Genomic DNA, 288,358 nt, shown 5'->3' with positions numbered 1-288,358 from the left:
AGGCCATCGGATCCACACCGTCCAGAAAACTCGGTTCTCCCGTGCCTCTTCCTGGCTAGAGGCAGGGCCCCTCTAGCCCTGGTTATCGTTCTTTCCCTGGGCGTACATGCTCGAGGTACCTTCAAGGGGATCCGATATATCATCCTCCCTTCTGTAATACCTGGCAGCTTGGTCACGGGAGGCTGAGGCTACCTTCACCTTAGCGGAACCCCCTCGGTTAGTGCCTCCCTCCTTGAGTTCACGCACCCGCGCTGCCAGGGCAGAGGTGGGTTTCCCATCCCACCTTCTCATGTCTTCCCCATGCTCACACAGGAAAAACCACAGCTCAGCTCGTGGGGTGTACCCTCTCTCTCTAGCAGGGGGACGACGGGCTCTGACTTGGGGGCCTGTGACTCGCACTGGTGCCACACTGACCCTCCTCATCTCCTCCCTCATCTCCTCCCTCATCTCCTCCCTCATTTCCTTCCTCATCTCCTTCATGTCCTCTTTGAGGTCCTGGACCACAGCAGAGACATGAGCTTTCAGCGGGCCATTGATCATGCTGTCATAATGCCTGAGCCTGTTGGCAACGGAGCCCACTGTTTCTCGGGTATTGTCAGCATCAATCGTTGCAATGAAGGTGGTGTATTGCGATGGCCCTAGCCTTGCCAGGTTCCACATCATCTGTCCTGTGCACCTGACCTTATCGGGGTCATTATCATGCTGTCCATCCTTCCCAAAGAGTACCTCTAATATTGCCACCTCTCTTAGCTGTTGGATCCCTTGCTCGAGTGTCTTCCACTGCATTCTATGATGATACTCCTGCATTCTTTCTTTGTGAATGAACCTTTCTCTCACACTCATTAAGAGCCGCTCCCAGAGAGAGAGAGGCCCTGGCTCCCTCACAAATATCTGGTCCACACCTGGGTCCTGGGTCAACGATCCCAGATACCTTGCCTCACCACTATCCAGTTGCACACTTGTGCCCATAAGGTCCCAAACCCGAAGCAGCCAGGTGGTATAAGGCTCACGCCCCCTTCGCACAATGTCGTTTCGCATAGCACGGAGACTGTCGTGCGACAGGGACTCAGTGATGACTTCTGGCTCTGGCTCTCCTGCTGGTTGTGAGGGCCCTGGTTGCCCATCATCATTAACTGGTCGTACTGATTTGGTCTTATACTTCCTCCTTTGCACAGGGGCGACTGCTGCTGGCTGTGGTTGTCTTTGTGGTTCAGCTGAAGCCTGGACGGTTGTAACATCCGTGGGTTCCACTGCTGCACCATCGGACTCACCCTCTTTGGGGCAGGGAGAGGGTTTTTCACTAGCTGAGGAGGTGTATTCCCTTAGCAATTGGCATATCTCCTGGCGCACCTGGCCCATCTCCTGGCACATCTCCTTGCGCACCTGGCCCATCTCCTGGCATATCTCCTGGCGCACCTGACCCATCTCCTGGCATATCCCCTGGCGCACCTGACCCATCTCCTGGCATATCCCCTGGCGCACCTGACCCATCTCTTGGCACATCTCCTGCATCCCTTTTGCCAGTACCCCCACCCAGTTTGGGTAGTCCATTTCTGAGGTGGACTGTTGGGCAGTATCAGTCTGTGGGGCGGGATCTCTAGTGTCTGGGGCCGTGTCAGGCTCTGGGGCAGGATCAGGCTCTGGGGTAGGAACTCTACTCTCTGGGGCCATGTCAGGTTCTGGGGCAGGATCTCTAGTCTCTGGGGCTGGTGTCCGGGTAGATATCCAAGCCAATCTCAACTTATCCTTGAATGCTAAATAGAGTAGGCCTATCAGCAGCAGATGGTTAGTATTCAGAGGGAATTTAAACCCTTCGAAAATTGATGGGGTGGGCCCAAAGAACTGGTTGAGGGGTTGGGAGAAAACTTCCCCTGGTGTCATTTCCTCACAGAAGGTACCATTGTTAACATAACCCCAAAAACATGTGCTCAGTGTGTGATAGCTGTTTATCCATGTGCCCACATTCCGGAGGAAGTTAAAAACCCATGAATTCCTCACCTTCTCGACCCATAACGCAAGCTGGATAACAGCAATGGTAGCCTTAGTCAGAGGACCCATATTCAAGTAAGGAGCTGCAAAGGGGAAGAATATAGCCACGGCTACATGCCACCCAAACCAGGGTAAACTAGACCACATAGTGCTGCCTAACAAGGTTCCAATATCCAGCACACAAAATAAAGTTATCGAGGAACTGTTATTCCTTTTTCACCTCTATCTCTTAATGCCCTCAGGCCCCACATTGGGCGCCAAGATCTGTCTCGGTTTTGAAAGACAGGTGTCTGCTAAGGAAGGCAGAGGCCCCCCTTGAAGTGGCAGATATAACCCCTTTTCCCTCCAAGTTATTATATTTTGAAATCAAGGGCCTTTAGGCAAAGATGTGGGAAATAGGAATAACAGTTCTTTACTATATATATATATATGTATATAACCAGTCAAACAAAACAACAACAACTATGGCAGTAACAGCAATCACAAACCCAGTCCCAGCCTTCTCGGCTGTCAGGCCCTTTCCCCTCGGGTGCAGTTCCGCTCGCAGCCGGCAGGGGCGCTGGCGGCTCCCGGTGAGCAGGGCAGGTGCGATGGTTCCCCCGCGGCTGCAGGGGGCGCTCCGGAGCGAGCTCGGGGAGCACGCGGCACCGGTGCCCTGGGATCCCGGGAAGGGATGGAACAAAGGCTTCACAAACCCCTGGGCAGCTGATCCCGGGCTCTCAGGAACAGCAGGCTGGAATGGCAGGGACGAACGCAAATCCCGGGTGGCAGGCGAGATGTATCCAGATGGGAAAAACCACGGAGGCCCAGGCAGGCAGGGCGAGCAGGGCTACAGCGTAGCGAAAGCTCGAAGCAGCAGCGGAGCAGGGCAGCCACAGCTCGGTCTCCAGCAGGGCAGGGAAAGCGGCTTTTGGGGTCCCGGCGTTGCTTCCAGCAGGAAGAAAGAACGGCCAAAAAGAAAGCAGCAGCAGCTCCTTTCTCTGCAGCTTCTTTCTCCGGACGCTCAGAGCGAACTGTCCCCACACCCAGGTGTAGACAAAAGAGTAGCCAGGCCCGCCCCACTCCCCTTTTTGTCTTTCTTAAGTACAGCTATTTGTCCCCTAGCAACATGCATATGGGAGAAAATTCCTTTAACAGGAAAACCTAAGACTAAACTAAAACCCCAACAATGCCACATATCAACAGGCCACCATTATGTGCCAAAGGACAACATCCCCCATCCATCCCCACATTGATACAGACTCGGCTTCCACCACCACCAAAGCAGCATCTCCAGCAGCCCTGGGGCCCCTTGTGCTCAGTGTGGGGCGGTGATTCAGCTCTGACTCAGTGGGAAGTGGCCACTGCTCCCTGCACGGTCCATAGTGGAAATGACAGAGCTCCAGCAAAGGCAGCAGGGAGGGAGGGAGGCTCCCCTTGGTGAGAAGGAGCCCACAAGAGGCTCCCACTGACATTTCCCTATCTCTGTACCCGTGTGGCTGAGGGAACACAAATGGCATTGCCCTCATGTTTGAGCAGAGCAGTGCTTGGCTGCTGGTGCCATACCACGGGCTCCACCTCAAAAGCAAACAGAAGCTCAGTAGATTTTTCTTACAGCAAATAGAGAGAAAGGAAAGCATGAATGAGCTTATTTTACAACCTCAGAGGAATACCCAGCCATTGTTAGCTTGGCACGGGCTGCAAAAAGTGATAGCTAAGAAAATAAAACTATTCTTTCCTGTATGTGTTGGCTGAAAAATAAAACCCTTCCACGGGCCAGCAGCAGTGTTTCCATCAGCTACGTGGCTGATCCACAACTCAGTGACTTCCAGAGCAGGACCTGACCTGCTGCACATAACAAAAGGAAATGGAAGGACTAGGTTTACATCACTTTTGAGGAATCTTGAGGCATGCTGTGCACCCAGCCTGCCCTCCCCCACGCAGGTGCCCTCAGCACCATGTCCCATCCTGGGCTTGCAGCAGTTGGAGGGAGTGCAATGCCATTCCTCTGTGAACACTAGCATAGAAACTCCCCAAAATATTTCCTTCTCCCTGTTCTCTGCAGATAGAAAACCTTGCCACAAGCTCAAACAGTGCCCAGTCCCAGCTGAGGCTCAGGCACCTGCAATGAGTATCTCAGAGCCAACGGGACACCGAGGGTGACAACCTCTGCCTCAGAGAACCAGCACTGCCAATAAATTGGTTCAATGACACTTTCTCCCCTCAGAAATGAGGACTAAGAGCCAGGGCATGCAGAGAAAATAGCCATGCCACAGATGCTCAATTAATTAACTCAATTAATTTTTACCAGGGCCTCTTGGGTCATTCATTGTAGTCGTCTGTGCCGGGAGAGCCGGGCGCCGTCGCCTGCTGCAGCCTTGTCTGAGGCAGTAACGTGGCTCTGGAGATGTGTTCCTCTCCACTCACCATATAACTTGCTTCTGCCACCAATCCACATAATTTCCCCTTATTATTGCAGCGGTAAAATCAACCTCAGGAGCTCAGAGTCCAGGAACAGGCATTCACAGTTTGGAGTCTGCGGCTCTCTTGTGCAGTTCAGTGACATATGAAGGGAAAGAAAAAAAAATCCCTTTAAAATCCATTAATAATTTCAATTCCCTCCTCAATAATTTCCAAACAATCCAAACAAACTTCCCACCCAAACCAGTGCTTTTTAAAAGACTGGTTTAGAAAGCAGGAAGTGCTAGTAAATACACTCCTTCCCTGTCACAGAAGCAATTCCACTTTCAAACACATCTGACATCAGAGACTGGCTTGGATTTTTATGGCTCATGCTATTTTTCCTCCTTCATTCAGCATTCAAAATGGCTGCAAAAAAGGAGTTAAACCAGAGCCCAGTGATGCCAAGGCATTGTTTCCCTCCATCCTTCTGCCCTATGTTCCAGGAGTCCCGGGAGCAGCCATGGGCAGGGCAGAGGTGGCTGGAATTGTGTCTGGGACTGTTTCCTGCATATCCTCATGTGCATCAGTGGGTGTGCAGGGTTAGGGAGCAAATGGTGTTTTTGTAGACCTGTAAAATCAGGAGACCAGCTCCCTCACTGACACCAGCAGAGAGCAAAAGGGCTCCCAGGCAATTTTATCAGCTGTGGCTCCAACCCATAGCCTGTTGGAGAAGGGATGCCCCATGGAGAAGGTGGGATCTCATCCTTTGCAGCTGCACACCCGCTTGTGGCTGGGCAGTGCCCTTCCCAGCAAAACCACCACCCAGGGTCTTCAGAGGGTCAATGACCCAACAAATTACAGGGAAGGACAAAAACAGGATTTCACTTTAACTTGGGAACTTTATGGTTTTTTCTTTTTTTTTTTCTTGTGGACCTATGAAATGGCCTAAGTTTTTCAGGTGTGCTCCACAGCCTGGCAAGAGCCTCTTCCTGTGCTGGGCCATCCTTCACCACCTGGCTACGTGGGGAGGAGAGGGCCGGTGCCGGGGGATGTATCCCGATCCGGGATTTCCTGGATTCCCCTGCACTGAGCGGGGAGCAGCGGCTGCCACGGGAGCCTCATTATGTGGAGGCACAGGCAGGGGACTGGCTTGGTGACAGCAAGTCTGCTCAGTCACAGCTCAAATGGCTTAATAGAAACTGGATCCAACTGGTCCAGCCTTGTGGGTTTTGATTTAAACTGCAGTTATAGGGTGTGATTAGAGGCGGGGGACGCTGTGCCAAGAACTAAGATGTGAAGCAAATAACATATATTAAGAAAAAAGTCCTTTATCCTTCCCCTAAACCTGTGTGTGTCTTCCCATCATTAACCCTTTGCCTGCCACTGCCAGATACCCAAGGAAATCCTGGTCTGTCTGAGTACACCTTTGGCTCTGCTGCTTAAATCTATAGAGGTCTGTTAGCCTTGCAGAGGAATTTGACCAGTGAAGTACTGACATTTATAGGTTTGCTATTAATAATAACCACAGCAGAGCTTCATAGGGACCAACTGAGTCTTTCCTGCCACTGTGCCTGAGAACCAAGGAAGTTTGTACCCTCCCTGCATCCCTCACACTGCCCAGCCAGGGCTGGAGCAGGGGCTGTGTTTGGCTGCCTTCTTTTTGGGTTACTCCTGTACAGTGTAGAAGGGGGCAGTGCTTTTCTGTCTGAAAACAGTTAAATCAGGTCTTTTTTTTCCTGTCTCCAACTAGTTGCCCAAAACCTCAATAGTTAATTTGGCAAATGGAGGCCTTTGGAGATGTTAACAACAGTTCAAACCTTCAGCCCATATGGATAAAATCATAATTCAATAAAATTGCTGGTTCCTTATCTTCGTGTGGCATCATCACGCAGTTAATTTCAAGCTTTCCAGTAAGTTGTAATGTATCTTTTAACCTAAGAGCTCTTTTGCATGACACTGAAATAGGTCCCAGTCTATATACATCTGCTGCCAATACAAATGTATGGTTCAGCAACAGTAAAGAGGATATAAAAGACTCCCACGTTACAAATGTAGGAGGCAGAGGATATTTTAGTATGGCAGTGGTTACACTTTTGGCAGCTTTGCTATAAGAAACTTTGTTTTCAGAGCCTTAAAATATTCCCTGTGCAGTGCAGACTGACATATTTGCTTTCAGCAGAGCTGTCTCAGGGGCCAGGGCTGGTGAACGGAGCTCAAGGATGTGGGGGAACGCGAAGAAGATGGAATTAATATCAACCTATGTTTAAACAGGGTATTTCCTCACAAAATGCAAATATTTACAAATGCCATCAGATCCTGATAGGATTATTTCCATGAATACAGATGGGCACTCAGGAGGTACCTGCAGGCAGTGTGCCCAGCCCTGGGGCTGCTTCAGCAGCTGGGGGCAAGGCAAAGAAGCTTAGTGGGCAGGCCAGGAGCCAAAAATATGAGGGCAAAGAGATGTAAGACAACAACCTTATGTAGGAAAAGTCTCTGGAGACCTCTACTGTCTTCCATCTGGTGGAGATCTCAAGTTCCCTGCCAAGATGCCCCTGCTGGGTGCCTGTCTGGACCTGAGACATAACTACCTGGAAACAGAGGGAGCCCAGCCACAGCTGGCAGGTGGATGTTGGCTTCCATGTGTCTCCCAAGTCATCCTGGAATCTCATGATCCACTGAGGCACCACATTACCCATGGAGAAAATCAGTCCTACCTTAGTGCACTCTGGAATGGTCAGAGAAGCTGTGAAACCTTGATCCAGGCAATTTTTTAAGCAGAAAAGGGGAGCTTGTCTCCCATGGCTGATGGGAAAAGGAGGCAGCAGGGACAGCAGCAGAGCCTCAGTCCTGCCTGCTCTCTGCCCCCTCATGAGGCAAGGCAGAGCTGTCCTCCAGGTCCCCAGATGCTGAGGGCCACATACCATGTCCCGTGGCTCTGGGAACTCAGACCGATAAGGGAGAACACAAGGAGGATTGTTTTGAAACTTCAGGACAGACTTTCAGACCCTTAGAGACTCTACTGAGCCAGAGGCAGAGGAACAGCAGGGAGGTGGCTTTCTACTGTGTCCTGACTCCCAAATGACATTTCCTAAGGTCCAGCCTGTGGTAGGAAAGGAGTGAAATCTTTGTGCCCATTCTGATCAGTTTGAACCATCAATTTCTTTCAGGAGGGATATCTGAGAATTCAGATGAGCCAGGATTGAATAGCAAAGCAAGTGTGAAGCCATGCTCTGCTCAAGAAAATACTGGGAAACGAGCAAATGTTGGCCTGGCCCAGGGTATGAGCTGAGCATCAAAACCTCTGGTAAGCTCTGGAGAGCTCTGGTAAGAGGGTCCAGCAGGACTGCTCTGTGTCAGGTGCAGTCCAGACACCAAGAGATTTCTGAAGTCCAAGCTTAAAAGTGGGGTAAATAACTGAACAATGCCATTTTGAAATGTTCTCTGCACACATACAACTCTAGAAATTCAACCCTGCTCGTTAGTGTTTCTAAGCCAGCAAGAAAAGCACTTCTTACCATCAAACCTCCTTAGAAAAGCTCAGTGCTGCTTGTGCTGAACCTGGATGGGGTCTTGGCACAGAGGATTTGGAGACCATGTGATGGCATTATAGTTTTGTGCTAATCTGTCCTCATGGTGTGCTATTAAAAATAAATAAAAACCATGGCTTCCTAATCCACAGGTTACTAACTGTGGGAAAAACACGTTTGTCACTGCCTTAGCAAGGGCTTAAAAGTGTCACACTTTTGTGTTTATTTATTGCACAGTGAATGTATAAACACATTGTTACCAACCTGAGTATCTGCATTGCAAAACCCACGCAGCTGCTCCTGCAGGACCAAACCCTCACATCTTCAGCAGAAACCCTGTGCCAAGCCCTGCTGCAGCTGGGGGGCTGCACGAGGGATGACCCGACCCCTTTGTGTATGGACAGCTCGGGGGGTTTGGCACTGCCTCACCAATGAATGTTCTTGCCCGTGGCAAGTTTGCTGGGATTCCTAGGAAGTAAAAGAGAAAGAAATAAGTTGTTTCGATAGCAGATCAAGTATCAAAGGAATGAAAATAACCAGGTACTTTTGCAACCTGCAGGCTGAGCCCTCTGCCATGAATCCAGGTGTTCCTGCCTGGGGTGAAACTCCCCCCAGTTCAAAGAGGCAGCATGACAGCACTGGGGCTCTGAACTCCACAGAGATCAGGACAGGGTCTTGATTGCAGACTTCAGAGAAGCATTTTCATTTTATTTCTCCTCTCCAACCAGCCAGGTGAGGCAGTTCCTAAGGGGAAATCCTGCCCAGACCAAGGAACTTTCCTCCTCTTGTCTTTGCAGTACAGGACGAGGAAATGAATGACCTCCTAGATGAGCACTGAGCCAGACAGTGAGTGTCTTCCACCAGACTGCAAGTCCTCCTGCAGGGACACTCCTGTGCTCCCCACACACCGAGCAATGGGCTCCCACACCCTTGGAGGGAGGATGCATTGGCCAACATTTTGTCAACCAGTAAATAAAGATGAATTAGTCCGAGGAAAACACCTAACCTGGTGTCTGCTCCACTGAACAAACTTTCCTTTGAATACTGAGAAGATGCCTGGGCTCAGCCTCTGCCACTCCTTCTGTCCCCGCACACAGTGAGGCACCAGCCACCCACTCCTAATTAACTTGATGGGTAACTCAGCAGCACAAATCACCTCAAGTTACCTTGGCCACGGAACACAGCGGATCCTTCCACAATGAAACAGCATGGCAGGAATTATCCCAATCCATAATTGCTCTGAGCAGACAATAAACCAGCTTGTGCTGGTGGAAGTAGCCACTCGGAGGTAATAACCCAGTGAGTAACAATAATGGCAGCAGATACTTGATAAAAAGCAGGGAACAAAAGAGAAAGCTTTCTCTATTATACAGAGAATGGATGTTTTCTGTTTGCTTCCTGCATTTCAGAAATGCACTTGGCTGTTTGGAGAGCGATGGAGCACAGCTCACCCTCACTCCCAGCAAGAGGGGATTGGGGCTGGGGGAGGAAGGGGTTGCTCTTCACTGCTGAGATCATGAATAGGAAAATTGGTTTTCTTCTTTTAATCTTTCTTGGATTTCTACCCAGCCGGTATCCAGGCATTTTCTTTTCTTCAAGAGAAATGTTTGCATATCAGTGGGGGAAAAATACAAACTTTTTCTGGGGTAGTTATAAAAGGGCATTGAGGTACAGATGTGCTTGTTCCCCCCATCTACACCCGATGAGTGCCCAAGACTGGCACTTAGATCTCAACCCAATGGGAAGGTTGAGCTATGCTTATCTGAGGAAAATTCCTAAAACCAGGAGCTTGCCTGTGCCTGGTACAGGTGCCCCCTGTTCCTGCTTCTGCACGTGGCTGTGACCTCTTGTTGCCCAAGTGACTCACACCGGGGGTCTGGCTGCCTGCCCTGTGTCTGCTGGCCCACAGCTCTGCTGCCCTGGCCCAAGCCTGGAGCTCATGCAGGGGCTATCACCCACCTGCCTCTGAAGAATTGGTCTCTGAGAGCAGGACATGGGGCAGAGAAAAAACAAAGTCACCCCATGTTCCTCAAGTGCCACAAAGGCAGCAACGTGGCAGGAGCAGGTGGGCAGTGACTCAGCCCCGAGGATGTTTGTGCTTGTGGCTCTGGCCCAGCACCAAGTGCTTGGCACCAGTGCTCCAGCAATGCCCGTTCCCTGCTCAGCTCCCTTCTGCTTCCTCAGCCATGCCACCTGCCCCCAAGCCACCCCCTGTCCCCAGGAGGGCTGCCACGGGCATGGATATTGGTGTCACAATGGCTCCCATGGAGAGGACAGGAGCTGGGTGAGATGGAAATCACGACAAAGAGAAATCACCAAGATGTGAAAGATGGAGCAGCACAACCCAGGGGGTATTGTGGGGGGTTTAGAGATCCAAGTGCCAGCTGGGCATGACACACCCCCCGCTCCAGCCACCCCGAGCTGTGCCCTGCAGCATCACTAAGCCTGCAGCCAGCCATCTGCAGCACAGAGCACCGGGGGAAGGCTCTTCAGGCTGCAGGGGCTAAGCACTGCTCATTAAAGTGCCGGGGAAATGTGAATGAAGCAGATGAATGGAAGAAGAAATGAATGAAGGAGGGAAGAGGAAGTGAATGAATATTGCATTGACTTGGTGCCTTTCATCGCAGGATGGCAGAGCTGTGCAGCGCAGCTGATGGGCAGGCACCGTGTCGCTGCTCCCTGGAGAAACCCTCGGTCAAAACAAATCAGATTATTTCCTGTTGACAGAGCCCTTCAGGGAAAGGCAAACAGGGAGATGTGGCATATGGATTGATATTACTTGGAGCACGAGGTTTTCCCCAAACAAAATCCCTCCAACTTCCCCTTAATCGATGTGACAGATCATTACTTTTTGAGTTGCTCTTGTTCTTGCTATTCCAGACACCGGGTGATTTCCATGGCAACAGCATCCCAGCCATCCCAGGCCTTGTCCTAACCTCTGTCATCTGCTGTCGAGTCACACCAGTGCATAATCTGCAGAGAGGAGCAGCAGGGCCACAAAGGTGCCTTTTGCATTGGGGGGGGGGAGTTAAAGACCCTGCTTTCCGCCCTCTGCAGCCCAACCCTGTGAGCCTCAGGGAACCTCTTGCAGCCAAGCACAGCACAGGCCTTACAGGCAGCTGTGGGGGAGCATGTGGAAATGAAAAAATTATTTTCTGGAGGTTTGTTTTTTTTTTTTTTTGGGACAAAATCAAATGAACCCACTGATGAGCCTGTTGGAAACTGGGATCCAGGATGGTTTAAATGGGGATGATAGGAAGGAGCTGCAAGATGCTGTTGCTCTCTGCATTAGCAAAGCAGGGTAGGGACCAAACCTGGGTGTTTTGGGGGGGAAAGAGAATCCAGCTTTACTTCTGCTTTGGAAGAGAAAGTGTGCTCTCTTCTTCTCCACCTTCTGAAGGAAAACCAGTCTGGGATATGATCCTGCAGCAACCTGGTGCGACCACCACGAGCAGCACACCCTGCCCAGAGGAGCATCCAGCCCCACTTGAACGTGGTGCCACTGATCCCCCCTCAATGCCAGTGTGATCCCACTTGGCTGCATGGAACTGGGGTGTTTTCATCCCCCAACATCAGGTAGCTGCTCCCCTGGCAGTAGACAGGTGCTCACACCTGTGACGCTCCCAAGTGTGGCTATGCGAGCGGTTTTGCAAGTGTTTAGCAGAGTATTTGAGGCCAGATGCAAAGCTCAGGGATCATCTGTGGGCTTTGAGAATATTTTTGAGTGGACCTCAAGAGCACAAAGCCTGCTGTGCATGGGGGTCTGGCTGCACAGACACTGCTGTGCTGAGTGAACTGGTGCTGCGAGCCCTGCTCACGCAGGAACCGCCTCTGCTGCTGAAGGAGCTGGAGTGGGTTGTTTGTTTGTGCCTCTTTCACTTGCCCTGCTCCCTTCAGCAAGCAGCTTCCCCTCTGAAAGGCCAGGGAGGATTGAGGGTGGCTGAGTGCTACTGCAGGGACTGGGAATGGGCTGTGGCAGAGCACGCAGAGGCAGTTGGGCATCACACCTCACCTGAGCCAGCAGGTAAAGCACCTTTATCTATCCTTTTACAATCACATCACCTTTGTGATTCAAGGTTTGTCCCAGCACAACAGGGTGTTTTCCTGCCAAAGGTTTGCTGCTCTGCCACTGCATCAGCCTGAATTTCACATAAGCTGTGTCAAATTTCATGGTAACCCTGCAGAGTTATTGCCCTATAACAAACGCAATTGCTGCACTAGACTCAGCTCACCACTTATCCAAATATTAACCAAGCACCAAATGCAGAGCCATGGGCCTGCTTCCCCATCTTCCCACAAGGAGTCTGGCCGCTGGGCTTGGCAGTTGCAGGACTGGACCCAAACAGGAGGATCCATTTGCAGACTGGGCCAGCAGCTTCTTTGAGCAAGGCTGACTGCTCAAAAACTCACTGTCAGAGTTTTTACAGTTACATTCAATCAACTCTTTGTTTACTTCCCTTCACAGATGGACAAAAGAGATATTCTGTCCTGACATAGCCTGAGCTAAGTTGCTTTACCCGACTGTTAATAGCCTGGACTTGGAGGCCAAAGGCTCTTGGTTGAATTCTGGACCAGTTCCTTGGCCCTGCATGGGGAAGCATCTGGTTGGCTTTGGAGCATCCGTGCTCACAGCACAGTAATTTCCCCAAGTACTTCAACACAAACTGCTCCCTGGAGGACCCCAGTCAGAGCTGGGACATCTTCGGTGATTGTGAGTCTGGGAAGGGACACAGCTTCAGGAAGGGAAGGGAGCATATTTCTGTAATGCCATCGTCTACCCTTCAAGAACCTCTCATGCTGATGCAGGGCTTAGCACTGAACCTAAATATATTCAGATAACTTAATAAAAGCCAAGGGTCTAAAATACATATCATGGCAAAACCTGAATCTATCAATATCCTCTTTATTGTTAAAATAGGGGCAAGATCTGTAACCCCTGGACTTTGTCGGGAGTATGGTGGTACAGCCCTCACTGGGAGCAATGGCTGTAACATAACACAGGTCAGGGGTTAACTGCTTTGCCAGCCCTGCAAAAGGATGGGTGACGCTGGTGCCGTCCAGCTGGGAGAGCTTTCCAGAACAGCGCCAGCTGCAGGAAGCACTGGGTGATGTTCTGGGACTGCATGGGCAGGAGCAGAGCAGAGCTGCTCCTTTCCAGCTTAACCTCTCCGGAGCACTCAGGCAGAGCCAGGCCAGGCTGTGTGGAGCTGGAGCACTGCTCCCTCCACCCACACAGACACTGTTTGAGAGAGAGGAAGAGGGAAAAAAAAAATCAGAAGACAAATTGAGACTTACCTCCGTGTTTTCTTCGCCTGCCACCCCCATCACTCCCCTTCAGCCTAATCATTCTCTTCCTCTTCAATCAAGGCCAATTTGCAAGAGGAGCAGCTCCCAGTGCCTGAGTGCAAAAGCCTTTAATTACTGTCATCTGGGAGGCTGTGCCAGGCTCCCCTCCAGCGCCTTTTCATACTTTTCGGAAGACACTGCTCCAGGACTTGACGCCCCCAAGATGCCGTTTGTCAGGCTGTATTTAAAACGAGCACTCCCTGCCTGCTGGGAGGCTGGGGAGAAAGCTCCTGACAATCCATGTGCACTGCTGCTGCATGGACATGGCAATCACAGCTGGGCAGGGGCTGGTTCTGGCTGCCCCATGGGGTACCAGGCTGGCAGCAGCCCCTGCATGTGGCAGTCACCATGCTCAAACCCTGAGAACTGCACTGCTCTGTCCCTTTGCTGCCTCTCCTCCTGTTTCTTGACTGGCAATGTAGACAAGACTGTAAATGGGGTCAGACAGGGACAAGGAAAATTCAGGGAGACCTAGCAATTGTTAAATGAAGTGGCCCCAAAGCATCCTCTCCCACAAGTTCCCAAGCCTGTATCTCTGGGCGCACACTCCCAGCTGGAATTCATGCTCCCTCCTGCACAGCATGGGTTTTGCTATCAGCCAGGGGTTTGTGTTTTATCCTGCACAGGGCAACAAGAATGCAGAACCTCCATAAACCAATCTGGCAGACCCAGCAAGCAGAGAGGGGAACCCCCTTGCTCCTGCCTGCCCCACCACTCTGCAGGCAGGACTCGGGGCTGGATGGCCCTTTGGGGTGAGACAGGATGAGTTGCCTAAAACATAAACAGCCCGAGCTGAGACCCGGGACTCTGCCCACAGAGTGACCTTGCAGCTTGGGCTCAGCATACACTGAGATACACAGGAAAGGATGCCAGAAGGTTTCCAGATCTCCAGGACCAGCAGTCATAGGACAATACTCTGTGAATTACACCCACCAGAGCTATACTTCTAATATTTCATCTTAGGAGCATCACCTGTGGCAGAGGAAAGCTGCAGATGAGGATTTCTGGAGAGCCTCTGCCAGTGGGTGGCACTGCAAAACCAGCAGTATGGAAGGAGCAGCAATGCAAGGGCCTGGGGGTGGCACAGCAGCGCAGACACTGCACTCACAGAGTGCTGCACATCGGTGGATTGGATATGGGCATCGTGGGGACGCTGCAGCCTGGTGGGAGCAGGGAAACTGCTGGGGGAGAGAGGGACAAGCACAGGGGCAGGCAAGGAGGCATCACTGAGGGGCTCGGGGAGCTGCGGTGGTGTGGGGTCAGCCCAGCGAGTGGGAGTGTGAATCCATCCACATGGGACAGAGCCAATTCATGTCCACATGGATAACCTCCTCAAAGGCAGGAGCAGCTCATCAGCTTCCCCTGCTGTCCTGCTGTAATGTTCTGTCTGCAGCTAAAAGCCATGTAACAGGTCGCCCTAAAATGTAAGGTGTCACCCAAAAATGTCAGGTCTCACCCCTGCGAAGCTGACAGGCTCCTGCCCCTGCCCTGTAGCCCCAGTGAAGAACAGGGCGTGGTAGGTGTGAGCTTTTGGACCATCTTGCCTTGTAGGCACAGGACCCCTGAGAGTGCCACGGATGCGGATGCGCATGACCCAGGGGACTGGGAGCCCCGAGGGAAAGTGTGCTGCATCACCTGATCACCTCCTGGCCAAGGGGGAAAACTAAGGAACCTGAGGCAGCTGGGTAAACCCTGAGAGTGCTAAAACAGGCTCTACACCAGAGACCGGCCTGGTCTGAGGGTCCATATTCGAGATCTAGAGTTCTGCTCCAGTTCCAAAGTGGTCATGCTCCTCACACCCCTCCTGACACAGATTTTACCTCCCATTGCACCCCATCTACACTTGACCTCCTATCTCCAGTGTTTAATTGTTGCCTTGACCAGTTAATTACCAGAAGGTCTCCAGTTAGATTTCATATCCCCATCCAGCTAAAAATGCTCTGACCCGTCCAAGGCAGTAAATGCTCTGTTCTTCTTCCTTTCACTAACAGACAAAAAACAAAGGAGCATCTTCTTCCTCTCCCCCATGATGTCCCGGTAGCAGCTGGGAACCACAAAGCTTTAGAGGAGTGGGCTTAAGTAGCCCCAGTGTGACTCCAGGACCATGAGGCCTCATGCTGGGAGTGGGACACCTTTGAAGAGGAAGTCAGAAGGATGGGCAGGGAGCCACGACAGAAAAGCCAGCTGCCCTGGGCTGTGCAGAGGGGATTTGGCTCTGTACTGTCTGCCTGGCGGGGGCAGCCATCTCTGCTAATGGGTATTTTCTCTGGCAGGAGCAAAGGCTTCATCCAGCAGATTGTGGACTAGCAGGAGACACGAGTGCCACCTCAAGAGGAGGATGCTCCCATTATCAGAGTGTTTAAAATGTGTGGCACCAGGGCTTCCTCCCAGCCTCTTCCTCCTGCAGGGAGCACGCTGACTGGCATGGCGGGGGTGGCTGCAGAATCCCATCTCCTGCCTGCCCACATCCATGCTTACAGAAATGCCTGGGTACAGCCCACTGCAGACTGGGGAAGAGCTTCAATCTGGCCCTTCTGCTGCAAACGGATCTGATTTGCTCCTAGTGCTGAGCACTCTGTAATTACAGTACATCCCACTTAATCGGGATGTGCTTAATTGGGAAATCCACTTACCGGGATGTCACCTAGGGAACCGATTTAGGCTTGATAACACTTAAGAGCAATGCCTGCTGCTTTATAGGGAAGGTAATTCTCCTACAGGGAGATGCCTTCAGGTGGCTGAATCATACTCCTCCTTCCAGCAGCATCCAATGCTCCTGGCTGCTTGTTCCTGCAACAGATTTCAGCTTTCCCCTTAAGTAGGTTACAGGCAGGAAATACACCAACTGCTACTGCCAGCTCACTGCTGTCCTCTGCTCCAGCTGAACAGGCTGCCACTGCCACGTGGGCCAGCCCTCAGCTGTCCCCCTGCCTGGACCCACACACCCAGCACGCCCAACCCCCTTCCCCATTTGAAGACTGCTTTCCTTCCACAGATGGAACAATTTCTAAAGTTGGTAACATGATAAGGCCTGGCCAAGCTCTCTTTGCAGCAGAAGAGGGACCAAGATGACCTGGTCATCACCTGGATCAGGGCAGAGCAAGACATTTGGAGACAAGCAGCATCCCTTACTATTAACCCCAACATTTGTCCTCCCCACACTGCCCTCCAGCAATCAAGCACAGCAAATGTCCAAGTGACGATAAAAAGGGGACCTGGGAACAGTCCTGAGAGTGACAGTTGAGTCAAGCACTTGGAAAGGCAGTTTTCTGTCTGGTTTTCCATGGGATGAGGGTTTATGTGATCACCTTGAGTATCTGTGCATGCATATTCAGATCTTAGAGATACCACCAGTAACTGCTAAACCTCTTGATCGAGAGAAGCAGTCTTTCCAAAAATAACAAATTCCCACAGATTTTGTAGTAGCAAGAACCAGAGGAGACAAAACTTACGAATATCCAACCCTTCACCATCTCCCAGAGCTGGGACAGCATTTTGCAACCCCAAAACTCCATGAGCCATGTTTCCATGTGAGAGGGATGTCAGCTCCTCCAGGATCATTAGTCCTCCAACCTTTTGGTGTCACTTGGCTTATTTCTGCCCTTCTCAGCCAGACTACCTTTCCTTTCCCAGCTGCTCAAAAACACACTGCCCCTCTTCGAAAGGTGAGCCCTTGGATGGAGCTGCCTTTGTTACCAAAACATCTGTCCCATATGGCAACAACTCCACACAACTTTTGAAGAAGCTCTGCTGATCTTGTTCTCACCAGCCAGGAGGAGCTGGGGTGAGTCAAGGCAAACTCTTTGGATGCATAATTGTGATTGCCTTTCAGACACTTGAAAATGCAATAGCTTGACATCAAATGAAGGATTTTTATGGCTGCACATGTTTTGCGTTTCTCTGAACAAGCCAACTTCCAGATTAGCTACACTGGCTTTTTAAAGTGCTATAAAATATGCAAAGGCACTTGTAATGTATAGTGATTTCTGTAAAAACAAGAGGTAAGTGCTGAAATGTCTCCTGATTTATCATTTTGCTTCTCCTAACCCACGCTGGGAGAAGGGGTAAATGCAATCCTCTACTCCCTTTTTGGCTTCTTCCAGCCCAGAGACAGATGGAAGATAAAACACCACATACTACAGAACTTGTGCCTTTCAGCCCCTCTGGTAATTGCAGAAGAGAAAACCCTCTAAAATCCCCAGTATCACAACCAACAGCACACACAGCAAACGCCTTTCCAAGGTGCAACACCACGTGAATGACAAAGCTCCACTGTCACAGCAGCACCTGGCCGGGCACGATGGGCTGGGCAGCACCTCCCAGCAGATGCTGGACCTAGTGCTGGATGGAGGGTCCAAACGAGCACATCACCCTGATGAACCACAGCAGCAGGGTTGGGCCTCTGCTCTCCTGACAGCAGGGTCACCTCCTTGTCTCCTCTTCTTGTTCCTGCCCCTCTTTTCCTTCACACTGCTATAACCCAGGCAGAAACCCATGAGGCTGTGCAATGGGATTGCACCCCTGTCGCTTGTGTTGGCTTACATATACATGCTGAACCATTACCAAGGACCACATCCTCGACACAGATGTCTCAGGGGCTGGGCTTACTTTTTGCTAAAACTGAGCCATGCAGAGGCTTGGCAAAGGAAAACATCCCAGCAACCACAGCTTCCATTTTCTGAGCCTTGGGTGGGAGAAATGAAGTACCAGCTCAAGCTCCATTTTAGCTTGAGGAGAGCAGCATAATTTATCAGAGCCAAACAGGTTCTTCCTCTCCCCTGCTACGGAGCCAAGCTGCCCCCTTGCTGTGCTGGGGCTGCTTCCCCAGTGCCAAGGCAGGGCTGCCACCGGCCAGGGCTCTGTGGCCACTGCCACTGCTGGCAGTCAGTGCCACAGTCACTAGCAGCCAAGATGAGGGTGAGTGTCCCAGCCTTATCTGGCACAGCTCACTGCAGTCAGGTTCAGACAGAGCCCCTGGAGCAGGGATGAGTCCTTATGAGCTGGAGGTTTTGAAGCGCGTGCCTTTGTGCCAGGCGTGTTCAAACCCATCCATCCCCACCGAGCAGCTGCAGCTCTCTGCTGCCAGCACAAGCATGTAAACCCACCTGGGCTGCCTCTCACATCCGTTTTTACACATAACAATGGTTGTACAACAACCTGAGGGTCAGCAGACCTCCAATCTTTAAATTAATGTTGTGCATTTTTATAGGAAAGCAGCACTTACCCTTAGCAGAGTTTATGTGACATGGATTTCGTGTGCTTTGTTACTGAAAATTAAACACAATTATTTAACAACTGCCAATAGTGGTCTTTGCATCACTGCATCTTTTGCATTACTACATCCTAAAAGCTGTTTAGCATGACCATGGTTAAAATGCAGATTATTTTTAAGGTTTTCAGTGCATTTGCTGTCAGATAAGAAGGGAAAAGTCCAGCACCCGCAAATGTGAGCTGGCTGGATGGGAACCTTCATGCCACCATCAGAATGGCACCTCAGTTACCTGGATGTCATCAGGTCACTAAGAGAAATATGAGGGGAGGGGAGAGGATGTGGAAAGGAGAGAGGGTCCTCAAATGGAAAAAAAAACCACGTAGCAAAGACAGGATCAACTCTCAAATGTTAAGGGATCCTTCACTTGTGTTAGCAGCTCCTGCCAAGTGCTCCCTGCTTAAGCCTCGGGGTGCTGGAAGCCTCTCCTCCTCTCATTTCTTTTCAGGGGTGACACCGAGCCAGCACACAGCAGAGATGTTGGATGAGCAGCACTGGCTCTCCTACTGAAGTCCTGGGACCTGAACATGTACCCTTTTGTTTTTGAAAAGACTGGGGATACAAACCAGTGTTTTCCAGCTAATTGCAGAGAGCTGGAAAGGCAAAACAGAGCAATATTTGCTAACTGCAAATATTTGGAGACCTCAGTCCAAACTGTATTGATTCACAGAGTGTAAACATGGGCAGAGAGAGAGCTTCAGGCACTTCAGCATCTCACGGCTAATTAAAGCTGGGAGAAATTTGTCTCAGCAAGTTGAGAGCCTTGTACTTCTCCAGTGTGACTAAGCCCCCGTGCGATATCTAATTTACCAGGAGGGGTGATGAGCTGCCAGCACCATGTTCCTGCAGGCACGGGGGGCTAATTGAATACAGTTTGATGCTCTGGGGCAATCCCGCTTGCCAGCTTACCTGCACCATCCCAATCTGCCTTGCAAACTGCAAGACAGCTCAATGGGAATTTTAAATGTGAAGGAGTATTCAAAAAATCCTGACAAAATCCAGGGGCCTGACCAGAACGACGAGTTCTTGCGGTTTCTGCGGGGCTGTTTTTCCAGTGAGGCAAATTGGGTTCTCCTCTTGCAACCCAGCAATGCTGAAACGTGCTCCTGACACTCACAGGACCTCAAGGATCTCAACGTCCTCTGAGTGCTGTCCTTAACCATGGAAAGAAAGTCATGGCACCATCTTGCCTTGTATTAGTGATGCAAATCAAGATCAATTTCTCCATAAATAGCTCATTACCAATGATTCTGTCCTTTGTCTCCAGCTCCAGCTGAAAGGAAGGAATCACTCCAGCAGCAACTGCACATCTAACAGCAAAAAGACATTTCTCAGAGGGTACAGCTGACTTATAACAGACGCTGGATTTTGGGAACTGCTCTCTACACCCCCAGAGCTGTCCTTGGGGAAAGGTGGAGGTACTCAGAGGTCCCAATTCCCATTTCATTTCCTATTGTTTCCCTAGGCTGCAAATGCTTTTTTCCTTGCCTTTCTAGCCCAACCTGACTCGCAGGCCAGGCTTATCCCAGTTGTCAGCTGGGCCCCATTTTGCAGCTATGCCAGTTTTATTATTATTTGCCCAAGAGTCAGTGTGGCACAAGGAGCTCTGCCCTGGGCGAGGGTAAGAAACCATCCACCCTTCACAGTTTTTGGGGGTCCCCATACACTAGCAAGCCTCCAAAGATCCCCTTCCAAGCACCTGGGAATCCCCACCTGTCCCTCTTTCCCTGGCATAACCTGCCCAGGGGGAGGTGACCTTGCTGGCTGGACTGATGCTGTCACCACTCTACTTCGTGGGCTCAGTGGCTCCCCTCCTCAGCCAGCATTAAAACCAGCCAGCCACTGGCTCCACAGCAGAGGCTCCCGGAGGACAGGCTGGAACTGTTCATCTGGAGACAGAGATCATTTTTAAAGGGAAATCCTGCTCACTTCCCAAAATGAGGAAGGCTTTTACCAGCACACAGCCCCAGTCAAACGCACTTGTGGCACCAAATGCATCACTAAAAGAAAAGGACTTTGCTCTGTGGAACAGAGTTGTGGTTTTCAAAGCTAACAGGGAGAAAGGGCACTGTAAATACCTGGAGGAAGCGTGGGCACGGCTTATTAATAGACACTTGCTGTGAGACTTTAGGCTGTATGACAAGGCTTTCACTGTCCTCCTGATGTCCTCAGATGCCCTGTTCCTGTACTGAGCTGGGCTCCGTGAGCATGCAGCACATCCTTTAGACCTGCTAACTTAGATGGGGCACAAAAGATGGGTTAATGCAGCTCATACATGGGTTAATGCTTTCATTACTTGAGAATTCACCATCTGTGTTCAGCTGCTGGGGAGAAGCTCCTGTCCCCAGCTCTTGTAAAGGATCCAGCCAAAGATTTTGATGGCCACAGATGAGGGCCTGAGAAAGGCAGGCAAGAATGCCAAGTAGGGTTATTCCCCAAAAACCTGGATTGCAGGGGTTTAACATTTCCTGAACTGCCAGAAGGAGCTAATTTTGTTACCTTTACATTCTGGCTCATTCACTCATTCCCCAAAAGGCTGCACAAAGTATTTGCTCTCTGGTTTCTCTCCTGTGCTGCTGTCAAGACACCTCCTGAGTTTTGAATCCAACGCCACTCGTGATATTTAAGGATATTATGAACTGGGTTTATGCATTCCTGCTTAGCAAAGCCTTGTCTAACACAGGGTGCCTATATCCTTTCCCAATGAAAGCCAGAACAGAAAATTAACACCCCCTGTGAGTGATGGAACAGTAACTGGTCCCTACACCACCACAGTACAGGAATCTTGGCAGGGTCACAAAAGTTTTATTTCTTGTTTCCGGATACAGACTTTTCTGTCAAGCAGGGTAACAGACAGATGGACTGTTTTTGGAGAGAACTGGCTATTTGCCTAGGGAGGAAGGGAAAACAGTCCTCAAACAGCTCTCCTGCCACAGGTGATGCTGGGGAGAGCAGGTCCATGGGCAGTTAGGGACTCTTACCTTCACACTCGTGGGCTATTTCGGCATTTATCCTCCCAGCTTGTTGGTTGCTCAGGGCCCAAAGATGCACAGACTCATGTTATTAAATGGCTCTTTCTGTTGACACTTTTATTTTTAGGAAATATCACTGAAACATTCACCACGGCTGCTTAGAGGTAATGGAAAAAGAGGTGAGCTCCAGATTCTGGGTGATGGAGACCTCGAGGCAGGCAGCCAAGCTGGGCTGAGATGTGGCCTGGTTTCCCTGCTGTGTTTACACACAGCCCTGAGCATGATGTGATTGAATCATGGCAGTGTCCTCAGCAGCTTCTGGCCATGCCGACCCCTCCCCAAAAAGTTAAAAGCATCTGTGAGCTGAAGACAGGCTGGGATCAGTGGCAGCCAACTCAAACAGAACCTCACTCAAAGGGTGAGTCCCTGAGCACCCAGGGATGCTGCCTTGCCCAGGATGCAAGGAACCTGAAGGAACATCCATGGACAGCCCCTTCCCTCTGAATCTCTGGGCTGGGAGACAGAAGGCAATATGTTTCTTCCTCAAGACTGCTTTTGTGGCTTCACACTGAATCCCTCCCCACTTTATGCCAGGCAGGCTGAAGAGAAGAATATCCTGGGAAAGAACAGAAGTTACTCCAAACTGAACAAACACTTTGCAAAGTACATTCCTCTGACACCTGCTCAGCAGTGGGGAAGCTCTGGCAGGATGTGAGTTGGATTGTCACCCTTGTGCCTTTCTGTCCTTCCCTGCTGTGGGGCTGGGCTGGCTCCATCACACCCTGGCACACTCTGGTGCTGCTGGAAGGACTGGTGAACGTGTTCCTTGCCTGATTTCAGTGACGGGGCCTGGTGACCCATGAGAGCTACAACCACCTGCCCTGGGCAAGCCACAGCAGCCCCCTGGCAGAAGCCATGAAGTACCTGGCAGTAATTGAAACCCTCCTGAGCAGCAGCATCAGGGGCAAAGAGGCCCAGCTAACTTCTTGCTGCCTTCTGTCTGTCCCAGATTGGGAGGAGAACTTCGGAAGCAGTGCTGGCATGTCACCCACTGGGTGGTGACTGCAGTGCCGTCACTCTTGGGCTTTGCCCTCATCCTGGGGGCCTCACCTGGGCTATGTGCCCTGCCCACTGTGCCTGGCACAGGCAGCAAGGGGCTGCCCACCATCCCAGAAGCCACCACTCAGGAGGAACCACCAGGTGACAGATGGCTAGAGAGGGAAGGCATGTCTTTTGGAGAGGATTTCACATTTGGGAAGCTTTGGCAAGTTTTAAGTAGCTCCACTTTTGTCCTTTGCAGTAGTCAGTGGAATATTTCAGAAGTATCTGTCAGCAAACCAAGTGTGCCACCAAAACACAAGTGTGGGGGACAAAAACCCTAGAGAATGTTAGGTCAGAGTGATCATATTCCCTCACTGATTTTCATGTCGATGGCATCACAAGCCTAGACACCATCACACACCTGCAGCTGAGCACATGTGCGCACACACACTGATTGATAACTAATGTGTCCTTTTCCCAGGACTTTGCCAATATCAAAACACTCCTATCCCTCTGCAAAATCTTTTCCCAAAGCACTGGCCTGTGAGGGGCTGCTGAGCATCCTGTCCCCCGAGCAGAGTGTCCTGGCAGGGTGCGATGCCGCAGTGGCCACAATCGCCCCGTTGTGCCAAACGTGGAGCGCCGGGTGCAGAGGGAACACTTGCCCACAAAGACCTGAGCTGTGCTTAATAGAGCTCTTGGAGTGCTCGCCTGCTAAGAGCCTTAACTTCTTACTGCATTTTGCCAGGGTTTAAGCAAAGCAGGGCTCCCAGCAGGGTGCTGGATTGATTTCCTTTCCCATGAAAATAGACTTATGATTTCATATTTGTTCCTTGCCCCCAAATCCCATTTCTTTCCAGGTAGAGGAGAGAGGGATTTGATGGATTATAATTAAGGAGATGTTGTTCTGAACAAGGAGGGGGCAGGAAGGTTAATGCAGGATGTGGCTGAATTGCCTGAGGAAGAGATGTTTTAATGGGAAAGGCCTTGTGAGAGGAGAGCTTTAGGGCTCTTCTTTCCTGTGTAGCAGGTGGGTATTTACAGGCAAGCTCTGGCTGAGTTTATTTTGGCTGTAGGTGGGCACTGGACCTTTTAGACCCCCCCTTCACTCTGCAGTGATGCTCAGCAGCAGTAACTGGAGGAGTGACAGGAGCGGGGGGATTTGTACTGCTTGTGTTAGGAAGCCCTGTTGCAGGGCCATGAGGAAGGAGCTGCTGACAACACCTCAGAGCTCACATATAAAATAAAATATAAGTAACTGCTACTATATAATATAACCCTTCCCAGGCCTCCAGCACCATTCACCCCAGAGCACTGTACAAACAGTAATTAAAACTTCCCAGCCCCCAGCTTTGCCAACGGTGCTGAATTCATTTTCCAGTGTGGGAAATGAAGCCTTTTATGATTAAGAGAGACAACGTAATTTTAACAGCAGAAGTTACTGATGACACATAAGCTGGGGTGTGAGCCTTGCTCCTTCCCTGGCAACAGGAGGCTTTTCAAGGCAAGAGCAAGTGGCTGGTCTCTTTTCCATTGTGTCCATTATGTGCATCTATCACTGCAGTGGGCAGCACAAGACCACCAGCTCCATGCATTCAGTGCCAGTGGCTACAGTCCACCTTGCTTTGCAGAGGTAAGGGCTGAAGGGAAGTGAAGAGCACAGGGGGAATATGGCTGGAGATGCCTGTGACAAACCCAGTTGTCCAGTTAGTCCTCCTGGAGCATCAATCTGCCTTATCAAGCACTATCAGGTTCAGTGTGCCACCCTCCTCACCATGGCTGATTTCCATGAGAAATGTGATACCAGGAACATCCTACAAGAAGGAAAGGAACGCCTGAACATGCAAGAGCTTGGCTTAGTTCAGGGCTTACACCGCAGACCAGAAACACTGACCCTTTGCTTTTGGGTTAACTTAACCTAGTAACGAGTCCAACATCAAAGAGCCTGTCCCTCTCCTGGTTCCTGCTTGCTCTGTGCTCTCCAGGAGTCCTTGGAGAAAAATCTTGCCTTGTTGGGTGTGGACACAGCTCTTGGGTTCAGTACGAGCCCATGGGAGCTACGCAACCACACGTGCAGCTTTCAGGGTTCCCTGGAGCCCTTGGCCAACATTCCCTTCCCCTGGTTAATGTGCTGGTCTCCAGTGCCCACCCAGGCAGTGCCTGCTCCCTTCCCCTCCATCCCACCACTGCCTTGCAGGCTGCCCAGCCAGATCCCCCTCTGCTCTTAACAGCTCTGTGAATCCTGAAGGACCAATTGGAAGGAAATAGCAATTTTAACTCAGGAAACAGATTATCTCCCTGCTCTGCCAACACTTCCTTCAAATCACTGAGCCCAGAGCCTCTGCCCATCTGGGAACAGACATTGGGCTGTCTGGAAACCACAGAGCTTGGTGAGACGTCCCATGGCAGAGGGGAAGGGCCCAAACAAAGAGAAATTTCAGCCTCCTCTCACTGTTGGGCTGTTTCCAAACACATGCCAGCACCACCTGTGTCTGCTCACTCCAGGGAGTGCTGCTGCAGTCTCCCAGCAGCTGGAGAAGTGCTCATGGAGCCAGCAGTGCTGCACTGAGGGTTATTTAGTTCTTTTTAATGGATTCTCCGTACCTGTCATTATTTCCAGCCCTGAGTCAAGAGAAAGGGACAAAGAATTTGCAGGGAGGTGGGCTGGCTTGAAGGCCTTTGGTGAAGCCTGTGGTGTTGCACTTGAGCTCTGGAGAGGGCTGGGCACTCACTCTGTTTCTCTCATCATCCCTGCAGGTTGATCCCAGTGGAGGATGGGGATCCGGTTTGGGCTCACTGTGCTTCGTGTGGGAGAGGGACAGTCTCCTGTACAGGTAAAAGAGAGATCTGGAAATCCGCTGCTGTCATTGGGCTTTCTTTGGGGCTGACTTAGTTGTTGGAAATCAGTGCAACCACGAAGAAAGCAGCCCACGGGACTCTGCTCAGAGTGCCTAATTCCTATTAAATATATAGGAAGAGCTGGAAGAGAAGTAGGAGCACTGCAACAAGGAATGATCCTTGTGGACAATCTAATTTCAAATTAATTTATGCATGGAGGGGTTCTCCCACTTGCCCAGCAGGCCTTGTGGAGGCCAGGCAGGCTCAGAGAGGGGACTACCCTGCACCAGCAGTTTCACAGTCCCCCCTCCAACACCTTTCTAGGACTCAAAATTTATGCTTTTCTCTCAGCCAAAATGATGCCAAGCTATAACTATCAAAATGCTTCAGACTGTGCTCTTTCTCTATCCCTGCTCTGGCCTGAAAGGTGATTTCTCACCTTGAGGTGCTCCATCAGAGCAATTACTGGGCTCACAGCAAGCCCCACTGCCTGGCACAGCTGTGCCTGCACAGCCCCGCCACCCACCACAGCAGAGCTGCTAGCAGAGACTGGGCTGAGCTGGAGATGGCAGGGCATGAGGCTTCTGCTTTGATGGCACCCTCTGTTTCTGACCTGGATAGGCTCTAGAATTGTAACAAAGCCACAGGTAAACAGGAATGTCGTTTCAGTAAAGCTGGATTAATCAGAAATGATTTCCCAGATGGCAGCAGCAGATTGAAGAGAGCCCACTCTCACCAAGGGTCACTTCTGCCAGGAGAGAAGGTAGCACAGGGCTGAACAAGAGCATTTGTCTGAACTAATGGGCCACAGAGACATTTGAAGGGAAGTTTCCTTTGGAGCAAAAACGGGCAGGCCTCAGCTTTCACTCACCATCCACCCGTGGCAGCTCTTTCCTCCTCTTGGCACACGGTTCTCATCGCTCAGCTGACACCCCATGGCAGCAAACACTAATCACATCCTCCTCCTAAGATGAGATAACAGGTAAAGAGGCTTGGCAGGACAAGGGACCTCCCAGCAGCCCCTGCAAAGCCAATCTCGTGGCCTGGGGTCCCCCCAGTGCAAATCCCTGTGGTTCTTGTTTGCTGAGCTGGGACAAAGTGGGCACTGGGGCTTTAGCCGATGTTGGTTAGAAAATGACCGTGAGAAAGGAATAAACCAATTAATTGCTGACCCACTGACAGCCAACACCTCTCCCCCACCTCCCCCTGCACAATAAAACCTGTCTCCACAGCTCAAGCAGATTTAGCGTTGCTGCAAAGAGCCTAGAGGAGGAAAAAACCCTTTCCCACTCCAGCTAATAATATTTCCAGATAATCTGTTTGAGGCAGCACCCTCTGCAAACCAGGAAAGCCTTTAAGAGCTGTTAACACCTTTATTCAGACTTCCTCATCCTCCCCCAGACAAGCTGTGATTAATTATCCAATCCACCCCGATCCCCCTGGGAAACTGCTCTCGGTCCGGGCGTTCATCCGAGGATTTGCTGGGTCTCTCTCTGAGAGCAGCTCCTGCTCCCACCACTGGCTCCCGATAAGCAGGAAAGGGCTGCTGGGGAATAAACCGCTTCCAGCCCTACACTTCCATCAGCCAGGGCACTGGATGAGGGGAGGGCAGGTCAATGTGGGGTCTTGGCAGCACTCAGGGCTTTTTCTTTGGCTGGTGTCCACAGACATCACCAGCTGGACTGTCCCTGGAAGCCCAGCCCGTTTGGGTCCCACCTGGATTTCACAGCCCTCCTTCACGGCTCTCTGGCTCGGCTTGCTTGGAGGGTACTTTCCTGCCACCTTTCAGTCCTGCCAACAGCATTGGAGATGGAGAAGGCAGGGAGGAGAGGGGAATTCCTGCCTCTCAGGTTGCTGCAGTAGCTGGGATGCTGTACCTGAGAGGTTCCCCTGTGTGGGCTGTTGCAGACCAGTGCAGCTCATAATGCTCACTTGTACGTGCACTGTCCCACCTGTGCTACCTTTACCCACCAAAGCCCGGGCCTTTTTGTGTCCCGGGGTAACTCTCCCATCCCTGTGGCTGCACACAGCCTCTCCCAGCCATTCAAAGAGAGGATCAGAGCTGCTCCAAGATCACGGTAGAGCCAAGCAATTTACTGAACACAAGAGGGGCAAATTCTCCTTGTACCAAATGCCAATCTCCACTCCATTAAAGATGATACCAAGTCTGTGTTTGTCCACCACAGCCCTTCATCCATGGTAGCTGTAGTCCTTAGGCTGTGTAAGGATTAACACATTAATGCCCGCCCTGCCCCAATCCCCTCCGCTCTGGCAGGGTGCAGACATGGCTCTTCTGGGGGTCTATGGTAGCATCACACACTGTTTCATTACTTGATTCGCTGTACAAAGGCCCTACAAATGCCCCATTTTCAGGGGAGACCTCTCCCCATCACACCCCCAAGACCTGACCACATGCTTGCTGGGAGGGTGTGAGTGAGGGGGCACTGGTGGGGCTGGCATGTCCACCTTGTGCAGCCATGGAAAACCTGTAATTAAGGAGACACAGCAGCCTTCCTTACAGGTTCTAAGCTGAAGCTCCATGGTTTTATGACACTTGAAGGAGCTCCTTTCTATTGGACTCTGTCCAAGAACTCACTGCCATGCACTGCATGTTGTCTGCTGCTCTATTTGTACCTGCCAGGGGCCAAACCTCAGAAGGATCCTGGTCCACCACCTCAAAGTAGTATCTGCCATCACCGTTTTCTACCATCCACCTCTAGAAACCTTCAGCCAGGAAATAAAACCAGAGAGAACAGCAGTATCTCAGGGGTCCCAGATAGTTTTGCAAATGAAAACTGTTGTCCTCTCGTTGTTCTCTTCTCCTCATAACCACAACAACATGCTTAGGTCATTTTCAAACAAGATTACTTAAGGTTCAGCATCTCGTGTGCTCTTTGACAAGGTGCCAAAGAAGGAGTGAGTAGAAAGAGAGAACATTTCTGCCAGATGGGTGCCAGCTCCCCCAGGATGCTTCACAGCCCCAGGTGTTGGTTTGCATCACACCTACACACTCTGCTTTCTGGGCTGGGCTTGGTTTCAACACTCCCTTTATTTTTAGCCACACTTTCAAGAAAGGGGAAAAGAAAAATCTCAGAATCTCTGCAGCTTCCTGAAGCCCTTGAGAAAGAGAAAGCTGAGGAGCGAGCAGGCAGCTGGGAGGGTCATAGTCCTCCTCCCCGCTGAAGGCTCCAGCCAGCCCATGAGATGTCTCTGCCTGTCTTCCAGTCCATATCCAGGAGCAGTGGTCATCCATTAGGCTTGGCCAAGTGCTGGAGAAGTGCATTCCACTGTGGAACAGGGCCATGCTCTGGTTCTGCCCATGGCCAGGGCACAGGCATTACTCCCTCTGTGTGTTACTCCTCCTGAATCCAGCCCAACGGCAACAGGTGCTGCAGATCCAGCACTTTCCACGTGGGTCTGGCCACTATTGGGATAGGAGATGTGAGCTAAAAACAGGTGCTGCAGGAAGTGGCTTGGGTGACTTAGTAGGTGGCACCTTCCCTCTAAGTTAGCAGCGTGATGAAACTGCTCAGCAGGGAGCTCCGGGCTCTGAGCTGCTGCAGGAGTTGCATTTTAATGACACCCAAGCTCACCACTCGTGGTCATCCAAGATCCCACTTCTTGCAAGGGTGGAGGTGGCAGCTCCAGTGTCCCAAGCAGGCTCCAGTCTCCAATTATGCTCTGCTGAGCCAAGATCTGCAGGAATTTCCACTGGACACATTATTCCTCACTCTTTTTTCCTGCTATGACTACTGAGCAGTTTTCCCAGGTGCCAGAAAGCAGCATTTACCAAGGCATTTCAAATTCAAATGCCTCCCATTGTCTTGAAAGGGATTTTCCTGTTTTGTCCCATGCTTTCTCTCTAGGGTCCACCGACCCCAGTGTCGGCTTCACTTGGCCGCTGTAATTCTCTGCTCAGCTGTTGGCTTTGCTCTCCTCCTACTCGCCCTGGGCCGTGAAGGTCATGGACATCCCCAGCTTTGGCTGAGCTGGTGCATCACAGCAGACTCCATCTGCCCTGTTCTCCATCACCACCCAGGAAGGTATCAACTGCACCTTGGTCCTTGACAGGAGATGCCATCTGCTACCAGAAAAGGAATAATCGATTATGAGACTGACATTAACGAAATATGAGATTGTGACTTGGGGCAGACTAAAGCCATAGAAAGCATTTTAAATAATTCACCATCCTGAAAGTAAAGCATATTAGTGGGAAAGACATTAAGGTCCTTTCCCAGTGGCATTAACTTCTATGTAACCAGAGCTGATACCACGAGCTGAGAGCAAAATGAGACTACTGCTGGGTAGGGAATCTTGGCATTTCAAAATGTATTTGAAAATCACGGTTTTCCCCCCACCCTTCCCACCAAAATTATTTACAAACATTAAAATATTTTGTTTTGGTAGTATTGCCTACAAGACAACTAAATCCAAAATAAAATGAAAACACAAAATGCCGAAACAAATTGCAAGTCCCTGAGATGTGTGCTGGCAAAGCATTCATCCAAATGACTGCCTTCTGCAAAAATGCTTCTATTTTGGCAAACCCACAGTTTTCCGGGGGTGGACTGATCCACCAGAGACTTCTGAACCCACAGCAAGTGGCGACGGAGGCTGAAGAGAGACACTGTGTGGGAGGCAACGTTTAAAATGTCGCCGTTTTGCTCTTCACTTGAAACCACTCCAAGGGCCGTGGGGAAAGCGTTCGAGAGCAGGAGCTGTGCTTTGGCTGTCTAGGAAAGTTGCTGCCAGTGCCTGGGCAGAGCGTGGGGTTACCCAGAAAAGCCCTGCTGATCCACAAACAGCCCTGGAAGGGTGAATGTTACCCAGGCATTACTTTAAAATTTATCTCAGCGATTAAATGCAATTGTGCTCACACAGCAGATGTATCTGTGTTGGGTAAGCTAAGCTTAGCACAAGAGGCTGTTGAGAATGTTGTGCTGGTGGCACCCACCTCAGCTGCTGTGCTGCTGGGGGGGCATCAGGAAGGGACTGCCATGGCCAGGCAAGGGGCATCTTCGTTATCTTCAGTATTCATATTTTCTTGGCAGAGGCAGCTCTTCAGAGTAGAAAAGTGTTTCCCTTGGCTTGGGGGTAGGAGTGAATGAAGGATGCACAAATGGCAGGAGTTTGGCAGCTCTGACCCCACACAACTCACCTGCACACACACTGTAGGTACAGTCACGGGTCAGGCCCAGTGATGTCTCCTCTGAGATGGCAGAACCTTTCCAGGATTCTTGGGAGACCACGTTGGCTTCTGGGTGTCTATGGACACCTTGCAAAAACAGCCTCATGCAAAATTCAGACTCAGTTCCTTCCCTTGATGTTGAAACCTCTGTAGAAATCCCAGTGGGAAATTCCTCTGAGGTGTGACAACACTTAAGGGAAAACAATCCCTCCTGCTCCCGCTGGGCCAGGACATCCTGCTGCTCACAGGGATGCTCTAAACAAGCCAGGTGAGGAAAGACCTGTGAGAGAAACACCTTCTTGTGGTTTCACCTTAAAAGGTCAGTTCTGTTACTTGTCATGCAACATGCTCAGAACCTACCACAGGTGATTAAACGCCAGGGAGTTATTAGATCGCACACGGATAATCCTCCCTGTCCCTGGCAACGTGATTCATTATGATTCATAAATTCCAGTGGTGTTATGGTTCCCAAACGGATGCAGTGTGCTGAAAACGCTCCTTGACAGCTTTAGCAGCCGAAAACCACGAGGGGCTGACACAAGCAGCACAGGAGACACCCCCCACCAAGGCTGATACCCACGTAGGGACCTCCTTAATTTTAAGGACAAAACAGGGTTCTTTGCACCCTTTCCCCCCAGGATGCTGGGAAATGCATGAGCCACCTGGGAGGTGGCAGGGGACAGAGCGGTGACACAGGGGGGGTGAGGGGAGGCAGCCTAGAAAGGGGCACATAGGAAGGAGATGTTATTGGCTGGTTAGGGAGGGAGAAAGGGCAGAAAGAACTGAGATTTGTCTCTCTATTTCCACAGCAGTTGGCTTTGGGCTAGGGGTGAGTCACAACAAGAGAGTTTGATTAGAGAGAGCTTGATTCGTGGAGTGGGTGCAATTAAAACCTTGGATCCTCAGGGTCAGTTTTAGTAGCTACATTAAACTGAATCAACTCCTGCCTCACTGTGGGCCGTGGAGGGGCTGTTTCTGCTCTTCCACTTTCTTTGAATTGCTCTTGCTGCATCTCTTCAGGTCAAGGCAAAATCCAGCTGAGCTGCTAAGGATGAGCAGGAGCAGTGTCTGTGTCCCTGAGCATCAAAATGGCAGCACAGAACAGGCCTGAGAAGAGGTGAGCTAATCCAGGGATGAAATTCCTTCAAAGACTATTAAATACAAAGGCAAAAATGATGCCTCAGAAAGGTCCTGGGTGCAAACTTGTGTGGGCAGCATGTATGCAGGAGACCTGAAGGAGCTCCTGTGTCATCTTTTTCCAGAGGCATCTGCTCTGGCTACTTTGCAAGAGAAGAAAGGGGGCTGGTTGGGCTCTGGATCTGATTCCAAATGGTTCTGAGATGAGATGAATAACTGCCTGTGGATGTGGCTGGATCTCTGGAGAGTGTTGCAGTCACCCTGTGTGCTCTGACAAGTAAGAAACATCAGCTTTGCCCCAGGCAGCAGTTTTGGGTCCTCAGTAGGAGGAACTGGAAGCTCTGGGGTCAGGAGCAGCCACTGCTCCCCAAAGCTTGCCCGCCACTGGCTCACACACCCCTCAGGCCGGATCCAGGGCTGACCCCAAAAGAGAAGCACCATTGAAGCCGAGGAGATGAAAGCCTTGTGCCCATCCATCCTGATATCATGAAAATTTTGCTGCTGAGATACACTGGTGTCACCAAATTCACGGGTATAAAGCCCCATTAAATATTTCATTCTCATCAATTGCTTGCTCTAAGTGCCTTCTGAGGAATTCATGGGAATGTTTTCTATTTGACACAGAGATACTTTCAATTATGAAAGATGGCTAAAAATAAAAGGAAATTATACTGTTCAGACATCTCTGGAGGTGGAGACAGGAGAGGAAACTGTCAAGGAGAGCCAGGGAAGAGATTTTTGTTAGAGGTAGAGAAAGGCTACTTATTTTTGCAGACAGAAAATGTCAGGAGGCAGCCTGACTTGAGAATCTGGAATCTGTCACTCACCTTCTCTATTAATAATTTGACCTCAACTGTTTAGGGTCTGAGCCAGAGAACTGGAGTTAAGAGTCATGTCAGTCTCTTTCTCTGGTTGCAAGGGGTTTGGTCACCCTCTGAAAATTCTCAGCTGTAGACGTTTTTTTAAATGTGTTTTCCTTTCTTTTTTTTTCCCTTCTTTTAATTGTAGGACCCCAGCCTGTGACACTGAGAAGACTCTTTTTTGGCTTTCCCTTTAATGTGAGAAGCTGTGGCTGATAACCTGGGGCTTCTTATAGGCTCAGTAAGTCCATGGGATATTCTGATGCTGATAAAACATTTACATTTTGTAGAAAAAATAACCTGTCTGAGAGCAGGGCTTGAATCATCAATCCTTTAGGGATCTCTTATCTCTTTGAGATAAGAGATTTATTCCTCTGACACCCATAACAGGTTACTTAGCTTTTCTTACAGGCCACTGTCAGAAGGACATGGCAGAGCTGCAGTCACCACCTCTCTGTACATTTTTAAATTTAAGTTCCTAACTGAACATACATAAAACATGCTGAGAGCTTTTGGTCTGCTCTGGCACTGAGTAGAATGTGTCTTGCACTCCATACAGGTGACCAGAGAAAAGGGGGGCAGCTGGAAAATATAACACTGAAGCTGTAGACGATTTGGTGTTTGTTATCTCTTATTTCTTCTCCATAGCAAATCAAAATCACTAGAAAAATATTAAAATTACCACAAAAGGGCACAGTTTTGTTCTGTAGATGGGAGCTGAAAAGTCTCCAGACCTTTCTTCCACTCCATAGCACCTGTTTTTAGAGATGCCTTTAGCAGAGTGCTGTGCTCTCACTGATTTGGGCTGTGTTCCCTGAGCCACATGCTCTAATTTTAAGTGATCAGGGGCTTAATTAGCTACACTCTTCCTTGTATTTTGAGCAGCCATTTTAAGTTAAAAATACCATGTGTGCTCAGTGTTTTGGAAGAGCATTCCTGTGCTAATCCAAATGGAAAAGATCTTCAGTACAGTGCGTTTTCTGCAAAATCACCACTGAGGAGTGAAATGGTCAAGTCAGTCCCTGGTACAACTTCTTCTAATGGCAGATATATTGAGCCCTGGGAGTTCAAGGTGTCCTTGCACACACTTAGGCTCATAGAGCTGGTGTGAAATGTAGATAATCAGTGGTTTCTTTCTAAACAGCTGCACTCAATCATTTTTTTAGGAGTAAAAAACTGTTCTCTGTTAACCAGCAGGACTGACCTGCCTGCTGCCACACTTAAAATGGATCACGGGGGAAGACTGCAGAGTGATTTTGAGATAGGTATCTTCTCATTGCACACTAACATCTTTTCACCAGGACTCTCCCCTGCCTCAAGAGGTTTGCTTGTGGGGCTCCATTCCCTCGTGAGCAGCCCAGGGCAGTACAGTTGTCCTGGGAGGCAAGAGATAACAGGAACCATAATGAAGCTGGATGCCAAAGGAGAGATGTTCTGCTGGAGCTGTGGTGCAGCTGGGCTTGGGATAGACACTGACCTTCAGAGCAGAGGAAGGAATTCAGACCTCCTGTGAAGAGATTATTTCCCAGTACTCTTTCTGGTTCTCCCTCCCCCCCAAATTTGTCATCTTTTTGCCAGATCTAAGGAATAACTTTTCAAATGAAAATGCTTCATCCATAGTCTTGCCTGGCAAGTCACAAAATGAGAGGCACAAAGTACAATTACAAGGTAATCCTGGGAAAGACCTCTGCCATAGGAGATGACCCAGCACGGCGCACGATCTCTTGGGGAGCTCTGCACATTCCCATCCTCCCTTTGCTTTCCCCTCTCTTCCCATTCCTCTTGGTTTCCAATGAGATAAGGCAACCATACCACCACCAAAGACACTTTTACTACCCCTGCAAAGCTCCTAAGCACCTACAAAGAACCAGAGATGTCTCTGGAGGCACTTAGGGATGGAGAGCGTGGTGGAGCGGGCCCCCCATCAGGAGTCCTGCCAGCGTCAGGACACACGGGGCAAGGGAATGGTGCAAAAATTGTCTGGTGCAAGCAAGCCTTGGCAGGGTTTGTGCTCGTATAAGCAGGAGAAGGTTGCTGAACCTGCTGGGGAGGCAGCCCAGTGGTGATGTAGCTCTTGCAGAGCTGCACCTGTACCCTGGGACAGACACAGGAGCTCACCTCCAACAAAGGACCCACCACACTGAGAACAAGGCCTGATGCTGGCTGGTGAGCAAAGGCTGCAGTTAAAACCTTGGCCTGAGAGGGAAAAAAGGTCTTTGTGTCATAAACGGTCCCCAAAGAGTGTCCCTTAGGAGAATGCAGCCAGCAAGATGAAATTGCCATTCATGCTTTTTAGAGATGTTCAATGTACTAGGAATTCAATTAAGAAAATGTTCCACTGCAGGAAGCTCAAAAATTAAGATTATCATTATTGTAGAGGAAGGAAACATTTTTAATGCATTAATTTTTTAAAATGACATCCCCCCAGACAATGAACTTTTCCTTGCAGCACCCAGGCCAGTAAAGGAGAGCAGTTTTCTTTAGCAATGGGGAGCATCAACAAGAAGGTTACAGAGATGATACAAAGAAGGTTTTCTGTGGGATGCAGAGCACTGGAGGTTGCCAGGCTGGATAATGGGCCCTGAGCTGTTGGCTAGAGGAGATGACAGCACTGGATCCTTGATTTGGCCGATAATTTGCTTCACATCTTTCCACTTCAGGAGCCTGACCTAGATGGAGGCAACATAAGTGGCCACCACTGACTCAAAAAGGGCTGTGAACCCAAAGAAAAGGGTGTTTCTGTGAACTTTATCATATCCCCAGAGCAGGGATTTATGGCCTACATGTCTTTTTGTGTTTGCAAAGTGCCAATAGCCCTGATCGAAGGAACAGGTGGGCAGGTCCCTGCTGCTGCCTTCATACCCAGGAAATAAAGCAAGGATTCAGTTCAAAGCAAAAGGTGTTCCCAAGCATCTCCTCAAAATAAGTCTGGATGGGGGAGGTGGGTTGGGGTTTTTTATTTGCAGGACAAGATATCACATGGAAATCCAAGAATAGAATAAGTTGCAGGGGAGGGAGAGGAAGAGGAGGAGGAAATCACTGCTTTTGCATTTCTTGTTCCCTTTCCAAACCTTGTGCATGCCACAGTTTTAATTAATAACTCTGTCGCCCATTCTAGAGTTCAAACAAAGGAGGATAAGGAGGATGTATTCCAGGCACACAGGTACCTGGGGAAAATGGAGTGATGGCTTTGTGTTTCACGGCCTCATTATGGGGCTCCAGCTTTTACTCAAAAGTTGTTCTCTGCCAGGAATTATCTGAACTATTACCTCAGGAGGTCACTTTGAAGCTGGGCTCAAATAGTATTTAAAATGAAAAAAAAAGAAGTCACATACGTTGTCTGGAGGCTAAATAAAATAAACAGACACACAAACACAGCTACCAGTAATAACGTTTCTCTGCAATGCTCCTTTATCACTTATGTCTCCCACCTGACACAAGCCCATGTGCAACCACTGCCACCCTCTTGACACCAGGCTTGGGAGAGTCCTGCTCCCAGACCAGCCCCAAGAGGAAGAGACAAGTGTCAGTGCCCACTTTGGAAACTGAACTTGCAGGGTGTCAGTGATGCTCTGTGCACAGCAGCAGCACTCAGGCCCCTCTGCAGGCACTGTGTTGTTTCCCAGTGATGGCTGCCTGCTGGAATTCCCCTTTGACCTCACTTTGGAGCAAGGAGAACCTCAGCTGTGTCCTGCCCTCTCCAGGAGTGGCAGCTCTGTTCAATCCCTGCCCCATATGGTTTGGGTTCACTGCAGAGCACCAGGCCTGTTAACCTTTCTCTCTGCCACACCCCTGCTGCACATCTCAACACACTTCCCACTTCCTTCAGGTAGGAATATCCTCCTTTTTACAGGCTGGGAAAACACAACCTCCCAAGACCATCCAGAAATAAGAGGCAATCTCTGCAGGCCCCACCGACCTCTTTAATTTTTGAGCAACTCTTTCCCCTTCGGGCAAGTCAAAGAGTAACTAAAACTATCTGCAAATAACTTCTGTGGAGGTAGCGAGTGCCTCGTAGGAAGTTGCTGATGTGACACATTCAGGCTGTCACTGATCATCACTTTCCTGCACAGACAGTTTGATGACACTGCTTTCCTTAACTGCACCAAAAATTTAAGTCAGGAGATCAACAGTGCCATGAAGAATTTACAAGGAAAAGAGACAATATCCACCCACCCAGGAAGGTTACTCCAGAGACAGACCCTGCAACCAGGGCTCAGATGGTTGGTAAATGAAATGATGGAGTGAAAAAATTGTCTGAAGCTGCTGTTTCCATTTCCATGGGGTTTTAACAGCAGGAAAGTTTTGATAACTCTGCATATCCAGTGGCAGAGGCTGTGGATATCATTGATTTCCTTCTGGCCATTCACTGTGTGCAAGTTCAGCCTCCACGGTACCTGGTGAGGACCCAGCTTGTGATGGGAGGGACATCCCCACTTGCAGCCCCACCGGTTCCTTCTTCTCTACTGTCTTAAAAATGCACACGTAAAATTGTTTTTGTTGACCTCACAAAAAGGAGCTTTTTGAAAGCACTGAACAAAAGAGGAGATATCATCCTATCCAGAACACCAGCAGCAGAGAATAGTGTCTGACCATCAGACTCATTTGCCCAGACACTCTCGCAGCCAAACCTGCCTTCCAGCATGTGAAGGTAAAGGCCTCTTTGATTCAGCATCCAGACAAGACACAAACTCATGTCCCAGTCTCCACTATCTCCTTTCCAGAAGCTTTGGGGAGGCTTGGATAAAGGCACCAGCACAGTTCATGCCCGGGTGAACTCCTCATCCCAGCCTACAATGTGCTTTTGGAGTGGGCAGTTTAAAAGGATCAGAAGGATGAGTCAGGGGAAGGATTTCATGACACACCAACACATTTGGTGGCTGAGGAGAAGCGTGCTGGTATAGGAGAGCAGGCCAGCCATAGGGAGCAACTAACAAACAAATCTCCAAAGGATCCAAACATTACAGTGCAGAAAACCAGGGCCACAATCCTCCAAAATCAGTGTATAAGGAGCTGCCAAGGACTTCATGGGAAGGACCTGGAGAAACCCAAGCTAAAAGCCAGAGGCGTGGAAAAAAAACATGCACCAGAGGCAACCTCCAGGACAGGCACGGATGGGTCCAGGAGGGTCTCTGGTAACACAGAGCAGAGAAAGAGCAGGTAATGGGAGAGCCATGGGCAGGACATGGCACATCAGGCTGCCCCAGAATGTTGCAGAATGGGTCACCAGCATCTCCCTGAGAACAGATGAAATGAGCTTCAAATCAGGAGCAGCTGCTGCCCTAATGGAGTTCTAGACACCCCCTAGAGTGTGTGAGAGCATGAATGCTTCCGAACCAAAACGACCCAGGAAAATGTAAAAGGCAAAACTTGGCTGAGGGAGCAGAGGGTGTCTAAGAAGTTCTGTTTTGTGGATCACCATACACTGCTTCGACTGCCTTCCCCTCAAAATCACAGTCCTCACTGCAGTTATGTGGACAGAGCCAGTCCACAAGGACACAGAATTTAAAATCCTGGTGACAGCCCCCATTTGCTTCCAAGGAGCAGAGAAACCAGAAAAAGCACAGTGCAGTCAAATGCAAAAGCATTTGCTCTTTCCACACCTACGAGCACATTTTTCTTTTTATGATCCATTTGGAAAACTGTGTCTTCTGCAAAGAACAAAAATAATCCTCCCGTCAGGCACCCCGAGGCATGGCAGTGGTCCCAGAAGCAAATCAGCAGCTCCAGATCTGCGTGACGTTGGGAAGCTTAATGAGGGTGACATGTTCCGCCACGCACGGAGCACACCTTTGGATAGCGCAGTGAGGCAACAGCCCCGCTCTGAACCGGGAGCTGCAGCTCAATTCTGGCTGATCCCACTTGCTTCAGCCGTCACAACGCTGCCAGCCCACCAGCCCACGCCCACTGTGCTTGAGAAACCCTCCTAAATCACAGTGTTTCCATTTTTTGGCGCTGCCAGATGAGTCTCCAATACACCCGAATCTCTGCCTTGAGGCTGTTGTTCTGAACAGCCTCCAGTATTTCCTCCAGTGCCTGCAAACTGGTAGAAACTGAGGGTGTGTTTTGGGGTGCCCTTGAAGGGTTTCAAAGTCTAAGGAGCATGTAAACATGAAATAAGTGTGGCTCATTTGGGGGGGGGGGGGCATTGCTGCCAAGGCAGCCAGGCAGAAGTGTGGCTCCTCATATGAATTGGGATCCCATTTGTGTTAAAGCAAGAAAAAATTGCCAGCAAAGTGAGATTAAGAATATTTATGGATCCTATTGGCTTGATTATGTGTCTCCCCAGTGATGGAAACTGAGTACAAAATTGAGAAACTTCAGCAATCTGTGGGGGAAAGGAGACAGACAGCAATGACTTTTTAATGCTTTATACATTTTTTTTCTGTGAATTTGGTGCTCGCAGAGAGCAATTATAATAAAAGGTTTGAAAAAGAAGGTGAATATAGTAATGCTTTGTCTTTCTAAAAAGACCAATCCATCCTAAGATCTCAAAGCACTTTTCAAACTCAAGGAGATCTTAACTGCATTAGGGCAAGAGCCATAAGTAAACTTCTGTCAATACCAAACCCTTCTCAGATGCAACGACACCGGTGACTTATACCTGTCCTTCAGGTGCTCTGGACTCTGCTTCTCTTCTCTCAGTGCAAAAACCTGTATGTACAGAGCTTGAATTTCTAACCTCCAGTGCTTCCCAAGCTGTCTTGAGCAGAGAGCACACCATGGTATAGAGCTGTGAGGAGTGAGCATGGAGAAGGATTTGAGCACAAGCTTTAGTGGGTAGGGGGCTAATGATTCTTACATTAAATGTCCACAGAAAAAAACCAAACCACTAAAGAACAGGTATCTAAAATGACTTCATAGGTGCAGAGGAAATAATAGAGAGAAAGTCTGAAATGCAAAAGGAAACCTAATAGAAACCTGGACAGGCAAAGACTCAACCTGGGTCTTCTAGATCCAGCTAATTGCCTACTGGATTAATTTGTATTGCTTCCTTTCTTTGAGAGAGGTTTACTGTGGTTCAACACCAGCCTTTGCTTAATCAACTTTAAATAAGTCAAGATGAGCCTGATTTAAAATTTGCTGGATGTCTGTACACCATTCTTATAACTGGTATAACCTCTCCTCCTTCTCTACTGGTGAAGCTACGTGTGTTGGCAGCTCTGTAAAAACTGGGTTAATATTCCAGCATGAAGCACTTTCAAAGGAGACCTGCACACCTTCCTATTTCCAGGAGTGCTCAAAACTGTATCAGATTTGGCTTTAAAAGCCTCAGTGCTGCTAGTTCCTGCATACCAGGGCACATGAGTACTGCTAATTGACTTAGGTAAGCTCCCTTCACAAGCTTCAAAGTGCCCGATGGAATCACACACCCTTTTCATTCACAGCCTGTTTCCCAACGCTTTTGGTGTAGCTTCCACTGTCCTTAAATGGGATTCCAGGGGCCAGCATTCCCCCATCATATGCCTCAAGGATCAGAAGTAGCCGCCTTTCCCTGCATTTCTGCAACTCAGATGTAGCTCCACCAAACTCTTGCTCCTCCAGACTTTTGTCTCCCCACCATACTCCTCTGTAAGCTAAAGCTGGTTCCCAAGGGACAGGTGACCCTTACAACCCCCAACCATAACATCCTTTTACGCATATTCAGTCCAAGCCCACACTTCTAGGTAGGACATCTGCTCTTTCCTGGCTTTGTTTTGTTTTTGTGTTGCACAGACAGTTCCCTGGGCTGCTCCAGCCTTAGGTACAGTGGCAGCTCTTTGCAAGCATCTCCAGCACAAGCAGGGGCTGCAGCTGGAGCCGTATCTGCTTGGCCTAAGACCAGATCACAGGAAACAGCAGCCTGCCCTGCAGAGATCATTTCCACCTTTGTTAGCTTTTGGCTCCAGCATCTATTTTGATAGATGCTGAAGTCTGAAGCTGTTGGTAAGGAAATGGAAAAGGGGAATGGCCATGCTTTAACTCTTGCTTGGCAGCAGCATTAGCCCATGGTGTAGTTTCCATGCACTGATGTCAAAACATTTAACTAAGACAAAAGAAGAAAAAAGGAAAAAAAGAAAGAAAAGAACAGGAGCTACTTGCTTAGAAAAAGGCATCACTGAGCCATGTTCCAGGCTGATGCATGAACATGGAGGGAAGAGACTCAACGAGGCTGGTTGTTCACAGTGCCTCTCATTTTTGTGGATAGGGATAGCCCTGCACCAGCATCCCATCCCAGGAAACTTGGCTAATGCATAAGTGCTGAATTTTCAGCCTGGAAACACCTCAGTAAGGGCAGCTCTCTCTCCTCTTGCTCCTCTGCAACCCCCACCAAAAGAAAACACAGCCCAAAGCACCAGCAAAGACAGAGCAGGGAGAGAATGGCCACAGCCCCACACACTGAACCCCATCAGCTCTGCCAGCTCCCTTCACACCACCCCGGCCCTGCAAAAACACCCTCAGAGCTCTGTGTCCACTGTCAGGCAAAGACACACATCCTGAATTCCTCTCACATCTGCCAGGGAAGTGCAAGGAAGTTTTACAGTCCACAGAACATGATCCTAAGGTACAAAGCTATGACAAGAGGAGCCCAAGGGTTAAAGATGGGCTTTACTTTTCTGCTGGCATTCCATCAAAAGGCATTCCACCCCCAGCATTTCAAATTACTCCAGATAAAGCAGTAACAAAGATGCAAAACTGGTTTAGAAAGTACCTGATAATTTCCTTTTAAACTTCCACTTCAGAGCAAAAACCTTCTTGCTTTGAAATAAATGGCTCTGGACAGGCGGAGGTGGGGGATATACAATGTGTCCTTCTCCTAAATTCATGTTTGAACTGGAAAAAGGAAACAAACTTCTGAGGATTTGCAGCCTCAGTAGCTGGGCATATCCCTCCCTCAAGGATCTTTATCTGCTCCTCCTTCATCACAGCTCTATTGCACAAAAAAAACTGAAGAAAAAACAAACTTCCTGATTCAGATAATCGTATGGGTGGATTGACATAGTTACAATTAATTTTGCTATAAAATTAATCCAGAAAACACTGAAACAAGGGAATGAAACCTAGGACCACAAAGTTAAAGAGAAAAACCAGGAAAACCTGGTAAGGTACATACAGCAAATTTCATCTAAATTAACTAGAGGTGGACAGCAAAGGCAGATTAGTTACCACACACTAAATTTCGTTGTTGGACCCTTCTCCAGAATGAACACATGGGCTGTAGGGTTTGGTGCACAGGATGGATGGGAGGACTTTCAGCATCAGGACTGAGCCACTGAACTGCCCCTAGCTCCTCTGCAGTCTGTGGGAACTGGGAACCCTTGGTGCTTCAGCTTAAAGGTGCCACAATGTAAAGAAAAAGTACAGAAAATGTACAGAAAACCTCAGAGAAGTGGCTCATCTTTGTGCCTCGCTGGCTGCTGAGCACAAACACTGAAAAAATAACGGGAAACCATGGCTTGGCCGTAACAAAGGCAGGAAACCACCTGTTTAGCATCCAGCTTCTGCCCAAGCTAACATGCACGAGAGAGCTACTGCCTGCTGGATGGAGCAAGTGACCCTACAAAACTGATGGCCCTGGAAGAAAAGTTGTGGCAGGGTCTTGACCCCTGTCCCCTGGCCAGCACTTGCTCTGCCCGTGTCGAGCACAAGGAGGATCCTCTTGCTGGTTGTGGCTTTTGTGGAGATCCAGCAGGGGGGTGAACACAGGCCATTGGTGCAGGAAATGGAGAAGAGCACCCCAGGATCTTCTGCATCGCTGTCACCTCCTCAGCTTTGCCCTTTCCATCTGCCTCCTAAGCTGGAGCAACACATTCATGAGGTGAGAGGCTGGCTGAGCCAAGGCTGGGTGCTCCTGGGGTGTCAGAGACCACCAGTGGTGCGGGCAAAAAAGCCTCTTGTGAGCTTTGTGGTGAGCAGAACCCCAGAGAGGAGTCATCTGCTCGAAATAGCACGTGTCACGTCACCTGTCAGCTGGCGTGGGGCACGGCAGCTCCGCTCAAATAATAGCAACGAAACAAAGCAAACAAGTACAGGACTTAGTCACTTGTTCGAGTCTCATCCCCTTTTGTTTTTACAGATGTGCAGTTCACGGAAATGAGATGATTAGCTCATCAAAGCATCTGTCATCTGAGAGACAAACCAGCTTTTCACAAATGCATCCAAGTGACAAGACCTGTCGGATGCAGGCTGCAGGGAATCTCTCTGAGTCTTATTTTTGGAACTATTATAATCACCCTTACCAGCTTATTAGTTATCTCCAACACATCAATGGGGAAGGAAAAGATAAATACATAAAAACTTGTCATGGCAATCTGAAAATTTTTTCCTTCAGGAAAAAAAAACCCTTGCACTTTTACAGTTCGTTCTTTTAACATAAGCTGTACAGCTTGGCCTTTACTCCTGGAAGATTTAAATGACTTGCCAAATTATTTAAATGGAATAAGTTTTATTTTTATGTTCTTAAAATTGGGACACCTTAAAATGAATGCATCTGGTGGTCACAGGCTTTGCCAATCAACAGCAAAACTACCGGTGTGTTTAACACTGGACAAGTGCTTTGCTGCTTTTCCAGAGCAGGGAACAAAGAGTGGTCAGATATTTAAAAGCTCTTGACTGGGGCTCAGGGGATTTGAACTGAGCATCAATCTCTCCCTTTCATCACAAGGACATCAGTCCCCGTGTCTGATGGCACCTCAGGGCATCCCTGCTGTCTTATGCACAACGCTTGTGAGCACAGGGAGGGGTTTGGATTCAGCTGGAGCCACACTGGTGATAAGGCTATACAGAATCCTAGAATGCTTTGGGTTCGAAGTAACCTTAAAGATTATCTGGTTCCAGTAAAGGGACATTTAGTGGCCTTCAGGATGCAGCAATGGAGCAGAAAGGGATTTAAATTATTTTTTTTAATAATGAAAGACAAAATTGCTGGGACTGAAAGGGAGATTACTCATTTGTTCTTAGACCTTTGCTGTTAATCATGCCACACCTACTATGGAAGCAGTGGCAAGCTGTTGGCTTCGCGTCCTGCTCGGCCCGGTGCCACCCAACCCAGCCTGTGCCATCCCTTCCCCTGTGCCTGGCGAGGAGCGAGCTCGGGATCACAGCACTGCAAGTCTGCACAGCTCCGGGCACAGCCGAAACCTCAGTGTGCTCAGCAGGCGGGGAGGAACAGAGCCCCGCCAAAGAGAGATGTAAGAAGTGGAAACAAACGGAAATGACACAGCCTGGGCATGAAGAGACATGTACAATCGGCGTGGGGGGGGGGGGGGGGGGGGGAAATGGGTTATAATGTAAAATCAAGCATTATCTGTCAGTTCTAACTAGCTCATGACAGCATGACAGCTCCTTGCATGCACAGAGACACTGTTTGGCCTCAAACAGCCCCAAGCACAAGACAGCAGAGTGGGGAGAGGGCTGGGAACTTCAAAGGACTAATCCTTAGCCTTGCTGCCTAGCCTGCTAATGACACCACAGTGTAACACTGTTTGAGAAGCACAGGCTGGCCTTCCCTTCACCCACTCACATTGTAGGGGACATGGCCACTTCAGGCTGCCACAGTTTCATTTTGGCTCATCCTTTGACCAGATGCAACATTAGCTGCCTTCCTGGCGATGGCCATGGCCCTCTAAAATACCCATTGTGTGTACCCTGCCCAGATCCTTGCTTACTGCCACAAACCCAGCCCCTCTGCTCCCCAGAATGCCCCCCATGGCACAGGCTGAGGCTCAGCACTGCTCTCCCAACACTGTGCACTATCTTCCGAAGCAGAAAATGCTTCTGTTGGGCACTGCTCACCAGTGTTTCACAAAGCTTTCCAACCTCTGCTTTCTGCACTGTGCACCTTTCATCAGTTTTCTGGTGAGCACTGAAGCCTCTTTTGTGTGGCAGGGAGGATGGGAAGAGACTTTGATATAGGCAGCTGTACAGCCCCGCAGGCCAAAGTGGCTTTCCTCCTTCCATGCCTATTCTCATTCTTTCCTCCTGTTTTCTATTCATTCCTTTCCCTTCCTAAGCCTAAGAGCATGTCTGAATGTCCCATTTGCCCCTCAGCAGATCAGGATCAGCAGCATGGTGGCAAGGAGAAAACCTCCCTTGTTTGGTGGCTCTTTCCAGCCACCTTGTTCCTGGGACCTCCTGAGTCACAGAGATTTTCTCTCAGGACCTGCCTGGGGGGTGACTCAGCTGAAGCTCAGGGGTATGGAACGTCAGAGCTGTGTGGAGGCTTTGGCAGGTCCCTCCTAATGCCTTCACCAGGCAGGATGTGCAGCAGGGCACTGCAGGTAGAGGGGCAACACTGCACGGTCATTTTGAGCAACAGAAACCACTTGTTTGGATCCCCTCATCCTCTGCCAGCTACAACCAGTGCCAGCCCTGGGCCTGAATGGACAACTGAGCCTTCCCTGCAGGTTAGAGGTGCTTAGAGCTTGTCCAAAGCAGCACAGCCTGTCTCTTCAAAACCAAAGGAAGGAAGAGGAAGATATTTATCAGCTCCTAACCAGTTCAGCCCCACCACGGGCTGAGCTACTTTTAAGAATTCATTACTTGCCTCTTTCTCTTGAAGTTCCAGCTTGGCTGCTCCCTCATGCTTCAACATCTCCTCCCAAGGATACCCTCAGCTTGTTCCAGACAAGCTGTCAGCAAATGGCCTCTCCAGGTGAGGACAATGCCCTGAGTTAACAGCTCAACAGGTACACCAGACAGCTGTAGTGGCAAGCAGAGGAAGAAGGAGAGGCCCACAGGTGGTGGTGATGCCCTAAAGATTGTGTGCTAATCAGGATGAATTAATTGGCAGACAGGAGAAATCCCATTTTCCTCTCTTTAAACACCCATAAGTGATACTAGGAGTTACTTAATAACATAACTGAAAGGACTGAAAAATCTTCAGTGTTCCACAGCTTACTGGACTCCAAAGAGAAGCAAGTCAATAGGAGACTTTACATTTTCAGCATTTTCTTTCTAATTTCCCCTTTTGTTCTACCAATAAAAAAAGAATGGACATACAATGGCAATTGTTGAACATCACGATCCTTTTGTAGAAAACACTACACTGGGCCTGCAGTGACACAAAACCAGAGAATCAGATTATATAATTTTTTCATAAAGTTGGGAGAGCTGGTCTCCAAGGGCAAATGCCAAGTCACTTAGCAGCTATCCTGCCATAATAGCTTTCAGCTTTCCAATGGAATTTTTCCTGGGCTTCCTCCAAAAACTAATAAGACTAAAGCTTCCTGGAACGAGCTCACTCTGTAGAATTTCCCCTGCTCACCACTGGACAGCAGATGTGTGTCTGCAGGGCTAAATGCATGGGAGGATTTATTCCATAGCTTAGGTGGTCTGGCCAGGGGTTCCTCCTGGCGCTTCCCTTCCTGGACCTGCCTGCAGTTGGGTGCTTTCCTAAGGCAGCAGTGGTACCCCAAGGCATGCCTGACCATTCCATTGACCATCAGTGCACCCTGGCCACCCCTCCATGTCACAAAACTCACAGTCACTCCTTGGTAAGGCTGGACTAGAAGTTCAGCCAGCAGTAGCAGAGGTGACAGCTTGGATTCCAGAAATCCTCAGTAAATATGGCACTGCCTGCTACCAAAGTTGGTGGGATCTGGGCACCTCATTCCCCTAAGTCTGGGCAGGAATTGCAGCCCAGGTACTCCCATCCTAGCACAGTCAATCCTGTAGGTAACTGCTCAACTCATCACTGTGATCCGGGGATTGGAAACCAACCATCCACACACAGAGTTTGTGCCTGTTGCCTAGAAGACAAGCTGTAAATCAGGGGGTCAAATCCCAAAAGGAAAATGCCTTTTGCTTTTCATGTTTCAGTCTCGGTGGCTGCTCAAAGAGTTATTGTAACATTAATATCTGCATGGAGCTTATTCTGAGTGGTTTACTGGAAAATTATGACTTGTCAGCAATTAGCATAAAACGAGTAGGAGCTGAAGGCAGAACAGCCCATTATAAAGGACTTTTTAGACAGAGCTCTGACGCTGGTGCTCAAAAGAATATTTAAAGAATGATTCCTAAACAGCTACAGGTCAAGCAGATATTTTATAAAATTGATGCAGGAAAGACTGATGGTCTGATTTACAATTGGACTCCAAAGAGTTCCTTGCTTTTCTGCTTGTCTTATAAATTCTATTTGGAAAAACAAATCCCCCTGCAATGCACACCTGGCTTTTCATTTGACTTCTCCAGAAGGTTCTAGGGAGAGACCACTGAACACAGGTCAGTATCTGAATACTTCAGGCCCCTCCTGTGTATCTCCTTCTTTAGAAGCCAACTGAAATAAAGAGGGATAATTTTACTTTACACTTCAGGGGTCTGAACAAGCCTTCAGAAATGCTGGTATTTCTTGAAGGTGTGGCTGTGGATATAATCCTTCAGTTGCATTCTCCTTGCTCTGCTTTGGACAGCTGGTGGGTTTGTTTATTTGTTACACTGGACAAGTCAAGAGAAGATGTCAGAGCTCTCTGGCAGTTCCCTTTGGGCCATCAGGTGGTTCTCCTCCACGGCTGACAGTGAAGCTGGGGTCCCATCCTCTCACATGGCAGGGTTTTACATGCCCTGTGATCAGGGAAGGAGGTGGTTTAGCAGCATGAGAACTTGCTCTCTTCCATGTGAAAACATTGGATAATTAATCTTGCTCCCATTATACGGGTAAGGATACGAAAACAGACACAACAGCCCAGGGACAGCCAAGACGCCACAGGTGTCCTTCACCCCGTTTGCCATTGCTGAAATCCACTGGCTAAACCTGCTCCTGTTCCACTTCAAAATCCTGCCAGATCTCCTGTGCCAAGAAATCACTGCCTACTTCTTCTGGGATTATGATGCATTCCTTCCTCAGACTTACAAACCCATTTCCTTCTCAGTGGCAGAGGATTAAATTTCTTTCAGAATCAGCGGAAACACTCTGTGCTCTTACATATAATGTATTAGTATTAGAGCAAATTCATCTCTGATCTCATTCATCATTTGCTTCAGTCCTCTTGGCAGACAATATATCAGTCTTTTAACAGCACAGACCTCTTACTGTCTCAGAGAAAAAGCTTTGGCATCTGGTACAGCCACTGAACTCCAGCATGACCTGAGTCCTGAATGGACAACAGCACAGGTCCTGCAAAATGACTCAGTTCCTCTAAGTGACCTTCATCAGAAACCTGAGGCTTCCTCACTGATGGCTCATCTGTATCAACCTGCTTACGCCAGGGCTCCACATGCTCTCCTGAATGACTTCCCTTCCCACATTTCTCATTGTCTGTGAAGTGGTGCAGAAGCGGATTAAATAAGCTATCATCTCAGTTAGTGATAATGAGAAAATTGAAACAAGCTGTTCCACAAATGTGATCATTATCTAGTAAATTAAATGAGGTATTCAAAGTGTCCACCCAGCAGTGGCCAAGGAACTTCTCTTACTCTGCATTTCTTTTATCTGGGAGAAAGAGGAAATTATCACAACCTCCTGCAAACCAGAGACTTCAGTGGACACCCTGTCATTAAAATCATGCGGCTTTCCACACTTGCACTGGACACTGCACAGTAACTGCTGGCAGATCAAAGACCAAGGCATTCAACTCTGGATGTTGCTAGTGCTAATGGCCCATTAACAGGGACCAGATTCCAGTGTTTTGTCTCCTGGAGAGTGGGGCTGGGGACAACGTAGGACACCAGGGAGAGAACTGCTGTCATGCATATATTGCCTAGAAATCCACTGCAGATTGTCTCGGGCTGCGGGGATAGCTGGGGTTTGGGAATCTACCGAAGATGCTGGGGAAGAGAAACCCAACAAATTCAAAGGGCAAATTAGAAAAAGAGGTTTTTGAGAGACAGATGAAGGAAAGAAGCATCAGTGCTTCATGCCTGGTTGTTTACTGGGATGTCACTGAAGATGGTGGGCAGGAGGCAGAAATCAGCCTATCTACTGCTGTCTGTCTTCTGCCTAAATGCCTCAAAGTCTGAATCTCAGGAAATGCAATTAAAAAGTGCAGAAACTGGGAGCATGCATTTAATCTCTTGTTTTCCCATGCAAAACCTTGACAAAAAGCTATTTTCATCCCATTTTCTTCTGTGGCTCTGTTGATGCCATCCATGCCAGGCCTACCTGCTCTCTGCACCCCAGGTGCAGGCACAGCCTGAAGTGGGGTTGCTCAAACGTAAGAGGTGTGTGAGGGATCCGGCCCCAGAGTGGAGGAATGATCTCACAATGGGATCCATGAACCACAGAATCACAAAGGTTGGAAAAGACCTCTGATATCTTCAACCCTTAACCCAACACTGCCAAACCCCCTAAACCATATTGCAAAGGGCCACGTCTGCTCCTTTTTTGATCACCTCTGTGGATGGTGACTCCACCACTGCCCCGGGTGGCCTACTCCAATGATTAATCACCCTTTCAGTGGAAGAATTCTACCTGATGTCCAGCCTGAACCTCCCCTGGCACAACCTGAGGCCATTTCCCCTTGTCTTTGAATGCAGAAGATGTGTCCAGAGAGCTCGTACCCAGCAGTGCTTCAGCCTGCAATCACTTGTCAGGTGCTCCCACTGAGGCGCAGCAGCTCTGGGTATTTTGTAGTTTACCCAAGAGCCTCAATAAACCACAAAAAAGTGACCAAACCATGACATGCAGAACAGGCCCACGGTATCCCCAAGAAGCCAAAACTGCCTGCAAGGAAGCAGGGGCTGCTGGAGAAGGCTGTACTGGGCACTCTCCATGAGAGTGCTTTGCTCCAGCAAACCCCTTGCTCTCCCTTTCAGGCGGATTATCCTGGGGTTGGACTAAAGACACAGGCAAGGAGCACAATGCTAATCCAGAGTCTGAGTCCATCTGAGCCAAAGGAAATCTCTGTGGCAGCACTGGAGAGCAGAAGCTGCAAGTTCCAATTGGCCATGGGAGGGCAAACTGCTCCAAGCATTGCTGTACCGTTCAACACCAGCACTGCTAACTTTGCTTGCAGTCAGCCTCCCTTCTTGAAAGGCAATCCAGGCCTGCCTTCCAAGGAGTTTTAATTTAATTGCTTGGAAGTTTTGGAAGGGCTCTTATTTCAACCAGACAGAAGCTTTGGAAAAGGCAATGAGCGAAGCAAGACACTCTGGGAATGTCCTGCAGCTCCCGGGCCAGCGCAGGAATTCCTCTTTTCCCCGATGGCACTAACATTAAGGCAGGCCTTCAGCATAACCCAGTCAAAGCAGGCTGCTAGGAAACTGCTAGAGACAGTTAAAAATAGGGATTGTGCTGATCCAGTGTTAACTCTTAATGGAGAAGGCAGTGATTCCTCGCTGGGGGCACATCGCTGCCACTGCTTTTATTTAGCTGTCTCTCGCCTATGCTGCCTTTGATTGTCTCAGCTCTCTCTTGAATTTTCCTTTATAGACTGTTTTCCTCCTAACACAGCAGAAATCAACTCAGAAGAGCTGTTTTTGTGGCTGGCCTGCTTTCAGCACGTTTTCTGCCCTGCAGTCCTGATGGCAATAAGCAGCAATCAACAAGGAGTGGGTACTGCAGCCCATCACCATGAAGAGGGGCAGGGTGTCAGCACAGGACCTGGAGATCACTCTGCCCAGCAGCATCCTCATGTGTCTGCACACACATCTCCACTCCTTATTTCATAGCCTTTTAGCATGGAAAAGCTACAAGGTAGTGTCCTTGCAAATATCTTTACCTCCTTTTATTTATTGTTGAATTTCAAGATGAAGATCAATTGAGTTTTGTTTGCATGGGACAATTCCCAAATGTTTTGTTTCTTTTCAGCACTCTATATGGCCCACAACATACAGCACTATCCTAGCTGGAAAGTGGTGAGGATCATTAACATCAAGAAAAGCCAAACTTAAGAGCAGAGTGCCAGGCCAGCCAATGAGCCACTCACTGCCCATCTGCAGGCAGGGCCTCTGGCAAGCACCTCTCATGGCTGCATAATGCTAGGATGGAGAAAAGCCTCTCTCTCATCCTCCTGAAAAATGAGAAATGTCCCAAATACATATCCATCTGCTAAGGAGAAGACAGGTCATGATCAATGAACAGTGAAATATTTGGTGTTTAGTTAAAAAATTAGGAAGCAAGTAGACTTGTATCTACTCTCTCAAGCCAGCTGCCACTGGCACCTGAAAACCCTTGGAGGAAACAAAGGGACTTGCTCTATTTCTCTGTTCCTTGAAGTATCACGGAGCAACTGATGGGCAAAGCTCATTCAAACATCACTGTTCAAATGGATCAGCATGGAAATGCAGAGGGTTGAAGGCAAAAGGCACAGATTGCAGCCTGGTTTGGACAAGAAGCTTTCCAGGACCAGAGATAAGAAAAGCCAACCTGTGTCTGCCTGACCTGCTACCTGAACAAAGCCTGAGCCATGAAAACTTTGAAAACTGCCAAAACTGAACTCCTTATCTACCCACCTCTCTGCTTGGTTGGTAACAACCCACCCTGTCCAGGCACTAGGAAGGACCAAATAGTCTGGGCTGCAATTTCTCAGTGACCATGCGGATGTGGAGGTGCAAACCTGGTGCCATTTCTCACAGACCTGGCAGCCTTCCCAGTGCCATAAAGAGTTCTGCTCGAGTAAGCACCCAGGAGGGTCCAGCAAGCTCCAGTAAGCACCAGCTCTGCTTGGTGAGTGGAGACCTTGCCAGAGCTGGGAAAAGAGGCACTCGTGCAGAGAGGCAGCCTGGCAAGAAGTGAAAGTCACTGGCATTCAGGGCAGGAGGGCCAGGAGAAACCGAGCGCTGACCACAAGGGCAGCTGCCCTGTGCTTGAGCTGCTCAGCTCAAATCCATCCTTAAATCCTGACAGTGAGGAGCTCAGGGCCCTGCTAATCCCGTGCTCTCACATCTGCACAGCTCCATTAGGCAGAAGGCAGCTGCTGGCACTGCTATGTATTCAGTGCTGACACCTTCAAGTGGCTTTTGGTCCTTTTTTGGTCTGCCCAGAGCTTTGCTGTGCCTGAGGGCTAAAGCCACTCAGCAGCAACAGTCCTGTTTGGTGATGGAGCCTTGGAGGCCACATAAAGCCTTGTCCCCAGCCCAGGGGATGAGGGAAATCTTTCTGGGACTGAGCTCTCAGCTTACACACCAAACCACCAAATCACTGCCTGGCTGTGAGCACAGCAGGGTCTGGGCATTGCACACAACCAGATCTCTGGAGGGCTGTGGTTTTCAGGCCCTGGCACTTGGCTGCTGCCAGAGAAAAGAGCATCCAATGATGCCAAGAAGGAGCATCGTCCTCACTGTGACCAGCACAGGGCGGGGGTTGGCACCAAAGCCCAGGTGAGCTGTTCCCCTTCACAAGCAACGCTTTGCCACAGTTCCTGCAATGTGATGGACCAAGCCAGGCAGGATCTTCCCATTCCACTGCTGCCCTAGCAGGAACAGGAGGTTGGGTTGACAGCACCTGATCCCACACCACAGCTGAAGAGAATGCTTCCAGATCATTGCACAAGTAATAATAGTATTAATGGAATTACAGGAAATCCTTGCTTTTCTAACTCCAATTCCAGGTTGAAAAGCAGTGTTACTAGCAGGCACACATGAGCTCAGCTGCTTTGATTAAAGAACAACTCTCTAATCTCTGCCTGGACTCTGCCCTGGGTTTTAATGTCTGATTAATTCCCCCCTGCCAGGATTATTTTGCATCTTTGCATATTTTGGAGCTCTTCATTTTAGTTTATTCTACAGACAAGAAGTTGTTTGAAACAACTTACATTTGCACTGGCGGTTTAAAGCACTGTGTGTGTTTGTTGCTGAGTGGTGGCTGGAGCAAAATTCAAGGGACTTTTAGGGCAATCTGCTGCTTCTCAGGGAGCAAACCCAGGACAGCACACTCTCAACACAAAGGCTGGGGTATCACTGTGTGTCTTAGCCCTTTGGGAGACATCAAATATCACCTCCAGAAAATCAGCAAGTTACCACCAGTTTCAGAAGTGGCTGGAAGATTGACTCCCTATCCTGAGAATATCGAAGCCTTTCATAAAAAATAATGAAATAGATTTTAGACTTTTTGCTTTCCAGCACAACTCAGAAGTGCTGTGGAAAACACAAAACTTATCACAGCAATTATTTATGCATCAAAATCTAAAATTCCTTCTAAGAAAAAAATCAAACCTGGCTAGAAAGGGTTTGGGGCCAAGAGGGTTTGCTGTGAGCAGCACCTAATGCCTTAGATGGCCATCGCTTCTCCAGTTCTCCTGTCTTCCATGTACTGCCAAATACCAGCCTTGAGGATGTAATTTTTGGTGCAGCCAAGGCATTTCAACTCAAAACAATAGGATTTACAGATGGGCAGGATGGGATGGGGCAGGGGGAAGGAGAATGGGGTTCAGTCACTGCCTCAGGACCAAAGAAGCAAAGAAAATATTTTCACAACAGTGCCCTTAAAGGAGAAACAAATGTCCCTGTTAAATCAGGTGACTGGGTCACACCACCGAGCTGATGGAACGCCAGGTCCTGAAGGATAACCATGCTTTGGGGTGGCGGGGTGGAAATCTTCCTGCAACAGCTCAGTGAGTGACAGCACAATGAAACAGAGCGTATCAGGTGGTTCATGTGCAGCTCTGCAGGTGCCCACCACGCTGGAACCACCAGAAAATGCTCGCTCGTGTGTTAAGGCAATTCTGCCCACAGGCTGTCCCAAGCCTTTGGCATTTTTTCCTTCCTTCCTTTGTTTTTGCACGCATCCAATTACTGAGGATGTTCATAGAGAAATGGGATTTCTGGTCTCTGGAAGCCCATCTGCTCCCACTGTTTATTTCCTGAAGTTGTCACAGTCATCTCGTAATGAATTCCAGTGTCACGACCACACTGATGGCTCTTCCCATGGGGAACACACAGGGAAACCACCCTGATAGAGAAAACAGGCCCACAGTACCCAAAGGGCCCCGAAGACAAGGGAAAGAGCAGAAAGTAGCCCATGTTTCACGAGGCTCCCACCAATGAAGAAAAATCTGGGAAACATGATTTGCGACAGCAACGTATCCCAGCAGGCTGGAAACCTGAGGACCTGCTCTGCAAAGCAGTGCTGGGACACTGCACACTTCCAGTCCACCAGAGCTGCCCTCCCACTGGGGTCACTGGTTAGGCCAAGAAGTTGTTCTGGCTTGGTGCTGATGTAACCTGTCCTGACTGGCCAAAGAAGGCCACAGAAACTGGCTGAAGGGATAAATCTGACCGTGGGTTTTCAGAACCTCAAGACCTTTGAGGTGGGTCTACCCGAGTCCTACCCAGCATCAGAAGCTCCCATGACTGCCTCCTACTCCTGACCAATGAAGTCCTGGAATAAAGAACTACAGTAAAAGGGTTAAAACTACCCCCCCAAAAAAAAGGATTAAAACAAACTCTCCTCCCACTCATGACCAGAAGACAAGTCCTTCCTTTTAGGCTTGGTTTTACTGAGCCTCTACACTGCTGTGAGCTCAATACAGTCTTCTCCAGGTGCCTTTCCTCCCATCAGCTCTGTGACCTGGCTCTGTACCCATGTTCTGCTCCTCCGAGGAGCCTCCAGATGGTTTCTCAGGCTGTTGGGTTCCTCATCAGGCTGTCCCTGCCTTCCTACCCCACTAGGCTCAGTGTCCCAGAGCCAACTCAGAGGTTTCTCCTGGAGAACAGGCTCTGGGAGGGCAGCTCTTTCTGCCTTGCAGGGCCAGACCTAGAACAGGAGCACGTCCCACTAGGACAGAATCACAGCCAGACACAGAGCAAACTACACACACCATCTGATGGTTGGAGAAGCCAAATTTCCCAGGGGAATTAACTGTACCACTGGTGCACGTGCTGTGGAGTGGTTCGAGGGGCAGACTCAAAAGAGCAGACAAAGCAATACTGCCCAGGTCTGTGCACAAACCTTCAAATGAGCCAGCTCACATCTGGCTTCCACCTGTCCTGCACTCCCCTTTCCTGCCTGCTGCATGCCTTGAATGTCTGTGCAGATTTTGCAAGGTCACCAGCAAATAAAACAGGGCTTTGCTCTCCAGCTCAACGCTTGGCTACACCAGCTCCAGGGAGGAGCAGAGGTTTGTTCTCATCTCAAGTGTATCTGCCTACTCTGTCCCACCTGCACCTTGCAGCTGTAACACCTTTGTGGCAGGTGAGTTCTCCCTTTTTGAATCCTCCCAGAGGGATTGTAGCCAGCCCAGGAGCACAGGCAGACTGAGGGCATCCAAGGCACCTTGGAAAGCACACAGGCTATGCCATCTTGTCCTGAGGATTCACACAGCAGGGGTAGCACTTTACGTTTCAGTTTTGCTTTCTGCAAGCATGCTGAATTAATAGGACTCACCGAAATAACCCAGGAAGAGATACAGCTAAGGTTTCCTTACAGGATGCACGTATTTCTCAGCTGAGCTATCTCTGGAGGGGCCCACATGATGGAAGAAGCACAGTAGGCTGTCCTAAGTGAAGTGCAGCTTTGGGGATGATTTGCTGTCCAAAATACCAGCTGAAGACATGATGCTACCCAGCAGAAAGAACACGATCAGGGTTCCTCGTGATCCCGACTGGCAGGATGAGCATGTGCAGCGTGGGAGAGCGAACAGACAGTGGGAGAGTGGAGAAAATAAGGCAAATGCATGAGAGGCAGATGAGTATCATCAGCTTAACCACCAAAACACCATCAGCTCTGAGGGGCTTCGGGTCATTTGGGAGGTGGTAAAACAAAACAACAAATGAGTTTGTTTTCTTTCTTTGCTCTCTTTCTAGGCAGCATTGGTAAATTCAATCCAGCTCGTGCCAGAATACACGTGGTTTCCTTCTCACTTGTGAGCTTCCTTAGTTCAAGATTATACTTCTCATTTCTCCACTTTTCCAGAACAAAGACAGCACTGTTTTGTTACTGTACAGCTACTTAGTCACTGCTGAACCAAGCCAGAAAACCTGGTATGTCAGAAAAAGCAAGAATAAAGGATTTGATTAGGGCAAAGGGAAGAGGGAAAGGGAAATAGATTTGAGATTTGTGTTGTTGCTGCAGTCAGTTATTAGAAGCAGTGGGGACACCAGTATTGCATTTGAAAAGTTTACAATAAAGCCTTTAATAAACAAATTCTTGGCTCATATACTTTACACAAATTTAGGGACTTCGGTGGTAGCAAGGAGTTTCACACTTGCTAAGTGCAGCTGCTAAGATGGACTGTTTCCTAATTTTGCTACCTAATTTCTAATAAAATGCCATTCACAAAGCAAATATCCACCACACAAATGGTCCTGTTCAGCTGCTGAGGATTCACTGCCTGTGCATCTCAGCAGGGCTCCGAGGCAGAAAACACAGGATTTTTGGCCTTTTATTCCTACAGGCTGCATCGCTACTCACTTCAAGTAGAGAGCTTTCCAAATAGGAGCTGACCCATTTCTGCCTGTGGCATTGAGGGCACCTCTTCCACTAATCTCATGTGTCAGCGTGGTGTGGTTGGTAATACTTGTCTCTGGGACAGCAGGTTAGGGATTTACTGAGTCCCACACATCATGCCCTTTAATTCAGTGTCAGCCAAGGATAAGCCAAGGACCTAGGGCAAGGCGTGATCCATTACAATTTCATGCTGGGTGGGTGCTGTATTGTTAGAAACACAGCTCCAGCTTCCAGATGAGAACCCAAGCCTGAACTGCCACCCGGCTGTACGTGCTCCAGGTTTGGGGAGGACAGCGCATCACATTTTCTCCCTTCTGTCGCTCAACACGGCAACGTGGCTGAAACTAACGCTGATTAAAAAAACTAATAAAATAAATATGTGACTATAAAGTCAGAAACAGCACAGTTGCAAAAGGGAAAGCAGACAGAAAGAAATGCATGTTCCTGGATAAAGCTGAGACGTGTCCGTCACGGGGCCGCGCAGGGCTGGGCAGAGGAGGAGGCGATGGGCAGTGACATTTACACAGCGGAGACCGCTTCCATCCTCGGCCCCTGGCGCTGCCGCCCTCCCTGCTCAGGGGACACCTCCACCACGGACATCTTTCCGGTTGGCTCCCGCTGCAAATGGCAGCGTTGTGGCTGACCTTCCATCGGGTGGCAACTGCTGAGCACTGTGGCACTGCCCGTCCCCCCGCCGACACCAGCACCGGGCCGAGCGCCACCCGCACGCTTTCGGCGAGAGCAGCCCTTGGCCGCAGCTTTGGACCTGATCCCGTCACATCCTGCAGACTCTGGGTGCAGAAAGAAAAGCGGGAGCAGATCTGCCAGTATTTTAAAGAATTCCAGTGCCATCCTACACCAGCAACATCCTCCAGTTTCTGTGAAAGTGGCCTGGGAGGGTATCTGGTGTTAATAAACCCACATCTTTTCACAGTAAAACACAGCGAGCCTCTGGGGCTCATGTTAGGACTACAAAGCTTGTTTGTATACTGGAAGGCCACAAAGAATTATCCCATCTGACTTCCCGTACATCCCAGCCTATTCATTTTCACTCAGTTGCCCTGTATTGAGCTTAATTACCCCAACATTAAGATTAATGGCTTCTGTTGATTACGCCTATCTCAAACGAAGGACTATTAGAGTGTTTGAGACAAAGCAGCCTCTGCTGTGGGTGATTTGTCCCCAAGGCTCACTGTCCTCGCTGCCAAAAACACAAGCCCTGTTGAACTTTCTTTGCTTCTTTTCACCAGCCAGGGATGCTCGCCCTGATTTACCTCCCAAGATTAAGGAGCCCTTCCATACCTGGTGCTTTCTCTCTGTGAAAGTACTTGGGCACAGAAGTCAAATTGCTTCTCACTTTTCCCTGCCTCGCTAAACGGGTCTCTCACGCTCCACGTCCATTTTCTCTGGCTTTCTTCTCTTTTTGTGGCTCTGTGCTGTGCCTTCCCCGTGTTTCCAGACAAGCTGCTAAAAACCCAGGGGCAGGGCTGCATCTGTGGCTCACTGAACCTTGGGATGCTGCAGCCTTTAGCACCGGCACAGGGGACTTGCTGCACCAACAGCAGCAGGTTTGCCAAATGAATCCACCTCCCGCCAAGGTGGGTTAAAATGAAATTGAGGCTGAGAAAAAGGAAAAAAAACCAAACTAAAATCAACTGGATTCTCCTTTGCTGTTGTTACCCAGGAACTTGGGAAGCCTTTCTATAAATCAACATAAGCATTTTGCATTAGCTGTAGCCACTTTAGGCTTGTATTAGCCAGGAAAGATCTTAACACAGTTCAGAAACTGCTTCCAACATCAACTCCTGAACCAGAATCACTACTTTGCAGCCTAGCAGATAAGTGCAGATGCTGAATTCCTGTGTTTTTTGGGGAAGTTATTTCTTAAATTATTTTAATCCACTTACTTTTTTTGTGATCGTTAATGGGTACAGTTTGGTACAACTTTTAGTGTGGCAGCCAGGCAGCCCTGGGATGGACCACAGACTGTCACGCTGTCATGTACTTGGCTGCTGCAGTGAAAATCACTCCCTCCCTTCCTTCCTTCTGGAAACAGGAGAGGATCTAAGTCTCCATGGGGTTTTTTGGCCATCGGTCCAAAAACAACTAAATCTTCAGTGAGTGAAAAAGGCTTCACCCAAGAGATGTGATCTTCCTCACTAGAGACTGCCAACACAGACAGTTTGTCCTGGGGAGCTATCAGAGAGGAGCTAACGGAGCACAGTTCAGAGAGAAAGATGCATTTTGTGCCTTGCTTTGTCCCTTCTCTTCCCTGCTGCCTCATGCTAAGACTAAAAAGTCAGTTTAGATGGAATGAAGAGAAAAACCTCACTGGTCCCTTTTTTCTGCCACAGTCCTTGCCTTCCTCTGAGCTCACCCCGGTGCCAAGCGGTCGCAAGGGTCACGGTACAGTTGGACAGATTCCCTACACGTTGGGTGTGCATGAACTGAACATATTTAGGAAATGCAAATGACTATACAAGGACAGACATGCCCCAAAAGGTGCCCTGAATTTTGGGCATTTGTGTGTGCTCCTAAGCAGACAGATCATGTGTCTTCCCACTTGTACCAAACCCCCTAAGCTTTCTTTGCTCAGACCTCATCCCTTTTCTGTTAATATTGCTGTTCAGCAGGACTTTATTACCTGAAAGACTGAGACAAGGCAACTTCTTCTTATTCTAGTTTTCAGCTGCTGCCATCTGCTTCCTTTTTCAGACCCAGCTGAGCACCAAGTCAGCCAAGGCCACTGCAAAGGCAAGAGAAACACATTTCAATGGGGTGAGCTTGCAAACACCTTGAAAGCACATAGAAAGGAAGACAGGGTGTCTTCCTCCAGGCTTTCCTACAGTCGTGGCACTTCAGCCTGCCCAGCAAAGCCTTCTCAAGTTCACTCCAGCCATGAGATAATTGGGACCAGGTTTAATACAATCCCTAAGGAAGGACTGTGAAAGCAAACTAGCCTCAAACCTCATTAAAGTCCTTGTTTAACCATTCAGTTTGCTTAACTCTACCTTGAAGGGTAAGATTGCCTGGACTAGACAATCTCCTTCCCTTATCACTTAATACTATTGCATTTTAATGTCAAAATAATATGACAGTGGTACTGTGCTCCCTTCAAGACATGGTTCACAGCACATAAACAGGCCAGTGCTTACTGGTGGGTATCACCACCACTCTTCTGGGCTATTTATACCAAAAAATTGCTGGAAAAAAATTCAACAAGCGGAAACAGCCTCCCTGATTTTGTTTCTACCCAACCTAAATGGTGCTGTGCATATAAAAATCAGGGAGCAAAGGCAGCATATCCCTGAATGTTTATACAAGTGCAGGTTGCTTAGAGCTGTGGCCCAAAAGGTTCATGACCTGGGGGCAGAGAGGCTGTGCTCTGGTTCCTGCTCTCCTGCATGTCCCGACTCTTTTCCACTCAGTCTGGCAAGAGCATGTGTAAGGCTCCACAAACTGACATTTGTGAAATGTTTTGAGATCTTGAGAGAGGAGTGTCTATAAAACCCCCCAGAACTATTGATGTCTTTGATTATTTATTATCTCTGCTGTCATCCACTTAGCCTGGAGCTCTTGGAGCATTTTGAACAACAAAGAAGACCACTGTGCCTGGGCAGGGGCTTGAGTTCTGCAGCAAAGTGACCCCCGTGGGCTTCAGAAAGCCATTTTCCTGGGTAGTTTTGAGTGGGACAAAGCCAGCAGAGGAAAGCAAAACAGAGAAAATGCCTCCTGAGATGCCAAGTCAGGCACTGGCTGCCCAGGCCTCCTGGAGAAATGTGGGGGCTTTTGGCAGTGGCTGGTGGATGAGGCAGGGTGTCACTCAGAGGTGACAGGCGCTGCTCTGTGGCTGTGTCACAAAGTGCAGCCTTCATACGGCAAACCTTGCCCATGCAGCCCCGCATCCAGGCTCAGATCAGCAGCGAGAGGCTTGTCCCAGCTGGGAGAGGTCGGTGGGTCAGGAGGGCAGAGCAGCACCCACGACCCCTCTGGCCACAGGCTGGACCTTCCCCAGCGGGGGACCCCGCATCCAACCGGGGCTGCTTTTCTCTGCATTGTGTCTGTAATCGAAGCACAAAAGCCGTTCGTTTAAGTGGGTTTAAATGGTTAAAGGCACTTGTTCCTCCGAAAAGAGAATGAAATTGCTATTGACACCTCTATAAAAGAGAGGCTTTTCAGGCTCACTAGGAAAGCAGCAGACGAGGAGTCTTCCTCACTTTGTTGCCTGCAATTAGATCTGCAGCCTCCTCCTTTGCTCTTGGAATAGGAATAGGTACCGGTATCTTCAAAGGATGGGAAACTTAATGGCCTCATTGGCGGTTTGATGAATAATTCATGCTTCTGCATTAACCGGGAAGTTAACTAAGGCCTGGAGAGAGACAGTCTTTAATGCAGAAAAGCATCTTTGGGCAGTCACACTGGCTGCTGGTTCAGGGAGACACAGGATGCTCTACACAGACCCTGCATCCAGCAGAGCACAGATGGGTGGACACTGCAAGGCTGCCTTTGCTCAGTGCCATACACTGGAGGACTTTCTCAATGAAGGTAGATACCTCCAGGTACATCAGGCTTCCTTCACTCACCCAACCACACTCAGGACAGGAGGCCCAGTGTGTGTGACCCCCCCGAGGCACCTCGGCAGAGCTCAGAGCAGTGGCTGGACTGTGGCTCCACTGTGGGTGGTCACTGAGCAGCACCAGGTTGTCCTTCAGCTCAGAGAACCTCAGCCCCTCTTTGGCATGGCCAACAAGGCCATTGTGCCCCACAGGGAGCCACATCAGCGCCGTGCAGTGGCACATGCCACGGGAGGGAGGCCACCTCCATCCCTGCTGCATGGATGGGGGTTGGCAATTTCAGCCAGCACTTTGGGTGTTTTGCTGGGCTCCTCTTTAAAAGCAAAGCCATTCCCTCACTGGGCATTCTGCAGTGCCTCCCACAAGAGCCCGTCACTGCTGTGCTGGAATACAAATAAATAATATTGCACATGACTCACTGGTTGTACTTGTGAAACATGAGGAAAGAAGGTAACAGCCGAACCTGTTTAAACACATTGGCCTGACTGACATCTTGAAGAAAACAACGGCAGCACTGTGCCCATTGGAGCCTTCTCAGAGAAATGCTAAACGTGCCATTGAAAATATCATCTGTTCACATTCAGTTCAGATTCAATCATCCTCCATTCACCCTTCCCAAAAATAAAATGAAAAAAAAAAAAAAGAGGAAAAAAGAAATCTTTCTGGCTGAAACATTTGGTTCTTGCTCAAGAATCTGGTCTGAATTTTATAAAGGTTTCCTGGAAGCGGAGATCAAGGGGCTGGTTTGGGGCTCAGAAAAAGCCCTCTGGCAGGATGAAGAAGAGAAAACTGCCAGAGACTGAGACTGATACTTTGTCATTAACTTATTGGGAACACTGCACAGGACTGTTCCTGCTAATTAAAACCAGTGGTGACCAAAGCTCATTTGCAGAGATTGGGCTTTGGCCAAGCGTTTGTGTGTGGATGAGGAAATGAGATCATAAAAGTCACGACCGGCCTCCAAGCTCAGGGTGTGTAATAGCCTCTCACACCTTGCTTCCCGACCCCTCCAAACACTCCCCTTTCTAATAAAAGTGGTAGTGGGGCTACTCACGTCTATTTTGAGCTATCAGACCACAGAAAGGGACCAAGAAAATCCCTGAACTGGGGCTGTCCCCAGTATGAGCGGGTTAAAACTGCTCTGAGGTTGGCCCTTCTCCAGCTGAATGTGGCTTCTCCACTTACTACTTTTACATGCAGGATTTCTCCTCAGGTAAAAATCTGTGCCACCATGAGTTTAGCCAGAAGCATACTGAGATCCATAGGATCTGCCAGAGCTAGGGCTTGGTTTACCATTCAGAGAAGAGCAGCCTTTCCCGGCTGAGCCACAGATCCACAGGGATGGCTGAAATCCTCACGTCTGACACCCATCTCAGAGATGGGATCCCCATGACTACCTCTAACCCTGCAGGTGAACAACAGGCAGAGGCCCCGACAGCGTTTCCCCCAAAAGCTGAACTTGTCACACTCTTTTATCCATGAGGTAGGTAGGGCTGGTGGGCTGATGTGAGCAACGCCGCAGCACTGCTGCCTACTTAAATATATATATACACAGGGGAGGCAAATACACACTGCCTTCAGCAGATACTGTGATCTAAGTCACAATACGCCCACTGGCACGTCCACCTCCGTAAATGTTCCGTCACAAGTGTCCCCTCACAACAATACCACCGGGTTAGAGCACGAAAGTCGTGTAGCATCTCTCCTGCCCCACGTTAAGCAATGCATCCACATGCTGGGGCTGCCCCAAATACCAGGGTTTCGTTGCACTGGTGTAGTTTTGCTGGGAAGTTTCTGAGCCATGACCTAACATGCCATGACTTTTCCACCAGGACTAATGCAGTGTCTGTCTGGCACCCTCAGCCAGACCCAAATCTCTGTTGATAAAAGGTGTCCAACAGAAAGAACAGGAATGTCAAACCAATAATTAAGACAACTCATCTCCTCTAATGGCATGTCTTCTCATTTGTTTTCTTCTGAAAGAACAGAATCAAAGCCTGAATTAACTAATTCCCTCTAGTCATACACCAACTAATTGCACTGGCTGTGTATCCCCAGCTCTCTCCATCCGACAGCCATTACTCCTAATGTGCCTTAAAAGATTGTTAGTACAAGGGGAGTGGTCCTGTCTCATTTCCCAAGGAACGCAGCATTCTTTGGAAAGAACCATTCTTTGCCGCCACAGCCTGATCTCATGACTCTTTCTCCCAGAAAACACAATGTTAAAGAAGAAAATTGAGCAGCAAACATCCTGTGTGGGTGCTTGGGATTGCACAAGGTCACACTGTTTTCAAAGATCCAACATGTCTCCAAAATGGCATCAGCAACAAGCATCACACAGCAGAGCAGTGGGGAGATGGGGGAAGTGGTGGAATTCCTGGTTATTTCGTGTTGTCAAGATGTTTGGTGTGCTATTGGTGACCTTATGAAGGGCTGTGGGAGCACAACCCATGACCACAACCCACTGACCCATCTCTACTGCAAAAGCTGAACTCAGGCAGGAAAGATCCTTCTGGATGCACGTGCAAGCACAGCTGAGCCCTGTCCTTCCTCAGGCCTCTCAGAGCGGGGCAGAGAGGCCAGTGCTGTGTCCCTTGTCTTCTGTGCATCCTCAATGGCAACATCCCTTCCAAGGCTGCACATCCTGCACCCAACGGGACAAACACCCACTGGCTTCCGTGGCAGGCTGGGGATTTACCTCCCTGCTGCCCTGACTGGGGGAAGTGACAGACAGAGGGAGGGGGGTTTGACAATTATCCTGCATCTGGGTTTTCACCTAACTGGCCACTTCCACCAAAATAACTGCCCTGCAAATGCTCTTCCAGAGGACAGTGCAGGGCAGGCCCTGCTGATGGTTCCAGGGAGAAATCAAACTTCAGGGCATGAAGTGGGGGAGTGCTGCAGCAAAGGCCAAGGACATTGGGAGAATGTCAAGCCAAGCAGGGAAGTGAATGAATCCCACTGTGAAAGTGGTGTGTGGGGGAATGGGGCTGAAAATGATGGTGTTGAGATCTCCCACAGTGAAGAAGGAAGGGCAAGACTGAAGGGAAGGATGGGAGAGGACAGGCAAAGATTCCAACATCAACCCACCAAAGAATGTCTCCTGGGCCTGCTCTGTCCTGAGACCTCACCTTTGGTGATGGGACTATCTGCCCGAAGGAAAAGGGACAAAGGTTTTCAGGACAGGCACTTCTAGGCTGGCACCTGCCTTGCTCTACTTGTACCAGAGCCTGGGACCAGCCCCTGCTCCTCCCCCTCCAAAACACAGCGATGAAGAAAGGACCCAAGGCAAGAGACACTGGGAAACACAATAAGGAAAAAGTGCAAAGGCACAGACAAAACAGTCCTTGTGCTTTATCTCCCAACTTCAGACTGCCCTGCCAGAAGAAACACAGTTATCTCCTCCTCTTCCTCTTCCGCTGCCTCTCACAGTCCTTGTGATACAGGGCAAAAGTCTCCAGCACTTCTGAAGCCCCCCAAGATGGGCACTTCTCCCCAGAAGCCTTGTAAAACCTCCTCTGGCTCTCTGCATAGCTCTGTCACCATCCTGGGTGCCACACATCCCCTCCATGTGCCCCATGCTTGCTGGTGTCTAGCCCATGCTTTACTGGTTTATTTTCATCTGCCCACTTCTTGGGCTGACTGGGGACTGTTTTATTTTGTTGTTGTTGTTGTTTTTGTTCCTGGATTTTATGAAATACAAACAAGCCCACCCCAAGTGTTTTGTGCAAACTCAGACAGGACTGAGACTCTCAGACCCCTCGTTACTGCTAATGAGAAATGCAACAAGCAGGAGCAGGCATTGCTCCCCCAGCTTCACCTCTTCTCCCTCTCCATGGGCTCCCTCCTTGCCTTGATCAGGCACATCAGAGAGGTGAGGAAGGCCTCTTGCTTAGCATCCAAGGACTCCAGTGTACTCAAGTCTACAGCTGAAACACAGCAGTTTCTTCCATCCTGATGTTAAATGGCTCTCCCTCACCTTGTCACAGCTGGAGCTGGAGCAGACCCCTGAGATGAAGTGGGGCTTCAGCAAGCACTGCTGCTTTGTGGGGGGATGTGAAAACTACTCAGGTTCCAACACCTCTGAAAAGCTGAGAATGTTTTATAGAGCTTTTGCTTTAACTAGAGATTAGATGAACTTCAGTTGTTTTGTCTGAGTGCTTCTGTGCAGTACCTGGGAATAAGCAGTGGCAGGACAATGGAAACAAACCACTTGTATAGATTGTTCCTATATTTAGGAGACAAGAGTGTGAAATTCTGCTTCTGCTGACTTGCTAAATAACCACAGGCCACATTGTGAAAGCAGGCGTTTCATGAAATGAAGACAACTTTTACATGTGTTTTATGAGATGACTGACCCTGGGGGCCCTCCTCTGCTTCATCTGTACCTCCTGTAATACACTTAAAAGTTTCAGGTACATCCTCAAATGACTGCCTTTTACTCCTGTGGTCACTGTGTGCATCCTGGCCTGGCAGGCACTTTACCAGGTGACTATGGCAGAAGATGAAGTCATCTGTGGGGAAGGCCCCAGACATCCATTTGCTCACAACATGCAGCAGCTGATGAGGAAAACTGATGTGGAAAGCCCATGCCACCGTCTGAGGCTCTCAAACAAGCACGGTGGAGCACCTGAGGCTTCCATAAAACCCTGTGCGTGTTTCACTACATTTTTTTTAAAGATTTAGGCCTTCTTAATACCACTCAAAACTCACTGGCACGCAGTGGAGGTGGGATAGCCCTGGTGACACAGGGTCTCTGGCAAGCAGCTGTTCTTTGCTTTGTTTTTCACTGTCCATACCCTGTGCTAATCTCAGGATACCAGGCACCAGTGTAGGTCCAAGGTATGAAATGTGAGAGTTCTCCCCAAGAACAGCAGGGAAGGTAACCCAGCTCACTACAGAGTCAAGCCAAGAATTAAGAAATTCTCATTATTGCAATTTGCAGTCACATTTTTCAGAGTGTGACTCATTCATGGTCACACGGTAAACACAGGAAAGACCTAAAATAGGTTGAGGTGCCCTGACCCTCAGGGCCAGGTGCGAACTACTCAACCATGCCTGTCAGATTGGGCAAGGAAAGTGCAGAGCTCTGGAGTTATGACAAGGTTTCACAACCTTCCAGCTCAGAGCTTGCAGAAAGAAAGTGACATTAAAAATGATTTAAAACAAAAAAAGGAAAGAACCCCTCCTAGCACTAGTGACAAGATTACCTGCTGATGAAAACAAAGGTACTGACAAATAGTCTACACAGGTGGCTCTAAAAATTATGAGACAGAAGAAGGAAAGAGGAAATGTAATTGAAAGAATAGCCTCTGTCACACTAATGCCATTCTTGACATTTGAACAAGTAATTTTAAAGAAGACTAAAATAATATTTACATTCTTACAAAATCATTGGATTTTGAAGACACCTCTGTTACGTCATCTCCAGGGAACAGAAGAATGATGGGCTAATTAGCTGTGTGTGCCAAAAAATGCTTTGCTTCTTTTTGTTATAATTTGCTGCACACTTCTCGCCTGGATTGGGACCTCTCTGTGAGAGATACTGCACACACAGACCCAGCAACAGCTCTGGCCTCCAGATGTTTACTACTGGCAAGTGTTTGCACTGTGGTGGTTCTCTAAGGCCACATCCAAACACAATAAAATCCCACAGCGAAGGTGAGCTCACCCTCAGCAGCTGCCAGCTCTGCTCTGCTCCAGAGCTCTCTGTTCACTGGTGTTACCCAGCACACAGAGGTTGTTCTTTACCCAAAACCTGTTTGCTCAGTTGATTAGAGAAAAACCAGAGCTGACCCAAAACTGCAAATCAGGCCTTGGTTCCAAACTTGGACAGGTCGTGCCATTATTCCCTCTTTTCACACATTGGCTCGTTTCCTGCTCCTGCTCAGAAATGAAAGTTAACACACATGAAGGGCAGTTTAGTGGGATGGGGTTTGTGGTGACTCGGACAGGTCTGAACACAGCTGGGGAAAACACACCAGGGGGTGGTGAGGGCCACGCCTGCTCGCTCCAAACTCCCTGCACCCAACAGGGACCATGACCCAAGAAACCAGCAATTCTGCCTCCAAACAAGCCCTTGGATGATGTCACTGATTTCACGACCACTGCTGTCTTTATCTCAAAGCACCAGTTTTCTCCCTTTCACCCTTCTGATTCTGTCTCCCATCCCACCAGAGGGGACCAAGCAAACAGCTTGGGTGGGGCTTGGTTGCCAGCTGGGGTTAAACCATGGCAGATGGGAAAGGGGAAGGTGGGGGAAGCGAGCAAGTGAGGGAAGTGTTGCATCAGCAAAGGACAAATAAAGTTTTCCTGTATGCTAGAAGAGTCTCACAGTTCTCCAGGTAAATGGAGGGCATTCCCATTGTTTCCGAGTGATCATTTAACCTTCATCATCAAACCTCGTTTCAGGATCAAATCTTCCCAGAGCCAGATGCCTGTAAAACTGCACCACTCACCATATGATTTATTCTGTGTCATCTGCCTTTGCAATGTGCTATGTGCCTCCTTTGGCACTATGGAAATCCATAAATGACATGGGTAAAGGAGCAGCGAGCTTTATGCTCACTCAAAGACAGCATAGGAGAAATGACCAAGTATAACCTTATTTTTAATACAGCCTAATTCTCAAATCCACTGGGGAGTTGCTGCCAGATATTTTTCTGGTAAAGAAATATCACTAGCCTGAAGCCAAGAGTTGATTTAAGGCTGTATCCGTGTAGAGAGGTTATAAAGCTAGAGACGTGATTCTAAGGGAGAAAAGGGATGGATGATTTAGAACAAAAGACTGTGTTCAAAGTACTAATTACAAATGAACCAATTCTTGCACTAATGCCAGTAGAAAAACTTAAAAGATACACAAAGAGCATCACTAAAGTGCTGGGGTAGCTTCTGCCATGTCACAACCTGAGATGATCATTAGTAAACATTCAGGTACTTGTGAAAAGGTTTCACAAGACTTCCTTCATTTTGACCAAGCACTTAGTTCTCCAAAGATCTTTCCTGGAAGCCTGTTACTTATTAATTCCTTTTTTCTTGGACCTTCAACTCAAAGCTTGAAGGCTTTGATTCATGGAGCAGAAACAACGGCATGTGATCTCATCAGCCACCCACCCTCCCAACTGCAGAGACCAAACCTTTGGTGCAAATCCTCTCAACTGCTGAGAAAATGTTAACCAGGAACACACTTGTAAAAACCAGAACCAGTTTGTGAACAAATGAACATGTCTCACTGTAAGAGCTTTGAGGAGAAAAAAAGAGATCTTATAGCATGGAATAGGAAGCAACTTTTTTTTTTATGGCTTTGAGACCTTTTATGAGGTATGAGCTGCAGATTATTGGGGTACACCCAGCTCATGGAAATCAGTGTGGCTGCTTCAGGTTCTGCGGATCTAGATGGATTTAGACCAACTGGATATTGAGCACAGGCTTCTCAGATCTTCCTGGACCTCACTGCTCCTAACCATGCTGAATTTTAGTGATGATTTTCACAATGGGAAGAACATTCTAGTGAGTATTAAGGTGAACAAATGCTCTCACATAACATGTGCACACCAAAGGGTCCATCATGTATATGAGCTTAGCTGCAATCACTGATAAAGGTAAAATTGGACACCAAGCACAAATGAGAAACTAGAAGACTGGGGATGATCCAATGAACTCTTAAATAAGTCTGTTGCTACCATCAAGGCATGATTTCTTCTCCGTCACTAGGTGGATGCACTTTCTGCTGGAAGAGGACAGGCTAGGGAGGAGTTGAGTGCCAAGAACTGATCTGAATACACAGGATATTAAGGGACAAAGACTAGCCCGTAAACCAGGAAGTTCTGAGTTTGATTTTCCTAAAATCTCAAGAGCATAAAAATGCTCAGTTTCCAGTGGGATGGTCTGGCACCTCTATCTCCAGGTTCTATTGGCTCCCTTAAAAGCCCTAGTCGTTATCAGATGATGCATTTTTCAACCTTCATCCACAAAGTCTCCCTGAGTCCAGCCATGGTCAGGAATGGGTTCATTCAGGCCAAGAGGAAGGATCTGTCTTTCATACACATGCCAGACACTTCCCACCTTTCCGCTGTCCACACCACACTGCAGAAAGCTTTCCCAGGGAATTGTGTGCCCAAGGAGAGGAAACCTAAGCAAACAAAAGACCCTTTGATCATTTTACTAGGGTACAACCTCCAGTACTTCCTTATGCCAAAACTGGGACAGGAAATACAGACGTGACTTCTGGGAGTCCTCTCCCTTCGTTATCACTGGAAAGGATGGGAACTTTGTGTCATATTCAGCCAGAGATGCACGCGGCTTGCAACTCTCTCTTCTGCTAAATGTAAACAAACTGGCAGCCAAGAAGATTCTCTCTCCAGGTTGTTTATATGCTTTTCCTTTGACCTGGTCACTTCTTTCCTGCGCAACTGCTTGCTGTGGGAATGTATTCCCAAGTGCTCATCTCCCAGCCTTTTTTATGCTTGACTCTCCTGCCTGAAAAACCTGTCTCTGCTCTGAGGGAACACACTGAGGCCGTGCCTCTCCCCAGGCCCTGGTTTGGGCAAACCCCACCAAAGCCACCGGGAGTCAGTTTAACTTTGGTGAGAGGAAGTCAAAGCTTGTGCAGTTTCAGGTTTGGGCTCTAATTGCCTGTGTAGAGAGGGACATGGCCCTATGGATAAACCTCCAGGGCAATGCAAGGACAGGCCTGGCGACAAACAGAAAGTGGCACTTTTGTCTGTGGTGCCAGACCAGATGCGGTATGGAGAGGGTTTGTGGCTCTGCTGCCCAGCGTGATTCCCCTCCTGCCTTTCTCCCATCCTCTGGACCCTCAGTAACATGATAAAGAACAGGTCTCCATTGGGGATGTCCCTTTAGCATCGCAAGCTCTGAGAAATGGGAGCCTGTGCTACAGCCAGTCCTGTCCTCCAGCTCCAGCCTGGGCAACCATGTGGGTTCTTGCACACCCATTACCCTGGGTTTCAAATCCCCTAAAGTCAGGCAAGCCACTACCAAGGGGTTGGAAACTTCCCATTCTGAGAGGCTGTTTGATCCCACCATCGCTGCGATGGCAGGAGAAGGGTCCAACCTCCCCATTGGCCCAGGCTGCCCTATGGACTCCCTTGAACACAGATGCAAGGACAAATCCTATGGACTATTTTATTTCACAAGTAATTAACCGGGCAGCCTCCCCTGAGCCTCTTCTGTTGCTTCCTGGGCACATCTCTGAAATTAACCTCAGAGCTAATGAAGCCAATTATCAACAGCAGACATGGTCTCCCTCTAATTATTTTCCCTGGAAAGGTCACCCAAAGTGGCACATTGTGAAACCCAGCTAATTGCATTGTCTGCTCACAGCACGGAGCCGGCTCCTGTAGGGCTCTGCTGGGCTCAGGGGAGCTTCATGTGCCATGGCCCAACAATTGGAGCCTCCAGCAGGGCAAAGAGGTGGCTGTGAGAGAGGAACCCACTGCCAAGGCCTCGTCGCCACCAACGTCGCTCATGGATCCAGGCTCTGACTGCTGGCTGATCCCCCTCCTTTCAAATGTGGCCAGCCAGCCCAGCATTCAAGGCAGAAGATTAGGTGAACATGCCAAGCTATCTGGGTATCAGAAGGAAGTGTCTGGATGCTTCTCTTTGGAAACTGCTTTGTTTTCATTTGGCTTCTTAAAAATTATTATAATTTATTTTCTTTAGAAAAGAAAGGGAGGGAGAATTTTGGTTGGAGAAATCCAAGTTCACAGCCTAGCTCTGAGACATGGAGAGAGATGTGGTTGGATCAGCTACAGAAGAGCTCAGTGAGGGTGCTGCCCTAATTCTAAATTCACAATGTGGGGAGGAGGAAATCGTGTTATTTTTGAAAATTATCTAGATAAAACATGGGCAGACCAAATGAAAGAAATGTCACCAAGCAGGACAAGAACAGAACGTCTTGCACAGTTTTCTTTTGGCAAAACATTTCTGATAAAACAACCAGTGATATTCCTGAAGAGTCCATGAAGCTACAGATTCTCCACTCTGTGAGTTTTATACTGGCCCTGCCCAGTTTTATCTCCATGATTACCAAAGGATCCCTGAGAAGCCACCAAGCCTTGCTCTCACCAGCCCACAGAGAAGCTCAGGAAAGGGGAAAGGGCATATTTCCTCATGCTTTGATCATATTTTCATACAATAAAAGTAGTATGCAACATACTGTGCCCTGTCTTCATCACCTGCATCCAGCAGCAAATATAGTCCCTGTGCAAGACCCCAGTGGTTTTGATCCTATGGATCAGAGCTCACCACACCCCACCTTTCCCTATAAGGCTTTAGGAAGAAAGTTAAAATTTTGAAGCAGCACTTCTCAAATCCTGTCTTTGACATTTGGGATTAAAGAGGACAAAGTATTTATGCCTACAAATGGATGCTATTTGGGAATTTGAGTGGGAAGCAATGCTGTGACTGCTTGTTACGTAACCAAGCTGAACCTGGAGGTTTTCTACCCCAACTCCCAAAGTACAGCAGGATCTTTGCTATTTCTGATGGGCTTCCCTGAGCCTACCAGCACCACCATAATCAGGTTGCTGTAAGGTTCTGGTTTGTTTTTAAACACACAAACAAAACTTATCTGGGGAGTAACGCAACATCCACCCCTCCGGCAGGACAGTCCAGGATGGAATATCCAGCTGCTACCCTGGACGCTGCAGCTCGCTTTTATCAGAGCTTGCTTTGGAAAGAGAACATGCTAAATCAAAAGTGGTTAACAAAAGAGATGGGATCCATCAAAAGCGTGCTCCAGATGCTGCATTTCTGGCATCAGCAGCAAGAGGATCCAAGCAGCTGGATCCAAGACCAGCTATGTGGACTCTTTCCCTCTTCCCCTCCTCTCTCCCCGCCGTGGCTCGGGGCGCAGTGTGCCTGTGCCCCGATGTGACACAGCCCCAATCACATTCACATGTCAGGTCACACCAGGCGGGAGATGATGTGTGTGACCACATTAAAGAAGGGAATTTTTCCCTTTGAGATTTCTTTGTTGACTTTAATAAAGGCTCCCTCTGGGCTTTCATGCTTCAAAGGAAAAGGGCAGAGGGACCATCTTCACACATCCTAATTAACAACATTTAATAATTGTTCCTGCATGCTGCTTTGGTTCTGCATGTTTTGCACAGCTCAAAGGAAGGAAGACATTTCTGAAAGGGCTTAGAGAACATCAGTGTCCTCCAGCCTCAATAAACCTCGGAAAGCCATGGTGTAGAGATGGATATGCCAAAAGACTTACATGTAATCCTGTATGGAATGACACTGACAGAGGCACACCTGGGGACATGGGTGACCAGATTCATCTTCTGCAGAGTTTCTTTTTTAGGTTGGAGGATGAAAGTACTTTGGTGGCCTCTCCTCTGCCCTATGAGAGGACAGAGTGGAGCTGCTGCTCTGACATTTCTGTTTGGGAGGTTTGGAAGGGAGCACAGAGTTAGCATGCCAGCAATGCATCCCCATCACCTCTGAGGTGCCTGGATGTAAAAAACAATCTCATCACCTCCATGAAATCAGATCCTGGATCCCACAATGAACTCCAGGAGGGACCAGGGAATACCAGGATCTTTTGGGAAGCCAACAGAAAGTAGGGCAGTCATACTCTTGATATTTTCAAGTGACACTGAACTTTCAGGAAGAAACAAAATTTCTCCCAACTGCATGGCCACAGGAAAAAAAAAAAGTCCCACGTGTATCTGTAAAGAAAGGGCAACTCTCTGGCACTGAAGCCCTGTCTTTGGTGCTCCTGATGAAGACCTGTCATCAGTGCAGCCCCTTTGTACACACCACCTGCACATCAGAGCCCCTGCCAGCTCACACCACTTCTCTCTGCAGGGCAAGATACAGCCTTAGTGCCCTGAGGGAGCACAGCAGTGATTGCAACATCAATATCTCTGACCCAGACAGCTCTGGAGTCCTGCACCTGAGACAGGCACCACAAGCTTTCCCTAAATTACCCATTCAAACTCTAGATAATTCTTAGAGCTCTGTTCAGAGAAGGGACTTTTGGAAACCCACCAGGGATTGAGTTATTTGCCTGACTTTAGGACTCTCCACTCCCTTGCTGGATTATGCTGTTCACACAGGCACACATCCTCACACCAATTCCTTCATTCCCATAGCAACACAATACCTTCATCCTTGTAGTAAGACCCCCTCAAGAGTCTGAATGGTCAGGAACTCTCACATCCATTTTGTGTGAGGGAAAAAGCAAGTACATGTGACTCCCATACCACAGGAGAGGGATTACCTGGGCAGTGTGTCACTGTGTCTGTAAGTCATGTCCCAACACCTAAACCACAAAACTATGCCTCTTATGGAAAACTCTTGGGCTAAATACAAAGATCTCACCCGTTCCAACATGCTCAGCTGGAAGATCCAGGGCTTTGTAGTGCATCAAGAGTCACAACTGGTTTTCCTGGCCTTCCCTGCAATGATCCACTTGAGTAGCTCCCATCACCACTCAGTGGTGGGAAGGTTCCCACCTGGCATTTCATTTAACAAGGCAGCCTGTGTAAGGCAGCTCAGAGCCCAGTCTGAGTGGACCTCTTTGAAATCCTGCTGTAATCCCCAAGTTTTTGTTTGCCTCGGAACATTACAATGAGTATTTGAGCTACAGCCATGAACACAAGAGGTTCCAATGCCATCCACAAACTATTTAGGCAGAGAAGGATTGCAGTCTATTTAAATTTTTAAGGGCAGCTTAGGCACTATTTCTGTCTGGCCTATGAAGAAGGTAAATAAGAGAGTCCTTAAGCTGATAACCTGAGTCAAAACAGGAGGACTCGCAAATTTTTCCAAGGGTTCCAGGCCTGAGGACTGATGGTTTGGGGAAGATACAGAGAACCTGCCAGGAATATACCAGGCTTAGGTTCAGGCCTGTTATGGCCTTGGGTAAATGAATGCTATGTTTGTTAACCAACATGAAATGCAGGGGTCTATAGAAACCACATGTTTTCCATCCATTCCATGTGCTCCATCAGCTTGATGGAGTTAGATCATGCAGACAGACAGTCTGAGATCTGGGTTAAATAAGTTGAACTGCTTTATTTTTGTCTTGGCATTGCAGTGGGCGCAAGAAATTCTCACAGGGTGGAACATCTGGAGCACATTATTCACTAAGAGTGAAAGATGCTGTTGTGTTTGTGGAAGAACCAAGCATGCTTCTTGCAAGCATCTGACACAAACCAGAGCGACAATTAACGGCATGGCAGCTTTCTTTAAAGGGTATTAGTTCTGCCTCATGTTAAATAAAACCTTTGTCAGCTTAGCTGACAGTGCAGGTTTCCAAGAAGGCATTTCCCTGGCCCAGGAAGAGACATGAAAGAAGTGGCACCCTGGCATTTGCACGGGCAGCAGGGGAAATTCCTATGTACAGTAGCAAGATGGAACTCCTGTCAGATTTAGAGCACAGTAGGAAGCGATGCTATGACTTCTATCGACACATAGATGATATTTTTCACCCAACAGCTTCCTCATAAAACTAATACAGAAATACAGTGTAAGTCAGCCAGAAATTTGTGGATTTCAGTCAAAATCAGATGAGCCAAAGCAGCAAATAAAAGGGTTTTCTATTCTTTAGTGGCTGGTGGCTCAGGCTCCTGCACAGAATGTGGGAGCCTTGGATTGGGTCCCATCTTTCCTTGAAGGACCTTTAGTTCAGACCTTAGTCTAGTTTTTCAGCTACTTTTTTCCCTAGCTAAGACACCCCATCCTCCAACAATCTGTATCCTGTATCCTCTGTGTGAGGTGTTTCTTTCCTGCAGAAACTTGTCAAGGAGAGCTAGGTGAAAAGGTGGACACAGAACTGGAGAGATAATCAAGATGACTTCCTTGGAGGACAGAGGGCAACAACCTGAGTCAGGAGAGGCTGCACCTTGTGGGTGCTGCAAGGGGAATGAGGGTGACCCAGGGGAAGCATAAAAGAGATGAGACTGAAGATGTCACCACAGAACTGAGCAAGCAGAGTCACTTGGAAGAAGAGAAGCAAGACAGGGCACCTGATCTACAAGTCAGTGGAGGAAAAGGACTTGGGAAGACAGAGAAAAGATCCTTCTTGTGCCCTTGGCTGATGATACCATCATGTCTTCCACCTCCCAGATGGAAATCCTGAACAACAACCTTTCCAAACTAAAGGTTTTTATTAAAGCAAATATGTATATGTGTACCTCAGGATACATTTGCCACATGATGCCAAAGCCAAAACCACTACGTCAGCAATACTTTTAACTCTTCAGGAAACTACCTTTGTTTTCCTTTTCTGAGTATGAAAAATTCAAGTAATTTGCTCTTACCCACTCTTCCAGAAATTAGAAAATAGCTTCTAATAAGACCCAGAACAAATTTATGTAAAAATGCCTACTCATTTTACCATGCTAACAGAAGAGCTACTTCACGTTGAGACAGAATGAACAAATAAATATGTTTTCAGACCATAATGGCAGAAAAGTGCTTCCACTCTATTTGTACATCAATCATTTCCTTCTATTTAAACCCATGACTAATTACCCTTGGAAGCAAAATAGCTAACATCCAGTCGAGTACAGGCATCCCTTTTAATTTAATCAAGAACTCATCTAGCTTGAAAATCATGGCAATTATCAATGAAGTGGAGGGTTGTATGGACCTAAGCCCTTTAGCAGAAAGTGCAGTGCATCACAGGAGGGTGATTTCCAGAAAGGATGAAGGGAAATGTCCGGAGTATGGACAAAATGCACTATCTGTGAGGTGACTTCAGAGAGGCACTCACGACAACTCAGGAAGAGCAGAGATTAGTGTTTGTCCCAGCCTCAGAAGTCCATGGCCCAATTTTCAGTAAAAATTAAATATTTGCTGTGAAAATATTTTTGGGGGTTTTTGTGGAAACCCCCAGATTTTTCCTTCAGAAGGTAAACTAGGTATAAAACTCCAAGCCACCATCATTAAAAATCCTTTGGGATTACTTTTGCCTGCACTGACATATTCTGAACCAATTCCTCCTGCAGCTCAACACAGCCTGGGTCATCACAAGATCTTTAAGCTGACCCTGGAGTTCAAACTGAGTTTTTGTACCCCCATACACACGAGAAAGGCACGTTGAGGAGACCACACACACTGTACCAGCTTTCTCAAGGGTTTCCCCCATCTACAACCATTACAGCTGTCACATCACCTCACAACACATCTTTGCCTGCTCTTGAATTCAGCTGACACGCTGTGTGCCCAGCAAAGCAGCCAGGGTATTGCTGTGGGCAATATTTTGAGGTTTTGGGCCATGGTTGCCAATCTAAACACAGTTATAGTTTTTGTCTTGTTACCATCTCACAGTCTTATCCCAGTTTTGGCCTCCCTCGTTTCACTGGTTAGAAACAGGCTGGCTTTCAGAGAGAGGAGTCTGAGCAAAAGAGGAGGGCCAGACCCACACCTTCTCCCCTCCAGAGACCAACCACTGAAAAAAATCACAAGGATCGTAATCACAGGATCACAGAATGATTTGAGTCAGAAGGGACCTTCAAGATCATCTTGTTCCAACCTCTGCTATGGGCAGGGAACCTTCCACTAGACCAGGTTTCTGAAAGCCATTCCCCTTGTCCTGTCACTACATGCCCTTGTGAAAAGTCATATTGATGTTCATAAGGCAGCATTGGGGGTAATTTCTCGTTTTTTAACATCCATATGTTGGGAATACACCACATATGTTTAACAGCAAACACAGCTAAAGCAAAAATAACACGTGAAAAAGAAGGTCCTTTACCTCATCAAGTCCCTGCAAGAGCTGAAGAGCATTAGTGGTTTCTTCCACTGACATTTTGCATTCGTCCTTTTGGAGGAGGCTCAATGTAATGTGAATTAGATATGTTGCTAAAAAAAAACCCCAAAACCAACAAGAGATGTCCATGGGTGTTTTTTAATGCCTCTGTACACCACGCATCTCAATGCAAGACTTCTGAGACAGAAAAAGACAACATTAAGCAGCATATGTATTCATGTGTTTATATATATATATGCACAAAAATATATATTCTTATCTCCAAAGATCAAGTCAGATCACTGGGAGATTCTTATCTCTAACAAGCAACTTCACGAAGCCAAAAACCAAGAGTCACTTGATTAAAACAACCAATTAGGGTTTGGCATGGGTACTACGAAAAGCTTAGAAGCTGTTGGCTATCAAAACTTTTCTCCTGAAAGAGAAACCTTTGTTGCCTGCCAGAGACAGTAGCAGCTCTGCAGGCTCACTTGCTGCTCTGCTCCATGTTTTCTCATCCTTGAGCAGCCACTGGCCAAAAGTGATGTGAGACACAGAGAGGAATGATTTGCTGGTACAGTATTTGCCTTTTGACAGTGTGGCAAATCATGACCCAAGTTTCCAGATTCTAAAAAATTCTCATTTCTTAGATAAATATTTCAGTTTACAATCAGAACTAATTTTCCATAAATTTACAGAAGCCATGACTCATCCATACTTGAAGGAGAACGGTAAGGTTGCTTTCTGACCAAATACCCGGTTAGATTGTGTATTGCCTTGTTTTGCAAATCTTCCTGCAAACTGCACATGTTCAGAGCAAAAGCTTTGATACACGAGTATCTATGAAAAATCCTAGTTTAATCCCAAATTCAGTACTGTAACAACAGAGCTGTATCACACCTCAACTTCTACCTTTCAAGGTCAAAAGTTAACAGGACACAGAATTTCTGCTCTTTGTAAATAAAATAACTAAGAGACATGAATTTCCAAGGTTAGGGTTCTGAGCTTGCACTCAAGCCCTTACAAAAGTGAGGGATAATTCTAAGACATAGGAAAACTTTGGCCTTCTCAGTAAGATGGAGTATGTTTTCCTCGCCAGTTTGTACATGTTTCAACAGCCTTCTACCACAGTTTTGCCCTTCTGGAACTTCAGGTTTAAACAAATCCAGGATGCCACAGGGAAAACTAAAGTTGATGTAGAAGCAGCAAAGCCTGTTCATCTCCAAAAATCACTCCTGAGATGGTCTGTGAGCAGATGCAAAGATATCTTTGGAAATACTAAGTGGGGAGGTGAGGATGCAGGAAAATGGCAGAGAAGATGGTTTTATGTTAATTCCTTCATGCACACACATGGAATTCCTCTGAGCAAGTCCTAACCATGCAGACACAGACCTCAGGCAGAAGTGGATGCTCCCAATCCCTCCTGGGTTTGCTGGGCAGGACACTTTGCAGGTGGATCACAGTCCAACAGAGTAGCTCTCTGAAAAAGGACAGCTTGGCAGACCATCACCTCCAACTCCATGCACCCCAAGAAGGCAGGACTGGATGCCCAAATCCCCCCTGAAGCCACAGCAGTGCCTGGGCTCAGCGGCTTTGCTCTCTAGTGTCACTGTGCCCAGCATCCATCCCCACTCCCCAAATGGGCTGTGGTGCAAGCGGGCCGGCTCTGTGGGAAATCCCAGGGTATCCAGCACTACTTGGGAAATTAAAACTCAGAGGAAAGACGAGTTTGACTTTTGTTTTCTAAATAGGCCTTTGAGTTTTTTTGCTGTGCTCTAATCACAGAAGTTCATTTTTGTCCCATGGCTCGCTTCCCTCCTGCAGAGGCCGGGAATGCCCCCGGGAGGTTCCAAGGGAACCAAGGGAAGGCTGCTCTTGCCGCAAGCCTGGGCGAACACAGGTGGTGAACAAATGTACAGGCAAGAAAAAAGAAGTGCAGAGTCAAGGAGGGACCAAAGGGGAGAGAAGAAAAGGAGCAGAAATCAGCAGCAAGGCAGACTATGGAGGTGAGGGGGGGAAAGCCCATGGACTGAGGAAGAAAGGAAAGGAACAAGATAAATACAGGGTTGTGGCAGCTGTGTGATGACAGGCACTGGGATGAACGGACAGATACAAGACCCAGCAACAGTTGTGAACTAAAAGTTTACAAAGGCTGATTTCTTTCCCGGACTCCCACTTTACAGGACTTGAACTCAGGAAGAGAAAAAACCACAGACTCTGTGTCTGCTCAGCCTGCCCGGGACATCCTTTAAGAACCAGCCAAAACCCAAAAGTGCTGTGATGTGTGACTGGAGGCCATGAAGAGCTCATGCAAGAGAGCAAATCCTGGGAGAGCCACCCATTTCCCAGTGGTGGCTGGCTCAGAGAGAGGCCCCCTGGCCTCTGGGGTGTTGGCTGTGGGCACTGAAGGGATTGTGCAGAATTAGCCCCTGAACAGGGCATTAACTCCATTAACTGGACAAGTGCTCACTCATGGCTGGAAACCCAAGTGGCATTTTTTATACTCCATTTAGGTTTGTAGGAGAGCCTTCCTGGAGCAAACTAAATACTTTCTTTACTTCTTCTTCTTCTTCTCTTCACTTTTTTTTTTTTTTTAAGAAAAAAAGCCAAAGCATGCTCTGTTGTTACATGCAAAAGCCAAAGCAAGGACACGAGCATTGCCTCAGGATCCAGAAGTGAATTTTAAGTGATTTCACTGCAGCAGATAAACTGATAAAAGTGGCTCACAGCCAGCAGGATTTATACCTGCACAAGCAACACCCAGTGGATTTCCAGTCCATCACCATAATTGCTGCAAGCAGTATATGCCTATTCACAGGGAATAGGGAACACAGACCTGAAATGCTGGATTTACTTTTCTTCTTCATTAGTGCTTATTTTAACTTTCTCCTGTGAGTAAATGGGCAAGTTCCACTACTGGCAGCTGAAGACACTGTTTATTGCCAAGATGAAAAACTAATGTTCCCTTGCTATAGACTTTATATTCAAAGCAGAAGGAAGAACATGGTTCAAGACTGCTAATGCAGCTGGCTGCTATTAAAGAAAAAAAGTCTCTTCTAAGTTGGCTTTGACGCCAAACAAAAGAAACAGCTAAAGGTTTTCCCCCAAATAAAGTATCCTTTCACGAAACAGAGTCCTCAATGGGAAATATGTAGGTAAAAATCTTGGTGTGGGCAACTTTCTGAAAAGCTGTCTTTAGGTTTTCCTTTAGTATAAACTACAAATCTTTCTCCATGATGCTGTCCCATGGGGGGAGCACAGAGGCCACAAAGGTGCAGTTCCCACAGGTGGGACTCCCTACATAAGTTGTGCATCGTGGTACAGTGAGGGGGAATGCAAAGCAAACACGTTTGGATCATAAAATATCCTGAGCTGGAAAGGACCCACAAGGATCCTTGAGTCCAACTCCTGGCCCTGCACAAGACATCCCAAAAATCCCACCATGTGCCTGAGACCATTCTCCAAACACTTCTTGAACTCTGTCAGGCTTGGTACTGTGGCCATTCCCTGGGGAGTCTGTTCCAGTGCCCAATCACCCTCTGGGTAAAGAACATTTCCTGATATCCAACCTAAACCTCCCCTGACTCAGCTTCAGCCCATTCCCTGGGGTCCTGTCACTGGTCACCAGAGAGTTTGCACCAAGCCCTTCTTTGTGCCCAGATTTGCTTTGATGAAGGGAGGTGGTTGCCTTTTTCCAAGGAGCTCAGCTCCCCTCCCATGCTACCATGCAGCCACTCCTCTCAGTGACAGGGAATACCGACTTCAAAATTGGTTTCCCTGCTCCTAAGCCAACACACAATCTTGTGCTTTTACATTTAATTGGTTTAAAACATTCAGGTTCCCTTTTGGTCCTAAATACATATGCATTTCTTCATGTATTCAAGCCTAAACTAACCCAGCTCCAATTCCTGAAAATATTTAAGGATGCACTTAATTTAAAACATGTGAGCAGTCTCAGTGAGGTCAGTGGGATTATGCTTGAATATAGCTGCTTTCAGACCCCAGCCACACCTCTCCCTGCTACACCCCAAGACAAGGCCAGAAAAACTCAGTAACAGCCAATTTTGCCACAGAAAAACTTTGCCCAGGAGGAAAAAAAGGTAAACAGGAAACAGAGAAGTAAAGCCATTTGCCCCAACATCAGAAAGCAAGTCACTAATACAGCCAAGACAAGTACCAATGATCCAGGGTCCAACAGCTCCAGTGTTCACAGGGAACCACACATGGGACTTTCACATCACAGCATGCAAAAGGGCTTCAACCATAGCAGTGTTTTAACTGCTCATCTTCCCAAAACAGTCTTAAGGGGAATTAAAAGCAAGTCAGGCCTGATGAGATTATTGTACCAGTCTCTTCCAAATAAATACAAGCTAAAAATAGCAGCAGAGGACAGATATTGCATCTCACCAAGAGGCAGATAAGCCGCCCTCGCTGTAGGCACACAAAAGCAGGCCAGACAGATGTTTACGCTGGGTGATTTAGCGCATCTGAATTTGTCAAGTTGTTTGATAACTTCATACTCAAGCACATTTCTTTCCTCATTACAGAAACATCCTGGTTTCCAGCAAAAAGTGCTGCTGGCACCAGAATTCCCCACATGCTGTTTTCTGCACAGCAGAAATCAGAGGAGTTTATCACTCGGAAAGAAAAGCTGTAGATGGGTGGCAGTTTTCAGTCAGCTTCTGGTGGGTCTTCCCTTCCCTCCTTCCACCCTTTAAAATGTGGTGGCTGTGCCCATGCAATATGGACAAGCTGGATCCTTTCTTTCCCCAGGCTCCTGGCTGCAAAGCAAACATGCAATGCCAGCGCAGAGCTATTCTTCCATTGCTGGTGCTCTGCGGGGAGACGGGATCCGATTTACCCCAGCAGCTCTGCCTCTGGGTTTCAGCTCTACAGGGACACTCCTTAATCTGCACGAGGAATCCAAAGGACTTGAAACAGTAAGAGAAAAGGAAATCATTGTTTTAAGACACATACTGAAATATCACTGTGTGTATGTACTTAACATATGGGGAATGCAATGGCCAAATTCAGGCTCCCCTGGGTTCGTTTCTCAGAACCAGGCTGCCCCATCCTTTCTGCGGGTAGAAAAACGGGAGGGGGATGATGTGTGAAAGCTTCCTTGACCATATGGAGAAGTGATGGTAGCTGGGATCCAGGGCATTGAAGACCCTACCTGTGCCAGGGTGATGCAGTCAGGCATTTTGCAGGGCTTGGACAGGAAGGGCACTTTGTGCGTGGCCATATTTCTACACTATTCAAAGAGTTCAGAAACCTCTGGGGAAAACATTCACCTTTAAAAAGGTAGTAAGAGATTAAAAATGCTGTATCCATTTATACATTGGCCAACAGAGGCTCTTGACTTGCCAGGGGACAGCATGTGGGGAATGAAGTGCCTGCTGGACACTCAAATTTGGTGAGGGCTGCATGCCTTGGCCCCTCTGGCTGCTGCTGGCAGACCCAGCCCAGTGCCTGTGCTTTTGTACAGGAAGGAGGTCTGCACATCCCATTAGCTCTTCTGCACTTGCCACCCAGCACACACTGGCAAGAACAAGGTGTCAGGGCATCCCTGCTACCCTCAGCACTGCTGCTGGTGGAGAGTCCATGGAAGTGTCCTCAGAAGTACATGTTTCGGATCAGAAGTGTGGGCTGGATGGAGAAGTCCTGATCTTCTCCACTTCCTGCACTTTGCCTCCCACCACACAGAGGGCTCTGGGTGTGAGAACAGGATTCCTTACAGGTACAAGTAATAAGTATGTCCTATCAGCTAAGGGGTCCAGGATCTGACCAGAAGTAGTCAAAGAAAACCCCAAAACATGTACAGAGTGGACATCAGGTCCTTAGCACAAATACTTCATTCTCCAGATCCATTTCATGCAGACACCACCTAAGCTGCAAGGAGGTTGCTGTGTGCACCCTGTGCCCCATCCTGGGGTGCCACATCCACTTGAGCCCACTGTACAAAACATCCTGCCACCAGTGACTGCCATAGTGCTGAGTGAGGACAGCTGTGACACTGCAGGCATGTTTTTAAGAGCACTCTATTTCACGTTTCAAGGACACACACTGGGGCTCAATCCATCTGGATTGCTGCAATTGCAGGTGTCCTTCAGTACCAGAGCCCATCTCACTTCTCCCTACAGCCCCAGGGCCATTAAAACCCCCTGACACACACAGGGGATGAGTTGGGGTGCCCAGCCAGCAGGAACCACAGTCAGCTGCAGATATTTAGATTCTCATCTGAGAGATGCTGCACAGCCAGGACTGGCAGAGAGATTTCAGATAAGAGCTCCCATCAGTCCCGCTGGGAGCTGGGAACCTAAAATTCTGCTGTGGGGAGCTCTGAAAACATCAGCCCAGGTTCTTTTCAGGAGCAGGACTTGGGATTCCCTCCTCCTCCCTCTCTCCTTCACTTCAGCAACACAATGTCGCCCTTTCTCCATTTCCGAAAGGGGTCTTGCAGGGCTCTGCATCAGAGATCAGGGGCCGTTTTGAAAGGAGGAACCCGCAGTTTGACCCCTGCTCTATTGAGAGACCTTTTGTGCCTCTGCAAAGCTCTGCACTCTGCATTGGCCTCGCGGCCAGTGGAGGGAAACACTGCAGGAAGCAGGGATTTATTCTGCTGCTGACAATCAGGAGTAGCAGTGTCCTCTGGTGCCTTCATTGTCCAAAGGTGTTTGAGTGTAAAGCTCACACATAATAGCAACTTTCCAGTGATGCCTATTGAAAAAGCCCTTTGGAGCTCGCCAGCTCTGCCGGGAATGCAAGACCTCAGGTGTCCGGGCTTATCTTCCAACCAAACTCATTTATTTAGCAGCCAACTCCGATTACTCCTTGTAGTTAAAAGAAAGCCCCAGAACAAAGGCTCAGCAGCCGTGTGCTCCTCAGCCATTCAGCACTGCCGGTGTGGGAAGCAGGTGTTTCGAGGTCTGCATTCCCACTCCAGTCTGAAGAGGCTGGAATAAGACACCGCCTTTTGAAATGTCCGCTCAAAAAGAAAGAAAGAGGCAGCACAGCCTCACTTTGCAGGCTGGGAGCAGGCGAAGGGCTCAGCTAATTCATAGCATGATCTAGCCGAATGCTGCAAAAAGCGTTCCCACGGAAATGTCTGCAAATGTGGAAATGAATCCAGCTAAGCGGTTTTTACACCTTTTGTTTTTTTTATTTTAATGGTCTTTTCTAAGTGCTCAGGGAATGCGCATTTTTCACTTTGAACATCTACATACCTCCTTTGCTGATAAGCAGGTATTTGCAATGGCAACAGGTTGGGTATCAGGAGGAATTTCCATTGGAATGAACTGCCTGGGAGGTGGTGGGGTCGCCATCCCTGGAGGTGTTCAAAGTGGCACTCAATGCCACGGTCTGGTTGACAAGGTGGTGTTTGGTCAAAGGTTGGACTCAATGAATCTCAAAGGTCTTTTCTAGCCTCCTTGATTCTATGATTCTGATTCTATGAAACAACCAGCTCCATCTGCAATGGCAATCCAAGCACCCAGGCAGCCATCCCATCAGCATCCCACTCTTGTCACAAAAGCACTGGTAAGACTGGGAGTACTTGGTTGGCACAGAGCCCTCATCACTTGGCTCTGAAAATCTTCACCTGAATTTAGAAAAGCATTCTTCAAAGCACAAACTTAGCTGGAGTGGGGAGGGGGGAAGCCTTGCAAAAGGAAGTTTTTAGTAGGAGAAAAGATAATGTTTGTCACATAAGTGACAAACTGGATGAAATCATCCAAGCACAGGTCAGGTGCCAGTGTCATCTCTCTTTTGCCCTCATAAATAATATTAATTGGTATTTGTTATGCAGAGGTACTAAAAGAAAGGATGATAAGGAGATGCTCGTGCTGACACAGGCCCAAAGGCTCTGCTTTCCCAGGGCTCGGTGCGCTCTGGGGTGCTGCACCAGGAGCAGGGGCAGCTGCTCTGAAATTGTGTTTGAACATGATGCTGAGTTGCTTCCTCTGTGATGGCTCTTTAAAAACATACCCTGACCACGTGACAAACATGAGTGGGATTTCCTGGACTTTTTTGTTTGTCTTTTCAAAATCTATTCCACAAAAAAAATTTGCCATTTCCTCTCCCTTTTCTCATCAGCCAAGCAGCAAAAGTGGGGCTAAAGTGCTGGTCCAGCTCAACTGGCTTCTGTGCTGTAGCGTCCTCCAGGACTTGGACAAAGGCTCCTTGTCCTGCTCTTACTACACACAGTATGGCCAGGCAGTGCCCATGCCAGCACTGGCTGAGCCCAGCCCCACCACCCAGATCAGAGAACAGCAGCACCTTCGGCTCAAAATGGCCGAGACAAAGCTCAGCGTCTCTGGCACTGGCTGTACCTCCAGCTCTCAAGCCCAGAAGCCTCGCAGCGCACTGGGGCCCTTCTGAAATGCACACTCCCTCCTAACCCAGCTATGTTAAGATAATAGCATCCCCCCACCTCCCTTTTTAATAAAGCTGCCAGTTTTAAAGATGCATCACAGCAATTTCTTAAGAGCTACAGGCCATCAGTGCTGCCTAAGTGCTCTTTACTGGGAGTACGGCACTGGGGGACTGCAGAGAACTCACCCGCAAGCTAAAAATATTCCCACCTCATTATATACTCCAGTGGATTACTCAATAATTACACTTATTAGATCCGAAGGTAATTACCATTTTGCTAATCAGGTGTCCCTTTTGTTAATACACAAAGTCAGCCACACCACCATTATTCTTGGCCATGCCTCATGCCTGCAGCAGCGGGGCCTCTGCTCTCACACCACCCTGCAAGGAGGGTGCTCATCCCTCAGTCACCGACTCTAAACACCTCCTCCTCCTGCAGGGGTAAGGCTTCTGTAGCCAAGTCATGGTCAAGCTCAGACAGAACCAATGTGACTGTCAGGAGATGGAGGCTCTGCCCAAGCCTTCTGGCTCCAGAGCAGGGACATTTGCCTGCACTGAGCACCTCATACCATAGGTGATGCCTTCAGTGTGACACACACACAGCACAGTGGCAGCTCTGTGTGGGTGTGACAACCACTGTCCACGCTGGAGTGAAAAGGAGACTCTGCACACCCATCCTCATCGCGAGGTCCCATCAGAACCCCATCACCAAAACATCTCCAGAAGCCTGAACACCTTCAGGAGCTACATGCAGCAGCAAGCTAGTGACCTGCAGTTGGATTTAGGCTGTGCATAAAGGTTTCTTTTACAAACAGTGGCCAGGCAAAGCCATTCTAACTTCCTATGGGTTTAGTGCCATTGCCACACCAGGGTTGCCCCAGCAGTACCAGGTAAAGCAGCCCACGCAGGGAAGGCTTTGGTCCTCCTGTTGCTGTTTCATGGGATGGGTTTCTAAGAGCAGAGAGAGGGAAAAAGCTGCCATGCTGCCAGTAGAAAATATGCAGGAATGAGAGGTCAGCAGTACAGTCCCCTCAAAATCCCAAAGACATGTTAAAGGCTTTATTGTTTGGCATCAAATACTGGGGCCTGCTTTGTCTCTTCTCTCTGCGTTTAAAGCTACACTCACTTTTGGGTTTTTGTCCAAGTCTGACCAGTTACCAAAAGGCATTTTTATTCTCTCCACAGTCATTTCTAGGAAGAGTAATTAATTTATGTTAATTTGGAGAGAAAAGGCATAGCAATGAACTTTTCCAGTTCAGATATAAATGGTAATATATTAAAAACTTACTGGTGATAAAAAGATAAAACACATAAGTTATGATCTTTCCACCATAAAGTGCTGCTTATTGAAAGAAGCAAATTATTTTGAGTAGTTTCAACCCTAGTTGAATAGGGTTGAAATAGTCTAACTTAAAGCAATAGTCCGTTGTTTTATCTGAGCTAAAATGCATTAGGCTTGTTCCTTCCAAACCAGACCATCTTCTGTTCACTCTTAACTGGTGATCCAGAAGGAAGAAATTCCCTTAACCACTCCAGATTGGCTGTGCTATGTATAGGAGATATTGAAGGACTGGGCTGGATACCAAGGAGAAAGAAGGAAAGAAATTCAATAGGATTTTATTTTCCACTTAGTATTTTACAGGTCTATTTTCTGTGTGAGATGCTTTTTGTGTTTTTCTTTCAAAACAAAAATCTGTTTTCAGCAAATGAACCAGAACACATGAAACAGAATACAAAGCTGGTGAAACATGGGTAAAACCCCCAAACATCTAGGGATGCCACTCTGAGCCTGCACCAGGAGCTGGCTGCAGTCTTGCCCTTAGTTCAAAACCACCCTAGGAGATGCTAATTGGACACTTTTGATAGTGTTGCAGTCCCAAATTTCAAAAAGGCACAAAGGAAGGACAAATGTTCAAACACCAAAGCAGAATTACTTTGTGCAATGACCGGGTGGATACAGAGAATGGCGGAGAGCATGGTCAGAGCTACAGCTCATTTCCTGCAGGGAGAGCAACACAAGAAAAGCTCTGGGAAGGAAAGCATTGCACAGCAGGAAAAACTCAATTTTATAATCGCCCGACCTCTCCTTCTCTGGTAACACCAAGATATCCACCAGCTACATGAAATCTCACTTTCTAGAGTAAAAGCTAAATTACTGACAGCATGCAGGGAAATGGAGACAGAACAAGCTGAAGAGCTACTGAATCAGCTGCACTGGGAAGGAATGGCACTGATCATCCCCCAAAAACATCCCACTCCAGGGATGGAGTGATGCCCTCATTAATCACCAGGTGCTGATGCCACCTCTGCAGCACTCAGTGCTAATTTGCAGCATTTAAGGATGATCATAGGCTTGAGCCACACAGGTAACTCAATCCATCAGAAAACACATCCCAGACCCAGGCTTCATTTTCCCTAAACCAGGTGCCTTCGGGATTGCACAGAAACACACTTCAGCCCAGAAGCAAATGACAAATCTGAAGCTGACAGACTGTTTACAGAAGGAGAAAAGCTCTGAAGTAATTGCTAGCAAATTATCATGAGGAACATTATCAAGCAACAAGAAAAATCCCCCTCCAGAGGGCAAGATGTGCTGCTTGCTCTGGTGTCTCCTTGGGGATATGGCTTAAACCCCCCTGCTGGCTGCACTGAGAGCAACGGCTCGGGACTGGAATTTCAAGGCTCCCTTCACACTGGGTTATTTGCCAGGAGGGAACAGTTAATAGCCTTTGGTCAGTGCTTTCTGTGCCCTCTCTTCAAAATCAAATTACTTTGTGCAAATGGAAAATTACCTGAGAAATCAGGCAGGTGTTTAAGAAGGTATTGGGATCCTCAGAGGATGAGTTAGGTGTATAGAACCAACATCCCCCCAGTAGAAACCCCAGCAAAGCATGGCCAGGTTGAGATCAGGTTCATAAATGCTCTCTGACATCTGTGTGATCCTTGTAATCTTGTCAGCCTCAGCAATCCTGGAAGCAGGTCCCCAGCAATTCAGCAGCCTTGCTATCAGCAGGAATTATTCACATCCTTCCCATCCTGCACCTAAAGACCAAGTCCAACTCTTGCTCTCCCCTCTCCCAGCTGGATTTCTTCCACTTCCCCAGCTACCTCTTTCCATAAGCTTTGGAGTTGCTTGACACGTTCCCCAGCTCTTCACCCTGGCAAACATGGTGGACATTCCTCAAGACCCTCAAAAGCTCTCAGCAATCACCCCACCAAGCGAGTTTGGCTCCTCCAACTAAAACAAAACACCACAAGAAGCCAGCTGGGACTAAGCAGCCAGCATTGACCCTCTGAATCAGATCATCCTCTCTATCCATCCATCAGTCAGCTTCTACCAAATTTCAGCAGAGGTTTTTCAAAGTGCCCTTTGAAGGATCCTGGTGACTGTCAACATCTTTGTCACTGTTAGTTCACTGCCCTCTCCCACTCCATTTTCCACAGGGTTACAGGGACCTGTCACATTTCAGGGCTGTTTGCAAGGGAGGAAAACAGCTTATTTATCATTTATCTTTAGCTATTTCTATTTATTCAAGATATTATATTATTTAATATTATAAATATATTAATACATGAAATATTTATTTATTTAGGTTTATTCTGGTACAGTGGAGGGACGAACCCACAGCACCAAGATGTCAAATATTTTCCCAGGATCAAGGCAGTGAGACAGCAGCATCACAGACCTTGGAAAACAGGCTCCCAGGGTTTCATGTTCAATCCACCAGACTGCAGGGCTTCTGCACACTCTGCTGCTGCTGGCAAAGGACAAGGGAACAGGAATTACTTCCCTCCACGACTCTGGGTTGTTTCAGCCTGGCTCCCTTGGTGGAGGAGCTGCAGAGTCATTCAGGTGAAGGACTCATCAATGATTTATGGTTTCTCCTACTGGGGAAAAGGAAAAGCTGCTGACAAGCAGCAGGTTCTCCATGTAGGGAGGCAAGTGGCAGGGCCAGCACTCAGATCACTTTGCAGCAGCAGGCAGGTACAATATGGCATGCTGACCACAGCCAGGTTTCAGACCCCTGTGAGCGCCCAGCCCCAACCTGTTCCTTAACGCAGAGCATTACGAGCAAGGAAAGCATCGCTGCCGACAGGGACAGGACAGAGCTCCCTGCACCACTACAGCCAAACTGCTCAGCTGAAGAACATACAACACAAATGTTTCTTGGTGCTACAACAATGGCTGCAGAGCCCAAGCAGGGTTCCCTATAAGGCCAACCAAAGCTTCTGTTTGCTTCTGGGAGCCTTCTGAGGTTCAAAGATCTTAAATAAACAAGGCAGCAATTGAAAGCCTATCACCGGCTTCCCTGGCAGCCGGTCTGCGGGAAGCAGAAGCTTGTAAAGAAGGTACTGAGCTCCAGCTGGCAGACACCAGCCAAAATCCAGTACATTCGTAGGGAAAGTTTAGGGCAACATGGCTGGCTTCTCTGCTTGGGAAACAGAGTAGCTTTCCCTTCCTCTTGGATACACCAGCAGTGGGATTTAAGGTCTCAAACCCGCGGCCTGAAAATGAATGGGGTTCTCCCGCCCACAGAGGCTCAGGACCAGTGTGAAGACAGGATGCCCATGGGGAGGGATATTTATCTGGGTTCCCTTAGGAGTATTGCAGTGGCAATAATGATGACCCAGCAATTTAAATTAGGACATGCAAAGGCTTTTCTTAGAATAAAAGTTTTTAGAGCATGTAGGACAGCCACTGGAAACAGCAAAATTTCTCCACAACCATAAAACCTCACAAAACCCCCAAAACCACAGGCAGGAAATTAAAGAGAATTCAGAGGAAAAACAACGCCAAACGATTACATCTCTGTAGGGATTATACTGGGAAAAGCTAAAAAAGAACAAAGACCTTGATCTTTCAAACACAGGGCCCGTGCTCAGCTTTGCCCGCAGGAGCTGCGAAAGCAGAGACAGGGCACCAGGGACCACGACCGACCATGGCAGGGGAGACAACAGGGCCCAGGAGACCCCCTTTATTTCTGGCTTGCTCTTTATTAATTCCAAAACTGGAATCGAGTCCAGACTTGCTGAAGCCACAGGCTTATTACACTTGCTTGCATTTTTTCCCCTTAACTTTCTTTTTCTTTTTCTCCACTGCAGCTCTGTAGTACGGTTTTTATTTTAGCTAATGAATCCCTGCCCACACATGCGAGAGACTCCAAAACACCCACAGACCAGAGGCAGGGGAAGGAAATGCCGGAATTGTTTGCTGAAATCTGGCAGAGGCTATTTTTTGCGAGGGGCCAGAGGAACACAGTGTTCTCCAGAGATCCTGAGAAGGGTGAGGTCAGAGACTGGCTTCTGCCACAAGGCCTCAGCATTGGGAGGCTTTTTTGTCTTTTGCAATTACATAATGTCTTTTCCATGCCTTAAGTTGGTTGCTTCCAGATTGCTGGAGAGAGCTCTGAAATGACACACTCCACAGCTCAAAAAGAAAAAACAAACCAAAAAACCACACAACACACTTCTGCTCATATGAAACTGCAAAACCTCGTTTCCTGCCACAGTCCCGTATTGTAACAGATGGAGGAAAGGGGGGGGAAAGGGCTTTTTTTTTCCTCTTTCATTTTCCATATTATCCATGTGTTGGCAACACACTGCTGTCACAGAGTGGTGGAAAGTTCATTTACGGGAAACCTTCCGAAACTGGAGCAGCTCATAAAACTTCTAATGCAGACCTGGTTAAAAAATAATGACATGAGACCTGAATGTTTTTCAGTGCAGTTGGGGAATGCATTTTCAGTCTATTTCTACACCTTGAGCAAATAATGATATTAAGAACTATTTTAACCACAGAAAGAGAGAAAAACTCACCTAAAAGGGCAAAACACAGGGATGAAGTGAGAGTTCAGAGAGTGAAACTTCTTGGGTCTTGTGATCCAGGCAGGTGATGAGGCTGCCTAAACTAAACTACCTAAACTACGCTGCCTAAACCCTTTGCCCACCCTTACCAGTGGGGGAACTTCTTAGCAAAGCCTTTAGCTAACACTGACCAAAAATAAAGCAGCTACGAGGCAGCCTGGAAGCTTTTGGGAATGAAAACGTCACTTTCTAATTTTTGACTACAGGCAGAAGATGAAGATGGTTTGGATGCTGGGGCTGAACCACAGGCACCCATGGACTGAGGAGCCCTGCACTAAATTGCTAGCTATGCCTCCAGTTGGTCACAGCCTGGGGAAAACCACTCACATCCGGATCCACAAAATTACTTTGGCACCAGACCACTACTGCTTTGAAGGCTTCAAGCAACTTTTTCAGCTCTCAGAAAAATGATTGTGTTCTCTAAAATAAAGTGGTGGCCCCATCCCATAGGAGAGGTGTGAGGACCAGTGGATCTGAAGGGCTTAACAGCATGAGGAAACATTTGCCCAAGACATTCTTCTCTCTTAACACCCCCCACCGTGATCCACCAGGGCTTTTCTTCTCCTGTCCTGTAGCCTTTCTGTCCTTCTGCTTTCTGTCCAGATACCACAGAGCACAGAGTATGGGGTCAAGTAAATGGGGTTAGCAATGAGAGTGTATTTGAGTATCTGGATATATGGAGCAACTTGGAGGCTCTTGGACAAAGCCACAGAAGCTCTGTAACAGCCACAATGTGGGTTACATGCTTCAGCTGCTCTAAATCCACATGGTCCCTGATTAGGGTGAATCTCCTGGCTCAACCCCTCAGGTGAGGAGCAAAGTCAAACAACACTCTGGAAGGGGTAGAGGGAAAAAGAATAGGAAAAAAACCCAGGGAGAGCAGGTCACAAACAGCCCATTCTGTGCTCTGGTGATGGAGCAAAGGCATTTTCTACATAACTTCGCCCATATGAACAGGAAATCTGTGTACTGATGTATTCCCACACCACGCACACGAGGGGTCTGTGTGCCGCTGGAGTGCCTGCAATGAATCATTCATTGTCCTTCCTCAAGCTTTCCAGTAGGAAGAAGCTACACATTTGACCTTATAAAAAGCAATAATTTTGCCTGGTAAGATGAGGCCAGCAGTAATCCAGGCCTTGCTGGCAGCCTCAAACACACGGGAGGAGATACGGGTTGCTGCTGCTATGCCGCCAAGTGCTGCATCAGCATTTCCATATGAAGCTACTATTTTCAAGACTGCTACAAGTGAGCCAAGAAAAGGAACAAAAGGAATCTGCCCCCAAAATACCTTTCCTTTAAAAATATATAAATTATCCTGCAGGTTTTCATCTCCAATAGAAAAATTTAGAGGTGGACATTCTTGTTTTACAGCACCTTATTTCCCTGTGAAGAGGACTGCTATTGTGATTTTTACGGAAAGCTTGCTCACACACTTCCTCAAAAGAAGGAATCAAACAGGTAATTTTTTTGTTAGAATATTGGTAATATGATTGATCCAAGGCTCATGGAGGTCAGTAGGGCCAAATGGGGAAGAGAGAATGAAGATGTCTGTCAGTATATCTTGTAACTTGTCTCTTCTAAAATACTTGCTCTGCCAGTCACTGCTCTTGTGTCTGTGAGTTCTTAACAAAAGCAACAATTAGGATTATTAGAAGGAATTAGTCATCCTGCGTAAGTTGATTTTCATTGTGTGCCAGGGGAAGGTGTAAGAAAGATGGGTCAGTAGTTGAGACCACCTGTCTGACACCTCTGGTCCTTCCCAGATTTCCTGTGCAACCTTGAGGACCCTTGGAGGACGTTTTTGGCAGGTTAGCACAGAACCTGGTAACCCAGCCAAGTCCTGTACTCTGTACCCCTGGACACTGCCAGAGACTGTGCTGTCACTGGCCTCATACTCCTACTAGTGAACTGGGGACAGGAAAGTCTCCCATGCAGCACAGCAGAGACATCATTGGGAATCCTACAGTGGTAGAGGCAATGCAAGTGCATCCAACAGACAGAAACTGGACAACATCCCAAAAACTTGCCCCCTCTCTGATGACCCCATGTTGGACCTAAGGCAGGAAGAGGGATGTGCCTGCAGACCTCACCCATCCTTGCTGAAAGCTGCTGGGAATTTCATGCTCCAAACATGAACATCTTGTGTTTCATGTAATCTCATTCAAAATATTTTGATTTATGATCTCAATAACCCATTAACTGAAATCCCACATCTCAGATATCATGAAATTAAAGAAATAATGAATGAGAAGCTGTGCTGCTGAGGCGCTTTCCAGAGTGATTCATATTAAATAAGAGACTTTGTAGCCAATATAATAGTTTGCCAGATTAACACATACCTTGCTGAACAGTAAATACTTTTCTTTGGGGCTGCTTCGGAAACATCATTGCATTCAGTAATTAGCGAAGAGTAAAACTAATAAAATATATAAAAAAGAGTCAGAAGAAAAGAAAAACTTTGGGTATAAGTGGAGCTTGTGCCTTATCCAAGCCTGAAGGAGAATTTAAAGATTTAATTACAGCTAATGAGCACATATTTCAAAAGCAAAAGCTGCAAAGCTCTTTTTGCAGCTTAATAATGCATAGAAAGATACAGTGAAGTGTGATGCTCCCGTGGGGAGCAAAGTGTGTTTCTCTGGGAACACATTCAAAACCCAAAGGGAGCACAGAATGATCCAAAGGCCAAAGAGGAAAGGCAAATCCCGCCATGAGACGGACACTTCTCTTCCAGCTTTTGCACATTAAAATTCCTCCCAAGCTCTTTTGAGAATTACTACATTAGGCAAAGCTTATGGTGAGCAAAGAACCTGAAAAGTTGTCCCCCAAGGAGCTGCCAGGGCTTGCAGAACCATCTCTGCCAATTCTGTTTGCTTAGGAAATATTGACATGGTGCCGATGACAGCTGTTGTCTTTGACTGGCAAACATGGGATACACAAACATTTCCTTCTGAGGGTGCACGAGAAGAAACCTTGAGGTCATGGATAAAGTTGGGAGAGAAAGCACCAGGTGAGGATAGCTGAGGACACCTTGACCTTGAGACACTACTGATGGTGCCAGGCAGATCAGATGCCTTCTATGACCACAAACTGGTCATTGTAAGTCTGAACCCAACCACTCACATGCACCTCCCAGGTGGAAAGGAAAACATAATCCATAATCATCATTTGTAAGGTTCCTAGTAGATCTTTGATAAAAAGGCACACAGACCTATTTATCTCAAAGTGATCTAAAATGATGCTCTATATACACTACTGGGGGACTAAAATTGGTATGAAATATGCCTCTACAAAGGAGTGAGACACACAACTAAAACATGAATTACTTTCTACCAGGAAACAGCCAGATGAGTTGTATTCCTCCTGCTGAGAGCTCAAATGTATCTCACCAAATCTTTGAATGAATTTGTTCCTTGAAATGTCGCTGCCTTGTACAAGCCTATTTCAAGGAATGCCTTGCAAATAGTGAATTTCAGATAGCTCATGGTCAAATTTAGAAATTCGTTCCATATTGAACAATTTTCAAAGCCCCAATAGTGCTCACGTTCCCTGTTTTGGTGGCTCTGCACTCGCAGCTTGCAAGGCATCGCAGGGAACACACGACACAGAGCTGATGTTCAGAGAAAATTTGCACAAAACATATTTCATTCACTGTGAGAAAATCATGTAGCAGAAACACTACTGCTGGAATGATCACAGAAAGATAAAAAAAGGCTACAGAAAAGGTGAAAAGAAACCCGCAAGAACCCAACCCAAAAAACATTCAAACAGAACATTCATACAAAAAGCAAAAATAGTCCCAAGCTGGTTTGCCACTGGGTTTCCAGCCCCAGTTTACTGAGTGATGGGTGTTGAGTGAACTGAGGAAATTAGTTACATTTTTGAGGGTTTCACACAGCTTAAAGAATAATTTTCATGACATCAACAACTAGTTTGATTTGGAATCTGAGTACATAATTCAACTCACTAGCAAGTCCTTACTACGGGGAAAAAGTATCTTGTAGGGGCTTTAAAAACCAAACCAAACCCTTCTTAAATACGAAGAGTAAAGGTTATTTAAATCTTCTACCTTTTATTCAATAAATCCATCCCTTGAGGCACACCATGCAGTGGATTCCTGTATGCACTGTTGGTCATTGCACATGCCCACGTGTCCTACAGGTGCCAGGTGTATGACTAAAAGGGGTGGAAAAAGGTAAAATAATGCTTTAAGCTCCATCCACCAAACCAACCATCTAGGGAGCCTGCTTCTCCAACCACAATAAGCTTAAGAATTGCAGATTACAGATTTCCATGGACAGATTCCTGCTGCTGACACAGATATCCACTTCAACTGTGAGAATTTTGCCCTGGAACTGGAGCCTACACCACCGGGGCCAGTCTGGTTCCCAGGTTGGTGCTGGAGTGTCAGCAGGAGCTTGGAGCAGAAGTGCATCCATCCATCCATGTGGAGACACAGGATGGCCCCTGGCACTGCAGACAGGAATTCAGCCCCTGGTGAAGGTGTCACTTCTGTCCTGCTGCTGTTTTTCCAGCAGTGCTGTGAGAACACCCTGGGGGCTGTGACCACATCAACCAAGAAAAATGTCAGTAAACAGCTCTGGAGCACAAGCAGTGCAAGCCCCAGGTTTAGGACCAGGAAATCCGTGCTGCCAACCAACTGTGTGCAGTTCTTTATTTCAGCCCTTAAAGCAGAAGAGATTTCAAAGTGATGATGGCCCTGCCACTGTACCTGAGAAGCTGCACAGCAAAGTCATGCCCAAGCATACCCCAGAGTAGGGGGCAGTTTGTTCTGGGCTATATATGGATCCATTAAGTGATCCTTTTGGAAAATCCCATCTCTGTGGAACCTCAAGAGACATCTCTGGTTATGTAGGAACCCTCAGAGGGTGAAAACCCTGCAACAATCCCTAGCAATACAATAACCTGTACTGGAGACAGTGGTTCAGAGCAGCCAGGATCCCATATGCAGCTCTTGGGCCACCCTGTCAGGATATGGCTCCAGAAACTGGAGTCAAGTCAATGCAAAAACCCCAGATTCACCAAAACCCAAGAGCTTTGCTAAAGAAACTCACACTTTGAGTCCTGTTAAAACCACAGATGATGACTGGCTGGATTTTTGTTCACTTGCTTGGTTCTTCTTAGGACAAATATATTTTAAAACTGTTTTCTCTTGCCCACACGTTGCTATTAAGATCCCTGGGCAAAGCTTAGCAGTTTACTGGTAGTCTAACACTATTTGCAAAAACATAATAAAAAAGCCAAAATTCGATTACAAACATAATAAATTGCCTCCCCAAAGGCACCCTGTGCATCCTGCAGCCAGCACAATCCCAGTGGCACTGGCAGTCACTGGGCTATGCTGTTCAGCCAAACCCAGCAGTGGCCCATGTGCACTGAGGGCTCATAGTGGCCATCAAGAGCACAGCTGGCCATCCCTGAGCCGTCCTCTCTGCTGGGAGGTTTGGCACACGCAGTGCCACCTTTCCCCAGAAAGGTCAGTGGGACACACTGTATATGGAGCCTCCACACTCTGGCTCATCAGAGCTGTGTGCTGGAGAGCTGGGTGTTTAAACACTGAGGAGCTTAGCAACAAATGCTCAGTACACAGAGCAGGTAAATCATTTAACAACTCCTCTGTGTTTATTGGCCAAATCAAATATTCACAGTGTGAGGTGCTAACAGCAAAAATTGTATTTTTCTGTCTGGGCCAGGTGAGGTTTCCTCTGCTTAACTGCGGCCTTAACTTGATTTTCTTTACCAATTACGGAGAAAACAAAAATTATATTACACAAAATTGGTGCCCAAAATCCATCTGTCCCTGAAGGCAGAAGCTATTCCACATGAAGAACACACTTTGATTTGCTAATGTTTTCCTGCTTCATTCTGGTTTTCATTTCAAGTAGGTGTCAGTCTCTGGGAAGCTCAGAAACACTCTTTACCTCTTGGAGCTCAACTTCTCTCAGTGACACACTAGAACACTTCCTGCTCCAGGAGCTTGTTAGGTTGAGCAGGACTTGTCCCTGTCAGTCTGCTGCTCAAGTGTGAGAATAATTATTCCTTTGGCACTTTATTCAGTTCCGTTCTGCTCCTTATAATAAGGATTGGAGCTCATTAGTACAAAATATGGTGTCCGAGAACTAATAACACAAAGTAAAATATCCATGTAGAACACAGAGAGAGAGAGAGTTTGAAATCTATGTGTAAAGCTCCATTTCCCAAAGTTTCAGTGGGCACATAGATCTAGAAACTCTGGGAAAAATCATTCTGGTTTTGGTGTCCATAAAAGTCCACCCAAGGAATACCCGAGGGACTCTGCCAACCTTTCACTTCCATGAGAGTGGCAAAGCTGGGCCAGGTCACAAGATAAAATATGGGACCATGCCTCATATCCACACCTTGAAAATGTTTTCGATCAGCTGCAGAGCATCTTATTCTCTCCATCAGCCTATGGAAAGCGCAGCAGGTGGGCTCAGCACTCGCTCTGACCCACCAAGCCGCCAGTGCATGGTGCAAGCACAAACCCTGTTGACTCCTTGGCATGTGGAGCTGTCCCTTCCTTGTGGGGCTGTCCTGCTGCTGCTAATCAGTCACCCAGTAAAGAGAAAAGGAGCTGGCCTACGTGCTCGGAGCCTGGTGCACACGTAATGAGCTCAGCCACGGGACGTGAAGGTTAAACACGAGAGCGGATATGAACTTTGGACCATCATCAAAGATACACTTGGTGACAGAGGGAATGTTTAGAGAGGAGATAAACAGAACTGTGAGGAAGGTCAGAGAGCAGTGTCCTGAAGTGACTGCTCACATAGAGTCCCCCACCTGAAGGAGAGGGGCAACACCACGGGGGCTTCACTGCTGCCCTTCATTGGCTTTACCTCTGGAGCCACACGCTGTATCCCAGAGCTGCTTTTCCCACTGCAGCTACCCCAAGAGAAGGCAGCATTTACACTGCAAGATTTGCATGACTGCCATATTCCTGCACCTTCTTTACGGCTGTTGAATACACCTTTCTTTTGTCCCCTTGTTATTGCTTTCCTCTAGCAACTTGCTGCTTCTGCTGGTACATGTGGTGAGTCTGGTCTGAAAATTAATGAGAGCTGAGTGGAGTGCAATGTCACGATTGCTGTTAATGATGAGCAAGGGCAGCAGCCCTCAGCCTCTGTAGGCAGAACAACACCCTGGAGAGCTGGTGCACGTTTAGAGGTGCTGGACGAGAGTCAAAATGTCAAAAAATAGAATGAAAAAATAGGGGGGGCATGTGTGAAGTGTGTGCTTTCCTTCTGAGTTCAAATTTGTTTCCTTTTTTTTTTTAAGTAAAACTAACAAAATGGAATTAATGAATAAAAAAGAGGTTAAACTTTGACAAAAAAATAAAGATAATTAGGAAAAACTTGGCTTCTTTACTTACCATTGCATTGAAACAAATATTGCCTTACACGAAGAAACTCTCAGGCACAGTAATGGGACTGCAGAAGGTTCTTAACTTCCAATCCTCTCTCTCTAGGCACAAACAGGAAAATGGTGTGAGCAACACGTGCATGAACTCTCCCCAGTAATTCCAGTAATGGGACTCAAACAAAGTAAGGCTGTCCTGAATTGCTGTGGAATAGGAAAGAGAACAAGTGTTTCAATCTGATATATTTCAATGACTTTACCAGCCTGAAAGCTCTTCCTCTAACAGAGGTCTGGCACAATGTCTTTATCTGCTCCTTTATCTGTGCAGAGGAAAGAGTGCCAGGCCCATTGCTTCCTATGAGGATACGTCACTGTGGTTAATCTGCAACATCCCTTGTTGTGTCTGCACATACAACGAGGGGTTTACGTGATGCTCTCCGTGTCCTTCTCCTCTAACATCAACTCTGAAGGCTTCCACCAGCCCCAGCCACACCCTGAACCGGTGCCACCGCCAGGGCTCTGTGAGAAACGGGAGCCTCGGCTTGCGGCAGCTCCCACTTCAGTCACATTCTAAATAGTGGCTAAAATAAACAGGTTATGGCTTCTATCGTCACTGTATCATCCTGTCCTGACTCAGTTCTTACCCTGGGAAACTCGCACTGAGTCACAGAGAGTTTGCCTGGAGTGAGGGATTCGTGCTGGGAGGAAAGCTTTCACCACCAACACCACTTCGGGGTATGCAAGAGGGGGAAAGTCCAGGGAAGAGATGAAAGGTTTGTTTTGGTTTGTGTGGATTTTTGAATGAGCTTGGCCCTACAGAGAAGGGACAAAATCTAGGGATCTTACAGAGAACCAACTGAAGCAGTCACAGGGGAGCAAGCTAGCCAGCCTTATCCAGAACTGAAATAGATCAGTAGGGAAATAATGTCAGCTTGTGTGGTCCTTGGTCTCCTGGTTACCTCTCCTGGGTGAGGATGTGTTGAAAGATGAGACACCCCAGCCAGAAAATCTTCTGGCAGCTCCCTGCCTAAGCATACAGAGTTTTATCTTCCTCTCCAGAGGCCCCATTTCAGCTTTGCAGAACAAAATCAGCTGTGGCCTGCTCAGATAAAAGCTCTCCCAGCCAGCTAACAATGCCATCTCCTAAAAACAAGGGCCTTTACTTGCACTGGAGGAACTGAATACATGCTGGGTTTTCCCTTCTGTCCTTACGGATTGAACCATGCACCTTGGGTTTCCAACAAGAATAACCTGTAAAATACCTAGACGTGAAAAATACCCAGACATGAAAAAAAAAGGTGCTCCCATTTCCCTGCTAGCCAAGCTGCCTGGACAGAAAAGCAGATTTTGGCTTGGGCTGGAAAAACAGAGCTCTGATGAGGAAAACCATCTCAAGCAGCACTTTCAAGCCCAAATGCAGGTACTGGGGTTATTTATTTCTTTTCTACTGTTCTTGTTCACTCTGTACAGAATTTCCATTGCAGGATGCTTTCCTGAAGGCCCAAGGGACTGGTGAGCTGCAGTGCTTGTGGCACTGGTGGCCAGCAGTGAACAGCAACTCACACTTGTGAGTCTCAGAGGAGTTCAACAGGATTTTAACAAAAGGATGTTACAAGCTCACATCTCAATTACACCAAGTGGAAAAGCAGATCTGAATTCCAGCTCCAACGACACTCTCTATAGAGATCTCCCTACCTCTGCTTGTTAAAAGTGCTACAGCTGGCTACCACCCTGACATCCTTTAGGAAAAGGATTTGCAATTGGATAAAAAAAAACAAAACTACAATAATATTTACCTTTCAGGCCATGGCTGAAGTCCTTTATGGCAGGCAGACCAGCAGTTTCACGAGATGTTGTTATCTATTTTATTTGTAGGGGATTTCACATGGAGATACAATAATGAAACTGAACCAAAGGGATACAGAGTCCTCGTGATGAACGCAGCAGTTTAACCTCGTCACCTCATACCCTGCTCCATAAGGTAGTCCCTTACTTTAGCTGCTTGTCAATCACTTTTTGTGCTCAACTAAATATTCCTGATTAGTATTTTCAGCCTTCTGCCATCCTGTTGAATCCAGCTTTTAAATGCCTTTGTCAAGAAGAGCGGTTTGGAAGCACATCTCTGTTGGCTGAGGAGTCCTGTTCACTCACACCAGAAAGTGGTGCAGAAAAATTCCCTCCCTGCCCTCAGCTTCCCAAATTCTCTCCTCTCCACTTGGCCTTACAGTTTGGGATCCTGTACACTGGTGGATCATCAGCAGCTCTCAAACCATGGAATGACTAGCTGGCCTTTACAGCCAAAGAAAAACTGTGGCTTTCCAAGGCTGTGCCTGGATGAGACGCTGGGTTTTGTGCAGTGCAGCTGTTCCATTGTGTAGTTTAGACAAAAAGCTCCCATGAATCTGAAAACTATGAAAACATTTTGCTGGGCCACCTACAGCCGCTTCCGTTGCGTGCCAGTAATGGGAATGGCGGCAACATGTTAATCAAACAATCCTGATGAGTTTAATACGTGGGGCAAGTTCTGCCTTGCAATTCTTTTATTCCTGTAACTGCTGAATGACCCAGTTATAGGTTGATGATGATGATTTTTTTCACTGCAGCAATTAATTCTGTGAATTTTTAAAGCCTAATGCATTGCTTTCAAGATGATGAAATATCCCACTTCTCTACTTGATCCTTTAAATACCAGGCCAGAGGAGCTGAAACCAAACAATGGTATTCCCCTTGAATGTGTTGCTTGGCACCTTAAAGACATCCCTTTTATAATGTGGAAAAGGCAGGCTTTCATTTTCAGATCTTAAAAATGTTCAAATCATCAAATTATCAGTAGAGCTGCACCAGGACTGTCCTCTTAAAAAAAAATTTCCTTTCAGCTATAACACTTTGCTCAAGCCACTCTAAACAGTGTGAAATAAAGATCAAGTACATTTTGAACTGTAATGCTGCCTCAAATTAGAAATACTCAATGTTTTCTTTTGCAAGACCTGATACACAGAGGAAAGAAAAAGGGATGACAGGTGAAAGTGACCTTTTCGGGGAGAAGGTGCAGGCAAACCCATCATGCCCAGCTCCTGTTACCTGCTGCAGCCTGGACTGATTTCCCCTGGATTAGTGTCAGATGCTGATCTCCTGAATTACAGTGAGAGCTGTTCCCCTCTGTAGCTGCTTTGTCTGATTCTAGCAGGACTATGACAAACTACAGGATTCAGGAGGAACTGGCATTATCCAGAACCTCAACGTACAGGGTCATGGAGTCATGGAATGGTTTGGGTTGGAAGGGACCTTAAAGACCGTCTCATTCCATCTCATTCCAACCCCCCTGCCTTGGGCAGGGATACCACCCACCAGATCAGGCTGCTCAGGGCCCCATCCAGCCTGGCCTTGAACACTTCCAGGGATGGGACACCCACAACCTCTCTGGGTAACAGATAGGATAGGTTTTGCCCAGAGTATTTTCACCTAGGACTCTGAACAAGGCCAACTACTTTCTTCTCCCAGCCCTGCTTGCTGCTTTACACAGGACATGGAGAAGGTGTTTTTGCCTCTTGGAACCTGTACCTTCACCTTTTGCCCTTTCTCCATCACCACCACCCTTTGCCTGGCTTCACTGTTAGAGGTTCCCAGCTCTGCAAAGCAGGATGGATCTCCCATCACAGCTGCAGCACTGCTGAGCTCCAGTCATGGCCTTTTCTGAAATGGATGTCACCATAGTGTCATTAATCACCACAGTCATATGTGAACAAACATTTCTGAATTTCTCTGCACTGGTAAATCTTGGTGCCTCCCCCAGGGATGTTCAAATAGCCGCTGATACAGCACAGGGACTAACTTTGAGAGCATGACAAGTTTTGGAGAAGCAAGGGTAGACCAAAGCTGCAAGTGATGTCTTTCTCCTCCTGTCCCACAACAGACAATACAGAAATTTATTCATTCCCTAGGATTTACACTCAGTAGCCTAGTGCACTATTATGTAGAGATAATGGTGAATGCAAGTGCAGGCAGTGAAGAAACAGCCATTTGGAGATAAGTCAGGCAGCTAAATAGGCCCTTGTGAGGCCAGTGCCACTGAACCCAGGACTCGGATGCCAAATTAGCTCTATCATGGGCCAGGGAGCTGGCCCAGAGCCTGTGAAGGAGAGATGCAGATACTTCCTTAGCGCACAGAGGCCGCTCTGGTCTCTTCTCGATGCATCTGACACCCTCGTACGGATCCATCTGGGCTGACAAAGTGGTGATTTCAGCAGCAACACTAACGAAGCCTGATTTACCACTCTCATTTGCAGACCACGGCTCTACACTCTCAACACCACTGCTTGAGTTCCTCCCTTCTTGCCATGATCATCTTTCACTTCTCTCTCCAACAAGAACACACAGTTTTTCCCCATGTCCCGCCATCCAGCCCCGGGTAAACTCAGCTTTCTGTACATCCCCAACCCTTTCCCTGAGCAGGTGGTGGCATGTGCCAGGGCTGGTGCAGAGCCACTGCCCTGCTGCCAGAGGACCTGCTGTGGCCACAGAATATGATGATAACTGATGTTACTTCTGATGAGGAGAAAAGAAGGGACAGATAGCACAGAAAATATAAGGTAGGATCATCAGAGCATTACGTTCAATATCCATTTTGCTGACTAGCTATAAGCTAAAGTTTTCTCCTGGGAGGATCATTCAAGATGGTCTCAGAAATAACCCCATGGCACAAGGGCCACCTGGGTCTAGATGCAGCAGCAGTGGCAGAAGCGTGTGGAATGTCTCCATCCCCGCCCCAGGATCCCACCCAGCTGTCCAGAGCAGTGATGTCTCCTATAGCACAAACAACCCTTTCCACAGAGAAGTCACAGCTTGATTCATAGGCTTTTGTGAAGGCTGATTCAGCTGGGGCTCATTCATGCCTTTTCTCAGCCACAGGAACTAACACTTCACTCCTTCCACAGTTCCGTGGCCGTGGGGGCCATGACTGCTCCTTGGGAGCAGAAAACAGACTCCCTGGCTCAGTCCGATGCCTTGGGCCCAGCAGGGTTGCCCCAAGACAGAGCAGAGACTGAAGTCACCATGTTCAAGCCACCAGGGCCCGGGGAGAGTCTCACACGTGGGAGTGGGCACATGCAGGATGTGGCTACCAGAGCCTTCCAGTGGCCCCACTGCAGCCTGCAAACCCAAACAACCATGGACCCTAAACTTGTCACACTGCTCGCTTTTTCTCTCCTCTCCTCCTGATGTCAATTCCTGGTGCAATCCCAGAAATAACATGGACAAATTCTTGGCTTGCTATTTTTGGCAGCTCCTCCCACCAAGGAAAGAGGGAGATTACACTGTGGGCTATTCAGGCAAGCTGGCACGCCGGCCACAAACACGCTTTCTAGCCCGTACGGCTCTAATGATAAATCCTGGCCATGCTGAACACTCGGTTTTGGCTTCAGAGCACGTTTGGAAGGGCCAGTGCTGTGCTAGACAAGCCGCCTACACGTTTAGAAGGTGCTATTTATTTATTAAGTCTATTTAACGAGTAGAAATAGAGCTCTGTGGTGGGCACGGTGACCCAGGGTGACTGGTGTGGGATGAGAGGCTCCCGGATCCCTGGCATGTTAAACACACCCTGCCTGGCACCACCCCCTGGGCTGCAAAGATAAGTAGCTGGGTGATCACCTTTTAATCTGCGCGTAATTAGCAAGAGGCAGATGTCAACCGGCAGCAAGGCCAAAGAAAACGAGGCCATTTACAGACACCAAGCCACAAAGACACCTCCTGTATCTCACCCAGCGTGCCCCAAAGACGCGAAGTTGGGAATAACAAGGTGCAGCGTTCCATCAGCCTGCCACGGAAACTGCACGCCGTGCACGGTACCCGGCTGCCTTCACACCTGAAAGTGCAGGTTTGTGTTGTGGTAGGTGGTGGATGAAAGAACATTTTGTTACTCTGGGTTTACATGGCATTTACTACACCATGGCACCGCTTCTAGGAGTTTGTTTTCAGTGATAACAATAATATCCTTGAATTTTTCTCTTTTTTTCTAAACACAGTGCCCACACACAACTCAAAGCAGTACAAAACTGAGGAACACACCAAACAAGGCTGGTTTAAAGAAAATCAGCAGATTGTTTTTAAATTTATAAATGCTTCAATGGCCCAAAGCCTGAAACAATCCCAAGTGGAAGAAGATTTTTATGGAAAGAACACAGGATCTTTCATGCTCATGCATAATAGATGGGTTGCACCCAAATGAATCCTGCCAGACCTAAAGATGAAATGTTGAATCATCCTTTTCAGGGCCTTGAACCTACAATTTGGTCCCAGAAGGTCTACCTCTTTTCCAGCTGAAGCTTTGTTTAAACACAAAGGTAAGTTGCAACCAGGCCAGTTTAGATTCTACTCTAGTTCTACACTTTTACAAACCCCTGCACTGTTCAGACCTAGGAATTTAATTTGCCTAATCACAAAATTTCAATACAGACGTATTATTTGGATCTAGTAACAGGCAAGGATGTCCCCAAAGAGGAAGCTGGCCAACTTGTGGCATTGATTCAGGGCCACATCTCATTGTAGTTGGCATTAGAGCCAAGATTAACTGCTCAGCACCTCAAATCCTTGTGCATGAAAATGAATCCATAACTCTGAATTCCCAAACCCTAAGAGCACCAAAGAATGTCATTTTTGAAGCTTAAGATCTCCAGAGCCAAACAAACAAGGGACATGCAGGGGCATCATATCTGTGAGATGCTGAGTTCTGCTGTGGAGCCAAGTTGTCACCCTGGCCCTGGCATCACAGATTACAGTCAAAAAGCCCTCCTGTTACATAAAGAGCAAGCAGAGGTTGCATGTCCTAGTCCAAAACCTGCTTCCTAGTCCTGTCCCACAGATGTCATACTTTCAACCACATAGCCAATGGTGTGGTGGCTGAAAGACCAACTTTTTGCTGGAGACCAGCAAAATCCACAAAAGATGTGCACAGCTGGAAACCCAGAAATGCCATTATTCATAGAACAACTGCTGGGGGGCCTCAGAGAACAGGGCAGGAGGGGAGGAGAATCTGCAGATGGTAGCATCTGGCTCATGGGATATTGAAGTGGAGAGACTTCACTTTCTCATGAAAATCAGAGTCTGGCTTGATGCCTTGACCAGCAGCCACACCAGGTCACCAAAACCTAAGGCCATGCCTCGACTAGAGCAAAGACATACGAACAACTATCCTATGTCTAGCCATATTTTAAGAGTAGTCCTTTTGAAATAGATTTAAATCGAGCCTACCAGTCTCTAGACAACCTAGACCCAGCCTAAATGACCCCAGTTTTCTCCAGGGAGACAGCCAGTAAATAAACCTTGTGATGTCAGGGAAGGGTGGAAGATTCTGCCAGGCCAGATGGAGTTGTCCAAAAGGCTTCTGACTTGATGAGGTTAGCACAAAGAAAGCCCAGATGTTTGTAACTGTTCATGGGCCAGAAACTCACAGCACAGCCCTCCCAGAAAGATCTTCAAATATATAAATGCTCAGCCTTCACAGTGCTTTTGGAGATGCTGGATCACAGCAAGTGGCTGGACTGCCAGCAAGCATTTCCCATCACTTTATAAAGTACATTAGGCTGCCCAAACAGGAGTACTGCTCTGTGCTGCAGCAGCTTTAATCCTATTGAATATCACACATGACTCCTGTTAAGACAGGCTGCAAGGACTTCCATTTTCCTCCTCCCCTGCAAATGCCCATAATGTTCTTGAATTTTCTGAGCTGCAACTTTTCACACTGCTTTCTCTGCCAGCATTGGCTTTCATTATTTCTTTTAAATATAAACTTGGAGCAAAACCTCTTCAGATGTTTCAAGTTACAAATGGGTGGAAAAAATATAATTTTCTACATAAAAAAGAAAGTTTTGTGTGTAATGCGAGGGAGACACACAGAAGGAAAGAAGCAGAGAATAGCTCAAAAATGGCAATACTTTGAAACCTGAAACTTGGCATGGGAGCAGTTCCTGACAAAGTGTATGCTCTGCTAAGTTTAGAAAAAATTGTGGTTGTAAAATAAAGCGATGAGCACTTGAGTACACCCTGGTGCACAGACAGCAGAGGACACTGTTTGGATTTAGCCATTAGCCCTGAGGACCATTCTCTGCATCACAAGCAGCAATCACAAAAAAGGACCCTCCAAGTCTAAAACAAGAACCTCTCAGAGGTTTGGGACAAAAATATATATATAAAAGAAAATAACATAAAATCAAATGCCAATGGCCTATCCTTCCAGTGCATACCAAGATACTTGAGCAATTTGGAGTGAACTAAACCAGACAGCAAAGCCTTGAATATGGGCCACTGAGCCACTAATTGCTAATTAATGGCTCCTGTACAAAGAACCTAGCACCTCTTTCTCTTAAAAGATGAAGACTGAATTCAGTCCCACCACTGTGACCCACCATTCCACAGCCATATTCCTCCTGCATTTAAATGTTCCCTATTTCACTCAGTCACGAGAGGATGCGAGGGGAGAGACAGTGTCAAGGTAGGCTGAGCACAGATGGTTGCCTGGGAAGCCTCTCTCATGGCAGGGATAACATCCCCTGGATTAAAAAGGGTGAGTGTCACCAGAGGCGAGTCCCAGCACACCAAGGACAGGTTAATCCCAGCAGCAGGAGCAGAAATTAGATCAGACACCTTCCTTTGCATCAGGCCAGAGCTGGCATCATTTCAAGCTTCAGTAACAGGTACTGAAGAGAACCCCTGAACACAGAATGAGTCGTTCACACTTGGAAAGGATCAGAGGTCAGGCACTGTCCCCAGTGCCTGCTGTCCACCTGCATGAGAAAAACAGGCTGTTCAGCCAAGGCCAGGCTAAACCCAGCCTGGGGGCTGGAGGGGGTCAGCAGTCCTGTAAAGGATTGCAGTGAGGAGGCCAGATGTTCCTCCTCTGGCTGGGCAAGGGACAGGTGATGAAATTTTATACTGGAAGAATAATCTTCCACTTGAGACTGGACAATCTGGACAGATTTCTGTACACAGGAATCCACCTGCAATTTGTAGGTGTCTGCACAATCCTGAGATGTGCAGATGTATTAATTCAGAGCCAAGAGAGGCTCTGATGGCAGCTGGTGGGAGCAGCCAGCCTGTGCAACAAGAGCAGAGCTTGTCCTTACAGTGAAAGCTGTGCTCACACTTGGGACTGACCTCCCAGACAGCACAGAGGGTGAGCAAGAGGCTCTCAGTTTCAGTGACTGTCCAGCAGCTCACAGTTCCCATGCACATCAGCCTGGTATTTGCACAAAGTGCTGATTCCCAGCAGTGCTCTTCATTCCTAGACCTCACAGTGCTGTCCTAAGGAAAGCAGATAGAAAAAAAAGTAGATTTATCCCTATTTTAGGTAAGACAAAGTGCACAGCAGCTCTGAGGTTCCAGCTGAGTGGTACTCATTGCTACTGGTACCTAAAACTGTCCCAAACTGCAGAGGAGCCCTGCATGCAAGAACATTCCCATGAAAATTAGAATAACAGCAGCCCCATTTCACTTTTATATTCAAAATTTGCACACTGCAGTTGAAAACCTGGCTGTAGCAGCATCTCACAGGGCTCTGACAGCCCCCCTCAAATCTAACAGGGGAGACTTCACTGGAGGAGGGAGCCTGTCTGGAAAGAGTCTCCCAGCTCCTGTCCTCCTTACTGACATTTCCAACAAAAGGCTCAATTTGTGCAATTTGGGAGAAGAGCTCTCTATTTGCCCACCTTTAAAAGCTAGACTAGAGCAATCAAAGCCATTTCACTCGGGAAATTCTGTCTGGACACACAGACACACAGAGGCAAACAGGAGCTGAAACCCAGTGTGCCCCTGTAAACACCACATTTCCTTCCTCACACACACATGCAAAAAGGTGGGATGGTTTTGAACACCCTCTGTTCAGAGAGACCTTTCATTTTAGCTATCCTGGGTCAAGGCAAACAACATCACATGGTACCTCAAGGTGGTTTCTTTTGGCTTTTTATATTTGGAAAACACTGAGCACATTTTTACTGATCCAAGTATTGTCCAAACAGGCACTGTTCCATCATCCTCTGTGCTGTAACCATGGAAAGTAAAAAATCTCAGGCACTGGGGAATGACCTGAACTTTGATCTGAAAGAAACCTCTGCAGAGAATTGGAAACAAAATCACATATGCAAATTATTTTAGCATTTGTCATTTTTCAGCATATTTTTTCTTTTTTTTCTGTTCTGAGGAAAGGCAAGAATAGAAAATCAAAAAACCCCATGAGAATTACTATAAAGTGTTTTGAAGACAGCTTATTTGGAAGGGAAGTCAGGGACAGAACATAAAAGCCTGCTCTAAAGAGATTTCCAGTCCAATTTTGCCAAATTTAGGACATTTGCATATTGGGAATTTTGCAGGCATCCAAACTGTAGTTAACTGAATACAAAACTTGTGCAATGAAACCCGAGATACATCTTGAATAAACTGACCTTACACAGCATTTGATCAGACCTTAAGTGCAAGAACAGGAGGTTTTGGTGAACGTTTTGGCATGTCAAAGGAATCGAGTGAGATGACTTAGCACAGGGTGCATTGTCCAACCACAAAAACAGCTGCTGAAAAACTTCTCTGGCATCAGGATGCTGGCAGGATCAAAGAGAAGGTTTTTATATTGGTGTGGATAATGAGGAGACACATTTGGGAACAAATGGCTTCAGAATCCTGGTGCTCAATGGCTGAACCTGGGAGATGCCAGCAGGAAAACGTCTCCTTTGAAGACAGCATGGACAGCACCTTCCAGCCCATGCACTGTAAAGCAAATGGCCCTCTCAGAGGTAGGAGGGGAGAGAGGACAAGAGGAACTTCACTGTGGTGAAGAGAGTTGGAAAACAGAACTATTTTGCTGATAGTTTCAATTCTACATCAATGATCCACTGAGCTTTGCTCCCAAATCTGAGCTGCCTGCAGCAGGAGTGGGCCTTACCTACACTCGGTGTAGGATTATCTCCGCAGGACCATAAATACGTTAAAAGGATGTAAGTGAAATTAATGTGTCCCCAAAACAAGCTTGAGCCCAGGTGCCTTTTCAACAGGAAACTGTGTCACTGGGTGATTTTGCAGGTGATTTCTTTGATTCTTCTAAATTTGAGAAAGCCAGGCGACCACCAGCAAGCCTGAAACAGGCAATGCAGCCTTGAAGCAAGGATGAATTTCAGGACTGACCTAGAGAGCTGGGACCACACAACGTCTCTCTTCTCCCAAGGAGGACCAAACATGCATGGCTGTGCTCCAGCTTTAAGGAGAATCATGTAACTGAGACAATACCAGAGAGACAAGAGCAGCCTGGATTCACAACATTGCAGCCAATGTGGATTTTTGTCAGAGGACCATTATCTCAAACTCACAGCCCATTTATTAGTCTCTGCTCTCCCACGGGAGCTATTCTGTGGGTGAAGCAGAGGAATTCACACCAGGTCTCTCGCTCTCCCTGTTTCCCATCAGCAGACTCCTTTTAAAGACAAAAATCAGGCAACAACTGGTGACGTACGTAAGAGCATTTCTGCCAGCAGAGCTCTGCGAGGCAGGGACACGGAGAGGTGTGATCCTTCACTGATGGAGTTGTGCTGGAAACAATCCCATGTGTGGATATGGCCACACCCATACAATACCACCCCCCCTTTTTTTTTTTAACAAAGATGACTTGAGTTGTGCTTTATGTCTGTGTCTGCACAAAGGTATATTTTTTTCTTTATATTCTGGCAGTACAAAGCACATCTATGTCCAGATGAGGCAGCATTTGGTGGGTGTAACAGCCTTTGGTGTCCTATTTTGGGCAGGTGTTCGTAGTAGAGCCAAGACCTCACATTTTCAGGAACAGATGAATGCAACTCAGGATTATCCCTTGACACATCTCAAAACAGCTTAGTGGGAAGACATGAGGAAGGGGTGTGAAAGCAGTGAAGACTTTCAGAGGTCTGCTCACATGCGTGAAATGAAAAGCAACTGCATTTTCAGACCGTGTTAGTCTGAAGAAGAAGCAAGTAATAGGTCTTAGTGGGGGGTTGGTGGATGGATGGAGACAGTGCAGATGAAGAGAGAAATAAACACAGCTGAAATAAATTCTGATTTCTGATCAAGGGAATATATTCATGGAATATGGCATGTGGTATAAGCCCAGCTGAACACACAGCAGCAGCAGGCACTGCGACCCACAACCGCAAAGTGAGCGAAAGCTGTTGGCAGCAGCAGTCCATAAAAAGGACATAAATAATTAGAGTTCTTCTAAACAAGGTCAAGTTTTAGCTGCTGATTTTTTTCCTCTACTGAACAGTCAAGGGAGGTGGCTCAAAATGATTCAGGGTGAGTTTTGTCCTGGTAAATCTCAGAACAAGTTAGAAGATTTGAAAAGATTCAGAGCCTACAGTATTTACCACAAACTTCGCTGTTCATTAAATGTGAGCTGAGCCATGAACTCAGCAAGTCCTGGAAGATGAGTTGGCTGCATCCTCAAAATAGCTTTCCTGATGGCACCTGGTTGCTGACACCTTGAATTAAGATGCTGCTGCAATTGTCACATTCTGTCCCACAGCAAGACAGTTCCTCTGGACCACTGAATCACAGCATTTCTCTAAGTGCGCTGCCCCTTCCACTTCTCACAAAAAGGGAAAAAAATACAGCATTATCTGCAGGTAGGGACTGAAAGGGTGTTTATTTCTTAATGATTCAAGGCAATTTAAATATCCCTCCATTTGCTGCTGTTATAAGAGTGGCTGATTTGAGGTGTAGGGTGGGGTGGCTGGAGTATAATCATCAATTCTTTAATGCAAAGGACACACTTGGACATTTGACTCTGCATCATCTCCCTATCACAGGGAGCCTTGCCTTCTACAACCCAATGGAAATACAACACAGCAAAGAAGTCAGAAAACGCCATGTAAAGAAAGCAACCAAGATTATTATTATTACACTAGTCGTACTTTGTATTTTAATGCAAAAACCCCTGGAAGCATCTGACTGATCACAGAGTCTCCCAAAGGAAAAGATTCTTGCTCTCATAATTCTACTTCAGATACAGAAACATCCAGGAAAAATAAATTCAGTGCTCAGGGGCTGGATCTTCACCATCCACCTTCAAGCCTCCATGCTCCTCTAGAAGACAACCCAGACAGGGTCACTGTTCCTGCTGCTGGCCATTTCATACTGAAATCCCCACAATTCCCCTCCAGCATGAAGACATCCATCAACAGGAAAGTTACTTCAGCTCTGAGAGGCAGTCACGGGCAGAGGAGGATTGTTACATAAAACCTCAGTGGGAGTAAACAGGAATATTACTTATAGGCACAGTAATACTTCCATCTCGGGGGACCCTCACTGAACCACACAGGCTCTGGGACTTCTCTGGGTGATTAAATACATAGATCAGCTTTCTGGCTGCTATTCAAGGCTTCATACCACATACCTGCCTCTTCTCCTGTGTTTTCTGTTTGTGTGCACTTCTGCTGGTGCTGCCTCCTTCCATGGAATTAGCACTTAGCACATGAGGTCTCCTCTGTCAGTAGCCAAAGGATGGAGCAGCAGACACACCTTGGCTTCTAAGGAGCCCTTACAATGTCTGGATGAAGATTCCTCCACTTGAGCACGTTGTCCTACTGCAATGTCATACAACCATCACTGCTATATACTGGTTTGGAAGCACTTTGTACCCATTTGGCATTTTTCTAACAAAACTGTGCAAGGATAAATGACCATTAGCACCGAATTCTGACAGTCTCTGAGGTGAGAGACACCCCCAGCACTAACTCACAGACTGATGGTTGTGACACAGAGTAGACACACAAGAAACTTCCTGCCCTTTGGTCAAGTAAATTTTCAAGCTCTCTCATTACTCAGACTATGACCTCTCCTAACAGCACCACATGAAGGAACCACAGCCCCACATTGCCTTGCTGTCCAATGTTCCCGCATACTGTGCCCCTGCATCCATCACCCAGACAAACTCAAGCTAGAAAGGGGCAGCACATGGTCTCAAACAGCCTCTTAAATTCACATTCCCTCAGTCAACCCTCTCAGATGAAAACTGGGCTCCACAGGAAATAACCCCCTGGCAGTTCCCTAGACAACCCCAGGTTGCCTTCCGTTACAAAGTGCTGTTCTCTGTCTGAGCACAGGAGCAGGGCAACGAGGACTGAGTGCGACTGCCATGGCCCAGACAGACTCCATCCTCTTAGGAAATAATGTGTTGCTTCTCTATCTCCTGTTTTGTGCCATGTATCATGGGTGACTACCACCAAACTAAATTGCTGCTGGAATTGCCAAAACTGGCTTTTTGTCCAGGACTGCAGCTAATGGTGGCTTCCTAGTGCCCTTTTGGGAAGCATTGTGTAGCCTCTTGATTCTTCTCCTAGCTCCTGATGACAGCAAAAGACACGAGCCTGACAAAGCTCTCTCCCTTCCAAACCCCAGTGCAGGGGATATGGCTGGGATGGAGTTAATTTTCATCCCAGAAGCCCCTATGGTGCTGTGTTTTAGATTTGTGCCTTCATCAGTGTTGATAACACACCAGAATTCTGGCTCCTTCCTTGCTTCTCACTCCCCCACCCAGGGAGTGGAGGAGATGTGAGGGGACGCAGGTGGGACCGAAAGGGAGGGTCAATTTTTCCAAGGTAGCTGTTGCTCAGAGACTGGCTGGCATCAATCATGGATGGTGGTGAATGACCATCTCTGCAGCACTTACTCCCCTCCTACCTTTGTGCTCCTTCAGTTATTAAAGTGTCTTTATCCTGACCCAGGAGGTTTTATGGCTTTCATTCCTCCAATCCTCTCCCAGCCCTCCCTAGGGGAAGGACTGAGCAAGTGGCCAGGTCAGCTGCTGCATCAGGTCAACCCTACATACCCTAAACCCCTCAAAAGTACATTTTCAGGCTGGTCTTTTCTGGGCTGAACTTTTATTCCTTTTTATTTTTTTTTTTTTTCTATCACAGTCAAAACCATCCTGTATCAATCAAACCCATCCCTTAGCTGTCTCAAAATGTCCTGCATTCAGATTTTTTTCAGATGTCACATTCACGTCAGAATTTAGGTCAAGTTAATTCAAATAAACACTAATTAAAGCCAAGTAGGGACTTGGGACACGCTGTAGGCATCACAATACTTCTCAGAAGCTTTCTAAAGCTCAAATACCTTGAGCTTTAGAAGGTAAAGCCATGAATCTGGGGAAATGGCATCTGGGCAGGATTTGAATTCCCAAATCCTTCCCTTGTAGAAGTGAGGTCTCCCTGAGAGACTGAAGAAGTAGAGAGAGAGGAAAAAGCAACCTTGGTTTGTCAGTTTTGTGTGCAGCTCTCAGCCGTGCCCATCTCTGGATTTTTTTCTCAAGTGCTGAAACATTTCAGGCTGCTCAGACAGGGAGAGCTGCACTTTTGGAGGCTGTCCAAACCATCCATTAGGCTTCTCTTAGCGAATAAATTGTTCTGCCTGATTCATGGGCATCACTGTTGTCTCTGAAGGGAGTTAACCAGAATGTAACCAGGACTAGAGCACAGTGCTGTACAAACGACTGGGACCAATTTGATCAATACTGAAACAAACAGCAAGAATTTTATCCTGTCTGACATAGAAGCTAATTGAGTCCTGAAAAGAAGCTTTGTAGAGGCAGGGAGAACATTTCCACAGGTATGTGACCATCCCCAAATTCCTCATTTCACACAGTCTTCCCTATCATTCTTTGCACCATTTCTCATCCTAATTTTCTCCATCAGCTTGTCAGAGCCACCGGGTGATTGTTGCACATGCGTTCCCCACCTTTCTCTGCACTCCTCAGTGGCTGGCAGAATCTCAATGCTTGGACCAGCTGCAAAAGTTTCTGCACTTCCTACAGCATCTTTCCATTGCAACTCCACTGCTGTTCTCCTCTGAGCCAGCTCTGGGACAGCAGCACTTCACAGAGCTACATCCCAGCTCTGTGGCTCGGAGCTAAAAGGTGAAACCTACTTAGTCCTGCTCCAGGAGCTGCTGCCTGGTCAGCTTGGTGCAAAGAGACCATCAGCAACAGCTCCAGTGACTGTAATTTTAAATTTCACAGTCATTCTCCATCACTGGAGGTACCAAATTGCACCAAGGCCCTGAGCATGGTCCCCATCAGGCTCTCTTCCTCTTTCTCCTGTCTTGGCCTTGCACAAGATTCCTTCCTGCCTCGTGGAACACCATTCGAGACTGTTGACACTTCACCTTGTCTGAAGAGTCCACAACTCAGGATGACAATGCTCCCTTAGCAGTTTTCTCAAAGGTTACAGTGATAACCAACATGACCACAGCGGTTGCAGAACAGGCACCATGTCTGTCTTTGCTTCTCCCGGGGCCACAACAGCCCAAGGTGCATCTACAAGCCCTCACAGGAGGAGCTATGCGTGGAAGCAGAGCAGGAGAGATTTAGTCCCAGCACAGGAACCAGCCAGCCTTGCTAAATTATTTATGAGCAGCTAGTGAGCTCTCAAATGGCACCCTCAAAAGCCAACCTCACTTCACTCAGGCAGAGGCAAATTTTGAGGGCTTCTATTAAGGTTATTCAGGGTACACCCTTTTCCCTTCAGAGTAACCAAAAGCATCTCTGGCCTCTCATCTGCAGTGCAAACACTACCCAAACACTTCCAGTGCTGACAAATATATTCTTCCATCATTGCTCAATTGCTGTTTGCCCAGTTTAGCTCCGTGGATATTATAATAGCATTTAAAGCCAGAGCCAGCCTTCAAAAGCAGATGAATCTGAAATTAACAACAGAGGCATTTTCTCTCTGAGGTCTGGATGAGAGCATAAAATAACTGAACTTTGTTCCTGTGGCTTATTACATCATCCAGCCCCTCTTTGACTGAAAATATTTCTATTCCTCATTCCAGCCCATCTGTTCTTCAGAAAACTCCTTCTCTCTATTTACTTGAAAAACAACTAACTGGAGGCAAAGGCACTCCCCCACCCCCAGAGGAAAGTATGTTTGTAATTAAGCAAAGAGCACTCCATGTTTATTCCTGCTGGTGCATGTGCATGCAGGCACATGTGTGTGTACATGCCTATTTTTAGTTACACTGTCAAAATCAGCCTAATATTTCACAGCAAAGGAGGTCTTCTTGACCTGAAAAACACATCATTACTTCTAATTAGGAAAAAAAGAAACAGAATTGTCAAAAATATCTCTCTGCAGGGAAGACGTGCTGCGAGATGACGGGACTTTTCCCTGCTGTTGTGTTTTCTTCAGCTTTAATTTGCTTTGGTGTAGCAACTGAGCCCAGTGATACTCATCAGCCAGCAGGGAAAGGAAGAAGGGGTTTAGGCCACCTTTCTGTGTGGGTTGGGAAAGACATTTTGTGTCTTCCTCTCAGATGAACATGTGTACTTGTCCAGTAGAGGTTCACCTCATTCAGCACAGCCTCCCCTACCTGTACTGTGTTCAGGCTGTCTCGGCTGCTGCACCTCTCCTGCCCTGGAAGGAAACCAAGCTGAAGGAGTATAAACGATGGTGCAACCCTCACCATCAGTATAAAAATTATTTCCACTATGACCGTTGAGCACATCTGTAACAAGAGAGGCATTCTCCTCCTTTTGCCATCTATAGTGGGAAAATGACACATTCCCCTTTGTCTTATTCCTTCCTTATGATAATCACTTCTGGGAACAAGCTACTAATTTACCACTTGCTGGGACAGTGCCTGCAACGAGGTGGGTCTCCAGCGAGTTTGTGGCCTCAGGACACAACTTTAGTACACACAACAGCAGGAGCACGGAAAGACATTCATTGCACCATCCCCGGGAACAACACCCGCGTGCCTGCCAGGTCACTGGGACACAAACACTCTGAAGAAATCCTGCATGAGTCAGGATTTCAAACTGTCTGCAAAACCACACAAAAAAGGGTGAAATCCCCTCTAACAACCTCACCAGTGAATTCTCAGAAATGGTTGGTATGGGGAAATGCATTTGTAGTGTTTGACAGACGGAAATCCTTTGGACAGGGCAGCAATTCCCTCCTCTGGCAGAGGAGGGAGGCTGAACAGACCTCCAGGATGTGCCTGCAAGGTGGTAGGGCCAAACAGGGTGGACAGACTCAGGCTCAACCATTCCTTAGGGCCTGATTTATTTCTCCCAGGACAGAGGAGAGGTAGTATAAATTTGAACAGTAACACTCTTAGGTTTGTCCTTTCAGCCACATCCCAAAGCCAGATAAGAAATTCCACTGTACGGGACATGACACACACACACACACACTGCGCAACAGCCCAGACTAGCAGGGTTTCTAGGTAGGGTTAGAGAAGATCAGTCATATTTCGTGCTCACTGTGCCCTTGGTATCTCTGTTTAAACCCTTAACTTCTACCTAATTTGGTTTCTGATCCACTTAGATCTGCACCTGGACCATGAATAGTTGTATTATAAGGAGTTCCACTGATAAAAGTGTATTTTGCTGTTTGCAGGGTATAAAAAATTGTGGGTTTCTATATACAGTGTCTATTCATGTGCTTCTGGGCTGTAATTCACACTTGGTTCCTTGAGACAGAGAGGTTTCAGCGCAAGTATTGAAGAGATGATGGTATATGAGATTGTAAACTATAAAAAACTGAGCAGCAAAAAATTGAAGACAGTTTTCTTTTACCAAAAACAAAAAAGAAAAGAAAAAAACCAACAACAACAACAAAAAAAGCAACCAACCCCACACCAGGCAACCTGCTTTAAGTCTGCATTCCTGTTGAGAACAAAATGGGTTCACCATGTCCTGCTTTATCCACAGGGGTACAGAATGCAAGTGGTTTGCCTTTCTTCTCTTACCTCCTTCTGACATTGTCAGAAGACTGGGTTATGCCCGACAAGTACAGCAGTGAGACAGCAACACTCAGTCCATTTAGCTCCATAAAGCAAAGCAGCCGTGGTTGCAATAAATTGTACTTCAATACAGAATGAAACAGATCTTGTGAAGTGTATTGCTTCTGAGATCAGAGTTTAAAGAAAGTATTTGCCTGCAATCTGTAGGCATCACGGGTACAGACAACAGCCTTGTTTTTATTTCACAGCAATTTACTGGTGTAAAAGAAAGAAGAACCCGGCCTTTAAATTCTTTTATCTCCTGATATATCCAGTTTCCAGATTATGAAAATTATTTGCATATAGAAATTATTGTCCTTTCTTACTGCAGTCCACAGGAATACAACCCGTAACTTTACCAAGAGCAATCTGGTAGTAAAGGAAGGTATTTTTCTACAGATCCAGCTTAGACATGCACAGTGCTCTTCTGAGTCCTTATCCTGAAGTCTCTAACCCCTTCCTCACCTGTGGCATTGAAGTACCACAGTGATTTGTCCAATTTGCTTTCCCAACTCACTGCACCCTGCTGGAGGGTGTCCTGCTTCACACAATAACCCCTCCATGCTCCTGCACAGCACCTCTGTGGATCAATCACGTAGCCCACACCAGAGTGGGAAGGGGTATTTTCTTCCTGCCTGTCTGTAGCTTTATATTTCTACTTGCCTTTGGATAGCATTACTAAACTCTGACTTTCTTTCCAAGCTTAGCCAGAATGGGTACAACCGATTTCCTGATGTCTTGGCACCCATCCAAACCATCCATTAGCCACGAGTTCCCAAACTGATACATCTTCCAAAAGGCTCATGGGCAACACTATTGTTTCTAAAAAGAAATTAACTTCAGGTAAATGAAAAGAAGATTTACTGCTTGGGGCAGGTTGCATGCAGTAAATAACTCAGGATTTATGACTTGTCATCCATAAGACTCCGTTCACTCACAGCGACAAGGGGCCCTCGCATCGCCCAGTCTGGGCACTCCCCATTAAATCTCTGCTATTTGTGTGCATCACTCGAGCAGCTCTGGATGTGGATCACATCTCCATGGGGCTAAGAACTACCCAAGCACCAGGGCAGGCCATCACAGTCACGTTATCCTGATAGAGCTGGTTGATACAGCCCTGTGTAGGAACTCCCACCAGCATCTCCTCCTCCCTTTGCCCTGCCCTCTGCTACATCAGCAGCATTTGTGAGCCAGGCAGGCAGCTGGGTCTGGGGAAGGGGCTGCTGAGAGACCCTCAGTTCCTTGTCACAAGGCTGAGTCCTTGGCATGCTGGTCACCAAGGAACACCAAGGCCACAGAGGAGCCTCAGGAATGTACTGCCAGGCAAGGTTTTCCCTGCTGCTGCTCCCTCCCACTGACTGCTGTGGGCTCTTCCAGTCCAGGCTTGTTGATATCCAGTAGGAAACACAAAACTCAGGTTTAGAAACCTGCTCTTCCCCCTCTGGCCTTGCTCCCAGACCCCACAGTCTTCTCAGTAGCATCAGTCCTGAGCAGTGAGAGGCCCCTACCATCGACACAAACATGGATCTGCAGAGGCTCCTTCCTACCTTTGTTTTCTGTCTTTCCACGATCAGTGAATTCCATCCAACCAAACATTGTAATATTTCACCACCAAAGGTGGAGTAGATTTCTTACCCCTAGACAGCTCGTCAGACCCCCACAATTCAGCAGTGTTGCATGTCCCAAATACACCTCCAGCAAGGGCTGGTAGCAGCACACCTCAGGCTTGATGTTAAACCAGAGCCCGAGGGTTTTGCTGCTTCAGATCCCTCCGTTTGTCCAACACCTACGATCTTTTAGCAGTTTCACACACAACTTCCAGAAATATATTCTTAATAACACTGTTGCAAAACAACCTCAAGGGACCCAGTGTCACAAGCGACAGAGCCACCACCACTCCCAAAGTGTGCAGCCCATGAAGATGAGCCATCTGCTTCTCAGCACTCCGAGCAGAGCTGACCCTTCACAAACTCCACCCTAGGGCCTGCTGGTAGTGGAGGGTGGAGGGGAAAACTTAACTTTATGCTTGTGGGATTTAACATCATGGTCAAAAAAACCCAAACCTGAGTCCCCATCTGTTTTTCAGTATAAACATTGATTTTCTGTGGCAAAGAGGGGTTTTAATATGGGACAGAGATATCCCTACGAAACAAAAGCTGTTTATGATTATCCAGTATTGTGCCATATTAAAGACTGTTACCACCAATAGCACGTACAGATCAGGGCTGGTTGTGGTTGGCTTAGTGTCACTTTTCTCTCCTCTTCCAGGGGGCTTCAAACCCAACTTAAACCTTGGGTGAACAACCACTCAAACAATGTGAAAATCACCACAAACAAAAGTCCTCGGAGCCAGCAGTGGGAAAAAACTTTTACCAAACTGCCACAAAATGGAGAATGCAGGAGAGAAGCAGGGCCAGGGCGGCAGCAGCATCCCTGTGAAAATGGTGACCTTGGATGCACAGGCAGAGTGAAATCTTCCCCTCAGTTACCAATGCTACAGCACTGGGGAAACTTCATCAAGGCTCAATTCAGACAAAATTAAAACCCATCAAAAATAAAATTATTGACTAGAATTCACATTCTTTTCCTGAGGTCAACAAGTTTTAACTAACAGGTTGACTCCGTCACCAGCTTTGCACACAGAGCTATGGAAAATGTCAGAATTTCACTCCTGCTTCTGGCTGTTATTTGCAGTAGCTGTAATTCTTAATAACCCCTCAGAGCCATCCACTGTCTAATTGTAAGAACAGACTCACAGTTAATGTGTAACAACAAATAGGTGATTTCAAATAATCTTTTAAAGCTGAAATTCGATCTCACAGGAAGAAGTCCCAGAGTTATCCAGAAGGAAAAACACCTTGTTGGGACAGGTTTTCCATGGAATTTCATGGGAGCAGCACTGGACTCAGGGGAAGAGTACTCTTCACAAACCCTGAGGAAAAGGAAGGATGACTGTGAGCAAAAGGTCCATTTCCTTCCAAAACTTTTTATTTTCAGGATTCATTACCATAGCAATGTGTCAGGCCATCTCTCCAGGTTAAGTTTTTTTATCCTTTCTCCTGGGAAACCATTCCTTGTATCAACAATGCTCAAGGCCATGTCTGCATCGGGCAAGAATTCCCACAGCTTTCAGTGGAGCTACAACAACTGCCAGCAGCAGATCCGCTAAGCCCACCCTAAAACTGCTCTTAACTTCCTTTGCTGACTCTTACCTAAAGCCCCTTCGGGGTAGAACTTCTCTTCCTTCAAAGTGGCTCATCCCTTAGAACCATGTTCAACTTTTTGGTGTTTCAGCAAGGAAAATTTAGCTGCTGTAGCTGCTCTTTCAATCCATCCCACTCTCACACACTCAGTCTGGTATGGAGCCTCCTCCTACACATTTTTGGACACTCATGTGAAGCAAGCACAAACCCCAAGGCTACTGAGGTGGGAGCGGGTCTGGCACAGGATGTAGTCAAAGAAACCAAAGGATTAACAGCCATTAGGGAACCTCAGCCAGGCTTCAAACATAAAACCCAATACTTCCTGCGTGGCTGAGGAGCACATGCCTGAGGGACAGTGCCCCTTTATGTGCTCCCAGACAGGCTGTGTGCGCCTGGGTCTCCGGAGGCCAATGAGCTTCATTCAGCAGGGGCGAAAATAGACAAAGATGAAATCAAATATCATGACATTTTCTCAATGTTTCTAGTCAAACAGAAAATTAAACAGGCTCAGTTTTATTGCCAGAATGTTAATTTATGCACGGCTTTAGAGAAAGCAGACTCAGGCACACACAGAAGGTCAGGTTTAATGCTGTTATTAGCTGTCCCTTCCTTCCCCCTAGAAACCCTCACAGAGCTACTTCCCAACCAAAGGGGGAATATTTAACATAGGGAAGATGTGAGTGAAGGGCTGGAGTTTTATACAAAGGAGGAAAGCAAGAACAGTTCAAGTCACTTGGTGGCAGATGAAATGGGTGGGCACTAATTACCCAAAAATGATCTCTCCCTCTGCCCATGAGAGACTTCTGTTGTAACAAGGTTGTGGAGACTCTCTACTGGGGAGGTGTTGGGTTGGTTTGGCTACGATGCAGTGACACTAAAATCTATATTCTGTGACCATGAAATATGGAGTGGGAGAGTTTACCCTCTTCAAATACCAAAGGCTGACTTAATACATAAAACACTGATACTGAATCAAAGTTCTGATAAAACAAGTTAAAGGAGTAGATATATTCCTATATCGTGCTCATTAAAGCACTGTAAGGGAGGGTAGGAAAGGTGGCTTAAAAATAACAAAGCATTCCTAAGTATGAGAGTTGTCCCAGGCTTCTCAAAATCAGGATTTGTGCCATATGTGCACATGGATGTGTATGTGGATATCCCATGCACTCTCTGGGCTGCAGATTGAACCCCCTGTTTCCAAGCAATGCAGAGCACAGCTGGCAATGTAGAACTAGCACTGGCTGCTCTGGCACAGATATCATATCCTCACACATAGAGGAGAGCTGGGCTGCGCGCAGAAAGGAGGGGTATTTGGAAAAAGTGCCAAATCATCCATCCCCACAGGTGCCAAACACCAGCTGCAGCTGTGAAAATGGGTCCCCAGACCCACCAGCATCATTAGAGGAAGAGGGAACCTCCTTCCCTGAAATCACACTGCACGGAGCCTGTGACCACAGTGTCACCAGCTCACTGTGGACAGCAGCTGGTGTGCAGGTTTCCACGGAGCTGTGGTATTTCTGAACTGATTCTGGATCATCTTTCCAAGATCTCTGGCAACTGAAGGAGCTGGATAGGAAAAATGGGCTGACTGCAGATGAAATGTGAACCTGAAGCGCTTGCTGGAATGAGCACTCATTACATTCAAAGGCTCACAAGAGAATTGAATGCTGTAATGATTTTTTACAAGTTTCAGTGAACAGATGCATTGTGAACCCCTCACAAAATCCCTCTCCTGAATTCATATTTACCAGCCCTTGGAAGTGTCTTTTTCTTGGAAGATCAAACACCCTGACTCCTTCCAACTAATTAAATGGATTTCCCTGGGAATAAATTGCAGTTGTCACCTAATCAGACAGTGCATTTTAATATGATGTTGACTTTCTAGTGCTGAAGTATCTGAATTCCACAGTGTTTTGGTTAGACTATGTACCCTGCTTACAACTCAAGTCTAGTTTGTTAACAAAGAAGTTAACAACTCACTGGAAAAATTTACACCACCAATTCAAGCCCCCATTTCAGGTTTCTTTGTTTCTTCCTTCATATTCTTACTAGGGTCTCTCTGTTTTCTTTTTTTTTGAAATCTCTGAGAGCTTAGCCCATCACCAACATTCCTTGTGCCTTCTTGGATACTGTCAACTCTTTATGGCCATACCAAGAAGCTCAGTGTCCCTCAGCTCTGGCTCAAGCCCTCTCCAAAATTAGATGTAAATTCTGAATAAAAGTTTCATCAACATGTCTAACAGGTCATGTTTACAGAACAGCAGTGCCAGAAAAAAAAGTCCAAATACAGTGAGCAAAGACACAACAATGATTTCTGAAGTCATTCGCTGGGAAGGACTTCAGTTGTCCTGATGTGTCCCAAAGGTAATCAGCAGTGCCAGCCCTTTGTCACTACAGCCCTTTGTCACTACTGCAGGTGATGGAAATGCAGCTCAAGAAGCACTTAGTGAAAGACTGTACATTTACTTTTTAAAACCAGGAATGGTCTGATCCAGCAATTCACAGTTTTCAGTGGCTTTAGTAGCAATGGGACCAAGTGTAGAAGATAACCCTGGGAGAGATGACAGTGGACTGAAACAAACTGAGCCTTTTGGGATGGTGCTCTTCTTGGGAACAATATCCAGTATTCTTCCCCGGTGATATAACTGTGAAGCAACTCCGTCTGGTAACTCATACCCCTTACACCAGTGAAATACTTGTGCCCCAATATCCTGTGTGACCAAGCCCTGAGTTGCACCTGGTCACATTGCATTTGTTCCCCAGAGAAACTTGGAGAGATGCAGTTCCTTCCCAGGAGCTTTTCAGGGTATCACAAACCATGTGCCAACTTCTTACTCATAGTCAGTGTCACAATATGAAAACATTACCAAAGTCTTGCAGTGCAAGCCATTAACACATTGAAGTCACTAAAGGTGACACTTGCACTTCTGCTCTAGGTACCAACTCTGCAGAGCATTATTCCCAGGGTAAGCAGGAAGACATCTGAGTAGGAGCCAGGATTTCCAGGGCTCTTGTGAAGAAGCCTCCTCATACATGTAAAAATACAGGCGAGTCACACAAGCTTAGAAGTGAACATTGAGTAAAGGAGGCTGAGGGCACATTAAGGGATAGGAAACCCACTAGAAGAACTCTGCTGAAGTTGCAAAGGCCATGGAACAGGCCATGAAAGACACAAAAATGTTTGCATGACCAAAAGGTCAATCACACAAAATATATGCCTTCAGTAAACTTTTTAGAAGTGGACTTTTTGAAAATGAAGGAAATTGTCTCTCTCTCTTCTCCTTAGATGTCTTTTCCTCCAAACCATATGAACTTAGCATGGCCAAACTTTCTAGCTCTCTGACAAAGAGCCATGGTGGGTCAGCAGGGACATAAGCAGAACACTTAAGTCCCCCTGCAGCAGGAAAGAAGGCTAGTAAATTGTTCTCAAATAGGACAAACTTGGTGTGGTTTGTTTGGGGTTTTTTTAGGTTAAGTGGGGTTAATGTTTGGATGAGAAGCACATTCCAGCGTGATTTCACCACTGAAATGCAGCCATCCCTGGGGTGGAGTCCTGCAGCTGCTGGTGGTACACATGTATTTTGCTCAATACATCCAAAGAACAACTGAGGATACATCACTCTTTGGGTAGGATGCTGACTTGAGCATTCTTGTTCTTGCTACGTGTGCCAAGGAAAGTAAAGGACTTTTGCTTTCCCTGAGAACTGCTGTATTTTTTGGCTCTATTGATTGCAAGGGGGAAAGAGAAGACATCTCCCTCATCACAAAGGCAGAAAGCTGATGGTGCCAGCACAGAGGGACATCTCTGCAGCAACAACCTGTCCTGCCACTCCTGGCCTTCACGCCTACGCCTCTTCCCCAAGGACCGTGCAGCACCACCTTGCTGGGCACCAACCTGAGGGACCCTGAGTGCAGATCAGGAAGCTCTGAGGACACCAACATGTGCTGATATTCACCTGGCAGTCAACAGTGGTACCTCGTCCCTTCACACCCCCCAGGCGATGACTGAGCAGCCGAGAGCTGTGCAGGGCTATCGAACACACAGAGCAAGATGCCACCTATTAATTGCTCACACTTTTTCCCCAAACTCCCCTCTCCTCATGCCTTCCCAGCTCACTTCATCCTTCCTCAGAGCAGGCTGAAGCCATTTCATATCCCGCTGGCTTTATTCCAGCTGTCTTGACACAACACAGTTTCTCCAATTCCTAATCACGCATTTCCTGGCATGATCCCCATTGGAAAACCCAACTTCTGATAACATTCGATGACCTTTCCTTTATTATTTCCCACAGTGCTCTTTAGTCCCTGATAGGTTCTAAAACTGGGATTTGCCTTCCTGGAAAGCCAGACACTGGGGGTGAATGACTCAAGACCCTGGCATGTAGCTTCAGCAGCCCAGGACACAAAAGCAGTACCTCCCCCCTCACACAGTGAATCCAACAGTAGGAAGTATTATTTTGCAGGGCTGTGCTCCGTGATTTCCTAGAAAAGCAACAAAAATGCCACATGTGTTTGTGTTTCCATGTGAATTCAGCACAAGGAAATCCACAAAGGCCACATGTGGTTCAGAAATTGTAGGTGTTGTGAGCCTCGTGTCTGCATAATGTCTTGCCCTTGGTATGCAGTAAACATTCCACATCTTTAGGGGAAACTCCCACATAGGCAGGGGAAGGAGGGGCTTTAAAACCCCAGATCCGAACTTCAGCACAAAGGCACGAGCGGACGATAAATTTTCCATCTGCAAAGGAAGCATCCAATTTCACCCGCTGATTTTGATACGCTACTTTAACGAGGAGATTGTGCAAGAGCAACCACAGAGGGACCAAAAAAACCCTGCTCAGCCACACTTAAACTCTGAAGAGAGAAAGATGCCTGAGAGTTAAGGGTCTGCCAACCACCAGGTCGCACTGCAGAAGTCAATGGGGCCAGATTTCTACCCAGCTTTACAGCTCACAATCGGAGCCTTGTTCAGAAAGAAAAATCAGCTCTTATCTCACTACCAAAAAAGTCAATATAGCAGAGCACTCAGCTTGGAGCAAGATTCTGAGCAGTTGCTAAATCATATCCTCCATGTCAGAAGAAACTTGACTCTGGATAAATGCAGAGTACTGACTCTGGGATAAATTTCTGCCTGCCACATGGGATCATAATTGTGCCTTTGTCCCTCTGACAGCCCCCCCGACATAAGGATATATGTACCAGCGCTGTTTGATTTTTTCCCCACTTTAAGAAAACATATTATAAAAAATAATAATAATAAAATCTGGTTCTAAATGTAGAATAATTCAATCTGAAAGACAAAGAACATGAAAAGTATTTGAACTGAAGCAAGAATGTGTCTACTGAATCAAGCCAAATGTTCCCTTAGATTTTCTGATGAAGAAAAACTCAGATTTTTATTCAAGAATGAATCACAATAGAAAATCTAACATTCATAGACTCATTCAGTTTGGAAAAGACTTCCAAGATCATTGAGCCACCATTCAACACACCTCTGAAGGAGGAGTTGTGTGGGGAAACATTGTTTGAGGAATGATTAAAAAAAAAAAAAAAAAGCCATGAGGTAATTTATATTGATTCCAGGTTGAACTTTGTAGATTAATTATGGAGGAAAAAAATAGGTACTGACAGTTCAATGTTGACTTTTAAGCTGGTTATTAGAACAAAGCAGGCCGAGCGTGATCTTTAGAGGAAATAGCTTCTGATAGGGTGCTGGTGCTATGTTTCTTAGGTAACTGGACTCTGGCCAAACCATCTGGCTCTTCTGCATTTCATTCTAACAAAGAGGACTTCACAAAGCCTGCAAGAAAATCCTGTGCACAAGAAATGTAAGAGTCATGCTCAGAAATGTGCCATTCAAGGAGATATTCGATACATTTCAGAAGGATTTAGAGGAAAGAGGGTACAAAAATTAAAAACAAAACTTGAAAAAAGAGCTTGTACCTGAGAAAAAAAGCAGTACAGTACCTGCATTGTGGGGTTTTGTATTATTTGATCCTGTGTAGGAAACAAGCATCTTACTATTGAAAGAGAAAGCCTCTGTCTCCTGGGGCAGAAGGGAACAGCAGTCTCAGGGTCACAGTTCCCAAAACAGACCTCGGATCAGTTTGGAAGACCAGCTACAGAATGTATCTTCTCTGCCTTCTTTCCACCAAAATTCAGAGAGCACCACCTAAATCTGAACACAATGATGGTTTCCTCTGATGTAGACACCCAAGCAAAACAGCCCCAACCCAAATCACTTTTGGATTTTAAGATGAGCCTACTCATCTCCAGCCTGTTCAGTACCAGGGAGAAACACAGGTCTTCCTCAAAGTCCCCTTAACCCACTGCCTTTCTTGGTAGCTAAAACAAACTTGGATTCACAGAGATGTTCATTGTGGAGAACAAGAATAGAACTGTGTCCTCATCTACTCGTTTGGAGCAGCACATACAGACTCCAAGTCTTATATGACAAACCTGTGTTGAGCTGACAGCCACAGAAATTTTGGCAGGGAAAAGGGAATAAATAGGACTCTCAGCAGATGCTCCTAATCTGCTCCCCAAGGCAGATGGGGGTTTATTGACAAATTCCTTGCATTCATTTGGGTGTCAGAGGAGTTTCTCCCAATTTCAGGCCAGCCAAGAGCTTTGTCATGTCCTGCAAGTGAGGTTACACCATGTCCCTCCTCTTCATCAGCCAGGCATAGGATCAAACAACAACAGGACACAGCAGAGAGAGACTGACCTTTGCCAGCTCTGGGACATCCTGTGGTATCTCATTTCTCTGTCAAGGCTCCTCTGTTTTCCTTCAGGTTCCTATCTGCACTGCATTCGTGGCAGATGTCCCCATGCAAACAACAACCCTGGCTCGTTGAAGTGACCTGTGCCAGTCCTTGTGCAAGGTGAGAGGGTCTGCTCCACACAGGACAGGCAATAGCCGGCACGACAAGGTCTGTCTGCTCCAAGGGAGCCACAGGTTTGTCCTGCAGGTGAAGGAGTAGAGCCTCTCTAGGCCACAGTCCAGGAGGGTTAGAGATCTCCCAGCTCTGAGGTATGGATATGTGCGTGCAAATTTAAACAATTATAACAATTTAAACAATTATTAACTATGAAATTATTAACTATGAAATTATTAACTATGAAAACTATCTTCTGTGCCTGATAGTTATTCTTGGAGCTTTTGGTTTGCATTGTCCTGGGAATCTTTTATTGAACTGTGGACTTGGAGTGTCAAGCCAATGGTTCAAGTTAAGTAAACACCTCTGAGCCCATCATCAAGCTTCCCTTTGCTTTTTCTGCTCTTCCAGGCTCCCAGCAACACCAGGGGTTACCCTCTGCTCCCAGCTCCTCCGGCAGTTTGACAAATGGCCCTGCCAGCACCCAGCACCCTCTTCATGAGCGGGAGTGGCAAACTGCTGAAACCAAAGGAACGCGAGATCGACAGAGCTCACCATCAGAGTTAAAGCCAAAGAGCATTTACCCATGAGGCTCCTCCAGAGCCTCAGGCAGCTCCCTCCCAGCACTGCCCAGGTAGGGCCGCACAAACTCACCCCACCTCTCCTCTTTCCCACATCCCAGCTCCTCACTCGGTTGATTTCAATCTCAGCAAAACCGCACCTTTGCTGCTCACTTTCATCATGAACTCTGCAAGGATCTGCAAGGAACTGAATTTCTTCCACCTCACCTGGAGTGAGGGTCAAAATGCAAAGGCATTTTGTCTTACCCAGAAGCTTTCTCTCTGCATGAGTGGTCTCAAAGGTGCTGGCAGTAAATGAATCGACTTTTCATTTTGCAGTTTTTCAGCTTTGGCTGCCTAAAACTACTTTTTCCTTCAAGTGAAAAGGTGCATAAACATCAAAAATCTTTGGTCTTAATATAAATGACAGATGTACAGAGTGAGCCATTCTAAAGGGTCACTGGTGCCAAAAGGAGCTGGTCCCCTCTCTCATATTCCCCAATTTTTATTCTCTTTGCCATAGCTCTGGTGCTCAGCAGAGCCTGCATTGAACCAGCACCCCAAATACAGCAAACCTGCTTCTGGCAGGTTACCAAGATGCACCTTCCCAGCACAGTGTCTGCCAAGTACCAGGACCTGTGCCAGGGAGGAGATGGGAAGACACAGCTGGGAGCAGGGAGAGGACATAACAGTTCACTGCTGCCAGGAAGAGGAAATCAGCTGCGGCATCTAAAATTCACCCTCGCGACTCTGGCTACCAAGATGTGACTGAAACAGAGCAGAAGACAGTGAACAGACCTGGAATCCATGCACCTCCTGACTACAGCAATTCCACTCCCCCTTGAAGCCTCACTTTGCTCCCCCCTCACCAATTTTTTCTGAGAAACAGGATAGGAAACTTCATATTTTCCATCCTATCTCTCCTCCTCCTGCTAATGATTTGATTGGAGAAATTTCAAAAGCACCCAAGAAATGAATCTGCCTGATTTCTAATGGGAAAAAAGCATCAGACGCCCCTTTGGCTGCATCACCATAACAGCCCATATATGCAGCCTGCCATAAAGAAATAACAGCTATTTACTGAGTGATATCAAGATTAGTTTAATGCTATAAATACTTCCAAACATTGTTGAAACATGAACTAATCCACTCTCACAGCAGCTCCTCGTGGCAAATAAAGATCATTCTTTCCGTGTGGAAGGGGGTTTAGAGCAGAGATTTCTCTGTATATGCAGCAGCATTTCCTGGCATTGGCTCTGAAACTGACAGTGCTATCGGTGACCCCCTTGAGGGATGGACCAGGTTCTGGTGTGGCAGCTGACAGAAACACAAACCTCAACTGGATACTCTTTAAGAGGAGGATGGGGACCTTCTCACATGGATGTAGATAGTTACTGTCCACTGAGATGAAACAGCTACTTAATCACAGTCAATTATTCTGAAATAAGCATAATTTTGGTCTTTTTCACTGGGTGGCTCTGATTAAAAGATGAGAGGGACCAACAACAGAAAACAGGCTCCTGAACTCAGCAAAAATATAGGATACAGTGGTTGATGGTAAAAAATTGCTTTCCACAGCCATTTCAGACTCACAATTATTTTGGTCTATGATGGTTCAACCACCCTGAAACCACTCTAGTGAAAGGGATAGGTATAAATACCAGGGTAATGCATCTTCACTCATGTATCCTTAGATTTTGGAAAACAACTACCTATAGAAACAGCCTACTCTGTATCTGGGAAGATAGAAAAAATGTCATTCAACTGTTCCACCCAACCAGAAATTGTTATATCTGAAAAAACACATAAAGTGACACATAAAGCTCAAAGGGCAAAGCATCCTGCAGCTGTAAATCAGCTGGGATCAGTTTCTCTCTTTCCCAGCTGGCTGTCACACATGACCCTGAATTAGCTCAGCTGGTCAGAGCATGGTGCTAATAACCCATCAAGGTGGGTTTGATCCCTGTATGGGCCTTTCACACAGGAGTTGGCCTTGACAACCCTTGTGGGTGCCTTCCAACTCAGAATGTTCCATGAAATCTGAGTTCCATGAAATCTCCTGGGCATCCTGGTATCCAAGGGCAGCTGCCTCTTTGCTCTGAACCAAGACCTGCCACGCAGACATGAGCAAAGTGTCCTGCTCATTTCTTGGGGGCTCCCCAAAGCCTCTGCTGTGGAGGGCTTGCTCAAGGCAAGGAAGGGAAAAATGGTGGGAAAGGGGATGAGGAAGCAGTGAAGGAAGCTGCCCATCAGCAATACCTCCTGTGGCTGTAGGCAGGCAAAGGACCACTCACTTTGGGCCTTCTGTTTGACCTCGGGAATGGGAACCCACAGACCTGGAAAGCTGTCTCCAGCCCATCTCAGATACCCCAGTGATTCACTCTGCTCTCTGCAAACGAATTCCGGTGTGTGGCATGGGGTGTGCCCGCATGCCAAGGGAAGCTGGCTTTCACCACAGAGGGGGCTGTCTGGCATCTCCAAACCCCTCGTGAGAAGCTGCACACTGAGCAAGAGCCCAGCAAACAGAGCCAGGCTGGAGGAGGCTTGGGGCTGATGGGTACCTGTGGACACCTGGCCGGCAGGGGTGTCTGTTCCTGACAGCCTTGAGAAAGAAGCTCAAGAAAAAACACACCAGGCAAAACTGCATGAGAAGTAAAATCAGCCCTGGGGACAGTCCCCTGTAGGGTTTGCCCTTGCATGACTGAATAAGACAACTTCATTTTCAAACAATGGTAGAGATGGACGCTTCTGGGGCACTCTGTCCATCCTGGGCCTGCTCCCCACACTCCTGCCAGGAATTAGACACCAGGTCCTGGCAGCAGGACACAGCACTGAACCATTTCACTTCGGTTCCCTACTTATAAAGCAAAAAGGGACCCAGCTTCTCTCCCTGGCAGAGAATTGGATAAACCACACTGAGTTTGTGTTGGGCATCTCAAAATTAAAGGTGGAAAACATGGCTATGCTGCACAGCCCAGGATGAATGTCTCCCCATACATGTCACCCCTCTAATATTTCTCATTTTCGACCCAAATATACTTGGGTCTCTCCTAAGCTATCACTGTCTCCATTTCCTTGTGAAAATTACAGGCTGGAGGTACAACCAACACAGAGCTGAGGTTGTACTGAATGTTGCTCCCACACAGGGTAGAGGAGATTCCCACTGCTGGGAACATCTGTTATTTTGGAGCAGTTACAGGAATGTCTCTAATCCTTTCTGCACTGGTCACGTCAGAAGGCAAAGGCAGGGGTTATGCAGAGAGCAAGGCTGAGTGGGAAGCACCTTGCCAGTCCAGCTAGGAGGACACTGGTGCTTTTTGGTCTTCTCTCTCCGAGATGGGAATTTGGTGCTTATCCCAGCTGAGTGGCAGCAAAGGCTGGAGAGAGCCATCTGCTACCCTCCAGCAGGAGCGGGTGACACCCCTGGGAGGGCTCAGCTGCACTGGACAGAGACAGGAGGAGGCCAGTGCAGCTCTGGATCTTCTCTCAGTTGTTCCAGTGAGTACAGAGCAGTGGAGAGACAATCTCTGAGTGGACACTGGCCTGCCTTTGTCCAGGTCAGGGGTCACACTGGGAGCCCCCTGCACTGAACTGTCCCCATAACCTGCTGGGGATGTGCCAACAGGGACAGATATGCAAAGAAATCTATTTTAAACAAACCTGTAATTCAAAAAACACACTGAAATATTTTTGTTAAACACTGAATGGGGGAAAAAAAAGCTTTGAAATTCCTATTTTGACATTTTTTAAGTAACAAATCACCAGGGATACAGTACAGATACTGGGGTATCTATAAGAATCTTTGTTTAAATATGGGTTAGAAATAGAGTTAAGGTTTTTATTCGAAGTGAGGATAGGGGGTGGGATCTGCAAGTTCTTGTTTTGCTGTGTGGGGTTTTGAGGTGGGAAATTTTGAGTTTGTATCCAGGTTCAGGAAAAAGAAAGTGAGGAAAAAAAGACAGTAACTCTTAATTTTTTCCACAGACCAAAGCCACTATCCCTGAGCATTTCTACTCACCACCTCCAGTGCTTACATTTCCCCATCAAAACCATCATGTATCAAGCAAGGTTACGTCCACAGTCAGCTAATTAAGGTTACAGAGGCCTGGGCTCAAGGAGAGAAAGAAAATAACCACACTAAAGGTTGAAAGCAATGAAACCCCAGTGGGAACAGAGTCTGGAAAATTCAACCTCGCCCTGGCCAAGCACTTCTCCCCCTGTGAAATGTTTCTGGAGCAGCCGAGGCAGTAAACAGCACATGGAGCTGATGTGCTCCACATGACAGAAACCTGCGAGGAGAAAACCCTCCCAGCCCCTGCACGGACACAGGAGCTGGGAAGAGGAGCAGTTTTTGCCACTGGCTGTCATCAGGCCAGTTTCTGGTCCTGCCATTGCCTGCTCTGCTGAGAGATGTTGGTTTACTGCATCACAGAGGGTGAGGAAAGCCAAGCTGAGGTCCATGGCACCACATGGGGACAATGGCCACAGGCCACCAGAGATGACAGGGTCACCACAGCACACCCAGGGAGGCTCACCAACCTTCTGTCTGCCACCAGCTTTGTTTTCAAACAAAATGCCCTTCCCACAGAGCCTACTGCAGTTTGCCTGGTGGATTTTGGACCATGCTGGTCTAAAAGGAGCATTGTGGTGGGAACAGAGGCAAGAAATCGAGTACCTGTTTGGGGGATGAGGCAATAGCTAACACAGGACTCCAGGCAGGTACATCTGCTCCAAACACAACCAGAGCCACCGGTCTCACACCAGGGTGTTCTGAAATCAAAGCCTATCTGTCTGCAGAAAGTACTGTGTTATCTGTGAGGAGCTGAACTCCAGAGCTCAGTGGTGCTCCTGGGGGATAGCTGAGGGATGCAGCTTTGGCACTTATCTTGTCACTTCCATGTGGCAATTATAAATCCAGTTGGTTGGATTTACATATGCCAGCTGGCTCTCTGGAGGTGAAGGGGTGGGATCTTGTCAGGATTATCATCTGGGAACACAGATTTAGGCCCAGAGGAGCAAGCAAGCATTGGGCTGTGCTGCCTCCAGCCGTGGAGCAGTTTCAGCCAGGCCCCCAAAAGCAGTAGGAAGTGTCAAAGTCCAGCCCAGTGAAGAACACAAACATTTGAGTAAAGCAATCCCAGGAATTGAGGCAAGAGGACGGCACGGCTGGTATTACAGCAGGGCAGGAAACAATGTTATCATCCAAGGAGAATGTGGTATTTTGCAATGTTTTCTTGTCCAAGATCAGTGCAAAAAGTCTTAGTAAGAGTTTTTGGCAAACCAAGTTTAAAAAAAAATAAACCCCCTAAAGATACTATTTTAAGCATTCAATCTGTACAGGCCTCCCTCCCTAGTTTGCTCTTAAAGGACAGAAGAGCCTTTTAAACTCATTATTTATCCGTTTTCTCAGTGTTAAACAGTACAAACCAAAAAGACAAACCAGTCCTGACTCCCACAAGCATCTCCTCACCCAGTGCCCAGGGTATCATCTGCATCCTTTAGTATCTGGCTCTTCCTGGCCATGGACACACTTCTGCACTCACCAATCGGCAGTCCCTCCTTGCCTTCCCTCCACCCTCCTCAGCCATGGGAATAACCAATTAGAAAACAAGCAGGAACCATGGGCTTTCTGCTAAAACTAAGCCAGGCAAGCAAGATCTGTAGCACAGCTGGAAATTAGTCCATGGCTGTACATCTGCAGATTTACTGTTGCACCCTAATCCAGAGCCCCCAGCTATTGTGATTTAAGTGCTCATGGGACCAGCCAAGGAATGTAATAAATGCATGACAAAAAAAGCAAAATACAGTATCTGGAGCAGAAAGGCCTCACAATAAAAGCTGAAACAAGGGTGTTGAGTTTTCCTCTCTACATACAGCCAAGCCCTCACCTCTCCACCTCTCTTCCAGGAATTAAAACATGGAGCTACGCCAACAGCTTCACACACAAGGGTCAATGATGCCCTCAACACCAATTCAAACTTTTGTCAGACATGAACTCCAGGGTCTGGTGATGCAAGACCCTCACAGCATTGTTAACTCCATCATTTCAGGGACAGAGCACCTATTTCCAAGGGTTGGAACTGGCAAAACAACAAGGAATGAACAATGAAGAAGTCATGGATTCACCATGGAGGGGAGTTTATACCTCAACTGGCAGGCGGGGCCAAGGCAGGGACCGGTGTGCCAAGCGGGAGATCGGGAGATCCATCAGGGCCAAGATGTGGACTGGCTGCCCGTGCAGCACGGAGTGACAAGTGCGACAGAACTGCCATGGCCAGGTGCAGCAAGGACAGCTCTCAGAGGAACCAAGTGAGGGTGAGAGGACCAAGGCAGGGGCTCAGGAGAGAATTCTGAACAGTCAGACCAGATAACTTAAGGAAAGCATTTTCAAGAGAGGCCCTCACAAACACCCCTTCGTTAAGGGGAGAGAAAAAAATGATCACAGTTTAATCCTGTGCAGCAATAAAGCCCTCAGTGACTTGTTAACCCGTTTGTGCAGACAGCCAGACTGACACAACAGCAGAGACAGCCTGAAATCAAAGAGGGCTCTCGCTGTGCAGGGAACCAACTCTGCACGCAGCCAATACTCGTGCTCTCCATTCAAGCCCCAGGGCTCGGGCTCTTACCACAGTGACTTCTCTAGAGAGAAAACAAATTTCTCTGCTTCACAGCCACAGAGACAAAACTCAAACCTATTCACCCTAGTCACAGTAAGAAAATTAGATTAAAAGCTGTCAGCTGCTGAGGGCCCCAGCTCAGGGCTGCTGGGTCCCTGTGAGCTGCAGCAGTTGGAACAGAAATAAGAAAGCACATTGACCCTAGAAATGCATTTACTCTTTCTTGCACGTAGACCAGAACCTGCAAAACAAGCACAAAGCTGAAAAATGGCTGGTTTTATCCCACTCCTGCTCCAGCAGACCTGCAAGCAGGTGGAAAGATGCACTGGGAACAGAATGGGAAGGGGTACAGGTGCTTCAAAGGCGATGAAAACCTGCTGCAGCAAAAATCCAGCCGGCACCAAAGCACGGTGCTGGAGCGGGCTGCTGTCATTCCCTTCACAAGCCATGCTGCCAGGGTAGCCTTTTCCAAATGAGATTTCCACCCTATTCATTTAGATAACACAGCCTGCACCCCTGGGAAGAAGGGGGGAAATGAAAAAACGCAGGAAGATCAAAGCTCTGCAAGTCCATAATATTTTATTGGTTCCTTCCATCTGTCACACACCAATGACTCCTCGGGAAATAAGCCCCTCTTGAGAACTGCTACCTTTTCCTTGCCGGCTCCGGCTCGGGAGCAGCTGCTATTGTGCTCCTTTATTGGTATTTGTTCCGTCTGAACGAGCTCCGGCTCCTCATTCACAAACCAGCCTCTGCTCCTTGAATCGGAGGGCGAGGGAGGGGGAGGGATGGAGGAGGATCTTGCTGCGTCTCTGTTATCTCTTTCACGCTCCGCTCGGTGCCTTCTGCATCAATGGAGACCTCGGGAATCCTCGGGCTTTGTTCTCTCCTGCACGCGGGGGCTCTTCCTGGTAAAATAGCAGGTAGCAGCAATAACCCTGAGCACACACAATCATACAAATCCATCTGCCGGGGCGAGGGAAACATGCAACATGCTGCTTTTAAAGAAAGGAAAGCACTTTGGGGGAGCAAGGAAGAGGAGGGGAAAGAGCCAGATTTCCTGAACACCTCTGAATAAGGCGGAGCAGAGGCAGAGTTTTATAATGGAGGAAACTGCCTCGGTCTGCTATTATCAGGATGTAAATGGAGGAATTTGAAAAGCTGATTGCAGTGGATAAACTCCATGAGATGCTGTGCTATGGAAATGGAAAGTTTCCCACCCATCCATGGCCCTTCCCACTCCAAAGGCAAGCATTGTCCTGCTTCCTCCAGAGCTCTTTCACAAATGTATGATGGGGATAGACTTCAGTTGCCCTGACTTTCACCATCAATTAATGATGCCCTAAGTGGAAGCATCTTAAAATGTTCAAGCTCCCAGATCCCACTCAATGGAATCAACTCAAGCATTCAAAATTGCCCTCAACTCCTGGTTTTAGGAGGGTTTGACCTGGTTTCACTGAAATCAAGCTCCTTGACTGAACATAGGCTCAAGCAAATCGAGAAGCTTTTGCATGGAAGCCCTCAGGACACCAGACCCAAGCAGGGCAGCGTGCCCTGGGCACACATCCTGCAGTTACACGGGTGGGTGGGTGCAGACACGTGCTCCCATCTGCGTTCTTCATCCATGGCTCTTTTGGCAGAGCTGCAGCTCCTGGGTGAATGATAATGCTCTGTTCTTCATTAGGGCTTTTGTTAATGCACTGCTGGCGACTTCACATGGCCGGTGCCCGCTGTGCTCAGCACCACGCTGGGTAACGGCTGGCTCCGAGAAGGAAATTGCTGCTGCTCCTTCGCCCTGGAGAAAGCTGCCTGCACGCATCAGCTGCTGCTTTCCTCTGACCCATGCCTCCCTCTTACCCCGCTCCATCTGTCTCTGTAATTCAGGGCTTGCATTTCATCCAGCCTGGCATTGCCTTTGCCAGCCACTGCAGATGTTCAGATGTGGATATTTGGCTGGTGTGAGTTTCTCATGGCAGAGCAGGTGGAGTAGCTGCCCCTGCCATTCCCAGACCTCCTTCTCTAGGGCCTCAGAAGCATCTCCTCCTGGTCCCATGGTGAGCCAAGAGCACATGGAGCTTGCAAAAGACCTTTAGGTCACATCACCTGCTTCAGAAATTCTTGCTCACGGTGCCCTGGCCCCAGGTTGCAGATGGCACAACAGAACCCCTTTTTTTCCAAGGGCTTATGCACAGAACCAGAGTAGCTAGGTAACCTCTTTGTTCTGCCTGAGAGACACAGTGTGAGATACAACATACTGGAATTATTGCACACAATCTCCACCTCCAAAACAAAAGGGAAGACCTAATAATGGATTATGGGAAAGACAAATATTTTCTTTTTTGATCCCAAGGGTATGTTTCCCCTTATTTAATAGGGCACTAAACCCACAGCATATCCCTGGATGTCTTTCCTTTCTTGGGGGGTGCTTCACTCAGACTAGTACCACCTGGACATTCCTAAGGGGATATGGTTAGGATGGGGGCTCCTGCCACTCTTCACTTCCTGACACCTTAGCATCTGTATAGAAAGAAGCCATTCCACTTTCTCACACCAAAGGCCATGGCAGCCAAGCAATTAAAGCAAAGGAGGATTTTGAAACCGGCACTTCACTGAAGTCTCTCTTCCTAAAGCTTTGCTCCTGAAATCACTCAGCAATTTCAGGAATCAGTATGGCTGCATTTTGAGGCGCATCCCTCCCTTCAGCAGAAAACAAGCAGGCAAACTCTAGCAAGCATTCTGTGTGTCCTGCAGATCTTAGAGCAACATTTTAAGCCATGAAGCAATTAATAAAAAGACTTTTAAGCCTTCTCTGGCCTACAGTGCCCTAACCACAGTCTGGTCTCGGAAGAATAGCTGGCTGGCCTAAACATCAGAGTGGATTATAGTCCTGAGGGGTGAAGCCAGAGATGAGGCTGCTGCGCGTCATTAAACAAACAGATGGAGAGACAGCCCCAGAGGCTCCAACGGAGCCTGATGCTTTCTGGCTCTGAGTGCGCATGTTCCAGGGGCAGGAGTGGCTCCAGAGCACTCTGTGAAAGGAAGAGATATGGCCATGGGCTGCAGCCTCAGACACTCAAGCTCACTGATGATGGAGAACAGAGGAGAGAAGGGGACAGAGGCCTTTTCCTTCATCAGACCAAGCAGGTCACAGGCCTCTGCTGGGAGTTCGGAGGGAATCCAGACTGCCCAGAATGTGCTCCCAGGTGCTTTGCTGAAAGGTCCACAAGGAACACCCTCAGGTACTCATACTCAGCCATCATTTCTGGTACTGGGAGCTGCAGCTCTCAGGGGATGCATTTCTTAGCATTTTGTTTTGTAGGTCTCTAACATTTTAAAGACAGGGTTTTAGAAGAGAGAAATGTAAATTACAGATGTTTTTGTAGGCATGTCCTCATTTCTCATTAGAGTTTGCCTCTATTTTCATAAATATATAAGCAAACAGTGCAGTTCTTCCCGTAGAGGGTTCTGCTTTCACTTAGCACCAACCTGCTGCAGCTCCATCACCATCAGGACATGGAATGACTTGGTGCAGCATGGCTGGACATCCACGCCCTTCCCAAGCCAGCACATTCCTGAGCTGCCACAACACACTGCTGTGCTTCCTGCCCCTTATCCCCATCCCTCCTCCCACCATACACACTGGAGCAAAGGCTCCAGTCACAGAATGCACAGAAACCAATTTCCCTGCCCAGTTAGCAGCAGCTCTCCGGCACACTCCCAGTATAGGCAGCAGGACAAAGCAGGACCACTTCCTCTGCACCAGGGCCTTCCCTTTCCTGAGGGAAGTGGAGGAAGGAAGATGCTAGAAATCAGGCCATTTCTCTTCCATCCTGAAAGAGCAATCATTAGAGCAAGCCTGCTAAGGGGGATGAAGTGTGTTCCTTCCAAATGTTTTCCTGCACCTGCCTTGTAGTTTCTATGCTTTTATGCTACCCAAAGGTAAAATCAAACAAGAAAGAATGAGGCAGCTTCCTCTGAACACTCACATCTATTAATATTATCAACCAGGCAGTCACCCCTGCTCAAAGCAGGGGAATGGGCTAAAAGACCTCTGGAAGTCACATCCCACTTGAGTGACTTTCTATTTCTATGACATTCCAGAACTAAAGCCAAGACAAAAATGTAAAACAGGTCCCCACATAGTTTTTGTTTCATTTCTGACTACAATCACTAGTTAGGACCTTTCTATGAGTTCTCCTGGACTTCCTGGTTTGACCTTCAGTGTTCAATCCCAGAGGAAGTCTGACATGGTCTTCCAGCCAAACCAGGCTCTTGAAAGAGGATGAATAACTTGATTTACCACAAATCCTGTTCCATCTGCAGAGAAGCGGAAGCCACCATCCTTTACTGAAGCATCTCACGGCCAGACCTTGTTTCTGACATATCTGGGAGCCTGTTCAGGTCAGGACTTTAGGAGGATCCTGCAGGTATAAAAGCAGCCACCTGACAGCCCAGTGAAATGGAACTGAGCAAAGTTTCCTTCCAATCTTTTATTCAACATGAGTAAGTGCATGACCTCCAGTCCCAGAGAAATCTCATGACTGAACTCAGAAAAAGTCCCCGCTTCAATAGATGCTGCAATTTTAGAAACAGAGGAACAGTACAGTGCTCTGGAGGTCTCCAGATGGGGATGATGAAGCCTGTAACCTGCCAGAGAGACATTTTTAAATGAATGCATCCTGTTTACCTGGGGGAGAATGATCTCATCCACCTACCCACTCCTTAGCAGCTTTTGTCATGGTTAGAAACCAAGAGGTATCTCTGAGTTGGCAGGAGCTTCTCACAGAGTTGTTCTGGCTGAATTTGTGCTAAGCTGGTATTAATATCAGTTCCTTTATCTCCATTTCTGAAAAAGGCTCCAAGCATTAACAGCTTCAGTAATGATTCATGGGTTTAAATTCCTAAACCTTTTGAGAACAGGAAATTAAAGCCAAGATGAACAATACACACAGATTAAATATATTTAGCTGCTGTGTTTCTTGTTGAGAAACTTGGAGAACTGTTTAGTGGTGCTTTTCATGTGGCTGCTCCATGTGGAAATGATGGCAGCTTGCATCTGAAGTCAAAATGGCAAACTAAAGGGGGGGATGCAGGAAGACATTTTATTGTTTTCCTTGTGCTTTCTGCTCTCCAGCAGAGCTTCTCTGGACAGGGGCTTTCCTCCAGGTTCCTCAGCACCAGATAAAAACAACTAAAGGAATAGCCCAGACTGCATGGTAGGGTACAAGGCATGAGGGAGGAAACCCACCCTTCTGTGGGCAAGTTCTTCCAGAAGGAGGACTCTGGGAATGTTTGCACAAGGGGTCATCTTCTTTCCAGGTGGGCACTGGCAGACAAAAGCTGGTCTCCAGCAGCAACTGCTGCTCCCTGGGAGAGAACCAGCAAAAGCACACAGTTCCCAGCATCTCCCTCCTCTTTTCAGGCTGAGGCATCCTTTTTTGCATTTCATCCATGACTGTGTTGAGTCAGGAATCAAAACCATTCCTCAGAGCCCCAGTTCAGTGCCTTGGCTGCTCAGTCCCTGCTCATCCACTCTCTCGGGGCTGCTTGTTGACAGCTGTTTCACAGAGCCAAGGATCCTAGCCCTTTGTTTTTCCCTACCTCATTAGCTAAACAAACAATGACACCATATAAAATACCACCCGGCTCGGCTGTCTGGGAGATGCAAATCCACAGAAAACTATCTTGGAGACAATTTTAGAAACAGGCTGTGCCTCTGCCAAGAGGTTGGATCAGCATGGCAGTGGAGTGCTCCACTCCAGTTCTTGGAGAGCCAGGAGCACACTGAGCTGAGCTGAGCCCACTGTGGGACCACAGAGCACAGTCAGGGAGATACCAGGGAGCTGAGCTACCACGCTGCTAAGGCTTTCAATTAAAAAGGCTGTTGATGACCAAAATATCAGCACCAAGTAATTCTTTGGGAATAAATTTGAGTTACAGATATTACCTCAGGCTGAAGTCTTAACAGAAGATGTTATAAGAACATTTAAACACCATAAAGCTGACTGTCTGGATGGGAAACACATTTCCATGTGACTTTCAGCACCAGATGTTTAAACCTAAGCTGCCACAGAAGACCAAGACTGCAGAAAAACACCAGAAGAAAGGAGCTGATGGTGGTAAGCCAGCCCTCAGAGTCCTCACAGACAAAGCAGAAGGACATGTCTGATGTGAGTCAGAGCAGCCTGTTCAACTCGTTCAGCTCAGCACCTGCCTCGGACAACAAGCTCAAATCCTTCCACGAAAAGTCACCCAGGAGCACAAAGTTCAAGAGAAGCTGAGGTGACCCCATGGGCAGCCGCGGCCTTGGCGAGCAAGGAAGTGGTTTCAAGTGAGGTCAGTCTGGCAGTACCATTCCTGCTGGAGAGGAGGAGGAAGGCTCTTCAAACCCTTGAGTGGGAGACGTGAGGATCACAGGGAACAAAGGCCCTTCTCAGTGAATTTCAGGAGAAATAAGAGGTGAACTCCAGACAGGTGAGGACAGTGAGGCTGAGCTTCACCCTGCAGCTGCACTGTCCCTGCTCCCCAGCTCAGACAGCCCCAAAATCATGCTGTTCCCCCCCAAAACAAAGTAGCCAGGATGATGTTAAGCAAAGTGCTTTTGTGGAGAAATCTATTCTGATTTTTCACTGTTGAGCACTTTGTCTTTCAGCTTTGGCTCTGCTGCCAAGAAGCAGCACTCTGACAACAGCTTGGCTCAGGTGCAGCTCTGTGGGACCCAAGAGAGGACACCTCTATGGCAAGAATCTGGTGGTACCAGGAAGCAGATGGACCTGCCCCTCTATTGGGTGAATGGGATGGCTGTGTTCTTCCATTCTAGCTAGAAGAGGCATCAGATCCTACAAATTTGGTCATTAAAACCCAAATATGCTCAATTTTTAACTATTTTTGAAATGTGTTTTAATAACCTCTCCTCTTTAATAAGTCTTTTTTTGCACAGTGTGACATTCAACAGGCTTACAGAGAAAAAAAAAGGCAGCTTAAACCACTGCAGATCTGACTTCCCTCCATCCCTACAGGGCACCTTGGGAATTGATCCTTCCCATGTTGTGAACAGTGGGCAGACAAGCAGGACTCCTCTGCAGTCAGGATACCAATATCCAGCCTCACCATTCCAACAAGCTCCTGCCAGCCTGAGGGATGTCACCTAGCATCATTAGCACGGTGCTGATGACACTGCTGAGCATCCCTGCCCCGTGCAGCAGATTCCAGCTGGATCCACGTGCACAAGCATTTCCTACTGCCCTTCACTTCCCAGAGGTTTGCGCCACTATGCTCAAACACCTCAGCAGTGCTAAAGAGATGCAGTGAAACCCAGCTGCAGAGAACACCAGTCCACTTCCTGCTCTTGCTGACTTGCTGTAGGAGTAGGGAGTGTATTTGGGCAGCAGAAAAAGTCTAAACAACCAAACCCATGGATGCAGGAGGCTGCGTTTCTTCTCTAAAGCTTCCAGCCCCTTCTATAACCCAATGACATTGGCTTCTTCTGCAGTTCAGCTACCAAGGCACCTTCTGCTGTGGCAAAGTGGGGTCCATAAAGCCACAATTTTAAGAAAACCAATGGCAGAAGTAAAACAATCACTTTGAAAACAAGAACCAAGAAGCCATTTTCTTCTGGGTGATATTTCCCCCAAGCACCAATATCACTTCTTGACTAAACCTGTTCCCAAATTTGGATTTGAGCACTTTGGTCCTTAAAAACAAACAAAAAAAGCCCTCAAGAAACTAAAACCAAACCCCACAAAACTATTTACAGCATTAGGAAAAAACACTACAACACAGAAATAAGTCACATTTATCACTTAGCTCCAGATCCTTGGCCAGTCATGAAGACTGACATTTCAAGGTTTAGAAAGAATTCCTTTGTTCTCCATGAAAAACCAGCACCAAGTGGGTCAACCCACTAAAAAGCTGTAGTATTTTCCTTCCAGTGACATGCAAGGCCAACTGTGAGGGATGAGTATTTACAGCTATAAAGGTCTTCAGTGTTTCAGAAAGATTCAGGTGGGAGAAGGTCAAAGTCTTCTGCCTCTTCAGCTGGCAACTCAGTGCTTTGTAACTGTCTCAAAACTTCCAGGTTGATCCATACACCAAAAGTTTCATTCTTTAAGTGTGCTTATTTAGTTTGGTTGGGGGTTTTTTGGTATTTTTTGTTGTTAGTTTGGGTTTGGGGTGGTAGGTTTGCACTAGAGGTACTGCATTGTCTCCTCTATACTTCCAAAGGACACAGAGCACAAATACAGCACTAGAGACATTAAAGACTACTTAATGTTCCACATTTTCTTTTCAGATCAGCCATATGGGATTCTCTTGTGTTCACATTGGAGTTCTTTTCCTCACACCAAATATAGAAATATCTACTTACATGCGGAAATACAAATTACACAACGAATTCTCAGATTCAGGTCCTGTGGCCACTTACACATTGCATGTATGTACATGAGTCCTCCAATTCAGCCCACCTGCACACTTCTTCTCTTTTCTGAAGTTTCAACATCCCTCTAACCCCTCATGGGCAGGAAAGCCAAGAAACAGTTTGGTAAAATTTCATTTTTGCTTCCATCAAATACTTGACCATGTCCCCTGCCCCTTTTTCTGAGCCTCCAGGAGATGGCCATAGGAAGCTGGCTACTCCTGCCAGCACACAGCTCCCTGCCCTGCTCTCCAGCAGCTCCCAGCCCCAGGCAAGCTCTGCTGCTGGGGGATGCCCAGCCTGGGTAAGGTCCTTCAGGGACTCAGAGTAATGCACCAGAACAAAACACCCCAGTAGCCTTCTGCTCTACTGAGCAGCCACAGGCCTCTAAAGCAATAAAACATGTCACACTGAGACACTGCTCAAGCCAAAATGCATGTCAGCGAGTTAAAGGCTTGTTCCTCACACTCAGCATCATCCCCTGCAGCTCCTAAGCTCTCCTAAGAGGAGAGTCAGCTGCAATGCAGAGCACCTGCACTGAAGAGCCCTCATGAACACAGCTCTCCTCCCTCCGTCTGGGGTGCTGAGGACCACCTTGTACCTTCAGCACCAACGCTGAGACAGAGCATCTGGAACACCCAAAGAAACAAGAACCCACTCAGAGCCAGATCCTCTGCTTCCCAGTGACTGTGCTCTTGCCCTGAGCATGAGGAATCAGGGAATCTCAGGGAGTTCTGCCAGACCAAAGTCACTTGCACACCATTTTCAGGAGCTGAGTATAGTCGAGGAAGCAGCCTCCTCCAGCCACAGCTCTGTGCCCATGGCCAAAGTTACAGCAAAGGCTTCGTTCTCCTGGCTGATGGACAGTTTGGCCTCATGCAGTTCTGCATGGTTCCTTATGAGCCTACAAACTTGCAGGGATGAGCGCAGAGCAACTCCATCAACTTCCACCTCCTCCTTCATCCCCTTCCAGAATACTGATGTCATGAGCTAGTCACAAACAATTTCTTCCTCCTGTCCCCAGGCCCCAGCAAGGACTCTGTGCACAACCATTTCCATTTGGGAACAACCTCAGCCAGTATTTCCCCTTGCCAGGGCTGCCCTGGCTGTTTCCCAATCCCCCTGGAGGCACCTTGCCAAATTTCCCCTTGCCTTGCTGATTACTCAGCCTCTGTCTCTCTCAGAGTTAGCTCCAACTACACATCCCTGGACTCCTTTGCCTTAATAAGCAACACCCAACACCAGCCCCCCCTGCCCCAGCAGAAGAATGTGGAATAGGCCCAGGGAGCCGAAGTTAGAGCAAGGCTTTGCAAGAAAAAGGTAATGGTCCCAGTGGTGCTGAAGCAGAGACTGCCTTTGGCAACATTAATTTCCTCAAAGCCTGACCAAACCCAACTGCCTAGGCAGGTCAATCACCAGAATCTTGCATAAAGATGATTTTCAAGTGGAAAACTGGAAGCCAGTTGAGTACCCTTGTACAAAACCTGCATTTTTGTTCTTTAAAGGTTTAAACAATTGTTGACTTTTGACAGTTTTCTAGGAAAAAATGCAATTGAAATGAGGGCTGTGTTTTGACGGCCTCTATTATTTTTGCAATGCTCTTCACCTGAAATTCAGCCTTGGGGGTTTCTTTGCTTTACAAAAAAAAAAAAAACCAAACAAAAAAAGCAACCCAAAACCCAGAACTCTCCAAAACCTTCAGAAAAGAGAAAATGCAGCTGTTAACCCTCTTTTAAGAGGTACCTTTTGCACCCAAAGAGTTGAAAGTTATGCTAAGACTGGGTGCTTATATGACCCCTCCTGTCCATGAGCAGCCACCAGGAGATTCTGGGGAGACCCTGGCTGCCTCAGAGCAGGATGCTCCTGGCAGGGGCAGGCTTGCAGGCTGTGGTTCCAGATACTTGCAGCGCCCTTTGACTGCTGATGTAACATGACCCTGATGGAAAATCAAGGGTCACTGGCTAAAATAATGGGGGAAAACCCCAGCATTTTGTTTCTGGATGGCGCAGTTGAGAGGGAGGTTTGACATCTGCTTATCTCAAACCCAACACTTCAGTCAGTGGGGCCAGCCCTGACTTCCATTCCACTTTTAACCCTCACAAACACTTCATGGTCTCCTCCTCGAGTAACAACTTGCTCCTTGATCTCCTTCTCCAGTAACAAGCCACTCCTTGAGTGAGGACAAGGGCTCTTCTCATGGCCTGTGGTTACTCTGGGAGGAGCCTGGCATTCCCTGAGCACCTCTGCATCCACCCCATGGACATGTTGTGTGTATTGGACACACCTCTGCAGTACTGCCTCTTCTTGAGCAATATTTAAAGTACTTGGACTCACGTGCAGGTTTATCAGAGGGTAGTTGATTCAGGAAAGAGCTGGACTCATCCCTCAAGCTTCGCTCTGACCCCAAGTCTTGGCACCACTTCACATTTCCCTTCAAGTCCTCTGAGGATTAACTCAATGCAAGGCTGATGAAGTCATTGGGCCAGGTTTCCCCCTGGTCCATCTATTATCTTCTACAGCCCAGCATCAGCTCCTGCAGAAGCAGGGAAACACTTTGAAGGAAGAGATAATTGGTGCAATTCTACCTTTTGCAAATATTATTCAGGGACTGTACATAAAACATTGAGGCCAACAGGAGCATAAAAACATGGTACATGGTGTCAGCTGGAAGGGAGGGATTTTTGTGCACTGATTTACTCCCATCCAAGGGAACAGCCTTTTCTGGAATCAGTGTTGCCCTGAGCAGACATTTCAAAGCACAAGACAGAGCAAACAGAGCTTTCCCCAGCTATGCTTGGTGGCAGAAGAGGTTGTCTCTCTTTCCACCACCTCCCTGCACCTTCCCTGCCAGGCAGGGGTGGTGTCACCTGCAAGGCCATTCAGCACTGGGAAGCAGAGTCTGGGCACACTCCAGAGGATCTCCAACACCCTCGTGTAAGATGGGACCCCAGCGCACAAAAGCATCAGCCGGAGACAACCGGTGCTTGGAGAGAAAAAAAGTCTAAAATTCTACCCGAATTTAGGAACGTCAGATGTGTCCTTGGCTTTGAAGAGTGATGATAATCCAGCAGGATTTGCGTAGAGCCACCGTGAGAGGTGAGAACAGGTTCTAAATACAATCCTACATGACTGAATTTTAAGCACTCCGGTTGGATCTTTTTGGCATTACAGTGACAATCTTGGCATCATCACTCCCACAGTTGTCTGCAATTAACAGTTGCCACATTCAAGCTTCCTCGTGTTCATTAATGTCCAGGTCCTGCCTGACACCCCACCAAGGTGGCAAATGAGGCAGCAGAACAGGTTAGGAGATGTTCTGGAGGAACCTCAGTCACTCCTGTCCCATCATCTCTGGCCATCACAATTTTCTTTCTAGACTGAATGCCTTTTCCCCTTGCTCTGGTTTTCTCTGACAGCACTGTTAGTGCCATCAGAAATAACAGCAGTAGGTCAGACAGCAAGGTCATTCTGGCACCTTTTTACACCCTGATTAACACGGCTGTGAGGGTACCAGCATTTCCCTGTGTTTCAGTCTAAATATTTAGCACCTTCAGATGGAGATTAAAAGTCTAAATCTACAAAGACAACCCCAACAGGGCAAGAGGTTGCCATTCTGATTCACTGTGAACACCAATAAAGGGAAAAAGCAGAACCTGATCCAATATCACATGCAAAGTACAGGAGTAGCTCCAATGACACAAGAGAACAGACCAGGGAAATCCATGCAGAAGTGCATTCCAGACACAAGAGGTTTCAAGGGTGGTTTCCATTCTTGTCCATTACCTGAGGTACCACTTTAGTCCCAACCAGCCCAGAGGAGAAATGGAAGAGGGATCATCCAGTCAACAGACTGGTGGTCTGGCTCAGCTAATCCCTCCCCAGCCCAGTGGAAGCTTCATGTTAAACACAGAATTGCTTCAGTTCTTCACTGGATCATCTTGACTCACTGACAACTGAATAATTCATAACAACCAGGAGCAAAGTCCCAGAATCTCTGAGATCAGAAGGGTGCTCCGTAGATCATCCAGCACAAACGTCCTGCTCAGAGCAGGGTCACAGAGGGCAGGCGGCTCAGGATCATGTCCAGTCAGGTTGTGAGTGCCTCTCCAAGGGTAGAAATACTACTACTGCTCTGGACAGCCTGTTCCCATGTCTGACCACCCTCTCAGTGAGGTTTTCCTTATATTTAAATAAAATTTTCTGCATTTCAGTTTGTGTCCTTTGACAGGATCCTCCTCTGAGCCTTCCCTTTTCTAGACCAAACAACTCCAGCGGTCTCAGCCTCTCCTCACACACTAAATACTCCCACCCCTCAATCTTGACCCTGCCTTTAACTCATTCCTCTATGTCCACATCTCTTGTACACTGGGGAGCCAGCACTGGACACAGCACCTCAGATTTGGCTCACCAGTGCTGAATGGAGGGGAAGGATCACCCTCTCCCCTGCCAGCACTGCTCTGCCTAAAGCAGCCCAGGCTGTCAGGTGCCCGCTCTGCAATGAGGGCACATGGCTGGCTCTTGGACAGCCTGGTGTCCATCAGGGCCCCCAAGTCCGTCCTGTGCACAGCTGCTGCAGCTGGGAAGCACCCAGCCTGTACCAGTACCTGGGGATGTTCCTCCCCAAGGACAGGACTTCATACTTCCCCTTGTTGAAGTGCATCAGGCTCTTGTCGGCCCATTTCTCCAGCCTGTCCAGATCCCTCTGGATGACAGCACAACCCTCTAACGTATCAGCCACTCCTCCCAGTTTTGGGTTGCTTTCAGCAGAAGGATACTGACTAATGTTAAAGTACTTACATAAAAAGAGAGAATATTATTTTCTCACAGTTTTCACCAAATATATGATCTTGTATGATCCCACAAAGCTGTACCTGAAGCTTGGAAATGTGTTTGAAAAAACTTCACATGTGCATGACCAGCTCATAGCTTAAAGACCTCAGATCCAACAGCCAATCTCCTGCATCCATGTTGGAAAAGGGAGAGTCCTACAGAGAGACAATGAGAAGCATCCTATCCAGTCATTCCTTCCTTCTTTTATTTCACTGGTTAATTAAAATTACATAATTAAAAACTAGCAGCTGCAACTCAGAGAGGCCAACGTCCTCTATGGATGACTCACCCTCTTGTGGGGGTTTTCTTGGGATGTGTTTCTGAGGAAATGAAAACACACTGGTGTCTTTCCCTCTGCTTTGTTACAGAACACACATTGTTTTCCTGCTTAGATGCTGGTATGCATCTCTGTGCATCCTCTCTGTGTCAGGCTACAGGGGCTGCCTGTTTTTTGGGATCACATGCACGGTGGGAGTCCAAAGGAACTCAAAGGGGTGTCATATCACACCTGCCTCTGTCACTGGCATGGCAGAACTGAGAAGGATGAAAATACCCATGAGACAGAGAGAGACTGAAATGAGTGAGGCAGAGAAATGAATGAAAGCACTGCCCTGGACAAAAAGAGGCCACATGGTGCCATGGCCAAGGAATGACAGCCAAGTGACAGCTGAGTTTTAGTGGAGGACCACTGGGCACACCCAACACTGGGCTTTGTGAGACCGTGAGAAACTGAAATAAGGAAGTCAAGGTGTCCCAATTCTTCCCCTTTTTTCTCTAGATGCTGGGATTTCAGAGCTTTTCCCTGTTGGAAGGAGCTGTCTGCCCTGGAGGTTCTCCTGCACTCTGGCACAGCTTTTGATGTGCATCAGGCTGAGTCCTGGTGTCTCAGAGCTGACTCAGGCTTGGCCCACTGAGCTTTGCATGCCGGCCATGAAAGGAGCTGATCCCCCACTGCTGGCAGATGCTGAGCTTTTCTGATGTTCCATATTTTTAAGTGCTTTTGGGACTTCTGCTCTAAAATGCTTCCCTTTAATTTCCATTTAATTTCCTTAAAATTGTCACTGGAGCTGGTGATATCTCTGACGTGTGTCAAAAGCATCCTTTTCTCTGCTGCCTCTTTCTCCCCCACTATGCAGTACATATAAAGATTTAAAAAAAGATTTTCGGCTCAGCACTTCACTACCTCCTCCACACTTTCTTGAGCATTCAGCCTCTTTTATTTTTTTAATTTAAAAACCCTAACATAGTGCACCCAGTTGAACACATAATTGTTTCAAGAAGAGTCTCCCCAGAGAATTATATAATCTCAACCTGTCTCCTTTAGGCAGCGTATAATCATGCAATCTACTGGCTCTTTGTTTCTCTTCTTTCTTCTTCCTCTCTCTCTTTCTTTTTTTACCTCCCCAATACTTGTAATAAGCTTTCCACCTTGTCTAGACATTTCTGGCACACGCTGCATTTACCTCATCTTCAGCTGCTGCAGCAGGGAGATGCAGTGGTTCCCCTCCTTCCACAGCTACACCCTGGATCTCAACACCCCCCACCTGACAAGTCCTTATTCCAGCTGCTCCTCTGCCAGTGCTGTTTCTACCCCTTGTAGAAAGTTGCGTATTTCCAGCTGCGTATTTCATCTTGTGGAGGGATTTTTTTTTTTTTTATGTTGCAACTGTTATCTGATTAGGGTGAAGGTTCCCTTTTAATGGGAAAATACTTGCAGTTACCAAAACTGGCCAGGTTTGATGAAGGATACTCTTACTGGTAGTTTGAAATACTGCTGCAGCTCTCAGTGGGAATTCTGGGGGAACCTCTGGTCAGCTGCAGTTGCCATGGTGCTGCACTGCTTCACACCTTCAAACTTCCCATTATGAGTCCTGGGCAGCAGGCTAGCACTGGAAAAGCTCCATTTTCCATAGGCAAAAGGCCCTGTCTCCCCAGCCCCAGTTTGAGTAAGTCCAGGCCTTCAGCTCATGCTAAGACAGAAATAAAGTTTTCTTGGAGTTTGGCAGGAAGCTCCTCCCCAGTGCACTGCTTCCACAGGGGCACAGAGAGCAGAAACCAAAATTATTTGCAATCGTGTATTTGAAATGTGTAAACAAAATTACCCTGGAGTGAGTTCACGTCCCTTCAGATCTTGCTTTCGCCAACAATCTAGCAAATATGTTCCCTGGCAAGAATGTTTGCTGAGACAATGGATCACATTTTTCAGCCCTTTGTTCAAAGTAACATTGAAATATGTAGTGGTGAGTATTTACCTCTCCAACCTGATCATCAGAGCTACCCTCATCCACTTGGAGATTAGGAACATACCACATACCTGATGTGTCCAAACATCGAAACTTTGAATCCAAGCAACAGGTTTGAAGATTGTGTTTGCACACCCTGAAAAGTCCCAAGTGCCTGCACCAACAATCACCTTACAGAGCAACTGCAAAGCCCCGGGGCACTCCAGGTAGGTGAAGGAAGGAGGAAATAGCTTGAAACTGATAGAGTTCCATCCAGGTTCCCTCACAGGTAATATGTGCCACAACTACACAGGCACTTGTCGTATTTTTGAACTTTCTCGGGCCAGCTGACCTAAGAGTTCCTACATTTCCTCCCAACCTGCTTCTTCCTGGCTTTCCAGGCTCTTGTTCCACCAGAAACAAATTATCACCACTAACACTGAGACACATTTAAAGCATCACATCCAGTTCCTTCCTGACTTTCTCACATTACCCCGGTCTGACTGGTGTTGATGTTACTCTCTCCAAGATTTGGGAAGGGATTGACTGTATTTTGAGGACTCTCATATTCCCAAGCACATAAACAAGATCCATGGGCACCTTACAGCTTAACTTCATTCTGGTCCCTGAATGGAAATGAGCCTGTATTTGAGTACCTACCTGGGGTGCTGACCAGGCTGCCCTTGCTGCCAAAAACAAAAAGTCCCAATCCCAAGCACTTTCCTGTACCCAGCACCAGAGCCCTGGCTGACAAAGGTAGACCCACTCACACTTTCCACCCACACAGATCCTCAGCTCCACCTCACAGCTCTGCCTGATCCCATGAAAAGCAGGGAGGTTCTCTTTTCTGGTCCAATCTGTGGAACAGGGCTACCACATCCCAAAGCCATTGGGTGAGGCAGATCTACTGTGCGAAGTTCTGGGCCCCACAATTTAAGAAGAATTGTGCAGATCCTTGAATGTGTCCAGAGGAGGGCAACAGAGCTGGTGAAAGGGCTGAAGGAATTGCCTGTGCAGAGCAGCTCAGGACTCTGGGTTTGCCCAATTTGGAGAAAAAGAGGATGGGGGGTGACCTCATTGCTCCCTGCAGCTTCCAGAGGAAAGTGCTGATCTCCCTGGTATTCAGTGCTAGGACACGTAGGAATGGTTCAAAGCTGCATCAGGGGAGGTTTAGACTGGGCATTGGGCAGCATTTCTTTACTGAGTCAAACACTGAAACATGATTCCCAGTGGACAGTTCCCCAAGACTGTCAGTGTTTAAGAGGCATTTGGACAATGCATGTAACACACTTTAACTTTTGGTCAGCCCTGGATCAGTCAGGCCGTTGGACTGCACAATCACTGTAGGTCCCTTCCAAATGAAATAGTCTATTCTATTCTACCATGTGTTTCCTAATTTAGCTAGCCACTGACACTTTCAACCCACACCCAAATTTGCATGGCAGCCTCTGCAATATTAGTAACAATCCCAAGTATCCCAAATGTATATGCAAGAAATCTAAAAGCAATGGTTAGTTTCTTTTTCAAACATATATTTTCTTTTTCTATTTCTCTTTGAATTTCAGAACATTCAAGGACTGCATTTACCAGACTGTTTCAGGAACTGCCATGTGCTGCTGAAAAGAGATATTTCCTTGATCCAAGACCTTGGTTTTCAATGAAACTCAGTGTGATGTTGCAACAGACTGCTGTAACACTGATACATATCTCATTTGCAGCACTTGTACAGAAATGAATCATTCCTAGATAATGATTTGTGGGATTCTGAAGTAGCTGTGAGAGAACAGCAGGCTGCACTTCTACATCTGTCACGCCACTTCCAGGTGACACCAGCAATGTGCTCTGCTCCACAAGGTGCAGAGCTGAGTACACCAGACAGCCCCAGGAGCCAGGAGAGCTGCCCTCTTGGCTTTCCCATTGATTCATTCACCACTTCCCAGAAAGTCACCGGAAATGATTCATTTTATCCCTCACAGAATGGACTGTGAGGGTCACTCCTTGAGGGGAGCAGCAGTTCTCTGTGACCTGTGGCTGGGACTCACAACAAATACCATCCCATTATTCCTTGTTAGCTGTGTTGTTGTCATGGCAGGACCACAACACGGACAACAGCGAAGCAAACTTCTCCAATTCCATACGAGGGTGGTAAAGGGAAACTAACTAAAGCCCTTATCCCCATTTAGATACCATAGCGAAGTCACAGAGCAGCAAAACAATATGAATTCCTGGTGCTGATCTTTCTTTTGGTAAACATCAGCTGGAATTTATGTTTAAGGCTGGAGGATCTCCATTTGCTCCATACTTTGGTAAAATATCTGTGAGGGAACTTTCACTGGATCCCTCCCCTCTCATCCCAGGTAGAAAGCCAGGCTTGTACCTCAGTAAATCCCCAGTGTTACAGCTGCATCCTTCCATGGGGCTCAGCAGGCGCTGCTCTGCGATGAACAGAACAGAGAGTGTGAACTCAGCCATAGCAGGACCCAGAAACTCTGGAGACTTGAAGCAAGATGTGGATGAGACAATCAAGGGAAGCACCAGTCTGTGTGAGGAGAGGATCAAACCCCACATGGTTTAACATGACCTGCTGTGCTATCCATGACGATCATTTGCTGCTACCAGTCCACCTGCAATGGCCAGGGCCATGATGTCTGGCAGCAATGCCATAGGCCACTACTGTGCCTTAGGAAATGGTTTCATTTCCTAACATTGCTCTGTGTGAATGTTTCTTCTCCATTGGCAGCACCAACCCACCAGAACATTAATGAGAAACTAACAAAGAGAGCCAGCCTAATGCAAAACAGTAATGAAGATTAATCTCTCCCCAGAGTAGAAGCTGACAGAGACCTAGTGCACTGCAATGGCATTTGGAGGGTCAAAAGTGGGTCAATGAAAGCTAATTAATAGCAATTCTCTCTCTTATTCTTAATTACAGAGTGGTGTGTAGGGATTTCAAATAAGCTGCTTGTTCCATTCTAGACACTGAATTCCCAAACTGGGAACCACAAACCATGCAGGAATTTGATGGCATATCTGGGCATAGGTCTCTCAGCTGGGAAACAAGCAGAGCCAGGAGACTGGGCAGGCTGGGCTTCATCCCCTGATAGCAACCAGAAGTCTTCATTTTGGAAGATGCATTGGATGACTTTGTGTAACACAGCATAGGACCTCAGTAAGGTCCTGCCTACTTCCTAGGGCAACAAGTGGTTCCTGAGCAGGAATTTCAGGTCAGGCTGTGGTTTCTCCTCAACAATAAGCTCCTGGCACCCTCCAGCAGCCTTTGGAGCCAGTAATCCTTCAGTACAATTCCCTAATGCACAGCCTATCACCAAGGGAGGTTAGATTTGTACGTGGCTTCCAGGCATGGCCTTCACAAGTCTGTCAGAGGGTCTCATCAAGGGCTGTCACCTACAGAGACATTATTATTGGACTGAAAAGCTCCTGAACAAACATAGTAGCAGCACAGGAAGACCTTGCAACTCTGGGGAGCCTTGCCATTTGGGAATTTGACTGAGTTCCCAAGCCTGTTTCTCACTTCTACTGTGACCTTACCTCACTTCAACTCCCTCACCTTGATTCCTGGCCCACCAGAACTGTATGAAAACACTTTGGTTGCAGACAGTGCAGCATCCCAGGTAATTCTCCTGCCTCTGCTGCTTGTGTGTCTGCGCTGCCTCGTGCAACAGCCTTTGCCAGGCCTTCAAGACATGACCACCACACCCACGTGAGGAAGATGCTTCCATTCCTCCTTTGCTTGCCCTGGGCGAACCCACATAAGAGGGAAAAATAGCCAACAATTCCCCAGGACCATTCTGTGCTGAGAGGTTGAACTGGAGAAGAAAGCACCAAGCTTGGCTGCTCTAGATGAGCCATAAAGCGGCACTTAGGATTCCTGTCTTGCCTGGCTAGGGCCCAAGTGGAAGCAAATCCTCTGCAGGCAGAGCTGTCCTGCCAGCTCCGTGATCTCACAGAGGGAAAACACGTTGAGGCTAAAGAAAAATCAATGACTTTGCACATGTCTTTGCAAGGCTGCATTCAGAGAGGTGACTGGCACTGAAATTGCCCTACTTACCACAAAAAGCAGTGACAGTGCCACCACCACAGTAGGGGACAGACAGAGTCCAGGCCTTGTTTCAGCCCTTGTGTTCTAATTGGAGCAGGCTGTGCTGCCAGCAAGAAAACAGGATCCTTTACAAGATCAGAGCTACATCCCCCACTATGCTTTCAAAGGTATGACAGCTGCATTTAACTCTTGTCTTGCTGACATCCACAGCACCAGTCCATGCACACTGCCCATGGGAACACAGAAGTGAAGGGGGAGGAAATCAATAGACTGCAGAGATTCCCAGTTGTCAAAAATAGGTTAGAAACTGTTATACTGTTAATAGTAGTATTGTTAAATAGTTAATAATTGTTATGTTAATAATGCATGTACTGTTAAAAGGTTTGGTTATTATATTATAAAAGGGGTACTGTGTTACACCTAAATAAAGTGCACCCCCCCCCCCCCAAGCAACGAGCCAGCCTGGACGAAACCCTTAAGAACCAATCAGCGCCTTAACCTTCATGCAAATGAAGGATCCAAACAGAGACCAATCCAAAGGGACAAAAAACAGTATAAAAAGGGAGCATCCAGGTCAGTGAGGCGTGCTGCTCGACCTTGAACGGGAACATCCCTGCTCTGAAGAAGAAGATCCAGCACCAGCTCTGCAGCACCCACACTCGTCGCTGTCTGGGAGCCCTCCTGCTCTGCTTCCCCGGCCCATTGGCGTGCGCTCTACCCACGGACCCCTATGCTTTAGGCCACATAATAAAAGCTGAAATCACTTTAGAACCGGGAGTGTGTTCCTTTTTTTCACACAGTGGTCCTACACTCAGGGACACCACAGCACCTCTGCTGGAACATCAGCGTCTGGGTGAGCATCTCACCTTTGAGAAACGTGCAGCTTTACTGCTGGGTAAACAAGAGTCACCTCACACATCAGCACAGCAAACAGAAACCATCCTGAGCCTATCTGACCTCTCACATGGTGAGCATCTTAAGTCCTGCTCCAGCATGAGCAGAGGACTGAAGTGGGCATTATCGGGGGCTGGTTCAGGCTATAGGTCTGTGTCTAGAGGCAATCTGTGCCTCTTGCTAGGAATGTGCTGCCCCAGCACTCAGGGGACACACTGCTCTCTTAAATTTAAATATTTAATTAAAGTTACTTAGGTATTCTGCTAAACTGAGTATTTAAAGGAAGTACATACCCACCTCCCACTGATAGCAGAAGGACTTAGGCACCTAATTCTGATGGGCTCCTTTGAAAACCCTGGGCTTCAATGCTCAAAGGTCTGCTCTGAATAGATAGATCATTGCCCATATCATGTTTGTGCTCATAAATGACTGGCAGTAGAGCTACCTTACACTGATTCACCTTCTTCTGACTCACAGTCATTTATTTGCACTATTTCCAGCACTAGGTATTGAGACAATGATACATGTTTTCCATACGTTCACAAGAGAATTCATACACACCACAAATGCATAACTTCATGTCCAGCCATGCCAGGCTCCCCTAACTTCTCTGCCAAATAAAACCAAACAGATTTGTTCTGAGCTGTAGGCATACTGAACCAAGTCTAAGAAAACATTATTCCAGAGAAAACCTTTTTCCCCATTTTAAGGCAAATTCCAGCAATGTGAAAGCTGTCAGGCTCAAAGACAAAGCATTTCCTCTTTACTACAGAACCAGTCTCTCCTGGCTGGTCTTGGCTTGTGCCTCCACACTGTGAAGGAGGGAATGCTGAGAGGGCTGAAAAAGCCCTCCTGGCTCTATGGTGCTTTTCTAGTTTTGGGTTTACAACTGCCCAGCAGCTGGTGCCAGCCATGACACAGCTGTGCCCCAGCACAGACCATCAAACCCAGCAAGGTCCACATGAGCCCTGTCCAGCTGTGACATGATGCTCTGAGCCCTTCAGTTCCTTCTGGTGCTGTCCAAACTTCAGCCTGGTGACCTAAGCCCCCAGAGCCCAGGAGGGGTCACTTTCCTCTAATTCTTTGCTGCTTCTGCAGGGATGTCCAGCCAAATAAAAACCAGCAGAGGATTGGTTTCAGCTTCTAAATCCAATTGCCAACTTAGGTGTATTTCTAGACTTGTGTTAGGCAGTGGAGGGACCCCAAGGCCACTGGAATTGCAGGATAGTGGCATATAGCAGCCAAGGTACTGGGACAGTAGCAAACTTGGCTACATTTACACTAAAGCATTTATCTCAGGATACATCACACCGTGTCTGACCACTTCCTGAGATGAACCAATGGAGATAAAATTGCCAGAGCAATGTCCTTGGATTTAGCTGAGTGCAGAGTTAGGGAAACTCCTCCCAGAGCCTGACTCTGATTCACTCTTCAAACTCTGAATCACTTGGTTTTAGCTCAGCCACCAACTCCAGCTAAGAGCAAAATGACCATGTGTAGTTCCCCCAGGGAAACACTTGCCAGCTGCCTTCCCACAAGAGAGGAACTGAGATTGCTCCAGCTGTGCCGGCTCTGCAGGCACTGTGTGGGAAGCAGTGGGTGGCAGGGGCAAAGAACAGACAGCCCCAGGACAGGATGGCTTTTTGGGGTTTAATTTGGTTTTTTACAGGCTAAAGGGAGACCCTTAGACTCAGTGAAATTCAAGGGGATGTGAGCTCTGCATTGTTAATCCTTAGAACAGCCAGTTTAACTGGGAAAGGAAGGAGGGTTTGGTGTTAAGCAGATCACTCTTCCTTGAGCAATGGCAGCGGAAAGCTGGGCAGGGGTAAGTCCCATACTAGTCCAAGCCAGGATCAGATCAGGACCGTAAAGTGGTTCAGCTCAAGACAAGCTCTGTCAAAGCTGTTCCACGAGTGCTTCATCTACAGCTCCTGCTGTCTCGCATTTTCATCAGTCCTTACAAGCAATTGGATGGTCACAGCTGGGAGCTGAAGAGAAGCTGCTTAAAAATCTCCAAGCCCCAGCTTTGGGTGCGCTGAAGACAAGCCATGCCTGGGTGGAATGATTCACTGAAGCCATAAATGTCTTTTCAGCAGCACACGCAGGCAGTGTGGTCTGCTTGCTGCTGTCGTGTTGTAGGAGTATGGGAGCATCTCACAGCTTCCTGGCTGGCTTCCAGCTAGAGCCCTATAATCTATTCTAACATCACAGATTCACTTTGGAGATTTTCACTAGCTGAGTTCTGCTAGGGGAATGCAATGTGGCCACCAACCTGACAGGAAGATCAAGTCAACCCTGTTTATTGAGGGTTGGTCTGGACGACCCCCACTAAGGATCTTGTGGATTTCACCTATGGAGCTGAAACAAGTCTGCTTTGCCTTTAAAAAGGGGGCAGTGCTAAACAGACTAATGTTATGATCCACTTGCATGCCAGAGACTCAGCTCCTTTAAAAATTAGGACCATTAGAAAAGACTCTGCAAAATAGCTTTTTGTCACGTTAAAAACTGAACACTAAGCCAGGCTCAAAGAACATAAGGGGAAATCGTGCCATGCCTGTCCCAGCTCTTCTGTCAGGTAACCAGGGAGACTGCACTGCTGAGCAGGGACGGTGATGGTGTGAGGATGGGATGGAAACAGTGCCTTTAGCAGCTCTCAGAAATGTGGTCAGCACTGCAGCTCCTTGGAGAGGCTCAGCAGAGAGGCCAAGGCTTGAAGCTCTGTGGCAGAGTCGGTGCTGACCTCTCCATGGACTCCTCTCAGCTGTCAGGCCCTGATCAAAGCAGGTCACAGCAATGAAAGGAGGACAGAGGTGGGCCCATGATTCCTGACCAAGCTCTGACTTTATTGCCAAGACCCAAAAACCACCTGGTTGTCTCACAGGACTGCACCATCCCTGTGCTGAGGCTGAACCCTGGCTCTCTGCTCCGCTCCATTCATCACTCTCTACCCACCAACCCTTGCTGCTCTTCTGCTAAAAAAATCCATGACCTGAGAAAGTTTGTGCCCCTGCTACATCCCACAGAGGGACAGCCCATGGCCAGACATGGCTGTGTGTGTGGGGGGGTGACCTTGGCTTCCCACTGTTCTGCACCTGGTGCTGCAATAATAAACACACCCCAAACCACTGCTGAGCGCTCTGATGGGTGCATAAATCAGACCACTTCTGATCTATGGCTCAGGCTAAGGTGAGCCACAGCTCACAGGAAGCTGTTCTCAAGGTGGTTTGAAACTCTCTGCCTTCATTTACTCAGCCTTCTAGGGGTCATTACATGAGATCTGTGAGGGGCAACAAATGCTTGTAAGATGTATAATTTAATGGAATAAATAACAATTAGTGAAATGTGAGGGTAAGTATTAAACTGATTAAAAGCTATCCAAGCTGAAGAGAATTAAAAATAAGTGAAACCCAGCTACAAGCCTAATGAACGATTGCTTCACAATTGTTCCTAAATCATCTTAAAAAAAAAAAAAAACAACACTTTTAAAAGTACAGATTTCTTTTTTTAAAATAAAAATGTTAAGAAAAAGGAAATCGAATAGGGCCTTGTAAGGATTCATTTAACTCTACATGGAAAATAACTCTGAGCTCCTACTTCCCTCCAGTATGGATTGTAAGAAATCCCCAATCACTTTTTTGCCCATTTAAGCAGGTTCTCTCTCCCTGTGCCTCCTGGACTCTGTGTGCTCTTCCAGCATTAAGGACAGCCAAATGCAATTTAGCCAGATTCACACCTTTCACTCCATAATCTGCGATCTCTGCGTCAGCCTTCTGTGTGGGGAAGGAGGGCCACAAAAGGTCAAATGCACCATTTGGTAACAGACTCTCCCTTTTCTGGGCTTCCTTCAGCTTTTTGTTCTCCTCACAGTGGCATCTCCCAGCCCTGAGACCCCATCTACACTGTGAGCACATGGCACCTCTTGGTCAGGACATGGCTGGAGCTCCTTGTAGGCACAGACGCCTCCGTTTAGCACAAATCCAGTTTTAAATGCAAAAAAAACCCCGAAAAACCAGCAGCCCATCAAGGTAGCAGACTGTGTGATGGATATTAGCCATGCACTTAAGCGTCCTGCTGAATCAGGGCCATGGCCTATCGATTATGACGCTACATTAATGACGTAATTTTCTCAGAAATGATGATGGAGTCTGGATCTTGCCCAAGGTTTTCCAACACATACAGCAACAACAGTCCCAACAACAGCCCGTGGATCTGCCCCAGGGCCCCTGGCCTGACAACACATCTTTACATGCCCTGTGGGTCCAGCACGGTGGGTCTGTAGGGTTGGCAGCACCTTGTTTTGCTAGGGGCAGATCTGAGCAGGGGAAATTTGTGTTGATTGCTGGTGGACTGTGCGGAGGTTTATAGCTGGGCCTGTTGTGGGTTAACCCAGCAGGCAGCTGAGCACCACACAGCTTCTCACTCACTCCCCCCACAGTGGGATGGGGGAAAGAATTAGGGGAAAAAAAAGCCATTCCCCCGTTGTTGTCACTACATGCTCTTGTAAATATTGCCTCTCCATCTTTCTTATTATCAAGATTATTCTCCTTCTAATTCCAAAGCACAACACCATACAAGCTACTAGGAAGAAAATGAGCTCTCCCCCAGCTGAAACCAGGACACGAACCACTAAATGTGACCTAATTAATAAAAATTAATTAGCTGGCATTAATCAAGTAAAATCCGTTAGCAATCACTCTAAGAGCTGTACAGAAAGGTTACAAAGGAAAGTCTATTCAAGATCCAAACTACAGCTCTGGCCCCATCCCCACTGCCTATATTTAATAACACCAATGCCTTAACATTCCAGGCCAGTTCCCTGCACGGAGTGAATCTCCAGACTGTAGAGTTTGGTGCCCGCCAAGCACCAGGCATGGCTCTGCCCTCACTTTTCCAGGCAGATCTGTGGACAGAAGGAGCAGCCATCACTCAGAGGATGCCGTTTTTCACCACAGTTCCCAGCTGCAAAGGGCTGATCCAAACTAGAGGCATGGCCAGCTTGCTGTGTGGTCCCTATCCTTGCATCTCTTTGGCCAGCCCCAGGAATGTACAGAGCCAGGACATACAAATCTCATCTCCTTCATCCTGAGCACCATCATACACCGCTAACAGGGTTTGTGGCCTTTTCATGTTCCCGCAGCAGTGCTGCAAGGTGCAAGCCTGTAGTTACAGCACCTCATCCTGACCTGGTCCTGGGAAGCTGCACTCTGTGTGTTGGTGAACCTGTCCTGAAGCACCTGAGTCATACACTGCTGCATCTACTCAAAGTACAGAGGATTTTCCCTCTCCTCCCTCTTGCATCTTCACCCCAAATTTTAAAGCCACACAGCCTTCTGTCACTCACCCACCCACACGAGCGCGTTGCCGGGGTGGGGTTTCATTTGCAACGACTGCAATCTTGCCCACTTTCCCCAGGAGCAGTATGGATTTCCCCAGGAATTAACGCCAGAGATCCAGGCACCTGGATAGACACAGCAGGGTGCCAATCGTGCCCTTGTCGGAAGCACCCGGCTTCCCCATTCACATCCTGCTGCCCTGAATTAAAGCTGGTTCACGCCCAGCTGCATTCGCAGGGCAGCTCTCAAGTCAATGATGCAGGAGAGCAGTCGGGTGTGACTTCGAAGGAGGGGAGAATGTGCTTCCAGCTTTTCCATAACAGTTAATCATTAACACCTTTCATGGTCACAGAAGGTGCTGGCCTCCTTACAAGCTCCCCTTATCAGCCATAATTATTTCCTGATCGGCTCTCGCCTGACTACCTGGCAGACTTATGCACAACACCCCTGAATCACCTGACTGCATTGATTGCCCTATATTCCAAGCCAAATGGGTCTCTGCTGTGTCAGCTGCAATATTTACAGCACTACAGTTATTTCTCCCTTCCCATGCCCAAACATTAAAGTTGTTCTGCCCCCCACCCTGCCCTTTACACCATCCCTATTTCTGTGACAAAGCAAAACCGAGCAGTCATCTAAACACCTCAGCACTCCTTTCTCCTCTTCTTCCCCAAAAGCAACAGCTCCTCTTGCATACAGCCCAGGGGGATACTGCTGCTATCTCCCTAAGTCCACTTTAAGTTTTCAACCATTTTAATTCCATGGATATTGCCTCAATACCTAAAAGAATACATTTCTATTTAAACTTCTGTCTTTTTTAAAATTTTCTGACAAAGTAGCTCACCTCCATAGAGGAGAGACATGTAAATCCAAGGGATAGATGTGAATGTGTCACCCACATGGTGTGTTATCTGCCTCGGGAGGAGGGTTCAGAGTCACTAACTTAACTCTGCTACTGAATAAAAATGGATAGAGTACCCTGACCAGCAAGGTTGGTCTGAACAAATGCAGCCCTATACGAGTGGAATAGTGGAAATTGCCAGGAGTGGGAAGATGGCTTGTATTTAGGTAAATAAAAGAAACTTACTTAAATAAAAGCAAAAACTGGAAATGGAGCTCTTACTACAGCTCTGATGAACAAACTTACTCTCAGTGAAGAAGCAGCTGTGTAGTCTATACGTAGCACATGCCCATGTAACACACATGCTGCCCAAGAGTTTCATATCAAAACACATACCAAAGGGAACAGAGGTCTCCAGGCAAAAAGGGGAAGAGTGGACCAATGAGAACATGGTAATTCATGATCAAAGTCGTTTTCTCAGTGAGACAGTACCATCAAAATGGAATAAAAATGCAGGAAATGGGGATTTAATCTTCACTGCCTACGTTTAGGAAAAAACCTTTTTAGGGAAATTCAAAACCACAAAAGGAGCAGGGGATGTACGCAGAATAATCCCAGGGCCAGATTACATCGCTGGTACAGCCCCAGTGCCTGACACATGGCTGTTCCACACCCAGGTGTCAACAAGGCCGCTCTGAAACACTTGCAATCTACGGCTCAAACCAATGCTTCCTCTTCCTTCCTAGCACAGCAGCCATGTAAACCAGCCAGGAGCTCAGGGAGTTCTCAAATATGACCAAGAATTTGGGAATTCTTTGGTCGGCTTGTCTTGATTGCTGGAGTCAGGCAACTTCCAAGGCTGACCAAGCAGATGTGCTGCATGCTCCAAGAGCTTAAACAATACACTGGCAAAGTATAAAATCAGAACTGTTCTAAGCTTACCTGCACTTGCAGTTCTCCACTCTGTGAGCACACGGTGCTTCCTGCGGCTCACAGTCATCCATTATTTTGCTTGGGGTTGCTGCTGGTAGTGCTTTAGAAGTTCCAGCTTGGGGCTCAGGAATGGTCACAAACACATGTAGGATCTCAAAGGATCACTGAAAGGCCGAAGCAAAGGAAGGTAAAGCCTTCCTTTTTCAAAGCCACCATGAGAAAATGATCCTGTGGTTCACCTAAGTCATGACTTGAGGGAGGGGAATGTCTCACAGCCTCTCTTAGCAAGGATAGACAAGGTATAGAGAAGAACAGACTGACCAGTGATTGTGCATCCTGCGCAGCTCCTTTCTCCATGTGGGAGGATGCCTCAGCTCAGACAAGAGGCGGCACAGGGAGGAGACCCAGGTCTGTAGAGATAAAAAGGGAAGAAAGGTGATTAAAGCAAAAGTGTTCAGTATTTCTCAGAAATACCCACCTCCCCACCCCCACAAAAAAACCAAAACCAACAACAACAACAACAAAACAAAACAACAACAACAAAAAAAAAAAAAAAAAAAAAAAAAAAAAAACCACGAACCAAACCACCAGACCAAAACCCAAATCTAAAGCCACTGCAATTACAGGATGCACCAACAAACATCAGGATGCTGATGCCAACAGATGTGACCATGGGCCTGATGTTATGCCAGAGGATGGATCATACTACAAAGAGTTTCTCTCTTACACTCCTAAACACGCTACTGGTTCCAGCCAGGGAGCAGATAAGGGTTAAGGTGAGTCTCTGGCCAGAGCCAGTACAGATGTTCCAGTGATCATGGTCTCACTGCTGGCTCACAAGCTGAGAGGTGATCTTGGAAAACAATCTACATTTCACCACAAGCAACACTCAGACATACAACTCCTGGAAACCGCTCATTTGATTCCTTGCAACCTTTTATTTCAGGCTTTCTTTCTGTTGCTTTCTTTTGGCTTTTTTTTTTTTTCAGCATTAAAAATACACCTGATTTTAACTTCCTGTGAAATACACCGCAATAAGCAGCTCTGCAAGTATATGTCAGCTGTCTGTCCACAAATAATCCCAAAGTCCCCCTTTACTGCTGCCTGTTTGTGTGCCCTGACCTTTAACTAAAGAGGTCTCTTCTAGAGCGAGCCTGGAGCTCATTCCCCACGGTGCACTCAGTCTCGGCCTCTCTGCCAAGACAGCCAACACCAGTAGCTATTATGGAAGTCACTCGCTGTGACCTGATGTCCCATCCATGGGGCACACAAGTCAAACCACTCCTGCAAGACCCACCGGAGCAGGGGAGCCACCAGGGAGCAGCACGGGGCTCACTTTCCACTTCTGGCTCTTTCATATACGGACACCACAGCTTGACCTGACCACTGAACTACCTAACGCAACAAGCCCTCTGTAATCAGCAGCCGTGGAGATTAATAGCACCATTCTTTCCATTTTCACGGCAGTTTGAGAGACTTTAATCAAATCTGATGAGGGACAATGTAGCCAGCGATGAATTTATGCATGAAGCACGTTACCTGCACTGCAGTTATGCCTTGTGCCAATGCTCCTACGAGTCTGCTACCAGAGAAGCTTAAACAACTTCTAAGGATACCTTGGCACTACCAGACCATGCAGGGCAAGTTATGGCTGTGTATTCTGAGTTGCTCTGTTCTTTTACTGCAGTTCACCTCCCTGCTTAATTGGCATAGATGGTGTTGGACCTTCTCCTGTAAAAGATCTAAAAAGGATGCTACTTCTGTGGTTTTCAGAGGATTTCTGTGGAAAGTTCTACCTCAAGACAGAGTTAGGACCCTGACCTTTAGCAAATACCTGTATCTTCCTGTTCAGAGCTTACTGAGCTGTTTGGGACACATTCCCAGTGCTGCAGTTCCTGGTTCACTGCAGGCGTAGGTGGGAGTTTGCTGGCTTTTCCCAGCCTGGAGCCTGTGCCCGCCAGCCCCGGGGCATGCAAGGCCCTTCACCCCCATCAAGCTTCATCTTGCCTATCCACTGCTCAGCCTTGTTTAACCACAGTGAGGGCAGCAGACAGTTGTTTGCTGCCTTCTGAGAAACATTTCACAGACCTGGAAAAGGTTTGTCACTCTATTTTTCTGAAGGAGGTTTTGGCTCTCAGGTAAGTTTTCTTTCCTAAAATCTAAGTCACATATACAACCCCCACAAGAAATCCCACAGTAGGGATGTATGAAAAATTGGATTTTGGTTAGCAAAACCTGTTCTCACACACACTCCTACCACCAAAAGTCCTGAGATGTCCTGATGGAAATAGCTGGGTTTGGAACACACTCTCCTACCAGAAAGCCCCAGCTTCCAATCACAAAAAAAAAAAAAAAAAAAAAGGCTTCTGAGTTGCTTTATGTTCTGAACCAAGCCAAGAGACAGGGCTGGTGACTGAATCACAGCAGAGTGCAGCTCACAGACCAATGCAAATCTCTGCCCTCTGCTCACACGGATGCCCCAAAGACACTTGCAGGCGTTCCCTCCTCCCATCTGCCGGAGCTGCGGTTCCCGAGCTGCGCCCTGTGCTGAGCTGCCAGGGCCACTCGCTCCCCGGAGGGGATCCCCACTACCGGCACGGACAGATGCCATCAGTCACATCCATTCCCTGTGGCACAGCCAGGCTGTCAGCCCCGGTGACAGCTCTGCCGTGACGGCTCTCGCAGCCAGTGCCCGGAGCACAGCCAGCGCTGCTGAGTGCGGACAGAGGGCTGGGCCTGCCTTTGCACCTCCACAGTCACAGTGGTCACTTTCTTATGAGTAAAGAGCTTTCACTCCATCTTCGAGGCCTGTTTTTTCCATTTCCCCATGTTTGGCTTTTTCTTTTCATGTAAAAACCAACCCATCTTTACTACTAACTATATATGAGTTCACATGCAAAGCCCTGGGACTACAGCTCCCAGAGGAGAGCACTGGAAGGCAAAAACAGGGGAACAAACTGTATTAATATGATTTCTCTTTTGCACAGGGGCTCCACCCTCTCTTTCAAGACCATGCATTCAGTTAATGAGAAACAGGGTATTCCCACCCCTCGTGCACAATCCCCTTTTTATTTCATACACAGTGAGGAATTAAGACATGAGACATTTTCAACCGCTTCCCACAAGAGCTGTCTCTAGCTTTGGCTTTGATAATCCAGCTTGACTGATCTTTCCCTGGCAGTGGCACTGGCGTCAGTAGCCAAAGTGATGGATGAGCTTTACAGCTCAAACAGCCTTCGGGATAGCTGGTTGAAGAGAAGTGCCTAAAACCAGCAATTTATGCTTTCTCACGTTCCTAAGCCACAGGATGTTCATGGAGACCTTTTTTCTTTACTGGTGGCTTGAAACAGGAGCAAAATAAAAAGGGTGAGACTCTCAAGTAGCTGTGCTGCACCCATTGCTGGAGAAGAGTGAATTATATGACTGGGAGGCAGTGGTGGCTGCCCAAATTTTACATCATCCCAAATTCCTGATGACATTGGCTCATACACTGCTTCCTAGTTTCTCTCCTTTATCTGAATTTTAACTCCAGCTCTCCTGGGCCAGGTGTGACAGGAGTGAATGGTGTTGTCTGTAGGCAGAAAATGAAGGTAGGAGACACAAGAAGAAAAATAGCTCAGCTGCCACCAAAGACAGAGCGGCATCAGTGCAGTCTCTGTGCATCCTGGAAAGATGAACACGAGTAATTTTAGGCAGTTAGAGACATCGCAGTTGTCAGGCCACAGTTTCAGATAAACTCATATTCTGCTAAATCTCTCCCAAGTTATCTCTGCCATCAGAGGATCTGTGATCACTTGGGTAATGTAACAAGGGCTGAAACGTTAAATGCAGTCAGATCGATAGGCCCCATTAAGATGCTCATCACAAGCTACTAAAAACCTACTGATTTATGGCTACCAGCAGGAAAGTTTCCTTACAGGCAGTTATATTTTTCTTCTTCAGCTTTCAGAGCTGCTTTTGTAGAGGTTTCACTGTTTAAGCACTTAGAGCTTAATGAATACTCAGACAATTGTCTGATGTTAAGCTCCCTGGATGCCAGCGATGACTGAGGTTGAAGATAACTCAGAAAAGAGCCCAACAGCAAACAGCAAGCACCAAGGCTCCTACTGATAAGCACAATTGCTTGGTGCCCTTCAGAGCTTAAATTTGTGACCAAGTTACCACAAAATGAATGCAAATGCACTTCAGATGACCTCAGCAACTTGCTGTGTATATATACAGTCTTAACCCTTTTCAAAGACAGAGGGATCCAGATGACACAGGCATGCATGGACATAAACAGCAGCAAACATAGGGCAGAGCCAAGCTGAACACAGCCCCAAACACCCTTCAAAGTCAGAAATAGGAAAAAAAATTGTTTATTTGCTTCTTCCACACTGACACTGTGTCCAGGGCAGGAACTGAGAGGGTAGTCCAAGATGTTTCTGTCAGACATAAACATAACATGTATTTAACATCTTGGAGGTATAAACCTGTGTTGGCTCTCCTGAAGGTTCACAACCAGGAGATTCTGAGCACAAGCAGACAGCAAAACTGAGCTGTCTCAACACCTGAGAAATGTTGGGACTGATACATGGCTGTGTTTCATCAAGGAATGTGACATCCAACCTACTGTCCCATTATAAAAGCAGCAGGACTACGTTTTTAGGAAGATGACAGTTTCAACATTCTTTGTACTTGAGGACTTTCCCAGCTATCACACAACCACAGAGTAAACAGATGCACCAGGGTGAATTCGGGTGAAGAGTGACTCAGGATTTCTGAGGCATCATCAAGTGCAAACAAGACCTTTGAGATCAATTACTGGCTGCTTAAAGTGAAACAGAACTGACAGATGCACTCAGTGTCACAGGGCAGACACCTTTTTCTCTTCAGAGGTGATTTTTCCTGGAGATCAGACCTATGAAAGTCGCAACTTCACAGAAACGATCTGCAGCCATTTCCTCATAACACATAAGGAAGGCAACTCCTCTACGTGGTCAGTCCACATGCCCCATTACCTCAGGGAATTGTCCTGTTTCAACCAGGAGAGAAGCCACCAACATGCTGAGTTCCTACAAATTTTGAGAAAACTGGGGGACAAACAGAAGTCTCTGCTGTTGTCCTGCTAAGGGAAGGACTGATAAACTGAGCTCTCCCTGGACACCAGTGAGCACCCAGAAGGATGTGTTAGAAAGCAGATCTGACTCCCAGCGCTGCTTGTGACACTGCTGGCTTCTCCTTCCATTGCTCTGCGATGCTCCCTGATGTTCTGCAAGCATCTGAGATCCTGTCTTGTAGGACACTTCCTGTCCTGACCCCTTGTGCCAGCCTTGCTGGGCTTGGCCTTTAAAGATACTCTGCCTTTACCCAGAGCTTGGGGGCAGCTCTGGATTCATAGTACAGAGTCTGCGGTTTTCCTCTCAGAAGCAGCAGCAGTTCCTGAAAACCTCAACTGGTTTTCAAAGAGGACTTTTCCTCCTCATTGCTTGCAGTGTCTGAAACCCTCTCAAGTCAATTTGTTCTTGTAAATGTTTAGGGACCCCTCCAGCTGCCTAGAGTGCTCTGGGCTCTCATCTGCAGGATCCCTTTGGAGCAGGTCTGGAGGATACCCAGCTAACCAGCCACTTCCCTGACACACTGGGGGATTTGATTCAAAGCCTGACTGGGCAGGAAGCTGAGTCCTGATTTCGACAGGCCTGCAGAACTACTCATCGCTGCACTAGCCAGAGAAATTCTTAAACCTTTGCTCACAGTGAGTGGCAGCTGACACTCCTAATATCACAGAGAAGGAAGGAGGGGGATGGAAAAATGTCTGCCTCTCAGCTCTCACTGAGGCTTTAGAATGAGAGCTTTCCTCAGCGGGGGCTGGTTCTTCTCCAACTTTCTACATTGTTCCTTTGAGGCATCCTGCTCTTAGATCCCTTTGAAAACAAGGTACAGGTAGTTTAAGTGGGTAAGTTATAGTCTTCCCTAGGCAACTAAGAAAACTGCAGACAATCCAAGTGAGAATCCTTCCCATATCTATTATGAAATGACCCTGACAGACTGGAAACACTGAAGCAGCCTAACAGTAGGATAGTGTCCCAGCACAGTATCAAAGCCTTTAAAACAGAAGTTCCCCAGATTTTCCAGTGCTCCCTTGTTGTTCAAAGACTCCCACTCCATCAAAGCTCAAACTGTTGCAGGACCAACAGATCACGTGAGAGGCATCAGAGGATTATTAATTTGAAAAAAATGGGTGGAAAGTGTGTCAAGCACGCCCAATCTTTGAACTGGGTACTTTAGAAGATCATTGCAAAATAAAACACAACTGCACATTCATTTCTCTTTAGGAAGAACATATTGCACAAAGCCACAAAAGCTACATGACCTTCATGTGAAGGAGAACAGAAAGACCAATCTTCACTCATTGCAAATTGACTTGGAAAAGCAACAAAGCAATGCCAGTTTCCACCAGCTGACGATACGACCAAATGTCTGCGGTGCTCAGAAGATGAAACTGTAAGGCCTATTCATTTCAAACCCTTCTGGGCATATGTTAATCAGGGAGAAATTTCTTTCTAGAGATCATTATGGTGCAAATAGAAGTCTGTGATTTTGGCCTATTATGAAGGTTGTGCCTTCCTCTAAAACATGAAGTGGAGGGTGACATCTATTAACTGCATCTGGCTGCAGAAAATCCCACAGTCTGTGCTTCTGACTGGTGGCTTGCATTTATCTGCAATATCATCTTTATTGTGTTCTCTCCAAATCCCTGTCCAGAAGACAGGCCAAGAGCAGAACAAATGTTTTTGCCATTGACAAGAGGGATCCATGCCTTGCCCCCATTCCGGCATCTCATGGGAGAGATACAACTCAGTGCCTCTGAACTGAAGGTTGCTGTTAATGCGCCCTTAAAGGATAATGGCACTGGCCATCTGCCTAGAGGCCACAGCACAGGCAGGGCTTTGTTTAGGATCATTCCTTCCAAAAGTGAAAGAGGATGCTCTGTATTTTCTACAGTGACACAGAAATCTGAAAGTGGAACTTTATCTTTGTAGAAAAGCCCCACTGCTCCTTTTTGTAGCATCAAAGGAACAAATGGTGAGCATCCCTACCATCCCAGGCTGTACCACTGACGTGTCTAAAACACCCCCAAACTTAGTGGCATCACCACTGAAGCCATATCCAGTATTTTCCACTCTAAGACAATTACAGGATTTTGTATTGGTGACACTAATGCTGGTCTAATATTCATGGAAAGAGAAATGAAGATATCAAAAAAACATCTATGACCAGTATTCAACTACCTAGAAGCCAACAAACACCAAAAAAACAGCAACAAAAAAAACCCCTCCAAACCACCCCCCCAAAAAACCCACAAACCAACCCACCAAAAAACAAATAAAAAAAGAACCCACAAAAAATCCATCTACATGAATGCCTGCTAGATCTCTCACTTGCTCTGGAAAAACTCTTGGCAAGAAAATAGCACTGGCCTGACCCCATAAAATTGCACATGAGAGAATTCTGCTAGCCTCCAGCTTTGATAAGGAAATTGCAAGGAGATATTTTGCAACCAGAATTCCCCACACACAAACATTCAGCACGGGATAGTCATAACATCAGTAGGAAACAGATTTGTAAAGTTTTCTATTAATAAAAGTAGCCAGTACATTTCCTCACACTTATAGCAGCACTGAGCCCAGTGGCACAGAGACCCTCCTATCCCCAGTTTTTAGGCGAGCTGAATGCCAAGGCAGGCTATTCTGATATTGGACTGAAAAGTCAACTTTGTTGCTTCTAGCTTTGAGTCTGCTCATGTCCATCAGCTCCACAAGAGTCATTCCCAATTTACTCCTTTTTCTTTAGTTTACAAGTTAATTAGCAGCAGACTGAAAGAAGAAAAGGCTGTTACTGTGGATACAGAGATGCTGAACTTCCCAAACTCCAGCAGAGAGAGGGCAGCAAATTTGTAGTTAACCTTGACTCCCACACCTGCATGAGAGCACTGGGTGCTCTTATATAGAACAACACTGACACAACCTGCACTGCCCGAAGGATCTCAACAGCCATGTCCCAGCAGCTGTGCACACTCCTCAGGGGTCAGAGCACCCCAGGGAGGCTCTTTTCGTGTTTGCACAGCAGGGACAGCAGGGAAGCAGCCATTAAACCCCCAACTGCACCTCCAGAGGTATAAGCTGTAGCACATAGTGCATCCATGGTCTAGAAGGCTGTTGTAAGGCACAAACAGTAAATTACAGGTGGCAGAGTGAGAAAGGTGTGAAGCTGGGAAGGCTCCACAAAACACAGTGGTGGAGAACAGACCCCTGAAGAGCTGTGAAGTGCAGATCTGGCTACAAGTAGCACTAACTAGCACGTACCTAGATTATACGTCAAAAGCCTTCATATGCTCAAGGAGGAATGTCAAGACCAGGCACAGAGTTCACAGCAGCTAAACCCTTCCACCTCTGAGTCCGTGGGCTCTGCCCAAAGGGGCTGAACTCAGATACCACTGAAGTGAAAGGCAGAAGAAGGCTTGGCTGGGTGGATACCATGTGGACAGCTTAACCCCTGGGCAGGGGACAGCAAGAGCTGCAGCTAGAAGCACTCTACAAAAGAAGCCTTTTACAGTGGCCTCCCAGCTCTCCCGGCCTTCAGCAAGGCTGTGAGCCCAGGAGCCACCAGCCTGAGTCACATTCACATCTGGCCTCTCTGCTCACCAGGACTGACCTTGGGTTTTAAGTCATCACACCTTGAAAGTAACCTCTTCACCAAGGCAACCCATCTGAATTCCAAAAGACGACACAAAAAGAAGATGGATCAGAAAAAGGTGGCAGGCATGAAAGAAAGGGGAAAAAAGATGAACAAAGAGAAGAAAGGGAAATATGGAACAGAGCAATCTTCTACTCTTCATTCATGTCATGTTCTGGCACACTTCAGAGCTTTCCTCTCTGCAGCCCCCACATTGATGCAGACAGCACAGAAGTCAGGTGCCTGGGCACAAGCACTGGAGCAAAGTCTGACACTGAGTGTCCTGCAGCCATCCCCATCCTGCCTGCCCTCCTCTTCTACACAACCTGGTCAGGGGGCAGGGGCTCTGATGCCCACTATAATTAAGTCCTGCTCTTATTTTCTCCCTAGGAACTGTCATAATTAAGTCAATGAATTATGGATGTGTTACTTAACTGAGACTATGAACCAGCTTGTAAAGAATTCACTGAAAGGCTAGGTCTTGCATTACAAAAAGGAATGTGACATTCAAGAGCAGTATCATCAGCAGCATGGCAGGGTCATGCCTGCACTCCTGGGTTCTCCAAGCCTACAGATTTCTTTGAGCATCAGAAGAAATGACAGGATCAGACCTAGGGCGTTAGTTCATCCTTCCTCATTAGGTCATTGAAAACTCTCTGTGTGCCCAGAAGTCTCACTATTTACAACATTGCTCCAAGCAGATGCTTTGGATGGGTGGGAGCTCCACACACATGCTAAAAAAACAAGGCTATGGAGAGGTTCCTCTGAAGACCATGCTCGGTGCTAGGACAGCAATGACTGACACAGAGACAGGACATGTCCCAGCTGAATTTTCTCAGAGCATCTGCACAGAAGGATGCTATGGAAAGATAACAAATCACATCTGCCAGGTAATACTTAAAAATGCTATTTCCCATACAGTCATCACCGTGAAGTGCCAGGGAAATGGGGTCTTCAAATAAAACAGTTCCCAGACAGAATCTGTCCGAGACAGTACAACACATTTACTTTTAGATGTTTTTTTTAAATTTAATAACATTCAGTAACTGAATAGAGTCAGAGATTAATCATCACACAGATCCTGTTAACATAAGATGATTATTAAAGGATAAACCACAAAGCTACCTTCATTTGGACACAGCTCTTCTTCTCATCTACTTTCAGATTAATATTGAGCTACAACTTTTTTCATATCAGAGAGCACTGTATCCTTCTCTCTCTCTAAATATCACTGATCTATCTAGAATAGAGAATAGAGCATAACTGATACTCATGTTTGAAGTCTCAGGTTACAAACTCAGTTCCCTCCCTCTTTCTGAAGTTAGCTCTGCCAGTAAAACTCTTGTTGGGCTAGACTGTGTCCTTTGGAGTTCCACAGCAGGACAACAGTCTATCCAGTGTGAGCAAGGGTGGTGTGGTGTATCCCATAGTCTTCCTCCCATTTTCTCCAGACAATCTCCAGAAGGCATTCAGTTGCTAACAAACAGATTGTGACTCACTGAGACATTCAAAATTACGCTCCTGTAATTTCCATCTTTACTTCACTCATTCAAAGCCTGTTATGGCTTGCCCAGCTTCTGTTTGGCAAATCCTCACTAGCTGTCCTCATATGGCAGTAGAGTGTGTTTGAGCATCAGCTTGAAATAAGATCTAGCCAGGACAGTGTTAGAACAGACTGGTTTCTTTAGGTGGTGAAAAGCAAAATGAAGCAAGAACATGAAATGTCACTGTCTCCTCAATATCAGTAACATAAAGAAATGAAAAGCAACAGCACAAGCCCAGAAAAGCGAGGAGAAAGAAGAGCCCCAAGTCACCACAAGTGACCACATCAGTGCACTATCAAAAGCACCCTACAGAGATACTTGCTGTAAAGTCCCCAAAGTGCGGGATGCAGTCCCTGCTCTGCCCAGCTGGGAATGGGAAGGACCCACCCAAGAGGCTGCCTGAGCTGGGCAGTGGCTCTGGGACCAAATGTGCCACAAGTGAAACTTAACATCCCAGTTTTTATTCCGCATGTTTTGATATTTACACTCCAAGAACATCAGCCGGTCACCCAGGAGGATGCCACAGGGCCTGGATCGTCTTTCCTAAAACACAAACTGCTTCCAGCCAGCAGAAGGACTGGACAGGCATTGCTAGGGCTGGTTGGGAGCTAAGACACTGCTAAGATACGGCAATTCTTCAGTGTCTACTCTGCTACTCATACTGTTATTGATCACAATATTTGAATATGGGGCTTTTTAAGAAGAGACCTTTTTGGTTTTAAGGACTACGGTATTCAGAGAAAATATTTAAGATGTTTTATTAATTCTTTCCTCCCAGCTGATTACAGGGCTCTGCCTGAAGTTCTGTTCATGCTTTGCTACCACGCCTGACATGGAAGCTTTCCCAGCTTCACGCAGTAGCTTTCACTGGACAGTGCAGCCAGAGAAAAACAATGTATTTCACTTTCCCTGTAGTAACACCAATCCTAATTGCCATTTTAGAGCTGACATGACTGACTTCAGCCAGGCAGCCATTGCTGATTCCTGGCTCTGGCTCCAAGCAGTCCTGCAGAAACTTTATTACCTCACTACCCAGCTTTCCTCTCCACATCAGTGCCCCAGGAGAGCCTTACTTTGAGGATCATAGTCCTAAAACTCCTTGCAGATACTCCTCTCAGTTGACACGCTCTGGAGGATTACTGAGTCTACAGGCAGAAGAAACAGAGCAGAAACCAAAATGGTGCTAAAATACCTGGTCTCAAAGAAATAAGTACCCCAGAAGTTATTTGGGGAACAAAGATTTCGGTTCATGCTGAAAATACTAAAGAAATTATTTTAACCAAATAACTGCGTTTTAAAGGAATCTTTGTGGAACTGAAACAGACCAGATAACAACATGCTCAGCTTAATTTGAATTTTCTAGGACTCTCATGAGTTGTATTCTTAGGGAAAGGCAGTCTGTGGATCTGCTTGGTTTTCTTTGTCCTGCAGGTTCCCAGAAGAACATCACCTAAATGTCTGAGGGTCTTGGCATTTAGAATTATAGAAACCTACAGTATTCCGAGTTGTAAGGGACCCAAAAGGATCATTGAGTCCGACTCCCTCATCTGCACTGGATACCCCAACAATCCCACCCTGTGCCTGAGAGCATTATCCAAATGCTCCTTGAACTCTGACAGGCTTGGTGCTGTGACCATTGCCCAACCACCCTCTGGGGGAAGAACATTTTTCCTAATATTCAACTTAAACCTCCCCTGACACGGCTTCATACCATTCCCTCGGCTAATTTCAGCATTTTCAACAGCACAGCTTATCTGCCTGGTTTCCTAACCTAAATGGCATTCATGAAGCAGGTTCTCTAACATCCGTTTGCAATTTCGAGAGTAAACACACCAGAAGCTGCTAAATGTTCCCTCTCTCCCTATCACACACTCTCAGCTATATTCACATTACAGAAAATGCTGTGTTTACATAACATCTACTTTGGGTTACAGATTGCATTACCATGCTCCTGGTACAGCCTGCCCAGGACCTTTCAGCATCCAGCTCTGTTCTCTTTGGCACATAACTTGGCTAAGTTTTAGCTCCTTGTGTTGCAATTTTCCATAACAGGCAACTACCTCAAGCTGGATTTTTAAGCCATTTCTAATCTTACATCCAAGAAAATAGATGTTTTTTACAGCCTAAACCCCTCTCCCATGCCACCTAAACCAGACAACCATTTCAGTGAGAAACACTCCCACCTGTATGTTTGGGAACAAGGTTTGTGATTTGAGAGCACTCTGAGGTTTGCCTGAGGCACACAGCTGTAACAGGTTGCCATTTTCCTTGCTTTTCTTATTCCTCTTGTTGCATATTTTAAGTTTTTGCTTCTCTACATGAGATAGAAAAGAGGAAATATAACCCATTCCAACGATTACTGGGCAAAGTTTGGGAATTTTGCAAAGGACTGAACCAGTTCTGAAGAACTTTAAAATGCTCCATATATTGGCATTACCTCCTTCTCATGGAGCTGTACCTCTAATGGAGAGGAATCATACAATGGTTTGGGTTGGAGGTGACCTTCAAAAATCATCCACTCCAACCCTCCTGCCATAGGCAGGGTTATCTTTCACTAGATCAGGTTGCTCAAAGCCTCAGATAAGTAAATAAATCTAATAAATCAATTGATTAACTGAACCTTTTCTATATGGTTATACACTGCTCTGCAGATGCACCTCAAGTCTTGTTTTTAACAGTGCCAACTCTGCATTGCCTTACTCAATGGAATTTTATTAAAAAGGAGAAAAGAAAGACACCCCCTGTACACTCTAGGAGTTGGTAATACTCATTTTAAGTTGTGACCTGAGATCTGAACTTCGATATACAGAGGATATTCACCTTTTAAGCTACAGTTTCTAGTTCCCTGCTTACAACTCATTCTTTAATGCAAATACAATTTGATGGTATCTGGTGCATAAATCAGTGATGTGGCTAAAGTCTCAGTCAACTCTTCTCAGAATAAATGTTGCCATTTAGAATGTGGCAATCAAGCTTGTAAAGGGAAGGAAAGAAATGTCACTTGCAACCCAAGTGGTTCTGTTAACAAGCTGGGTTTCTGCTTCAGGTTTTTGTCTGATAAAACCACTTATCTGACGGTATGAAAGGTCATAAGTAGTTGTTGGAACAGTGGAAAGTCCACAGAAGGCTTTTTTGCCATCCTGCAACTTTTGTTTAAACTTTTAAGTGAATCATTATTTCAGTTCCTGGAGCTGAGTCATTTCATCTGCCTGGCACACGAACACGCACAGAGCACTCTGCACTGCGGAGCAGGCACAGGGTGAGCGAACCACCTCGATCTTACAGGAGCCTTTCCCTGCATGTGGAAACACAATGAGCTGCTCCACTCATCTCAAGATGTTTTTGTGTGAGGATGCAGAACTCTGGGTGACAGCACTACATTCCTCATCAAAGCTCACCCAGCAGATCCCAGGACAAAACCTCAAGCCTTCTCCTTGGTCCCACTGTGCAGACGGAGCCTCAGAGAGCGACCCTGCATAAAATGTGTTGCTGCAAGGAGAAGGGTTTAGATATGGCCAACAACTGTCAAAGGCATGGAGGTTCAGTACCAGCCTTTTGTACTAAAATCATCTGCCTGTGGCACATCTGTGAACATCCTTTTATAGAGGCCAAGTAATTAATTCATGAAAAGAGGTATCAACTCTGAATTTTCTTCTACAACTGCCTCAGTATGGTATGCACATGCCATTTGTTGAAATATCATAAGACCTTGTAAACCACAAGCATTACTAAAATATTTTTTCCCACTCACACTCCCTCCTCCTTCTTTATATCAAGTCTATGTAAAACCTTTTACTAAAAATCCAGATTCTCCCACTGAAACCAAGTGCTACTTGTCTGGAAATAGACCTTCTCTGTGCCTCAAAAAGCACCCAGAGCAGATGGCCAGAGCCAAGACATGCTGGTATCACAATCTCACACTGTCTCTCCCCTTACACATCAGAAGAATGGTCAGAGGGAAACATTAACTATTACAGACTTCTTTACTGAAGAGACCAACATCTGGCTGAAGCAGAGAACAGGACAATTCATGTCGGTATTGGGGATGTCAAATGGAATCTGAGTTCATATCTCCTAAATGCTCAACTTCAGTGCCAGGCCAGGGCAAAAGAGAGCAGAAAACACTGTTCAGGAGAGCTGTCCAGAAACAGGGATCCACATGAACAGGAAAACCTGCACGTCTTCTCTAAAGGACTGGGGGTGAAAGGTCCTTTCAAAAGTCTGGGGGCTGCAGCCCTCATTTCAGTGGATACAGGACTGCTTGCATCAAGCTTTATTTTTACAGAGCGTGAATCATTTCTCACTCAGTGAGAATCACTGGGATCATTCTGCTGTCGGTATCTCTGACACCAGCAATGCTAAAAATACAAAAAGCTCCAAAGTCAACCATGTGCTGTCAGTTCTGAACCTGGTTGCTGCATTGCTTGCATCTACTGACAAAGAGCAGGAGCAGGTGCTGACACCTTTCAGATCAGTCTGTTTAAGAGTGCAGGACTGGGCCCACTGTCAAAAAACCCACCTCCTTCTCCATTTATCCCCAACAGTAAATATTTGACTTCTCCTCCTGGTCTGACGAACAATGGCAGCCTATAATTACAGCTAATACCATACAGGCTGCTGTGCTGTCACTCACTTTTGCTCTCAGCCATGCTTGAGAACTGAAGGACCATACAGTTCCCTTCATGGCACTAAATTACCTGCACAGCTCACACCCTGCTCAAGAAGTCACACTGTCATGACTCCTTTCCCTCTGAAAAGGATGACGTGAACCAGAAAGCAGCAAAAGAACCTTTTCTAAAACCCCTTTCCCATTTTATATTTTAATCTACAATGACGCCTCAAAAATGTATGTTATCCAACTTTGTCTACCAAATCACAGCTAGAGAGCAAGCCAGTAGTGAGTCCTTCATTTTAATTGATTATGTACATCATCTTTAACATCCACCCCCCCCGGAAGAAAAATTATCTTGCAACATATGAAGATAGCTGTGCTAATTACAATTTCAGTTGCCATGAAACAGTCTGCAAATGTGGTCCCTCCCATCGTGTTATAAACAAGGTCTTGGGGTGTGGTTTGCTTAACAAGAAGGAATATCTGCAGCTTAACTAACTCCATGTTTTAATGTATAGTGGGATTGGGCAACCACATGCCAAGAGCTGTTACAGAGGCCAGAACTGGATTTTGCACCAACTTAGACAAATTCACAGAGAAAAAGTCCATCAGACATAGCGTCTGGTTGTCAAAACTATTAAATGGCTGGCTGATGGAAAAAGTGTGTTCATGGCAGAATTGCTCTGACCCAGCCTCTTCCTGGATCTGATTGCACAGCTGGAATTTGGGAGATAGGCTTTGGTCTCACCTCCTTTGGTCACTGTAACATGCCAGCTGGAAGTTGGGTTTCCTACCAGGTTTGATCTAGCAGCAGACTGATGGGATGGCCTGTTCTTTTTCATCCTCACTTCCATAATAAGTGCTTTGTCTAGGGCAAATGGTAAAAAAGGAAAAGCTCTTTGTAGTGCTATTGGATCTGCTTTGAAACAGCCATAGCTGGGTTGAACATGGAGGTTCTGAGCCCACGTTTTGTCTGGTTCACACAAGATAATATTTCATTCAGTGGCACGGGAATCTCATTTCCCTTGTCATAGTTGCTCTTTTGTGTCTTATCTCTAACTAGGTGATAAGTTGATATCACAGAATCATAAAACAGCTTGAGTTGGAAGCAACCTTTTAAAGGTTATCTACTCCAACCCCCAGGCCGTGGGCAGAGACATCTTCTGCTATCCCATGTTGCTCCAAGCCCTGTCCAACCTGGCCTTGGACACTCCCAGGGATGGGGCAGCCACAACTTCTCTGGGCAACCTGTGCCAGGGCCTCCCCACCCTCATTGTAAAAACCCTCTTGAAATACATTCTTCAAATATTTGAACATATAGGGGCACTCTTGGCATATTAACAGGAGTTTTGATACCCAGCGAATTTCAGCTTGGTGTCATCTATAAGAGGAATCTGTCTTGCATCAAGAAATGAAGGCAGGGCAGAACATGTGTCCCTCAGAAGACAAAGTACCTGATCCTGCCAGTATTTTCACTTACCCAACAAAGCAATGGAAAGAAAGAAATGGCCTCAAATCTATTATTGCTATGCCACACTTCTTCCACATGGAAAAGGGGGCTTCTCTTCACTGTGCACCAAGCCTGGCTTCCAGAAGAGAACGCAGCAAAGAGTTGCTAGCACAGTAATGGCTAATACTGGGCAAATAATGCAAAACTATTTCGTTCAACTCTGATCTAAACGGGTTTTTTTTGTTCTTTTCACAGAACAGATTTGGAGAGTTAACACTCAAGCTGACCCAAAACATTGCCGTGGTTCATTAGCAAATTAGAGTTTTAAACCCAACTATTCCTACAGCAGTAACAGCAGGGCAGGATATGCCGAGAAGTGTAAAAGAAAATGCTGCCTGGACTGCTGAGATTGTTGGCCAGACCTAGAGGGCTCTGGTACCCCTGTTGCCATTTGTGCTGATGCACACAGGTTTTGTGGCAGAACTTTGTTCAGTGGAGATAAACCAGGTGCTCTCTTTGCACAGCATTCAAGCTCCTGAGTGCATTGCCCTTCTTTTTGTCCCTTGTCTTTGTAAAGATTTATATAATAAATTTTGTTGGATCACTCCCACACTGCAATAATTGTGAAATCCCTGTGTGTTTGGCAAGACACAACAGAGAGACCACTGCAAAGGGCCTGCCATATATTTTGTCCAATGCCCCATATACCATAAACAGAGTTTATTCCAGTGTAACTCTGCCAAGCCCAAGAGAGTTTCATTTTGGAGGAACTTTTCCAACAAGTCTCAGCTCGGCAAGGAAAAGAAAAAAAAACCAGAAAATTATCCTTCCTTGACACCTAGAGAAAAAAAAAACCCAAACACGTGGCTCAAGGCCAATACAGGGCTCTCCCAACCTTGGAGCTGAACACTAAAATACTTTTAAAACAACTCTTTGGTTTCTGTATTTCTCCATCATCTTCCAGGCACGCAATAAAGCAATAAAATGGAAGGACTGTGCATACAAGTGCTACAGGCTTCTCCTTACATCCATCCTTCATAGCCATTTGCTTCCTCCTCCCCACACACCCTTTCAAAGATAAAATCCTACCTTCAAAGCTACCTCTTTAAACCATCACCAACAGCCTTATTGATTTTGGTTTTTTCTAGACAAATCCTCAGTTTGCAATCCACTGAGGTGTCTGATCCAAGCTGGGTTAGGTACCCTGAAGGAAAGATAAGACTTCCAGTGCCTCTTTTCCCCTTGTCCTGAGACAGTGCACGAGTACAGGCTGCGAGGGTGCTGGGGTCTGTGATGCTGTAATTACCTTAGAGCTTGATCCTAAGACACAAAAACTCGCTCCACAAACACAGGATGATTACAGAACCATAGAATGGGGCTAAAAGGGATACTAAAGGTCATTTAATTCCACCTTCCACTAGAGCAGTTTAGTAAGTGAACAGCCAGAGCTGTGCCACGTACCTTTGGCAGGTGTTACACGAGATGAACTCACATCCCAAACACCTGGCTGCCATCCATTTTGGTTGCAAGAAAAGGGCTGATGTTTCCTAAACCCCACTTTCTTGCCAAGTGCAGGCTGCTCCTGCTCCAGGGACAGCCTTGGCAAAGCCATGAGCCCTCAGAGCCATCAGTGCTGAAGCATACAGGGACCACAGGCAGCTGGGAATTGCATGCTGCTGTTCCTATGGGATTTAGCCATCTGTGTACTTATAGCAGTCAGTTCTGAATTTATAGGAAGGGTGGAAATACAGTCCCACTTTAGCAGCAGCATCTCCTAGAACAGGGTTTTAAGAAAGACTTTACTACTAGATCCTGAATTCATTCAACTCAGCACAACCCATTGACACCAGCAGAGGGTCAGTTCACACCAGCTGGGGATGGACCAATTTCCATTAAACTTGCAACACTCTGGGACTGCATTTGAACGGGGCCGATTGTGCCCAAACTACTAAGTGCTTCTAGAAGGCTGATGGACTGTTGTTACTGATTGGGATGATGCGGTTGCCAACAGAGAGGCTGCACAGAGCATTTCAAAGCTCAGTTTTGTTGCAATACTAAGCTGCATTGTCCTGTAAAAGCCTCTGCAAAATGTTGTGATCAGAGCTTTGTTAAAGTTGGAATCAGTGTCCCCCTAGAAATGCTGCCAGAAATTACTCTACGTGGCTTTCTTAGGTAGGTCTCACTGTTTTTGTCTTCACTTGCTATTGCTTGAGACTGACTTTTCTCCTCTAAATTTTATAGCTTGTTTGTAACCCTCTAATCCCTCTTGCAGTCTCCTTAACACCCTTCGCCCTCCACCACCTCCTCATGGAAAGGACAGACCTCTGACACAGACCACAAACACCCAAGCTCAGCTTGCCCCCCCTCAGCACCTCTGGTGTCTGAGGACTGCTGGCACAGAGCATGCCATAGGCCATGTCTGTCACACTTAGGAATTATCTCCTCGCAGTTTCATTATTAAAAGTAGAAAAAGCTTATTTTATGCTTTCCTGAGATTTTCTAGGGGGCTGATTCTTTGCCCTTGTCCCTAAAGAACAGGAGTGCAGTTGGGATTGCCTTGAGGCTGACACTAGAAGAAGGTATGTAACAATACAGACTTACATTATGTTCCTTCTTATGGAATCCCCCCGGCCATTTACAAACTGCACAAGCCTAACAAAACAAGAAAATAAAACATGAAAACATGCTAATTGGAATATTTACCATTAGCATTTCAGTGCCTAGGTACTTCCCACTGATAGTCTGCAGTATAAACCGGTGGAATCAGGCCAGTGCTACAAAAGCAAACATTGCTTTTAACCTTGCAGTCAAATGACAAGGAAATGGGAGGAGAGTGAGCCAAGCCTCCCCTGGTGCAATCAGGTGCAAAGCCATTCAGGCAGTGGCTTCACACCTGTTTACAAAGTCCAGTGCTCTGACCCAGCTCCTAAGCATGCATCAAACCAGCCTCAGTTTGTGGAAAAGTGGAGCAATGACCCAGTCAGTCCCTGAGGCTCAGAGAAATTTGACCCTCCCTAATTCTGTGGGAAACAGGCTTCCAGCTGGGTCCACCAGCTGCCAGCTTTCTACACAGTCTTGGGCACTGTCAACTGGTGCGATGCCTTAACTAAGCTGGATGGAGAGATCTCAGAGATATTGCTTATCACATGAATACACCAAATCTCATCCTCTATTAAGGAACCTTTTGCTATAATGCAAACAGGTCCCTGCTCCCAACAGGGAGCAGTTACAGTGCAGTCCTTCACCCAAGCAGGAACAACAAAAGAAGGGATGTAGATAATCTTTGTGGAAAACACATCATTCAAAAAGTACTGACTGCTGGAGCATGAGGCCACTGCTCCCACTGGCATTCCCCTGTGCACCTTGATGAATCCTCTCTCTTGCTCAGGCATAGAAAAAGCTGCTGTGAAAATAACATTCTAGAACACAGTAGATCAGTTGGCACTGAAAAATGTTTGTATTCAATTGTTCTTCAGTTCTGTTAGCCTTTTGGCCATCTTCCTAAATTTGACAGCAACGTCTGTCATGTAAAATCAATTCTGGATTTTTTTTAATATGTCTTTATATGAGCACTCTGCTTTTTAAAAGGCAGAAGGCTGATGAGAGCAGGGAAACAAGGGACTTACGGATCCCAGTGGAGTTACAGAGAAAGATGTTGGCAAGTGCCTCCTCTGCTGTTGTTACAGCAGTGTTGTTGTAGCCACAGTGACCCAAGGATGATTAACTATTTAACACCTCCCTAAATTTTATCAGCTTCTATTTGAGACCTGAAAAAGATCTCCAAGGCCACATCTCATCAGCTTTATCTCAGATGTAGCAGCTGATTTATTCTCAGATATTCTTCCCAGAAAGCTTGTCTTGTTGGCACTATTAGAGACAGGCCTCTGTTTCCCTATTTTCAACATCTTGCATTTTACAGAAAAGTTTTAGCAGACATAAACCCCAGGACAACTCCTCACAAACAGTTACACAACTGGAACAGCAGACAACGAGGGCAAGGAGCTTCCAACTGGAGTGTAACCGCACAGGTCCCACACTTGAGCCTGTGTCCAGGGCCAGGACAGCACCTCCAACAGGAACAAGGTGTTTGCCAGTGCTGGCTCCCCTGCTCCTGCACCCAAACATCTGAAATTTCAATATAAGACCAGGGAATGGGGATCATGTCATTAAATGAGAATCCCAGTTTCCATTCATGTGGCTAGAAAGAAAAAGGGAAAAACTCCTTATAAGCACATTTTTGACTGCCAGAGGCTTTCAGCTCCACAGGTCTCAATTAACAGCTGTCCAGCAGAGACACCAGTTTGCTCTGGTTTCTGACTGAGCTGTGCATACAAAGGTGTCAAAGCTCTGCCTCAAAGCTGCTCGTGGGGAAGGGGAGGGCAGACACAGACAGTGGGACAAATGTGGAGCCTGCCCTGCTCCATCCCAGCTCAGAAGCCATTCAGAAGGCCTTGAGGAGATTACTCCTTTAGGCAGGGGTGAATTTTAGATATCATTCTTTGATACCACAGACACATACACCACCAGCTTCTGTCACTGTCAGTAGAAGGCAATGTCAGGCCTCTGCAGACAGCCCTGTGACCTTCTCTTTAAAGATTTGTCAGCTTTACTCCATAACACGGATATCAGCCAGCTTTTAAAAACAGCCTCCAAGTGCACAGGCGTGAGCCTGCTCACAGGTACCCTGATTAAGCCAAGAACAGAATTCATTCCTTATTACTAGTAGGGGAAAGAGAACAAAAATGAAGCTGCCATAAATAAACCAAAGTAAAGGCCAACTTCTGCCCTCAGCTGTAGGTGAGCTGGAAGGGGTCATTCAGGGAAGACAACATAACTGAGTCTGCGGAATGATGCCAGGATGGAGATGCATACCTGCCTCTGCCTCCCCCAGCACCACCAGCAAGGCAAATTCTGCTTATTTCTTATGTAAGCAGATGGACTCTGGACTAGGCTGCAGTCAAACAGGGACAGCCTCAGCCAGTCTAGACACATCTGTGCCAGTGGCACAGGAGCTTGGCTGGATACCCATAAGCAGGGTGGCTGCGGTGGCTCAGGGGAGTGTGGAAAAAGTAATTTTGGGTGAGTAATTTTTCAACAAGAGGGTATAATCTGCGCCAGGTGCTCTGCTGACATAGGAAGGCAGAGCTCCCTAGATGCCAGTGCCTGTGATAACCAGTGGCTGGCTGGTAATGGTTTGGATCTCAATGGCTTTAACCACATCAGCATGTGCCGCAGGCTGGGGCAAGACGGCCTGAGGTTCCCCAGCTTCTCAGACATGGTGAAGGGAAGCCAGAAGGGAAAGCCTGATGCAGTATACACATGAAACAGTGAATGAATTTATTAAAGAAGCCCCCCTTGTGACAGTGTCTTTCTCTTCATAAGGTTTCATTGCATAGCTGTTCTCCCTTTTGGTTTGTCAGCCTTCTTTTCTCCTCTGTATTAAAATTGAAATGTTCAAACCCTGCAGCTGATTCAGATGAGAGGACTATAACCACTGGATATATACTCTGCACCTAAACACAGCACAGCCTTGCAACATCATCTTTTAGGAAACAACATTGCCAAAACACATGGCCAATTTAGGCCATGTTGGAATAACCCATCCTTCATTTTGCTCCTCCAGGCACGGGTGTACTTCTGTACCCTTCCCTCCTTGATGATTTACATCTCACATAAACCTGGCCTGGCCCTTAGGTGCTCCAAAACATGAGCCAACAGAGGAGTGGAGTTGACTTTAATCCACCTTGGTGCCTTCACTAGTCCAGAACTATGATAGGCTGTACCTATCTCAGCACAACCGAGACTGTGCTGTTTCTCACAGAAAACAAAGTGAATTACACCAGCAGCAACAATGGGCTAGGAGCAGGAGCAAAATCTGGGCTTCCAGGGAAAGCTCCTAGAAGTTTGTTCTGAGGGGACTCTGTCCTTTCTCTCACCATCTATTTATTCAGCCAGGATTTATTCAGCCGCATTGTAAGGGAGAGTCACCCCTTACATCTCACTCATTTTCGTAAGAGTTCAAGTTCGCTACAGCTGAAGGGAGTTGTGCAAACGGATCCTGTTAAACTGTAACCAGTCATCGGATGTGCCAGTTAATTATCTACTTTGAAGCTTGTCCCTTTTGATAATAATTTTCCATGGTTGCAGAATTAAAGCTTAACTGGTCATTGGCTTCAAAAATGACCTTGTCTGACAGGGAATGTGGAAGAGGAAACAACAGTAACATGACCTTCTTGTGTAAATTCTAGATGTGGACAGAGGGGAGAAAAATACTGCTGGCAGCTTCCAATTGACTCAGTGATTTATCTCAACCAGTCTGTAACCTCCCCCTGCTCATCTCCAGGCATGAAAGAAACACCAGCTCCTGCCTCCAGGAGCTGCAGGGCAGTGTCAGAGAGAGCCCTACCTACAGGGCTTATTAGACAGGAGAGATGCACTTGGAAAGCACAGGAGCATTACAACCTGTGCACCTGACTGGTGAGCTGCCTGCTCCCTTCCTGCAGTACTGGCCAGTCTTGAGGAAACATGATGGAAACATAATAAGTATTTAAAAATCCAGACTACAGGCAGGGGAGTTTCTGAGCAGATGCCAAGTGTGACAATCCACTATCAGTAGGCACAAGTAAGGCATTAAAACCAGTCCAGTTCCACTGGACTCATAACTTAGAGCAGTAAAATTGTGTTACACTCCAGTATCACATCCAGAACTATTTTAGCCCTTTAAGTCCATTATAAGATGGAAATGAATCCTAAATTTTCCTAGGCAGACAACCAACAGTAAAAAGCAAAGGGCAAGGACAAGACAAACATCACCAGATGTGATGATATGTTACAAAGCCCACGCCAGACTTCTCCCAGCAGCCAGCACTCACTCAGACAAGATGCTGGGGAGTCAGGGCTGCTCACACACATGGTTACTACAACAATTTTTGGAAAGGGGCAAGAGGGAACATAATTCATTACCAGATTTAAGGAAACTTAGTCACACAGTAATGAGGGTAAGTGACCGGACAGATTGTCAAAGAAGGAAAAGCTCTTAGCATGAGTCCTCTCTCTTCAAAAGCACCTTGCTTAAGATTTACAAACCCACTTTGCTGACTAGGAGTGAAATTTAAGCTTAAAATCCTTGAAAACATTACTCAGTCCAATGTGATGATAAATCAATGAGGTGAAGAAACATCCGTTCATTTACATAATTTTTTAGTTACCCGAGATAAAGTGGAATTTGTGTTGTTCTAAAGCACTGGGAGAGTTAAATGTCTAAGGGAATACTTCAGTAATAATAACTTATTTTTAAAAGATTTTGGATCAAACAACACTGGAACCAGAGATTTCCAGAACTCCTCACAAATGAAGACCTCACCAGCCAAAGGGCCCCTTGTTTCCCTGCTTGTGCCCACTGGTGGTCTTGGTTTCGCTGGACAGCTGCAATGTGCAGGCTTGGAAGAAACTCCCTGGCAGAGCTGCTGAACTGAAGCCTCCAAGCTTCCTTGGTGCTCTGCTTCAAGCCAGCTTCCCTGGCTAAATTGCCCAAGAACTGGAAACTTGGTCTCTGCAGATCCACTCAGCTATTTTGCCCAGAAAAATGGACCTCAGGACACCCACTCAGTAAGATCTTGCTGTTTTGGAGATTGCCTAGGAGGAAACTTAGAGCTGCACTTTGGATACTGCAAAAATTCAGAGCCTGAAACACCTTCCTCTCAGTGGCCTTAGTTTGATGGGAAATACACCACCCAGCTCCAATGACTTGCAGATACAGCTTGAGATCACACAAGGAGAAAACCCCCAGTAAAAAGGAAGATGGGACTCTTGGAAGGGTCCTGCACTGGGAGGCATTGAGTGCTTATTGTTGTACAGTGGGAAAATTCTGCAGTGCCACGAAGAGCACAAAGATGCTGTTTATATCCACTGGCTGGTTTCAGCGAGCTATTTTGTACTAAATTTCCCTGCTGATCCAGCTGCATTGTGATAGCAGGTGTCTGCTAGCATCTATCACATGCTATTGCATTTTTCCCTTCCACCTTCAGGTGTAAAGAACACAATGCATCACTGCACAATAGGAGAGGAAGAAGACGCTGCCTAATTTCCCATAGGATGCAATATTTATCCTGTAAGTGCGGATTAACTGAATAACTTGCTAGATTTGTGTCAAGGCTTGTAAGGAGTGGTGACTAATCCTAGCTAGTGGGGATTAACAATGTTTGCTGTGGGAAATGTGCCAGACTTTTCAATTATATCATGTCTTACAAACAGACTGCAATGGTTCTACATGAATACAACTGCGTTCTTGCCACAGCACAGTGATAACAGCATACGTCCTTTCTAGTTTTTTAATGCCACAGACTAGAGCAAGCCTCAGCAAGAACATCACCTGGATGGACAGCAGTACAAGAGCCTGCTCCTCTTTTAAAGTAGGGCAAAAGGAGGAGGAGGATCAGGTGTGCAGTTAGAAAGCCCTAAAGTTACACCTTAAGAAGCTATGGTTGAGTGTGCACCACCTGTGTTACCCTCACAGGATAACACACACATATTCACACACTTCCCAGAAGAAGGGAGCCCTGGAAAGCCACAGATGGCTGTCTGGAGAAGTGGTGTTGAAGACTCAGGCTCCAAGCAGCACCCAAGGCCACTCTCAGTGGTGGAAAATTACATTACTAGAGCCCTGATCATCAGCAAGGGAAAAAGCAGAAAGAAATCCAAGAGGTCCAGCTGGCAACACAAGCATCCCACTGTGTTCTTACCCAGAAACACCTCCCCATGAAGTGTGTTCTGAAAGGTACAGCTCACTCAGCTTTTCCTTTCGCTGCCTCAGCTTAATAGGGAGACACAAGGCTCCTCATGCTCCTCATGGTACAGAAAAAGGTCTGAGGTGTGGCACTCAAAGCAGGTTGAAGGGATACACCCCATCCTGACCACTCCAGCTCACTTCCACATACCCATAGCCAGACCAAGGGTTTGACTCAACACCAGTTTGCATCTTCCGCTTGGCTTGAAAAATTTCTGGATATCACAGAATCATTCAGGTTGGAAAAGGCCTCTGAGATCGTGTCCAACCTATGACCAAACTCCTCAATGTCAAGCACACCATGGCACTGAGTGCCACAGCCAGCCTGTCCTTAAACACCTCCAGGGACAGTGACTCCACATCTCCCTGGGCAGCCCATTCCAACATCTAACCATTCTTTCTGTGAAGAAATTCTTGCTAATATCCAACATGGTGCAGTTTAAGACTACCTCCTCTCACCCTGCCGCCAGTGACCAGGCAGAAGAGGCCAATTCCCAGCTGGCTACAACTTTCTGTCAGTAGCTGTGCAGAATGGCAAGGTCACCCCTGAGCCTCCTTTTCTCCAGGCTAAACATCCTCAGCTCCCCCAGTTGCTCCTCACAAGACTTGTACTCCAGACCCTTCACCAGCTCTACTGGCCTTCTCTGGACATGCTCCAGACCCTCAATGTCCTCCTGAACTGAGGGGCCCAGAACTGGACACAGGACTCGAGGTGCAGCCTCACCAGTGCTGAGTACAGAGGAAGGATCACTTCCCTAGTCCTGCTGGCCACATTCCGATACATCTATGAAGCAAACCAAAATGAATACAAAAATAAAGCAAACTACAGAGGCTCAACTTGTCAGTATTGCCTCTCCCATTCTCTGACCTGACAGAGTTCAATTCTCAGGACCAAACTACTTGTCTTCTGAGTATAACCCTCCTGCCAGTGAGCCTTCATTCAGACTCAGCCATGGGAGCTTTATGCTTTGCACAAGACAAAATCCCCTTTCTGTGCTCCTCCTGGAGCTCTCCTAACAAGCCACATATTAACACTGATTTCTCCCACAAGTATCAGTAGTTATTACCACTTAATAGTGTTCCAGCGTGCTTGGGAGTAACAATAGCACCGAGGTAATTAGAGGAAAAGGAACATCTTCTTATGAGTAAGGCATGCACAGCTGAACAGAGTGTTTTGCAATAGCATGACTGCCCAGTGACAGCTGTTCCAGCACACCTGAGATGGCCTACTCATTTTTCAGATTGGTGACAGATTGTCCCCCGTGACTGCACCCACCTCCACAAGGACTTGGCAAGAAAAGCAGCGAAACCCATCATGAAACAGCCCACAGTCACCCGGCAAGGCCCTTCTGTGTCATCAGAGATGTTTAGATCCAGATTCTGCATCTAAACACAGAGAAGGGTCTTGAGCCTCACCTAGCAATGCTTTCACCAGCTAACTACAGGGAAAAGCACTACCACACCCTCATTTTTAAAGTATTTCCAGCTGAAGTATTTAATTTCTGGTTTATTAGTTTAGCTGTAGCTATTTGTGAAACAAACAAAAGCTGCAAGCAAAGGGGAGCTTAGGCCTCACACATGTTTTTTCTGGCTATTGTACATCACCGGTCCAATGTGGACAGACACCATCACCCCATTTTGTAGTCAGGAGAGCAGGGGGACAGGGAAGGGAAGAGAAGGGAAGGACAGGGTGTCTCACAGGCAGACCTGCTGCTCTGTCAAGCCACACTCAACCAAAAGCCTGGCATGGTGAGACTCTCCTTGCTCATCCATGGACAACTTACTATAAGCAGAGACAAGTTTCTCCTGTTTGTAAACAGTTATTCAAGCAACAAAGTTAAACACTTCCATTTATTTCTTGTTCCCACATCCTTACAATCTTACAAGTCCTCCTTGTGATTTTTCAGCTAGCTCTGAAACTTGCTGGGAGCTCCAGGAAGCTTCTCTCTTTTCAGTAGGGAGGTCCCCAGGGACACCTACGCCAAGACCAAAACTGAAGCACGGTGTAGAGCAGGGCTTAAGCTGCTGCATTCCCCAGACCTACCAGCTTGGGATCTCCATTTGCCGGGCTGCACCCAGCAGCTGGGCTGGGCAAGAAAGCTTAAACCTGAGGTGGGAATAAGGCAGCAGCAGTTGTAGGGGAGTAGATGGGAAGGGCAGGGAGACCAGAGGTGGGTAAGGCTTGGGGTAGAGGGGAAGGTGATGACAGTGAGACCCTATTCCAAAAATATTGGGCTTTGCTGCTCCAGATCCTCCAGCAAAACGTGGAACAGGAAACCTACTGTCAGCCTGAGCAAAAGCTTTGGTCATCTCCAGGCTGCTTCAAACAGCTGCTCCCACAGCATTTGGATGTCCTGTCTCCACCTGCCCCCTCCTGCCTTCCCTGTGCTGAGCATTATGTTAATGAATCATGCACCAACCTCCTTCCTTGATTTATTTGCCAAAAAAAGATTTGTGTGGGGTGGCAATTAAAGAAGTAGACTGTGATATTCATCAGCTTGTGTGCCTCTGAACCTGACCACATCCTGGAGCAGCAACTCCTCACAGGTGTTCAGATACTGTGGTAATAAGCGTTTGGACAAAGAAAATACACCATCAAAAACAAGAGTTGGGAGAAAAAAGAGGAGACTCCTCAGAGAAAAGGAAAGAAAGAATATAGGTTGAGGAGTTCAATTTGCCACATTTTTTTGATCAACCTTCAGAGATTTCAGTCCAATGCAAGACTGTAATGAAAATGTTAGAGAGGATAATATTTTACAGATATAAATTGTATTCTTCAAGCAAATCAGTATGCATACTACACAAAAATATTTTAAATCATTGTCTACTAAACCCCATACTCTCCTGGAAGCAACAACAAAAAAATGTGCTCATATTCTTTGTTTAACTCACTTCCTTATGTAAGGTCCATGTTTTCTTCTAACACAGTGGTAGGAGAGTTGTGAAATACAAATAGCTTCTCTTTTTACTCTTCAGAATTATGTACAATATTGACTGCTCCCACTCACTCAGATTATCTATATTTTGTAAACAGCAAGCACACTTTAAAAGTGCAGATTTTTTCCAAGGCCTTCTCAATTCTGCTGATGTAAAACTTCGCACTGATCTATTAAAATTGCTTTTACATCCAAGTACCTTCCAACAGGCTGTACCCCTTTCCATGCTTTCTAATGTGTACTTTTCACCACTGTTACAAAACTACAAAACCCAGACCTACTACACCACATTTCTGACCAAGATTTGTTTGAGAATATCTGACTGGTGGTGACCCAAACGCTCCCTAAACCTCAGCTCTTTCCTTGTTTTCCATGCTTGATGCTCTAACCATGCTGGCACTTCTTGTCCAGAAAGATAAGAGCTGTAAACTTGGTGAACATTCCTATGGGGTTGGTTGCACACTTGCCTTTCTAGTATTTAGATAAACATTTTAGCAACATCAGATATTGTTTGGAACTCTGGTTCTGTACACTGTGAACATTATCTAAAAGTACTTTCCTAAAAACTCCACATGAAATGTTTGTGCCTTTCAGGTCCTCATTAAACACCTCATTTCCCAAAGTATTGATTTTGAGTAATGTCTTAGTGCAAGGACTTCTCTGCTGCTTCTACTCAGTCACAATCATCATCATCAGTGGAGTGTTCAGCTTCTCAGGGAAGAACTGAATGACTTTTTTTGGCACTAGAAGGGTTAACAACTGACAGGATATTTTTAAGTCAGCTATGTCAATTATTCTGTCAATGTTTCAACTTTTCCACTGTCTTGGGAGTTCAGTGCTGCTTTTGTTGCTTTTCCACACTAATGTTCCAAGCCCTCTTGAGCAACATCCTCCCTCCCCCAACCTCCCATTTGTTCAGCTTTTTAAGAAACCCTTTGCACTTGTGAATGTAACCTATGCCAGAAATATTAACTGTAGGTTTTATAGCTGTATAAAATCTGGCATAAATATCACAACTCAGTCTTAACTACCAAATATTTGCAACATACCTTTAGTGTCAATGGTTACACTATTTAAAATATGAGCGGGCTGGTGGTGGCACAACATTTCCCCATTTGAAGAGAAATTTAATAGATTTCCTTGGACTACAGATGCTTTGGAGAAATTAGTATTTGAAATTTGGGCTGTCCAACTGGACTGTTTCTTAATTACAACAAAGAACAGGCAGTTTCTGTCAGCTGAGACTACCAAGAATAGAGTTGCTCCCTTCATCATTGCTTTGATAAGCAGATGGCCTCGGCCATTTGTTCATTGTGGAGCTGGAAATGGAGCTGGTTCAATGCAAGACATGGCAGAAATTAGTTACAGGCAACAGGTTGGCCCTGACTCCTGTCGCGTGCTAGGAAGTGGCACCTCTAGAACAGGAGAGGTCAGGAAAAGGATTCTTTGTTTTGGGGTTGATGCTTCTTCACTGCATTACACAGTATAAAGGTGTAAGATGATGCTGATCCTGTCACACCTTTGCCTAAAAGGATTCCTTCCTTCTTTCATTCTGATTTAGTATTGGGCTCCTCACTACAAGAAGGACATTGTGGATCTGGAGTGTGCCCAGAGAAGAGCAATGAAGCTGATGAAGGATCTAAAGGAAAAGTCCTGCAAAGAACAGCTGAGGGAGCTTGTGGAGGGGCTTGGCCTGGAGGAAAGGAGGCTGGGGGGGACTTTATCACCTTCCACAACTCCCTGAATCTCTGCTCCCAGGTAACAAGAGACAGGACAAGAGGAAATGGCATCAAGTACTGCATACTTGCAGCTGATCCGTGTTAACATCACTGCACAGATTAAGCACCTGAAACATCTTGGATGGTTTTTCCTTATGGACACCATCCCAGTGAAAAGATGGCAAAGAGTACAAAGAATATAAGGACATTTCTGCAGGTATCAGAAGCACCCAGCTGAAAAAATCATGAGTGGGGCACTGGAATAATGGATAATGTTTACATGATAGATGTACTAAGGATGCTCTTCCTAAAGGCAACTTTCAAGCAAAAGGAGTATGCTGTCAAAAATGTTAAAGACTACAGCTCTAAGGAGTAAGATTTCAACACCTGCCCTGGTTATTTAAGGATATATTTTCTTAGTTTGTATCCAACCATGTGTTGTTGTTCTTTTTAAGATGACACCCTTCAGAGAAGGCAAGTGAATTACTCAGAGGCAGGTCCTGACCAGTCCCACTGAGCACAAGCAGGCACAGGGGATGGAGGGAAAGTCACCTGGCTGCTTTTTGGATGGGAAAGCATCATCCTGGTAGCCTTAGAAACAAAGACCATAAGCACAGCTTGCAACCACTTGGCCCCAGGCTATTCCTTGCCCTTCTTTGAGCACAGCAGGGCTGGGTGCGGGCAGTGCTGAGCAGAGATCCCACAGAAGAACATGAGCTCTTCGGGATGTGGTGTCTGACTCAACAAGGCAGAATGCAGGCAGCACTGGGGCACTGCGCTGGTTTAGGGACTAGGACTTGGAAATAGTTTAACACACAGAGCCCAAATCAGAGTCATCACCAAAGACTTTGCGGCTGCTCTTGGCAAAAGACCTACTCCCAGTGATTTGGTGATAGGCAAATGCTGCTGTTTGTACTTCCAGAGCTTAGTCACTTTGGTAATTTAAGCAAGTAGTAAGCAATCTTCACTTCCTGTCCTGATAAACCATTCAAAACAACATCACCTGGTTTATCAGCACTGCCTCAGAGAACACCATTCCAATTGAGAGATAAAGCTTGTGTGCTTTGATATCATTTCTTCAGTGACCCCTTTGAATCTGAAGTGCTATTGAAGTGCAGGATCTTATCTGTGCATGGTCACAAACATATTGGCTTTGTAGCAGGCTTTGCCCAACATCATGCCAACCCTCCCAGCCTTGCTTCCTCTGTTGTACCCTGTTCCAGAGGGACAGAGCAGATCCTACTTTGCTTACCAACTACAAGCCATATAAATAGCTGAGAGCTTCATTTGCAATCTGAATTTGCATATATCTGATAACAGCATGTAAAGCAAGCTTACAAGAAAAAGAGAAAAAAGATCAATTTTTACCTTATTAGGTGGGACTGAGTCTCCACAAAGTGGCTGTGGGATAGAAAAGGGTATCCCTGCACAAAAACTCATTTGTCCTTCCCTGACCTGTGAGTCGCCACTGTCACCAATCTCACACCCTGATGCCTCCAAACCCAAGGTAGTTGCAGTGTTGTACTGACCAGCTTCTCTCCATTAAATATTCAAACAGGCCCGTAACTCCCAGTCTCAGTAGCCTGGGGATAAGTCTGATTTTAAAAGAACAACCTCCAAGCTGGGAAGAAAAGTTGCTGTTCTCTTTTAGTTGGTGTAGGGGAGAAGGGAGGAAGAGAGAAAACTTTCACTTACTTCCTGTAAGTGAAGCCTTCAGCCTTATCTTCAACCTTTAAAACATTCTCTTCAAGGCAGAAATACTACAGCCAGTGTGTCCAAAGAACTTTGCTTCTATCATGACCAGTCAAGTCCAACCAAAATGTCTTTCAACTTCATGCTGGATTGGGCCCTTAAACTGAGCAGATCAAGGCAATGGCCACCAACAGAACAAACTAAGAGGTCATTATTGTTGCTGAGTTATAAGCAAATGCCATGATTTGGAAGAGCACTAGTGTTAACAGCTTAGTTATGCTATAAAAACCACCAAAAAATACTTTTACTTAAAATTCCTGCACACTGATACTGATTAGAACAGCCTTTAGATCATGGCCCTATTTCCTGTGAGCATATATAAATTTATATAGAAGACCCTTGCCGTGATTCCCTGAATGTTTATATCAAAGTGATTAGGTAAGCACTGACTTTTCAGAAGAATCCAATGACAAACAAGGCCAAATGCCAAATATTTAGGAAACAGGGGTATTTAGAAATGAGATTACAACATCAATGTCAGAAATATCTAGAGTTGGAAAAGAATCAGGTAAATTGCAACATCAATTCTATCCAGTAACCCTTCCTCTCCAAACTCACTTTGATGTTCTAGTCAAATATTTCAGACTGCAGATCAAACCCAGGTCTGGTTTTGGTGGAAGTGTTTTTACATAGAATTTCAGGAGTCAAGGACTTGGGGTTTTGCATTGAGGCCAGTAATCAGGCTGTCAAAAGAATAACCATCACTGCTGTAGAGCAGGGGCTCCCTTTCCTAGCACTGCCAGAAAGATTGAACTAGTGCTTAAACTGCACATATATATATATATATACACTCCCCAAATGCAGATTCCTGGTGCCTGTGTGTGCTTTCAAGCACCCACATCAGTCAGTACAGCAAGTTCCTACACCTGTGGCTCAGAAAAAATTGATTTGCACTAGAGAAAAAGTTAGACGGTGGCAGCTTTACAGCTTCTTCCAACCGGAAGCAGGAGTTGCTTTGCCAGGAAGCTCTTCTTTCTGCAAGTAGAGCTTTCTTCGTTGGGTACTACAAAAATAAAAGTACTAAAAATGTAGAACTTGGACATAAACCTTCAAAGGATAGCACTGTCTCATGGGGCAGTCACTACCCCAAACCACGCACACAGCCAGGAACATTGTGTGGCTTTACCCGGATCTCCTCAAGGAGCACAGCTCAGGAGGTGACCGTGATTCCACAGGTGGCTCTGACTGTCTGAGCCTTGGTGCTTGCAATTGTTGCAGGGCATTGGAGAGCAAAACTTGCACCAATTTTGCCATTAAATGGCAATACCCCATGACTGAATACCTTAAGGGCTGAGGGGACCTCAAGGGACTAGTACTTGACTTCTGTGAGGGCTGGAAAACCCACCAGGAATGTTTCATTTCCATGAGGTTCCTGTCACAGCAAAAGAGCCTAAATTGGACAAAAGTTAATAAATAAATTGATTGTTCAAGGTACAGGGATGGAATGGTAGAATTGAGGCCTGGAAAAAGCAGGTTTGGTCTGCTTGGAAGACAGGATACAGCCTTGGGGGGTTACCACAGTGCATACAGGTCTAGTATTCCCAAAGTATACCAGAGCTATCCTGCAGGGATTTCCTCATCTTGAGATCCTACACTGCAGCGTGTGACAGCCCACTCGTGGATTCTCTGCAGCACATCCCAGGCTCTGCTCTGGAAAACCAAGGACATATAGGAAAAGAAAAAAAATGTCACTTCTTCAGTTCTCCTACACTGTTGCAGACAGACCATTTGCAGAGCTTCTCTCACAGAGGAGTTAACTCCCTCATGCAGCACATCTCCTGTCACTCACCCTGAAAAACAGGCAGCAGAAACAGAAGATAATGACTGTGTGAAAGGGTACAAAACACCAGGGTCAAGAAGGGGAGTGGGAGGGCTGAGGAGCAGGGATTCATAGCCAAGGGCTCTGCTCATGTCATGGATTCACCCTGGGGCTTTGAACAACGCACTTGGCTCCTGTCCCTGGCTAAGGTCAGGTAGAACCCTTCATATAACCTGTGCCAGAAGCAAAACACTTAAAAGAAAGTAAGGGAGAGGTGCTTTAAGACAAGCCAACACCATCTCCAAGCTACAGAGAACCTCAGATGAATGGAGTTCTATCTCTGCATACACTTAACTATCTCAGTTGGTCCTAAGATAAACAGCATGAAGAATAAATAACTTTATGGCAAGAGATCAAACAGGACAAGACAGTCAAACTGCTTCCCTCTCCAACCCTGCTAATTCTGTTTCAGGCTGCCTCCAACCACAAGTCCCTTCTTCTGAAGGTGATTTTGGGGGAGTGAAAGAATGTAGGTGGAACAGGAGTTCTGAGAGAAAAGAGGAGTCACAGGCCTCATGGGATGTCTCTTGGAGATGGCTCATTAATCATGGACCACTTTAAATTCTTTCTGTCTCAACTCCTTTCTTTTGGTAAAATATATTGATGGAACAAGCTTTTACAGCAGTGCAGCAGGAAGAGAGCACATGCTGCAAGCCACTGATGTCAAATATAATCCATTGGAAGCAAGGCAGACTTCTCTTCATGGGGAAGAAAAGCTGGCCTAGCCCAGGCCAGGTGAGACTGGAAGAGTCACATCCTGGCTGTAGAATGGGAAAGCAGACAAGGACTTCATGCAGGCCAGGACTGAGCAGTGAAATCAGTCAGAGGTCAGGAAAAGCAGTACCCATGAGCAGGGTGAGGGTGGTGTTCCCAGGACAGCCTGTTTTACAGCTTCCAAGCACAGATCCAGTGCACTTCTCTGCACAATACAACCTCACCTCCATTTCAGGCTCTTCTTCCTCTCTCACTCTCTGCCCACAGCACAAGGGGCAGCACTGCCTGTGAGCTGCCATGGGCAAGCAAGAGAAATAATCCGAGCATCTCCCCAGGCTGCTTGGTCTGAGCAAGGAACTGTCTTCTTTCAGGATTGAACAGGGGCTCCAGCTGTTCCCCAAGAATTAGGGGATGAGCTCTGGCCATGTCAGTTTGTCAATGGCCTCATCTTTCTCCTCATGCAGGACCTCTCACTTCCTATACTCTCTCTAGTCAGCAGCAAGGCAGAACATGAGGAGGTGGATTCAGCCCCCAAAAGCCAAAGCTGAGGGCAAGCACTGTGGGCCAAGGGAGAACATGTCCCCAGCACAGTTAAATGCTGAAGACCAGGTGATGGGAACCTGCCAGGAAAAGGCTTCTGCTCCTTTCCCCCTCAGAGAGCAATAGTGATAGCCTGATTTGACTGCAGGAAGCTCCTGCTTAAAATAGCTATTCCATAGCTGCCACAAAGTATTTTCTTTATAAAATATCGGGTGGAAGTAGATGGTAGCAAAATTGAGGAGAGAAAGAAGAAACCTCACAAAATACTTAAAGGCTCTGACCAGTCTCCAGTGAGAGGGAACAGTCCATGTTACTAAATCAAGTTCAGTCTGCCAATATTTTTGGTGTTCTGGTTCTTTAAATGGATAAATTGTGAAAATTTGTAATCATAGAGCAGTGATTTAAGAGACAGAGTTACAGAGACTCTCCCAACCCAGTCAGACGTCTGTGTGGTCTAGAGCAGAAAACTTTGCTGGGAAAAGGCAGAGGTTTCTGGCCAGGCTGTGGGGCTCAGCAACACCCTCCCCAAGCCGAGGGGAGCACAGCACAGCTGTGGCTGTCGGGATGGCTTTGTTTCCTACCCATGCTCAGAGCATGCATTGAGATGAGAGATGTTTATTAATATCATCATATGAAATAAATTGTATGAACTTATTAAGACAAACTGGAGTCCACTCCTGACATGGTCTTTAATTCTGAAACCAATATTTATCTCTGTGTGACAGAAAAGGAAAGATTGGTGGACTGCAATAAAAAACAAACGAAGGTTCAGGACAAATTCCATTTCCCTGTAGACCAGTTACAGTGAAGATACCAAGAGCCTGGTGAGTATGCAAGGAAAAGTGGAGAAAAGTGACAGACATAACACAGGAAGTTCGGAGCATCCCATCCTGTTCTCAGCTACTCCAAAGGAGAGGAAACAAACTGTTTTGCACATCCTGCTGTGTTACACTGTTGACAGAGCCCCTCTTACTTGCTTTAACAACAAGCCACTGTATCACCAATCCCTCCTAATCTGTCCATGCCCTCTCTCAGGATGGGCCACCTGGGAAGACTGTCAGAAGTAAAAGCAGAAATGGACAAGATACATTTGCAACCTTTTGCCTTGTGAACCCTCGTGCCTCGGGGAACAGCAAGAGTTTTGCCTTTTGGCTTCAGAAGCATGCGGGTTTAATACAGATAGCAGCTAAGTAGGCAGGGACACATTCCCAAATTGTTAAAGTTTTTTTCAGGTTTTTTGCAATGAGCTCCAGGACAGCTCCTGCACAGTGGCAGCAGCAGTTCTGGCAATGGCAATGTCATTTAAGCCACACATTATTGCAGGCTGGCAGGGAGAGAACAGTACCAGTGGGAAGTCAGGCCCGGAGAGATGGGAAGCCTTTAGACTTGTGGCAGTCTCAGGCCGGGAACATTATCTCTCTCAAGATGCACTTGAAACCATTGAGTACAGGGCTGAAGGAAGCAGACAAGGGACATAAGCAAGAATGAGGTGAGAATCTACTCAAACTCTGCCATGACTCCCCAGACGTCTGTATTTTTGGCCTGTCAGTGTGTCTGCAATGAGGACAGAAGCAAAGAAAAGTCCTTTCCCATCATTTAAGTTCATCTGTCCACTCAGCCTGGGTCCCAGGCCAGATGTGGCCAGGTTTGCAGACCCCATGTGAACGGGTCAGTCACCATGGAGCAAAGGGAGGCTCATGCCTACAACTGACAGTCACAGTCCATAACCAACTGACTCATGTGCTCCTGTTCCATAATACAACCTGTCTGCTCCACATCATGTGGAAAATCTGGGGATGACTGGGCAAAGCCTTCACACACCGAGTGACTCACACGCACACACTGCCTGTGCTGCTCTGAATTTTCTCAAGCCCTCATATCCTCGGAAACTGGTGAAAAGGCTTGTTCCAAACGTTCAAGAGACAAGGTTGAAACATGCTAGTGCAAATCTGGCCTATACAATGGATCCATTACATTCAACAGGAGTCTTTTCTCTGGCTTCAGCAAGCTGATTATCAAGCCAAAGTTTAGGAAAAGGGAGAGATCATCACCAACTTCTTGAATTCATAGAGTTTAGAGCTGCTTTGATCTATCCATGCTCCCTGATGCTAAAAAGGACAGGACAGCAGCCATAAAACACATTTATGTTTTCAGGAAAGTGCAGCATGTCACACAATCACAACTATTGAGTGTTTAAAAGGCCACTTAAGCAGTGTGGTAGTGGGTTAAATCATGTAACAAAACAAACCCTTCCTGGAGTTTGCTGGTGCTCAGCACAGTCTTGGAAACTGCCTCCAGCACCTGAGACAGGTGGGAAAGCACATCCATGTAACACAGCTGTTCACAGTACCCATGCCAAGGGCTGTGTGTCCTTCCAGCTCCTGTTTGTCCCCTGTGTGACTCAAGGCAGCTACATACTCTTCACCTAACCCAATGGCACCAGGGCTGCACTCACAGGGCTGCCCGTACTCCCCTCCCTGCTCTGGCCAACATGCCACCAGTGGCGCAGGACAGACCTCAGTGCAGCACTGAAAAGGAGCTGGAAGTAGCCAGACACACAAAGGCTTGACCTTTTCCTCTTATTTGATTGCCATTTTTTCCAGGAACTTGTTAAAACTGCAAATAAAAGTTTCATTCAAATGGATTTTTGTGCCAAAATGAGACTGGGGGGGTGGGGGGGCAAAAAATATAAAAGCTCTTCTTCATAAAAAAAAAAGGAAACATATGTCCAAGACTTTAAACTTGTTTTTACAACTACTTACAGAACAGGAAATTCATTAAATCGGATCCTTTCACACAAAGGTCTCAATTTCAACAAAATTTTCTAATGAAAACACTTTCATGGAAATATTTGTGGCCAACTTGCATTTTATTCTATTCCTAGGACATGCACCTTATGGGTCTGGAAACAAGATCATAACTGTAAAGGGAGCAGGCAAATTTTTCACTTCAGTGAGCAACAGTTTTGCTTAAGGACCTTCCACTCAACAATTGGAAATGGTCTAATTCACATTTTATTTCTGGTGGCAAAGATATCTAAAACTTCATGGGGAAAAAAACCTTGACTATACCTCTGCCTCCCCAGCTTCAGAACAGAGTTTAGGCATGATTTCACCACTCAAACAAACCCCAGTCCTGTCAATATCCAGTCTCTGGAGTTATTAGCCATTCCCTGTTGCTACGGGCCTTCTTTGCAAGTGAGACTGGTTAACCAACAGCTGCAGGTCTCTTTCCTCTTCAACACCCTCGCAACTTCTTTGTCCTCACCAGCATCTGAAGGAGCCAGCACATACACAGACATCATGATCAAATTCATGTCAGGCAAGAAGGACAAAGTCACAGACACAAGAAGATGGGATTATCTGCTTGGCTGCTGCTTGCTCTGTAGAAGTTACAAAGTCCGGGAGAGTAAAATTTCTACTGAACTTGCATTTTCTGTGATGTAACTCTCTTAAATGATTTAGAGGAGGAAAAAATCCAGAACTGCAGACCTGCTGCTGACAAAATGCCATGTAAACTGTGCCACTTGTGACTAGGCCTGTCACAGTCCACTAACATACTGAGGACTGGAGGCTCTTGTTCAGCAAATAGATCAAGCACGTGCCTGTTTCAACAGGGGTAATGCCCCTCAGGGAAGCTCTGAGACCCAACTCTTCCTTTGCATGGTCACCTGCCCAGGAACTTCACCTTCTCTGCATTCCAGGTGTCTCAGAAACAGAACAGAATTCTTCTCTCTCAAGAGGCACCAGCAAGAAGGAGCCAAGATGCATCCCAAGAGGCTCAGGGGAAACTGAGCTGCTCCACCTCTTCCCTCCTGGCTGCGTCTGCCACACCTGGCACAGGGCTGTGTCCAAGCAGGAGCTGTAGACAAGTCACACTCCTGCTGTTAACAGCTCAGTAGGATGGAAAGAGTTCAAAATAATCAGTCAGCACTCGTGTGCAAGCTATTCTTGGGTACCAGATTCCTGTTGCTTCAATTCTCCATTTCCACACTGCATCCCAGGCTCAGAACTTGGTGAAGCTCAGTTCCACTCAGGATGCACAGCCTGGATTGCATCTGTACTGGATGCAGAGGGCTTGGTCATTGCTGAGTTTTCCAGGTCAGGGATGGAGAATGAATTTTCTGACCCACTTCTCACCAGAAACCCTGGCACCCCCAGGATTTCTTTTGACATTTCCTCCCTTTGCTCTCTGCTTCAGGACAGCAGGACCCTGAAACCTTGCCCTAAAGGCAAGCAAGTGCTTTGTGCCATCCTTGTTCTTCCTTTCCTCATGTCCTGTTAGATCTAACTGGAAAAAAGGGGTTGGGGACCTCCTTTTCTAAGGATGAAGCAAAGCATTCAACTGAAATGGCAGAGTGAACAAGAGTCTTGAGGAGACCAAAGGGACAAGTATTCCCATTCAACTAAACTGGAGTGACAATCAAGGGGACCTCCAGTTTCCCTTTAATGGGACACAGCCTTGTGAACTCAGTGATGGTACCATACAGCTAAAAAAGGCTTGTTCAAATGCTGCAAAAATTATTCTTGAATTCACTGAAAAATTCCAAAAGTCCAGAAATCTTGATACAAAATAAAAACTAAAATATGGTGAAAAAATCCATTCATATTCTTCTCCTTCAGGTGTTTTTCCGAATCTTAGAGAGGATAAAACACTAGGGAAAAAATTGAAATGTATCCACACAATTACTAATCCATGGATTTCTCAGCTGCTCAGTCTAAAACTTGCACAGCCACACTTTCTAGGAACACACATCAGAACTTAAAGCAGCAAGAGCTTAACACAATCCAAAGTGCAAACCGCATGCAAGATCCATTTGTAAAACTAATCTATTCTAGAAATTTTTGCCAGGGCTGTAATTGTCATGGAGTTGTGTAGACACATGTTTGTTTTAAATACATTAGCAGGCAAAAGGCATAGGAACACATTCTGCAATGGGGAAGGAAGGGGATCATTTGCCCAGGTAGTAATTGTTTTGTTCACTGATAAATATTCTCAAGGCAAAAATAATTTTTTTTTTTCTACTAGAAAGAGAGAAGGAGCTGCTGCAGCACAGTGTGACTGAGCTGACCAAGAAACCAGATCTGCTCTGAGTGAGTCCCACAGAACAGGCTCTCAGAAAAACAGGAAGCTTCCACATTTGAACTTTTGGAAACCCTCATGTCTTTAGCAGTAGGGATACACCAGCAAACACACAGGCCATGATGTCATTCCTCCAGAGCTGGTCCCCCAGGTCCCTGCAGTATTTATCCCAGCAGACAGCCCCACATCCCTGACAACTGAAGTCCTTCCACAGCTCATAAATCCTCCAAGCACCTTGGTCCTGCCCCAGGTGTAGGCTGAGCGTGGCAGGGTGGTGACTGTGCTTTGGGTGTGCTTTGGGAAGAGCGTGGTAACATCAGGCTGGCGCTGACCCAGCTGCCAAGTCACCAGGACAGCTCCCTGCCAATGCTAGCCCTGAGGACTCATTTCCCCACCAACTACTTCTGCAATGCTTGGGCTCCTCACTGTTTACGTTAAGCCCCAGCCATTTCTGTTAATCCAGAGAAGGCGTGGAAGACGACTTCAAATATCGTGTTCATCAGCACAGGCTTGGCAACAGCTTCTCTTCAACTCCCTGCCTGGCACAAGCCTCCTCTTATCTGTAGTACCCTGGCAAACAAGGCTCTGCTGGCTCTCCCAGGCTGGCCTTTGCCTCCACCACCTACCTCTGTTTATGTTACTTTCCCAACACACTTGCAAATATGATAAAGGTTAATCTGGTACAAAAGGTAAATAGGGTTACACAAAGCTGGATTTAGCAATTTAGTTTTATTGGCCACTAAGGCAGGCAATTCTTCGATGCAGGTAATGAGGAGATAGTCAAGCCAGATAAAGGATCCCTGCAATATAAACATCCTCCCAAAAGCCTGCTCCCTGCTTGCATAAGCACTGTAATCATGAAAGCAATTCTTAATGGAGCCACTTGGCAGAGGCCCTGGCACAGCAAGCTGTGAGCCTCTCCCCAGCTCATGGACCAGCTCCAAGAGCCTGTTACTACAGCCCGCAGCAGGCAGGAGGAGGGGCAAGAGGGGGCCGAGACAAAGCTGGCTCCAGTCTGCAACCAGTGGCACTGGGGCAGGGCCAGGTCTCCTCTAACATGTCACCTGTATGGTTTGGAGCAGGCCAGTTATGGCCCTGTGCTCAGCTCTGCATCTGTAGATCGAAATGGATGATTTCCCCTTTGTGCCCCATCTTTTATAGGTAAACCCTTGCAATGAATGCTGTTCCTTACATACAGATAAGGGCTTCTGGCTGGAAGTGTTATTGTCACTCAGAAACATGCAGTATTATTTCTGTGAATAGGTGACTAATTCTTCCTGACCTTTCCATATCTGTTCTTTACCTTAGAGAAGGAAAACCAAAACAAACCAAGATCTGTGTTTCCTGGCATCCTGCTCTCTTTCACCTCTCTGCACCAAAACCTATGACAATCCACAAAGCTGAACAGGAAACTTTTTGCACGTCACATCTTATGCTGCTTGGCTTTGTTTTCTCCTTGGCTATCAAATTAAGGATGGCCCCCAAGGAGCACAGAAGTGCCAGACCTGCCTTTTCTCTCAGCAGAGATCACCAGTGTCTCACACTTTCCTCCTGCACAGCTTCCCGAGAGGTGATGGCTTGGGCACTGCTCAGCAGGACACCACCCTCAGTGGGCTCACTCTGCTGCTCAGCTCTGCCTTCCTGGCAGTGCCACAACAAACACACTGCAGGCAGGGGGAAGATTCAGGAGAGTCTCTGTCCCAACATCTTCCATGAGAAGTAAAAAAGAAAGTGAAGCTTACTTCACCCCAAAAGTCCCAAACTGCAGGACAGGTTTAACAGTCACTTGCTCCCCATGACGTGGTTTCTCACCCAGGCAAAAGGGGCCTCATGCCCACAACAAACAGGGCACATTTGCCAGCTGCAGCACTGAATCAGGACCTAGGCATCCACTCAGATATCCATTATGCTCATTTCCAGTGCCATACATTAAGAATTTCTCCTTGCCTGAACTCATTCAGATTTCAGCACACATCCTCATCACATTGACGTAGGAATTTTCCCTATCCTACACCCTCTACATTACAGCTGACCAGTTACCATATTAGGAATAACTATTGGGAAGTATTAGTCTAGAACCAGCGAGTTTTGGTCTAACAGACTAGATAGACTCAAAGGTTTAGCCTAATGGACTAGAGCTCATTTTCTAGTCTACAGCTTGCCACTGGCAAACTTCAACTGGGTGACTGCCCTTTGAATGCCTTTTCTGCCCTCTGTGAAACTCAGATGTACTTCTGCAAAGTGCTCCAGGACCTATGAATAGAAAGTGCTGCATAGCAGTTTGGGGTCGTTATGCAGAGCAGGACCCACAGTGCTCTGCATAACTGACCATTCACCAGCTGTACCAGAGAGTCCCGGAGTGATACATTGGCCAACTAGGAATTATCTCCAGCTGGCAGGCAGAATGCATTTAGACTGACAGTGCTTCTAGACTTTAAGGGTTTTTTCAATAGTCAGGTTAACACTGACCTTTTGCAGAAGTATAAAACATACCTGTAAGGATTATGGACCTTTTCTGAAGCTCGATCTCAAGCCTCCTGAAGGTAATACACCTGTTCGCATCAACATTAATAAACTATCCAGCAAGAGCAGCTGAATCCAGTAGCCCCACTGGCACAATAAAGACAACTCTCTGCAAATATAGGACTGGAACCGAAGGAAGGCTGCAATTTTATTTTCCATTTCTGCCAAAAAAACTCACTATCTCCATTAGCATCCATGTCCAAGCTAGGACACCAGGAAGGCAGTTGTTTCAATTTACATACTCCAAGGATTTATTAGATGAGGTGATCACACAGGTATCCTCATGGCACAAAACCTACTCAAATGTCCTTGTTTTCCTCATTCCCTGTTTTGCAACCCACCTTCAAATGACCCCATGTCACAGGCTGTGAACAAGCAGTTCTTTCTTCACTGAAGATAAGAGAAAGGCTGCCCAGCTGCCAGCACCTTGAGCTTTGGTTTGGGTCTTCTTTGCTTTTTTATTTTGGAACCAGCCATTTGGCTTCAGTATCTTGATACATGCTAAAGTGGAGTTACTAAAGACAGGCAATTTCAGTTTTGGGTTTTGAGACAAATCTGTGATTCTTCTATACTTAATCAGCATTTTAAAATACAGCTTTCTTTCCTATTCCTTATACCTGGAAATTCTTTGATGACCTATGAGCTTGCCTTACCCAACTTTTCAACTTCAAGTCTTATTACTCACCACCTTTGACTACAGAAAACACAACCCTGGCTGAAGTTACACTCATTTTACAGTTTCAGGACCAGAGATGGTTTAGACTGATTAGTCTCCACAGGCATTTAGGAAGCAATGTTAACATTTTGGGGTTTTTTTAAAATCAAATGATCTGTTTCTCTAGGTGGTATAAAATAATACTTGACATAAGAAAAACCTTATCATGTGTTACTTAACTGAGTGAGCAAAGGAGCAGCACAGGCATTCTTGTGAGAGATCAAATAACAAGTGTTCTTCTGCTGATAATAAAGGCTAACTTAAGCCACCACAACTAATTCAGAGTGCAGGCTTGACACTTGTTTATCTGGACAAACAATTATGAAATGTTCTTTTGTCCCTGTGAGTACTGCGTAGGCAAGTGTCATTACTTTCTGGGTTACTTTAAAGGGCCACTGCTTAGGTACCTATTCACTGCTCAGGAAATAAGAGATGCCTTGAGCAGACTGACCAAGCCCAAGGACCCTTCTGTCTCCCTTGATGGGACCGACTCCAATCTGACCCAGTTGTAGGTTTGGGGTGTGATTTCCCAGAAGTGGCAGGGTGTAGCAAGTAAATAATGTTTTCCCGAGGCATTTAGATCCCTAATGGCAAATTGTGATCAGGTACACAGAAACCCTGAGTGGATTTTAAAAACAAACTTGGGAGTCTAAACAATTTAAACACTTCGGTAATTTTTATGTGTATTTCTGAACTGGGACTTTACAACAATCTGTAGTTTTTGTCATTTAGAAATTACTGGTAACAACAGACCACCATGTAACATTCTAGACCAGCTGTACACAGATGCAATGGCCCCCTCAGCATCTAGCCTGGTGCAAATGATTGTGTCCCCTTTTCTGGGAAGGGGAAAACGTGCTTTCAAGACCCCCACCCCAGGCATCAAACTGAACCGTGTGACTGCAGTCATGGAGCCAAGGGCAAAGGCTCCCAGGCAGCAAAAGCCCAGCACATTTCCCTGCTGTTTCAAGCTGAAGGTGCCCTATATGCACAATTGCATGGCCCAGGGTGGCTCGGCTCTGGTCACAATCTCTGCTGAGCTTCTCAGAAGGAACAAGTTCCCAGGGTAATGCCTTAACAGGGACAAGGAAAGAAAAATCCAAAGCCAGCACAAAATGGCATCTTACCAGTTTTTCTGGGAAGCCAGAGCAGAGAAGCCATGTTGTTACATCCTTCATGATGTGGTTGTGGGAATACCATTACTTACACCCCACATCTCCTACAGTGCCCTCCCATAGAGATCTCTCTTTCAGTCACTGATGAGATAAGGAAGCATTTGAAATTTATTTTGTAAATGAGAACTTGTATATTTAAATCAACAGAGCTGGTCAAATACAGCAGTGACTTACAAAACCCCTGCAATACTTGTGCATGGAAAAACTTTATCTGACTGTTCCCGTGCTGCTAACTCATATCCTTGCTCCCAAACAAAACACTCCTGGCTGACATTGTGCACTTCACCTTTTTCTAACACAAAAGGAGAAAAGAGACCTGCTAATGAGGAGATTCAAGAGCACAGGCTTTGCCAGAAAACAAGGCTGATTAAAGCTCTCAGAGAAGCACCAGGACAACAAAGTATCACAGACGGCTTCAGCCACAACCTCTAAAACTGCTAATTGCCAGCAGATGACAAGGATACCAAGGGCTTACCAAGGATTCCAAAAACAATTTTACAAATTCACAGGAAAGCCTATTGGAAACTATTAAGCACAGGACACATCTCCACTGGAGAGCACATCCCAGAAGGAAGCATCACCAATTCTCTTGGTTTATGCTCTGTGGCCACTGTCAAGAGCCAGTACCCAGCCAATGTATCTGTGCCAGGTTAATATACCCACAAACAAATTTCTTGATACTATCAACCAGGCATTAAATGTATTTTTTAAGGTTTATGCCAGTTCACAGCAACTCAGAAATCAACTTTATACCTTTTTACCCTTTTGTGTGTGTGTGTCTGTTTTGCATGGTGGGAAAAATTAACCACACAAGGTCAAGTTAAGCCAAATTTAAGGGCACCTCCATATCAAACCAAAATATCTATGGAGATACTTCTCCCAAGGCAGGCAATTTATTGTAGCTGTTCTTACCATTAGCAAAGTGGAAGGTGATGAAGAAATGCCCTTCACTTTAGATACACATCTCACCATAAATAGACTGCCTAATTAAACCACTTGTTTTTAAAGAGGAACTAGAGAGATTTGGCTTGTTCATAAAAACAAACCAGCCACAATTAGAGTTCTGAGACTCAGTATTGTCAGGACAACCTGCCAGCTTTTCCCACCAAGCTCAGCTCCTTGTACAGCAGGTGGCCCCAGCAATGGCGGCTTCAGTACTGCTGGTAGTTGCAACCACCACTGAGACCTCACCCAGGGCCAGTGGACTTAGCCAGGCAACATCCCTCTCTTTATTGCTGAACAGTGCAGCTGCATAATCATGGTGATCCATTAAAATAATAAACTCCACATCATAAAAATGTTAAGCACTCACTCTAAGCTGGTAGAAGTACAATAGCTTCTTTCCCTGTTAAATGACATCCTGATAAAGATTTATGTCACGTACAACATTTTCAGGAGCACAACACTATTCAAGGTGACTGTCCTGCAGGTTTTTGATCACCATAATCTTATTTTTGAGCAGGCAGTGCTGGTACAGATTGAGAAACAAGCAATAAGGCCTTATCACATAAATTAGCTCTCTTCAAGGCAGCACTACTGTTGATAAGATGTCTCATGATAGCGTGTCATGCAGAGGGACGAGAAAAGCAAGTGACTACGTGGAACCCAGAGTGTAAGAGGGAGCAGGGCCCAGCTCCAAGAGCTGCCATGGATCTGTGAACTGCTGGAAAAGGCTCTACCTGGGGAAACCAGATAGCTCACATGAGCCACTGGGACATGAAAGCTCCACACAGAGTGGCAATTTCATCTTTTCAGCTGAGGCCATCTCCCAGCAGGGAGATGAAATAGGGCACCACAAGGAAGAACAGAGGGCAAAACCAATGCAGTTGGAGATAAAGCCTCTAATCACAACAGGAACACCCACCCAACAACGCAAAACCATACAGCTGTACTGCTATAGCAAGCCTGCTTTGCTGATCTTTCACATCTACAGCTCAGTCCTTTCTGCTGAGCCCATGAAGTCAAAGTTCAGCTTCACATTTCCCTCCACTGGCTGCTTTCTGATGGCTGAGGCTCATTAGGCAAATGAGCATGTGCCAGCTGCACTGCTGCTACACAACTGGCTGGGCCCCAAAATTGCAAGGTAGAGGCACCAAGAAACTAACAGGACCTCACAGGCTATAAACCAAAATATCTTGTACTTGAGTGCAGACTGATGTCCTCTCTTGTAAGGGAGAGCTGAAGATTCACAGAAATATGCTGATGATGCACAGAAATAGCCTTGTCATCACACCCACCTTCATGAATGTCCTTTCATACCAGGGAGCCAGAGGCCACACTTTGAGGCTTTTTGGTAGCCCAGGCCACCGATGGAAACCCAAGAGCCCGGGCCATGATGGGCACACACGCTCAGCCCCACTGCCCACATGGCTGGTGGCCTGTGATGCAGTGGCAGGAAGGGTGCTTGTGCTTCCCTGAACTGGAGCCTGTGGTCACTCTCCCTTCCCTCCTCCTTCTAAGCTTTATCACATCTCTCTGCCCTGAGTTCCTGGCAGTGCCATGCTATGAACAGGATGAGCCATATCTTTTGCAACAGGACTGGCTCACCCTCCTCTCAGGGTCATTGGTCCCTTCACTCATCATATTATCGACATGACACACGTTTTTTTCGCCTTCCTGCTGTTTATTGCTGGGAATTGGTTTGATCAGGACCAGTGAATCATGAACCCAGCAATAAAAAAAAAGTCACAAAGCCAAGAGACTCAAATCTCACAGCACTTGTAGCTTTCCTGTGTGAAAGGAGACGTGAGTTTTAACCTCCCCTTGAAATGAAATTGCTGCTAACAGCCCATGCTGGAGGGCAGTGGGATCAGCAAAATACACCTGGAAGTCCAAGGTGCAGAGGTCTACAGCACTGCAACCTATCCTAGCTAACAATGTCGTAAGCAAGCTGTTAGAAGTGGAAACAGGAGGAATGGCCATTTTTTACCCACATTTCGAAACTGAATCAATATTTGATCCTTCACCTCTCCTCAAAAGACTAAGTGCAATATTCAGAAAGGATACACACTACACAACATGTTTGGAGGGGAAAAAACCCAAACCACAAACAAAACAAGAAACCAGCAAGAGCACCAAGCAAAGCAGTAGTAAATGTGGTAACAAACCCACCTCCCTCCTGCATCTCAGCCCAATAAAACTTTTGGTGTGACTTGTCACCACCGAGCTCTTTTTTAATTTGAGTGTTTTTACAGTTTCTGTTTACCTGGGACCACAGCTGGCTGCTGTATCAAACTGAAAGCCATCCTTGCAACATGCCTGAGAAGCTTTGCCTTTGGCATGATATAGCTGACATTAGATTTACTGCAGCTGCAGCAGCACAGAGTATAAATCTGCTTCTTGGTGGCTGCAGACTCTGCCCAGATCCCCTCAGACTGCAGGAAGTCTTACACTGGCCTGACAGTTCGTTTCAGCAGCCATTTCTCCAGGGCATGGCATTAATATATCTTCATTGTTAGTCAAATACACACAGGCCAGGAAAGATCCTCTCCCATAAAATCACAAGCCTAAGTCAAAGATAGAAAAGGCTTTTGTGCCCATAGAAACTGCACTTTTGGGATGCCTAACCCACCCCAAAAGACTTTTAAAACATCAAAGGGCTAAGAGCAGAAAGCTCAGAAGAAGAGACTGCATTCTATAACCCGTTCTGTTGGCCGCCTCCAAGCACAATGCTTTTAACAAAGCAAAAACAAACAGCAGAGCAATGGATTTCACTGCTGGTATTAACACTGAATGGAACTTTGCTTTCCTAATAGTTTGACAGGCGAATCCATGGCAAAGTGTGGCCACTGGCCAGCCCCAGTGGGGAGTACTGGGAAGCAGAACTTTCCCAACCCCTGCAGATATCATCTGCAGCCTGAGGCATCCAATTCGATTACCCTTATCTGAACCTGCATGCTATTTGTATCCAGAGTTGCTTGGATGCAGAAATCACGTTTATGACTTCCCATAATACTGGATTCCACTAAGCTCGAGGCTCTGAAGAGGCATTTCAGACACTTATTCCAAGCTCCTTAGCAATGTGAAGAAACATTTGTCAGCCTAAATCTCAGCACATTGACTTGATGTGATCCCTTTTCTGTGCAAACTTTTTTTGAATGAGGCCATTTCTGATTCTCGGTCTTCCACCAGGACTATTAACTTTTTCTTGGAGCTGTAGCTGATGGAGCCATGTTGTTATGTAAAAGTAACAGCTATCACTGCTGCACAGAGGGTCACTTAACAAATGGACCCTGAAGTCTCAAACACCAGAATGGAAATGGAAATTTCTCTTCATTTATTCAAACTATTGTTTTCACAAAGGATATTCTAAGGGTGGAAAAGTGCTGACCTATGATTTGCCAGACACCTGAACCAGGCAGCACTTGAAAAGCCTGGAGAACAGGGAAAAGGCTAAAATCTAGAGCTCCAGCAGCCAACAGGATGAGGTCCGACGCCACAAAGATGACACAAAGGCTGACCTCAAGTCCAAATTCAAATGGAAATTAATGGGAATTCAGGTTTCTTTAATGCGAGGATAGACACTCAGGAAGAGGTACAGCAGTTAACATCTCAACTACCACAGCAAATGAGTTATCTACATCTCGTAATATAGAGAAAAACAAATACCTGAAAAGCAAGAGATAGAGGTTAGCGACAACAGAATCAGACTTCTCAAGCATTGCTTTTACCAGACAAACACTGCACAAAACAGAGACTGTAAATTCATTTCCTGTGGATTGTCTCAGGTTAGACAGCACACCAGCATGACTGTGGATTAAAACAAAAACAAAGCCCCTAAGTCTATCCACATCACCTCCCACATTTCTCCATTTCCGGGACTCTCATAGGCCAGCAAGCAGAGAACTCTTGCTAGACCCACTACTTTTAGCTCAGTGTTTTTGTAACCCTCTTCTTGAAAACAGTTGATTAAATATTGCTGTCATAAATTCAGCCTAGTAACAGCTGAGACAGATTTACAGGGGATGTGTTTTTTTTATGACTATCTATTATTCATGGTGTGTTAGCCCTTACAATGTGTTTAGCCAAGGAAAAAAAAAGATAAGATATCCTCTGGTTGATTATTGACAGATTCTTGGCAGCTTGTGTCCCCGGGACTGCCTGGTCACAAATAAAATTAATCCAGCCTCTAGAAGCACTGATTCGATAACTTGGCTATGTCAGACTGGAAAATGATATGGACTGAAGAGGACAGGGGCAATCACTTGTAACAAACACTGTATTTTTGTCTCTTAACTCTCAGGCACAAGTTTGTCAGAGGGGCTAAGCTGTCAGCCCCAGGAGTGTGCAGTAAATGCTGCCCCAGAAACAGCCTGACCTGATTCCTTCCTCCTCAGGAAAGCAATGTCTGCTCTGAAGGTACCAGTGTCATGTGCAGGAGGATTTCAGGTGACAAGTGTGTATCCCAGGAGCTGTGTCAGGTGTCAGTTAATCACAAACATCCTTGCAGGACATGGACAAGGAGCCAATCTCCCCACAGCCCAGAGAACACCACTGCTAACACACACTGCTCTGGCTGCCCTGTCAGCTACATGGGCATGTTCACCTGAGCCATGAACAGTAGAGATCAGTGCCTGGCTGGTGTGATTTACACCACGCCAGACTTCAGGAGACACAGATATCAACTGCAAAGCCACTAGACAGAACAAACGTCATGACTCAACTGCAGGCTGTTCAATATTTTGGTGTCCCCAGAAACATCAGAAGACCCTAAGACATGACACTGAACTGTGTTTCTGTTCAGCAGCTGAAACCTGCTTTCTTCCCAAGTTTTGTCTTGTGAGCTTCCCTAGTTTTGAACAGGAACAGCTTCCAAGGAACAGGGGAAACTGCCAGTAGCATTCCTGACACCAGCTTATCTGGCCAGTACCATCCTGAAAAAAGAGGTGACAGAGATGAGTTACATCCCCACTTCATTCACACACATAGAGTTGCCATCAAAGCACCATCCATAGGTTTTTACCTTGCCTCTATCCTACAGAGTTCAGATGTTGCTCAGGAATGACACCCCTGTTGCACTTTAAGCATCTACAAGGCCTGATCCCAAAACTACTGTATGCAGGGACTGTGTCTTTCAGAGGCTGAATTTCCCAAAAGAGGAAAGCTTGGGGAGAAATCTGCAGAAATGTGGTGTGTTGAGCAGAGACACCAACACCCACAGAAGACTGCCCTCAACCACCTTGAATGTGCTGTGAATTCTCTCCCAGGAGAGGTTCACCCCCCACTCTCACAATCAACGAAAACCCTGCTGAGCACATCCCAGTGTGGTCCTCTCACTGGAATTTGACTGTCCAGGTTCTTTGCACACCTCCATCTCCCCTCAGTTTGGTTTGCTGCAGTCGCCTCCAAGCCACCACTGCTCGTGTGGGCGTATAAGCACCAGGACAAGCTTTACAGAAGTAATTTCTTTAAAATGAGGCATTTGTATTCTGCTCTGAGCTGAGGATCTCTGCCAGCAACACAAGCAACAGATTTTTTTCGGTCAGCTGGGCAGGCTCCTTCTGTTGGGAATTACAAGAGCTGATTTCAAGCTGGGTTTATTTCAATCTTGGTCAAGTCACTCCATCCCTCCAGAGCTTTTCTTTTCAGACTCACTTGTCTGCTGTTGACTATTAGATAAAGATGAACCTAGGCCAATTAAATAGCAGCTCTTTTAATTAGCTTTTTCTTCTCAGCAATCACGGGAAATACTGTTTGCTTGCACAGCAGATATAACAACATCCAAGGTGAATGTGTTTTATTATTGATCTTGCACAGTTCATCGTGCTCACAGTTCCCTCACTCAGAAATGGCAAGACAATCAGAGACTGGAGACAGCTTCTCAGCAGAGCCTGCCTTCTGGTTATAACCTGAAGTGTTGTTTTAACTCATCATTTGTTTGCTCTGCCTGTTGGCTAAGTACCTGACCCCACCCCTCCCTATGACTTCTTCCTTTGGTTGACTCCATGCATGACTTGACTTCTAAACTGCAAGAGGTCACCTGACACACAGGTCAGTCAAACATTAACTCTGCAAGCACCCTGGTGTCACCAGGACACCAGCTGCTCATACATCCTGGCTCATGAGTCACCAAGGTAGGTCATCCCACCCAGCAACTCAGGTCCTGCCCTGCGAACTGCTCTCACTGCTCCATTAGCAGGAGCCATGTGCCTTCGGGAGAAAGAAAAGAGAAACTATCAGCTACCTGCTCGTCACTCCAGTGAACACGTTCTAAGCAGCCTCCTGCCACTAGTAGAGAAACTTGAATCCCCCCCTCCCTAAATATTTAATAACGACCCTGAAAGATTGGTTTCTGTTTGTATGTCTTTACCAGGCATTAGTGACCAAAGCCTGAACTTAAACAACAGATACCTTACTACAGTCAGCACTATTGCCATCATGAGGGCTGTGTGGCCTCCAGAGATACCCGCAGGATGCCCTGACCTCGGAGCAGTGCTTGAGCTCAGAAGACAGGAGTCTGCCCCTGCCCATGCCTGCCCGGGACAGCCAAACACACAGGAGAAAAGCTGGAGCCAGGGCAGCCCCAGAAAGCACAGCCCGACAGCCAGATCTGGGCAGAAGAGCTGCGACCGTCAACGAGCTGGTTACATGAAATAAAGCCCAGATTGTGCATGGGAGGGAGAGACTCATCATCCTCACTCCTGCTAAGACCTTCTGAAGGTGCTAATTGCTCTCTCTAGGAAACCACATTCCCCAAACTCCAGTTATTTCAAGACACGTGAGGTTCAGCTCTGTTTTATCTCTGCTTGCGATAGCAGGTGGGTGAAACTACAGCAAGGAAAGGATAAAACCAGAGAAGGTCTTGTGTTGTGTGACGGAGGCAGTGACGCATATCAAACAGAAAACTTCAAAGGCTCTTATCCAGCTCAGAGCTAGGCGATGATGTGTCTCCTCAGAGAAAGCCGATAGCCTTGAGAGACAAAGGGCCCCCTGAGAGCCAGGAACGCGCTGCGCCTCCCCGCCTGCCTTCATTAAAGCTTTGGGCCAGTTCCCAAAGAGCCGAGTCTCGGCTGAGGCTGCTGCCAGAGGGGTAGATAAGAGCACAGAAAAGCTGCATCTGCAAACCCCTTCCTGCCACTCCCCCTCCCCGGGCCTGCCTGTTGCACCAGCACATTAACCTTTTGTGCTTCCCATCCTTGGTTTCTTCTTCCCATATCTGTTTTCTACCATCACCACAACCCCCAGATACAGAGGCTGCACCGAAGCACAGCAGCTTCATTTCGGGCTTTGGACACCATTCAGAAAGCACCACTGTGCCAGTCTCAGCCTTGGTTTCATCCAGGACATGCAAACCCAACGAGCACAGCTTGGAGAGAAGGCACAGGTGGCCCCAGGGCAGGGCCAGCTTCAGGCAGAGACCTGTGAAATAATCACACAAGAGTCATGCTGCAAATTCAGACAGGAAGGAGGGAGATGTATCAGATCCCACCAGAGCCCTAGGGAGGACTTGGACAGGCAGGCTGTTCTTACTCATCCTGTAATTCTTCTGAGAATTTCCTTTGCTTCCCATTGCACTATTATCACTGCCACATCTTCAAGTATCTTAACCTGTGTCTCAGAAAACCTTCCCTTTTATAATCACCAGGATTTTAAAATAATTTATCCATTTGTCTTTATCAATATCATGACCAAGGAGGTTTTGGAACTGTGATTTGGCCTGGAATGGGGACAGGGTAGCAAAGAGTCAATACAGTAAAAGATGAGAAAATAAACAACCACCTGTATCTTGCCCAGAGTTTCCATGGGAAACATACCATTTTGTATTGCTGGATCCTTTGCAGCCCAGGGTAGTAAGGATACACACCAACGAAATTCTGGGTGACAAGTTTTGACCTTAAACTTGCATCAGCATGGGCAGATTACGAAAGAGGCAGCTATGACGTCTGCCCAGGTCACCCTTCCTCATCACCCTCTCACCAGGGAGCACTTCTCCCTCAGGCACACACAGAGGTGTCACGAAGACCCAGCACTGCTGGCAGACAAAACAGAGGCACAACGTTTGGGCTCTGGCAAAGTCTCACACAGATGTGGGGCATTCCCTACCCAGCCCACACCCCTGACACCCAGTGGCATCACACTTCAGCAACTTCAGGCTCTGCTCCTCATCTGTGTCTGGAGACTTTCTTTCATTTGGAGGCAGCAGCTTGGTGAAAACTTGAGTGGCTTAAACTAAGTCTTGTGACAGAGACTGACAATGTTCTGATGCCTCATGGGACCATGTTGCTTGTGACCTCTGCTTTCCTACCTGAACCAGAGCTGCCAACAGACTCAGAGTGGTTCCCCATTGAGAGGATTTAAATGGAAAAGGGGCAGGGTTAGATATTAGGAAGAAATTCTTCCCTGTGAGGGTGGTGAGGGACAGGCACAGGTTGTCCAGAGAAGCTGTGGATGCCCCATCCCTGGAAGTGTCCAAGGCCAGGCTGGATGGGGCTCTGAGCAACCTGGGATAGTGGAAGGTGTCCCTGCCCATAGCAGGGTGTTGGAACAAGATGGTCTTTAAGGTGCCTTTCAACCCAAACCATTCTACAATTCTGTGATCTCCAAGCACAGCTACAGGAGGTGGCTTTCTCCTCTTCCTGCGTTTTGGAAACAGTATTTCAAAGAAAGCTGCCTAAAGCAGCCAAACCAGCAAGCTCCCCTCATTAAAAGGGAACTGCAGCTCTACCAGATACAGCTGCCATACCCCTGGCAAGCACTGCCTGCGGCCAGTGCCAGCACTAAGCTCCTGGTAATTAACATTACTAGACAGGTCACACCTCTGATGCATTTTACAGCAGGCAGAGAAGGATAACTGCCCAAAGTCCAGGTGCTTTGGGATTTACAAGGAGTCACCCTAGAAAGCCAGGTTACTCTGGATGCTGAGTTTTACATGTAAAAGAGACCAGCTATTCTCTATGGGGTTATCTATGAGCCCTTTCCATTAATTGCTTCGTTAGTGTCTTGCAGAGAGAGTTCTGGGCACACGGGCAGTAAAACCTAAGAAATGCACCCTGCTGGCAGGTGGAATTGCTGGCCAGAATCTGCTCACTTTGCATTTGCTTCCAAACTTGAAGCTGTGCCCTAAAGAAACCACAAAGCAATCATTCTTCAAAGAGAACCTCAACAGGGGGACAGGATTGGTTTGGCTTTCCTTGTTGCTTTCCAGAGCCCCAGAAAAGAGAGGATATTATTTGTCTATGGAAATCTCATATGCAGAGTTACATCTGCAGAAGATAATAAAGAGAACATTGACGATAGAAAATCCAAGAAATAGCTCCGAGAACTGTGTGTTCATGGGAAAAACTACTATTTTTTTTTTTTTTTTTGTAAACACATTTAGGGAACATAAAAATGCAAAGAATCAGGTTACATTATGGATATGTGATTGCCCAGCTTATTTTACACACATGCAACCCTCAGCCTTTCAAGTTGCAGCTCAAATTCTGCAGTGGTCTCCAAAAAACTGAGAAACTTCCAAGTCTGAAGGAATCCTGGCTTTTGCTCTTGTGGCCAGCTGAGACCCTCGACAAGCTTTTCTGACCAGTTAATACAGCAGTTTAAAATTAACACGGAAGCAACTCAGTAGTTTTGATGGAACCTGACAAGCTGGCACAAGAATAGATTGGTGAGTGGGTTTTTAAACTTTAAGTCTGAGGATTTCTTTGAATCCAAAATGAAAGCAAAAATGCCATGGTTGTAAAATCCCGTAAGATGTTTTGAAATTATTTGAAGGGCTCCTTATAAGCTAAAGACTTTGAGTTTCTCAGAATCTGAATTTCTATCTCTTTCTCATGGTAACAGTCAGGTTCTGGGCATGATAATTGAGAAAAAGTGGATTCCAGTTCTTAAAGACAATACCCACAGCAGAAAAAGATGGTGCAATCCAGGTGTCCAGTTTTTTGAAAAATCAGGCTAATTTTTTTTTAAAGTATGTAGGACCTGGACACAGGGCTTGAAAGGTTGAAAGGGAGAATAGCACAGCAAAGAAAAAGGGACTTCCATCTCTCTGTTCAGATGCAGCCCAGCCCCAGGTTCTTGTAGTAAGTGCTCACAACACTAATTTTTAAAAGTCCATTTTACGTATTTTGGAGAAAAAGCAGAAACGAAAGCAATGTGAACTATTAGGGAAAACCAGCAGGAAGGGGAAAGGACGATGAATTCTTGGTGCAAGGCTTAACATCTTATGCAGCAAGGAAACTGCTCAGAGGAACACAAGTCAATTGTATAAGAGACAGTTTCACCCACTCAGCTCAAGGTGATTTTGAAGCACAAAAAATGCACCAGTGGAACACAGCATTGCCTATATTTCTGCTCAAAGGAGCAAATGTTCAGCCAGAGGAGTATTCAAACAGAGTGAATGGCTGCCAAGGCACAAGTTAGATGGGTACCCAAAATAAAAATGCCTGCAAAGTGCATGTTTGAAAGCAGGCCTGTTTCTGAGAGACACCATAAGATGCAAGAAGTACTTTGACAACAGCAGTTTACCAGGGCAATCTGCTAGAAGCACTAGGTGAGTTAAAAGAAGAAGTGACTTCAGAATTATTGCACTGAATGTAGTCAATACACACAGTAGAGAGAATTCAGCTCTGCACCTCTCCTAGAAATTATGTATTTTGATTTTTCCATGCCAGGTCCCCCTTACTTGTATCCACTCATTGTCCCAGCACAAAGGCATCCATCTGAATGAGGATCTTATAAATCCTTCAGATTTTCGTAGGGTTTTTTTTGTTGTTCTTTGCCATTGCTTTGTTTTTAAATATTCTGTTAAAAATTGTTTGCTTACATTGCAACCTCTTCATATTTGGCATTTCTGCCAACACCAACAGGGAAATGATGAAGAAAGGGCTTTGCTATTAGAGAATAGGGAAAGGATTCAAGTCCAGTTACTGGCTGTCCTAGAGGAGCCCTTTTTGAGGCAAATCAACTTGACAAGGATTTTCAAAGTACTCCACATTTCAGAAATAGATCAATGACCAATATAAAACCAATATCGTCAGGAACCTGAAACCAGTATTTGTTATTTATAGGAACACTACACCTCACCATCTATCAGCCCCCAAAGTACTTGCAGACTGCATCTTGCCCATCTTGCCTCCTTGGGGAGGTGGCTTTAGGAGCACCCTTGGTATCAAGGGGATCATTTTACCATGATTACACATTAATTTTTAGCAATTTCCTGCAGCTTATGGCTTCACACTTCACAAACATCCCTCAAAGGCAAAACTGAATTCTACCATCTTTGTGCAAGGCCAAAATCCAAAGCGGCATCTACAGGATATGAAGATGACTGAAATGCAAACTCTTGTTCCTACTGAGGACACTCCAAGAGATGCAACAAAACTGTCAGACATCCCTTCAAAAGGAGAAACAAAGCCCTCCAAACAAGGAGCCAGTACAGCATCATATGGAAATCAGCAGTCACCACTCACCATGATGACACAACTCATCATCTAATGGACAAGGCAAAGACAGCAGAGCTAAACGAGGAACAATGAATGCTCTTCACATCAGGCAGAGACATGGCAACAGACTTGGGAGGCCTGTTTCCCATCACACCCCACATGACAGACCTTATATTAATCCTTTCCATTTAAGAAGGGAGGTGAAAAGGTGCACTTTCACTCCAATGCAGAGTTAGAGAGGGGGAAGCTCACAGCCCCTCCTGCTCTCTCCACCCCAGTTCCTTCACCTGACTGTAAGGTGTGCAAATGTCACAATGCACTGGCTTTTTGCTCTAGCCACTTCAGCCAGATGATATTCCTGCTGTCTGTGGCTCTGGACCTGTGAGCAGCATTTTCTTGGTGAGGCTTTTAAGGCATCTCCTGCTGCACAGTCCTATTTACCTTATATTCCTTGTGTTCTGACACGGGCCCGACTTGTGCACACAACTGGCTCCTTTTAGCCGTGGTGCATTTAGAGTGATCATTCCATGCTGTCCCTGGGTGTTAGTTTAGCAAACACAGTGTGTTTGTCACTTAGCCACAGCACAGATCACAGCACACTGCTCACACTCTTTCCTTTCAGATGGGGAGATGCAAGCCTTGCCAGGAAGCCAACAGAGGGTGCTGGGCAGACAAGAGCTGCAGGGACAGGTTGCACCCCAGTCCCTTGGCAGGTCTGGAGACTCTCCCTTTAGAATGTCTGAAAAATGCTTGCAGCTCCATCATGAAATAAAACAAAAACCACTTCAAAACCAGCAACTGCATTGGAGCAGGTGGATAGTGAGCCGGATGGGATGCCCTCCCACAACAATTTGTGAGGTTTTAAATATCTCCTCTCAGAGAAACTAAAAGTCAAAAAAATCTCACAATTTCCCCAGAAATAAGAACGCTGGGGGAGGAAAAGAGGAAGAGAACATTTTGTTTCTATTCATTTTCAGGAATTCCATTTCAGTTCCAACATTTTTTTTAACCTTCAATTAATGCTAGCTATCAAAATGAAGCAGCATTTGGACCTAAAAACATTGAAACTTTGCCATTTAGAAAAGGTCAAACAGTTTTCAAAACATTTTCGTCCAATATTTTTCAGCAACTGAAATTCATCAAAACCAACATTTTCCCACAAAATCATTCTGTCTCAGACAATTGGCATTTTCTGAGGCATGATGCTCCTCAGGGGATCTCCTTGCCAGCCCAAGGAGCTGCTCCTTCCCTTTTGCCACCAGCTGCCCCCTTCAGCAGGCAGCTCCTTCTGTCCTGTCAGACCTTGGTAACACACCCAGGCCCCAGCTCAGGAGATCAAGTCAATCAAAGTCCAACAGCAGGCCTGGATATGCACATCCACAGGACTCATTAAATGCCTCCCTATCTCAATGTTTTATCTGCCTTTTGTATCTGTTTCATCACTCAAAAAGCAGTCACCAGGCAGAGGAGTAAGAAGAGGTCTCTCCCAGAAACCTGCAAATCCCAAACACCTGCTTACCCTGGGATGGGATTCAGTGACAAATGACTGTAAATCGGGGAAGCTGCACAGCAAGGACTTCATTGCAGCTACAGAAGGTACTTCCACGGGTTGTGAGCAGAGTTATAGAGAGCCTGGCACACAGTTGCTTCTGCTCTGGCTCCATGTTAAGAGGTGTCTGGCTCACAGTCAACCCCATCTTTGCATAGGCAGACAAGCTCAGGTTTGTCTGTGCTCATCTGTGTAGACATGAGTAACATGCTGGGGCCAAAGTCACAGTCTGGTCCATAAACAATCTCCATCAGAGCACAGCAAACCACATCAATTAAAGGAGAAGAGACTGAAGCCTTCACCAGGAACTTACTGAGGGCTGAGTCAACAGGAATGCAGACATACACCTGTCCTGCCAGTGTTGGCTGGCATGGGAAGCAGGAATAGCACCAACCAACAGCCACAGACTTCCCCAAAACTATACAGGACTATTAAAATTAGAAGGCCATATTCTCTTCTCTACACACACTGTCTCTCCCCAACCCAAGCCATTTAGAAAACCAGAGCAGTACTAAAAGAGCACCTTCACATTTCAGTAGAAACAGAACAACATTCCCTCCCTGAAACTATCAGGGATCTGGGGCTGCAAATTCAGCTCTCTACACCTGTCCCTCTGTAATACAAGCTGCTTCCAAAAATCCTCTTACAAACACAGTCCTGAGGAGCTATTACAAGTGAGCAGGGCTGGGAACTCGCAGGGTCATCACCTACTCATTGATACACAGACCCAGAGCACTGTCCCCAGTTAAAGCAGCCTCGAGTTAAGCCTTGTTCTCCAGATCTGGAGCCTCCTTGCCAGACATCTACAAAAGAACTGGCTGTGGAAGGCCTTTGAACTGTGCCACTCACCACTGCCTGTAGGTGGGAAAAGTGTTGTGCAAGGAAGGTTTTCATCAAGGACCTATTTCCAGTAAATCCAGCTCTAACATAGAATGCCAGAGGGATTTCTCTCTCACACAGAACACTGGACTCCTCACAGCACTCCAGCCAGAGAGCTGAAAAGGGCCATGGCACAGAGCCCTCCCTTACAGTACCACCATGGTGGCCTCAGCTCCAAGGGGGATACAAGCACATACAGCTTGCTTTCAACCTGGAAAGAGAATAGAAGCCAGCCCTGCAAGGACCCGGAGTGATGGGAGCCAGGGCAGCAGATGGGAGCGAGAATCTGGACAACACCAAGGTCACTTCTGTTTCCTTCAGCAAAATCCCAAATATGTGGCTCAAGCCCCCCAAAAATCAGGTGCAGAACCAAGTGCACAGGTTGTATCATCACCGCCCTGTGCTTCAAGTGGGTGGTTCATATTACTGAGCAAACAACTGCTGCATCTAGTACAGGATGGGTATACCATGCTCTTGCAGAAAAATCACAATTTTTCTATGACTTGAAAAATTAATCTTAGGGCTTTTTCAAGTTTCCAGGTCCTCCTTGAAGAGAGGTCCAATTCTCAAATCTAAGTCCAAATGGTGAAGGGCTCCAAAAAGGACATCAATCCTTTATTCCACTTCAGAGACCGGGGTTTTTTCTGCTCACATACTCCCTGCAGAAATAACATTGCCCATGTTCCTACACAAGTCCTCAGGAAGCTCCAGAGCAATTAAGGGGGAAAGAATCAAGGCCTTCTTGTAATAGATATATAGCAGAACTATCAAACAACTTTGTGGGGTTTCCACTGAAGCAAGAGCTGCTTAAGCATTTTTCAACTAAAAAATATGTGGCAAACATTTACCTATGGCCTTAGTTTCAGTTTCTTGAATGCTTCTAACCATGTAAGTCTTTAAGCAGCACAGAACAATGCTCCAAATCTAAGCTACAGGTTGGATTTAGAGAAAAAAGCACCAAGCTTTTCTAATACAAAGAATGGCCAGAACACCATTTCCAAAATCTGTGTTTCTACCAGAAGTGACTGACCCTCTTGTACACCTGATCTGTCACATGCTGGTGTTCTTCTACCACTCCTGAGTGTTTAGTAGCCACCTTAAAGAAGGGCACAAGAGTTATTCAGTCCCAATTCTTCCTTATGTACTTTTTCCCCCAAGATCTGCAGGTCACCAGTATGAGCAAGAGCTGGTTACTTCACATCCCTCTTCCCCTACAACCCAACGAGCTGTTTTGGATCATGTTTCTGCCTCAGCAAAAGTAACAACAATTCTCTTCCCAATTCCAGCAAGTCCATGAAGAGGCAGAGCTGGGTGCAAGTCCACAGCACAGGGATGCTGGAAGCAGAGCAGGCAGCATTGGGCCAGTCTGACCCTGCCTGGCCCTGGCCAAGACTACTGGCCTTGGTTTGCTTGCAAACCACAGGTAGAACAGAGAGGCAGTGAGAGGGGAAAGAATTAATTTGGAAGAGCTCTTGGCTCCTGCATCTGCACCTTATGCTTGACAGGATGAGGCTGGACAGAGAGAATGACTGTGTTTATTCAGCATGTTTACACAGACTCTCTCTCTTCCCGAGAAACATTCAATATGTGATGCCACCCAAAAGTACCTGGCACCTGGAGAAATACTGGGCTGGGCTGACACTCAGCTGCTCCTGCACTGGATGGACACCAGTGTTTGTAGAGGTGGTACTGGCCAGCTGCCTGGCACAGGGCAGCTGCAGAGAGAGGATTTATTTCTCCTCAGACTTAGCCCTTTTTGTTACTGCTGGGCCATGTTTTCCTCCCACCTGCTCAGGTAAGGAAGGTAAAAGGAAACTGTGACAAAATGAATTTTTAAGAATTCTACAAAAGAATTACCCAGTCTTCTCCTCTCTTCCTGGTCAAATTCTCCTTCCTGGGAGGAATTTTGGGAAAGTCATTGAGTCGGTTGGGGGGTTTTTTAGCAAATTTACACCTGAAGCATCCTGGAGGAAAAGGTTATTCCAGTTCTGAGATGCAAAATGTCATTTAACTGCTTTGCTTTGACCCCCATACACACAAGGGAGACCAGAATACTGCACAACCAACATCCAAACAGTTTTGTAGGAACTGCAGAGCCTCAGAAAAGGCAGGGATTTTGTGACACTGACAGCATTTTACTCAAGCCTGTTTTATCTGTGGGACCTCTATCAAGTCTCATTCCTTGCAAACACCAGGGCATGCCAGTGCAAACTGTTTGCTGAGGAGGTAAGAGTCTCCATTCAAGGAGGTGTTACTGCTGGGAAGCTGAAAAAAGTGGTTTCTGTTGAAGTCCTGCTTCTCCTCCAGCACTTGTCCCATGCGGACAGTTTAGCTCTGCTGCATTAAAAAGACACCCAAAAATCAGGGTGAGGAGTGCCTGGGCTGAAGGCCAAAGTCAGCTTTGGGGGGAGGGCAACTGGGAGCTGATTAGATGAACATTAGTAACAGCTCCATCATCTTGGACATTCCCTAGTCATGCATTGCCCAACCAAGCACAACTGGCCTTGGAAACCAGGAAGAAGTGAAAGGATAAAGGCAATGGCACAGGGCCAGCTGCAGCCTCTAGACATGGGAAGATGACCTGAGCCATCTACTCAAAAGTTGTATCTACTGGTTGTTGAATAATGGACCCCGTACCACCAGAGCAGCACCTCTGGTACCAAACGGTGCTGGTCGTTTCTGTGCCTTGGACCACGGGCCAAACAAGAGACAGACCCACTCAGCTCCACTCTTTTGCCAGGTACATCTCAGAAATTGTCACAAATTTACACCCACTGCATCAAAGGCTCTGAAAATTCCAAACTTCTGCAGCTATCGGAAGTTCATTTCATTAAAAAAACTTCATATATATTTAACAGGGTACAAGTGAGAATGCTCCTTCCCATATGGCAGGAGGAGGTTTTCCAATGCACAAACTATTCCTAGGAAGTTATAAAGCCAAATACAGATTTCCTGGAAGAAAATGTACAGCTCAAAATTAGTATGTGCAGAACAGGCCCCACACAAACACACATTACTGAGCACTGCAGACAGCAAACCCTCCTGGCTGGGCAGCAAGCTGGAGCCCTGATGGCCAAAATGCTTGTCCAGCTCTGCTCCTTTCAAGCAGAGCAGCCTTGACAAGCATTTGTCTCTGTTTCCTCACCAGTTACAAGCTGTTTGGGACTGGGCTGAATCAGACAGATTGGGAGGTGAAATTGCCACATCTGGTCTTGGAGGCAGCCTTTGACTTCTGGCCCCATGGCTGGGTTTTATTAGAGCACTAAAAAGGTACAAACAGGACAAGATAACTCCAAATAGAGAAAAGGCAGGCATGTCACATGAGGCAAATCAAGTTAAAAGCTCAAAAGTAAATCCCTTTGCCTGTGTCTAATGCCTCCTGGGAAGAATTCTGCTCTCTGGTTTTTTCCAACAGTTTTTGGTGAGCTCCTAAGCAACACAAACCCTACAGCCTTTTCACCTGTCCTCTGCAGCTTCGTGGCCAGTCTACACCCCACAGCCAAGAGGCTTTCCAGTGTCTGGGAGGCTGCAGGTACATAATTTGGCTCCCACACTCTTAGGCAGCCCAGCATTCACTGACATTTCTGGGAGAGCAGCAGTCTAGGACTCAGTGCTGTCAGAAGCTCAAATGAGTGTGTTCTCATCCGAGATCACCACCTACAGTGGAGGGGTGGGCTCCCTCACATTCTGGGGAATTTGGACGACAAAAGGGATGTAGGATTGGAGAGGGCTTTTCCCCATCCTCGGAGTTGTGATCCACAGCTGGGCTCCAGGATTGCAGCACCAAGGCTTTGACCCGTTGTCCTACACAGCAGCACTACTTGAGGAAGCTCACAGCTTAGTCAGCAAGTGATGCTGGGGTACAGCCTGTCAGGAATTCCCCAAGGAGATTTCTCAGAGGGCTGATTCACCGAGGTCTAATCCAGCTACGGGAACAGAACAGCTTCAGCAATCTCCCAGTTTAACATTTTGGGAGGGGGAGGCATCTTGGAACAGGCCAGAACTGTTCTTGTTTTAGAAGGTTTGGGTACCTTATGTGCCTTTTCTGCTGCTGCCAACCAGTTTGGATTTTTTTGTCAATTACCAGGAAACACAAAATTACAATAAAACTCACTGCAGTTTGGGAGGAAGATACTGAAAATCAAAATCTTGAAACAATCTTACATCATGAGAAAATTTCCTCTTCACTTCAAATTCATCCCTCTGATCCAAAAATGGAGATGAGACTGCATGAACATTTGTAACTCCCAGAGAGACTGACTCTTTCCAGCAAAGTCTACAGGCATGGGCTGAAACATGTAATGACAGAAGACAGGACAAAGGATATGAAAGTAAGGAAATAAGGGTCTGGATTTTCTAAGCAGTTGTTTATGTTGGTAAAGTCCAAATTAAATTGGACTGCTCCCAGACCAACATTTTGGGTTGAAGATGAGACACTGGGTCAGAGTCTAGTCAAAGGTTTGATCTCTTTGAGCAGTTTGCTGGTGGCACGTGTTAGAACAAGGGAACAGCCTCAGGGCTGCTCTAACTTCATGCGGTCACTGTGGTCTGGACTAAGGGATTAGGACAACACAAAGCCAGGCTTCACCCCAATGGAAGTAGTGTTCAAGGAGAAGCAATTCCAGTCTGCATCATCAGCAGGAGGAACAATGGTGCAACAGCCTCTCTCTCCCCAGCTTCTCTCTGCAGGGCAGATAAAGTCAGCCTTAAAAATTCCCACAGGAGGTTTAATGGCCTGATTACACTGGAAGGTCTGGCTTTTGTGGCTTCAATTTCCAAACAGGTCCAGCCTTCACCAGCAGCAGCTGATTTCCTAAGGAGTTCAGTGCCCTGCATAGCAGGAAATAACACTGAGGCAGCTGTAGGAAGACAAGGAGAGTGGAAGGGAAAGAGAGAGACCACTGAAGCAGCTCAACCTTTCTCAAATTATACTGAGGATAAAAGAAAGGGAGCACGAAGCAATCTGAAAATCAACACAGATAGAAAAAAGGATGTTTCTGCCAGTAAAATCTCTGGCAGAGTCCTGTTTCTCTGCCACAGATTTCTTGTATGCTCCAGGCAAACTATTATTATTATTTTGCTTCTGTGCAGTCTCAGCCCAGTGAGACAGGGGCATAACTACATTACTTGTGGAGGAGACAATCTCCATCCCAGTACAAACCAGATAGGCTGTGGCATTGCTAGGGAGCAGGCACCTCGACACCCCTCACACATCCAGTGTCACCCTGCAGAAACCATTCAGCTGTGATTTCTGACCCACTGCACATTTTTCTCATCCAGCAAAACTGCTGATTAGGAAAGTAAATGTGGATAGCCTGGGTGAAAGCTCCTAACTTCACACCAGGCTGTTGTAAAGACAGAGGAAAATAAACACAGAAGGTACAACTGGAATATGATACTTCAGTTTGATAGTTATCTAGAGCTACCTGCACTAGGTAACTCTTTCCAGGGACACTGTGCTCCTTCTGGCCCACAGCTGTCACACACTGAGCCTCCTTCACCCCACTAGCACAGGCATTTCAGAGACCCACAGCCTTGTGGATTTGTGCCTGTCCACAAGAGGCAGTTCTGTCTACTAGTGTGAATAACTTGAACTCTCAAGGAGGCAGAGGAAAAACAACTCGGGTAGCTTTCTGTCCCTTTCTCAGAACTGCTGAGGGAAGTACTTCCAAGTATACCAGCTAAGGAATTACCCCAAAACATCTCTGTGAGACTCAAGGGAAATGTGTACTAGAGAGCTGCTTTTAAGAAGAAAATACACATGGAAAGTTCTGTGCTCAGAGCAATGAGCTTGGTTGAGTCCTGCCAATCCCCTAAAACCAATGCTCTGCTTACTGCTAGCAGGTTTTCTCCCTTTTTATGGAAAAAAAATAAGGGTTAGCAAGCTATGGAAAAGTTCCCAGATGATGAGGGTCAAGGGGAGATATTTGTCAGCAGGGACACCAAAACAACTTGAGTTTCTATTTGTTTGCTTGTTTTAAACAGGTTAGTTCTGCATAAGATCAGTAAATAAAAAACCTACATCCACCATCCCATAAATTGCAATAAGCTAATTAAGTCATAATATTTGTGATTCAATATACACTATGCGAAGGGAAACATTAATGAATTTTACATAACAAGCAAGCAAAGAACATGACTTGTCAGATAGCCTCAGAAATTCATTAAACAGTCCTTTAAGAGAAGTGGCTCAAGTGTGGCGCACTAAAATGATAATAAAACCTATTAAGGAGCCTGTTTAATTAAGCACATGCTTGCTGGCACATCTGACACTTATACAAGGTGTTAGTGTTAGGACAAGTAAAGTCCTTCTTTTGCTGCACAGCCAAGGAGATTGTAGACAAGGCTATTCTTAAAACACAAAGATAACTCTGTGACTAAGCAGCCAAATACCACACTGTGGAAAAATCCATACAGGCACTAAGGGAATGGTGCATCTTTTCTGTAAAGGCCTAGATGAGCCTTGTGTGTGCTCCAAAACAGCTGAGTGACACTGAGTTTGACTCAGAGTCACGCCACAGATATCTGTGATATCCCAGAGGAGGATGGAAACCGCTCATGCTGGGCTGCTCAAAGGAACTCATAGAACACCAGCAAACCCCAAGGGGGTGGTCCAAGGAGGGTGCTCCTTGCACCCATGTAGAAGGGACTGAGAAGCAGGGAGACCTTGTGCCTCCCTAGGGCACATTGTAGTCCTGCTCTGCATCTTCGTTTTCTCTCCTGCTCATGTTGCATGAACTGCAATGCACTGAACCCTGTGCAATATCCAGGATTTATCATTTTAACAGACATGCTAAGGGTGGCTCTCACACGGATCTGTTACACAGTGATGCCTGTGAGGAACAAACTGCCTGGCAGCACAGAACACCCATCGCTCACTCCCTCAGAGCCACGACAGGGACAGAACTCTAAATGTGTTCCAGTCAAACCACCCACGTGCTCCACATGCTCTGCAAACAAAATACCATTTTATATTCACCAGAAACATTTCTCTTCCTGTCTTGTCCTTCTCCTGCTGCTTCTCTTTGTTGTTGATCATTACGTACAGAACACACATCTTAGTTTATTACAAGCTATTGCTTAATCATCATCTCACCAGTACTTTGGAGAAGTTTTACTGCAACTGACCCACCAACACTGAAATCTATACAATATTCTCAGAATACACTGTAATTTATCCTTGAAACAAGGCAGTTGAGCCAGCAGACCCAGGAGCTTCAATTAAAATCAGTCTGATCCCACCTCCTGCCCACGGGCACAACGAGTCATCATCTGTCAGCTAAATCCACTTGTGTTGGAGGTAGTCCCCTTATTTGCTTGTTTGGAAGCTATGAACTTGGTTTAATTCCTGCATGTTCATTTAAGAGTTGGACTCAATGATCCCTGTGGGTCCCTTCCATCTCAGAACATTCTGTGAATTCTTTGAAGCTCCCTCATGCTGCTGAGCTTCCTGGTCAACACCTTTGGCTGCAGGGTTTTCACACGGGTTTAACAGATCTCAGTGCTATAAGCAGATTCCAGTAACAGCCTATGCTTCTCTCCTGCTTGGCCCTGTTCTAGTCCTCTTGGATTTTAGTACATGAGTCTGGGACTCCTGAGTAAGCAATTCCCCTGCTGACCTGGGCAGCCACTTAGTACCATCCTCTACCATCCCAGTTTCTTTGTAGGCAGCACTTTACTGGGAGAGTACCAGAAGCTACCTGTGAAAATAATTAATTTCCCTTCCTCAAATCTTTCTCACAGGGCAAGTTTTCTCAGCTTTCAATTCCTGCCTTTTGAAAACTCCAGCTCCCTTACAGCTTATCCAGATGACACCTGTGTCTCCACAGTTTTTCCCAATCCTACAGACCTGTGCATCCTGCAAGCAAAGAGCTCCATAAGTAACAGGCTGGGATCCAGCCATTAGTGCTATGTTTGGGCAGGAGCTTGCACAGCATTCCCTGTGCCATGTCGTCTGTCTCTCCAACATCCAACACTGCTCTAGGCAAGCCTACCTACATGAACTGACACTGTAGAATTTCCTGAAGCACTTCAAACAAAAGCATGGTCAGAGAAGCTTCCCATTAACCTGTGCAGGCACTCAAGAACAGAAGGCCAGGAACAACAGGTCTATTACTTGAACAACCTGGGCAAGAAGTCAAGAGGCAAGCACCAAAGAGGTGAAATTGCACCTGAAGTAGGGCTGAGAGCTGGAGGGGAAGGCAGAGCTCTTTCCTCATATACAGGTAAAATAACCAGTGAATAAAATCCAAATCACTGGTTCATTCTCAATCTCCTTTAACTCAGGAGCTCTCAGGGCTTTGCTGCTTCCAAACAGCACCCAGCAAAACACCACATGCCCTGAGGCACATCTCAATGCATTACTCACCAAGTTCTCAGTAAAAATATTCTTGAGAGGTGCTTTCACAGTTTAGCCACAGCCTCTAGGGACACACACAGGGCCACAGATTCAAACTGTTTCGTTTTTATCAGTCTGAGACTTAAAAAAAAATAATAATAGTAGAAACCTACCACATGCATGAGAAGTGAGACTTGTTCTCCCTTCTTTCCCCTCCCATGCTTGCAAAGTGACCAAGCTTCCCAAGGCAAAGAAACTCCAAACCTGTTCCAGCAGGACAGCTCTAACTTAATTTCAGAGAGCTTCCTCTCCTGCTCCCCAAGCCCCAAATCAGACGTAACGATCCCCACCTGCCAGGGCAATCTGTGGATCCCTGCCTGGCATAGACCAATCAGCCCTTGTGGCCCCTCCTTGCACCAGGTGGCCAAGGCCACAAAATCATCTGTCTGTTTGCCAGGCTTTATTTCAAGCACAGCTTTATCACCAGGTCTGTGTTTTTCTGCAACAGAGCAACACAAGAAACAAAGAAGAGGGTGGAAAGTCTGAATACAGCAGTGCTGACAGAATCACTGCATTTCAAAAGCCTTTATAAATGGTTATCTACAAACCTGAGGGCTACCCTATTCGTAGGCATTTCAGACAACCCTGTTTAGATGTACCTGGGTTTAGGGTCACCACGAAGGAGAGCAGGGGAAACCTGACCCTCCCTATAATTCCTGAAAGCACACATGGCATGCTTTATTCTCCTGGCATTTACAGCCAAGAGAGAGCTGCTGGGAGGCAATCCCTGGCAATGAAAGGTGGAGGTGTCCGGGATTTTGCAAAGCAGCTCAGCTCAGTCACCCATGCCTTGTCCTCTTCTTGGCTGCTGGGCTGGCAAAGCCAGGCATAGTCATTGCTTGGCCTCACACCTTCTAAGCCATCTGCTGTCACTGTTTCTCCCTGGTCTCTGTTCTGAAAGGACGGCAAAATTCTGTGCGGTGGTTTTTAAAACTAGAGTGTAGGTGCAGTCTGAGAGCAACCCCAGGCTAACCCCACTCAGCCGAGGGGTAAAATTTTTATAATAGTGACAGTAGCTGGCAAGAAGAAAAGTCCAGATGAGGTCAGCCTAAGAGCTTCGGGAAACCTATTTTCCAAACATTAATTGCCATCTTCCTTGAACACAGTACCTTAAGGGCTCCTCCAGGGATTCTGGTCTTTATTTCAGTACAGTCTACTCATCAGGCAAGTCATCAAAAAGTCCTGAAAGTCCAGAGGATTCCCGAGTCACAGTTCACTGCATTATCAGAACTCTCCATCTTTTCATCACCCACACTGATGCAAAGTTAATTGAATAATGAAAGCAATTCAAATTACCACAGCTTGTTCCTATCTCTGCTTTCAGTTTCCTCCTGATGAGGCTGATTGAGGAATGTCTCACCTGTCTCCTGGTGCCAAACTTCAGGCCAAGAAGGAATTTGCCCTGGAAGACATCGTCCAGGAGAGCTGCATTTCACCCTTTCCTCTCCAGTGTTCAAGTGCTGAGCTTTCCAGGACAGCGGGATGGGTTTTTCCTCCAGCACTCTCGGCCCTGAGTGCTCTGCATTTCTCTTGCTCTCCTTTGTGTTGCAAAATTGCTCTTTCAGACTTTTTTGATCTAAAGATTTTAAGGTAACCAAAGTACCTTGCGGAAGAGGCAGCTCACAATGAAGCATTTTTCTCCCTTTTCCACCAGTTCACTAAGAGCACAAGTCCATCAAAGTGACTTTGGGCTGCAAGCCCCTGCTCAGCAGAGCTGGCAAAACACATTTTAGAAACCAAAATTCATATGTTCTGTGCTTTTCACCACTTGAATCATAGGGGAAGAAAAAAAAATCTTTCATGTACTGATGATCCAGGGACAGAAAAGCAGCTCTGCATGGTGGATGTTTTCCAGAGCCAACGTCCCAAGCTCATAGGAGTTGTAGTTTAACCTAAGTTTTCCCTGAAACTCTCTTAACATAATTCAGTAGTACAATTATCTCTGAGTGTGTTATCATGAGCGATGCGCTCAGTGATGCTTTTTGGCTATTTGGGCTATATTTATTAATGTTGAGCTCTTGTAGAGTTTTAGGGCTAGACAGTCTTCTAATGACAAAGAAAAATCTAGCAGTTAGCTTCTCTGGTTTTGGACCTAGAGGCAGGGTGATGTGCCATGCAGCAACACCTTCTGGATTTAACACCCCCTATTGTCTAGAAGCCCAGATCTAGCAAAAATACAATTGTCATTTTCAATTGAACAGTCAGCATTACAATGAAAATTACTTCCTAGCACATTCATTGAGTAAGAAACAACAAAATGTCACTCCAGAACTTGTGCACTTGTGTGTTTCTAATTAATTCTGACAGAGCTAGTTGGGCTTCAAAGGCGGAAATCTGTTTGGTTCTCAGAGCAAGGAACTCTTTGGCAAAGGCGCTACCACTGAGGCCAGGATCAGGTACTGGCAATTGCACTGGACACATTGACCTAGGCTGGTTTATCTCGGGTCTGGGTAGAGAAACAGGGCCCTCGGGTGCTTCTGAGGCACACATGGCAATGGAATATCTCAGAACAGAGGGAAAAGTAGAGATAAAAGGTGATATACAGAAGCAAAGCCATTCTGATAAAAGCTACAGGGGGAAAAAACCATAACCTGAACAATTTGCATTCCAAACAGTACAGCTTTAAGAGATGAAAACCACATCTCACTTCCCAAAACTCTTGATGAAAAGAAAACAAACGCAGTGAAAAAAAATGCAGGGGGAATTTTGATACTGCATCATACTTATCCAAGTCTGGTACATAGATAAGACTGCTTTGGTCTTTCACAATAACCGAACTACAATCTTTCCCCATAAACCCTCAGAAACATGGTTTCTTGCCAGTGATAAATCTTATCCCTATTTGTACCTTTTTGACCCTGTTTTCCATGCCCCCACAATGGTATTTCACTAGGAAAATACTCTATAGGCTGCTAAAGAGCAGTGTCTCCCCATGACCAAAGCACCAACCATAATCCCCAAGACATTTTGCCCGCTTTCCCCACACCAAAACTTCAGTCCATTTATCTCTTCTTGTGTAATGAAACACAATCAATCAAAGCTCCCTCTCTTCCTCCTGTGGGTGATGGTTTGGGAATCTGATTTCCATTTCAATAGTTTCCCTGAACTTACACAATGCCAAAAGGGAGCATTTCAATCATCTACTCAGCCTTTCAACAGGTACAAATTTCTTGTGGGACAGAGGGAAATGAAGGATTAAAAGGTCTATTAGCACATCTTGTTCAGCATCACAGGAAGTGGTGGGTAGTTCCTCCCCACCCAGGAGGGACCAGAGAAATCAATTATTATGGAACAGCTTGTATTTTATAAGTGTTTTCTCTTGTGATGACACCATGGACAGACCAGGCTGTAGGAACAAGTCTTGACAGAGGAGTTCTGCAGTGCCTGATGAGCTGGAAACACCAGGACAGCTCCAATGCCTTCCCCGCATTAGAAACTTAGGTAAGATAGGGATAGTTTTAGGATCTTATTTATAATCAGGGCAGGGATATGTTACTTTAAATTTGACTTAGGCAGAATAGTTACATTAACAATATAGACAACATTTAAGATCTCTGAAGGAAGAAATTGCTACACAAAGTGAAAGAAAAAAAGCAGACTAAGTTTAAAAGCAGTTTTACAATAATTAAGTCACACAACCCCCATTATCTGGGTAAGTGAATTATGTTTCTGCAGGGATCACAGGAACATTTTCTTCAGCTTTGATTCCAATTGTTCGTATCTCCCCTGTTTCAGATGTCCAGTTTAATCCAGCCCTGAACTTTGAGCAACACAACACTCTTCTGTGACTGTGTGGAAAAACCAACTTTTTTTCTGTAACAGTAAAACTCTTCAGCCCTGATTTGTCTCCACAATAGCTAGAAAAGCTTCAAAGGAACCCTGTGTGAATTATTACTTTGACAAGGACTGATCTGTAGGTTCTATGTGTAGAATACTTGCAGGACCTACGTAGAACACCCAATAAAGCTCCTCTGGGCTATAGCTGGGCTGCTGGGTCACCAAATCCCTTCATTTGGGAAGAAGCAAGAGCAAGGGCTCCCAGTGACAAGAGTTGTCCCACTTTACCCTTCAGTGACAAATGGGGATCTCCAAAACCTCATGGACATCTCCCAGCCATCCCCAGAGCACCCCTTATACTCCACCCTCTGAAGTACATAGCACGTGTGGGAGGCTTTTACTATAAATCTCTGAAGGCTGGCAAGAGCTTGCAACCTTCAATATCTGCAATCACAGGTGAATTTAGGAGCCTATCAGAAAAAAAGGAAAAATAGGTTTTATTTGCCATCAGCTTGAGACAAGCTCAGCAAGGAAAAAGAGGGGAGCAGGAGGGATTAGCACAACCCAGTGCTAAATTATGGATACACACCACAGGTGAAAAGAGGTTTCTTGCACTGCAAGCCCCATGCAGAGCCCTCTGGGGGGGCCAGTCCAATCTGTACAGCTCTCTCCATCCCCCTGAGACAGCAACAGCCGGCAGGAGCTGCCATACTCGGCTAAATGCCTCGGCATTTCCCAGCCCTTTGGGAGGAAACAAACGGCCTCGTCCGGAACACCAAGTGAGCAGGGTGATGTGGCAGTGCCTCTCCAAGGAAACCTCTGCTGCCTCCCTTGAGACACTGCCCTAGGGCAGGAGGTACAGCTTTGCTTAGCTGGGCCTGGCCTCCCATGGGGCAAGGCTGCAGCAATTCAATTTACACATTTTACAGCCTTATCAGTGAGGAGGCTTCACTTTCACAGGTGGGCTCTTGCCATGGCACATTTCCTCCCCTGGGGCTGCTCCCCACCCTGTCCCTCCTTTTCCACCCCTGCTTCCTCAGCATTTTCTCCCCTCCCTTCTCATAAAACTTAGTTATCTAACCTGAGCATTTTTCTTCCTTTAGTCTGGTTCTTACTCTCAGAGGAGCCATTTCCTCCTGTCTGTTGTTGATTGTTATTATTTCTGCTCTGTAAATGCATCTATCATGATCTTTTCTTCCAAGGCATGAGCAGTCACAAGTTCCTCATATTTTTCAGGGAACCTGTTTAGCAAGGATTCCGCAAAAGAATAGTTTCTCTTCTTGTCCTGGAAGGTTGCAAGCATCACAGTACAAGGCAGCTTGGTGATTGCAGCAGAAAACACTAGAACTATTAGCAGCTTAAAAAGAAAACAAGAAACAAACCCCCAAGTCCCCAAACATCTTTTCCTGAGGCTGGACAGAAGCTCCTGCCTGGCCAGCCTGCTGAGTTGAGAAACACATCACATCCCATGGCTGGAATGCTAATTAATTTTGCAACTAATGAGCTGGTGATAACACATTTACCACACTGGAGATATGAAGGAAGGCACAGCTTTGATGCATAGTGTCACCTTCCCCAGTAGGCAGACAGGATATCCCCAAGGCCACATACTCTTGTTGTGCTGTGCTGGTAGTTAAGGAAGTGTTTCACACCAAGATGAGTTTTTCCAAAGAATCACCTCTCCATAGAGACCTCTCAAGGGTCAGGGATCAGGAAGGGCTGGCAGGATGAGGAGTCGAGAATAACTCAGGAGGACAGGGCTCCCCCATCCCACAGGACATAAGCGAGACCTGCAGCCAAGTCTGGGGATGGCAGCCAGGGCCGACTCAGAGCCCAGATCATTTGTATGATAGAGCAGATCAAGGCAGGAGCTCAAATGCAGGTCAGTCAGCTCCAGTGACAGTACCACGGTCAGACACAGTCTAGTGGCCACCAGGCAAGTCTGACTCCAAACTGGGAGGTCACTCCATGGATCAGGGTCCCAATGCGAGGCCTGTGGCCAGGCACAGGCATGGCTGTATGGAGTGGTGCATCTACACCACAGCTCAGAGAGCAGTGGAAAGTCATGGACTGAGTTTAAATGGAGCCCCTGAGCCCATGGGCAGGGCAGTAGCTGGAGGCCCATGACAGGTTTGTCAGGCTAATTACACTCAGGGCCCTGACACTTCATCTCCACAGCCCTGGCCAGTATCATGGCCAGACACTAAGAGAGATGGCCGCACAGCCCATGACATCAGCACCAGTGTTCATACCATGTAGCCCAGAGCTTGCAGATGGATTTTGCCACTGTCCCCTTTAGGTGAAAACTCCACACCCTTCACAACAGGCATAAATGCCTCTTGACATCCTCCTTAAGAAATAAGAGGGATGATATTCCGTCTTACAGAGCAGCCTGTGTCTGAGGCATTGCAAGAAGGTGAAGCAATTACCAGGAACTGCTTTTCCTCCCCACATGCTGATGTGCCTTGGGGCAGGGAAAAGCAGCTGCAGGAGCAGCAGGGCACCTCCCAGCCCATCAGCACAGCAGCACGGAGGCAAAGACAAACAAAGATGCAGGAAGTGATTATACCTTCCAACAACAGAGCTGCGAGGCTGAGTAAGCAATTGGTGATTTGAGCTGGCGCTAAGCATGGAGCTTTCATTAGAGACAAACAACCTAAACCCAACAACACAACGGTGTTTGTTCGTATCAGTGAGGGAAGTTAAATAACCTACTCCAGTGGATACTGCAAAAGTGGAACTTCTGGGATAAGAGTGACAGTAGCATTAGAGAGGCTAGAAACTGGCCAGGACACAACTGGCACACACACACAGACACCCTCCTCATTCAAGAGGAGAAGTTCAGTGTTCCAGGAGCATCATGGAATGCTCCTTTCCGGGTGACATTTAACTCAGTCTTCAGACACCAGACAAGAACACACACTGCAATAACTGGAGATGTCCAATAATCCAAACCAGAAAAAGCTTTCCATTCTGTTGCTGAGCTGTATCCCTGCCATGGTACTCTCTGACCCCGGGTCAGAACATACAAGCTTACAATCAGAAAGATTTAATGAAAAGCATGCAACAGCCAGAGATCCTGCTGCCAGGGGAGGAGGGGGAGAGAAAGAGAGAAAAAATACATCAAATGGCTTATAAAGAAAGAAGTATGTGCACTTCCCAGCAGAGGATACAGTCTTTTAAGCCATCCCACTTGGGGGAGCTTCCCCTAACTCTGAGACTTCCTTGAAGGCAAAAGATAAACAGATCATGGGGCCAATATAGGGGCTGTGCAGCTGCACAAGTCTCTTAGAAGGTCCCTTTTATATTGCCTTGGCTTGTTCTTCAAGCTCAGAGGGAAGGTTAAGTTGAAGTCACCTGCTCTCTGATTCCCTGTGCACGCACTTGAGCCGTCGCAAAGGGAGAGGCAGGTTCTGCCAGGGACAAGATTTATGCACTTAATCCTTTTGAAGTGAAAAATAAAGGGAAAAGCCCTGCAGTTCTGCTTTCAGAAAAACAGCTCTGGGAATATGCATTTCCTCGTCACAAGTTCCACATAGACATGACATTTAACAGTCCTCAAAAATCCCTCTGAGGAGCTGTCAGGCTTGCTGATACCAATATGTGGAAAGCAGAGAGTCTGGCTTCCCATTCTGAGAAAACCAACAGCCAGCACTGCTCCTTTGGGTTGGTTGTGCTCAAGAGCAAATGGGACAAAGAGACATTCCCACACCTTCCAACACAGAGCTTCTTTTTCATCACCAGTTCCTACCCCAGCCCAGTCCAGCTCTTGCCCAACTCTCTCAATCCATCACCTATCCATTTACAGGCAGCTGAAATTTTTCAAGAAAATACAGCTGGCCAAAGATTACACTTCCAAAGTTCCACCATAGTGCCTCCCCCCCTAGATCTCCCTGTTGCCTTCTGGCCCCTCTTGTGCCTTACTCCTCCCCAAAAGTCCTCATTCCTCAGGGGATACTTCCCTGAGCAAGCTGAGACCTTCCCATTTACTGCTTATATGATCAGGGAGGGCATTAAGGAAATAATCACTGAGACTGCAGATAATTTAGGAATACCCTTTCTAAGGAGATCAGTCATCCTTGGGATGTTCTAGGAAGCTCTAGTTGTGCTGATGCTTCTTTTGCAGGACTAAAAAAATTAATAATATTGTCTCCAGGTTTAAGTGTCTCAGAACTCCTACAGCAACCATAGGAGTCCACAGCAAGGATCCACCCAGTCCACCACTGTGTCCAACATAAACTATGAGCTGACACCTAGGAAAGAGGAAAGAGGAAGAATAGGTTAAAAACACATGGTACTTCCTCTTCAAACATGAATTATTTACTTAGCTTTCAATGATTTTCAGCTGTAGAGATGTTTTTCTAGCCTTAGAGGGTTTGTCTATTCAGTGATCCCTAACAATCTTGGTTTCAAACACTATTGTCTTCCTTTGAACACAAGAATACACCTTGCACCCACAACACCCTCTGATGAGAAGTTCTCTGGGTCTCCTAGCTGGTCCAACCAGAACCAGCTCCCACCATTTGTTTGAAATCTGCCCACATTTGCTGGCCTCCAGTTCTTGCATGGGAAAAGGTAGGAACAGACAGTTCCTATCCATTTGCTTCATGCACCTCCAGATTTTGTAGGTCTCTGTTACCTTTCCCCTCAAATCATTCATTTTCCAGGCAGAAGTATCCCAGAATGCTCCATTGCTTCTTTTATGGGAGTTTCCACATCGAGACTCAGAAGGTCACCCGCAGCAGAATGGGACAGGCTATGGTGCTTTCCCACTTTTGGAGTGTCATGTTCTTCAGAAGTGAATTTGACTTGTGCTTCCACAAGGCTTTTACAGAAAAGAAAGAAAACACAGACAAACATTCCTTTTTTACACTCACTTTTCCTTCACTTGAAATCAAAGGGAATATTTTGAAAGCAGAACAACTTCTCTTCTAAAAGCACAAAGATCCCCTTCTCAGAAGAGCCAAACAGAAGATCATGACTCAGACACGGGGCTTTAACTTCCTCATCCTATGACTCAAACCTTTGACCTCCAGCATTCTCTGCTTCTCTGAGGGTGTCATAGATCTGCCTGATCTCCAGTCTGTTGGATTGATCTCCAAGACCCACGGCACTTCCCAAATACCATTTGGTCAACTCAACAGCACTCAGAAGCAGAACCTTGGAATTTGAAAGTTTGACCTTGCAATTGTGACTTTTTTTTTTTTTTTTTACACATAAGATATTTGGAATGGGTAATGACTGGTGGAGAAGGTGCTGTGTTTAGAGAATAGAGCCATCAAAACCTTCCCAGCTGTCCATGGACTTCAGGGACCCCTCCCATCCAGGGCAGGCCAGAGGGATTTCCTGGCTAATGTCAGATAAGGAAAGATTTCTGCTGAATAGCTGCACGTTAAGATGTATTTTATAATCCCCTGGTTAGCCCAGAGGAATTCACTGGCTGTCGAGAGGATCAACACATCCATAGTGCTGGGATGCTTTGGTATTAAATGACAGCTTTGGCATCGCCCTTAAGTTCAGCAAGTCAAAGGAAATAGTTGCAGGTTGTTTTATTTACTGAGCACCAACTAGGTAATAGGATTATAGACATGTAAAATCAAATTTTTAAAAACTACAAATGAACATTCAGAGTAATTTGAAGGTGTCTCACGTTTTATAAAAGTATTCAGCAAACGAAATCTTGATTAGAAAACCAGTTTAACACAGTCCTTTGCAGTAAGGATGTTTTTGTGGTACAGGGCGGTCCAGACTTCCTTTCACAGCCAGTGGGCATTCCAGGATCACAAGGATTAAAAACCACTAAATTCCCAAATCTCAGGTCAAATCAAGAAAGAGCTTCGGACCTTCCAGTCACTAGTTCAGTCTGTTCTACATCCTTCAGAAACATCAGTGCCCCTTGCAGTTCTCCCAGGCCCAGGCAGTGAATGCAGCAAGGTTCCCACTGCCCAGGGCCTCAGCTGAGCTCAGAGTTAACCTCTGACCATGACCCTTCTCTCCCACCTGGTAGAACAGCTCCCAGTGGGTGCTCTTGTTTCCAGTAAGAACCAGATGATTCTCCAGCTCTGACATTCCCAGTCTGGTCTGGAGACACAAATTCACACAGGCAAGGCTGAAAATCAGTGAGGAAGCTCTCCAGATGAAAGCCTGTGCAGCCAAAAGGAAATCACATTATGCATTATGATGGCATTGGGGACTTTATTAAAAACAAAATAAGCAAACAAAAGGAGCAGCAGTGGAAGGAGAAGCTTCTGGCCATACTGCCACCAGAGGAAATGCTCAGCAAGCCTTGACCTCAGCATGAAGGCTTTTCAAAGACCAGTCCCTGTTTCACATTGGGCATGAACTGCCACTCGACATTATACAGAGGTAGCAAGGCATTTAACCTGTTGTAACCTTGATTGCCATCCACCAGCTCAGAGCAATGTGTTAGGAAAGCAGCATTAAGGAGAAGGAAACTGGGATTGCTGCAGAATAGCAATATTTACACTAAAGAGTACCAAGTGCCTTTAAAATTACAATTTTTACATTTCTAGATATAAAGAAGGCAGCAGGAATAATCATATTGGTCTCCTGCATTAAAATGTTCTTAGACTTCATCTGACGTCCCAAATTTCTTCTGGCTGAGATAACAAGACATGGATTCTTCAGAGGCTTGGAGAGACAGAACCACCACAGTATCCCTTGGTAATTGGTGCCAAAAATTATTTAACTGTTGCTATTTAGTCACTATTAAAACCATATACCTTATTTTTTTAGCTTACATTTATCTAAGTTTAATTTCTAACTTCTGGATCACATTACACTTTCATCTGTTTTTCATCCACACACAGGCATCACTTTACCCAATGAAATTCACCCCTGTGTTTTAGGCTGACACAGCAAATGACACTCAACAGTTTTGGTCAGGAAGGAAAGGATCCTGCATCCTGCTGCATGTGAAAGGGTGCCACTGAATTCAGACAACCAAGTTGAAAGGTGACATCTGCTTTGTCACTAAGGCTTGCTTAGAGCAATAAGGACGATCATCATCCCCCCAGATGTTACTGGAGCTTTCTGAAGGGGTGGCCTGAAGCAGCCAGTCAACAAGGCTGGCAGCAGTTGACTACTTTTAGCATTGCTGTTGAATTACTGCCGTCATCAACTAAAGTTATATGGGAGTCCAATGAAAGACAACAAGTGCCATCAAAGTTGCAGAGAAAGTTTTGTAACCATTCTCAGAGGGGAGACGTGGGCAGGGGTGAGGACATGCACCCCCAACAGCTCTGCAGGATGTGGCTGTGCTGCCATCCACGACCCTGACCCTGCTGCTGTTACTGCTGTGCTTGAGAAACAACGGCAAATCTACCCCTTACCTCAGAATCTGGGCCAGCCTTGAACAGTGGCTGACTTCTCCAGCTGAAAGGTCTCCTGTCCCATGACACAGGCTCTCTGGAGGCTGATGCAGGGCACAGCACAGCCAGCTGTAAACAAACCCTAAATGGAGAATTTTGGGAATGTAAGTTAGGGTCCCATGGGTCAGGCAAGGGCCTAGAGAGGCAGAAAAGGAGAACCCAGCTCTCTTTTTGAGCTGTGGCACTGGCATCCATCTCCAGGACAGTGATGTTGTTCACAATCACAGTGGGAAAACATATTTGTAGCAGCAACACTCTGAACAGTCTGTCCCCCCCGCCCAGTAATGACACAATGGAGGAAGCAGCTGGTGCAGCCAAGCAGCACCAATTAGCATTATCTTAACACTCTGGGCTGTAAATTGTGTCAGAGCTGTTTTCTGTGTAGTTCAGTCATTCCCTTCATGAGGGCATGAGAGCCTGGGGCAGGGGAGCACAGATAACCCTGGCCAGGACCTGCCCAGAAGGCCCCTGCAGCTCCATACCAGATCCCTGAAGCAGCAGCTCTGCAGCAGATCCTTGGACACCAGCAATGGATTGCTACAGTCTTAGAAAAATAGATGCCAGGCTTTGCTCTCCCAGTCACAGCCTTGACAAAAGCCACGTGGGCAAGATGAGTCTTGGCAAAGAGGACAAGTCTGAGTGTTGAGATTAGAAGTTTCCCCACTCTGGGCCAGTGGAGAGACAAAGAGCAAAGGCGAACCAGCCCTCTACATTTAACTGCGTGGTTAGACCAAAGAAATCTATTTGCCTCATGTCTGTTGTCAAGATGTGGAGAATTTTTTCCATAAGAGAACTGACAGTGGGATATGCATGTGAGATATAGGGATCAGGTCACTCTCTTTCACTGTGCTGATTAGTCTGCCCCAAATGACATTTTTTATTTTTAATTCCAGGTACTTCTTAGCGTATGAGAGGTTCCAGACAGGACTGATGCTTGGACAGCTGGGACTCACCCCCGCAGCTCAGAGCCAGGACAAAGCCAGTCCTCCAGGTAGACTGTGCGTCACAGCCTAGGAAAATTCCTGCTTACCCTTGTGCCTGAGGCATGTGCACACACACGTCCCAGATCCAGCTGCAAAGCAAACCTGCTCTAGTTTGGAGTTAGTAGGCACAGGAAAAAGGCTGAAACCTGACTCCTAACCTCCAGCACTGATTGGGCCCAAGTGTTCCCTTTTCCATGCCTTGAGACTTTCTCTCCCCGCTCTCCCACATGCACCCCCTCAGTCACAGGATCACCAAGTGTATTCACCAACTAATCTAAATAAGCACCCCATGTTTCCCAGCCTAGCAGGACAGAAAACCTGTCTGACAGTTGAAGTTCCTGCAAGAAGCATGATGAGGTGCTAAGAAAATAATTGTGCTTACAAATTCTTTGGGCTGAAACAGCTGCTGCTGTAGCTGGATGGGTTTTTGGCTGGCAGTCAGCTCTCCCTACAAGGCATCTCTACAAGACACTCCATTTACTTCCTGTTCCCTAGCAAGTCCCTACAGGAAAGCAAAGAAACTGGGATTAAACATATATGACAGAGCCCAGCCAAGACACACAATCTGAATTCCCAGACAAAGTGCAAGACAAATATAAGCATCACAGAGGAACAAACGTAATATGGGCTTAAGTCTTGCATGAGCCCTCTGTAAATGTGATCTAACAGCAGGCTGCACCTTCCAGCCTGGCAGATTCCATAAATGCAAGGTCTGCAACACATGAGAACTCACAAAGAGAGACACAAGGAGTCAGTGTTTTAGAAGGAGGCTTTAGGGATTCACCATAAACTTGAAGGACATCGAACCCCTACACTCAAATGGTGGTTGGTGCGCTGACATAAAATGAATGGGTCCTCTGAGTCCCAACCCAGTTCTGCAGAACTGGAGCTACAGGGCTCCAGGGCTTTGATTGGGAAGAGAAGAAATTAGAAACAAAAAACTTGTCTGAATTGTCCTCTCCCTGTCTGTCTGAGACAGGCACCCAGTGGCCTCTAACACCATAAGAGCACCTGATGTCTGACATTATCAGTGTACCTCCAGCTGTACTACAGATGAGTCAACAGCAGGTTAAAGAAGGAATAAAGGAGTGAAGCAACACTGCCCAGCCACAGCCAACCTTATATTCTTGGTTTTCCCAAAATAGTTTTCTGGGGTCCCAGCACAATACTCCAAACACTAGATTTCCTTCATAAGATTAACAAATCTAAAGGCTGCCCTCCACCCTTGAAGGATTTAACATAACACCTACTAGTAAAACCCTCAGGTGTGAAAACCTTAAGTATTTAAGTTGCATGTGATTCTTCACAGGTTTCTCCTCTGCTCAGGAGGAGCCTGAGACTTGAGGTACCGAGCAGACACACCATGTCCCACTCCCCACAGGGGAAATCCCACTGAATCCGGCAGCATTGTCAGCCCAGCAGGAAGCATAAGTCTCACAGGAAAGGCTATTCTAGTGATGTTTCCAGGATGGTTTTCCAGATCAGACACATTTTGGAATCAAAGCCAAGGCGGAGCTGGCCAGCACCACCAAAATGGTGGCTAAGTAGAAAATCTCCCCAGTGGTAGAAAGAATAGAGGGTAGACACTTCTTCTGAAGTTTCAATTACTCATGAAAGCAATGGGAAGTTTTCCTCTCTCCCTAAAACATTGTACTTGTTTTGGCAGTGGGTTGAAAGAATCCTCTCCCCATCATACAGGCGTATTTCCTTACTAATGAAGTGAAAAAGTTTACAAAAACTGAAAAGGAAAAAAAAATTCTGCCACCAGAGTAATGATTTTTAACAAGTATTTTTAGTATTCACCATGAATAGGGAATATCAAAGCAACCAAGTCCTCTTGATACTGTTGATACTTTTTCAGGAAGCAACCAGCAGTGCCACAGGGACATTTTCTGTCATGCTGGCAGTGAGCTGCAGACGGCAGCTCAACAAACTCCATTCAAGGGCTTTGTTGAGCTGGGGTCTAAGCAAGGAAATGCTAAAGGAAGCCTGGAGCCAGAGCACTTCCCATGAGACAGTGAATCAAGACCTTCCTCCTCCTGTGAGTCAGTGTCACAGGAGAAAAATTGCAGAGGCTTCTGGCTGGCTGGAGCTGCAGCCATGGCACTACAGCAGACTGGCTCCTCCGGATGTACAGAGAGGGGATGGAAGCTGGACCAGAGACCTGCTGGGGAGGGCTTGTGTTGCACCTGCTTCTGCTCCAAAGCCTGGCTAGCATCAGTCGTGCTGAGAAGAGATCAAAGGGGTAGCAGGCACCTCTGGCCTGTGCTTCATGCACAAAAGTGGAAGAGAATAAGAAAGAACACCTCAGAAGACTCAGAGGAAAGTACAAGGGATGAGAAACACATGGGTCACAAAGAACATGCAAAGTGCACAAAAACCATGCAATTACCTGCTGCAGAAAAGACAGCAGGATCATCTCATTTCACAGATCCCTTGAGAAAAAGCAGCCTTTCTGCCACTCCATCCTGCTTCAGAGGCTTTCCTCCATGCCTCTCCTTAGCCTCCTGACTGATTTTCTCCACCCAGCTCTCCCCCGTCTATGAGCAGAGCAGCGGCACTACTGAGGAGCACAACAGCTTGTGTGCTTCTGGGAAGCCTACATTCCTCTCTAGTCACTAAAACAGCCCAAACCAACAAGAAATGGTGACTTCATGAGAGAAAACAAGAGCAGGGAGAAAGGAAGATGGTTTATAAAGCCAGCCAAATATTAGAAAGTAAAGTCATTGCATTCACATATAACACAAAGCCTCCGGTTCAGTGTGACCACATCAGAGCCTGTGAGGATTACTAACAGACTCTGCCTGGGTTTGCTGCCCACACCCATTCAGCAAAGGGTACCCACAGCTAAGAGAACACGTGTCTTCCTCTTGCTTACTTATTTGGAGCTCTTGTTTGGAAACTCAGCCTCGGAAAACTAAGAGCAGCTATTTCCAAATACTTCTTAGGTGGTTATTCACACACTTGCAATATTCCATAAGCATTTGTCATTGCTGATTATCTTAGCAAGCATTGTTTGCAAAGCAGAAGTGAAGAAATGGTGCAAGGACAAGCAGTTCCCATCCCATCTTAAAGCAGGCCCCACTTTTGTGTAGCATGGCTGAAGCACGTGGAAAACCTCTTCCTAAAAAGTTCCAGGGACAGACACCACAAGCTCTCCTCTGATTGAAGAGACAATCTACCTCTCACTTCCTAATCCTATACTACTTAAAGCCTTCTCTCTCCTAAGTTTCATGTTGTATCAGACATAACAGCCTGCCTAAAAAATGGCGATGTGATGAAACATCAGAAGGAAAAAAGCATGAGTGCAAGGAAACCCTGCAATTTCAATCCACCTCATGCTGTCAGCCTGAAGAACAAGAGGTGAAACCCCAGCTCTGGTGAGAACAACAGGAGTGTGGCAAACAATTTTTAAGAGCTGCTTCAGGTACTGTGCTGAGGAGGTGCTGCAATCTCCACCCCAGGATGGAGAGAGCACAAACTGAATTTAAAAATCCATGGAAAGTAAAATGGTGAAGGACCGTAAATTAAGTTTTCATCAATTCCCACTGCAGGGTCAGCTTCTCTGAATAGCCCTCCAACATAGGAGACACTCCTTGTTTTCCTCTTTCACTTCAGGAGTTTCTCTCCAGCTATGAGCTACTCACTCGTGTGCTTTCTCCAGAGCATCTCATCAGTGGCAAACAGTGCTGCATGGATCCTGCTGGAAAGCGTCATCTCCACTTCGTCTGTCACCAGGGAGACTCCTGTAAACTGCAGAACTTCAGGGATCCCAGGGTCCCACCAGTGAAGAGAAGAAGGGGCACCAGGATTGAGTAAACCAGAGTGACTGACTTAATCTAACAGCTGCCAGAAGAGCCAGCCTCAATCCCACTGTTACTCTGTGCTCTGGTGATGTTTCCAGCACTGGAGATAGCCCCATGAGCCAAATTCAGTTCACTGAACTAACAGAAAATTAACAGTACAAAAAACCACTGCAGCAATGATGAGCTCAGTCACCTGCCCTGGCTGCATCCACCCTGTGCACGTGAGATTGTTGCAATGAGTGCCCAAACCAGGTATTCTGAGCTGAAGGGGCACTGGACACTTATTCTGTTAAGAAACTCATTTTGTGCACACTGAACTGACTTTGCTGGGCTTGCGTGCCACTAATCCACCAAAAGGCCATGGGACAGTCAATAATTCTCTGCAGCTTTTCCCAACTTTCCCCTTATTTATTTTAACATCTTTTTGTGATTTAGAACTATCTCTTCCTATCTGTGCACGCCTCACACAAGAAGATCCCATCTCTGACGGGAGGGCTTTGCACATCATGACAAACAGCAGCAGCAAAGCCCTGCCCTCCACTGAAAAGTCCCATCTCTGTGTATGAGTGGCCACTCCAACCTCACTGCTGGCTGAAGAGGTTTTCTACCTCCCACAAGACATAAGCAACAGGATCTGTGCAAGTCACACTCCCTTCGAGGCAAAAGCAGCAGCAGGGAAGGCCCTTGGACACTCCTTACAAGGAAGTGGAACATTCTCTCGCTTACGCACCGGGAACAACCGTAGCCACCCTAAAGGGTGGGGGCAGAGATAGGACTGTGAGGCAGCACAAGGAGATAAGGGAGAAAACCAAGAAATACGTGGATTCATTGTATTTTTCAGGCTTGAGTTCCTAGAAGAGATTTCTTTCTCTGGTCTTCAGCAGCGTGAAACATCCTTCAGATGACAGCAGCATTTCCAACACCCTACAGCACTTGGAGAGAGTTGGCAGAGCAAGTCCTGGCTACTTCCAACCAGGCACCTCTGGCTCCTTGGCTGCCTCGCTGCCTGTCCCATCTGATCACAAGAGAGATGGATAATTCATTTAGTTTTACAGAAAACTGTTAATTCACAGGGAAACATATGAAACTCTGCAAAACCCCAAGTAATTGTGGCAATAAAAAGCCTGAGGGTTGCAAACTGTCAACTCTTTTGAAGCAGCCATTTTAAACCACACTTGATGATTTCAGTTGACAAGATTACTTGGAGATGATATACTGCCACTTGAACAAAAGCAAAATTTGAGGTGAAATCACTCAAAAGGATTCAAAAGGACAGCAGGGAGGTGTTTCTACTGGTGCATCTGCAAAGGCAACTAAAAGAAGTGACGGAAAGCCACAGAAAGTATCAGTCCCTGCTCCCACCAGTCCTCCCAAAAACTCACAGAGAGATAGAAGTCACACCTCTTGGCTCCCAAACCACTGTTGATCCATTAGGCCCTACTGTCCCTGGCCTCTGGATGAAAAGCATTTCTAGGTAAAAATAAGGAGAGTAGGTCTTCCTTACATTTCCAAGTTAAAATGAGGAAGGCAGGCCAAGGGCCTTGTCACAGCTGCCAGTCACCACAGTATTACATCAGCCACAATGCTACAATTCCAAAGACAGGCTAGCATGAAAGTTAAAAAAGGAGGCTGAATCAAACCTGAGATACTCCCAAAAGATACCCTGAAGCTTAATTAAAAAAAAAAAGAAAAAGAAGTGCTCTACTCCTTTCTGTAGTTATTTTTAATCTGGGGTGGACTGTGTCGTCCTGGAACTGAGTCAAATGAAAAGTAGACATTCAAAGCACTTTACTCTCCCCCTGCTGCCCCTCTGCTCCGTGTCAGTCATCACTTCTGGGTCTGTAAAAGCTTAGTGGGATTTGCACAGGGCCAGGCAAATCAGGCTCCTCCATTTACTGCTATACAACAAATATATTCCAGTAACAGGCAGTTCTCCTGCCAATGCCGTCTGTTTTCCAACTCATTTCATTTTCTTTAGTGACTTTATTTCAGACAAGTGGATAACCAGAACCTTGGGTGTGCTCCATATGTGGATTCTGCCTCTCAGCAGTGCCAGTTAATTCTTTGCAGAAATCCTGCTCATGTAGGATGCAGGTACAAAATCTCTCCTCCCCATGCCGGACCCAGTTCATTTGCTCCTGTTTCCGCTCCCTTTTCACCATCAGTCAGCCCACAAAGCACTGCCTGCTTCTCTGCCCGAGGCTTTCCCCAGCTGCCTCCCTGCCTTTCCTGCCAGGCTCTTGCCAAGGAAACCTGTCCACACCTATGCAGGCTGGGGCCGTGCCTTTGTTTTGGGCAGTGACGTGTGCTTGGGGTGGAGGTCACCATTGTTTCTGCTCCCTGATTCCACAAAGGAGTGTTCATAATTTCTTACAACTGCAGTAAACGAAGAGTGGCAGCTATACCAAGCCTATAACATCAGACATCATTGCTTTTCCTCTTACCTGCCAAAAAGAGGGGTTCTTTCTTTCTTTCACCATGGGAAGGTGCCTGAGGTTGCGATGTCGTGTAGGCAGAAGAACTTTAATGGGCTTTCTCTCAAATATGTGGACATTTTGATGCACAGATAGAGTCACCCTGCCCTGAACCTAAGGCCTAAGAACTCTTGGGGCTGTTTGGATCAGAAATCAGAGCTGGGGACCCTCCCTCACATACCATCATGTCTCCCCTCACAAAGAAGGGATGCAGTGGGTAATGCAGCTGCCATCTCCGGTCTTCAAGCAAAGCAGTTTGACACTGCTAACAGAAAAGTACAACTGTGCTGTGGAAAGCAGATGCATTTTCACAAAAAATAAGTACCTTTCATTGAGCCTATAAAAGGTATTTCTTGCAGAGAAATTGTACAAGAGTCAGTTAGAAAACCTCTAATTTGTACCCAACTCTTAAAGTACTCTCTGACTTGTGTGCAATCACACGCCAAACTTTGGCTTCTTTGAGCATCATATAAAGAAAAAAACACAGTAGAAAACATCTCCCATACCCCTTCCCTGCCTTGTGTAGCATGAAGGTTATGTACAAGAACTAAAACATCAGAGCCAGAAGCCTTAATATGCAGAAAATAATCTCATTTTTCATATTCAGTGCAACATTAAAACCATCCTCCCAAAACTCAGCTGTGCCAAGGCTTGTGAGCTTAGAGTGAAATTATCCCCAACAGAAGAGTTGCACTGCCCCAGCAAAAAATAAGGAGCAGTGGAAAACAGAAACAAAATTACAAAATTCACAAGTGGTGAAAAGTAAAAGGAGGTGGTTTAGACACATCCCATCTTGATATGCAATGTTTCAGTAACCAGGGTGAGGAAATTGGTTTTCCTTTTAAGGAAGGGTGGGCCAGATCCTTGGCTGGAATAAATCAGTGCTGCCCTGCTGAAATGAATGGACTATTGCTCATTCACAGCAGCTCGGGGTCTGGCACATGGTTTTCTCCTGACAGTATCACAGTAATATAATTCTAAATTAAAATCACGTGGAGATGTTGTTTTGATAAAATGTTGTTAAATACTAAATACACCGAATGTGAACTGAACTAAAATGAACCTAATTATGAGAAAGAGCAAAGGGAATGCCTCTCTGTTGTAATATGGACTCGGAGGGTAGAAAGAATTACAGGACAATTTGATGAAATCCCTTGAAGCATTCTCACTGACTAATTAGTCTCTACATTCTGGAAGGTTTCAGGGTTTAACACATTTCCTTATGCTCACTAAGAGCTCACTGTAGTTCCTGCAGCCAAGAGCACCAGGGATGCAGAGCACAGCTGGACCAGCTGGCAGAGAGGTGACTGTAATGGTGATCCCCTCACTAGCCTCAACAGCACAGGCGGCCCAGAGGGGCCCGCTGGGCTTGCAGCTGGTGAGTCCTGCACAGCATCTCGCTGCCAACTGAACTGCTGCAACCAGCTGAGAGAAACTAAAGGATCTTCTTCAGCTGCAGACATGGAAGCAGCACCCTGGGAACCCCTTGAGCATCACAGCAACCAGACAGGGGAGACATTGCAATCACTTGTGCAACTCTGTCTCGTTTAGTCACAAGGTGGATGTGAGCAGGACTATTGCAACCACACCAAGCAGGGAGTGATGGATTTCTCACAGAGCACCCCGGGCACTTTCCTCCCAGTTGATGCTCTCCCTCCTAGATCCGTCCTCGCAGCCATGGCAGCGACATGACAGTGACCCACCATGCCCTGTCTAGCCAAACCCCAGTTCCCCCTGATCCCAAGCAACCAGGCTTCTCAGCCTCTTTCAGGATCAGCCAGGAAGATGCTAATTCCCTGCTGAAGTGGGAGGCAGTCTTTATTATGTTTCAGGCCTGAGAAATCTCACCAGTGCACTGAGAACCACAGGGCTCCTTCCTAATTACACAGCAGAGCACCACATGATTCATGTCAGCAGCTCCCCGGCCCGCTCAGCTCCGTCCTGGCTGGTGTGACACAACAATCCTGAGTGGAAGTGATTAGCAGGTGGCAACCAGGGCCGCCCGCTCGGCAGCACCATTACCAAACACGGCGCCCGAAGAGCCGCAGCCGGGGCCCTGCTGAACCACTGCTCCCTGCATTGCAACATCAGAAGTTGCACTTTAAAACCTTTAAAACCCATCGCCTGGGCTGCTCTCGGATTTCCCAATGAAGGCTGGAGGAAGATGGAGAGCCCGGGCTGAGTACTATATAGATGCATTTTTAAATTCCATGGGGAGGCTGGAAAATTAGAACTAGCTCTAGGGCCCCTTTTGTTTTTCCCTTCCCTCCTCTCTTTCCTTTTGGTCTGATTAACTTTGGTGACTGGCTTGCACAATTTTATCAAGTTGGGCCTGATGAATCATTCATCTCCAGCAAGCAACGGTGAGAGATTGCAGGCCAGGCAGGGTCTCTGTTGCAGTAACCAAAAACAGCAAAAAAACCACCCCCACCAAGAGACAGGGAATGGGGGCAGGGAAAAATGAGACAGTGGGCCAACAGCACTCATGGACAGCTTTCCGATGTCTGGTCTCAGACAACTAGCAGCACATTCATTTGTAAGCCTGCCAGACCTCCTAGGAAACCTAGAAGGCTGCTGTTATTTATAAAGCTAGATGTAGTTATTCTGCCTGTGTGCAAGACTAGCTCATTATATTTATAGGTACCTGTCCCATTCACCTACTTCTGGGCCCTCATTCCCATAAATCCACGCGGCTGGCAGGATCTGCCTCCAAACGCTGAGATACCTCTCCTTTCCAGGCAGGGCCATTTGGAAGTGTCTGTCACCACTGCAGGGCTCAGCAGCATGTACATGTAAATATACACCTGAAAGCCCCACATTTCTGTCAACACACTGGAAGACAGATTCAAGAATTTGTCTTCCACGTGGAGAGCACCAGATTTTACATTTCATTTGTAAAAAGCTCCCAGTAAATCTTAACCACTAAAGTTTGATTTAATGATGGTTTAAAACTGTCAGCTGGCTTCAGTAGAGAAGACATACAAGCCAGTCCCATCAGTTCTGGCAGCCTGGAATCCCAGCCCTCTTAGCAAAAATAAAATCAGCCCTCCTAGCTTTTATGCCTGAACCTCAAACAATCTTCCCGTAATTCCAACTTGGAGCTCATCTGGTCAGGCATGAACAGCTTTGCAAACAGTGAAGCTGGGGCTGTGGGCAAGCAAAGGCAGCTCCCTACAAGTTGCACTGGGGAAAGGAAAAGCAAGAGATTTGGCCTTTCTAGTTTGTGGATGTTCACACAGCAACACAAGAGACCTTTTCTATTTTGAAGGTGAAAGACTTTTCAACAAAAAAAGTAAAAATGGCACAGACAGCTGTCTGTCACATCTCACTTTTGAGATCAGCTGGGCTCACTTCTGCCAACCAGAAGCCTTGCCCAAATGTAGATACAGAAACTGAGGCAAAGTGCTACTTCCAGTTGCCCATACATTCAGAAACTTTCAAGAAGAACCATGTTCTACCAGTCTCAATCCCAGATTTCTTAGGTGCTTCAATTTGTGCCATCATTTTGGGCTAGCAGCTGCTAAATCAGATCTAAACCCTCATGCAATTTGTCCAGGCTTGGCTCCCTCAAGCAGGCACACAACCACAGCAAGAAGCGTTTTGGCTCTCTGTAAGCCTCAACACTGGGCAGGTCTTGAGAGGGGTCTCAAAGAGCCACCTCAGAGGAAGAAACACAATCCAAAGGCAGATACCATTTTCCCTGCTTAATCTCTTGGAATAATTCCCTCTCTCTCAGTCACGAATTAAAAGTCATCCAGAGAAAAATATCTGCCCTTGTGTAATGTATTTCAGGGATTGATTATATAACATTTGATGTGGCATAAGTTCAAACCCTTAAAAAACCCTCAAAAAGACAAGAACCAAGGAAAAAGTAAAGGTGTTCCCTCATCTTAGAGCATACCCATATCCCACATGTCTATCCAAGAAGAGCCAACACTCCAAAACTGAGAGCGAAAGAGGCTGAGATCTTGGGGCTGGATCTGGAGGTAAGAATTTTCGCATCTTAGTTCCAGTGTCTGACTCACTGCTGGAGTGAGCAGGTGTCTCTCTACAAGAGGTAGCCACAAACATTTTAACCCAAATTTATATTTCTCTATTAAAGTTGTCATCTACATAATGTAGCATTGACTAATAATCATCTCAAAAGATTCCCAACCAATTCTCCTAGGAACATAAACAATACAGCTTTGGGTTAAGGGTGTGAAAGAGATGAAGCAAAGCTGACTCAAGCTGCTTCCAGTGGCTAAGCCAAGTGAAATACAATAAATACAGAGCAAACCTGATTTTTCCCTTGCTGCTGCACCCAATATTTGCAAGCAGTTACACTGGCTGCAGAAGTTAAACACACAGGAAAATATCAAGATACTTTGTGCGTTATTTGCACATCTAGTTATGAAATTCAGGTCATAAAGTGAAAGAAAACTAGATTTTTAAAACAATTTTGTGCTTTAAGATGCCCATTGCAGGGATAAATGAAAACAAATAAATACATTGAGGTTCTTTTCTCTGTGGACTTCCATCTCAGATGATCATTTGTACCCCTCTAGGATTAACAGCAGCTCACAGTTCCCTCCTCTGATCATCATAGATTTTACTTCATCACTTCTACCTTATAATCCATAACTAGGGATGATTTATAGCATGTTCTTTAAAAACCCTCCAGTCTCATTGTAAGGCAGTGAGGAATCCATGTTCTCTGGCAGGCTAAGGCCACAATCAGTCGACCTCAGAGGAATGAAATGCCACCAAGTGTCCTGGGAGAATGCAATGACAAAAGCACCTCTGGGAAAGGATGAAGAAAAAAAATTCCATGGAGAGTTTATTTTGTTAACATAACCTGACCATGTCCCAGGTGCCTTAGAGGATACCTGAGGACTTCTCTAGCAAAAGACATGTAGGAGTCAGCTGACTGGTAACAAGGTGGGTACTGTGCACTCACAGCCCAGAGCTCAGATTTCATTAAGGTAAATTAAATAGTAACCTATAGCCACCATTACCTGAAAGCTGACCAGTGACCATGGTTCAGCTCCTAGAAAACAGCCATACCTGCCGCAGCTCAGCAGCATATCAAGCCTGGAAGCTAAGCAGCCCCTCCATCCAAGAGCTCCTTACTCTCAGTATGAACACACACGATCTACACTGATGTGTGGAAGCTTCCCTGGGTCTGTATTTGGGGGACACAGGACCCTTTGGACCTCTAGGTTGCCCTGGACTTCTGCTCCCATGCTTTTAGGGAGCTGGAGACTGGGCTACAGCAAACACCAGACATCGAGTGCCTCTGCAGGTCACCACCCCATCTCTAGATCTTCTCTGGTGTGGCAAACGCCAACTCCCTGTCTGCAAAGCAAGCACAGATTTTACGAGAATCCTCCTTCAAGGGGAAAGCACCTTCTCTCCCCACTACCCCCATCCCTGAAGCAACACTAAACAGCCTCCTCTGCTAATGTTGGTGCAGCAGGGTTGGTTTTGCAGGAGGACTTTTAACATCATCACCACCAGGACACCTTATTTTTCAGTTCTGAAGGGCTTCAAGAAGAGACACCTCAAAAAAAAAAAAAAAAAAAAGGGCTGGAATGGAGTTCACTCCCAAAGTAAAACTAAAACACCAAACACTTCCATTTCTGGAGTCTGGGGAAGAGACAAAAGAGTTTCTCTATCAGGGTCTCAGAAACAGAGCTGAGCAATGGATGACAGAGTAGCTCTCCAAGCCGTTTGGGGAATATCCCACAGAGTCTGAAAGCAGCATTACAATGCTGTTTTGCAACTGGGAGAAGAATCACAGTATGATCCAGTAATCAAGGAAAGGAATCAGATTCATAGAATATTTTTTTAACCCATAATAAATTATAGTTTCCTAAACTTTATTGTGGTCACAAAGTCAGAACAAAATTTGATAAAAAAATACAACTATTGTGCACAGAAAATCTTGAAAAATGTCACTAAATACTCAGGGGAGAAACAGTGAGTGCCTTTTTAATGAAAACCAAGCCTGTGGATTGCTGGTTTCTGAAAGCAGTTTGGTAAATGGTTTTGTTTTCCAATAAGCAAAACAAATACTGGAATGGGACCATAGTCCTTTCTCTTCTCTTGCTCCAAACCTCCCCATTTTTCAAAGTGGAATAAAGGATGTCTCTCCTCCGATTTTAAAACCAGTAAATTGTTTCCAAATGTACTGTGAGCCAGAAGGGAGATAGGGCAGTAGAGGAAGGTTGAGAGACCCTGATGTATCCTGGGGATTGCAATGAATGGACAAGAAAAAGCAAAAGCAAAACCTGCTCCTGACAAACTAGATTGGGAAAGTGCCTGGAGATGGGGCTTATCATGCCCCAACTTGAAACTCCCCAAGCAAAGCACACACCCATGTCTCTACATGAAAGCAATGAGATGGGAAGGAAGCACAGTTAGGGTTTGGTGCTGCTCAAGCCCCATGCAATTACAGGCAAGAGTAAACACCTTATTCAAGGATGAGCAATCATCCCTCAAGGGAAAACCCTGGAGCTTCCAGCCCTCCCAGGAAAGTCGCAAATGAGTACAGGAAACAAGTGGGGACTTGCACAAAGGGAATGAGCTAAACCTCACTGCCCATGAGTGAGGACCTGAACAGACAGGTCCATGCGCTCCAGCACTGGGCACAGATTTCAGAACAAACACGTGGGAAGCTGTGCCGTCACTGAACCTTTCATTTCTGAAGCTCCAAGATTATTTAATCTTTCTTCCTAATACAGCAACTGCCATAAAAACTCCAGTTTGGCAAGAGCACCTAATTCAGTGCTCCTGACGAGAGTCTTTCCTCCATGGCAGAATAGCTGGGAGCATGAAGCTGGGAGCAGATTTGCTCCTTATAAAGGCAGGGGATGCTCAAACTGTACCCAGCTCTCATCAGCCCTCCCTTAACACACCTACATGCCCATTACACAGGCTTCAACATCTCCCAAACAACTCGTGGCTTGAATAGTGTTTAAATCCATTTTTCGCTTTCAGGGCCATCCACTTAGTACAGCCAAGTTTACAACCTTGCAGATGCCATTTCCCATTCATAAGGGCCCAACAAGGCATGAGACGTACAGTGTCTGATCCAAGAAACTCATACTCTGAAGACTTACTCACTGGTAGCTATTGAGAACACCTCTGCAGAGCTGTGGGGGCTCCCAGGAGATGAGCATATGTGCTCCTCTGTAGTCACATCCCTGCCACCATCCCACACAACGAGGCAACTCTCAGCAGGCTCAGAAGTCTTTCTTCTGTGGAGGAAGAGGTGGTGGTATGAAGTCAGCTGCAGAACTGTTCCTCACAGATGTAGGGGATCCTGAAAATATACCCAAACTCTGCTCAACCCTCCCTTAACATACCTACATACCCTCACACAAGCTTCAATGGACACCTCAAAAACAGAGACAGGTAACACATGTCAGCACAAAACATCTAGGTACCAAATGCCTGAGGAAAAGTCTAATGAACTCCTTCACTGGGCTCAGGAGGGGACAAGTGACAGCTCATTTGTTGCCATAAGTACTTGTTCGTCAGATGCCAGGGCCAGTCAATGTGAGCTAATTAATCTCCCTGAAAAAAATGGAACCATCTGGCTGTACAGCAACCACTCTTCCTGCCTGGGCTCCCAAGCCCACATGGCAGATCGTGGAGAGACCGTATCAAACAAGGAAGCATGGCAAAGACATATTCTTTGCTACTGTCACACAGCCCAGGTAGCCACCTGGGAGGGCCAGGCAGCCACCCAGCCTGCAGACATTTCCCTCCTCTGCCCACTGTCCTGCTGCATGGGAAGAGCCTCCCTCGCCCAGACACAGAGCTGGCAGCCAGGTGCCCTCGTGCCATGGGAGTCTGGGCCAGGAGGCCAGAGCAGGCACTTTCCAGCACAGCAACAGGAGCTGCTGCCTGAGGGTCAGCAGGATTATGCAGCTCTGGTCACAAAGAGCAGGGCTGAGAGTTCCAACACCAACAGGGGCAGCCCAGCTGCCTCCAGCCTACCTACTCCTATTGATTTTGTCTGTGAGCACTGACTTCTATTCACCTGCTGGTTTCCTGGCCTCTTGGGAAGGAGGAAGAAGGAGTTTCCTGCTCTGGGGGGCCACAGTTTGGCAGAAGTACCTGCAGCCTTCACAGCCCTGGCCATCACAAGTCCTTGGCTTTGCCTCTGTATGGCCAAAGTCACATCCAATCCCCAAGGCAAGGTGCCAGGATCAGGCTCACAATGATGACAGATAATTACCAATAATCACTCGAGCTGCTCCCCACCTCCCACCACTGCTATGAGCAGGAAAACCAGTGGAGGAAACAAGACCTTCCTGGCAATGCCCCAGCTAACTTGAATCAGCAACAAGTTTTGAAAGACATGCAGACTGGTGGCTACTGAGGGAGACCTTCAGAAATGCCACTGCTTCCCTTGCATTGCTGCATATGTCCACTATACAAAATATTCACATGTTCACATAAACAACATAAACAACATTCAGGGAAGTAACGAGACAAGCAAACCCTTAGTTCACTCCTAACATGGCGTTTGGTGAAGGCTTTTCCCTCACTAACCAAAGTGCAGCCCATTACCAAAGCAGGAGCAGAGTTTATTGATTTTTCTTCATTACAATTGATGGCAAAACCAAAGTGAGGGTACTAAGAAACCAACACATGTAAACTATAAAAATTCCCTGAAGACCACAAATCTCCATGAAACTCCATGAAAATCTGATAGGATAACTAGAGCTGCAGCACACTTCTCCCACATCAGCTGCCTGGACAGCCTCATCATGTATGGTTTGCAAGGTTTTCCCCCAAAACAGGGTGTTTCAGTTTTTAGCAAAGGACAGAGTAAAACTCAGCTCAAGGTAGGTAGAAACAGGCAGAGCTTTATTTCAAGCATGTCCCAGTTGCTCAGAGAACTAGAAAAAGGGAGGAGGTGAAAAAAAGGCTTTGTGGTTAATTATGAGTATGCTAACATGGTGAGAAATAAGGCAGTGAGGATGGCAGAGATAATTACCCTATGAGCTGCATTTCCCTTTTGGATGGGAGATAATGAGACATCCTGTGCTATGCAGAGGAGTCTCCTAGCAGAGGAAACCAAAGGGCAAGCAAGGTGCAACTGCAGAAACCCACTGTCTCCTCACCAGTGCTGGCAAACAGGGTCAAGCATTTCTAGCAAAGGGGGAACAGAAAAAAATTAACCAGCTCTGGGCAACCAAAGTAATTTTCCCTTCTCCTTGGGCACTCCTGAGGATCCCCACCCTGGGTAGCTGACCCAGGTTTCCACAGATGTGTCCTGCTTGGCAGGGACCTTGGCTCACGGAGAGGTACAGAAGGGACAAGTGCACTCTATTCACTTCTTGAAACCTGGGCAGGCAGAAACGAGCTACTTGGGCTGGGAAGTTCCAGAAGGCTGCAGGGAAATGCATGGAATAGCACAAAGCTGTTTGAAAAGAGCCACAGCACAGCAGCCTGCAGCCAGGCACAGATTATGCTAAATCCCTTGGTTTCAGTGAGCCAGGCACTACTCCATACCTGCCCCCTCCAAGAGAAGACTGACTTTTCAGTACTCAAGCCCCCAGGAGAACTTCCAAGTGCTGCAGCCTTGTAAGGTTTCCAAAGTATTCAGCTGCCCAGGGAAAAGGCTCAATGTGAGAACAGTAAAATAAACCTCCAAAACTATGTGAGCAAAATCATCATCGGGTACATGGTTACTCCAGGCAGTGAGGATGGAGGCGCCTCCTTTTGCTCAGAGATGGAGACAGAAAGCTTTGCTGGTGTGTTGCTTTGCAAGTCCGAGTTAGTCCTGGATCTGACAGGGCAGTGGGATGGAGTTTCCTCTTGTTTATTTACATCTTGAGTCCACCTCGGTACCTGTTCCCCAGGAGCTCCTTTGCTGATCACGAAAAGTTTCAGTTAATGACGCTATTTTAAGCACCCACTGCTGGGAGAAGCCAAACCTTTTAACAAAGCCTCCTCGACACTGTAACGAGCACATTATTGCTGAGGGGGAGGAAAGAAAAAAGCTGGGGGTGAGCCAGTATCTAGGTCAGCATCAATCTCTCTCTGTCACCTACAGTCTTGTTTTATGGGAAGCATGTGGATAATAAATGGTGATTACGGAAAGTGAAGGGGAAGAGGCAATCCTGAGAAATTTATAGATCGGAGAGAATTCACATTAATAGCAGATAATACAGAGCTGCAAAACTGTTATAAAAAAGGCATTAGAAAAAGCTCTGTAATTGGGGTTATTAGACACAACTACATCAGGGCTTTTTTTTTTCCATTCTGGGTACATGTCACAGTGATGTATGTCACTTTTGATCGTGATAATAACAGTAAAATATCCATGTTAAAGCCAAGTACATTAACTTCTATATTGGTGTAATTTACTGCGTTATGAATTCCCATCATTCAGGAGCCAGACAAAATGCTCTCCTTATGATGTCGATAACCGTGCACACATTTTACAGGAAGAAGTGTTTCTTTAAATATCTATCACATGTTAACGAATCCTTTTAACTTTCCATTACTCTTGTCAGAAAAGACAGGGAGCAGGAGAAAGGGGTAAGCTATTCACATTGCTAACATACATCATCAGCTGGATTTGCCATTGCCCCGTGTCTGTCTCATGCACAGCTGCTTTTCCAGCTAAACATGTAAGAGATTAGTTTGCTACATGGGAAGGGTCAGAATGGACTGGAAAGTAGCTATTATTTTTTTTTAAATACATATGCATCAATATGATATTGAAGGAAACCTTAGGCATCACTCACTTGCCAACAAAAATAACAAAGGATTCTCCTGATTTACAAGTGCGGTTCAATAACAGGAAGGTGGAGAACCTGTCTCTCAAAGTTGAAGGGATCCTGCTCTGGTGCTTAGAGTCATGAACAGAACAAGCCAAACATCAATCCTTTTCTGTCTGCTCTCCACTGCAGAAGCCAAATGACTGCTGAAGGACCCACAAACCTGGTCATCCACAGGCTGTAACTAGAAATCACAGTGTCATCAACAACACAAGTGCTAGGTGAGGATTGGGCTCCCTGAGGAAGCAGGGAGGAGGCTGCTGATGGCTGAGCCTTTGGCTCCAGTCACTGGAGAGCTACAATCTACTCTCAGGCTGCCTCCCCAAGCACCTCCGCACCCTGGGGCAAGTCACGCCTTTGACTGCTCCTTCCAAAAAGTGAATGCCTCCAGCTAAGGGCTGTGATTGTATGGGGACAAGCACAATGAAGCCTCGAGGGACTGCAGCAAGAATCCTTCCTGCTTCAAGATGAACAGTGTGGAGCTGCAAAGCAAACCAAACTACCCATACCAAGGGCAAAAGCATTCTTAGAGGATCTACTTCAAAACTGCATGGAAGAGGACTTGATACCAGTGTGATATCAAAAATGGGGTGGGCATTCAAGGGGTGAGCTAGAGCAAGTTTTAATGCTTTCAAAAAAACCACACGAGAAAATTTTCCTTCTTCCTGCAGCACAGAGCACATATGCAATACAAAGCAATCACCCCCAGTTACTCTAAGCCAAGAGCCCCTGTCCATAACAGCAATAAGACCTCACAGCTCCCTCCAGCCACTGTATTCCTGAGGGGCAAGGGGTTTGTAGGGCTCTGAACGTGAAGGTAAGCTCTGCTCACACTCAGTTTGGCTCATGAAATCAATCAGTTTACTTTCAGGATCAGGCACTGAGAAATGCAGTCAGCTCCCCCAAGCTGCACTTTCAAATTGCAAATTACAGAATAGCTTCAATGTTAAGAAAGAATTAAATGACTCCGGCTTGTTTCCAAAACAAAACACTGCAGTGTGGCATTACTGAACATCATCCCACCCAAATGGAATTCGATACTTCATTCAAGCCCAAACATTTTGCTTCCACATGTGCAGCTGATTAATTGAGGATTCAACCATTCATGCCCTACTACTATGTGCTGGTCTGGGGTTTTAGGGGTTTTCTCTCTTAACAGTAACTGCATTTGACCAAAGGGACTCACCTACACACATACAAAAGGCTTTAGCTGGTGCTTTGGAAGTGAGACAAGGCAAACAGGGGAATTCTCTCCTTCCTTCACCTCTGAGCTAGATGAGCTCATACCTCCTGAAGACCCTGCCTTTCTTTCCTTGTTCCTCATTTTGTGAGCCACACTGCTCTGCCCACTCCGTGCAGACCAGACAGTTCCTTCTCTAAAAGGCAGGGAGGTCTCTTTGTGTTATCCACCCTTGCACCCAGCCTACCCACAGATACCTGCCACCTCCCTGCCCTCTACTGTTGCTTTCACAATGGCTTGTCTGCTGAGAAAATATTTACTTTGCATTTGAGAAAAGGTCATTGACTGGTGGTTTAAACCACTCTCCCCTGAGACAACAGGAATGGGAGTCAGACTCTAAAAGAGAAAATCAGCCTCGAGTCTTTTTCCTCCTCCCTTGTTTCCTCCCACATCCCATTCAGATGGCATAAAAAGGCTGTCAGTGGCTCCAAGCTCAAAAAAAGGAGGACATATTTCATGTCCTTCATGAAATCTACCTCCATTGGTCCCTTGTTCAGCAGGAAGCAGGGCTTGCCCTAATTAAAACCAAGGTGGGTAACAAAACAGAAAGATTCATTTCCTGTAGCACCACGGGGCTGGCAGGAGCAGTTCCCTGTCCTCAGTATTCTTTCTGAGGACAGTCCTTCAAGTAGACACATTGACTGGAGCAGGAACCAGTTGCATTTGACTCTCCTTGCCTTTGAAATACACTTTGCCAGGTGTGTTCCTCATCCCCAGCAGCAGAAGCAGAGACACAAGAGCACATCAGGTGCACCACAGTGCTGCAGCACAGCAGGAGATGTGGGACATGAAACAAATCTGGCAGCAGAACACCCGGTCAGAGGAAGCAATGCACTTTCCTGTGCACAACACAGTGGTTTGTATCAATGTCAAGTTCACTTTTTACCAGGAACTTGGAGGTTCCTATGTGGTTTATGTATACAAAGAACAGAAGGGTATAAACACTCTATAATTTCAATGAAAAAAGTCTCTCCCACTCAAATGAAAGGAACAATAAAGTTAACAAACACTATAATTACAATCCCAGAGTACACATCTGTCTGTACAAAATATCCCGCAGTACGGTGACCAGCCACACAGAAAACCTGTGTCCTGCAAATGAAACTGCCTGAGTATCACCAAGCCTAATTCAAAGGCCATTAAACAGAATGCGAACCTGGATGTTGGTTTCAGGAGCTTTGGACCAATCCACTCCAGCACATGAAAAGTTTCACCATTCCTCTCCTTGCATCTGTCCATTCAGAGCAGCAACAGCTGTTTAACACGGAGCAGTGGTTAAAAGAGTAAACGTATCAGGGAGGAAGGTGACTGAAAGAATATATGCTTGGGGAAAAGACTAGGAGGAGAGAAGTGGAATTTTAACAAGGATGAAGATTGCTGGTATATAGATCCCATGCTGTAACAGCACAGATTCAGCTTGTGCGGCTCTTCCTGCCTTAAACCCCAAAGATGAGGTTTCACAAGATGGTTGGTTCAAACTAAGACCTCATTTCACTTCACCCTGGATCCTGTCCCCTGCCCCCCAAAGCAGAGCCTCCCTCTTCCCCTGGGCCAGCTGCAACATTGGTCTAATCCCCTGGGGAACTGCTCCATCTCAAAAAGACAGGAGCAAATAAGCTGTCAGGGAAATAAGTAGTCATAGCTTTCTGCTGAGTGTGAGCAAAGCAATTCCACTTTAGTGGTAGGTGAGTAAACAAGTTGTTTGCTTTTTGCAAGGTAAAGCAGAGTTCTGCAGAAAGCACCAAACTTCTTTCATTCACCTCTGGAATCATCCATCCTCCCTGCTGCTCACAGAGGGTTTTGCACGAACACACACTTAAGGAGGGGTTACTATAGATAACAATCTGCACTTCATACACAAACAAAATAAATTGTAGCTGTGTTAGGACTTCAAATCACTTTGACACCTTCATGATCACCCAACATGACATTTCAGGCAGGTCATATTCCCTGCCCAGTGCTTGTCAGTTCCTCTCTCCTTCCAAGAGGCTCCCAGTCACCAATTCCTTTCTGTAGAGCACTTCCTAGCACCTCAGGGGGACCACACCACTGCCTGGCAAGGCTCCCACCATGTTTTGTTTGCAGCCAGCTCAGTAGTACAGGAGAAGGATGAAAAGGTGGGGTCACTTTATCCCTTGGCCTGCAAGACAAAATGGTCAGGGAGTGCAGACAAAGGGCAGACGGGGAAGTTGCCATAATTAAAATTCTGAGAAAACAGAGTTGCCACTACAATAATTTATTGCAAGGTAGAGCCCCCTTAGACAGTTGTCTCTGGGCTATAAGAGCACATGGACACAGGAAGGGAAGTACTTGGCCCTTGCTTTGCTTCAGTTCCCTAATCCAGCACAAATGCATTTGGGGATTTATAGGTTTTTGGAAGCTTCCAGCAAAGCTCAGGGCCCGTTCCTTGGGTTATTGTTTTCCCATCTGTTTCTCTTCATTTTATTCCATCACAGAGGCCCCATCGTGGGACACAAGAATGTGACCGGAACAATAGGCAGAACTTGCAGCCTCCAGGACTGCAGTGAGGGCAGAGCCGCCATTGCAGGATGGGAGCCAGCGGCTTCTATATTTAGCCCTTTCTTGTTCATTCCAGATCACATTCTAACCACGGACTCAAGAAGTCAGGAGGCTTTCACCAGAGCACTGTCCCTGAGCACTGCACATCCAGCAGGGCCCCCTGAACATAAACCATTCATTTCCCTTCTAATAAATGCCAACAGGAAGACTTCCTGCTCCCCCCCCCCCCCCCCCCCCCTTTCCAAATCCCTAGTTTGACAGACTTATTTTCTTCATATAAGCAAGCTAAACAAAACCATCTCCTCTGCAAGGCTGGCGGCCTTGGAGCAGCCCCAGGACTCCAGAGCTTGGACAGCATGGCACTGCCTGTCAGAGCAGGGCCCTGGGAAGAGGCAGAAATGGGTGAGCTCTTTTTCCCCCATGTCTGAGCCTGTGTTAAACTCACCAAACCCCAGACACTTGCCCAAGCCCACACCCCAACACCTGATGGCAGGGCAGGTGAGGGACAACCAGTTCTGAGTACCCATCTGGCCTCAATCACCACCACAGCACCTGTATACACCTCTCAGACTCAGACAAGAGGGGTCTGCTGAGCAAAAGCTCAGGTGTTATTGCAAAGTCAGCCCACCACGTCCCAAGCCACCTCTCTATCCCTTTGAAGGCCCTGCAGGAAGCCCAGCTGACAGTAGCACCGACCATGATGTCATTTAGCACTTACCTGAATTACATTATCTAGTGAGGGGATCCCATAGAGGAAAACCTGTCATGTTTCCAGAAATACTTACCTAAAAGCTGTGTCGCTTGAAAAAAGCTTGGCTATGGACAAGTTCTCTTTCTGCCACTTTCACAAGGGTTGTAGGTTAGGACCACTCTGCACTTTGTCTCTCCAGTCCTACCAAAGTTCTATCAAAGGCTGCTGGTGCCCCAGTGAGAGGCTTGAGCACACAGGTGGCCTCCTGGGAACCTTGCTGCCATCCATATTATTCCTCCTGTTTACCAATGTGGCTTCACACCCTGCCTTTTCTCCTGTTGGCATTCCTACCACTACCAGTTCCCCATTCCTTCTAAAAGCACTGTAAGAGGTTGTATGGAGAAGGCTGAAGCTGGATGGGATCAAGAACAGAGTTGGTTTTCACTTTAATGTCTGTCCCTGGAAAATTAGTGGTACCTAGCAGTGCCCAAGCACAGATGGAGAAATTACATCTTCTGGTCATATCAGAAACCATGCTACTAATTTACTTTGTAGCCTCAAACTCGTGGCAGGTTAAATTTCCCTCCCTGAGGTATTTGCTTCTGAGGGCCGCTCTGAAGTAGGGGTGCCTGACAAGTGTTTGGAGAGACCTGGACAAAACCAGCATAGTTAGGAGGCTGAGCAGACTGTCTTTCTGCAGCTTAGGATCCACTGAACACCTTTGCACTGCCAGCACTGGCCTGTCAGCTGTCTTCATCTGCCACACAAAACCCTTCTCCTTTACTTCTTTTGTGTTCTGGAGCCTGGCTTCCCTCTGCTCGTGTGAGGATGCAGTGCCCAGTCAGCTCTCTGAACAACTACCACATGCCAGCAAGCTGTAAATGAGCCCTGTGTGCCCAGCCAGTCTGAAAAGAAGGGAACACTTTCCATCTGGCATTCCTGCAGGTCTTGAGAAGGCAGTTACTGGTCCAAGGTAGACAAGAGAAGGGAGCTGGAGTTTCCAGTGGAAGAAGGTGACAGAGAGGAGCACCAGCAGCACTCGAGGCTTTGCTTGGCCCACAAAAGCACTGAACAAAAAAAACCCCATGTTGCTCCATTTTGCAGCCAAAACTTTCCCTTTTATCTTCCCCTTCCCTCCCAGATGTACCTCCCTGGAACACATGAAATGAAGCTCAGATCCTTTGGAAGCTTTAGCTTTTAACCACAAAGGCTGTGAGTTTTTACCACCCCAAAACCAGAGCTGTTCTCAGGCAGAAGGCCTTAATAGCAAGCAAGGGTACTGCCATGGAGAGAACAGCTCCAGCCAAGGAGAGACAGGGCATGACCTGAGGCACACACAGGTAACAGTGAGTTTCCAGGAGGAAACAGCAGGTCAGGGTAGGACTGGAAAATGACCTGAACCTTTGATAAATCCTACACCACAAGGATGCTTTTCCAGAATATCAAACATTGAATGTACACCACCTTTCTCAGAGCAGGGGCCACGCACAGCCCATCAACTGGATCCAGACTACTTTTACATGCTTCCTTCCCTGTATGACTGAAGCACCCTGAAATCTTGCCCTGCATTTATAACAGGTCTTTATCAGTCTTATAGCAACTTTTAAGTCTCAGAGTTCTTCCTCTCTCCTCATCCTATCTTCCTCCCATCCATTTAGAAGAAATAAGAATAACAAAATTGTTCTCCTGGAAGTCAGATGTAGTCTATCTCCCTGCAGACACAAGCATATACCTTCTTTCAGGGAGCCATAGAACAATTGCAATAATTTCTGGACCCCCCAAAGAGAGAGTCGGGGTCCTCGGCCCTGCTATTCCACCAGCCTCAGACACCCCAAGGAAATCACTTATTTCCCACAAGTGCAGCTGGGCAGCAAGGCCCAGTGGCACAGCCACTTTCCAGCTGGGTGGGAGGCACAAGAAGATAAAGACAAAGATGCAGCAGGGAAGGAGGTGGCTTAGCAGAGCCTCGCAGAGCACAGAGAATAACAAACAGATGTATAATACCAGAAGCTTTAACCAAGTAGAGATTATAACTTTACAGATAAGTGCAATCAATGCATATGCACAAACATTTGTAGTCAACAGTGCAATTCCATCCCCAGCTGAAGGATCCACTGGGTACACATGTTCAAACGTGCACAACATTCACCGCTCAACTAAAACTCCGTTCCCATAAAGCCACACAGACTCCCTTGGGCAGAGGCCAAGCAGTTTAATAAAAAAGTCTATCCAGAGTGAGAACTCTTCAGAGACATTCCACCATCTGGAAAGAGGAGAGGGTCTTACTCTGAGAACTCTTGGAGAGCCCGACCTACTGCGGTTAAATACGTGCCTCATCCAGTGTTAATTCCTGAGGAAGAGCATCACATCATTCCCACCGCCTTGTGCAGCAGGACCTGCAGTGAGCAAATGGGCCTGATTCTGCTCCTCTCTCCAGACAAGAGCATACAGCCAGAGCCCAAGATGGGATGGCAGCTGGCCATTCAGTATTTGCTTTTTAGTGAGGCCAGACTCACAGTATTGCTGATGAAAAACAAAAGCCATTGCTGTTAGTGTGGGCTTCTTCACTTCCTTTTATTATATCCCCACCCATGGCAAGTAAATAAAGCTGCAGTCAGCTTCCTCCAAACACTGGGGCACTGAAGATTGTACAGAGCATCGAGAGGGAGCAGAGCCACAGCCAAGGAGGAGGGCACTAACTCCTTTCACCATTCCCTGAAGAGACTGGGCACTCCCAACAGCAGAAAAAAAGCACTTAGAGCAAAAAAAAAAAAAAATCCAGGACCCTGCTCTCAACAGGCGTTTGATATGCGAGCTGGCCTAGGACAGCAGCGGTCAGAAGAAATTAAGTTGGACATAGGACTTGGCTCCTTCAGAGACCTGCCCCAGGAGGCTGTGTCCTGGTAAAGAATAGCATTTTAGATGGCTCTATAAAGGCTCTGTGAGCCTCTCATGAGGCCTTTCTCCTGGTGGGCTTCCAAGAGCTGAGCTAGGCAGAGGGACCACCCATACGGATGCAATTGCAAGAGAGTGACCTTGGAAAGATACAGCCCAGGAGAAATCAACGCATTCGCTGGGAGCTCTCATCCCATTCCCTTTCTGCCAAGGGACAGAGGCAATGGAGGAGTACAGAAAGTCTCACTTGGCAGAACTCAGCCAGGATCAGAGCTCTGATCCCTGTTCTTTCACTCAAGGCTGGCGTGAGCAAGTCTTGGTACCCTCATCCCTCTTTGCCATGGCAAACCAGAAAGAAACCCACCTTTCTACAGGTGAGAGAAGAGGCCAAACCCCACTGCCTTAAAACTCAGTGCACATCATCAGTCAGCGTCCCTCGAGAGGGGCCCCAGAGGCAGCTCAGGCTTAGGAGGCATCATCCCAGTAGAAAGTTCCAGGAAAAGAGGATGAGAAAAGACAACAGGGCACAGCATACAGCCGTCAGACAGCATACAGCTAGACCCAGGCAGCCAGTGCACCAAGCATTATTCAGCACGAACGAAAAAAAGCTCTTTCCAGCCTCTGCCTCACAGCTGCTCATCTGTATTCCAACGCTTTGACCCCAACAACCCTTCTGGCTGAAAGAAATGGAGGACAACATTTCATCTGCTCCCTCCTATCACTCTCCTGTTCCACCATCCTTAGCCCACTTGCTAGAGAGCTGTTTGCCTCCTTCACAGGGTCACCTCCCTGCAAAAGATGAACCTCTCATCCGGGCACCGAGTTTCCTGGATGTTATCTGACCAGGATGGGCAAGGAGGAAAGAAAGGTCTTTCTCCAGAACACAGAGATGGAATTGGTTGAAACAGCTCCAATCAATTGGGCTGCAGTATCTGAGATGGTATTTTGATTCCAGCCCTACAGCAAGAGACAGCACAAGGCCAGGCGAGGGCAGATTACATGATCCCTCAAAGCCGCCTTTCACTGCAGCACAACATGTCCTCTGTGCTGTTAGAGGGCTTTTTTGGACTGAATGAAATAACACTCCACAGCTCTTGATTCCTACCTCAGGGCAGCAACAGCATCTCTCTTGCCCATCTTTCTCCAGGGAGGAGATTAAATAGCAGAGATGAATCAAAATGCAGTCAATCAGGGCCAGGCAATCTGCCAAAGCAGGAAAAAGGAAGGGAGGGAGCAGAGAAGGTACCTCCATACTGAAGTGACCTGTTTAAATGCTGCTGCTGAACACTGACCTGCTGGATCTCTCCAAGGCTCCAAGAGAAAGGAAGAGAACACAGAAGTGGGAACCTTTCTCCTACCTGGAGGACAGGGACAAGCGCACAACACTTCTCAAGCATCAGCTACACTGGAGGAAAGGGGCAGACTCAGCTGGAGGAGCTGAAGACACAGTACAAGGCTAGTCCAGCCTGGATCTGGCAATGACCTAGAGAGGAGAATGAGAATCAAACATGCACTGCTTCAGGAACTAAAGAAAATGCACCCCTCAGCCCAAGGGATTACACAGCTCTAACGGGCTCTGGTAAGTCGCAGCCCACAAGACCCTCTCTGAGTAGAGGTAAAGTGTCAGGCCTCCAAACCCTCCTGGGCCTTGATGGGTATCTGCACACAGGGCATTTCTACTTTCCAGCAGCAGTCACATAGCTGGAGCCAGCTCCTTTGGCCACAGAAGCTGAGGTTGGAAGCAAGGGAAGTTGCATCAGTGGCTCTCTGTATTTTAGCCACATTAAGCCAAAGACAGCTGGAGTCTGGGAACAATTCACATTGTGCTACCACGTCAGAGTCATGCTCTGAACCAGAGCTCTGCTGTGCCACAGTGCTTTGCACAGACACACAGAGAAGGCTTTCCTCTTCCAACAGCATCTGCTTGCTCTGGGCATCTGGCTAACCTGCAAGCCACAGCAACCACTTGGCAGGAAGAAACTGCCAGCACGACACGAGCAGGCTCAGTTCAGAAAGCACTGCAAAGTCTTGTCAAGAGGGCCTGAAACACTGACCACCACCTCAGAAACCCTGTGCCATCAGGGTGCGAGGCCAGGGGGCACAGAGTTCTCAGAAACAGATTGTTCACAGTATCACCCACATCTTCAAGGCAGCAGCAGGTAAGCCACAGCAGGAGGGGAGATGGGAAAGCAAACAGAGAAGCACCAGAAACTCTGGCGGAAGGATAGAAAAACCACACCAAGAATGGAGAAGCAAGCTGTGGTCTCTGAAAGACGTACTCGCACTCACACACAGGCAGTTTCTTGGACTGTTTATCAAGTTCAGGAAGGAAGAGGGATCAGTCTGCCAGAGAGATCAGAGATGCTGGGGCTGTCATATGATGCTCCCTCTAAGAAACAAAACCCACAGAGTGTGCATACACAGACAGAGAGGAAGCTACAAGGAGAGCCTTAAAAACAGCAGAGGAAACACTAACCCCACCCCAGAAGTCCTACCTTTAACTAACCCCCCCTCCCAAAAGCTAAAGAAAAACACAGCCAAACTTGCATTATTTTTTGTACTCCCCTGTCTCCTCCTGCCCTTTCAACACAGCATTTGGACAAATAATTTCTTAGCCTGGCTATGTCAAGGACAGGGGGTTCTGCCCAGTCCCAAGTCTCTGCTAAGGGTGCTCAGCTGCATTTGGAAAAAACACTTGCTATGCAAGAGCACAGACATGCCAAATAATCCTTTCTTGTTCCCAGGAGCTTTGAGTCCAGCTTGTATAAAAATCAGTAGAGTCAATAAAGCTACTGGCTGTGGACCCAGCTATAAATGAAAGGTTTGGCCAGCAAAATGATTGTACCCTGGGCTAGGCAAGAGTTTGCCTCCTACCCTGTCAGTAAAGCCCTTTGCAAACTCCTCATAGAACTCTACTCCATTTACAGCCACTGCAGAGCAAGGGAAGACAACCCTCAGTGGGTGAGGAGGACATTGGGGCATGGCTAAGACTCCCATGGTTGCAAATGCAGGGACACCCAGGCAGGGGGGCCAGAGTGGGAGACACATCACAAGAGCCATACAGCATCAGATGCTCTCCTGCTCCGGTTTTCAGCCACTCACACATGAAGCCCAGATGGTTTCCAAAGTGAGGGAGAAGGGTGTGCTGCTTACACAAGCAATGCCATATTTCAGTAAATATCATATGCCATCCAGACATTCTGGACTGGATCCAATTTCCGTTAGGCTTTGCTCAACTGGGGACCTGGCTCCTCCGGCAGACAGCAAACTCCATTCGTGCTAATGCATGTCTAAGGCAGATCTGTCTCAGGCAGACACACATTTTTACCAGATGATCCTTGTTACACCTGGCATGAAGAGAGGATTTCCAATGTTCAGTCAATCAACCTCTGCTTCCAGCCTCAGCTCAGACAGAAGTGAGTTAACTCTTCCTCACCAGCTCAGTGTAGGAACGTGCAGGCCACAGCAACCTGCTCCTCCCTCTTGCCTCTCTGGGGATCCTCAGAGTCTTCTCAGGTTCCTTTCAGGTGCTTCACCTCAACATCCTGTGGGTACCTGCAGTGCTAGGAAATACCTACTCTATTTGTTTGATAACTATCACAAAAGACACAACACAGCTGGCAGTGCCTGGAGATGAGATGTGAAAGTCTCTTTGTAATGTCAGACAGAAAAGAATATCTTGAGTTCCTTCCTTAGGTCCTTCTCAAATTATAATTATTTAAACTCTAAACTACCGGGGAAGAGCAAAAGTAGGAAGTATTTCAGCAACCCCCCTCTTTAACATGCTAAGTTTAAGGAAATGAGGATGTTCTCCAGTGCATGCATAGTCCCAGGCACAGACTTGTCCTTGATACAAAAGACAATTTAAAAAGAGAATCTCCCTAGTCCTGATTACTTCTTGCTGCACTAGGATGATGCAGTTCTCTGCACAACCTCTGTCTAGCAGCCTATCTGGCTTCAGGATCCTCTACTAGGCAAGGTGAACGAGGTCTCATCCAAGGCATTCTTGCAAGCACTCACCTTTTCAGGACACAGTACTCCAAAGACATGCATCCCTCAACCTGCTAATGAGCAAATGTAACCATGAAAGAACAGCAGCAGGGGGGATCAACAAAACAAGGCAGGAATCATTCCCCCAAAGAACCAGCATATATTTTTTCTGACCAGATTTTCTTTGCCTTCTTCTCTTTCAGAAAGCACAGCACATACTCCAGGCAGCTTTAAAAATCAACTTCCCTTTAAAAATCAAGCAGAACTCTTGAACAGCAGAACAAGCTTGGCAGAGGGACTGTAGATGTCTGGCTCACTGGCAACGATGACAAAAGCAGGGTTCTCCTCCTACAGCCCATATGCACGAGACACACCAGAATGGACAACACCTTTGTAGAAGCCAAACCAGAGACCCGACAGCTTTTTTGGCATTTCTTTTGGACAGTGAAGCCAAAAAATGCACACACTCAGGAGCCAGGATGGCGTGGGTTTAATGGGAAAAACAGCAAGCAAGTTTTATTCCACTCAAGCTCCAAGTTCATTGGGGCTTGCCAGCATTAACACGCTGGTCACTGCACTTGAACTGCAGTGGCTGCGCAGCCATGTCCTCCCCACACACACCAAGGGCCAAAGCAGGAGCTGGGCACTGATAAAGCCACAGCAAATGGCACTGCTGAAGCTGTTCTTGACCTCTTAAGGGGCAAGAGCTTCTCTAGCTCATTTCTTTGCTCTTCTGTGGCTTCCTAGCCCATGGCTGAGAGCCTTTCCTCTCCTCAGGCCTCCCAGACCCTGCGTACGGGATAACCTCTGCCTTCTTCCTGGTGTTGCATCCAAACTCCCAAACAAAAGGAGATGTGTCATTTAGAGTAAAGCCTCAAATAAACTTCTCTCTGGAAGCAAAGGATTTTATTTAAAATACCCAAACCAAATATGTAACATATAAAGCAGTTCTCAAAGATCAGAGCTCCAGGCATGTTAGGCTCAGCCCAGGAGCACAGGCATCTGTGAACCCTGGTTTCAGCTGTTAGACTGCTGACAATACATGACCGTCCTTATAACAAAGAGGAACAAACAAAAAAAGACATTTTAAATCAGCCCAGCTGATGACATATTCCTCAAAAACTCTGACAAGTAGTAACTGTTTTAAAGCACACACATATACCAGCATGGTGCAGGGCACCTCTCCAGTTACTTCCATGGCTTCCTTAGCATGCTGAAAGCTGGTGCTGGCCTTGTTCAGACACTTTGCTCAGTCCTTTTGCAAGCTCTGAGTGTCTGTGTGTGTCTCCCACGACTACTCCTGTGGGACTCATGCTGTAAATCTTGGTATTGCTACAGCAATTTCCCAGTCTAATCACATGCCTTGTTGCATTACCACAGCAGTGATAGCTGGTTGAACCACACACCACATCCTTGCAATTGTTTCTATTACTCACAATTGACTTATTTATTAAATTTCAGCTTGCCAAGCCTTGCCAGGAGATGAGCAAGAACCCTGTCACCCCTCCATGCTGTTGATCAGAGTGGCACAAGGCAGGTGAGTAGGCTGCGAGTCTGAGCTGTGAAACAGTCCCAGCAATTTTTGCAAGTTCATGCTTTCTCCAGCACCCAAGCTCCCTTGCATCTACACACCAGGGCTTGAGTCCTGGGAAGCAAAACCTCAAATTGCAACAGAAATCAGAATGGAAAGTAGATGCAAATGAAGACTGAATTAATCTGAGATTTTAGTGCAGACATGTATTTCCACAGACTTGCTTGTAGCATGGCACCAGGTGCAGTGCCCACACCAACCCTCACTTGCAGATCTACCTAAGAGCCATCCGTAACAGCAAAGTGAAGTGCCTCTGGATGCAAGGAATTCCTCTTGTGGGGGATTTCCTAGCCTTGCAACAAACAGCCTGACAGCTCCTGGCTGCTTCGGAGGCCCAACCCACCATCTTGTGCCTCACAAACAATCCTCCGACAAAAGACTTTGACTCCTTCCTTTCAAAGGGGAACAAACAGAAGGCAAGTTCAGACAAGGCTCATGGCTGCTTGCCCAGCCAGGCCTCAGCTAGTCCTTCATAGTAAATATTTGTTCTTAATTACACTGCCGTTTGCCCCAGGAGCTTGCCTGCAATCTGTAGGAGGGAGGGGGATTATGTTGTTGATAGGTAAATAATAGCTCTTTCATCCAGAGAACCCAGTGCATTTTCCAGAGATGAAAGCCTCCTGAATGCTTTCCCCATAGGTTAGGGTAAGGATTTTAAATCTTTGTCCCACTCAAGGACATGCCAAAAACTCCCACATTCGGTTCAGAGAGAGCAAGCTTGGAGCTCCACTGTGACAGCTCCCTCTCCAGCCTTGCTGTGAGCTGGAGTCAAGTAGGAGAGGCTCAGCTCTGGCAGCGTGGGTTAGGCAGGATCTGGTCAGTCATTGGAATGTGACAGGGGAACAGAGTCTGCTGCCGACCAGCAGCACCCAGCACATGCTGCTCTCCATGGTCTGCTCATCACCCTGAAGCCAGGAACGAACTTCATCCCTCCTGGTCCCCAGGTCCTGCTTCTGCCCAGCACACAGCCATGATGCTTCCTGCCCAGCTCCTGTCTGCAGCGCTCTCAAGGAAGGACAAGGCACTGTCCAAGCGCAGAGCAGCCATGTGAAGCAATCCCACAGACGACATGTGGGAAGCAGCCAGTTCTCACTCTCCACAAAGCCAGCAAGTGTGAGTTTTGATCTTCCGGCACTCAGCTTCCAAAACATCAATTCCAAAACATTTATCAGCAGGACTAAGGGAAACATAAACGAGACAGAAGACCTCTGCTCTGTCTGAGGAGGAAGTGAGAAGTGACTTCCTCCCACCCACCATGAGAAAACCTCTCTGACCTCTGGGAGGCAAGGACTGCAAGCATTCCCTCTCTCAGCCACCAAGCTAATGTCACTGCCAAAGCATCCAGCAGCTCAGAGTCAAGCTAACTTCAACCACACATTACCCATTTCTTCCATAAAGAGGAAGACCAAATAAAAACAGCAACAAAAAAAAAACACCACAGGCAATCAAAATTGCTGTCTAACCATGCTACAGCTCCTACATTCTTAATTCCTTCCCAGTTACCAAGCCCAGCACAGAGCACAGAGGATAAATGCCTGTGAACACCAGAAATGAAAGGAGCCTTCAAAGGCTCTGAACTTTCAGGGGAAAGCCAGACATGCAGAAGTCTGACACTATAAAATTTAAAAATCTAAGATAAACTGCCCTCCTTTCCTCCCACATTCAGCCCATCATTCACAACAGGTTTTTTGCATGTCCCAGCCAGGCAGGAGCAGCTACAGGGCTGATACTGCACTTCTCATGCTCAGGAAAGCAACACAAACCCTCCAGCACCACCTCTGCTCTCTTGCTCTCCTTGTCTTATCATGTACAAGCAGATTTGCCAGGCTCGGATTTGTTCCTCCTTCTAAACATCATCCAGGCCTTTATTTTTCTTTGCTCTAAACTCTGCTTAAAAGAAAAACATATTGTCATTCTCTGCCCCCAGCTGTAAAGGGCTGACCTGAAATCTGTTGCCAGCATGCAATAAATATTTGTACAGTTCCTTTGTAACTTCATTCATCTCTCTCTACTGCAAAACTTGAATCATTTAGCATTTGTCCCCTCTTACCCAAGGGCTTCAAGTTTCTAGACAGAAATTTAATGAAGTGTCTGAAAATCCCCAGTCCAATATCCTCTGTTAACACCCCTGTATTGAGCTGGAGTTTTTCAGCCTGACCCATGTATGAAATAATCTGTGATGAGAGCAGCAGAAAAGAGAAATATTTGCTCTGTGCATCCTCCCCTCTACAGGAATACCCCCACAGCTGGGGGACAGCCAGTCCCAGGCCTCACACCTGGACTTTTACACAAGCCCCAACACCATGAGAGTTCAGACAAATAGTTCATTGGATTATGTCCAGTAAAGGACAGCACTGGAGCTACGGGACCAGAAATGTAACTGGTGTCAAGTCTTTCCTCTGGTATGTTGCTGTGTCCTACCCACCCGAATCTCTTTATTACATCCTTTAGATGTTGACTTTGCTTCCTGCCACTAAATTCGTCAGACAAGCTTCCTTGCTATTATGGTAGTTACAAGGTACATGGTTAGAGGCACATTTTATAGTGTGCCTAAACAAGAAGTTAAACCTATAAATCTATGTAAGAAGCACATTACATTTAGAACAAGAAGTGAGCAAGGAGGGAAGTATTGAAAGGCCACTTTCAAACAATCCTTGTTTATCCCTGACTGAGGCCAAACCTTTAACACAAGTCTGCCAACAAGCCCTAAATCACTTGTAGCCCTAAATCACCTGTAAAAGCAAAAGGCACCTTAAAATTAAAAGCACCAGTAGGTCCGTGTTTCTTGCCCGGAGTCCCACTCCAAAGCTTTCTAAAACTTAATCACCAGCTTACAACCTTGTAAAAGATGAAAAATCTTGGATTTGTGGTTAATATGTACTACTCCTTTTGAAAGGAGAGTGGAGGCAGCCAGGGAGCATAAATACGTTTATATACAAAGGGTTGAAACCTAAAGATAATGTTCCAACAAAACAAATTACTTTCAGTTTAATGTTGTTTGTTTTTTTCATGATTCAGTACAAACTACCATTAAATGCTAGCAGCAAGGAGGAAAGGTGTTTCTTCTAACTCTGCTCTCTAACGTAGAAGAAGAGTACTGCTGAAGAAGCAGAGAACCGGGTTGAACAGATTTCTCATCGAAACCTGTAAGCCTGAAAAGAACTATCAGGCAACAGCAGCTGTTGGTGACTTCTGGAATGAACTCACCTTGAAACCAAAGCAAAAAGCCCAGGCTCTTGATCCTTACAAGTCCCTTGAAATAATGAGAGGAAGGATGCACATATATTTAAGTTAATTCATTCAGAGTCTAGGTACACACCCCCCTACCTTCAGCCATACAGAGCATAAATATTCATAGAGGGAATGGAGCAGGGCGGGGGAGACCAGAAGAAACACTACACAGCTTGTGAGTCACAGCAAGCCATAACAGAGGATTCATTAACTGGATTCAGGTGATCCTATTAGCTTTGCAATTGCTGCACATCAGGCTGCAGAGTAATTAGGGATGCAATTCAGAAAGATTTACCAGAACATTTTTTATTAAAACACAGTGGTTGTTAATCAGCCTGACTAAAGCCTTCAGAGCTATTAGCCTGTTGCACAGAAGTCATAATTACTTCATCCACTGGGGAAGAAGGCATCAAAGAAATTGCCTGGGATCATCTGCAGGTTTAGAGGACCAAAGGAAGACTGAGGAATTTAATGGGACATCTCCCTTTGGCATCACCATGGGTTTTTGATCAAGTTTCCAAGTAGAGCATTTGAGAGGCCATCAGAGAATGTAAGAACATCAAGCCTACACAGGAAGGATTTGCCATCGGAAGTATGCCAAGGCAACACCCAGATGTATTAGTTGACTCAGAGTTACTGTGTAGGTCCTAATTGCTGCCTAAAAGTTTAGTGGTCCCCCTGAATTACATGATCTCTATCTGCTGAGGATGTTTGGCCACCCTGCAGCATCCCAGAGAAGCAGGGCCTGCATTTCCTCTTCCGGAGGCAGAGCATTTTTCAGTGCAGACAGACTCAACCACTCCAGAGAGGGCTGAAGGGCATCTCCTACCAGAGTGGTGAAGCACTGGGTTTCCCAGTGTAGAGCTAGCCATGGAATACCAGGATACATTCCAGCTCCAGTCCCTGACCTCAGTTCCACCAGGTTAAGGCAGGTTTGATTCAGGTAACAGACAGCTGGGCTCAGCTCTGGCCACAGGACTGAGAAAGAATAAAGCATTTGGGCACCTGCTGCCTTGCCCTGCTCTGCTTCACAGACACTACACACACAGCCCTGCATGAGAGCAGGAGGGCAGAGGCACCAACACAGGCCAGACAAGAAATTATTTCCCTCTCCAGTCTCTCAGACCAGACTTGGTGAGTGTAGCACAGGGGCTCTGCGCGTCAGGCTGACCCTCCTCTGCCACCAGCACTGCCCATCCCCTTTCCTAGCCCACTATGCTCAGAGGTTTACTACTAGAACACAGAACATCCTTTCCCAGTTTCACCCCCACCAGAGCAGCTGGCAGGCACACTCCTGCTGGGAGGGACCCAGCAAGTTCCACTGCCCAGCTGATAGACCGTGAGACCACACTGTGATAGCTCCTCTGCAGGGAACCCTGCCAGACCCTCCAAAACCAACACCTTCGCCCATATTAAGCAATATAGTTTATCAACAGTTTAAAGGGAAGCTCAGAAAGGAGAACATTATAAAAAAGCAAGTGGAAATACGTGTGCACACACAGGCTGTGAGGATGCGGAAATAACACTGGGGAAATAACAAGTAGCCAACCCTCACCACAGGCTCTGGGAGGGGGGAGATCTGTGTGTTAACCAGGCACCTTCAGAAGAGATATTTTGACTTTTATGCTCTGCAGAGCCAAGATTCTGATGGGTTCTGCTTTGCCCAAGGTTTCTGAATAACTGCCCCGGTGCCCAGCCTGGGCTTGCACCAGTGGGAATAGTCCAGTGGACCTCTGACAGGGTCTCCCTCAGAAATGTCCTGCTCAGACACACAGCACAGAGAGCATAAAGGAGTTTCTAACCTGTGCAGGCTTTACTTCTGAAGATGACTATTCCATTTTAATAAGTAAGCTAAATTAACATGTTAAATATCTTACTATTCCAAGGGGAGAAGGTAGGGGAGGTTTTGCCAGCTTCCCCTCCTTGAGCACTTCAAACACTTTTGCACATCCGCCCTACAGGAAAGCCTGTACAGTGTCCAAACTTGGGGTAGGCTTTGCATCATTAGCCATGTACAACACCTAGCACAGGACTAATGATGTAATGCAAATAATTAAACATAAAATCATGGTTGGCAGTTGATAGAAGAAGGGAGTTGGTTGGAACAGCTCATAGTGACAGTTTGTTCTTCCTTTGCCCTAATTCAAGTTGCAGAGAGGAAAAGTGCTATCCCGCCTGGTTAGGTCCCAGTGCAGTAGAGGCAAGGACCCCTTCGAACTTCCAGACCAAAGAAATTCCTTGTTGACTGTCTGACCAGCTGCAGGGGATAACTGCCTGGCTCTGGCCTGCTGACATCCCGCTGGAAGGGGTTAAAAAAATATATATATAAAAGATGCTCCAAAGACTTGCAAGTCTTTTCCAAGTAAAGCAATAAAAATAGATCTGATCTTCATAAACCATCAATACTGAGCTTAACTGAACATTTTTCTCCTTTGCAGCTGGACACCAGAGCTAGGTGTACAACTTGGAGCCAAATGCTCATCAAATGATTGAGCTTCTTTGTCAGTTGACAAATAAGCCATGAGCACACTTCAGTTTTGATGACCCTACTCATTGTGTTCAATTACTCAGTTCAAATATATTTCAGCTAAGAGATAATTCACCAATTTTTGGTTGCCCAAATCACATGGTGAGTTCCCAACATAAGATCACATAAATCGCATATTAAATTTGGAATCTAAGTGGAGACAGCCTTAAGGGACTTGCTTTTCTAGACACTGTTTATGGACTACCTAACCACTGGTTTGAGGGACCCTTCCATAGTCACCTTTTAAAATCTAGGCCAGAATTCTCTTTTACTTTAAAATTGAAAGTCATGCAAAGGTTTTCAAATTACAGACTCATTCCAGGGACACTGCTGAGAATAAACTATTAACATTCCCATGAAGCTCTTAAATTTAAAGTGGTGCATACACAGCCGGAAGCCCTCCGAGCTGTTTTCCTTTGAACCCTCCTGAGTTGTTTTTTTCCCTGAAGTCTTCATTGAGATTTACTGGACATAAATAAAAAAGTTAAACATTTCCTTTTCTGGTACATCACATCAATTGATATTTGACTCATGGACCTTCCAGGCCTAGAAGGTTTTGCATGTCTCCAAAATGAAGCTTTTTTTGGTATGTTTTCCTGTTTATGCTTTCATTGTGTTGCAGTTGTAGTTTGCTTTTTTTGTTTCCATGCACAGCAAGAAGCAATTTCAAGTAACAAATCAGAGATTCCTGTAAATTTTCCTCTACTTGGGGAAGGTAGACAGGACGTTTATGGGGCAGAGGAATAATAAAAAAAACAGAATAAGGGTTACAAAGATGAAAAGTAAACAGGCTAAGCAGCTTCTTAAAAAATCCTTTGCACAGAAGACACCTGTCTTCCAGCAGGCACAGGAGAAGCAGTGACATGAAACAGCAAGAGGGACATACTGAGACCCAACAGCAGCTCAAGAGTTTGTGAAAAGCCATTGGCTTTTATCAGAAAGGCACGCCAACAGCAGAACCACCCGTTCCTCTCCGTCCGTGTCTGCAGGAAACTTGATAAAAACCTTCACCAAAATATAAATAAGGAGTCAGGACTTGCCAGCTTGTTATTTTTTCTGACAGCCGCGCCACAGGGGTGCTGATTGGGCTCACATCCCTGCTGACTGGGCCACTAGAGATAATGGAGGGCAAAAGTGGTGCCCACTCTAAACTGGCTCTCACTGCTTATTCTGGAGCCACACACCTGAAGTCTTGTTTAGAGCCAGAAAGGAGGAAGACAGACAGACTGGAGGCAGGCTGTGCTCTCCATTCAAAGCTTTGCTCTGCTCACCAGGAGCATCTGAATGCAGGCAATTGAAAGTGGCTGTCCGCTTTTTGGCATTGTTTGTTGCTTTGTATTCTTGTCCACAGTCACTGGTAATGGAGCACACAGCAAAACTCCCCACTTTTCCACTCTGTTCTTCCAAACAGCAGTTCACCCAAGCCCCAACACTGGCTGCTCAGCCAGGAAAGGCCTCCGCTTTCAGGAAACTGATTACTTCCACCAAAGCTGCCTTAGTAGCAAGTTTAGTGAATGAAGAATGCCCTAAGGAGAAAGGAGACAAGTGAGAGTTTGGCACAGAGCATCCACCCCGCCCTGCACACTGAACACCTGTCCCTCCCAGTGCTGTGAAGAGCATTTACCAGGGCTGCCCCAGAGCTGGACCTGGAAGTCAGCCTGTCCTCAAACCCCATCCCCAAGATCTTCCTGTGTGCTCCCCACCTCCTCCTGACCAAGCCTTCTCTTCTTCAGGGCTTCCCACAGGGCAGGATGCTGCATTTCTCCAGGGAACACCTTCTCAGGTTAGGATCAGGATTCCAGGAGTTGGGTACTCTGGCCTGACACCTTACTCTGATGCTCAGAGGAGGCCTTGGAGAAGAAGGCTTGGACCATGAGGTCACGGTTTGTTAAAAGCTCAGAGCTCAATCTTCCTGCTGGTGGCTTGGTCCAGAGTCTGTTCATAGCCAGTGGAGGACATCCCTTTCCATCTGTCCCCTGCCTGGCTGAGCACCCTGTAGCTGGTATGTTCCTTCCACAGCCAGCAGCACAGGGACTCCCCTTCCTGTAGCCGACCAGATCCCAACAGCACACACAAAACAAGAGTTTTTGAATCTTCTTTCTGCAGCAAGCCTCAACTCTCACTCCAGTTCTTCCACCTTCCTGAAATCCAGTGCCACACCAGGTGACTCAGGGCTCTGCAGGAATGTAGCAGCTCTTCACTGCAGGGTATCCATCATGTGTAAGGGGAGAAATACCACACAGCAGCACCTGGCCAGCAAAGCATCAACATTCCAACAACCACACTGCAGAAGAACTGAGGGAGAAAACCAACGACAAGGGCAGGCTTTGAGCTGTGAGAAGGAGTGGAGCACCTGACAAGGACTGACAGCAAGGTGCAGTGAACTCAGTGACCAGGCACAGCATTTCAGCAGTGACCATGGAGAGCCACAGCTGATGTTTCCAGACCTGACTGGCGACCAGGCAGGATTAAAGCGCCACTTACATAATTACAAGGTTAATAGATGTTACAAGCACGTTACCAGGTGTCGTGACTTGCTGGAAGCACATCCCAGAAGATAGCAGAAGCAATTATACTCTGTTCACTATCCAGCTGCATCAACCACCTGTAGGCACTACTTAGCAACCCTTTATAAAAGGAAACTTCGCACAAAGATGATCTGCTGTGCCCACACCACTGTATATGTCCTCTGAGCCAGCCCTGCTCCCTGACAGAGTTTATCTTAAACAGAGCCCAAGAAAGAAAACCAAACCAGCCATCAGAGTCAAACTGTGCACTGTCTGTAATGAAGTAGAACCCTTGGATGACATAACCTGCCACCGTGAAGAGAAAACAACAGAGCCAGCCACCTGGGGAAGGAATGGGAATTCACATGGTAGAACATGGTTGTTCTACTGACTTTCAGGCAAAAATCAATTATCCTGGGAGGGCCAGAAACAATAGCAAGTGGGAAATTAAGATACAGATGGCATATCAATAGCTAAAAGGCCTTGTCCTGCTCATACAGGAAGCATGGGACAGGGAACTACTGTATCACTTGTCTTAGGCCAAGCTTTGCACGATCTCCTGTCCAAGCTGACTACCCAAAAGAGACTGGAAGTTTCCAGGAAGCAGCAGGGGTTTGTACATCACTGTAGCTTCACAAACCTGGTCCAAGGCAAGGCCTGTAAAGCTTCTGAGGGAAGAAGCAGTGATCAGCCCAAAGCTGGCCAACAAATAAAACACCAACACCACCATGCACCTGTGAGCAGGACACAGAGAGTGAAAAGCCAAACGAGTCCAAACCCGCAAGGGCATTACGGCATTTTTCAGGAACTTGCAACACCACCTGCAGGGTGGGGATGAGCAACCAGTGTCCACACCTTGTTGCATTGTAGTCATTCACATGGGATCATGCTGGAACACCTGCTGAACATGAATACGCAGTTAGGGACCCTCACACCCCCCACCAAGGCAGTTCACTTCTCACAAACAGGCACCGGCTCTCACCCTGCTTGCGAACGAAACGCACAGAGGCATCACAGGCTCTGTGTGCGGTGCCGTGATGTGGGCAGGACGGGCAGGAGGCAGCTCTTCAGTTTAACAGGCTGTCTAAAAAGGTTCATGAAAGCAACTGTCCATAGAGAACTCCCCACCACAAACAGCTTCAGCACACTCCACCCAGCCCACATGAAAGGTGGCCATGAGGGACAGGCCAAGCCTCTGACTGGTCCAGGTTCCGGCTGTGGGTCGAGGTAGGGGAGAGAAACACCCCACCCCAATAACCCACTTACACTAGAAGAAAAGATCTGTGGGTTTCTGCATTTTCAGCAATGCCATGCAACTTTAACTACTCAATGGGTATATTAGCATGTCTGCTTTGGGAAAAAAATCACACAGCCCTTTTCTTCTCCTTATTTAGTGTCTTATTCAAATAAAACCTGGGAAATTAAACACTCCATCCATGCACTGCAGCTTGAATCAGTATACAAATGACAAAAAATTGCTTTTTAAAACACCTTTCCCTGTCTTTTTTCTCAGGTTACTCCTCCTCTGGCAACACAAAGCAGAATCTGTCTCTTCCCCTCTGCTGAAGCTGACATCAAACAGCAACTTCATCACATCATAAGTCAGAATTCAGGCTACTCCTGGAAAAAGATGATCCTTTCCTAACTAAATGCTAAAGCTCTCCTGACATTTCTCTTCCTATTGTCTGTATCCAACCCTGTATTTATAAGATTAACCTCAAATTAGGACAGTTTCCTCATTCTTTCTTCACTCTTACTACAGCCTGGCTCCTGGGAATCTGATCCTATCTTCCACAGAGGTTCCTCCCTGTTGATAGGAAATACCTAGTGTTTGTGGACAGGAAGCGCCAACAGAGGATAATGAGGATTAAGAGAGAGTCCTTGTTAGGATTTATCACCACAGCACATCAGGAGACTCAGTGGGCCATTTGATCAACAGGAACATTAGGAACTGTCTCACACTCCCACACAGTGTCTCGCCCCACTGTGGCGTGTGTTAAAGTAGCACACGAGGGCTTTGAGGGCAGGATGAGTCGGCCTGACCCATCCACATCATCCAGTTCTCCTTAACCAGAAGCACAGCACTTAAGGAGTGATGGGAGAGGACAGGTCAAACAAAGCAAATCCTTTTGGAGTTGGTTTCCTGCCCAAACGTTCCTCAGAGGAGACAAGAGGCGGGTCTGTTTTCCCAGGCAATGGCTTTCCATCACATAAGAATTCTGTCTGTTTCAGAGTGACTGCTGCTGGTGAAGAACAAGATGTTTCTGTTGGTACAAAGACCTTCTCGTTGCTTGGGCTGTTTGCAATGTCCATCTGATATCAGATGTACAACAGCCTCAGGAGTCTTCTCCTCCAGCCATGCCCTTCAGCAGCTCTCTTTACTAAGAGAGCACAGTATCTCCAACCTCCACAAAAGCTCTTCACACACACAATCACAATGTGCCATACAGCTTATTCCAGGACAGCATTTTTTTTGAAAAGCAGAGGAATCACAGCCACTAACTATTGTTGGATCAAGCTTCATCCTGCCTTCTTGTCCTGTCTTCTATGGTACTTAACAGCAGGGAAGAGTGTAAGAACAGGCCATGCAGCTATGCAGCATGTAACTGTGTTACATTACTAATGCTTGCCCAGGCTCCAGCTCTTTGGAGATGTGGGATTTTCTCAACAAGATACTGTGAATTGGTATTTAAAAGCACTCAATGGATTTTCCTTGCATTAGTTACTCTAATGCCCCCCAAGCCCCCAAACTGTGTTGTTCACCATAGATTCATACAATGCATTTATTCAGTTTGTTCTTGGCTCTTTTTCTAGAGGCTCTTTGGGGATTTTTTGACCATACTCAGAATCAAGCCTTGCTTCCATAGCACAGTTCTTTGTGCTTCTGAGATCTCTCTCCCTTGTGACATTATCCCATTTTGAGATGGATTGCTTTGCTTTTCTCAGCATCATATGCTACAACTCCACCACTCCATATTGCAAGAACTTCCTACAGCTATTCAGAGCAGCTTTTGGGTTTTGCTACTCTGCATAGTCAACAGAAAACTTCATCTGCCACTTATTCCTCTTTTTCATTAACAGACACATTCAACAGTTTTGGCTCTTCACAGGCCCTTGTTGTATCTGACTGATGCCAATTCTCCACTGGGAAAGCTGGCCCCTCACCTCTCTGCCTTTGTTTCTCATCTTTTGGTTTATTATTTACTCATTAGAGACCCCCCCCCGATGAGATATCCAAAAGCCCTGAGAGCAGAATAGGGCCTCTGGCTGGCCATGGTCCAGCCATCCATGAAAAAGACCTATTTTCCCATCTGATCTCTCAGCCCAACTCCTCATCTTCCAGGCTTCAATAATGTTCTCCAGGAAGGCTCCCAGTTGTGTCAGTGAGGAAAGGAGAACAGCTGCAGCCCAGGCACAGCGCAGTCCTTAACGCCGGGACCCACAGAAGGCAATGGAGCAGCCAGGCAAGGAGGTTGAGCTCCTCTGGCTGAACACCCTCGACTGCTGAGCTCAGCCTAAGCCAGACCACTGCAAGAAATTTCTGGAGTTCAATTTCTTTTTCCTGGGGGGAACTTGAACTGGTCCCCACAGAAACACCACCAGCACTTCCTCCTGCAATGCCCTGGGGCAGCCACAAAGAGAAGGGTCATTAGTTAGCAACCAAACTTGCTCCCAAAGCCTGGAAAACAGCTGGAGAGAAAAAAAAGTGTGGCTCTTCCTATTATCCCTTTCACTGGATACTATTCCTTAACCCATGGAGGCGAACAGAGTGCAGACTTTTCTTCCTAGTGACAATCTCCCATCCTGCTACCCATCCCCATCCCCAGCTCCTCCCCAGATTGTCCCTCTGGATTTCAGCCTTCAATTGCCAGCCACACCATGCTTTTGCAAAGGGCCCCTTCAGCCTCCTCCATCCCAGAGCTCCCTTTGTTCCAGCATCCAGAGAACAAGCCTCAGGAAAGGCACCTTCCTCTTCTTTCAGAGGGAGAGGCCGATTGCTTCAGATAATGGCATTAAGTGAACAAGTCGGACTCTGAGCAGCAAGGTTAGTTCCCACAAAGACTGGGTAGTAATGAGAGCAGTTAAAGACAGGTAATGAGTGGGTGGCACCTGTCAGCTTCATAACATAGATTATAATTTGTTTATTACTCTTGCTGCTGCTTTCGCTGCTGTTGGAATGCAATTAATTAATAGCACCGATGAGTCCTGCCGAGTATCTGTCATCCCTGACCTACAAACATCCCTGGGCTGCCACTGCACAAGCAGTAGCACTGGACATGTGGTGGCATCACAGGGACAGTAGGAAGGATCCCACAGGTCAGGGAGAAAAATTAAGAACTTCATAAACAAACCCAAATGCTTCCCCACAAGGAACAGGCTCACAGAAATTCTGGAGGTTCAAGAACCATCATCCAGAGTTTTGTTGACTGGAAACTGTATCTCAAGGAAAGCACTGATTCTGTATCATGAGTGCACACTGGCAAACTGCAGCTTCAAATGTGACTGACTTTGTTTTATTAAAAATACCAACCTTTGTAAGCCTTGCTTCATGCAGACACACTTCATGCACTTCTCTCCACCTTTACCAGATTTAAAACTAGACTGCAAATTTCTCTAAGTTGCCTGAGCAGCTGCAACAGAGGAAAGTAACAAGCTGGCTGCTCTGGGCTTCTTCAGATAGAGGGTTTTTGCAGATCAGGCATTTATTTGAACCCCCATCAGCGTGGCATCCCTCAACACCAGCACCCTCACCATGTCCTGCTGCAGGACTCACAGGATGGAGGCAGCCAGGGTGAATTGAGAACCTCAGCTTCAGTAACTTTCAGTAACAACTCTCCTCCCCTCCCCAAACCACTTAAATCCTTCCCTTTGCAAAGAAAAACACACTCCAGGGACATAAATAAAAACCAGTGGTGAACTTCAGCACTGAACTGCACTATCAGTGCATGTTTGGGCACAAGCTAATGCCCACTGAAGTCAGCAGAAGTTTGGAAAGACAAAACACCTCCCACACAAAGGAGAGACAGAGGAAGCAGTCAGAGCTGCCAGGCAGATAAGCTGCCTGTCAGAACAGGCTTGGACTGTCCTAGCAGGAAGATGTTGTCCAATGAGAGGGAAAGCTATTTGGGGAATGAATGAATAGTGAAGCTTCTTGTTTAAAAAAAAAAAAAAAAAAAAAAAAACCAACAAAAAAAATCCCAACCAAAAACCCAAACAAAAAAAACCCACAAGACTTTCCCAAACATTTCTCACTCTCAGCTTTCTGCCAAGAGGATGTAAGGCCAAGACATGCAGGAGCCTGCCTGAACCTCTAGCACAGGATCACTCAAAGACAACAGCTGGAATGGGCAGAGGGAAGGTGAAGAATGGCAGAAAGGACATGGAGATGGAGCTGACAGCAGAGCAGATCCTTGTTCTGTCAGAGGAGGGGGCAGCTTTCTGCAGGCTCAGCACCCTGAATCCAGTTAAATTCTCCTTCAGCATCTCACTTTGCAGAGCTCTGAGAGGATCCTGCTTGGCTCTTGGGGCTGTGATCCTGCCTGGACCACTGCCTGCTCGAAGCAGCAGGGAGTCAGCCACCCAGGGAGAGGAAATGGCAAATTTAGAGTAAGACCCAAACAAACTGCATCACCAGAGCAGGGCTGTAAATCTTTCACCAGGTACTGAGCACTTCACTGCCAGGATAAATGCATGGGAAAATGATGGGTTCAATTCAGAGCCACATTGGCAAAAGGAAGGAGAGTGCTAATCCCTCTAACTGCACTCCCTCATACATAATTCAGTTCAAAATCTCCCATATAGAGAAATGCTGTGCTTTTAGGATGCAATCAAACCTCAGAGCTCAGCTTCTCCTGGCACAGGGCTTTCACTAATGCCATATCAGTGACCAGGGTCTCGCCAACGCACCAGTCTGCTCCCTCCCATTTTTTGCAGGGCTTATCACAACAATTCACCTCCCAAAGGAAAGCAAGGCAAAACCACAAGTCAAACCGGAGCAGTCCTTTACAAGAAAAGGAAAGAAAAGAGAAGAAAAAGACAACACAGACCAGAAACAAAGAGGAAATTTCATAAAAGCAAAACCCCAAATCATGAAGAATCTGCCCCTGGGGCAGGGATGGGAGATGAGAAGAGCAGAATGCCTGATTGCAGAGACTTTCAAAATAAAGCAGTGAAAAACCCAGCAAATGGCTTTACATAAGCCAGATGTTTCTCTAGGGAAAGAAAGTAGGAAAATAAATAAATCTGTCTGGATTCCCCTTTCTCCCCAGACTTGGGTCCCTCACCAGATATTTCTTAGAGCCCTACATGCTCTTGGATTGCTTGTACCACTGAGCAGCACAGAAGTAACACATACATCCCCACAGCACAGCTGGTCTCCATTTCCAACATGTCCCAACGTCTCTGAGAGGAATCCAGGGCTCCTTTCTCCTACAGAGGGACCCCAGCTTTGCAGGAGCCACTGCCACGTGAGATCACCTCAACTCCCAACCATCTGAAGAAACAGGAGGCAGAGGAGAAACCAGGGAAAGGAAATAAGGATAAAGCAGAACAAGAGCAATTTCAGTTATGTGCACAATCAGAAAGGAGGAAGAAAGGCCAGCAAAGCACTGGGGGTCTCACCTTGCACCAGGCAGAGGAGGAGGGTCTGCACTGCTCCAGCACCAAGGGGTCCACACAGCCCATGGAGGCTGGGTCCCAGCAGTCCAGGGCCACCCAGCCAACCCAGGCAGCTGCTCCTGCTGCAGGATTCATTCCCAACCCATAATTAAACCCCAACCATTGATAGAGTCACCAAAGCTGAACCACAGCTTCCACCCTGACCCAGCTCCCACCCCAAACCCAGGATGGCAGCACAGCGGAGCAGAGCACCAGGAAGGTGAAACCTGCAATTCCTTCATGAGCAGCTCCCAGTCTCTGACAGCGGCTGCCGCCTCCATCGCAGGCTGAGGGATTTGGCTGGTTCGGAGCCTTCCTCCCCGGACTCTTCATCCTCTGCAGGACCCAGCCACTGTGATGGCCACAAGCCTCTCAGGCCTTCCCACACCACTAGTTGGGGTCCCCCCAGGTGGCACCTGAGGTGTCACAGCAGCTGGTGGGGAGGCAGGACCCCAAGTGGCTGCCACTGCCCACACTGGGGACAGCTGTCCTGAGGCCAGACACTGATCGCTTCCCGCCTCGCGGTTTCCCGCCTCATGTTCTCCCGCCTCACGGCTCTCCCGCCTCACGGTTTCCCACCTCACGTTCTCCCGCCTCACGGTTTCCCACCTCACGGTTCTCCCGCCTCACGGGTCCCCTGCCTCACGGGTCTCCCTCCTCACGGGTCTCCCGCCAATTTGCGGTGGTTCCCACACAGAAGCCACACAAGTGGCTGCTGGACCTTGAGCGTGGCCCCCAGAGAACAGCCGCATTTGGTGCTGAGACACGTGTGGCAGCTGGGAGCCCGGACCTGTCAGTGACACAGCAAGAGGCCAGAGGACAAAGGCAGTAGAGAGAGGAACTATGCAGTTTGAATAAAGGAACTCGCAGGAACAGGACGTGGAGGCTGGATGGGACTCCCAGAAGCTGCTGTCCCTGGTGAACAATCCCTCACACACCCTCTCACCCCAAATTACACTTAGCCAGCCAGCACTCCACAATGAAGAGACAGATTTGAGGAAGCACAGGAGCAAATGGCACAAAATCCAGAAGAAAGCCCATTTTCACACACATTCAGAGCAGCCTAGAGCATGACTATCACAGCCTGTGCCAGTAAAAACAGGGATGTGTTTATTAGCTGAACTATTTGTGTGCCTTTACAACACTGCAAATAGCCTGATTTCCTCACATAAAGGATAAAACAAGAATGTAACAGCCCACAAATAACCTGGTTACCTTGGAAATGTGAGCACCCAAACTCAGATGGTAGCAGGAAGCGTCTGCTTTTCCACGTGCGTCTCTGGGTGTCGCAACAGCAGGCAAGCGCAGAGCTGCAAAGGTTGACTTGCATCACGCTCAGGATGTGTTTGATGCCACACCAAGGGAAGGGTAGACACAAGCAAGGGGAAAAAAGTTACAAGCAACCACAAAGACCCTTCCCTGAGCTTGTGTCCTGCTCACAGGGCTCCTGATGCTGGCCTTCCCAGTGGGGAATTGCAGAAGATTAGCTTTGTGCTTTTGCCATGACTTGAAATGGAGGGAGAAATTTTTTGAAAGCACCTGGCACCTGTAGTCCCAGTAACGGTTCAAATGAGTTAAGATAAAGTCATCCACTGGGGAAAAAAAAAAAAGATAAATTCCCACTCATATCACCTGAGGGCTTGGTCATCACGTGTGAAACCCCAGGGACAGGAGATCTCTGTGCCCAGGCAGATCACCTGGTTTTGTAGAGTAGAACACCACAGAGCATCTTACAAACAGCTTGTCTGGAATCAATGGGTTAACTGAGGAGCTTCTCCCTGCTGCATGTGGGAAGCTGTATCTCCTTGCCAAATTCCACTGCTCTGAACATAACCAGCTTTCTCACTCAGCCTCTGCTCCTACGCTCAGCTAGTGCTCGTGCCTGCCTCTGCAAGGGAGTGTAGACAGACCCCACGCTCTCTTTTCCCTCTGTAACTATTTCTCCAGCACTGCTCTCCTTGCCTGATGTCAGTTCTCTTCTGCTCACTGAATTACAGGACATCAGGTCTCCAAGGAAACCCATCCGAGATTTGTAAAACACTGATGGCTGAAGACCAGCCAGGCTGGCTGCTCCTTGCTGTTGAGGCCAGGAAGCTTGGAAAAAGCTCCTCTAGGTCCTGCTTGCAGGTGGCAGGATGATTTTTCAGACTCCTTCCTTTGGCAACAGGGCTTTTGAGTGCCACAGTGCCAGGACACTCACAGCATGACCCAGGATCAGGTCCCTGAGGAGCAGCCTGGTGGCTCCCTGCACACCAGCTCTTCCTCCAAGGCCACGGCAAACAGCAGCTGCGCTGCTCCAGACAGCCACAACTCAGCTATCACACAAATGTGCTTACAATGCTAACTGCTTATATCCTGCTCCACACCTTAGCAGAAAATCCTAAGAGGAAACTAGATGGAAGCAAATATAGCCATACCCCCAACAAGCTGTTCTGCACTCCTTCAGTGCACAGCCAGCCTCCAGCACGGTTTCCTATCTTCCTCAAGAGCTACTCTACCATGTAATTACAGGGGAAAACCTAACGGCCTTCTTTTCCCTGCATACCAGGTACATTTTCGTTTGTTTAGCCACAAACAAGCCTCTAAATCAATATATAGATTCCCATCATGGAGTCCAGGAGTAAACAAACTCATGCACACACTCCCTTGG

At 46.8% G+C, this 288,358-nt stretch overlaps 3 long non-coding RNA genes across 4 annotated transcripts; all 3 read right to left on the bottom strand.

Moving 5' to 3' along the window:
• Window positions 1-3,169: 3,169 nt before the first annotated feature.
• On the bottom strand, window positions 3,170-41,338 carry LOC125331476. The gene is made up of 6 exons (XR_007206066.1): window positions 41,245-41,338; window positions 30,526-30,835; window positions 26,239-29,448; window positions 8,166-8,369; window positions 4,277-4,514; window positions 3,170-3,816 (listed from the first exon to the last, which is right to left on the bottom strand). It is a non-coding gene; the product is annotated as an uncharacterized LOC125331476 (long non-coding RNA).
• A 17,166-nt stretch (window positions 41,339-58,504) lies between these two features.
• On the bottom strand, window positions 58,505-194,513 carry LOC125331590. 2 transcript variants are annotated; one of them, XR_007206126.1, is made up of 4 exons: window positions 194,423-194,513; window positions 161,680-161,768; window positions 161,368-161,522; window positions 134,411-134,740 (listed from the first exon to the last, which is right to left on the bottom strand). It is a non-coding gene; the product is annotated as an uncharacterized LOC125331590 (long non-coding RNA). The 2 variants fall into 2 exon arrangements; XR_007206127.1 differs by lacking the exons at window positions 134,411-134,740; window positions 161,368-161,522 and adding an exon at window positions 58,505-58,600.
• Window positions 194,514-236,400: 41,887 nt separating this feature from the next.
• On the bottom strand, window positions 236,401-240,001 carry LOC125331771. The gene is made up of 4 exons (XR_007206184.1): window positions 239,774-240,001; window positions 238,422-238,565; window positions 237,061-237,246; window positions 236,401-236,674 (listed from the first exon to the last, which is right to left on the bottom strand). It is a non-coding gene; the product is annotated as an uncharacterized LOC125331771 (long non-coding RNA).
• Window positions 240,002-288,358: the final 48,357 nt, after the last annotated feature.

The sequence above is a fragment of the Corvus hawaiiensis genome, chromosome 11 (assembly GCF_020740725.1).
Source record: "Corvus hawaiiensis isolate bCorHaw1 chromosome 11, bCorHaw1.pri.cur, whole genome shotgun sequence".
In the NCBI taxonomy this organism is placed as follows: domain Eukaryota; kingdom Metazoa; phylum Chordata; class Aves; order Passeriformes; family Corvidae; genus Corvus; species Corvus hawaiiensis.
This window is presented reverse-complemented; position numbering and strand designations above follow the sequence as displayed.